Source organism: Pelobates fuscus, chromosome 1 (genome assembly GCF_036172605.1).
Source record: "Pelobates fuscus isolate aPelFus1 chromosome 1, aPelFus1.pri, whole genome shotgun sequence".
NCBI classification, from domain to species: domain Eukaryota; kingdom Metazoa; phylum Chordata; class Amphibia; order Anura; family Pelobatidae; genus Pelobates; species Pelobates fuscus.
In genome coordinates this window covers 387,965,144-388,253,501 of record NC_086317.1, presented here as the reverse complement: position 1 = coordinate 388,253,501, position 288,358 = coordinate 387,965,144, and the positions used below count along the sequence as shown (strand labels likewise).

The 288,358-nt window shown below is 43.0% G+C and overlaps 1 protein-coding gene across 1 annotated transcript; it reads right to left on the bottom strand.

Moving 5' to 3' along the window:
* Window positions 1-76,686: 76,686 nt before the first annotated feature.
* LOC134596022 (enhancer of rudimentary homolog) lies at window positions 76,687-77,417 on the bottom strand. The gene has a single exon (XM_063444745.1). The coding sequence runs from the start codon at window positions 77,353-77,355 to the stop codon at window positions 77,041-77,043; it is 315 nt and encodes a 104-aa protein (XP_063300815.1). The 5' UTR covers window positions 77,356-77,417; the 3' UTR covers window positions 76,687-77,040.
* Between the last annotated feature and the right edge of the window lie 210,941 nt (window positions 77,418-288,358).

The window sequence follows — 288,358 nt, the reverse complement described above, 5'->3', positions numbered from 1 at the left end:
GTGGAATCCAAAAGAGGTAATACGTTTGCCAAGAGAGGCAGTATAAAGAGAAAATAGAAGGGGACCAAGGACAGAGCCTTGGGGGACTCCAACCGAGACAGGGCGAGGGGAGGAGGTATCATTAGAAAAGGAGACACTGAATGAGCGTTGGGAGAGATAAGAGGAAAACCACGAGAGGACAGAGTCACAGAGACCAAGCGATTGAAGAGTTTGAAGAAGGAGAGTATGATCAACGGTGTCAAAGGCCGCTGAAAGGTCAAGAAGAATTAGTATGGGGTAGTGGCCTTTGGATTTAGCTGCGATTAGGTCGTTAGTAACTTTGATAAGGGCGGTCTCTGTAGAGTGAAGAACATTCTTTATTTTGGTTGTGCACGGAATGAACAAACAGCCGACGTGTGCCACAACAGCGACATCCGGTAGAATAGATGAACAATGGTATTACACGTTATGGCATCTGATATTCAGGCACATTTTTTATAATATTTAAATGATCTCTAATACAACAGTTTAGGTTCACGTTTGGTTTGGAATATGGTAACATAATGCACGTCATGGAGACCTGGTTAGAGAAGAAACATATGAGGAAAGCATGGCTTGTGCATGAGAATGTACACAGATTGTTAAGTAATAAGAGAATAAGATGAACAGGATAACAGTACTCATTACTAGTGTAGAGTGAGTTGCACGCTGTAGTCTAAGAGTGTGTAACATAATGATTATTAGGCTATGCACGTCTGAAGTTCACCAAGTTAAGATGGCAATGACAGCTGTGAGGTAATAGGGACATGTAAATTGACAAACTGCACAGGTATTTTACAGTGAGCATGCATAAGTGGATCTTGCCTGTGGTTGTTTGAATGAGAGAGGCAGGAATACACATTAATTACGCATTGGTTGAGGAGGTAGAATGAAATAAAATGCATAAAAACAAAAAAGCATGTAAATATACTGGGTGGGAATCTTGTATATTTTGACATTGGAGTAGCAGTAAGCCGTTATCACCAACAGGCAATCAGCAGGAAAGTTGGATAGCACTTAACAAATGCCTATAGGTAGAGAGACCCAGTGTTCCCCGCAGGTAGTCTCTTCAATGGGGCTCCCCTTTTGGGTCCGGACCCTGTGGCAGTCCATGTGGCATGTTTCCAGATTGGGATCTCTGTTTTCGGCGGGGACCAGCCTCAGCGGGTTGCCTTTCTTGCTCACTCGGTTTCCAGATCGGCTGGCCCCTGGGTCAGGGCTTTCTCGTTGGTTCTGAGGTGTGTGGGAGTGCTGTATAGGAGTGCTGATGCGAGGGGGTAACTTGCGTGGTATGTGGCTTCGTGCCGCAGTGCAGTTCCCTTCTCGGGGGATCCGTTGGCGGGCGCGTCGGCGAGCCTGTCACTTTGCTGTGTGCCTTTCGAGGTGAGTAGCTGTCGCTTCTCCCTTCTTCCCATGCGTGGTTAGTATAGTGAGCCGTATGATGTGTTTCCCATGCCTGTGCTTCCAGTCTCTCTCGAGGTTGCAGGGTTTGGTGCTTGGTGGCCATCTTGGGCCCGACATGCGGTCTGCAGTACGGGCGGGAGACTTCAGGGTGCAGGCTTGTTGGTTTGGGTCTCGAGGGTGTAGACCGGGATCACCCCCCCGGTCCAGAGGGGGGGGGAACGGGGCCGGTATCCCCACGGGTCCGACTCTAAGCCCCGAACAGTAAGCGGCAGGGCAGCGGCCGTCCGCCCCGCTCGCCTCCGGAGTAGGCCTTAAGAGAGTTGGGCAGGATTCCTCCTCCAGGGGACTGTAGCCTGTTGGGCCAGCCTCACCCTGGATCTCAGGGCTCTCTGCCCGTCTAGGGCCACTGCCGCCGGCCGGTTTTGAGCCAAATTTCGTAGATAATTAGCTGTTTCTTATGTTATGTTGCAGGAGCTGGTCTCGCATGCGACCAGCCAGCTCGGCGGTCCGGCCCCGCCCCCCCCGTCTCTGTAGAGTGGAGAGGGCGGAAGCCAGATTGAAGGGGGTCAAGGAGAGAGTTGGAATTGAGGAAATGAGACACACGGGTAAAGACAAGTCTTTCCAGAAGCTTTGAGGAAAAAGGGATCAGGGATATGGGACGGTAGTTAGAGAGGGTGGATGGGTCGAGGGGTGGTTTTTTTAGTATAGGTACTACAGTGGCATGTTTAAGGTCAGCAGGGACGATGCCAGAAGAGAGCGAGCAGTTGAAGATGTGTGTTAGAGAAGGCACGAGACAAGTGGAGAGAGATCTGATAAGGTAAGATGGGACAGGATCGAGCGGGCAAGTGGTGGGGCGAGAGGAGCAAAGAAGAGCAGCCACCTCTTGGTCAGTAGCTGGGGAGAATGTCTGAAGGGTAGGAAAAGGCATTATCTATGTGTGATTGAGAAACAGAAAGGCAAGGAGGGGAGAATTATTTCCTTAGCTGTTCAATCTTGTCAGTGAAGTAACATGCAAAGTTATCAGCAGTAAGGTTAGTTTTGGGGGTGGCCACAGCAGGGCGAAGAAGAGAATTAAAGGTGTCAAAGAGACGCCTGGGGTTGCGGGAAGATGAACTAATGAGAGAGGAAAAATAGGACTGTTTGGCAAGGGCAAGGGCTGCACTGTATGAACACAATATGAATCTATAATGGAGAAAGTCTGATTGGGTACGAGACTTCCTCCAGGAGCGTTCAGCACAATGGGAGCATCTTTGCTGGTATCGCGTTGATTTAGTATGCCATTGTTGGGGGCGGGTCCTCCTTGAGGTGCTTGTTTGGAGTGGCGCTGCAGTGTTCAAGGCAGATGTAAGAGTAGAGTTATATATGGAGATGGCCAGCGAAGGACAGGAGAGGGAAGGGATGGACAGCAGTTGTGAATCAATGTCAGCTGACAACTGTTGGAGATCAAGAGAATTAAGGTCCCTCCTGAGTTGAGGGGGGTTAGGCTGAGGTTGTTGGGTGAGGGGGTGTCAGGAACCAGGAACCAGACAGAGACAGAAGTAGATGCAAACACACCTTTATTAATAAATAACTAATAAATAACAAAAGCAAAGTCCAGGAATCAAGCAGGGGTCAGTCACCAGAGCGGGTAGTCAGACAAGCCAGGATCAGGAGCACGGAGAGCAGCGGAGTCAGGAACAGGGCCGGAGTCAGGAACCAGGAGCAAACAGGAAACACAGGAACAAGGAGACTTCTGGGAAACAGGAAACCACGCAAGGGCAAGGAGGTTCTGGGCTTAGCTGCTTAAATAGGCAGAACTGATTAGCAGCAGGGTTGATTACTACTCACAGGTGAGTAACCGTGGCAACAAGCAGAAGCAGCTCATAGTAATAGCAGCTGAAAACTCAATCACTGAAACAGAAAGGGTTGCTGTTTAAAACAGCAAAGAAACCCTGACAGTACCTCCCCCTCAACGACTCCCCCCATCTCTGTTGGTGGGTCCGGGCTTCATGGGGAAGCGGGCGTGATAGGAATGAAGGAGGGATGGTGCATGGACATCAGAGGCTGGAACCCAGGAGCGTTCCTCTGGACCGTATCCTTTCCAGTGCACCAAGTATTGGATCTGTCCTCTGAAGACCCGTGAGTCAATGATGCTGCGTATTTCATATTCCTCATGATTGTCAATCAGAACAGGACGTGGACGTGGCACTGAGGTGGTGTAGCGATTACAAACCAACGGTTTCAAGAGGGAAACATGGAAAACATTTGAGATGCGCATGTTAGCAGGAAGGTCAAGTGCGTAAGCTACAGGGTTAACCCTTCGAAGTATACGAAATGGCCCAACGTATCGGGGTGCCAGTTTTTGTGAGGGAACACGGAGGCGTAGGTTGCGGGAAGACAGCCAGACCCTCTCTCCGACCTGATAGGTAGGTGCAGGAAGGCGTCTGCGGTCGGCCTGGAGTTTGTAGTTCTGCATTGCGCGTTGCAAAGAACTCTGAACCTGCACCCAAGTGGAACGGAGTTCCCTGAGATGTTCCTCCAATGCCGGTATCTCCTGTGGCAAGAACGTATCAGGCAACATGGACGGTTGAAACCCATAGTTTGCCAGGAACGGGGATAGCCGGGAGGAGGCATTAATCGCACTATTGTGGGCAAACTCCGCCCAGGGTAACAGATCAGACCAGTTGTTCTGGTGGTCAGAAATGTAGCAACGCAGAAACTGTTCCAGTGTTTGGTTAGCTCGTTCCGCTGCACCATTGGATTGCGGGTGGTAGGCCGAGGAGAAGGAAAGCTGAATTCCCATTTGCGTACAAAAAGCTCTCCAAAATCTGGACACGAACTGGCTACCCCTATCTGAGACTATCACTTTGGGTAACCCATGCAAACGAAAGATCTCCCGACCAAAAATTGTTGCAAGTTCCTGGGAAGTTGGTAGTTTTTTCAAGGGAATGCAATGCGACATCTTCGAGAATCGGTCAACAACCATGAGAACGACTGTATTGCCACAGGAGACCGGAAGATCTACGATAAAATCCATGGACAAGTGGGTCCAGGGTCGTTCACCATTAGGTATGGTTTGCAGGAGACCCACTGGAGGGCGTCGTGGGGTTTTGTTTTGAGCGCACACAGGACAGGCAGCTACAAAAGCGGTGACATCCGAACGGAGACTAGGCCACCAAAATTGCCGGGATACGGACCAGATTAACTGGTTTTTGCCTGGATGTCCAGCTGCTTTGGGGTCGTGGTATGTACTCAATAGTTTCGTACGGAGGTTAATAGGTACAAAACAACGGCCATTAGGTTTCTCTGGAGGAGCATTACTTTGTGCAGCCAGAATCTCCTCGCCTAGGGGTGAGGTGAGGTTAGTACGGATGGTTGCCAGTATATGGTCCGGAGGAATCACAGGAGTAGGGGTTATCTCCTCTCTAGATGGAGGGGAGAACTGTCGAGACAAGGCATCAGCCCGAATGTTTTTTGTACCGGGCAAGTAAGAAACCACATAATTGAATCTTGATAGGAAGAGAGCCCATCTAGCTTGCCGGGGGGAAAGTCGCTTAGCTTCAGAAAGATATGTTAGATTCTTGTGGTCTGTGAGTATGAGGATTGGCACTGAAGTCCCCTCAAGAAGGTGCCTCCATTCTTTGAGAGCTAAAATTATGGCTAGAAGTTCTCTATCACCAATCTGGTAGTTGCATTCCGCCGGGTTCAATTTCCTCGAGAAATACCCGCACGGATGCCTGGAGCTCTCTGGGTTAGGACGTTGAGACAGGAGGGCGCCCACTCCTGTCTCAGACGCATCGACCTCAAGAATGAATGGTAAGGCAGGGTTAGGGTGTGCCAGTATAGGAGCAGCAGCAAAGGCGACTTTGAGAGACTCAAAGGCAGTAATGGCTTCCTGTGACCAATGCTGTGGATCAGCATCTCTCCTGGTCATGTCCGTGAGAGGTTTAACCAAGGACGAAAAGTTGCGTATGAACTTCTGATAATAATTGGCGAAGCCCAGAAAGCGTTGTATAGAGCGAAGACCCGTAGGTCGAGGCCATTTTAGTACAGCCGAAAGTTTCTCCGGATCCATAGAGAATCCAGTATCTGAGATAACATATCCCAAGAATGTAACCTGTTTGCAGTGAAACTTACATTTCTCCAATTTGCAGAACAGACTATTTTCTCTAAGTCTCTGTAGAACACGAGAAACGTCTGCGTGATGGTTCTCGAGAGATGTGGAATGGATCAGAATATCATCAAGATAAACCACCACACATTGCTGCAGCATATCTCGCAGGACGTCATTTATAAATTCTTGGAAAACCGCCAGAGCATTGCAAAGACCAAAGGGCATTACTAGGTATTCGTAATGGCCGCTCCTGGTGTTAAATGCGGTTTTCCATTCGTGGTCCTCTTTTATCCGGACGAGATTATATGCCCCTCTCAGATCAAGTTTGGTGAAGACCGTTGCTCCCTTGAGGCGGTCAAATAATTCCGTGATTAATGGAATGGGGTAGGCATTCTTAATAGTAATGCGATTGAGACCCCTATAGTCGATACAGGGTCTCAACTCGCCATCTTTTTTCTTTACAAAGAAAAAGCCGGCCCCGGCAGGAGAAGATGACTTCCGAATAAAACCCTTAGACAGTGCATCGGTAACATACTCCTCCATGGCTCGATTCTCTGCTACAGACAGTGGGTAAATCCGGCCCCGGGGAGGATTGGTACCCGGTTGGAGTTCGATACCACAGTCATACGGACGGTGTGGTGGCAGAACGCTGGCTTGACCCTTGTCAAATACATCTTGGAATTCTTGGTACTCAGCGGGTAAGGAAGAGGCAGAACATGCGCCCAAAACTTTGACCGGTTTCTGGAGACAGGACAATGTGCATTGCTGGGACCATGATAATATCTCAGCTTTGCGCCAATCAATTGTGGGGTTATGCTTCTGTAACCAAGGGTATCCCAAAACAACCTGGTAATATGGAGAGGAAATGACCTGGAATTGGGTCGTCTCATGATGTAGAGCCCCTAAGCCAGAGATATGGGCACGGTTTCTTGGGTCACGTGGGTTGGCTGTATTGGTCTGCCATCGATGGCTTCGAAGGCTAGTGGGGAGTTGCGAGACTGTAAGGGTATAGAGTGCTTTGCTGCAAATGCACAATCTATAAACAAGCCTGCGGCCCCAGAATCAAGTAACGCCCGGGTTTCAATGGATGAATCAGGCCAGGAGAGGATAACAGGCACCAAGGGTTTGCGCACACATATCTCTGGGTCTGCAGAAAGACCACCCAAGATCTGCCCCTGACAGTATCTTGGGTGCGGGCCCTTTGCCGGACGAATCGGGCAAAATTTTAACAAGTGACCATGGTGTCCGCAGTATAGGCACAGACCCTCCCTCCTCCTAAAGACTCTCTCCTCGACCGAGAGGCGTGAGAAGCCTAACTGCTTTGGCTCCACACAGACAGAGGACTCAGGACCAGGAGGCATGGGAGGTGAGGGAGGTTCGGGTGGGCAAGAAGAGCTTGGTGCCAAATTTACAAGAGGCCTCCGCAGGCGCTCCTTGGATGAGGATCTCTCTCGGAGTCTGATGTCAATGAGGGTGACAAATGATATCAGTTCCTCAAGATCTTTAGGTAATTCTCTGGCTGCAATCTCATTTTTAAACACATCGGAGAGACCTTGTGCAAAGGCAGCCACGAGAGTCTCGTTGTTTCAGCCACCCTCTGCTGCCATGGTACGGAATTCACTGGCATACTCGACAATAGTTTTTGTGCCCTGAGAATTAGACATGAGTAGTTCGGCAGTAGGGGTGGAGCGAGCTGGAATATCAAAAACCCTATTGAATGATGCAACAAATTCAGGGTAATTGTAAATAATAGGCTTCTCTGCCTCCCAGAGAGGTTTTGCCCAAGCTAGGGCCTTTTCAGACAGCAAAGAAATCATGAAGTGAACTTTGTCACTGTCTGTAGGAAATGCCTGGGGCAGGGTTTCAAGGTATCCTTTAACCTGATTTATAAATTCTCTGCACTGTGCTGGGTCGCCCCCAAAATACTGAGGGAGCGGGACAGACCCAGTCATTTCTCTAGCCGCTACAGGTTTGGAGGCTACAACCGGTGCTAGAACAGGAAGAGAGGCAGAGGCGGCCGCAATCGCAGGCTGGCCGGGTACTGGATCCAGATGGGCATACTGGTCCAAAAGGTGGTTCTGCTGGTCCCACCGGGTAAATAGGTTAGGTATAGGTGTCTTGCCTGTACCATCTGTATTCATGGCCCTTGCGTAATGTCAGGAACCAGGAACCAGACAGAGACAGAAGTAGATGCAAACACACCTTTATTAATAAATAACTAATAAATAACAAAAGCAAAGTCCAGGAATCAAGCAGGGGTCAGTCACCAGAGCGGGTAGTCAGACAAGCCAGGATCAGGAGCACGGAGAGCAGCGGAGTCAGGAACAAGGCCGGAGTCAGGAACCAGGAGCAAACAGGAAACACAGGAACAAGGAGACTTCTGGGAAACAGGAAACCACGCAAGGGCAAGGAGGTTCTGGGCTTAGCTGCTTAAATAGGCAGAACTGATTAGCAGCAGGGTTGATTACTACTCACAGGTGAGTAACCGTGGCAACAAGCAGAAGCAGCTCATAGTAATTGCAGCTGAAAACTCAATCACTGAAACAGAAAGGGTTGCTGTTTAAAACAGCAAAGAAACCCTGACAGGGGGTACGCGAGAGCAAATGATAAGAGGTGGTGATCAGAGAGTGGATATGGAGTGTTGCAGATATTAGATACTGTACATGCATAAGTGAAGATTAGGTCAAGGGTATTGCCAGCTACATGGGTGGGAGAATTTGCCCACTGCGATAGCCCGAGGGAGGAAGTCATAGAAAGTAGTTTAGTGGCTGCAGAGGTCAAAGGTGGGTTTATAGGAATATTGAAGTCCCCTAGAATTAGGGATGGAATGTTAGAAGAGAGGAAATAGGGTAGCCAGGCAGCAAAGTGGTCAAGGAAGAGAAGAGGGGAACCAGGGGGACGGTAAATAACAGCAATGTTAGCAGAGAAGGGTTTGAAAAGGCGAATTGAGTGTATTTCAAATGACGGAAAAGAGAGGGAAGGGGGGGTGGGAAGAGGTTTAAAAGAGCAGTGAGGGGGGAGGAGAAACCCAACACCACCACCTTTACATTCAGAGTTTCTTGGGTTGTGGGTAAGTTGGAGACCACCGAAGGACAAAGGACCTCTTGCGAATAGCCACTGTTCGCGGGGTCCCTGTGTGAAACCAGGCAAGGGAAGTGTCTCCTTTCGTGATACGAATACTCCCCCTGGTTTGCGCTCGTCTATACGAACGGCGGCCACCCAGGGAAACACTCATTAATTACTTCCCTTGCGGTTTCACACTTATGCTGCGAGTTGTTAACGTTCTAATTGATTGGTGTGAATATTCCAAGGGACACTGGGGAGGTCCCTGTTTGGGAACCGAACTAGGTGGAAAGCAGTTAACGAATGCTCCCCCTGGATGGCGTTCGTGTACACAAACTGGCGGCCACTCAAGGGACGACACGCGTCAAGGCTTCCCTTGTAGTTTTGGCGGTTTTGACCGAAGGCCCGACACAGGAGGGGGCCCGGCCGCTTACCCTTTATGCCGCCGGTTGCGAGGCCCCTCCAGTCAGCCTGCCCTGACAAAGAGCCAGCCCCCGGTCTGAGGCTCCACCGGGTGCAGAGCTGTAGACTGAGGTGTCTCGCTATCTCCAGCATTCAGAGAGTTGCCGCGGGTTACCACTGCAACGCTCTGACAGGAGATCCCGAGACTTACCATGTGGTTTGCAGCTCTGAACTCGGCGGAGCTGCAGACCAGATAGGGAGCCCACCGGACCACCAGGGAATCAATTTATTAAACAACAAGGTATTTATAACACCCTCCTACCTTGTCACAGCCCCCACCCCCCCTACCCTGTCACAGCCCCCCCACCACCTCCTACCCTGTCACAGCCCCCCACCACCGCGTACCCTGTACCCAGCCCCTCTACCCTCTTACAGTCCCCCTACTTTCTCACAGCCCCCCTACCATGTCACAGCCCCCCCTTACCCTGGCACATCTCCGCTAACTTGTCACATCTCCCCCTACATTGTCAAATCTCCCCCTACCTTGTCAGATCTCCCCCTAACTTGTCACAGCCCCCCTAAGCTCTCACAGCCCCGCTTACCCTATTACAGCTCCCCTACTTTCTCACAGCTACCCCTACCATTTCACAGCCCCCCCTTACCCTGTCACAGACCCCATTACCCTGTCACAGCCACCTTTACCCATCACAGTCCCCACCACACGCTTTCACCCCACACCCGCCCTGTCACAGCCCCCCCACACACCCACCCTGTCACAGCCCTCCCACAGACAATCTGTCACAGCCCCTCTCCACACATCTTGTCACCCCCACCCATACTCTATCATCACCACACACACTGACACCCTTTCACACACCCTGTCACCCTACACCTACCCTGTCACAGCCCTATCACACACACCCTGTCACAGCACCCCCCACCCACACACGCTGTCACAGCCCCCCTCCACAGACCTTGTTACCCCCACCCATACCCTATCATTACCACACACACTGTCACCCCCCACACACACTGTCACCCCCACTGACACCATTGCCAAACATTTTCAGCCCCCACACACTGTCACCCCTTTCACCCAGCCAAACTCACATTAACCCCTGTTAATCATGTCACTCTCACCCACTCCAACCATACCAAACTCACCTGCCCTTGCTTTGCCCACTTACCCTATCACACAAAATCCCCCCAATCCTGTCAAACTCACCTTCTTTTGCACTGTCACACTCATCCTCTATCAGTCTGTCCCACTCACCTCCTTTACCCTGCCACACTCACCCTACCACATAAACCCTTCCAATCCTATCCTCCAACTGTGCCACACTCACCCCAATCCCAAACTCTGTCATACACAGGTAGACAATGGGTCATACACAGGTAGACACACCGGCACTTATGTATACATGAATGCAAGGCAATGTAACCATAGCCTGCAATCATGTATAAACGATTAGCATAATTGCTAATTAAATGTGTTCATTGCAAATTAATTTAGTTTGCAAATTAAGCCATAACTACAGCAGAGAGCTCACAGTGCGGGGAACCGTGACACTACAAGCCTCTGAACAATGAATACAGAGACTATCCCTCTGTATCCAGCGTTGCAAGCCTGTTCTACAATACAACTACAGCACCTTGTTCACACAATGCAACCCCTATTTCTTTTTCACTTAGGGTGTTAGTGGGGGCCTCATGTTTGAGTTTTGCCTGAGGCCTCACAAGGTCTAACACCGCCACTGGATAACGGATGATAGCATTGTCACCAATTTTATGGATAGGTACTACTCTTGCTGTCTTCCAAAGTTTGGGTATGTATCCAGACACTAGGGGTTCAATGATTAGGGTAGAGAAAGGTTTAGCAACATTGCTGAGATTTGATCTGGATTTTCATTTTTAGATGACTAAAATGTTTATTAATGACACTAACAGGCACAGGCCTAAAACTGAATTTCTCTATACTTGTTTTTTGCATATTTAGCTGGGTCTGATCTGCCTTTGAAGTCCAAGTACATGTGCCATTCCTTATCTTTGCAATCATATATATATATATATATATATATATATATATATATATATATATATATATATATATAGAGAGAGAGAGAGAGAGAGAGAGAGAGAGAGAGAGAGAGAGAGAGAGAGAGAGAGTCAGGCAAACAGACAGACATACAAAAAAAGATGATGAAATGCACATTATGACCAATTAAATATGCAAGAAATGTTAATCTTGAGTAGATTTAATCATTAATCCATTCCCAAGTTGTACTGGGTACACTCCCTGTGCAATAAATGCCAGGAGAAAAAATATAAATATGTCCAGAGTTATTATTTATTAATGTAAATAATTAATGCTGATCTCTTTAGCTGTGTTTGACAGAATTTGTTTGCAGTTTGCTGAGAAGTTATTTTGATAAAGAGACTACAAGACTTGGATATGGGAATTATTATTATTATTTTTTTGTTTTTTAATCACTGAAGAACTATGCAGATATCCACGAGTTTCTATTGGTTTATTTTCATTTATGCATTTTTATTTTTATTTTCACCTCTGTCTCTCATTACCTTAATTTATTCATTCACATTACTAATATATACTGAATCCATCTTATTTTAATCACTTACTGATACGTTTTTTTTTTTTTTGTTATTCTTTATTTTGTAAGATTTTGTTGTGGGGGCAAGGGGTACAGAAGAGAAATGGGGAATCAATGTTTGTCATACAATTTTCAACACATAAACATGAGATTTCAGTCCTCGTTTATTTTTGCATTTCAATACATTCCTACGGTCTTTTCAGTATGGTTTTTCTTTGTTCTATGGGTTGGGGTAGGGTACAGAAAAAGGAAGGAGGGGGGATAGGGTGCCCAGTTATTGTACATTTTCGCAGTTGTGCTTTCCAATTCTCCCTTCGTTCCTTTCTTGTATCGTATTCGTTATGTATCTTTTGGGTGTGGTCTTTGGTAGTCAGGGGGGTCGATTTTGGGGTTGTGCCACTTCTGCACAGGGTATTAGGGTGGGTATTTGTACGTGCTGCCTTGGTTTGTCGTCTTATGGCGTATAAGTCTGTGTTGTATGTTTTCTTTCTGTGGATATATTGTTGTCTGTGGAGTGGTAGTCTTGGTTGGTGTGTAGTTATTGTCTTGTGTGTTTGCTCATGTTCCAGTTATTGTGTGGTGAAGTTCGTGCGTTCAGTTCCTTTGTTATTGTGGTCGGATTTTTGTGTGATGTGGGATGTGGGGTGAGGACGTTGTCCCCATATTTGGTGTTGATTGGCAGTTAATTGTTCTTTGGGTGACCCACATGGTCCTCTATCTTGATTTTGTTTTTCCCCTGACTTTGTTGTGATGCGTGTGAATTGGGGCAGCTTGTTTTTGGTATCCTCAAGGTTTGCGGTTTTCCCTTGTTCGGGTCAAACGTTTTGTGGGTGATGCTAATATTTTGTGGTGGTGGTTCGTGCTTTATTTCGGTGGATGTGTTGCTGGGAGGGGTGTTCGTGTAAGGTGTGGTTTGAGATCGAGGGGTAGGATGTGTTTGAGTGTGTGGGGTAAGTGGGGAGGTTGGGGGGGGCTCGGGATAGGAGAGGGGGATTGGGGAGGCTAGGTCAGTGTGGTGTTCGTGATTGTTGTTTCTGTGGTGCGTCTTTGTGTGGTGTTGTTTTGGTGATGTTTTAGGTTAGTAGCGGGAATTCATAGAACCATGGATCCCAGATTTGGTGTTTGGTCGTGTCATGGACCATTGCGGACATTTCATCCATTTTAATGGTGTCTGTTATTTTCTGTTTTACTGTGTCTATTGTCGGTGTGTCTGGGCTTCCCCATTTTTCAGCTATTGCTCTCCTGGTGGCTAGCGCAATTTTTGCGATTAGTTTGTTTTGGGCTCTTGGTGTGCTGGCCATAGGTTTGGATAAAAGCCATATCCATGGGTCTTGTGGTACGTTTGTGTGAAGGATCTGTGAGACCATGGTTGCTATTTGTTGCCATAATTGTGCTCTCTGGGTGCATTCCCACCATGTGTCTATGTACGTGCCCTTATGCCCGCAGCCTTTCCAGCATAAGTCATTGACTGACCTGCCCACCTGCTTAAGTTTGAGGGGGGTGTGGTACCATCTCATAAGTGTCTTGTAGGCCTGTTCTTTGTTATTTACACATATAGATATGGTGTCAGGATTACTGTTTGATCCAGCACATAGAACTGTATAGCACGGATGAAAAATAAGTAACGTATTACCGGTCCTTAGAATGGCCGGATTTAACGTACATAGAATAGTCAAAAATACTAGCCGAGGTCAGGGAACACAGAAAGGGATGCAGCGATGAGGAAAGCCAGGAGTCAGGATACCAGAATATATAGAAGTCAAATAAACAAAACCAAAGTCAAAAAACAGGTAGAAAACTAAGAACAGGAACGCGCTCTCGGACAACCACAAGGGAAACCACGACAGGGCACTGAGCAGGATGAGAACTGGGCCTAAATACCCCTCCTTTAGTTCTGATAGGCTGTAACCGGCCTTTGACCCCAAAGTCAGTTAGCAGGTTTAATTTGCATAATTGCTGCTCAGCATTAACCCTTCTGTGGATTAGGTTGCTGCTCGGCACAACTTTTCCTGTGTGGACAGTAAATGTCATTAACCACATTTCCATAAGCGGATGAATACGTGACAGATGGTGGCTGTAGCTTCCTATATGTCGGCCCAGTCGGATGGGCCTTCTGCCGGCCCTATGTCCCTCTCCCAAGCCGACACATACGTGAGTGCTCCATCCTTGATGTTTTGTATTATATGGGTGTATAGTGCTGATATTTGGCCCTTTTGTGTTGGTGTTTGCAGGCATTGTTTTTCGAATGGTGTGAGTGACCTAGTGCCGGCCTGTTTGATTGTCGGCGTTTCTAGGAAACTTCTGATTTGTATATGGCGGAACATATCGAAGGTGCGAAATGGTGTGGTTTGTGGGAGGTCTGTGAAAGGTGTCGGTTGTTGGTTGCTGTAGAAGTGGTGTAGCCGTGTGAGGTCGTTTTCTTCAAAGCGGACAAAATCTTTTGGTGACATGCCTGGTGGGAATTGCGTGTTGCGGTGCAGTGGTGTCATTGGTGAGGGTTGTGTTGTTAGTCCGCTTTTGTGGGTTATTTTGTCCCATATATTGATTGTGTTGAGGATTGCGGGGGAGGTTTGGGGCTGTGGAGGTCTTGCTGATTTGGGTAACCATATGTACAAGGAGAGGAAGTCTCTGCCGAAAATATCGTGTTCGAGGTCTACCCATCTTTTGACTCCATATGGGGCGTGCCAGTTTTGGGCTTGTGTTAGTTGTGCTGCCTGGTAGTAGTGGGTGAGATGTGGTAAGCGTAGGCCCCCTGCTCTGTTGGGTACGTATAAGGTTTGTCTTTTTATTCTGGCGCGTCTGTTGGCCCAGATAAATTTATCAATTTTGGTTTGTAGTGATTTGAAGTCTGTGCTATGGATTGGAATTGGGAGGGTTTGGAACAAATATAAGAGTCTGGGTAGAACGTTCATCTTAACTGATGCCAATCTGCCCAGCCAGGATATCCGCATGTTTTGCCAAGCGTCAATGTCGTGCGTGATTTTCTGGATCGTGGGTGTATAGTTTAATGCATAGCTGCGGGAGAGGTCTGCCGGTATGGATACCCCTAAGTATTTTATGTAAGCAGGCGTTAAGTCGAAGGGGTATATATCGTGTATGGCCGTTTTAGTGCGGGGGTCTATGTGGATGGCGAGGGCTTCCGTTTTGTCGATATTGAGAAGTTTTGTTTTTTTTAATATAAATTTGCTGTAAATCTCTCTGGATAAAGGCATAAATAAACTGCCCTTTTTCTTATATAAAAAAAGGGAGACACGGGTCTCATAAGCGTTTCACCCATATTTTCATTTGTCTTTGCATTCCATTTATTTGTTTCACATATTTTATTGGGTGAAATTGCAGACTTTACTTGTACGTGATAGAGGAACCTCTCCAAGAGACTCATAAACACTCAGTAAGTACATAAACATAATAATAAAATGGAATGATAAATCCCAGCATGGATATTACACATATTGATGATCCATTCCCCAGGAACTAGTCAACTAAAGGGTGGTCTGTATTAGGTAAAGTGATAAAATCAATGGGAAACCATTAACATGAGGTAATAAATGAGTTGGGGGTGGAATGTTAGAAGGGGGAAGGGAGGAAAAACCCTGATTGTGTCCAGTTTAATGGTGTGGCACTTTGTGTAATTTTTAATTTAAAATCCTTTTTGTACAATGACATTATGTCCCTGTGCTACAATGAGATTTAAACCCAGCAATTCACATTATCAAATCACATGCAATTTGATAATGTGCAATACAAAATTACAAAACCTGATCTACCTTTTAAAACAAACAGGCAGACTAGCGTGTGTGTATTTGTGATGTAATGCGTCAAAACCACTAAAGGTGCTGTAGCGGTTATAGTGTCAGTAGGCCCTTGGTGCTGTTATACCGTCCACAGTAGGATGTTAAAAGACCTTCCTCATGCAAGACCCAATGAGGCACAGTGCATGCTGCACTTGGAGTGCATCTAGGAGTGTTTCATAGATAAATTGATATGATAAAGCTGTACTAGTTATGTTGCAGCAATAGTGCTGATTTGTAGGGATGTGCATGGGCAAAAAAAATTGTTCGGCACTTCCGAAATTCGGGACTTCAGCAAATCAGGGCTTCGATACTTTGGTTCGGTTCGGCACTTCCGAAATTCAGCACTTCCGAAATGAGGGACTTCGGCAATTCGGGACTTCGGCAATTCGGGACTTCAGCAATTCCCTAACCCTTAGCCTACCCCTAACCCTACCCCTAACCCTACCCTTAACCCTAACCCTAACCACCACATCTAGGGGTGGTTAGAGGTAGGGTTAGGGTTATGGGTAGGGTTAGGAGTTTTGTGTAGGGTTAAGGGTAAGGTTAGGGGTGGGGTTAGGGTTAGATTCCTGTCATCATTCCTGTAATTTTCCCTCCCTCTCCTGTTTTGCCACTTTTCAGAAATCCGAAGCACTTAGGAAATTCGGTTCGGTTCTGCACTTCCGAAATTCAACACTTTGGCACTTCGGAAAATTCGGAAATTTGGAAGCATCCGAATGTCAGAATTGCCAAAATTGGTCTGAATTTACATTCATAATGAAACGAATTGCATGCATATGTCTACATTTGTGATTTGTGCAAGAAACCTTTTTCTACACTAACACCTTAAAAACAGTAAGAGACAGAGATAATTTGGAGTGAAAATGGCTGCTTCAAGCATGTTACTCTTTATATAATATTTGTAAATGAGTCATCATTTTAAAATGATAATCATAAACATAATTACTTAACTCACAACCACACCTGTCTTTTAATGTACAGATTTATATTACAAAATGTTTTATTTTGTAGCATGCATTTTCCAAGAAACAAAGAGTACTTATCATTCCATAAATGGAGCTTTCCCAGGCATTAGTTAATGAGCATATAAAAGAAAAGATAAGAGAGATAAGAATAGATAAAACATAAAAGACATCTAGTGATCTACATTTAAAACAAAGATTTGGTCACAGTTTTATAAATTTTTAGGACTACCACTTGTGTGAGTCAAAGTCCTGCGTATTGCGTATTAAAATATTGCAAAGGGTGATGCAAAGAGTCAGGACCGGTGCTAGGATTTTTAGTTACACAGGCGAAGATGCATTTTGGTGCCCCCCACCCTCGTTTAAAATAAGGTTCATACAAACACAGAAATAATCATACAGAGACATACAGACACAGACAGAGACATACATGCAGGCATATAGACATACATACAGAGGCATACCGTCATACAGACACATACATACATACATACATAGACATACAGAAACATACATACAGAGACATCCAGGCATACAGACACATACATACATTCAGGCATACAAAGACATACACGCATACAGAGACATACCGTCATACAGACACATACATATATACAGGTATACAGAGACATACAGGCATACAGACACATACGTACAAAGACATACAGGCATACAGACACATACATTTGTACATACAGAGACATACAGGCATACGGACACATACATGCATACAGAAACATACATACAAAGACATACAGGCATACAGAGACATACATACATACATACATACATACATACATAGACATACACAATTACATACTTACATCAGTTCAATGTTGTCCCCTGGATGCATGCTGTCTGGCTCCTTGGAGTCATGTCCAGCAGCCCAGCCCCATCACAGGGTGCCAGCCGCGCACAGGGAGCAGGGATATTATGTCATTCATATCCTCGCCCCCTCCACACAGCCTGCGGCAGACACCAGGGTAGGTGCAGTGGCGTACACATGACCCATGGGGCCCCAGTGCGCAAATTGATCCGTACCCCCCCCCCCCCCCGCGCTTACTCTGCGCGGGCCGGGGCCACAACTCATGGCGGCGGGCACCTGGTCGCAGGGGTTGCAGGGCTGTGACCCCTGCGACCGCGGTATGTACGCCAGTGCATGCAGATGCACACACAATTAAAGGACCACTACAGACACCCAGATCACATCAGCTCAATGAAGTGGTCTGGGTGTCAGGTCCCTCTAGTTTTAACCCTGCAGCTGAAAACATAGCAGTTTCAGAGAAACTGCTATGTTTCACCGAGGGTTAATCCAGCCTCTAGTGGATGTCTCACTGACAGCCGCTAGAGGAGCTTCCGCTATTCTAAAACACTGAACGTCCATAGGAAAGCATTGAGTAATGCTTTCCTATGGGCGGTTTGAATGCGTGCGCGGCAAGAGCATTCGGAGCTGAGAGGCGGAGGGATCCCCAGCGCCAAGGGAGTCCGGCGCTAGAGAAAGGTAAGTGCTGAAGACACACACTCTCACGAACAGATGCATACACACCAGCTAACAGACACACACATTTACTGACAGACACACTCAGCGACAGACATACATACACACTCACTTACAAAACATACACTCTCACTGACAAACACACACTCACTAACAGACATCAAACAGACTCACTAATACACACACAAACACACTCAGTAAGAGACACACAGTAACACACTTACTGACACTCACTAGCAGACACACTCACTGACACTCACTAGCAGACACACTCACTGACACACTAGCAGACACACACTGACACGCACTAGCAGACACACACTGACACTCAGTAGCAGACACACACTGACACTCACAGACACACACACTCACAGACACTAGCAGACACACTCACTGACACTAGCAGACACACTCACTGACACTAGCAGACACACTCACTGACACTCACTAGCAGACACACTCACTGACACTCACTAGCAGACACACACTGACACTCACTAGCAGACACACTCACTGACACTCACTAGCAGACACACTCACTGACACTCACTAGCAGACACACACACTGACACTCACTAGCAGACACACACACTGACACTCACTAGCAGACACACACACACACACACACACTAACACTCACACTAACACATTTTTTTTTTATTTAATCCCCCAGCCTCCTTACCTTTTTGGAGTGCTGAAGGGATTCCCTGGGGTCCAGTGGTGCTGCTGGGCTCCTGGGCTCCTTGGCTGGCTCCCTGGCTGGCTGGCTCCCTGGCTGGCTCCCGGGCTGGCTGGCTCCCGGGCTGGCTGGCTGGCTCCCGGGCTGGCGGGCGGGCGGGCACGAGGGAGCACTCTCCCATGTGTGCTTCCTCTTCAGCTCCCTCGCGCACTGTGTAGGGATGCCGGCGCTGGAAGATGACGTCATCTTCCGGCTCCGGTATCAGTATGCGGCGCGCGAGGGAGCTGAAGAGGAAGCACACATGGGAGAGTGCTCCCTCGCGTGCCCGCAGAACCGGGCGCTCGGCCACGCTACAATAGGTTGTCGGTTGGAGGGGAGCGCAGTGCGCTTCCCTCCTTCCGGTCAGCCTGATTTTGCGCCCCCAGGGCCGGTGCGCCCTAAGGCGGCCGCCTGGGCCGCCTTATGGTAGCGCCGGCCCTGCAAAGAGTATCAGTGTGTGGGTGTCAGTTTGTGTAGCTGTGTGTCATTCATTGTGTGGGTAAGTGTATGTGCATATGTGTGTCAGTTTGTAGGCAGGGCTGCCACCAGAAATTTTGGGGCCCCTGACACAGCCAACGCTCTAGGCCCCCTGGGGCCCGCCCCCAAGTCCGCCCACACGACCCTCCCCCAAATCCACCCACAGTGCCCATCTTAAGTCCACCCACAAGGATGAAGTGTGTGTGTGTACTGAATTTGTTTGTGTGTGTATAGTGGTTACAAAGTGCGTGAGTAAAGTGGATACACTGTTTATAGTGGATTCAGATTGTATGTTTGTGTAGTGGACAGAGTGTGTGTGTATAGTGGATGTATTGTGTGTATAGTGAATGCAGAGTGTGGTTTTGTGTACTGGATGTAGTATGTGAATAGTGAATGCAGAGTGTGTGTTTGTGTAGTGGATGTAGTGTGTGTATAGTGGATGTAGTGTGTGTATTTGTGTAGTGGAAGTAGTGTGTGTTTGTGTAGTGGATGCTGTGTGTGTGTGTAGTGGATTATGTGTGTAGTAAATGCAGTGTGTGTTTGTGTAGTAGATGATGTGTGTGTGTGTAGTGGATGATGTGTGTCGTGGATGCAGTTTGTGTGTTTATGTAGTGGATGATGTGTGTGGTTGTGTAGTGGTTGATGTGTGTGGTTGTGTAGTGGATGATGTGTATGGTTGTGTAGTGGATGCAGTGTGTGTATGGTTGTGTAGTGGATGATGTGTATGGTTGTGTAGTGGATGCAGTGTGTGTATGGTTGTGTAGTGGATGATGTGTATGGTAGTGTAGTGGATGATGTGTATGGTAGTGTCGTGGATGCAGTGTGTGTATGGTTGTGTAATGGATGCAGTGTGTGTATGGTTGTGTAATGGATGCAGTTTGTGTGTTTATGTAGTGGATGATGTGTGTGGTTGTGTAGTGGATGCAGTTTGTGTGTTTATGTAGTGGATGATGTGTGTGGTTGTGTAGTGGATGCAGTTTGTGTGTTTATGTAGTGGATGATGTGTATAGGTGTGTAGTGGATGATGTGTGTGGTTGTGTAGTGGATGATGTGTATGGTTGTGTAGTGGATGATGTATAATAAAAAAAAAAAAAAAAGATGTATTCCCCCCTCCCTGCCTCTTACCTGTAGCCAGGGAGGGGGGACACTGGATTCCCTGGTGGTCCGGTGGCTCCACTTGTTGGGGCAGCAAGGAGGAGCCCAGCAGACTCCCTCCTGCAGCCACTGCTCTATGCAAGCCCAGCATGCATTGCGTGCCGCAGAGCGTTGTCATGACAACCCGCGGCAACGCTTTACAGCCGTGGCTCGCAGGAGTGCTGGAGGGGAAGGTAAGTATATCCTGGGCCCTGCTTGGAAGCCAGCAGGGCCCGGAGAGGCATATATACCTATCGGTACTCGCTATGTATATATGCAGATTGAAGGGCTGGGGGCCCGGGCATGCAGAGGATTACCTGTGCAATCCGGATCCCCCAGGACCGCCGGGCCCGTGACAACCGTCATGATTGTCACCCCCTGATGGCGGCCCTGTTTGTAGGTATCTATATTTGTATGTCTCTCTATGGGTTGTCATTTGACAGGTTTGATTTCATATTTATGGTTTTAACTATTTTCATGTTACCTTTGTCACTTCATTTATATTGTGTTCTAACTTTATATATTCTTCCATGTCAAATAAGTTTGATACCCCTGTAATCATTGACTTATTCAGAAGTATATTTCTGTCTCACCAGCAGGTGGTGCCAGTATTCTCTGTCTAAAGGTGCTTTATACATTAAATGGACAATCCACTGACCAAATAAAAAAAATAAAAAAACACTTGTTAGTAAATATACCCAAATTAAACCATGTATACTGTAATTATGCATTTTTCATTGGAGTTTATCTAAAAACAGCTTGTAAAAGCTGTGGATCCCTTGTCTGAAGCCTTTGCAAGCCATCCTCTTCCTGCCCCCACTCTGACTTTCTTGTCTAATCACAAACTTCCCAATGCATCTCAGTGAGACTTATTTTATTAACTATATTTTATTAAGAATATCAATACATCAAATATTTAAAAAAATTTTTTTTTTTTGTAAATTCTTTATTATGACGATCAGGTGAGTACAGAATCACATACATACACCACACATACACCACAACAGTGTAAATACGCATAGTCAGGTCGGATAATAACACTGAAAATAAGCATTGTTGTCTTCTGATCATCTGACATGCAGCAAGCATCAGGGAAGCTGTCGATCAATCAATAGAATAAAGGTAATTTGAGCAATTTAAACAATTATAGGTGGGTGCATACTTGAAAGCTAAAGCAGTTTCAGTAACATTAATAACTGATCAAGTGAATACGAACAAGGGGATACCTTGGAGCCCTATTCCATGGTCCTTCTAAGGAACCAGGCGTATAGACCTGATAGCTAAAAACTAGGTAATAGCTTCAATATCAAACATATTTGACACCTGGAGCAGAAAAGCCTGCACATCCCCGGTTAGGTGCGCCTGACCTACAGGCTGTAGAGCCTATGATATGTGGGTATTTGCTTAACTAAGTGTATTGTGAGGCAGTTGAGATTGTAAGTTCCAAGTACCCACACTTCACGGCTGAGAAAGCAAACCCCCAATTCCGAGCCAAATATTTTAAATTGAAACCTACATACATTACAATCATCATTCATACGTCATCCGACATTCGTTCTGACGCAGGGGAGGGGCAAAGGGGATGAAACTTAAATAAGTCATTTACATTAAAAACGTATTTGGTGTTATTTGGCTTTCCGCTTTGATGGTCTTATTATGATTTCCTAACTCTTATTAGCATAGGAAGATGTTTGCCATTTATCCCATATTACTATTTTTTTTTTATTCTTTATTTAAGCTGTGCATAGATACGAGTACAGTCACGTTTGCAATGCCACAATAGCAATAACAAAAACATGGCAAGACAATTATGTGACATTCGATATGTCTGCACAATTTTATAATATTAAGTAAGCATGCTAATCGTATATATCTAAATTGCAGCAATTGTTAACTATAAATTAAGCAGTCATAGACAGACATGATATGAAGAGTGATACAGCAGAGTATAAATATATGTGCAGTAACAGGCTTATCAAACAGATAAAACAAGTGAAATGGAACATTTGTACCGCTGGGTATTTAGCCGATAATAATAATGTAAACAAACATTAAGTCCAACTCTGTGACCAGGATGGTTGCTGGAATAGAGGCAACCGCAAGCCTTCACCCGATACCACTAGTGTGCTCGAACAGATAGTCCATTCCCTGGCATTGTGCCCATATGCAGGCCTGCGGCTGGAACCGGTCCTCATACCGAAAGGACATGGGTTGTGGCTTTTCACCCACCCTGGCTGTTTGGGGGGGGGGGGGGGCAGTGTTGCGGGGATAGAGGCTCTCCTTCTCCTGTTGCTAGAGATCCGTGCCCTAAGGCGCTCCAGCTGTCGGGGAGCCCCCCATTTGCGCGGGTGGCAAGATGGATGCTCTTTCAGGAAGGCCTCTGGCCGGGAGCGTGGCAGGTAATTTGCTGTTGCCTCCTTGCTCACCAGTTTGCCTGTTGAGTGCCGCGCCGGAAAGCAACGGTGAGATGGTAAGGTGAGTGTTCGGTGGTGTTGTGCAGCATTGCGCTTCGGTGCCTGGAGAGTCCGCCAGCAGGACATTTGGCAAGATGGACTCGCCTCCATGTGGGGCCACAAACCAGCGCCGGATCGGTGAACTGCCGCTTCAGCCGCAATCTCCTTTGTGACAGGTAAATCAGGGCGGCTGGGTCTGTGTTCCAAGCGCCTCCAGAATTCCTGGCACACGTGATCGAACCGAGCCTCAAAGCTCTCTCTCAGGTCTGGATCTCTGAGCTCTCTCGTGACTGCAGGGGTTGTTGCTTGGCGGCCATCTTGGGCCGACATGTGGTCTTCGTTCAGGCTGTGGAGTCTTTTTGCTGTATATATGTGGCTTTCCCCAGCAGGGACCAGGATAACCCCCACCGGTCCAGAGGGGGGGATGCTGGATAACAGGAGAGACGCTGCTCTGAGCGGTCCCCATGTCGGGAGGTCGGCCTCCTCTACTGGTCATGAGGCTGCCTTCCATGCTAGGCCTCATATGTGGAGTGTGGTATACACGAAATGGGTATCCACGAGCCCCCACTCGATTCAGCAATGAGCTATTGGTGTACAGGACTGCAATAATCACGATTGTGGCCAATAATAGCCAATGTTTATCTCAGTTTTGTTAGAGCTCTCTGCCCCATGGATCAGTTTTGCACCAGGGGCCCCATGGATTGTGTGTACGCCACTGCCCCTATCCCATATTTTTATATATAAATTCAATTGGTTGTTCATGAAATAATAACCTTTCTCCATTGAGCATTGGTAATGTATTTAGTTTGTTATTTTCATGCCAGTTTTGATGCCCTTGCTTTTTCCAATTTCTCGCTATGCATATTTTTACTGCCAGCATAATATGAACCATTAAGTAAGATAGGGGTTTCTCCCATTGACGAAAGTATAAGTGGAAGAGAAGGAGCTGTGGAGTCAGAGGGAACTCTTTCCCTGGGATTTCCAATAGGAGTCTTTTGAGGTTACATTTTAGAGTATATAACCCAGAACATGCCCACCAAATGTGGAAATGAGATCCTTTAGCGTTATTGCATCTCCAACATTGGTCAGAATGATGACTATATATTTGATTTCATTTTGTTGGAACCATGTAGCACAAATATAAAACTTTATAATAAAGCTAGATCTGATGTACACAGTGTGTACTGTGTTTGACCCACTTTATACTCTGTTTCCAGGTTTGGATCTCAAATGATTTTTAAAGGTCTAGTTCCCAATTCATTACTGGAGGCTTTTATATAAAGATCTCATAAATACCAAGATATTTGAGTGAATGGGAAATTCTCTTCTGAGGATTGTGATTCTCTAAGAAATCAGTGGTTTCATTATGTCCTAAGATTTGTTTTGTGGATAAATATTTTTTTACTCTCAAGTATGTAAACACTTCACAAGAGAATAAATAGACTGCAGTAGTTGCAAAATTATTAGATTACCGTTAGAATAAAAATGAGAAACCTGGTTAATCCCACATCACCAACTACTCAAATCCGTATCTCTTGCATTCATTTTCAGTAATTCTAATGGAGACGATAATATAATTCCATTTATTTGATTACATTTTTTCCTTGTATTTTTAACCGTAGTCAGAGTCACCTTAATAATTGGATTTCCTGACCAATTATTCATGGCAGCATTTACTCATGGGTAGCTCCTCCCCTCACAGCAGAAAGGACAGGAAATAGAACTCTGAACTGGTATATATAGATCCTCCCCCTACCCATCAGGCAGTCTTTTTCCTGTCCTTCACAAGTTTGGAAGGAGTCTGCTTATGCAGGCCAAGGTTTTCTTTTATGCTCACCAGGCTATATTTTTGTAGCCATGCCAGGGTTCAGCCCTGAAGACCCAACAATACGCACTAAGATGAAAAGTTGCTACCCTGGGTACCCCCTTTAATGACCGGGGGTCGGACCCAAACTCTCCCTGAAGGGGATGAAAATGGTCCACTGCATGCCAGGGTTCAGCCTCTTATCCCTGAAGACCCAGCAACAGGCCAGCTTGGGTACCCCCTAAAGGGATGTATGTGATCTTCTGTATACATTAAGCCCAGCAAACAGCATACCGGTAAGAGTTGCCAGCCTGGGTACATGCTTCAGCATCCAGGGGTCTGTCCTATCTCTCTTGGAAGTGATGACAGTTGTCCACTGCATATATGAGGCCCAGTTGAGTCTAAGCCTTTATCCCTGAAGACCCAGCAAACAGTACATGTGTAGGAGTTACCAGCCTGGGTACCTCCTTCAGCAATCAGGAGTCTAACCTATAACTCTCCCTGAAGGGTTGACAGCGGTACACTGCATACATGAGGCCCAACAGAGTTTTGACTGCCGGGGTATACCTATTATTTGTGTTCCACCTTGTATGGTGATGATGGATGGCATATGGGGTACAGATGGAAGCCTATAGTTTAAACAGTTTAGGCTGTCAGTTGTTCAAATCTCCATTTTTGCCGCTGAAACACAGGCCTGCAATGGTTCAGGTGAGTGCATTAGTAGTTTAGATTAAAACTAGTATAGGCACCTGGGTCTCTGTTCTTTCAGTCCCTCCCAGCTGCTTATTTTAGGCTTACTTCCAACAAATAGGTCACATTTAGGAGATTTGTGTGGTGAGCATTTAGGTAAGTTTATATAAGGATGTTTGGTGCAGGTATATGTACCCAAAAGAGTGCTGATGATACAAGTATGCATTGGGCAAAGTAGTGCTGATAATGCAAAAAGAGTGCTGATAATACAAGGAGGCATTGTGCAAAGGAGTGCTGATAATGCAATGAGACGCTATGAAAAAGAGTGCTAATAATGGATATCCTGGCTGTACAAAGTCTACTGGAATTCCACAGCCTGGTGACAGAGGAATATCCAAGGTAAGAGAACCTTCCTGGGTGTCTGTTTGAAGTACACATATGTATATGACAGGTTTTGAAAAACCTAGCTCAAAGTCCACACACACACTTGTTTCTATCAAGGTATGTGGCATTGATTGCTGTTATCAGTGGCGTACATACCAGGGTCGCAGGGGTCGCGGCTGCGACCGGGCCCGGCCGCCAAGGGGGCCCGGCCGCCCCTGCGACCCGGTATGTACGCTCTGGGCCAGCCTCTTCTCCTGGGGGGCTCAGGAGCCGGCCACCTCCGGGCCCCCCGAGGCTGGCCCTGCTTACACCCGGTCAGGCTGGCTGGTGCGCGAGGGAGCACTGTCCCCTGGGTGCTCCCTCTTCAGCTCCCTCGCGCACCGCACTGATACCGGAGCCGGAAGATGATGTCATCTTCCGGCGCCGGTATCAGTACGCGGCGCGCGAGGGAGCTGAAGAGGAAGCACTCAGGGGACAGTGCTCCCTCGCGCACCAGCCAGCCTGCCTGCCCGCCGGGTGACTGGCCCCCCAGGAGCCCAGCAGCACCACTGGACCCCAGGGAATCCCCTCAGCACTCCAAAAGGTAGGGAGGCTGGGGGGATTAAATAAAAAAAAAAACATGTGTAAGTGTCTGTGAGTGAGTGTGTGTGTGTGAGTGTTAGTGAGTGTGAGTGTGTTAGTGTGTGTGTGTGTTAGTGTGTGTGTGTGTTAGTGTGTGTGTGAGTGTTAGTGTGTGTGTGAGTGTTAGTGTGTGTGTGAGTGTTAGTGTGTGTGTGAGTGTTAGTGTGTGTGTGAGTTAGTGTGTGTGTGAGTTAGTGTGTGTGTGAGTTAGTGTGTGTGTGAGTTAGTGTGTGTGTGAGTTAGTGTGTGTGAGTGTTAGTGTGTGTGAGTTAGTGTTAGTGAGTGTGTGTGTGAGTGTTAGTGTGTGTGAGTTAGTGTGTGTGAGTGTTAGTGTGTGTGAGTGTTAGTGAGTGTGTGTGTGAGTGTTAGTGAGTGTGTGTGTGTGTGTTAGTGAGTGTGTGTGTGAGTGTTAGTGTGTGTGTGAGTGTGTGTGTGAGTGTTAGTGTGTGTGTGAGTGTTAGTGTGTGTGTGAGTGTTAGTGTGTGTGTGAGTGTGTTAGTGTGTGTGTGTGTGTGTTACTGTGAGTGTTTGTGTTAGTGTGTGTGTCTGCTAGTGAGTGTCAGTGAGTGTGTTACTGTGTGTGTCTGTTACTGAGTGTGTTTGTGTGTGTGTTAGTGAGTCTGTTTGATGTCTGTTAGTGAGTGCGTGTTTGTCAGTGAGAGTGTATGTTTTGTAAGTGAGTGTGTATGTATGTCTGCCGCTGAGTGTGTCTTTGTCAGTAAATGTGTGTGTCTGTTAGCTAGTGTGTATGCATTTGTTCGTGAGAGTGTGTGTGTGTGTGTGTCTTCAGCACTTACCTTTCTCCAGCGCCGGACTCCCATGGCGCTGGGGATCCCTCCGCCTCTCAGCTCCGAATGCGCATGCACGGCAAGAGCCGCGCACGCATTCAAACCGCCCATAGGAAAGCATTACTCAATGCTTTCCTATGGACGTTCAGTGTCTTAAAATGGCGGAAGCGCCTCTAGCGGCTGTCAGTGAGACAGCCACTAGAGGCTGGATTAACCCTCAGTGAAAAATAACAGTTTCTCTGAAACTGCTATGCTTTCAGCTGCAGGGTTAAAACTAGAGGGACCTGACACCCAGACCACTTCATTGAGCTGATGTGATCTGGGTGTCTGTAGTGGTCCTTTAAGTGTGTGTGCATCTGCATGCAGTGGCGTACATACCGCGGTCGCAGCCCTGCAACCCCTGCGACCAGGTGCCTGCCGCCATGTGTTGCTGCCCCGGCCCGCGCAGAGTAAGCGCGAGGGGGGGCCCGCGGATCAATTTTCGCACCGGGGCCCCATGGGTCATGTGTACGCCACTGGCTGTTATTTGTGCATTATCACAAATAAGCAGGCTTTTGCAGACAGTGGAAGAATATACTGCATAGGAGACCACCGGGCCTCAGTATCTGTACATGAACTGGTGGTGATACAGCATCGGTATGTTTCTACTATATGCTCTAATGTATGAACAGTGTGTGACCGGTATATGCTCTAGGTATGAGTTGCTATGAGGGCATGGCCTCAGTATTTGTATCCACTATATGCTCTAGGTATGGGTTACTGTGAGGACACTGCCTCAGTATATTTATCCACTATATGCTCTATGTATGAGTTACTGTGAGGACACTGCCTCAGTATATTTATCCACTATAGGCTCTATGTATGAGTAACTGTGAGGACATCGCCTCAGTATAAGTATGCTCTATATGCTCTCTATAGGAGTTACTATGAGAACACAGCCTCAGTGTATGTATCTACTATATGCTCTATGTATGAGTTACTATGAGAACACGGCCTCAGTGTATGTATCCACTATATGCTCTATGTATGAGTTACTTTTAGAACACAGCCTCAGTATATGTATCCACTATATGCTCTATGTATGAGTTACTGTGTGTACACAGCCTGTCACGTTTAAACATTTGTTATGAAGGAACACAACTGCAGATTTCTTATAGTTTGAATATTTATTATAAAAAGTAGAAGATATTGTGACGTTAAGTCCAATTTACAGGTACTGTAGCTTTAATTAGTAAACGATAACTGAAGTCCACAATTACAGGCACTGTAGCTTTAAGTAGTAAACGATAACTGAAGTCCACAATTACAGGCACTGTAGCTTTAAGTAGTAAACGATAACTGAAGTCCACAATTACAGGCACTGTAGCTTGAAGTAGTAAACGATAACTGAAGTCCACAATTACAGGCACTGTAGCTTTAAGTAGTAAACGATAACTGAAGTCCACAATTACAGGCACTGTAGCTTTAAGTAGTAAACGATAACTGAAGTCCACAATTACAGGCACTGTAGCTTTAAGTAGTAAACGGTAGTAATTAGCAGACACTGAATCAGAAAGAGTCTCTTAGTAGTATTAACGAATTAGGTGATAAGAAGTTACAATAGCTGTTCCATAGCATTTAACTGAAGCAAGACAGATGCAGCTAACTTGTATAGTGAATGAGTTAAAGATAGCTGTAACTGGGTTGTTTTATAGAAGGACTTTGGAGACAGGAAATAACGGCTTTGAGATGTAACGCTTATCACAGAGGTTTTACTTAGCTTCCGGCACATAGAACACTGGTTCCCGAGATCTCCTCAGAGGCGGTTATCATAAGTGAAGAGAGTTCAGCTTTAGTCGTGGATGAGGAGAGGTGAAGGGAACTTGAAGTGTCTTCCAGTCCGGTCCGGTAACAGAAGGCTTTCACAACGAAGTTGTAGCCGGTTTGTGAGTACGGAACGTAGTTCAATAATCCAGCGTCGATCAGCTGGTGCGGTCGGATTAAATAAGGAGACCGTGTCATAAAGGGGTGTGGCTAGGCTCTGTGGAACCAGGAAGTAAGAGGATACCATAGTTAAGGCATGACACAGCCTCAGTATAGGCACGGCACTAGTGTATGTATCCACTATATGCTCTATGTGTTAGTTGCTGTTCGAGCACAGCCTCGGTATATGTACCCACTATAGGCTCTGTGTGAGTTACAATAAAGATGCTCTATGTGTGAGTTGCTGTGGGGACACAGCCTCAGTATTTCTACCCACTATATTGTCTGTGTATGAGTTGATCTGAAGACTCTGCCTCAGTGTGTGTTCTTTATATGCTCTGAGTCGCTGTGAAAACACAGCCTCAGTATATGTCCTCTACATGCTCTATATGAGAGATTGCTTCAGTGTATCTGTTCCCTATATGATTGATGTATTAGTGGAAACACAATATATGTGAATGATATAAGGCACATCCGCTATATGAATCCAAGCTAATACTGGTTCTATGTCGGTTGTGAGTCGCAACCTCAGTGTATGTGAGTGGTGTAATGTGCATGAAGTTCGGTTAGAACACAGCCTCAATTTAGCTCATTCATATAATCTTAATATGTGTACAGGCAAAGGGTCACTGTATATAGCAGAGGTAGGCTATGTATGATTTCTGTTTAAACAGACTCAGTATATGTAACTGATATATCTGTGCATAAGGTGCTGTTAGAAACTCTCACAATGTATGTGATTCATATAATCTGTATGCAGGTTGGTATTATTATATAACCCCAATTTATATACGGCATTGGTAGATTTAGTATATACGAATGATCTAAGGTCTGTTTTGCGCTGAAATGTAGCACTGCCTAATTCTAGCAAATACTAATGCACTAGTATACTGGGTAAGTAATTATTGCATACTGTGGATTTTCTATTTCAATTTTTTAAATGAAGGAAATAAGGGAACATACTGCTGTTGGCTTTGTATTAGATTACTTCTCCCACAGGTGTTTCAGGATAAGCAATTAACACATTTTTACCACTTCAGGTAGATTGCAGGTGTTACTGAACCTGTCTGAGTGCCTCTCCCAGGAGAGAAGGAGACCTGATTTTCCAAAATGAAGCATGGTACTGTTTAACAGAATCAATGTTAATAATTTTTTTTTTTTTATGGGTGCACATCTATGTAATTATTCATGAGACAATAGATTTTCTATTACCAGGCATCCTCTCCTCTCTGTCCAAGATAGGGAATGTTTTTTTTTTCAATTGTTGACAGTGTTTTACCTTTAGATATATGCTGATTACTAATTCACAGCTTAGTAGATCATACTAGTTGCATGAGTACAAATTGGGCTATTAATTGATCTCACAAGTAGGTAATGCTGAAGCCATTACCTGATTTAACCCCTTAAGGATGTAGGACGGTTCAGGACCGTCATCGGCATTTTTTCATTGCCGACCGACTACGGTCCTGAACCGTCCTAAATTTAAAATGTACTTACCCGATCGCCGTCGTTCCCCCGGCGGCGATCGGCGGTGCTCCCGTTGTGGGGAGACTGCCTGCAGCCCAGACAGTCTCCCCATGGCGAATTAGGACCCCTGTGGCCATGTGCTCGCCCAACAGGGCGACCACATGGTCACAATAGGTGTCCATGTGTCTACCTGCAGGGGGACTGTCTGTGCTGACAGGCAGTCTCCCTGCAACTGTAAAATCATAAAAAAAAATTAAAGTTATAGTTAATAAAAAAAAAGATTATTATATATGTGTGTGTATATATATATATATAGACATATATTATACCTATATATGTCTATATATCATATATATATATAATGTCATGCTAAGTGTATTTTTATATTAATATGTACATATATTAATATAAAAATACACTTATAATTAAATTACACACGTATATATATAATATATATAATAACTTATTTTAAACATGTAAAAATAATAAAAATGTAAAAAAAATATATATACGAAATTTTATTCTAACTGTATTTTGATATTAATATATATATTTATATCAAAATACACTTAGAATGAAATTGTATATATATCTATGTATATATAAATAAATAAAAAGAATACGAACTATTCATATGTCCATATACAAAATTATACCATATACATAAATAATTATATAAATATACACGTAGACTTCAAATATATAAATATGCATATATATTTAAATTCTACGTGCGTATTTATGTAATAATTTTACATAATTAAGTTATTTTATTGATTGCAATTTAAGGGACCTGCCTGCCAACCCAGGCCGAAAGTCCAGAGAATTTAATTTGCTGTATTTTACCCTGTAACGTTCTACGACACCCTAAAACCTGTACATGGGGGGTACTGTTTTACTCGGGAGACTTCGCTGAACACAAATATTAGTGATTCAAAACAGTAAAACATATCACAGCGATGATATTGTCAGTGAAAGTGCATTTTTCACACACAAACAGCACTTTTACTGATGATATAATTGTTGTGATACATTTTCCAGTTTTGAAACACTAATATTTGTGTTCAGCAAAGTCTCCTGAGTATAACAGTACCCCCCATGTACAGGTTTTATAGCGTTTTTGAAAGTTACAGGGTCAAATATTTTTACATTGAAAATGGCCAGGTTGGTTATGTTGCCTTTGAGAGCGTATGGTAGCCCAGGAATGAGAATTACCCCCATGATGGCATACCATTTGCAAAAGAAGACAACCCAAGGTATTGCAAATGGGGTATGTCCAGTCTTTTTTAGTAACCACTTAGTCACAAACACTGGCCAAAATTAGCGTTCAATTTAGTTTTTTACTTTTTTCACACACAAACAAATATGAACGCTAACTTTGGCCAGTGTTTGCGACTAAGTGGCTACTAAAAAAGTCTGGACATAGCCCATATTGAATACCCTGGGTTGTCTACTTTAAAAAAAAATATGTACATGTGGGGTGTTATTCAGCGATTTATGACAGATAATAGTGTTACAATGTCACTATTGATACATTTTAAAAATGTATGTTTTGAAACCGCAATATCCTACTTGTACTTATAGCCCTATAACATGCAAAAAAATAGCAAAAAGCAGGTAAACACTGGGTATTTTTAACCCCTTAAGACCGCAGCCAAATGTACAAGTTGTGAACCAAAAAAAATGTAAACAAACCACAGATTTTGACTATATGTCTGTTCAACAATAATTTACCTCTTTCATATTAAATGCACCCACACTTATTATATATCATTTTGTTCAGGGGAAACGGGGCTTTCATTTAACATCAAATATTTAGGTATGGAACATAATGTAATATGAATAAAATATAAAAAAATGAGAGAAAATATGATTTTTTTTTAATTTTCTTAGTTCTATGTGACATTCTAACTGTGAATGTCATAATACTGTTTGCTTTTACTGCAATAAAATACACATATTTGTATTCAGCGATGTCTCACGTGTAAAACAGTACCCCCTATGTACAGGTTTTATGGTGTTTTGGGAAGTTACAGGGTCAAATATAGCATGTTACACTTTTCAGTTTTTTTACATTGAAATTTGCCAGTTTGGTTATGTTGCCTTTGAGACTGTATGGTAGCCCAGGAATGAAAATTACCCCCATGATGGCATACCATTTGCAAAAGTAGACAACCCAAGGTATTGCAAATGGGGTATGTCCAGTCTTTTTTAGTAGCCACTTGGTCACAAACACTAGCCAAAGTTAACGTTAATATTTGTTTGTGTGTGAAAAATGCAAAAAACTAATTTGAAAGCCAATTTTGCCCAGTGTTTGTGACTAAGTGGCTACTAAAAAAGACTGAACATACCCCATTTGCAATACCTTGGGTTGTCTACTTTTGCAAATGGTATGCCATTATGGAGGTAATTCTTATTTCTGGGCTACTATACGGTCTCAAAGCCAACGTAACCAATCTGGCGAATTTCATTGTGAAAAAACTGAAACGCAAGCCTTATATTTGACTCTGTAACTTTTGAAAACACCATAAAACCTGTACATGAGGGGTACTGTTATACTCAGGAGACTTTGCTGAACACAAATATTTGTGTTTCAAAACAGTAAAAAGTATGACAGCAAAAATATCGTCAGTGTAAGTGCCGTTTGTGTGCGAAAAAGGCAATAAATTTCACTTTCCCTGACGATACCATTGTTGTAATAAATTTTACGGTTTTGAAACACAAATATTTGTATTCAGCGATGTCTCCCGAGTAAAACAGTACCCCCCATGTACAGGTTTTATAGTGTCTTGGAAAGTTATAGGGTTAAATATAGTGCTAGCAAATTAAATTCCCTATACTTTCGGCCTGGGTTGTTAGGCAGGTCCCGCTAATTGTAATTAATTAGGATACCTAATTATGTAAAATTATTACATAAATATATATGTAAAATTATTATATATACACGTGTGTGTATATATATATATGTATATATATGTATATAATTTTTTTACTATTATTTTTATTTATATATAGGTATACATATAGTGATGTATACGTATATACTTGGGTATATACATATATATATTATTTCGTTCTACGTGTATTTTGATATCTATATATATATATATATCTATATATATATATATATATAGATATATATATATATATATATATATATATTATCAAAATACAGTTAGAATGAAATTACACACATATATATTTTTAATTATTTATTTTTTTATTTTAATTTTTTTACGTATTTACATATTTTTTTATTATATATATATATATATATATATAATTATAATTATGTATATATTTAATCAATATCCTTCTACGTGTATTTTGATATTAATATATATATATATATATATATATATATATATAATTATATATATAAATATTAAAATACACTTAGTGTATGTGTAAATGTGTGCGTATATATATATATATATTATATATAGATCATATATATAATATATATATAAATGATGTAAGTGTATTTTATTTTTAACTTTAATTTTTATTTTTTTTTACATTAAGGGGTTAATAGGGGAGGAGAGGGGCAGAGACAGTGTCAGCCAGTGATTTTACATCACTGGCTGACACACAGGATCAGTGATCACAGTGACAGGCTGTCACTGTGATCACCTCCTGCAGATCGCGGTAATTGGCCACAGGGGGAGTGCCTGGGTGGCCAGGCATGCCCCCCACCGCGATCTGCAGGGGGATCCTGCCTGCAGTTACTATGGGTCAGCCAATAGGCTGACACATAGTAACTCTGATCGCAGTGACAGGCTGTCACTGCGATCAGATCGCAGGGAGAGGCTGTCTCTGCATTCAGATCGCAGAGACAGCCTCTCCCTGCGATCATACTCTGCAGATCGCGGTCACTGACCGCAGGGGGACTGCCTGGGGGGCCAGGCATGTCCCCCGACCGCGATCTGCTGCAGAGAATTCCGCCGGCTCCATGTGTCAGCCGATTTTAAAATCGGCTGACACATGGTAAATACCGATCGCAGTGACAGCCTGTCACTGCGATCGGAAGCTGCAGACCGCGGTCCCCAGGCACAGGGGGGCTGCCTGGGGGGCCAGACATGCCCCCCGACCGCGATCTGCAGCGGCCATGTTCCGCCGGCCACGTGGGGGGTAAGACCGCCCAGGACGTACCATGCCGTCCTGCGGCGTTTAGAGCCGCCCAAATAAGGACGGCATGGTACGTCCTGCGGTCTTAAGGGGTTAAACTCAGGACAAAATTTTGAATCTATTTAGCAGTTTTTTTCATTCGCTTTTGTAGATGAGTAAAAGATTTTTCACATAAAGGTAAAAAAACATGTATTTTTTTTAAATTTCTCATCATATTTTTTCATTTTTTAAAAATTAAATTACATGAGATTATATAAATAATGGTATGTAAAGAAAGCCTCTTTTGTCCTGAAAAAAACAATATATAATTTGTATGGGAACAGTAAACGAGAGAGCGGAAAATTACAGCTAAACACAAACACCACAAAAGTGTAAAAAGATGCCTGGTCGCAAATGTACAACATCGCAAAAACAGTCCGGTCCTTAAGGGGTTAAAAGCTGTTAATATTGTTTTTTTTCTTTCACCTGGTCATAACCTTTTAGTCTTTAACCCCTTAAGACCGCAGCCAAATGTACAAGTTGTGAACAGAACAAAACGTAAACAAAACCTGGCATTTGCGCTATATGTCTGTCCAACCGTAATTCACCTATTTCATATTAAATGCACCCCCCTTATTATATATCATTTTATTCAGGGGAAACAGGGCTTTCATTTAACATCAAATATTTAGGTATGGAACATAATTTAATATAAAAAGAAATATAAAAAAATGGGAGAAAATAAAAATGTTTAGATTTTTTTTTAGTTCTACGTGACATTTTAACTGTGGATGTCAAAATACTGTTTGCTTTTACTGCAATACAATACACATATTTGTATTCAGCGATGTCTCACGTGTAAAACAGTACCCCCTATTTTCAGGTTTTATGGTGTTTTGGGAAGTTACAGGGTCAAATATAGCGTGTTACATTTGAAATTGAAATTTGCCAGATTGGTTACATTGCCTTTGAGACTGTATAGTAGCCCAGGAATGAAATTTACACCCATAATGGCATACCATTTGCAATAGTAGACAACCCCAGGTATTGCAAATGGGGTATGTCCAGTCTTTTTTTTTTTTTTATAAATTCTTTATTTTGATTTTTCAAAAGAAGAGTTTTCATATTTTTTTTTTCCGTATATTTTTTTTTTTGTTTCCTCTTCTTGCAACGTTATGGGGTACAGAAAGGAAAGAAATAGGGGGGTGCGACAAGTTACAAGTATATTGGTTACATTTGTAAACATTTGCATTACACTATGTACATTCAATGTTTCAGTGGTCTCGCTTATAACTCTCGTCGCCCGGGGGCTGGAAGGGTCGGGTGGGTAAAGTGGGTAAGGGTGTCCCGGGTCTTTGGCATAGCCACTTTTTACCCTGTGTTTAGGTAATAGGCCGTAGGTTTTGGTGTTCCCTTGTTGGGCGCATTTCTGGCCATCGCCTAGTGTGGTCGTTGTGAGATGTCGATGTCGTACCTCGTTCGGTGCGCTGTGCTATCTCTGTCCTCTAGGGGTGGGGTGGTGCCTCCGGGGTTGGGGTGTAGAACTTGGAGAGTAACTTTTATGCCTTATTGTCTGTATTTTGTATTTGGTTGAGCTCTTGGAGTTCACCTGGGTTGATTCAGGTGGTTGTCTGTAGTTGCAGTGTTTGCGAGTTTATGTAGTTATTATCTGTTGGTTGTGGAGTGTTGGTATATGGTATGGGTGGGTGTGGGACAGGGATGGAATTTGGTAGGGAGGGGGGGCAAAGCCCGTCCCCCACCATCCCCCGCGCGCGTTTTTTTTTTTTTTTTTTTTTTTACATTGCCAACCAGGGGTCCCAGATCTTATGAAAAGATCTAGTGTTTTCGTGAATTAGTGCGGACAGTTCGTCCATCTCCATGGCCTCCTTTATCTTTCTCTGGGCCTCTGAGGCCGCTGGGATTTCTGGGCTACCCCAGTGGGTAGCAATGGTTCTGCGTGTTGCTAAGGCCACTTTCGCTACCAGTTTATTTTGTGCTCGGGTCAGGTTTTCTAGGGGCCTGGACAGCAGCCAAGTCCATGGGTCTAGGGGGATGTCGGTTTGTAGTGCTCTCGAGGTGGCAGCGGCCATCTCTTTCCATATTTGAGTTAAGTGTGGGCATTGCCACCGCACATGGATGTATGTACCCTGTTCGCCACACCCTTTCCAGCATCTGTCCGAGTCTGTGCGCTTCATTTGTTTGAGTCTCAGTGGGGTGAGATACCACCGAAGCAGGGTCTTGTATGCCTGCTCTCTGTGGTTAACACAGATAATCACTGTCGCTGTTGCCTCCCAAATGTCTGCCCAGTCCGAGGGGTCGCCTGGGGGGCCTAGATCCCTTTCCCAGGCCTTTATGTAGGAGAAGGCGTCAGGTGGGGCTTTAAGTGTCATAAGGGTGTATAGATCGGAGATTTGGCCCTTGTGTATTGGGTTATTTAGGCAGCCCCTTTCAAATGCAGTGGGTTTCAGCACCGCCGCTGCGGCTATGTTAGGGGTTGACAAGAAGCTTCGGAGCTGGAGGTATCGGAAGTGATCGAACGTGTTATACGGTGTGTCGTTTGGCAGCTCTGGGAAGGGAATGAGGCGGTCATTCTTGTAAAATTGGTATATTCTCGTGAGATCATTGTCCTCATATCTGGTGAAATGTTGGGGTGTCATTCCCGGTGCGAATTGAGGGTTTCTCAGAACAGGCATAAGGGGTGAGGGTGTGTGTATGAGGTTGTATTTGTCGGTCACCCAGTTCCAAATGTGGATGGCTGTCGTGAGGGCTGGAGTTGTGTTTGGCTGGCGTGGTCTGTGTGTTTTCGGTATCCAAAGGTAGAGTGTTGGCAGGTCCCTTCCGAATAGGTCGTGTTTCAAGTCCACCCAGCGCTTGACCCCAGGGGGGGCATGCATGGTTTGGATTTGCGCGAGTTGGGCTGCTTGGTGGTAGTCCCAGAAGTTTGGCAGGCCTAGTCCCCCTTGTTTGTGTGGGATATACAGGGTGATCTGTTTTATTCTTGCTCTCTTCCCTGCCCATATAAATTTGTCTATGTGCATTTGTAGATTTTTGAAGTCTGTTCGGGAGAGTGGGATGGGGAGGGTCTGGAAGAGATATAGAAAGCGCGGCAGTAGGTTAATTTTAATCGCTGCCAGCCTCCCAAGCCATGAAATGGATAATTTTTGCCAGGTCTGTAGGTCTTTTAGGGCCTGGTCGATTAACGGGGGATAGTTTAAACTGTATGTGTGATGTAGGTCTGCCGGTATATTTATTCCTAGATAATGAATACTTTGCGTCTGAAAGCGGAATGGGTAGTTTTGTTGCAGTAGTGTTCGTGTGTGGGAAGGGGTCTGGATTGCAAGGGCTTCGGTTTTCTCTATGTTGAGTTTGTACCCTGAGATTTTTGCGTATGCGTCCAATAAGTCTAACAGTGGGGGTAGGGACGTCTCTGGGTCGGTCAGGGTTAGAAGCAGGTCGTCCGCATACGCCGCCACTTTGTATTCCTCCCTTCTAATTTTTATGCCTTGTATGACCGGTGTATTGCGGATCTGTTGTAAGAGGGGTTCGAGGGAGAGGGCAAAGAGGAGAGGGGACAGGGGGCATCCCTGCCGAGTGCCGTTTTGTATGTGGAACGGGGTTTGGCGAGCATTTGGTATGAGTAGTCGTGCTGTCGGGTTGGTGTAGAGTCCAGTCTTTTTAGTAGCCATTTGGTCACAAACACTGGCCAAAGTTAGCGTTAGTATTTGTGTGTGTGTGAAAAATGCAAAAAACGCCAATTTTGGCCAGTGTTTGTGACTAAGTGGCTACTAAAAAAGACTGGACATACCCCATTTGCAATACCTTGGGTTGTCTACTATTGCAAATAGTATGCCATCATAGGGGTAATTTTCATTCTTGGGCTACCATAGGGTCATAAAGGCAACGTAAGCAATCTGGCGAATTTTAATGTGAAAAAAATGAAAGTCTTATATTTGATGCTGTAATTTTTGAAAACACCATAAAACCTGTACATGAGGGGTACTGTTGTACTCGGGAGACTTCGCTGAACACAAATATTTGTGTTTCAAAACAGTAAAAAGTATTGCAGCAATAATATCGTCCGTGTAAGTGCTGTTTGTGCGTGAAAAATGCAAAAAACGTCACTTTTACTGGCGATATCATCGTTGTAATACATTTTACTGTTTTGAAACACTAATATTTGTGTTCAGAGAAGTCTCCCGAGTAAAACAGTACCCCCCATGTACAGGTTTTATGGTGTCTTGGAAAGTTATAGGGTTAAATATAGTGCTAGCAAATTAAATTCCCTATACTTTCGGCATCGGTTGTCAGGCAGGTCCCGCTAATTGTAATTAATTAGGATACCTAATTATGTAAAATTATTACATAAATATATGTGTAGAATTAATATATACACCACAAAAGAACAAGTAACAGAAGGCGCTCAATACACGTCTACAATTTGTAAATGCTAATACTTAAAAACTTTAAAAGCAGCTCCCTTGTAAAGTGCAATAGCTCATAAAACACTCAAAAAACGACAATATAGAAAAAAAGGGTGCGCTGTGCCTTTAAGACAAAAAACGTGCAATATTTCTTTAAAATCAAATTTAAAATATTTGTGCTTATAGTAATTCACAATATTTATATTGTGAGTGTGGTATTATCTAATACACACGTGAAAATACTCAAAAGTGCAAATGCGCTGATATCACTGATATCACAGTGCTTTAGTGCAACACAAAATTCAGATAAATGAAGTGGATACAATACCCAGCTGTATATACCCTCGATTGGGTTACTTCAAATTACTTGTGCATATGTATGAAAAATAAAAAGAAAAGTACATAGCGTGATACAGTAAAATAAATTAGCATATGGAGACAATCTCTCTATGGGTACACTCACAAGTGAAGAGCAGATAAGCCTGCTCCAACTGTATCCGCTTTGTATACAAAAGATACACAGGACGGCAGCAGCTTGAAAACGGAATTGACTTTAATATCTGCAAACTTCCACAGTATAAAACGGTGTCACTTAGCTCCCTTAATCCTTCTCTGGACAAATGTTCTGTTCGGTTTGGTTGCCGGCAAACACAATACCTGCATGCTATGTGTGCGGTGGTGCCCGATTCCGTTCCTCTAACTCTTCCTTTGGAGATAGAGGATTGCTTCCTAAGTCTTATTGCCAACCACCATGATTTTAATAGGTCCCTCTGCAAAGCATGGACGACAGAATACCCCCTCTTGGTTGGAAGTATCAAACCCCCAGATGGAATCACGATTTACAAGGGTAACTACACTTGTTACACTAATTATGATAAGATTGTTAAATTCATGGGTAACTTTTCCAAAGGTTATTGTGCCACCTACAGAACTGTTCCCATACACCTGTTACAACACCATACCAGGTCACTAGGGGATATTTACTGGTTATGTGGGGATCTGCAGTTAAGATCCAAGCTTGAGACTGAATGGTTGGGTGAGTGTGCCCTAGCTAAAGTTATCATGCCCATTCACATAATTTCTGATAATCATCCCGACACGTACAATCTCACACATACACCAGCCAGAGTTAAGCGCGAAGCCTCAGTAAAGGGCAGTTTTGACCCCCACATTTACATAGATGCCGTACGGGTACCTAGGGGGGTACCTAATGAATTTAAAGCTAGAGATGAAGTTGCTGCGGGGTTTGAATCACTTTTTACCATAGTAACTGCCAACAAAATCTTAATTGGATTAATTACATCTATTACAACCAACAGCGGTTTAACTACACCAGGGATGCCCTTCAGGGCCTGGCCGAGCAGTTACAGGCCACATCCCAGATGACCTTCCAGATTGGCCTTAGACATGATTCTAGCTGAAAAGGGGGGGGTGTATGTAAAATACTACCCGACACCATGACTTGTTGCACTTACATTCCAGAGAACACAGGTCCCAATGGTAAAGTCACTTTGGCCATAGAAAAGTTAAATAAACTATCAGAAGAATTAAAAAGGAATTCTGGGGTAACAGATCCCTGGGAAAGGTGGTTTGGTTGGATGACTGGTTGGCAGAAAGCTTTAGTCCATATTGGTATAGCTCTACTAATTTTTATTTTTGTTCTCGCTCTTCTCGTTTGTTGTGTTCTCCCATGCCTTAGAAAATTCTTACAGAAGACTGTAGACCAAGCAACACCAACTTTTACTCATCTGGAGATTGATGATCAAGATCTCACATTACCCTGTATTCCGCTACAAACTCTTCCTTATGCTGATGGCAGAGTGCAGAAATTTTAGGAAGGGAACCAGCACAGGGACAGCGTCCATTTGTATGGGTTAGTCTGCCGTTGGGAGATGTAGTGGACTAGCCACTGCGGGATACCCATGGAGTGAAGTGTTCGAGAACCGTACTGATGGATGAGCTGCAGCCTGTTAGGGTCAGAAAGGGATAGACATGCACTTTGCACTAACACCAAGCTAGCGGCCATGGGGTTTATGTGTCTTTGGGCTAGCAAGTCTTCTGGTATTAACAAATAAAGTTTATCTTTTAGTAACTAACATTTTAAGGGGGGTCTGTTGTAGAATTATTAGGCCTCATATAAAAATTGCCATTAGGCCTCATGAAATTGCCTTAAAGAATGCTTTGTGCTTTGTTAGAAGAAAGAATGCGTCAGCGGAACCATAGATTCCTGTAGAGTGAAACATTGTAGCAGCTAACCTACATGTTAGTCTTAATAAAATGTGAAGTTACTAAAAGTCTTGAAACCTAACCTTGAAACTAACAGTGCCAAATTACTCAAAATGGCTGCCAAAGCACCCCTCCCATCGAGTGAGCACCTCATGGTAACAAGATGGCGCCTGCATCTTGTGCCCACTCCCGTGTCAAGGATGTCACCACCTCTTGATGGGAGGGTATTTAACTAACCACTTAACACCTAAACCAATTAATTATGTTTACCTGTTGTTATGTTGAATTCTTTAGTGATGTAATTATGCCTTTATAAGGGTCTGCGCACCCACTTTTTAACAGAAGTCATTAAATTTTCCGAAGTTCTTTCATTAACCTGAACCCTGTGTCTCAGTGTGAATTTACTTCTGCGTGCACGTAACTTTATTACTTTTAATTTGGACAGGAACAGATAGTCATTCAAACTTATTGGTTTGCATAAAAGAATCTAGTACAGTGGCATTGGGGGGCTGAAGGCCCAGACCCTTTACAGTTTTTGCAGAGGGCAGGAGGACTTTATTTTTTAATATATCTTTAATATTATACCAGGCAGCTGCTTCTGAAAGCAATTTATATAAAAAGAAAAAACAGAGATATTCTGCTCCATTGTGGCTGATCAGTATATTAAAACAATATTATTTTATTATGGCAGATTTCTGTAGTTTCCCTTTAGAAAAGCAGGTACATTTATTTAGCAAATCTTCCTTCTACCAGAGTGAATCCAGTTGAAACTTACAGAGTTATTCACCAAATTGAGAATTTAAAGTAAATTTTAAATGTAAATCCAAAATAGCCGAATTCTGAGAATTCTTCCAGATTAGCTACTTTGTCTTAAAATTTTCAATTCACTTTGAATTCTTACTTTAACCCTCTTGGTGTTTTATAAAGATTTATTTGATAAATTGTAAAATTCATTACATCCCCTCATTATTCAAACTCTCAAAAATACTTCATTAGTATTAGTAATAAACAATAAATGAACACACTTTTATTTTTTATTTAATTTGTTAAAACTAGCTCAATCAGTCCGGCGAAAGAATGTTCTTACATAGCAAATAATAAAGTATTCTACCATGGGGAATTCTTGTTAATAAATAGAATTAGCCACATGATCACATTCTCATACATATTTATTTATTTATTTATTATTGCCATTTATATAGCGCCAACAGATTCCGTAGCGCTTTACAATATTATGAGAGGGGATTTAACTATAAATAGGACAATTACAAATAAACTTACAGGAACAATAGGTTGAAGAGGACCCTGCTCGAACGAGCTTACATTCTATAGGAGGTGGGGTGTAAAACACATTAGGACAGGAATTTGCAATCAAATAAGGTGGGCTGCCCTTTAGGAGAGGGCAAGAGACAGGTGTGTGAGGTAGGGGTTAGTCTTGGAGGCCATAAGCTTTCCTAAAGAGATGGGTTTTAAGGCACTTCTTAAAAGATTCTTTAAGGCACTTCTTAAAAGACTAGGGGAGAGTCTGATGGCGGTAGGCAGGCTATTCCATAGGAAGGGAGCCGCCCGCGAGAAGTCCTGCAAGCGCGAGTTGGCCGTACGAGTGCGGACAACGGACAGGAGGTGGTCACGGGCAGAGCGGAGAGACCGAGAAGGGACATACCTATGGATCTGTGAGGAGATATAAGAGGGGCTAGAGTTGTTCAGTGTTTTATATGTGTGAGTTAGTACCTTGAATTGACTCCTATAGCATACAGGAAGCCAATGTAAGGACTGGCAGAGGGGTGAGGTGTGAGAGAAACGACTAGAGAGGAAAATCAATCTAGCAGCAGCGTTCATTACGGACTGTAGGGGTGCAGTACGGCTATTGGGAAGACCAATCAGGAGAGGGTTACAATAATCCATGCGGGAAATTACTAGAGCATGGACAAGCTCCTTGGTAGTATCTGGTGCAAGAAAGGGGCGGATGCGGGCTATGTTTTTAAGATGGAATCTACAGGATTTGGCAACATGCTGGATGTGAGGCTCAAAGGTGAGACCAGAGTCAAGTATGACGCCAAGACAGCGCGCTTGCAAGGATGGACTGATGTTGGTACCACAAACTTGGAGGGAGAGCGAAAGAGGAGGATCAGTATTAGGAGGAGGAAAGACAAGGAGCTCAGTTTTTGAGAGATTGAGTTTCAGAAAGCGGGAGGACATCTAGTCAGAGATGGAAGAAAGGCAAGCAGTGACACGTTGCAGGACGGCAGGGGAGAGGTCCGGGGAGGAGAGATATAGCTGGGTGTCATCAGCGTACAGGTGGTAGTGGAATCCAAAAGAGGTAATAAGTTTGCCAAGAGAGGCAGTATAAAGAGAAAATAGAAGGGGACCAAGGACGGAGCCTTGGGGAACTCCAACCGAGACAGGGCAAGGGGAGGAGGTATCATTAGAAAAGGAGACACTGAATGAGCGTTGGGAGAGATAAGAGGAAAACCATGAGAGGACAGAGTCACAGAGACCAAGCGATTGAAGAGTTTGAAGAAGGAGAGCATGATCAACGGTGTCAAAGGCCGCTGAGAGGTCAAGAAGAATTAGTATGGAGTAGTGGCCTTTGGATTTAGCTGCGATTAGGTCGTTAGTAACTTTGATAAGGGCAGTCTCTGTAGAGTGGAGAGGGTGGAAGCCAGATTGAAGGGGGTCAAGGAGAGAGTTGGAATTGAGGAAATGAGACACACGGGTAAAGACAAGTCTTTCCAGAAGCTTTGAGGAAAAAGGGAGCAGGGATATGGGACGGTAGTTAGAGAGGGTGGATGGGTCGAGGGATGTTTTTTTTTAGTATAGGTACTAGAGTGGCATGTTTAAGTTCAGCAGGGACGATGCCAGAAGAGAGCGAGCAGTTGAAGATGTGCGTTAGAGAACGCACAAGACAAGTGGAGAGAGATCTGATAAGGTGAGATGGGACAGGATCGAGCGGGCAAGTGGTGGGGCGAGAGGAGCAAAGAAGAGCAGCCACCTCTTGGTCAGTAGCTGGGGAGAATGTCTGAAGGGTAGGAAAGGCATGATCTATGTGTGATTGAAAAACAGAAAGGCAAGGAGGGGAGAATTCTTTCCTTAGCTGTTCGATCTTGTCAGTGAAGTAACATCTAAAGTTATCAGCAGTAAGGTTAGTTTTGGGGGTGGCCACAGCAGGGCGAAGAAGAGAATTAAAGGTGTCAAAGAGACGCCTGGGGTTGCGGGAACATGAACTAATGAGAGGAAAAATAGGACTGTTTGGCAAGGGCAAGGGCTGCACTATATGAACACAATATGAATCTATAATGGAGAAAGTCTGATTGGGTACGAGACTTCCTATAGGAACGTTCAGCACAACGGGAGCATCTTTGCAGGTAGCGCGTTGATTTAGTATGCCATGGTTGGGGGCGGGTCCTCCTTGAGGTGCTTGTTTGGAGTGGCGCTGCAGTGTTCAAGGCAGATGTAAGAGTAGAGTTATATATGGAGATGGCCAGTGAAGGACAGGAGAGGGAAGGGATGGACAGCAGTTGTGAATCAATGTCAGCTGACAACTGTTGGAGATCAAGAGAATTAAGGTCCCTCCTGAGTTGAGGGGGGTTAGGCTGAGGTTGTTGGGTGAGGGGGTACGCGAGAGCAAATGATAAGAGGTGGTGATCAGAGAGTGGATATGGAGTGTTGCAGATATTAGATACTGCTGAGAATATTGAAGTCCCCGAGAATTAGGGATGGAATGTTAGAAGAGAGGAAATAGGGTAGCCAGGCAGCAAAGTGATCAAGGAAGAGAAGAGGGGAACCAGGGGGACGGTAAATAACAGCAATGTTAGCAGAGAAGGGTTTGAAAAGGCGAATTGAGTGTATTTCAAATGACGGGAAGGAGAGGGAAGGGGGGATGGGAAGAGGTTTAAAAGAGCAGTGAGGGGAGAAGAGAAACCCAACACCACCACCTTTACATTCAGAGTTTCTTGGGTTGTGGGTAAGTTGGAGACCACCGAAGGACAAAGATGCAGGGGTGTCAGTGTCATAGGGGGAGAGCCAGGTTTCTGTTAAGGCTAGTAAATCTATTGAACGAGAGATGAAGTCATGGACAGCAGTGGATTTAGTTATATTGCAAACAGAGCGTGCGTTCCAGAGGGCAGTTTTGAAGGAGGATTTAGAGGAACATGAGATGGGTATGAGATTAGTGTGGATCCTTGGGTTAGTATGTGCTGAGTTTTTTGAGAGGGGACCGGGGTTTGGAGAGACATCACCAGCTGCTAGGAGCAGAAGGATAGAAAGGAAGTGAAGGTGGGAGTAGGATTTGAAAGTTTTGTAGGAGGGTATGTATGTAGAGGATTTGGGAGGAGTTTGTGGATATAGGCTGGAAAGGTATGTGTAGAGTGCATGGGATGAATAGAGAGGGGAGGGGAGTAAGGTGGAAGTAATGATGATGGTGTTGCCAGGGACAGGTGAGTGAAAGGATAGGGATATTTTAGTGATGAGAGAAGTTAGTGTTAAAGTGAAAAATAGAAGGGAGAACATTAGAGAAAATGTGTATTATATAGATATGTACATCATATATACAAACACACACACATATCAATGAGTGTTTAATCCAATGTAAGGATGCAGCGTGTTAAATGAATTCAGGTGAGGAGAGGTTTAGTGACTTGATTGGTGTGTTAAGGAAACCAGCTGATGTGCACTATCTATAAGTAAGTTGTTGACCATGGGGTGGGATGGTGTGGGGAGGGTAGAGTGGGCAATCTTCCAGAGATGATACCTCTGCTCTGAAGATTCAACAGGACTTGGTTGCTTGGGAGTGCTGGGTGTTAATGCTGTTTTAAGGGGCCCAGTCTGAAATATAAGGTCTGAGAATTGAAATACATTTTCAGGATATGTCAATAGTAATACAAGACAATATTTGTATTAAGTAGAAAACACAGACAGGGTTTTTAACTGAAATGAGAAATCAAAGTGAATATCAAGTTTTAGTCCAAAGTAGCCGAAGTAGAAGCATTGCTGACTTAGAGAATTGTTTCCATGTCAGTTAGTTTGGCAGTACACTTGAAATTCACTTGGAATTTTCACTATAATAAATAACCCTTAAGGGTGCTTCACATTTATATGAGAGAAGAGATGTTAGAAAGTTGAAACTTCTAACCTCCAAACCCAACATTCACTTTCCAAAGAAGTCAGGGACGCCAATATAAAAGATCTACACTATGATTACAGTGTTATCTAATTCCAATTAATAAATAACGGTAACTCCATGAAACAAACACTCCAAGCATCATTCAGATTTGTTTCATTTGAATCCTTTCCTTCTCTAACTTCTTCATTTGAAGATAAAAAATATTTAGTATTAAATATATCAAGTTAATAAAGAGGATGAACTGCATGTAGAAAGAAAAGGTAAAACTCAGCATGGCTGTTAATGCCGCTGTGTAAATTAAAGGGTAAATGTTTATACTTTCCATATTATTAGACTGTTACCTGTGCATTCCAGATTGATTCTTCACCTGCCATTCCTTTTGGATCCATCATTTTGTCCTGATATCCAAGATCATTTCTCTACACATGGAATCGAAATACATTATCAGGATATTCCAATAATAATACAAGACAATTTGTTTTATTAAGAAGAAATCACAGACAGGGTTTTTCACTGAAATGAGAATTCAAAGTGAATATCAAGTTTAATTCCAAAGTAGCCGAAGTAGAAGCATAGCTGACTTAGAGAATAGTTTCCATGTCAGTTAGTTTGGCCGTACACTTGAAATTCACTTTGAATTCTCACTTTAGTAAGTAACTCTGCGTGTGTTTCACATTTCTCTATAAGAGAAAAGAGACTTTAAAATGTTGAAACTTCTATCCTCAAGTTGCTGTGAATCTGTGTAAATGTCCATTAGACATGGCCAGGAACGTTTATATAATGGTACTGAATATTTTGGAAACCTTATCATATCAATGACTGTGCCATTCATAATAAAATCACCGTATTCCGAACCATTTAATCTAATTAACTACATTATTTAAACCAGGGCTCAATTAATCTCTGGTTTTCAGCTCTGATAGTGACGTTGCCTACAATATCCTTTTGATTCTGCCCTCCTAGACTGAACACAACGATCTGTGCATGGTTCCCCCCCCCACCCTCTAACAAAACACAGTGATTTCCAGGAAGGAAAGAAGAGAAGACTGGAGCCAGAATGGCCAATTCATAAATGCATGACAGATATACAAAACAAGAATGTGTGTATGTGTGTGTGTTTGTGTGTGTATACATTTAAACAATTTTTGTTATATTTAACAGGTCAAGTCTTTATTTTTATTTTTTTTGGAATGAGGGAGGGTTGGGGGTTGTTAGAGAATTCTGTGCCTACAGGTGCTCTGCCAGTTAATTCTGTCAAGAGCAATAATTCATTTTCAGGAATAATTTATTAACAAAGACTTGAAGGGCATGAGTATACAATGTTATTTATATTACATTATACATTATACAATTATATGGCCTGCACAGATTATTTGTTCTATCTGTATCTCTGTTGAGATTTGTTTCATTTGAATACTTTCCTTCTCTAAATTCTTCATTTCGAAAATAAAACATTTAGTACTAAATATATCTATTTAATAAACATGATGAAGAAACCTTACTACAAAAACTGCATGTAGTAAGGAAACTTAAAACTCAGCATGCCTGTTAATGCCGCTTCATAAATCAAAGGGTAAATGTTTATACTTTCCATATTATTAGACTATTACCTGTGCATTCCAAATTGATTCTTCATTTGCTATTCCATTTGAATCCATCATTTTGTCTTGATTTCTAAGATTTTTTTCTGTACACATGGAATTGAAATAAATTTTCAGTATATTCCAATTGTAATACAAGACAATATGTTTTATTAAGAATAAAACACAGACAGGGTTTTCAACTGAAATGAGAAATCAAAGTGAATATCAAGTTTAATTCCAAAGTAGCCGAGGTAGAAGCATAGCTGACGTAGAGAATAGTTTCCATGTCAGTTAGTTTGGCCGTACACTTGAAATTCACTTTGAATTCTCACTTTAGTAAGTAACTCTGCGTGTGTTTCACATTTCTCTATAAGAGAAAAGAGACTTCAAAATGTTGAAACATTTACCCTCACGTTGCTTTGAATCTGTCTAAATGTCCGTTAGACATGGCCAGGAACATTTTTATAACAGTACTGAATATTTTGGAAACCTTATTATATCAAGGACTCTGCCATCTATCATGACAAAGCACTCTATTACGCACCTGTAACGGACCGTTTCAGCAGACAAGGGGTAAAAATCCACTTACGCGATATGCCCCTTTCTGAGACAGGCACAGCTACTGCAGAACACCAAACTCCCGAACTGGATACAAAATAGCACTCCAACTCCCGAACTGGAACCTCACGAACAGCTGCAAGCAGATGAACAGGAAAAGCATACAATCAGCTTACACTCCTGGCAATCAGTCTCCAACAGCATACAGTGAATCCCCCCAAGAACGAGACAAGGCTCCGTGTTGAGGGTCAAGCAGCGGTCTGAGGTGCTGGCACCCAGCCTGGTTTTTATTACAGTCTTTTCAAATACAGGACTGCCCACAGGGAGGTATAAAACAAACAATCACATATCAGTTACATCCCACATATTCCCTCCCCTTATCCTGAGAGGAAACTCAATTACACATACAGTTAAACATACTTTCTACCCAACTTTCATAACTCTAAAACCATACATCACATTCACATAAAAATTACATATTCACAATCAATCCATTCAGGGGAACACCATGTTTAAAAATGACTTGAATCGGACCAGGGGTTAAAAAGCTAGTAAAATATCTTTTGGGCCCTGGCTGGCACATGGCTATCTGGCTCAAAACCGGTTCCACAGAGCCCTCTGTCCTGGAGACAATGGGAAAATAATCCAATTATATCCAGGGATAGAGGCAGACTCCATTGAGCACATGGTTGCAAAAATACATAAAATACACAAGGTTACAATTACTACATAAAATAAAGACATGCAACATATCCCCAGATAGTTTAGGTCTGAGTGCATATTATTCAATGGCGCTCAGACCACACACATACAGTTCAATTGCCATGGAGATAAAGTCTTTCCCATAGTCTTTCATTATATGAATGGGCTCAATGGCATAGCTATCTGGGGTATCACCGCTCACACAGGGCAAGTACCGAATGACCCCACTGTATTTAAAGGGCCAGAAGGAGTGACATGCACTCTGTTAGGGTCAAATACTGTTTTTAAAGGGCCCAATCTCCCAGGGCCATAGTCCAAAGGCAGCAGGCGGGCAACCAGGCTTCTCCAATGCAATGTGGCGAGATTGCTCTCGTCACATCTCTCTCCTTTTCCAAACAGACTAACAGGGTATCTGACCTCCTGCCGGTCAGTGCCCTTGTTAGTCCAGCAGCCCACCCACATAACAGAAACAGCAGTACAGCCCACCCACAATAACTGGTTACTACACCTGAGTAAGGGAGAATCTTGTCCATGTCCAGGTGCCTCACCACGGCTGTGTGGGGGACTGGTAGGCTGCCTTGGTGGGTTGCTGAGTGGACAGATACCAGCGGTACTCTGCCCTGATGCCAGTACTACCGCGGGAGTAGTCTGGTTGAAGCCTGGTTGCTGGAGACTGACTGTCTCCCCTTTAGTTACACCGCTCTGCTGCTGGAGACCGACTGTCTCCCCTTTTGTTGCACAACTCTGCTGCCGGAGGGGGAGACCGACTGTCTCCCCTTTGGATACTCTAAGCTGTCGCTGGGGAGAGGGGGTAACAGGCTCCTCTGCCGATAGAACACTCTGCCGCTGGGGAAAGAAGACGGAGCTCTCTATTCCCTGCCCTTTAATGATCTGCCGTGTGGAGAGGTGGTAGTAAACTCCTCTCCCATACAAACTTTCATCCTCTGTGGAGGGAGACCGACTATCTCCGCTCCCAATACAGTGTCCTGCTGCTGGGGAAAGGAGACTGGGCTCTCTATTTCCTGCTGGACACTCTGCCGCTGGGGAATGGAGACTGGGTTCCCAATTCCCAATAAATAACACTGCTGCTGGGGAATGGAGACTGGGCTCCCAATTCCCAAAAAATCACGCTGCTGCTGGGGGGCAGGAACAACTACCTCTGCCCCCTGTAACTCAGCCTGCCGCTGGGGAGGGAGGACGCTGCTCTCCTCTCCCTGCACTTTACACTGCCACTGGGGAATGGAGACTGTGCTCCCAATTCCCTGCAGGACCGGTGGAGAGACCTCGGTCCCATCTCCACCGGCCACCTGGGGTTCTTCCCAGTAAAACTGTACCATCTCGTCCCCTCTGAATGGGTCTGGCTCTGGGTCTGTCATGCTGCTCTCCTGCTGAGCCTTCTCACTGTATTGGAAAAGCTGCTGGTAGCACTGTTCTAGCTCCATCTCCCGGGTCACCAGGTGGACCAGGTCTTGCTCAATTTCGTGAGTGTCGTCCCAGTCATACCTGCTCTCCCTTCACTCCAAGAGATCACTGAACCGGGCTTGTGTAGGGCTCCCAAATTCAAGCTCTGAAAAAGACTCCCATAACAAGCCAGGACCATCAAACTCCTCTCCCTCTGGCTTGTCATACTCTGCTGTCCAGGGCAGGTACTGTGCCCCATACCACCAGAGCGCCTGGTAGGCATCCTCCAGCCACATCTCCTGCCATACCCGGAGCTCCAATTCCTTTACCCATTCCTCCAGGGGCTGCTCTCCCAGGAAGGGCATCCGCAGGGCTACTCGCTTCTGCAACCGCTGGTCTTCCTTGGGGAGTCTCTCGCCCTGCTGGTACTCCACAATACCCAGTGCCTGGTACCAGATGCCTTTACGGACTGCATCTCGGTCATCCATGGCACCCTCATCATAATCCACTGCTGGTTCCATCCTGGTGCTGTCAGGGTCGCTGTACTCAGACATGCGTTGCCCCCAATTTGTAAATCCAAACAAATGGTGTCTCCTGTAGCTGTCCTTCTGGCTGTAGGAACGATCCCGCCGCTTGCCACCAATTGTTACGGACCGTTTCAGCAGACAAGGGGTAAAAATCGACTTAGGCGATATGCCCCTTTCTGAGACAGGCACAGCTACTGCAGAACACCAAACTCCCGAACTGGATACAAAATAGCACTCCAACTCCTGAACTGGAACCTCACGAATAACTGCCAGCAGACGAACAGGAAAAGCATACAATCAGCTTACACTCCTGGCAATCAGTCTCCAACAGCATACAGTGAATCCCCCCAAGAACGAGACAAGGCTCCGTGTTGAGGGTCAAGCAGTGGTCTGAGGTGCTGGCACACCCAGCCTGGTTTTTATTACAGTCTTTTCAAATACAGGACCGCCCACAGGGAGGTATAAAACAAACAATCACATATCAGTTACATCCCACAAATTCCCTCCCCTTATCCTGAGAGGAAACTCAATTACACATACAGTTAAACATACTTTCTACCCAACTTTCATAACTCTAAAACCATACATCACATTGACATAAAAATTACATATTCACAATCAATCCATTCAGGGGAACAACAAATTAAAAAAATGGCATGGATCAGACCAGGGGTTCAAAAGCTAGTAAAATATCTTTTGAGCCTTGGCTGGCACATGGCTATCTAGCTCAAAACCGGTTCCACAGAGCCCTCTGTCCTGGAGACAATGGGAAAATAATCAAATTATATCCAGGGATAGAGGCAGACTCCATTGAGCACATGGTTTCAAAAATACATAAAGTACAATAAAATACACAAGGTTACAATTACTACATAAAATAAAGACATGCAACATATCCCCAGATAGCTTAGGTCTGAGCGCATATTATTAAATAGTGCTCAGACCACACACATACAGTTCAATTGCCATGGAGCTAAAGTCTTTCCCATAGTCTTTCATTATATGAATGGGCTCCATGGCATAGCTATCTGGGGTATCACCGCTCACACAGGGCAAGTACCGAATGACCCCACTGTATTTAAAGGGCCAGAATGAGTGACATGCACTCTGTTAGGACCAAATACTGTTTTTAAAGGGTCCAATCTCCCAGGGCCATAGTCCAAAGGCAGCAGGCGGGCAACCAGGCTTCTCCAATGCAATGTGGCGAGATTGCTCTCGTCACAGCACCGTTTAATCTAATTTACTACATTATTTAAACCAGGGCTCAATTAATCTCTGGTTTTCAGCTCCGATAGTGACGTTGTCTAGGTTATCTTTTTGATTCTGCCCTCCTAGACTGAACACAGCAATCTGTGCATGGTCCCACTCCCCCTAACAAAACACAGTAAATTTAAGGGAAGGAGAGAAGAGAGGACTGGAGCCAGAATGGCCAATTCATAAATGCATGACAGATATAAAAAAAACAGAATGTGTGTGTGTGTGTATACATTTAAAATTTTTTGTTATATTTAACAAGTCAAGTCTTTATTTATTTTTTAGTTTGGAATGAGGGAGGGTTGGGGTTGATTGAGAATTCTGTGCCTACAGGTGCTGTTCCAGTTAATTCTGTCAAGAGCAGTCATTTTGAGGAATAATTTATTAATAAAGACTTGAAGGGCATGAGTACACAATGTTATTTATATAAAAATGATATGGCCTACACAGATTCTCTGTAGAGATTTGTTTCATTTGAATACTTTCCTTCTTTAAATTCTTCATTCGAGAATAAAACATTAGTACTAAATATATCAATTTAATAAACATGATGAACAAACCTTACTACAGAAACTGCATGTAGTAAGGAAACTTAAAACTCGGCATGGGTGTTAATGCTGCTTCATAAATCAAAGGGTAAATGTTTATACTGTCCATCTTATTAGACTTACCTGTGCATTCCAAATTGATTCTTCATTTGTCATTCCTTTTGAATCCATCATTTTGTCTTGATTTCTAAGATTTTTTCTCTACACATGGAATTGAAATACATTTTCAGTATATTCCAATAGTAATACAAGACAATATGTTTTATTAAGAATAAAACACAGACAGGGTTTTTCACTGGAATGAGAATTCAAAGTGAATATCAAGTTTAATTCCAAAGTAGCCGAAGTAGAAGCATAGCTGACTTAGAGAATAGTTTCCATGTCAGTTAGTTTGGCCGTACAATTGAAGATTATGCTAGCGTCAGTGTACCTTTAATCTTAATTTTAACCCCTTAAGGACCGGACTGTTTTTGCGATGTTGTACATTTGCGACCAGGCATCTTTTTGACACTTTTGTGGTGTTTGTGTTTAGCTGTAATTTTCCGCTCTCTTTTACTGTTCCCATATAAATTATATATTGTTTTTTTCAGGACAAAAGAGGCTTTCTTTACATACCATTATTTATATAATCTCATGTAATTTAATTTTTAAAAAATGAAAAAATATGATGAGAAATTTTAAAAAAATACATGTTTTTTTACCTTTATGTGAAAAATCTTTTACTCATCTACAAAAGCGAATGAAAAAAACTGCTAAATAGATTCAAAATTTTGTCCTGAGTTTAAAAATACCCAGTGTTTACCTGCTTTTTGCTATTTTTTTGCATGTTATAGGGCTATAAGTACAAGTAGGATATTGCGGTTTCAAAACATACATTTTTAAAATGTATCAATAGTGACATTGTAACACTATTATCTGTCATAAATCGCTGAATAACACCCCACATGTACATATTTTTTTTTAAAGTAGACAACCCAGGGTATTCAATATGGGCTATGTCCAGACTTTTTTAGTAGCCACTTAGTCGCAAACACTGGCCAAAGTTAGCGTTCATATTTGTTTGTGTGTGAAAAAAGTAAAAAACTAAATTGAACGCTAATTTTGGCCAGTGTTTGTGACTAAGTGGTTACTAAAAAAGACTGGACATACCCCATTTGCAATACCTTGGGTTGTCTTCTTTTGCAAATGGTATGCCATCATGGGGGTAATTCTCATTCCTGGGCTACCATACGCTCTCAAAGGCAACGTAACCAACCTGGCCATTTTCAATGTAAAAATATTTGACCCATATATTTGACCCTGTAACTTTCAAAAACGCTATAAAACCTGTACATGGGGGGTACTGTTATACTCAGGAGACTTTGCTGAACACAAATATTAGTGTTTCAAAACTGGAAAATGTATCACAACAATTATATCATCAGTAAAAGTGCTGTTTGTGTGTGAAAAATGCAAAAAAAGTCACTTTCACTGACAATATCATCGCTGTGATATGTTTTACTGTTTTGAATCACTAATATTTGTGTTCAGCAAAGTCTCCCGAGTAAAACAGTACCCCCCATGTACAGGTTTAAGGGTGTCGTAGAACGTTACAGGGTAAAATACAGTGATAGCAAATTAAATTCTCTGGACTTTCGGCCTGGGTTGGCAGGCAGGTCCCTTAAATTGCAATCAATAAAATAACTTAATTATGTAAAAATATTACATAAATACGCACGTAGAATTTAAATATATATGCATATTTATATATTTGAAGTCTACGTGTATATTTATATAATTATTTATGTAATTTTGTATATGGACATATGAATAGTTCGGATTCTTTTTATTTATTTATATATACATAGATATATATACAATTTCATTCTAATTGTATTTTGATATAAATATATATATTAATATCAAAATACAGTTAGAATAAAATTTCATATAGATATATTTTTTTACATTTTTATTATTATTTTTACATGTTTAATTTAATTTAAATTACTTATTATTTGTATTTTATAATAATATATATATACAATATATATAGTTATTATATATATTATATATATACGTGTGTAATTTAATTATAAGTGTATTTTATATTAATATATGTACATATTAATATAAAAATACACTTAGCATGACATTATATATATATATATGATATATAGACATTATATATATATATACACACATATATAATAATAATTTTTTTTATTCACTTTAACTTTACATTTTTTTTTATGATTTTACACTAGCAGGGAGACAGTCCCCCTGCAGGCAGACACATGGACATCTATTGTGACCATGTGGTCGCCCTGTTGGGCGATCACATGGCCACAGGGCTCCTAATCCTCCATGGGGAGACTGTCTGGGCTGCAGGCAGTCTCCCCACAACGGGAGCACCGCCGATCGCCGCCGGGGGAACGACGGCGGTCGGGTAAGTACATCCCAAAGTTAGGACGGTTCAGGACCGTCGTCGGTCGGCAATGGAAAAATGCAGATGACGGTCCTGAACCGTCCAGCGTCCTTAAGGGGTTAATAATGACAGGAGGCGAGTATTTTGCAATAGGACGTAAGTTATTCCCAGCAAATAGGCTCCTCCTCCTCTTTCAGTAGCGGCATCGTAACAGGAAAGGGTTCAATAACGAAACATAGAGAAAAAAAAGTTCATCAAATGGCATCTGGCGGGCACAACGTTGAACAACCAGTTCAGTATGATTGTGTGTATACTTAATAGTGTGTGTGTGTGTAATAAATAGTGTCAGTGACATTATGTGTATACTTAACAGTGTATGACATTGTGTGTATACTTAACAGTGTGTGTTAGCGAGAGTGTATGACATTGTGTGTATACTTAATAATAGTGAGTGTTAGTGAGAGTGTGTCAGTGACATTGTGTATATATTTAATAAGTGTGTGTTAGTGTATACTTCAGCAGAGTGTGTGTTAGAGTGTGTAAGTGACATTGTGTGCTTTCTGAAGACTGTGTGAGTGACCATGCGACCAATTATATCCATAATACATTTTATAGATTATAATGAAAAAAACGTTTCTTACAGTGAACCTGTCAGACAGGTTCACTGTAACATTAATTAACGCAAACCCATTACTATAAATTAAATCCCACAATATTATAAATAAAATCCCACCAAATGAATGAAAATATTATTATCACAGCTATAAAGTATATATTTCATGTAAAATGTATGTATTACAGACAACCCAACATGCAAAAATGCATTTCAGGGAGGTGGCTTCACAAGTTACTACGCCACCCTGTGCACATACTCCGCCTCCCCCTGACACGCTTGCGCTAACCCCCCCTCCCCCCCCACCAACACAGATACACGTACTGGCACATACACTCTGACACACATTGAAACGCACACTAGCACATACATTCAGATACACACACATTGATGCATACACTCAGATACACACACTAAAACACAGATACACACACTGAAACACACACACATATTGACATGCACAGAAGTCATACTTTATAGATTTGATTGTGAGTGTGATTTCCGGGATATTGTGTATGATCTGCGGGTGTCAGGGAGCCGCATTCAACATGTGAGAGTGACTTGATGTCTGGTATTAGGTAGTATGTGTGTATGGATGTATGTATTAGGCAGTGTGCGTGTATGGGTGTATGTATTAGGCAATATATGTATTGTGCAATATGTGTGTGCAGATGGATGTATTAGGCAGTATGTGTGTATGGATGTAAGTATTAATCAGTGAGCATGTGTTAGGCAGTGTGCGTTTATGGGTCTATGTATTAGGCAATATGTGTATATAAATGTATGGATGGATGTATTAGGCAGTGTGCGTGTATGGGTGTGTATGTATTAGGCAATATGTGTGCAGGATCAGAACAAGCAGAGAAGAGGCAGCGCAGAGCAAGTAGAGAGGAGCAGAGCAAGCAGAGAGGAGCACAGAGAAGCAGAGCAAGTAGAGAAAAGCAGAGCAAGTCGAGAGGAGCGGAGCAGAGCAAGCAGAGAGGAGCAGAGCAAGTCGAGAGGAGCGGAGCAGAGCAAGCAGAGAGGAACAGAGAGAAGCAAAGCAAGTAGAGAAAAGCAGAGCAAGTCGAGAGTAGCGGAGCAGAGCAAGCAGAGAGGAGCAGAGCTAGTAAAGGGGAGCAGAGCAAGCCAAGAGGAGCAGAGCAAGCAAACCATGCAAATAGAAACACAGCATGCAGAGAGGAGGCACAGCAGAGCGCAGCACCACAGAGCAAGCAGAGAGAAGCAGAGCAAGTCGAGAGTAGTGGAGCAGAGCAAGCAGAGAGGAGCCGAAGCAGAGCATGCAAATAGAAGCACAGCATGCAGAGAGGAGGCAGAGCAGAGCAGAGCAAGCAGAGAGGAGCAGAGAAAGCATAGAGGACCAGAGAAAGCATAGAGGAGCAAGAGCAAATGAGGCAGAACAGAGCAAGCAGAGAGGAGCAGGTATTGTGGCCCGTGGCCTCTGCCACATCTAGGTTCTGAATTAATTGCAGTGATTACAGCGAGTGGTGTGAGTGCAATCAGTGGTAAGTAGCCTTTGTGTCAAACAGTGAGTGGTATGACAGTGGCACTTACTCCTGAGACTGCAGACAGTGTCACCTTACTTATCAGAGATTGCAGACAGTTTGCAGTGCGGCCCCACGTAAGGTGTGAAATCTTACCTACCTGAGAGTGCAATTTGCAGAGGGACGGAGTGAACGGAGCGGACACTCCAGACAGTGGCACTACTACTGTAAGTAACGTGAACTTTAATTGCAGCTTTTGAGTAAATTATTTGTATGTACCCAGGATTCCATATTGTGAGCGTGAGAATGAAACAAGTCATTTTAGTTTGTGTTGGTACAGTATTCACCAACTATAGGTCAGGGCACAAACTTTAGTGCCATCCATTTTTATTTGTTCATGGAAGTAGAGCTAAATCTGCTCTTCTTACAGGAAAAATTCATTTGAGTTAGCATTTCAAAATACAACTTTGTGTCACTTTGAAATGCTTAAACTGTAGTGTAGTGAATACACTGTTAAGTGACCATTTTCTATGTATGTGAAATATTTATATAGAAGTGTTAATTTAAATTTCCTTCAAATTGCATGTTGTAAATTATTTTAAAAATAAATATTTAAAAAAACAACAACTACGGTAGTTTTGTAACAATTCTGGCATCATGAGATATTGTTACAATTGCATATCTAAAGCAGACTTTAGCATATTTAACAAGGTGCTGGAAATCTGAATTTTGTTAACTTTTAAATGCTCTCCACGTGTGTGCGTGTGTGTGTGTATACACACACACACACACACATATATATATATGAAAACAACATGCTTAAATGGGGTGCTGCTGGGGGCCAATAAGTACAGTAAAAATAGAAATCCAGCGCACTCACTTATCAACTAAACAGCTACTTTGATGCTGACAGATTTGACTAGTTTTATTAAAAACACCTAATCTAGGCAAAAAATAATGGGGGTTTAGTTACACTATGTGATCATACATTGCATAAGCCTGCCACAAACGTCAATGTACCCCATCTTTGGCAGGTCCTACTCTCACTGACAACTGTCTACTAAATGAGCTACTCACTTGGGGAAATCCTTCCATCTCGAGTTCTCTGCAGTACAAGGCTTAAATAGGGTCCTGAGATCAGACACCTGTGAGGGGGGCGGTGCAAAACCAAGGAGCTGGCTAGACTCCTAAATATATTTGGGAAAACAAGGGTCTGGCTGCACTCACCTAAACAGGCTTAAATGGGTTGCTGCTGGGGGCCAATAAGTACAGTAAAAATAGAAATCCAGCGCACTCACTTATCAACTAAACAGCTACTTTGATTACTATATATATATATATATATATATATATATATATATTGTAGCGGCACCCCGGTGTAGTAGGGGTTTACGCCGCTGAGAAGGTGTCCTTTCCCCCTCAAGTTGAAGTCAGCTAAAGCATAACAGGTTCCCAATAATTACGAATCCAAGTAATAGCCATCCCCTCCAAGCACGAGACGAGACTCTGTGTTGAGGGTCAAAGTAGGAATAATGTTTATTCTGTAACTCGGGCTTTTATGCCGTACAACAACTCCTCCCCGTATCCGGAGGAGATAATACATTTACAGTGGGAGTCACTCCCACTGTACCGGGCAGAATATTTTACAATTATTACAGGTTTAATAACACACACAATATGTAACGAAAATACAATGTGCTACGTGTATTAGGGAACGGAGATCTAAGGGAACAATATACGTGAAAATCCCCTAGATCGGTTGGGCCGTTCGCTAGATACACGTTTGCACCATTTACGCATGAACAATATAATATAAACAAAAAGTCTCTCTTGGATCCGGTGTCTTGATTTCGGTACTCTGGATCTGTCGACCAGCATGGACGTACGTTATCGGTAAGGGTGAAATTCGTCGTGTGGAAAGTTCGGTCATTAGTCCATGCGGTCAAAATGGCCGCGACCCATTGTTCTCTCCACGTGGCGGTGTGTACCGTACGGATCCATAAGTACCCGAAATCCCCAATAATCCACATACAACGGCAATTCTCCGAGATGGTATCTGCCACTCCAAAAGGGGTCTGTCACACGGCTCCCTCCTAGTGGTACACTCCGGCAGACCTGGCTTGATCCTTTCGGATTAACTTAGGGATGACCGGAATTCACTTGTCCGGAGAATTGTCAAGTTGTCGGGACAACCCATCGGCGTTGCCATTTAGCTTACCGGGTCGATAGCTGATGGTGAAATTGTACGTTTGCAGGGCCAAGCTCCATCTTAGCAATCGGCCATTGTCTCCTGCGACCCGGTTAAGCCATACCAATGGATTGTGGTCGGTTACCAAGGAAAATTCTTGTCCATACAAATAAGGGGTTAGTTTTTTCAATGCCCATACCAGGGCCAGGCACTCTTTCTCTACGGCCGCATAACTCACTTCCCTCGGTAACAACTTTCGGCTGAGGTATGCGACCGGATGCTCCTTTCCGTCTTCCCCGATTTGGCTCAGCACAGCCCCCAGTCCATACATGGAAGCGTCTGTATGTACAAGGAAACGTTTGTTAGGTACTGGGGCAGCCAAGACAGGAGCATTAACAAGTGCATGTTTGAGCGATTGGAATGCGGCTTCACAAGCGGGAGACCACAGGACCTGTCTGGGTAAATTCTTCTTGGTCAAGTCAGTCAAGGGCTTGGCTACCGTACTATAATCAGGGACAAAGCGCCTATAATACCCGGCGGTCCCTAAGAAGGCCAATACTTGGGTCTTGGTATTAGGTGTGGGCCAGTTCGCTACTGCTTCAACCTTGGCAGGTTCCGGCCTCTGGTTTCCACACCCTACTCGGTGACCCAGGTATTGGACCTCGGCCATTCCTAAATGGCACTTCTCGGGTTTTAGTGTCAGGCCCGCGGCCCGAATCTTATCTAATACTACCCCTACGTGGACTAAATGTTCTTCCCAAGACTCACTGTAGATCGCAATGTCATCCAGGTATGCACACGCAAACTCCTGGAATCCATCGAGGAGCCGATCCACCATTCGCTGGAACGTAGCCGGGGCATTTTTCATCCCGAATGGCATGACCTTAAATTGGTATAGGCCAAACGGGGTGACAAATGCCGACTTGGGGACGGCATCCTCGGCCAGGGGAATCTGCCAATAACCCTTGCAGAGGTCTATGGTAGAGAGATAGTTACCCCTGGCTATGCGATCTAATAGTTTGTCTACCCGGGGCATAGGGTAAGCGTCAGTGGTAGTTTTCTCATTCAGTCGTCGGTAGTCGACGCAGAACCGAGTGGTTCCGTCTTTCTTGGGGACTAGGACTACGGGAGAGGCCCAGGGACTGTCTGATGGTTCAATGACCCCTAGCTGGGTCATTTCCCATATTTCCTTTAGCATCCCGTCCCGGACGGCTTCCGGAATACGGTAAGGGGGTTGTCGGAGGGGGGCCTGCCCTGGGGTTTCTACCTTGTGTATGGCCAGGGTGGTGTATCCTGGCTCCTGGGAGAAGGTACTCTGTTTCTCCCATAGGAGCTGTCTAGCTTGCTCCAGCTCCGTAGGGTTCAGTCGCTCTCCCAGCTTCACTAGGCTAACTGGGTCGGGGTGAGTCTCCCCTTCTAGCAGGTCAGGTAGGGGTAAGTTTTCGGGGTCATCAGTAGCTGGGGCACAAACAGCGTGAATATCTTCTTGCCGTTCTTGGTACTCCTTCAGCATGTTCACATGAAAGGATCGTTGGATCCGTTCATCTGCACAGCTGGCAATAAGGTAGGTGGTATCACAGAGTTGGGCTAAAACCTTGTAAGGACCCTGCCACGCAGCTTGCAGTTTGTTGTCCTTCACCGGTTTTAGCACCAATACCTTCTGCCCTATTTGGAATAGTCGTTGCCGGGCACCCCTATCGTACCATCGTTTCTGTCGCCCCTGGGCCGCCTGGAGATTCTCCCTTACCAATAAGGAGAGTTGCTCCATACGGTCCCGGAGTTCCAGGACATATGGCACAATAGGTGTCCCTGCCTGTTCGGTCTCCCCTTCCCAGTGGTCCCGAATGAGATCGAGGGGTCCTCGCACCCTCCTCCCATACAATAACTCAAAGGGAGAGAAACCCGTAGATTCTTGGGGGACTTCCCTATAGGCAAATAACAGGTGGGGTAGGAATCTTTCCCAGTCTCTGCAACCGTCCGTAAAGGTCCTCAACATTTGTTTGAGAGTCCCATTAAAGCGCTCACAGAGACCGTTAGTTTGGGGGTGGTATGGGGAACTGAGCAGGGGTTTAATGTGGCACACTTTCCATAACTGCTGTGTGAGTATGGCCGTGAACTGGGTTCCCTGGTCGGATAGGATTTCTTTAGGGAACCCCACCCGAGTGAATATCTTAACCAAGGCATCGGCTACTGTCTCCGCTTCAATATTGGACAGGGGTACTGCCTCTGGGTACCGGGTCCCATAGTCCACCACAGTAAGAATGTACTTCTTACCGGATGGGCTGGGTCGTGCTAGGGGGCCTACAATGTCGACGGCGACCCTATAGAAAGGTTCCCCAATGATCGGCATCGACATTAATTTGGCCTTTGGGCGATCCCCCCTCTTACCCACCCGTTGGCAAGTGTCACAGGTTCTGCAATATTGTCGTACGTCCCGGTTAAACCCTGGCCAGAAGAAGTTCTGGGTAATCCTATGGCCCGTGCGACGTACTCCTAAATGGCCAGCTAAGGGTATATCATGAGCTATCCTCATGATCTCTTGTCGGTACTTCTTCGGTAGCACTAGTTGCTTCTGTGGGACGGGGTTTTTACCTGTTGCGGGCTCCTGGGGGATCCTATACAGTCTATCCCCCACCCACTCGTAGCTTTCCCCATCCGTTCCTAGTTCCTTTTTGTCAGCTTTATCCCTATATGTAGCGGAGAGCTGATTTCTCGCAGCTATTCTCCACTTTAGATCCAAGGGAGGCTCAGGAACAAGTCATTAGTAAATCCACAGCAGAGTTTCCAGCAGGTAAAAAGGTTCAGCGAAATCCCCACAGCACTCCCAATAACTGGACGACACACAGTTTCAGGAGTAGAACTGACAATCGTTTATTCCAAGGTTTCTTATAAAGCCTGCTCCCATGCAAGGGAGGGAACTACAGTAATTATGACAGTAACCAATACCATTCTTGTTACCTCCCACACATCTCCTCCCCTCAGAGTGAGTCATAATCCCCTTAAGTTGTACCGTACTTTACCCCAAACTTGGATGTACCCCTAAACCATCACATATCCTTAATATCAGGGTACCGCTAGGTAGCCCTGATCTGGGTGAATATAATATCCAAAATTCACCCAGATCGGACCAGGGGTTCGGTAGTTACAGGCAGGGGAAGTTTGACCGACCGCACACGAGTTGGTATCCGAAAAGGGTTCCACGAGAATGGGCCCTGCGGTCGGTCTCCGTTCGGCAGTTAAAACAGGCATTTATAATTGCCATCCACAGTTACATTCACCTAGATAGTGATTCCCTCATTCGGTACTTTATTACTACCGAATGGGTATTCGTTATGTTTCTCCGTTCGGCAGTTACGGAGCTCTGGAGGTCTCAGCGGTGTTTGGTTGTTTGAGTGTCCGATTTGAGTTCCAGGCACTCGACGACCAAACACCGCTGGGATTTTCATGCGTAAGATGGCCGCCGCCACGTGTACGCATGCCGAATGGCGGCCACCCAGATACAATGCTAATGAGCCGGTTAACTTGCGGTTGGAAGGAATGTGAACTTTAATAGCCGGCACACTTCTCTCTGGGGTGGTCCCTCCGTTCGGTAGTTTCCATAAGTATATAGTACGGATGGAAACTACCGAATACCATACAATTCACATAATACACACACGAATAGCAATTTCAACATAGGGAAAACATATACAAACACAGTCACACAGGCATTTTGCAGGACAGGCTCACTGCATTCCGCTACACTGCTCCCCCTTGCCCACAAGCCGGCATACACAGTCTGATCCCACACGGATCGGCTTGGGGATGACCGGGGTGCTCACGGATCATTTCTCCAGATCAGTTTGTCGCGACAACCCGTCGGCGTTTCCATTTTGCTTACCCGGGCGGTATTGAATGTTAAAGTCAAAAGGCTGCAGCGCCAAACTCCAGCGCAGCAGCCTGGCATTGTCCCCAGCCACCCGGTTCAGCCAGACTAACGGGTTGTGATCCGTGAGCAGCGAAAAAGCCTGTCCGTACAAGTAGGGTTGCAATTTCTTCAAGGCCCACACCACAGCCAGGCATTCCTTCTCGATGGCGGCGTAGCTTACTTCCCGGGGTAAAAGTTTGCGACTGATGTAAGCCACGGGATGTTCTCCGCCATCGGCCCCGACTTGGCTCAATACTGCCCCCAATCCAAACATAGAAGCGTCTGTGTGAACAAGAAAACGTTTAGTTGGATTGGGAGCGGCCAAGACAGGGGCATTAACAAGTGCATCTTTCAAGTGTTGGAATGCCTGCTCACACTCCGGGGTCCAGGTTACTTGGCGGGGAAGGTTTTTACGTGTCAGGTCCGTGAGGGGTTTGGCCAGGGCACTATAATTGGGGACAAATTTCCGGTAATACCCTGCTGTCCCTAGGAAGGCTAACACCTGGGTTTTAGTTGTCGGGGTAGGCCACTGTGATACTGCCTCTACTTTGGCGGGTTCCGGCTTCTGCTTACCACAGCCCACTCTGTGGCCCAGGTACTGTACCTCGGCCATCCCAATACTACATTTAGCTGGTTTTAGGGTCAAACCAGCCTCCCGGATCCTGTCTAGAACCGCTCCTATATGGGCCAAGTGTTCCTGCCAGGTATCGCTAAATATGGCAATATCATCGAGATATGCGCAGGTATAGTCTTGGAACCCATCTAGGAGGCGGTCCACCATCCGCTGGAAGGTAGCCGGCGCGTTTTTCATCCCAAACGGCATGACCTTAAATTGGTACAGGCCGAATGGGGTGACAAAGGCGGACTTAGGGATGGCTTCCGGGGCTAAGGGAATCTGCCAATACCCTTTGCACAGATCAATTGTGGTAAGGTATTGTCCCCTGGCCATCCGGTCTAGTAATTCATCGATCCTAGGCATCGGGTATGCGTCGGATACGGTCTTCTCATTCAGTCTCCTGTAGTCCACGCAAAAGCGGGTCGTGCCGTCCCGCTTTGGTACGAGGACCACTGGAGATGCCCAGGGACTATCTGAGGGCTCAATCACTCCTAACTGTATCATCTCCTCAATCTCTTTGCGCATATTCTCCCGGACCGCTTCAGGGATGCGGTATGGGGTCTGGCGCATGGGAAGTTGACCGGGGGTGTCTACTCGGTGGGTGGCCAGAGGGGTGTATCCAGGTACATTAGAAAAGGTCTCCTGTTTTTCCTGCAGGAGTTGTTGTACCTCGATACGCTCCTGTGGGCTCAACCGATCCCCCAATACAACTGCTCCTAAATCCCCAGCCAGCTGTCCATCTTCTAACAGATCGGGGAGGGGTAGGCTGTCGCTCTCTTCAGAGGTGGGGGCGCAGATAGCTGTCACCTCCTCTGAACGCTCCTGGTAAGGTTTCAGCATGTTCACATGGATCATGCGTCGCCCCCCCTTCCCTGCGCAGTGGCCAATTATATACGTGGTGTCACATCGTTGTTCTACCACTTTATAAGGGCCTTGCCAGGCGGCCTGTAGCTTATCGTGTCGGACAGGTTTTAAAATTAAAACTTTCTGTCCGACCTGAAAGCTGCGGTCCCTGGCGCCCCTATCGTACCAGGTGCGCTGACGCGTCTGAGCTGCCTGTAGGTTTTCCTTTACCGTCTTGGTGAGTGCTTCCAGGCGATCTCGGAGGGCCAACACATATGGTACAATAGGGGTACCGTCCACGCTACGGTCTCCCTCCCAGTGCTCTCTAATCAAGTCTAGGGGTCCCCTTACCCTCCTCCCAAACAGCAGTTCAAAGGGGGAAAATCCTGTAGATTCCTGCGGCACCTCCCTGTAAGCAAACAGTAAGTGCGGCAGGAATTTTTCCCAGTCTCGGTGAGTCTCGGCGAAGGTTCGGAGCATCTGTTTTAAGGTGCCATTGAACCGTTCGCAGAGCCCATTAGTCTGGGGGTGGTACGGAGCACTAATTATAGGTTTAATTTTGCAGAACTTCCAGAGTTGTTGGGTAACCTCTGCCGTGAACTGAGTGCCCTGATCCGAGATGATCTCCCTGGGTAACCCCATCCGGGAGAAAATCTGCATCAGCGCCTCAGCCACCGTCTCTGCATGTATATTGGTTAAAGCTACCGCCTCGGGGTAGCGAGTGGCATAGTCCACTATGGTCAGGATGTACCGTTTGCCCGAGGGGCTAGGTTTCCGGAAGGGGCCTACAATATCTACGGCAACCCTATGAAAGGGTTCTTCAATTATGGGTAGGGGGTGCAGCCTCGCCTTACGCTTATCCCCCCTCTTTCCCACCCTCTGGCACGTGTCGCAGGTATTACAGTACCTGCGTACCTCCTGGCTAATCCCTGGCCAGAAGAAACTTTGGGTCAATCGATATCTGGTACGGCTGACCCCCAAATGTCCGGATAGCGGAATATCGTGCGCTATCCGGAGTAATTCGGTTCGGTACCTCTGAGGTACCACCAGCTGCCTTGTAGCAATGGGGTCTGACCCATCTATCTGTTTACTTGTTTCCCGGTACAATAGCTGTCTGTCCCATACAAATCTTTCCCCCTCTGCCCCCGGTTGGATAGAGGTGACCTTGTCTCGGTATACCTGTAAGGTAGGGTCAGTGATTACCTCGGCTACAAACTCGTCAGGAGGGGCCCAAGGGATACAGTCTAGGGAAGGGGAGGAATTTCTTACCTGGACCTCCGGCAGTGCGTTGTTTTGTTGGGTGCGGGCCTGTTGCCTGGTGACTACTGGGTGTGCTTCTTCAGTAGTTTGTGGTTCAAATGCGGAGGTGAGTTTGCCCAGATCATTCCCCAGGACCACCTCAGCAGGTAATTGCGGCATTAGTCCCACTTCCACATTCCCGAACCCCGCACCCCAATGCAAATGTACCCTGGCTGTGTCTAGCCGATACACGGCTCCCCCTGCAACCCTGACAGCCACAGTCTTATTCAGCTTGGCCTTGTCCGAAACCAAATGGCTTTGCACCAGGGTGATAGTGGCTCCCGAGTCTCGGAGCCCCTGCATAGGCTTCCCTTCCAGATATACGGTCTGCCTATGGTGCTGGCGGTTATCCGCATGTGCCTGTAAGGGGTTGGCCTCATGCAGCACTTCCCACTGTTCCACAGTCGTGACTGGAACGGCAGAGCTGTAGGGAAGTGGTACCTCGTCCTGGTAATGATGTGCTGCTGCTCTTGGTGGTGGTGGTGGAGGCCCTGGTCGGATCCAGGTGTTGCGTTCCCTGGACTGCGGACAATCTCGCTGGTAATGTCCCCACCTCTGGCATCGGTGGCATTGCACAGAAGCAGGTGTGCGGTATCTCTGCTGCGCTGCTGCTGGTGCTGGTGGAGGAAGGGGTCTTGGTGGGGGTTGAGGGTTAGGAGAAAATTAATTTACCCCTAGTGGCCGCATGGCCGGTTTGGTACCCACTGCCTTGGTTTGTCTGCGAGCATCCATAAAGTCATCTGCCTTTTTGGCAGCCTCGGTGAGGGTGGTGGGGTTACGATCCCTCACCCATTCCTGTAGTTCTGAGGATATACCCTCATAAAACTGCTCCAACAGCAGCATTTGTAACAAGTCCTCCATGGACCTCGCTTTACTCGACTGCATCCACCCAAGAGCTGCCCTTTCTAGTCGGCAAGCCCACTCTGCATGTGAATCTTTGTCCACCTTTTTCAATTCCCTGAAACGTCTCCGGTATGCCTCTGCTGTTATTGCATACCGGGCCAGGATAATCTCTTTCACCCGGTTATAGTTCCTAATTTCCACATCTGGTACAGTGCGGTAGGCTTCCGCTGCCCTTCCTGACAGCCGTCCTGCTAATATGGGTACCCACTCTTCCCTTGGTATGTTATGCAGTGTACACAGTCTCTCAAAGTCCTGGAGGAAGGCATCTATATCCTCCTCTGCTTCCACATATGTTTTAAAAGCTTGATAGGGAATTTTGGGCTTACCCTCTTGTGCCACAGCTCCTGCTGTACTTCTTTCTGGTGTTTGTGGTCTCCTATTTCTCTTCACAAACTCCTGCACCTCTGTCATGGTTTTAGAGATGATCTCTGTGGGTGGGTTTTCCCCATAAAAGGCCAGTCTGTATTGTAACTGCCTTTGGAACTCCTCCTGTTCTGTTTCAGGTCTTTGTTCCGTGGCCTGGACCTCCTCTGCTCTGTATTCTGCCATTACTTCGGTGATAAGCGTTGCTTTGGATTTGCTGCTGGCAGAAACACCTTTCGCTTCCAGAAGGTCTTTCAATGTGGTTCTTTTTAGCGTAGAAAGGTCAATCTCCATTAATCCTTGTTCCTCTGTGAGTCTGGATCCCAGCGCTGCCAACCAATGTAGCGGAGAGCTGATTTCTCGCAGCTATTCTCCACTTTAGATCCAAGGGAGGCTCAGGAACAAGTCATTAGTAAATCCACAGCAGAGTTTCCAGCAGGTAAAAAGGTTCAGCGAAATCCCCACAGCACTCCCAATAACTGGACGACACACAGTTTCAGGAGTAGAACTGACAATCGTTTATTCCAAGGTTTCTTATAAAGCCTGCTCCCATGCAAGGGAGGGAACTACAGTAATTATGACAGTAACCAATACCATTCTTGTTACCTCCCACACATCTCCTCCCCTCAGAGTGAGTCATAATCCCCTTAAGTTGTACCGTACTTTACCCCAAACTTGGATGTACCCCTAAACCATCACATATCCTTAATATCAGGGTACCGCTAGGTAGCCCTGATCTGGGTGAATATAATATCCAAAATTCACCCAGATCGGACCAGGGGTTCGGTAGTTACAGGCAGGGGAAGTTTGACCGACCGCACACGAGTTGGTATCCGAAAAGGGTTCCACGAGAATGGGCCCTGCGGTCGGTCTCCGTTCGGCAGTTAAAACAGGCATTTATAATTGCCATCCACAGTTACATTCACCTAGATAGTGATTCCCTCATTCGGTACTTTATTACTACCGAATGGGGATTCGTTATGTTTCTCCGTTCGGCAGTTACGGAGCTCTGGAGGTCTCAGCGGTGTTTGGTTGTTTGAGTGTCCGATTTGAGTTCCAGGCACTCGACGACCAAACACCGCTGGGATTTTCATGCGTAAGATGGCCGCCGCCACGTGTACGCATGCCGAATGGCGGCCACCCAGATACAATGCTAATGAGCCGGTTAACTTGCGGTTGGAAGGAATGTGAACTTTAATAGCCGGCACACTTCTCTCTGGGGTGGTCCCTCCGTTCGGTAGTTTCCATAAGTATATAGTACGGATGGAAACTACCGAATACCATACAATTCACATAATACACACACGAATAGCAATTTCAACATAGGGAAAACATATACAAACACAGTCACACAGGCATTTTGCAGGACAGGCTCACTGCATTCCGCTACACTATACTTCCGTAGAGTGGCGTCTCCCCGCGTCTCCCTCCCGAAAGTCTCAGGGGTATCCCAGTCTAAGGGGGTCTGTCCTAAGGTCACAGTCGGAGGGTTAGATCTTACCTGGGTCTCCACGACCGGCGGGCCGATTCCAATGGCACGAGCCTGAGCTCGGGTGGTGACAGGACAGGCTCCAGCAGGGCCTTGAGGAGCAAAAGCGGACAACAGCGGGGCTAAATCATTTCCCAAGAGTACTTCCGCTGGTAGCCCTTTCATCAGGCCCACATTCACTTGGCCAGCTCCCACCCCCCAATCCAAATGCACTCGGGCCGTGGGGAGGCGATGCACCGCACCCCCGGCCACTCTAACGGCCACCGTTTGTCCAGTATGCTCCTTTTCGGGGACCAGGTCGTGTTGAATCAAGGTTAAGGTGGCCCCAGTGTCTCGTAATCCACTGACAACTTGTCCATTTACTCGGACGGTTTGTCGGTGATGTTGACGGTTGTCTACAGCAGCCGCATATAGGGGGTTGGCCTCGTTTAAAATTTCCCATTGCTCTTCCCCCAGGGGCTGGGCTTCAATGCAATGGGCCCCTGGGGTAAAGGGCCGGGTGTTCCCTTCAGCGGGCTTCCTCCAAGAAGTTTGTCGAGCTGGATCAAGTGGGCATTTGTCTCTCAGGTGGCCCACCTGTTGGCACCTATGGCACCGCCGGCGGTCCGGGACACTGGACTGGGCGAAGCGGGAGGAAGTGTTGTAGCTAGGTTGAGTAACGGGGGTGGTTGGAGTAGGGCCGACGGGGCGGCTTTCTACTCGGGCAGCTGTCTTTTGGACCGAGAGATCGGGTTTGCGGGCGTCTGCGTACTCGTCGGCCAACCGTGCGGCTTCGGGTAGGGTAAGGGGTCTCCTATCCCGAATCCACTCTCTGAGCTCCTTGTCCACCTTTTCAAAAAAATGTTCCAACAAAAACAACTGTAAGACCTCCTCCGCGGTGGTAGCTTGGCACCCATCCATCCAGTGGCCAGCCGTGCGTTGTAATCGGCAGGCCCATTCGGTGTAGGAGTCACTGGTTTGCTTTCGGGATTCTCGGAAGCGTCTCCGATATGCTTCGGGGGTTACCGCATATCGGGACAATAGAGCTTCCTTTACCAATCGATAGTTTCCCACCTCATGGTCCGGGATCGCCCGGAAAGCATCACTGGCTCGTCCGGATAATTTGCCAGACAAAATTTTGACCCACTCCTCGGAGGGTACTTTATGCAAGGCACATTGACGTTCAAAGTCCGCTAGGTATTGGTCAATCTCCCCCTCTGTTTCCACAAAATTTTTAAAAGCGGCAAAGTGTACTTTCCTCTTTTCCTCGGGAGTTTGGAAAGTCCCAGCAATTGGACTGGCGCTGGTGGAAGTCTGGCGCCGGTTGGCATCAACCGCCGCAATTACTTGGGTTACAATCCTAGGTGAGGGGTTTGGTCCGTAGTGAGCCAGTCTTACCCTCACCTCGTGGTCGAATCGTTCGTCTTCCGGGGTTCGGACCAATGCGATCTCCGGTTCTGGGTTTGGTTCGACACCCAGTTCGCCATTATGCTCAGCTAAGTCCAATGCGACCAACTCTGCCAAAATGTCTCGTTTCTTTTTGTTGCTAGCCGAACGACCACGGCTCTCCAACAAGTCTTTTAGGGTAGATCGTTTCAACCTTCCGTAGTAGGCCTCCATCCTGTTTGCTCTCGGTAGCTGTCCCTCTGGGGTGAAAGAACGATCCCGCCGCTGCCACCAATTGTAGCGGCACCCCGGTGTAGTAGGGGTTTACGCTGCTGAGAAGGTGTCCTTTCCCCCTCAAGTTGAAGTCAGCTAAAGCATAACAGGTTCCCAATAATTACGAATCCAAGTAATAGCCATCCCCTCCAAGCACGAGACGAGACTCTGTGTTGAGGGTCAAAGTAGGAATAATGTTTATTCTGTAACTCGGGCTTTTATGCCGTACAACAACTCCTCCCCGTATCCGGAGGAGATAATACATTTACAGTGGGAGTCACTCCCACTGTACCGGGTAGAATATTTTACAATTATTACAGGTTTAATAACACACACAATATGTAACGAAAATACAATGTGCTACGTGTATTAGGGAACGGAGATCTAAGGGAACAATATACGTGAAAATCCCCTAGATCGGTTGGGCCGTTCGCTAGATACACGTTTGCACCATTTACGCATGAACAATATAATATAAACAAAAAGTCTCTCTTGGATCCGGTGTCTTGATTTCGGTACTCTGGATCTGTCGACCAGCATGGACGTACGTTATCGGTAAGGGTGAAATTCGTCGTGTGGAAAGTTCGGTCATTAGTCCATGCGGTCAAAATGGCCGCGACCCATTGTTCTCTCCACGTGGCGGTGTGTACCGTACGGATCCATAAGTACCCGAAATCCCCAATAATCCACATACAACGGCAATTCTCCGAGATGGAATCTGCCACTCCAAAAGGGGTCTGTCACATATATATACACACATGTTTTGATATTGCCCCCCTACTTCTATCCCTGGCCCCCCATGTGCCCCTCCTAAATATGAATGCTGGAGACGCCACTGCTTGCTTCCAATAGTTCCTTTAACGTGGTTCGTTTCAGTGCAGCATAATTTGTCTCCATTCATCCGTTCATTCGTATAGCCGAAACATTCATTTTTACATTTGTATGAACCAAACACATGAACGCTGCTTTGTTGCGAGGCTTGTTGGGGCGGGGCCGGGCCGCTGAGCTGAGCGGTCGCAGGAAGGACCAGCTCCAGCAAACCCCGATCTAAAAAGCCTGCAAACTGAGACTTTTCATAAATTAAAGGACCATCAGCTGCGACCCTTGGTGTGCCAGGGTCGCCAGAGCCGAGGAGAGGCTTGCTCCTGGAGTTTTAGCCCCTCGGGGGTGAGATCTATATCAGACGGGACCTTGCCCGGCGGTGAGTGGACGGCCGCCGCTCCACTATCCTGCCCAATGGAGCCCGACAGACAAGCTGAACCTCTGCGGACCCAGTCCTGATTGCCCCCCTCTCTGGACCGGGGGGGTGATCCCGGTCCTCGCCCCATAACAGCACACGGAGGCACTGTCATGCCACTACATAAGGCCCAAATCAAGATGGCTGCCAGACCTGGGCCCGCTTCTTTGAAGGCCTGCACACAGCCTACACTCACAAAAAGCTGGAAACCTGTGCGAGTAATTTTGGACAAAGCTGCAAACGAGCAGACAACCTCCTGTCCATCAATACCAACCTGCCAAAGAACAAAGCATGGAGCAGCCCCTACTGTGTGTCCCTCGGGTGATACCGCTGAAGTGCAGACGCAGACGGACATCGCAATCTGAGCACCAGCCTCCATGGCACAACCTCCAAGCAAGCTGCCTGTTACCCGAACCGCAAACTGCCCAGGAGGATCCTAGTCGGCAATTACACGAACCAGAAAGCCCACACGCCACAGATCAAACGACCAGTCAGGACTGGCCTCACAGAGGCACTGCACTCAGGTTACGGCTAGGGCTCGGTGGAGCGACCTGCTCAAGCATGCTGGACTCAGGTTTCTAGGTGGCCATGCCTCACTCTCCAAGGGCAGTGGCTGAGAGAGCTAAAGGCAATCTCTACAGTGACATATGCCCTAATATTTCTTGTGTCATAGCCTGTAAACCAACTCATATGCCTTGTTAGCTGTAGTCCTAGCAATTAACCCCTGAGGAACTAATAGCCTGAAACCTCACTCGTTCTCTACAAGCCTCTGAGTTTAAATATGGCTGTACCCCCACCGGTGCATAGGACGAGCTTTATGTCACTAGTAGTTATCATTTATATGCACTGAGTAATAATCATATGTAAGTCTCATCTTCACCACCAGCCATTATTAATAGTTGCTATGCCTAGCTATCTACCACTATAATTATAAAATTGTGCAGTTGTCAGACAGGCATAAAGTACCCCTGTTAACAATCTCAACACCTTAAAATTATGCATGTGTCTGCAAATGTCAAGCTACTATAAAAGTATAAAATTGTGCTTATATACTCATGTACCTCAATTGTTTAGCACACTGTCGAACCTGTGGATTGCCGTTGGGGTACCGCAGGTCTGTATATACTATCCTTATGCACAGAAAAAAAAAAAAGGAATCTAGTTGGATCTTTGAGCTCCAAACATTATGTCCTAAAGCAGGGGTAGGCAACCTACGGCACTAGTGCCATGCACGGCACTCGAGGTGCCTTTGCACGGCACTCAAGGCTACAAGAGCCAAACAGGCTCTGGCTTGTCAGGAGTCCCAATGAAACTTCAGATATCTATAATACAAAAAGGTGGTGATGGACAATCCTCAATTTATGCATTGGAGCACATAGAGGAAGTGATCTCAGATCACTTCCTCCCAGCACCTATGAATAGGAATCCACACTGCAGTAAAGCAGCCCACAGCTTCCTGTTGCAGCTTCTGTCCTTGAGCTGTACCTGGCCAGCCTGGTCCTCACTGGAACCCAGGGAAGCGTCAGAGCTGCAGAATAACCCTCCCCTTGTACAAATAATACAAACACACACACAGTCCGCACAAACACAACACCACCAACAATCCACATACATGCACACAACCCCACATGCAGCCTCTCACATGCAATACCCCAAACAGCCCCACACATACACACACTACCAAATACACAATGTGACATATCCATCCACACACAATTCCACAAGCAGCACCCATACACAGCTCAAATTCATAGGTATTATACATGATACCAAAAACTATTAATGAACATATACAATATAATAGCTCATATACTCACAAATACAATGATACAAAGCAACTGCAGTATAAATAACACAAGCAGTATATGGCAACATGCACACCTCAATTTAAAGAAATAGGACCGACACGCTATGGGACATCACAATCATATTTCGGCACAGTGCTGGTAAAAGGTTGCCTACCCCTGTCCTAAAGGATTAAATATTGACTTTGAGATAGGTCCCATTTTATAATATAAAACAACTTTTTATTTCTAGACCTAATTATCTTTTACACTTTTATCTGTATGTCCTATAAGTATTATTTGCTTAATGTACACCTTTTATGTAATATGTCCTAAATGGCTAAATTCTATTGAGTGATATGTTTCATCTTTTATATATACTTTTATTTTTACATTTTATTATATTTCTAGTTTTAATTGTCAGCACTTTATATGTATAGTTTACATCCCACTTTCCTTGTGATAATATATCGTATTCTGACTGAATTAATATCTAACAATTTGATTCTTTTGTTGCCCGTATGCTTTCACTCTTCAAATATGGCCTCTGTATGGACTTTAAATTATACTGGGATGTATTCCGCCTCCCCCTCCCCCTCCCCCTGACGAACATGAATACGTCACTACACGGCCGCCGGATATGGCGCCGCAATGACAAAACCGGAAGTGACGACTGCCGATTAGGACGGAAACCGGAAATGATGAACCGGAGCTAGCCGCATATTGTGGCCATGTTGAGAAGATCAAGGCGGACGCATAGAGAATACAGGGTGATAATGGACATCTTGGGGGAGGCAGGAATACACGGCCAAGGCCGGAAGTATTTCTTATATGGGAAAAGGGGAGGGGTTGTTTTATACACACCTGTAATTATTTTTTAATTGTTTTCCATATAAAAATAAGAGCTATTTTAGTTGTAACCTATATACTGCACCTGAGGAAGACCCTCTACATTGGGTCGAAACGCTTTGTGCTTTTTATTGTTTTCTATTGTGTATCAATAAATTATATTCATTATATCTAGATCTGGCTACCTGGTTCCTGATCTTCCTGACCGAGGACTGCAAACACCTCCTGGGGGGACCTAACTCATATATATGCACATCTGATTGATGCATTCTGCCTGCATAGTTTAGCGCAAACTCATAAATGCTCTAAAAATTGTGAGTTTTTCCAAGCTTCTCACTTTTACACTTTATATTTAAACATATTACCCTATGTTGGTGTTCTATATTTACAGAACCTAGGGACGCTCTACAAAGCCTGTGGAGCTATACTCAACTTGCGCAATCACCTTTTATTTCCGTTGTGTTCAATATGTAATCCTGGACATCTGCTATTAGTCTGGTTACAATAGGAAAGCTATATATTGAAACCCTTCGTCACTGATCCACAAACTGTTGGATTAGAGACTAGGGTAAAGAGGTCAGGATGGTGGTACCAGTTCCACTTCAATGTGGGCTTGAACCCCAATATTAACACAAAAATTACAAAAAGATATATTAATTGGGTAGCTCCCCTTTAAAAGGAAAAAGCGGGTGCTCCCAATCAACCTGGTAGTAGAAAAAGAACGCCAATTGATACAAGCATATACCTATAGATATGTCCAAAGTTAAAAAAGGTAACCACAGGGAAAGCCTATATGTATATAATGGACACTGAATAAACATGTATCCTAACATAAACAGTGATACACTGCAACTTTATTAAACATACTGTAGAGAGGATACAATGTATCAGTGTCTAAAAAGTGCTTGTAACCCTGAAATCCTATGTGGATATATCTCAATATCCAAATCACAGTTAAGGCATATTGAATGCTAAAATGTAGATATATTATATTGAGTGATCCACAGAGGAGAAAAAAGTAAATGTAATACCTTGAGATCTTATGGTAGTTAAACAGGTAGGGCAAATGGAGACAGCATAAGGTAAAATGAGAAAAGGACACAGAATGTCCGTTATTCAGTAGCTTTAAAGTTGCTTATTGGATGCATAGTAGGAGGAGTGATAGAATATGTACTGTGGTAGAGGTAATACAATAGAGAAAGAATCTCCTAATAATCGCCACTATTCTAGACTCCTATAATCTCCCCTTAACGCTGTCCCCTTAAACTGCAGCCACTACACTGGTATAACTCCTAAAGAAATAAACATTTAAACTAACGAAAAAAGCAAAATGAAAAGGTGTCAATAGGAGATTCCCTCGTTCATCGTGAAGTGCTCAGTGAGTGAGGGAAATCAGAGAAGAAAAACCCGACGCGCGTTTCAGAGTACAAGACTCCTTCGTCAGGGGCTGAAAATTGCCGCCCGAACTCCCCCCGGTATTTGAATGTGAACTAACCAATCAGAGATGTTGGAATGAATTCCGTCATTAATGACGTGTCGCTTTGCGACCACGTGGGATTGCTGTGGGCGGAGTATGGAGCCACAGCATCAGAATGATTGGCAGCTGGTTTCCTCCCTCTTTGCCCGGACTGGAAACGATCTGAAACAAGTTTAATATATGTTGCGAATGAGCTCCACAGTTATCAGGAGAACTTTATAGTCTCTCTCACTGTTAATACTACATGAGTGTGTACAGGTGTACTAGATTATTTTATGCAAACCAATAAGTTTGAATGACTATCTGTTCCTGTCCAAATTAAAAATAAAGTAAATTCACACTGAGACACAGGGTTCAGGTTAATGAAAGAACTTCAGGAAATTTAATGGCAAGGCTTAAAAAGGCCTAAAGAATTCAAGATAACAACAAGTAAACATTATTAATTGGTTTAGGTGTTAAGTGGTTAGTTAAATGCCCTCCCATCAAGAGGTGGTGACATCCTTGACACGGGAGTGGACACAAGATGCAGGCACCATCTTGTTAGCACGAGGTGCTCACTCGATGGGAGGGGTGCTTTGGCAGCCATTTTGAGTAGTTGGCTTTGTTAGTTTCAAGGTTAGTTTTCAAGGCTTTTAGTAAATATACATTTTATGCTTTAGCTGACACATGCTTTATTGAGACAAACCATGTTGTTCACTGGCTACAATGTTTCATCCAACAGGAATCTAATGTTCCGCTGATGCACATTTCCTTCTAACAAAGCATTCTTTTTTTTTTTTTTTTTTTTTTAAACTATTCGTTTTTTTTATTTGTTCCACTAAAATAACGTTTGAACATATTTTATCTGCCAAATGCGTGGGTCTCTGAAATGTTCTGTGCAGACAGGCTATCCTGAACTGGTAGATCTGTACTCTGTAGTGACAAGGCATCGGGTCATGAGTTTACCGAGGATTCAGCAAGCAATGCTTACTGCGGATGGTCTTCGAAACCACTCTGAATACGTAAATATATATATAAAAAAAGTTAACATATAGCATTTCCCCACATAGGGCAAAACTCTGTCTCCTTTAGCTGAAATAAAACACAAACCACTATATTACAAAACAAAACTCCCACTACTGTGCGCTGTACACGTGAGCTAGGACGCCCACTATTTGCCAGCTTGCTGGGCCTGCCGACGCAGTAGCACATAAATCTTCTCCTTGATCCAGTCTTTGTTGTAGGGCTGATAAGTCTGAGTGTCTGCACGATACACAAGACAGCTGAGATCTGCCAAGTCGTCAATGAAATCAAACAGCTGACTGATGTCATATGTGATGGATGGGCTGTTGGGATTCATTCTCTTCAAATGCTCTTCATACATTTTACACACACCTTCCATACATTCGTTAACTGACTCATAGTCTGCATAGGTTCTTCCTTCTGGCCTCTTGGTGGGCTGAACGAGCAGGATTGTGTGAGACATTTCCAGATTTCGGGCACACAGCGACTCTCTACCGTATCTGAGACAGGAAGTGCTAGTTATCGCTTTCCCAACAAAGCATTCTTTTAAGACAATTTTATGAGGCCTAATAATTCTACAACAGTCCCCCCTTAAAATGTTAGTTACTAAAAGATAAACTTTATTTGTTAATATCAGAAGACTTGTTAGCCCAAGACACAGAAACCCCATGGCCGCTAGCTTGGTGTTATTGCAAAGTGCGTGTCTAGCCCTATCTGACCCTAACAGGCTGCAGCTCATCCGTCAGTACGGCCCTCGAACACTTCACTCCATGGGTATCCCGCAGTGGCTAGTCCACTACATCTCCCACGGCAGACTAACCCATACAAACAGACGCTGTCCCTGCACTGGTTCCCTTCCTAAAACTTCTGCACTTTATCATCATAAGGGAGGGTTTGTAGCGGAATACAGGGTGACGTGAGATCGTGATCATACAGATGAGTAAAAGTAGGTGTTGCTTGGTCTGCAGTCTTCTGTAAGAATTTTCTAAGGCATGGGAGGACACAACAAACGAGAAGAGCGAGAACAAAAAGGAAAATTAGTAGAGCCATACCAATATGAACCAAAGCTTTCTGCCAACCCGTCATCCAACCAAACCATCTTTCCCAGGGATCTGTTACCCCAGAATTCCTTTTCAACTCTTCTGAGAGTTTATTTAATTTCTCTATGGCCAAAGTGACTTTACCATTGGGACCTGTGTTTTCTGGGATGTAAGTGCAACAAGTCATGGAGTCGGGTAATATTTTACATACACCCCCCTTTTCAGCTAGAATCCTGTCTAAGGCCAATCTGTTCTGGAAGGTCATCTGGGATGTGGCCTGTAACTGTTCGGCCAAGCCCTGGAGGGCATCCCTGGTGTAGTTAACAAAACACTGTTGGTTGTAATAGATGTAATTCATCCAATTAAGATTTTTGTTGGCAGTGACTATGGTGAAAAGTGATTCAAACCCCACAGCAACTTCATCTCTGGCTTTAAATTCATTAGGTACCCCCCTAGGTACCCCAACGGCATCTATGTAAATGTGGGGGTCAAAACTGCCTTTTACTGGGGCTTCGCGCTTGACTTTGGCTGGTGTATGTGGAGAATCGTGTGTGTCGAGATGATTATCAGAAATAATATGGATGGGCATGATAACTTTAGCTAGGGCGCACTCCCCACCATTCAGTTTCCAGCCTGGATCTTAACTGCAAATCCCCACATAACCAGTAAATATCTTCTAATGACCTGGTATGGTGTTGTAACAGGTGTATAGGAACAGTTCTGTATGTGACACAATAACCATTGGAAAAGTTACCCATGAATTTACCAATCCCATCATAGTTAGTATAACAAGTGTAATTACCCTTGTAAATCGTGATTCCATCTGGGGGTTTGACATTTCCAACTAAGAGGGGGTACTCTGCCGTCCATGCTTTGCAGAGGGACCTGTTAAAATCATAGTGATTGGTAAAAAGACTTAGGAAGCAATCCTCTATCTCCAAAGGAAGAGTTAGAGGAACGGTGCCAAGATGGGGTCGGGCACCACCGCACACATAGCATGCAGTTCTATTATGCTTATTAGCATTATATCTCATCCACTCTAACCATAAATTGATATCCTTGAAACCAGTTTCAGCGGCCATGGTATCTTCAAAGGTGGGGTTAGCAATGGCCATCATGTCCTTAAAGGACTGGATATGTGGTTTCAGTGAATTCGGGACCATATGAACAGCCCCTCGCCACTCTGGGGAGTAGCACATATCTCTAAGATAGAAATGACCTAACTTGTTATAGGAACCTTTTTTCCAATACATTCCCATCACATATTGGTCAGCATCCTCTGGGCCGGGATGTTCAATATTTAACATTAATTTCATAGGCGTACCTCCTCCGGGCTTTCTTAAGGTCATTCTTTGAAGGAGGGATCTACCATGGTCATCTACTTTAGATAAGGCTCTTTTGGGTTTGTAACCCCAGGCAGGCCCAGCATTCCATCCTGCAGCCCCCCAATGGTTACAGTTGTGCCCCCATTGCTTGTCAACTACACAAACATAGGGGTCTTTTGCATGTGGTATATCTTTATAAATGGTTTGGAACTGTGACTTGGGAAATGGGCAATCTACAATGTCACAGTAATCAAAGGTGAATGTGGCTACGCGGGTACATGATTAATTATACCAGAAGGTGTACCCACTAGCATCTTTAGTAATGGCCACTTGCTGGGCCTTAAGGAGACTAATCAAGGGGATGATGTACCAGAGGTACATGGTTGTGCGGAGTCTGTCTCCTCTGGGGTAGGAACCTTCTTACAATGGGAGGCGTGGATCCAGTTGCCTTTCCCAGCCAATTTGACGGAGGTGGAGGTGATCAGTAGAACTTGAAATGGTCCGTCAAATCTTGGTTCCAAGGTGTGTTTCTTGACTAGGACCCAAACACCAGGGAGCAGACTGTGGTTGCCTGTGTCAGAATCTGGATCTGGAATTGAAGAGAAAACTTGGGTATGGATTTTGTTTAAAGCACCTGCAAGTTCAGTTACATAATCTACCAAAACATCAGTTTGAAGTTGTAATTGTTGGGGAAAATAGCAACCTAGCCTGGGTGCAGTCCCGAATAGAATCTCATATGGGGACAATGAGGGCTTTCCTCTGGGTGTATGTCTGACACTGAATAAAGCTATTGACAAGCTTTCTGGCCAGGGCATCTTGGTTTCTTGTGACATTTTTAACATTCTAGCTTTTAGGGTACCATTATACGTTCCACTTTGCCACTACTTTGTGGGTGATAAGGCGTGTGGAAAGCAAGGGTCACTCCTAAAGCAGCCCAAATTTCTTTGGTTACTGATGCTGTGAAGGCAGGGCCTTGGTCGCTTTCAATAACTTCTGGGAGTCCAAATCTACACACAATTTCCGTAAGTAGACGCCTTGCTGTTGTCTTGGCGGTAATGTTAATTACTGGATAGGCTTCTGGCCAGCCTGAGAACATGTCCACTATTACTAGTGCATATTCGTAGTGACCACTCTTTGGCATCTGGATGTGGTCGATCTGAATTCTCTGGAATGGATACAGGGGCTTAGCCAGGTGTTTTGGAGGAACTTTGGCTGTTTTCCCTGGATTGCACTTAGCACAAATGACACAGGCCTTGCAGTAGTTATTGGTTAGTGTAGTAATTCCAGGTGCTTCGTAGTACTTTTGTACAAGAGCATTCATCAGATCTTTTGATAAATGTGCAGGTCCATGTGCCCATTGAACAACTGCTGGGTACAAATTCTTAGGGAGGCAGAACCTGAGGTTGTTGTAGTACACTCCATCTTTTAGAACTGCCCCTTCTGTTTCCATTTTTGTATTTCCTCAGGGGCAACTGCAGCCTGTTGTCCCCGTAGGATTTTTAGATCGGTTGGAAGAGTCTGCAAGGTAAATATGGGAGTTTCTTCGTTTCCGGACACTCTTTTGTCCACTTCCTGCGGTTCTCTTGCAGCTTGCTTTGCAGCCTGATCAGCCAGATGGTTGCCCTTTGCTTCATCCTAATCCAACTTCCCATGTGCCTTTATCTTCAAAATGGCCACTTCTTCTGGGAGTAGGAGGGCATCCATCAGCTCCTTGATTGCAGAACTGTGCTTGACTGGTGTACTGGCAGTGGTAAGAAATCCTCTTGTTTTCCAAATTAATCTGAAGTCATGAGCCACGCCCAGTGCATATCTTGAGTCTGTGTAGATATTGGCGCGCTTCCCTTCAGAGATCTTACATGCTGAAGTTAGGGCTTGTAATTCAGCTTCTTGTGCAGACATTGTTGATGGTAAAGATGATGACTTGATAATTTCATCTGTTGTGGTGACGGCATATCCTGTGTGATATTTTCCTTCTTCATCAGCATACCTTGAGCCGTCCACAAACAGGGTGAGGTCAGGATCTATTAGTGGATCCTCATGTACGGTTGGTAAATGTGTTGTTTCCATTTTTATCTGTTCAAAGCAGTCATGGGGTGCTTCTGGATCATAGTCGTGCTTTATGACCAGATCTTCAAATTCTTCTTCCAGAAAGTAACATGGCCATGCTTTTACATGTTCAGTTGTTGGGTATTTGACAACGCCTCTTTCTTGGAGTTGTGATTCATCCATGTTGGCCCATAGTTTTGCCATGGGCCTAAGATCACCCCATGACTTATTCTTTGATTTGGTGACAGGGACATGTGGAATGGCTGTGTCCCAATGGTGATACAGGTGTTCAAGTCCAAGTGGTAATTGGACCAAAATCATACTGTTGCTTTCAGTATCGCAGTAAAAATCTTGTAGAATGAGCTTTACCTCAACTAATTGATAGAGTTCATCTTCATAGTGAGGGTCAGGGTTAATGGTTGGTTTGTACCACATGGTGCAGAAAGCATATTCTGGCCCATCACAGAATGGTAAATTGGGGTGCATTTTTTTAGTAGTGTGGCCAAAAATTAGGACATAGGATTCATCCATGATAAATCCGTAGTAGCTACCCCCCTCAGGGAGTGGCAAAAGAGTGGATGGATTCAGAACCTGACATCTTTGAAGGGTAACATTGTCAGGTAACAGGAGATGCAGTGGTGTATCCTGGTTTTGTGCTGCCCTAGGCAGGACAAAACTCAGGCGCCCCCCCTCCCCCCGCGCCACCCCCACCCCGCATTCTAAATACACACACACTCGCTAACAGAAACACACACACACTAACAGACACACTCACACTCGCTAACAGACAAACACACTCACTAACAGACACACACTCACTCACTAGCAGACGCAAACTAGCAGACACACACACTCACTGACATACACACACACTCACAGGCAAACACACACTAACAGACACACACAAACAGACACACACACACTAACAGACACACACACACTAACAGACACACACACTGACACACACTAACAGACACAAACACTAACAGACTAACAGACACACACACACTAACAGACACAGACACACACTCACCCACCCACATTAACACATTTTTTTTTAAATTTATTTGTAACACATTTTTTTTAAATTTATTTTTAACACATTTTTTTTTTATTTAACACCCCCCCCCAGCCTCCTTACCTTTGGGAATGCTGGGGAGGGGGGTGTCTCTTCCTCCCTGGTGGTCCAGTGGCTGCTGGGCGATCGGGCGGCCGGCGAGGGAGCACTTCCCCTGAGCTGTCTGCTCAGCTCCCTCGCGCGCCTCAGAGTGAGGCTGGGAGCCGGAATATGATGTCATATTCCGGCTCCGCCTCCCAGCCTCACTCTGCGGCTGGCGAGGGAGCTGAGCAGACAGCTCAGGGGAAGTGCTCCCTCGCCGGCCGGCCGCCCGCCCGGCAGTGCCGACCGATCGCCCAGCAGCCCGACATTTGCCTTGGGCATTTGGGGGCGGCTTTTTTTGCCGCCCCCTGGAAAATGCCGCCCAAGGCAAATGCCTTGTTTGCCTCGCGGCTAATACGCCCCTGAGGAGATGACATCGGAGACGAAGGTGTCTGGCAGGGGTGACATGTTTGAGTTGGACCTGGTTAATTATGGCAGAAATATCATGAGGTGCCAAAACAGTCAGAGAGTGGCCAAGAACCAGGTCCCCAGTGCTGTTGATGAGTTCTTGTGCTGCAAAAACAGCACGAAGGCAAGAGGGGGTTCCTCTAGCCACGATGTCCAGTTGGCAAGAGAAAAACCCAATAGGCCTTTGACGTCCACCAGGACCATGTGCTTGAGTGAGTACTCCTGTAGCGTGGCCTTTTCTTTCAGACACAAATAATTTGAAAGGTTTGGTGTAGTCTGGTAGGCCAAGGGCGGGGGCAGAGGCAATAGCACGTTGGAGAACATAAAAGTTGTCATGTGCTTCTTGGGACAGACAGAACGGGTCTGATTTGAGAGCATCATATAAGGGTTGCATGAGTAGGGAGGCCTCAGGGATCCATGCTCTGCAGTATGAAATAAGGCTTAGAAAGGCATGAAGAGATTTTGTAGTCCTTGGAGGCGGAATGGCCAAGACCGCTCTGACACGTTCACGAGTGAGGTGTCAAGTGCCATGGGACAGGCAATGGCCTAGAAAAATTACAGTAGGTTGACAAAATTGAAGTTTGACAAGAGATGCTGATACCGGAGAAACTGACGGAAGCCAAGCACAGAGAGATGGACACAGGTTTCTTCAGGAAGGAAGAGATTCTTTATTCGATTCACCGACCGGGACTCAGAGGGACTAATGTCACCAAAATACAACAAGATCTGAGCCCCGAACAATAGTGTAGGCTCCTTATATAGGCATGTAACTCCTCCCATAATAAGCTCCACCCACACATACTCTTACCCAATCAATCGAACAAGAACTAACTTCCTGTTTGACCACATGGCTTGCCCAGCACAATGGAGGAGGGGAATACTACATCCTGTATTCTCGCACATGCTCCGTACACTACTGATTGTATCTTTGCCACGTGCAACCAACCGACCGATACACCAGTATATGCACGTACACATGCCACGTGGTAATCTCGGCCTACTAAATTTATTTTTACCGAGATTCCACCACATTCCCCCCTTTGATGCTTCTGATATTTCACAATTCCAGATGCATCACTTAACTTTCCAGATTCCAGATGCATCACTTATCTATATATAGCCATTATCTGTGCAGCAGGCTTTCTCTCTGCTATATTTTCTATAATGCTCTGCACAGACCTAACTACCAAAGGAATAAGACATGGCAGGAGAAGACACAGCATTAAGATTAGCATGACTCCACCTACCAATGCCTTAAGTCCTCCAAACTGCTCATACCAGTTACCAAACCAACTACTTGGATTATACCCTTTCCATACCTGAGTAGGCACATGCGCTAGTTTAACCATATGGCTAGTAAGCTCAGCTATTGCTTGCCCTTCATCATCTATTTGAAGACAGCAATTGCTTAGGTTAAACTTCCCACATACACCTCCCTCTACTGCCAATAGGTAATCCAAAGCTTATCTATTTTGGTAAACGGCTGTCCTCATCCTAGTATTATTCTTCGCTAGGAGATTGAGCGCTTGCGATGTCTCGTTGGTAATTTTCTCAACCACTGCCTGTAACCTTATAATACGATTGAGCATATATATTGGGGTTCTATATCCAAAAGTACCATCCTCTGCCCATGTAGCTGGCCCATAATAATCTATAATACGCTGGGGAGGCCACTCATTATCTTCCCAGGTACCTATCTCTAGGGGTCCCCTTTTCTTCCTATGATTCACATCATATACCTTAACTCCCAAAGTCTCTCCTGTTTCAATAGGCAACAAGAAGAAGAATGGTTTGAGCATACCTAACACACATGCCCCTTCCCAGTCCTGTGGTAACTCTGAATAGGCTTTCTTACCACAGATCCAGTACAAATTTGCTGGGGCTTTCCAACTAGATGTAATAGATCAAACCACACATCCTTTAAATTGGTATAACTTGCAAACGGGTTAGGTGGTTCTGAGACATTTGAAGCCGACCACCAAGTTGTATTCTTTGTATTATCATCATAAGCTTTTTGCCCTAGACAAGTCAATTCTCCTACAGATGTATTAAACATTATTCCTTTCCTTGCTATGCAAACATAACCTATAATGGAGGTCTTTAATCGCCACTCAGATTTACCTCTAACACTCGCTTGATAATCAGCTTGAGAAGATATTATTTGTTCAATTGTCTCAGAACCAGAATACATTACCTCCTTTGCTTCCCAAGGCCATTTGTCTCCCATATTAGTACCTCCACACACATAGCAGTTGGTCACATTAAGACTACCAGCAATACTCTCAGCTAGATCAATAAACAGGTTCTTAGCATTATGGGGGATCTTATTTTCTACACTCATCTCTTCATAAAAAGAATGGAAAACCTGATGAGTCTGGTATGCTACGGTATCGGTCTCTATCCCTATACATAATATTGTCCCAGGATCCAAACCCGTCCCATATATCTGGAACCCACATAAGTTTCCGAACCTATCTATAAATTGTTCAGGATTATTAAAAGTATATGGACTGGGTTGCATTCCATAGACTTACAATATGGTTTGGTAGGCTACTTAGTTACAATCATATCCTTATCTACTGTCTGTCCCCAAGTTGCCCACCCTACACAAGACCAATATGGACAATAATTATAATCCTTATTTGGGCATTTTGGATTCATGAATTTGTTCTTACTACTGGGGCAAATATACTTATCATTAGACCCATATGTTCTTTCCCATTTAAGATCCCCGCATACATTCCACGGTTTTCTACCACTTGATATCGCCTTACATGCATCAAATAGCAGAACACCCGAAGAATGTATGGTTTCTAATACTGTCTTATTTATTAGGGTTCCCTGTGAGTCTCCATTCCGGAGGGTCAACCAAATTGTACGGGGTTGATACTCTGGATTGAAGCACTTAGGTTCTCCTACTCCTAAATGGCATACACTATAATCTATACCTAAGTATCTACACCTAGATACATATCCTTTACACTCATATTGTGAATGCCAAATAAGGGTCTGGGAAATATGATTACCTGTTTTAGTAGTCTTAATGCAAACCTCACAGCCAGGTGTGTCGGTACCTCTACCTTCCTGAATAATTAAAAACACAAATACAGGGAGTGCAGAATTATTAGGCAAGTTGTATTTTTGAGGATTAATTTTATTATTGAACAACAACCATGTTCTCAATGAACCCAAAAAACTCATTTATATCAAAGCTGAATATTTTTGGAAGTAGTTTTTAGTTTGTTTTTAGTTATAGCTATTTTAGGGGGATATCTGTGTGTGCAGGTGACTATTACTGTGCATAATTATTAGGCAACTTAACAAAAAACAAATATATACCCATTTCAATTATTTATTTTTACCAGTGAAACCAATATAACATCTCAACATTCACAAATATACATTTCTGACATTCAAAAACATAACAAAAACAAATCAGTGATCAATATAGCCACCTTTCTTTGCAAGGACACTCAAAAGCCTGCCATCCATGGATTCTGTCAGTGTTTTGATCTGTTCACCATCAACATTGCGTGCAGCAGCAACCACAGCCTCCAAGACACTGTTCAGAGAGGTGTACTGTTTTCCCTCCTTGTAAATCTCACGTTTGATGATGGACCACAGGTTCTCAATGGGGTTCAGATCAGGTGAACAAGGAGGCCATGTCATTAGATTTTCTTCTTTTATACCCTTTCTTGCCAGCCACGCTGTGGAGTACTTGGACGCGTGTTATGGAGCATTGTCCTGCATGAAAATCATGTTTTTCTTGAAGGATGCAGACTTCTTCCTGTACCACTGCTTGAAGAAGGTGTCTTCCAGAAACTGGCAGTAGGACTGGGAGTTGAGCTTGACTCCATCCTCAACCCGAAAAGGCCCCACGAGCTCATCTTTGATGATACCAGCCCAAACCAGTACTCCACCTCCACCTTGCTGGCATCTGAGTCGGACTGGAGCTCTCTGCCCTTTACCAATCCATCCATCTGGCCCATCAAGACTCACTCTCATTTCATCAGTCCATAAAACCTTAGAAAAATCAGTCTTGAGATATTTCTTGGCCCAGTCTTGACGTTTCAGCTTGTGTGTCTTGTTCAGTGGTGGTCGTCTTTCAGCCTTTCTTACCTTGGCCATGTCTCTGAGTATTGCACACCTTGTGCTTTTGGGCACTCCAGTGATGTTGCAGCTCTGAAATATGGCCAAACTGGTGGCAAGTGGCATCTTGGCAGCTGCACGCTTGACTTTTCTCAGTTCATGGGCAGTTATTTTGCGCCTTGGTTTCTCCACACGCTTCTTGCGACCCTGTTGATTATTTTGAATGAAACGCTTGATTGTTCGATGATCACGCTTCAGAAGCTTTGCAATTTTAAGAGTGCTGCATCCCTCTGCAAGATATCTCACTATTTTTGACTTTTCTGAGCCTGTCAAGTCCTTATTTTGACCCATTTTGCCAAAGGAAAGGAAGTTGCCTAATAATTATGCACACCTGATATAGGGTGTTGATGTCATTAGACCACACCCCTTCTCATTACAGAGATGCACATCACCTAATATGCTTAATTGGTAGTAGGCTTTTGAGCCTATACAGCTTGGAGTAAGACAACATGCATAAAGAGGATGATGTGGTCAAAATACTCATTTGCCTAATAATTCTGCACTCCCTGTATATACATTATCAAGTGCATTTCTCTTGACGTCTTCATCCTCATTCTTCGTCCGTGCGATGGCACCCCAGCTTCCAGGATGTAAGGGCTGCAAGGAATGGAGTTCTTCAAGTCCTCTCTTCCCTTCACAGAGGTCCCTTCAAGACACTCTGGCTATGTCACATGGGTAAGTGGTCAGGCTTTATTATGGCCGTCAAAACACTTACTTGCTGATCTCTTTAATTACACTTGAAACCCCAATATCTCCTCGTCACTCCGACCAGGGCCGGCCTTAGGGGTGTGCGAGCTGTGCGGCCGCACAGGGTGCCATGGTGCAGGGGGCGCCCTGCGGCCGCATAGCTCACACGGCAGCAGCCCGGCATGTCTGTTAGCCGCAATGCTAACAAGGCATTTGCCTTGGGCGGCATTTTCCAGGGGGCGGCAAAAAAAAGCCGCCCCCAAATGCCCAGGGCAAATGTCTTGTTAGCCTTGCGGCTAACAGACATGCCGGGCTGCTGGGCGGTCGGGCGGCGCTGGCGGGCGGCTGGCGAGGGAGAACTTCCTCTGAGCTGTTTGCTCAGCTCCCTCGCGCGCCGCAGAGTGAGGCTGGGAGCCGGAATATGACGTCATATTCCGGCTCCCAGCCTCACTCTGCAACGCGCGAGGGAGCTGAGCAAACAGCTCAGAGGAAGTGCTCCCTCGCGAGCCGCCCGCCCGCGCCGCCCGCCCAGCCCAGCTCCCACTGGACCACCAGGGAGGAAGAGACCCCCCCCCAGCATTCCCAAAGGTAAGGAGGCTGGGGGGGGGGTGTCTAAATAAATTTAAAAAAATGTGATAATGTGGGTGAGTGTGTGTGTCTGTGTATGTTAGTGTGTGTCTGTGTATGTTAGTGTGTGTCTGTGTCTGTTAGTGTGTGTCTGTGTCTGTTAGTGTGTGTGTGTGTATGTTAGTGTGTGTCTGTGTATGTTAGTGTGTGTATGTGTCTGTTAGTGTGTGTGTGTCTGTTAGTGTGTGTCTGTGTCTGTTAGTGTGTGTGTGTATGTTAGTGTGTGTCTGTGTCTGTTAGTGTGTGTGTGTGTATGTTAGTGTGTGTCTGTGTCTGTTAGTGTGTGTGTGTGTATATGTTAGTGTGTGTGTGTGTATGTTAGTGTGTGTGTGTCTGTGTATGTTAGTGTGTGTCTGTGTCTGTTAGTGTGTGTCTGTGTCTGTTAGTGTGTGTCTGTGTGTGTGTCTGTTAGTTTGTGTCTGTTAGTGTGTTTGTCTGTTAGTGAGTGTGTGTGTCTGACTGTGTGTGAGGCTGTCTGCCTGTGTGTGTGTGACTGTTTGCCTATGTGTGTGTGTGTGTGTGTGAGACTGTCTGCGCGTGTGTGTGACTGTCTGCGCGTGTGTGTGTGACTGGCTGCATGTGTGTGTGTGTGACTGTCTGCGCGCGTGTGTGTGTCTGTCTGTCTGTGTGTGACTGTGTGTGTGTGGCTGTGTGTGTGTGTGGCTGTCTGCCTGTGTGTGTGTGTGGCTGTCTGCCTGTGTGTGTGTGTGTGTTTGTGTGTGACTGCCTATGTGTGACTGTCTGGGCAGACTAGATGGGCCGAATGGTTCTTATCTGCCGTCACATTCTATGTCTGTGTGTGTGTTTGTGTGTGGCTGTCTGTGTATGACTGCCTGAGTGTGTTTGTGTGTGTGTGTGTGTATGGCTGTCTGCCTGTGTGTGTGTGTGTGTGACAGGGTGTGTGGGAAGAAGTAAGAAGTGGGGGAGGGGGGGGCGCTGTGAAGATTTTTTGCACAGGGTGCCCAAATGCCTAAGGCCGGCCCTGACTCCGACTGAGTTGTGCGCTTTAACCAGATCTTGCAGGGATTCTCTGGATCTGGCGTAGCTTGCCAAGAATCTACTGCTGCTGGTTTAACCCTGGAGTGATGAATCCACGGAGTCACTTCAGCCACCTTTATAGCTGTAGGGGTAGACAAAAGAACAACATAAGGACCCCTCCACTTAGGCCCCAACGGTACACTGTTCCACTCTTTTATCCATACTTGATCTCCTGGATGATAACTATGAACAGGTGGATAAATATTCACAGGTAATCTATCTTGTACCCATTTCTGTACCTCCTCCATAGTTTTACCCAACTCTACAACCTGCTGCCGGGTAATTCCTTCTCCCAACTGACTCAAATCCTCCCTTAAGTTACCAAGTATGGGAGGTGGACGCCCATACATGATTTCAAAAGGTGAGAGGCCCATCCTTCTGGTAGGTGTACTACGAATACGCAACAGAGCTATGGGCAAAAGAACATTCCACTTAAGCTGAGTCTCTTGACACATCTTTGCCAATTGGTCCTTAATAGTTCTATTCATCCTTTCTACTTTCCCAGAGCTCTGAGGTCTATATGCCGTATGAAGCTTCCACTTAATACCAAGCATATGAGTCAGTTGTTGTAGGCACTGGTGAACAAAGGATGGACCATTATCCGATCCTATAGAGCATGGTAGTCCATATCGGGGTATTATTTCTCGCAACAGGAATCGCACAACTTCTCCTGCTTTCTCTGTACGAGTGGGACATGCTTCGACCCACCCTGAGTAGGTACACACAACTACTAGTAGGTAGCGATGTCCGCCGGATTTAGGCATTACAGTATAGTCTATTTGAAGATCGGACATAGGGAGTCCCCCCATATACTGGACTCCCGGTGGTTTCACTGGTCCTTGCCTTGCGTTATTCTTGGCACATATCACACATCTTCGTACAATGGCTTGAGTCAAGTTGGACAATCTTGGTATGTAGAAATGTTTCCTGAGAGATTCTTCCATACTATGTCTTCCAGAATGTGTCCCGTTATGATAATTCTGGACAATTTCTACAGCTAGTGATGCTGAATTGACTATTCTTCCATCTTCTAATTGATACAAATTGTTCTCCTGGTACTTCCCAGCTTCAGTCTTTAACCACTCTTCTTCTTGAGCTGTATAAACTGGAGATCATTGAGACAGTGGGGTCGGTATAAGAGCAGCTATATGTTCTACATACTCCTGTTTCCCTGATTCAGCGGCACGCTTAGCTGCATTATCTGCCATCCGATTTCCTTTGGTTACATCACCATCACCTTTCAGATGCGCCCAACAATGTATGATACCAACTTCTTTCGGTTCCCATACGGCTTCCAGTAGTTGTAATATCTCAGCTGCGTACTTGATTTCTTTACCCTCTGAATTCAGTAGTCCTCTTTCTTTATGCAAAGCTCCGTGGGCATGAGTGGTTAAAAACGCATACTTAGAGTCCGTGTAGATGTTCACTCTTAAACCTTCAGCCAATTGTAACGTTCGTGTGAGTGCAATTAATTCTACCTTCTGTGCCGATGTTCCTTTTGACAATGGCCGAGCTTCTATAACCTTGTCTATGGTTGTTACTGCATATCCTGCATAGCGAATCCCTTCTTTCACATAACTACTGCCGTCCGTATAGTACTGGACATTAGGGTTCTGGATGGGAAAATCACGAAGGTCCGGTCTACTTGAGAACACTTCATCCATCACCTCCAGGCAATCATGTTGACTCTCAGTAGGTTGTGGCAAAAGGGTAGCTGGATTCAAGGTATTAACAGTCTCTAGATGCACTCTTGGGTTTTCACACAACATAGCTTGATACTTAGTCATGCGGCTGTTACTAAACCAATGATTGCCTTAATAGTCTAGCAACGTTTGTACTGCATGCGGGACTCGCACATAGAGTTCCTGACCCAGAGTGAGTTTATCAGCTTCAGCTACCAGCAGGGCGGCGGCAGCTATGGCTCTTAGACAAGGTGGAAGACCACTGGCCACTGCATCCAGTTGTTTGGACATATATGCAACAGGTCGTTGCCATGATCCCAAGTACTGTGTCAATACTCCCACAGCCATTCTTCTTTGCTTGTGTACATATAAGTAGAATGGGCGTGTATGATCAGCTAGACCTAATGCTGGGGCACTCATCAAAGCCTTCTTCACATCTTCAAATGCCTTTTGCTGTTCAGGGGTCCACATGAAGGGATCATGTTCTGTACCTTTTATAGCTGCATAAAGAGGTTTCGCCAATATCGCGTAACTGGGAATCCATATCCTACAGAAGCCTGCTGCCCCCAAGAATTCCCGCACTTGTCTTCTATTCTTGGGTATTGGTATTTGGCATACAGCTTCTTTTCTCTCTGTCCCCATTATCCTTTGACCTTCAGAGATATGGAATCCCAGATACTTGACAGTTGGCTGACACAACTGAGCTTTCTTCCTGGACACCTTGTATCCTGCCTTCCAGAGAATGTGTAGTAAATCATGTGTTGCTTGCCGACATATTTCTCTTGTAACTGCCGCTATCAACAAATCATCTACGTATTGTAATAGTACACACTCTCCTGGGATGGTCTTGAAATCCAGTAAGTCTTGACTTAAAGCTGATCCAAATAGGGTAGGTGAATTTTTAAACCCTTGGGGCAGTCTTGTCCAAGTCATCTGGTGTTTCGAGCCCGTTACAGCATTTTCCCATTGGAATGCAAAGATACACTGGCTTTCCGCAGCAATTCGAAGGCAAAAGAAGGCATCTTTGAGTTCCAAGACAGTAAAATAGGTAGCCCCGCCCGGAATTAAAGCAAGCAGGTTATATGGATTGGGCACAACTGGGTGTATACTTACGACCGCATCATTGACTGCATTCAAGTCCTGCACAAGGCGATACTCATCTGTACCGGGCTTTTGAACAGGCAACAATGGGGTATTCCAGGGGGAAGTACAGAATTTTAAGATACCATACCTTATGAACTTATCCAGATAGGATTGTATATTTTTCTTGGCCTTTTGTGGGATGTGATATTGTCTTAAGCTTACTGGATAGACCCCAAGTTTTAGTTAAATTCGAATCGGTGGAATATTGCAAGCAAGTCCTGGTGGGTTGTTCTCTGCCCACACTCCTGGTATATTGAACAAGGATTCATCACTCTTAGGGTTTTGACTAGTCAACGCTGTATAAAGTCGCCACTCTTCTTCCTTTGGTACAGATATTGTCATTATACCTGAAGGTTCATTGAATTTTAAAGATGTTGTTCCATTAGGTAGAAACGTTATCTGTGCTTGTAATTTTGACAACAAATCACGTCCTAGCAGTTGGACTGGACATTCAGGCATATAAAGGAACTGATGTTTCACTACGTGGCCTCCCAATGTACAGAGTCGACTTTTAAGAACCGGTTTAGCAGCACTTCTTCCAGTTGCTCCTATTACGGTGATAGTTCTTCCTGAAGGAGGAGCAACTAGGTCAGTCACCACCGAATGTTCAGCACCAGTATCAATCATGAAAGCACTCCTTTTTCCCCCTATTGCTACATCGACCATAGGCTCCGCTCGGCCAAGGGGGATGGAGCCCGGTCAGTATCAATAGTCCTCCATGACTGTGTCAGCCAACCCCACAAAGTCCCTATCCTCTCTATCGCGGGGTCTCTGCGCTGCTGGATAGTACCTGTCTCCACTAACACTTCCTCTGTTATTACCACTATTCCCTCCAGGACCTCCTCTACCTCTCGCTCTGCCTCTATAATTACTATACCCTGCCCTAGGTCTGTCTCTCTCATACTGTTCCCTTCGCGGACACTCACTTCTCCAATGCACTTCTTCCCTACAATACGCGCATTGGTTCCTACTCAAAGGTTCTCTATTCCATTTACTCTCACCTTTATCCGTTCCCCTATACACTTCCTTTTCCCTTCTATCTACGCCTGCGATAGCTACAGCTAGCATATCTGCTTTCCTACGCATTTTTCGCTCTTCCTCCTTCTTTGTCTCTGTTTCCCTATTCATGTATACCTTATTTGCTACTTCCATTATTTGGGTTATAGACTTCCCTACAAACCCCTCTAACTTCTGTAGCTTGCGCTTTATATCTCCGTAGGCTTGGCTGACAAAGGCAGAGTTAATCATTCGGGAATTCTCAGGAGCCTCTGGATTAAAGGGGGTATACAGACGGTATGCCTCCAATAATCGGTCATAAAAGACACTGGGCGATTCATCACATTTCTGTAATACCTCAGCCGTCTTAGACATATTAATCGCCTTCTTCCCTCCGGCTTTCATGCCAGCAATAATAGCGTCCCTGTAAGCTTTTAAATGGACCATGTCTGCGCCATTAACATTCCAATTTGGATCAGTGTTTGGATAATGGGCTGCGGCCCATGCTGCTGGTTGACCTGATTTTGTGTACGGGCCACTTCTTCCAGCGCTTTAATTGCCACTTGATTTATCCTTGTCCTTTCCTCGTTATTAAACAATGTCATCAATAGTTGCTGGCAATCAGCCCAAGTGGGATTATGTGTCTGGACTATGGGGGTAAACAAATCCGTCATGGCTTGAGGCTTTTCGGTGTAAGAGGAGTTATGGGTCTTCCAATTAAATAGATCAGTGGTTGTAAAAGGGACATAGACGAAGACTGGATCAGCATACTGTATCTGGCCATCACCATTAATGTGTGTCGGGCCAGGAGTCAGTCGAAGAGGCATTTGATAATGTCGGGGTTGTAGGGTACCAGTCATTCGTCGGGTTTGTATGGGGCTTCGCTTAGATATGTCAGTTAGGGGTTCCGGTCGAGGGATAGTAAGACAAGGGGATGGGGACGCTTTACTAAGGGGGAGGTCGGTGAGTAAAATATTCCGGGCCGGGCTAGGAGGAGCCTGACCGGAAACTAGATATGGCGCCAAATCTGGGTAGGTGGAGTTAACGGAGGTAGGTTTCGGAAGGGGAGGGTTACACGCTATACACGCTATACCAGATTAGGATCCAAACTGCCACGTGGTGGCCATGCAGCCACCAAAGTAGGCCATTCCCTACTACATAAAGTAGTCAGGCGTGTTGGAGACATCTTTACCCCAAAATCATATACAGTATATCCCTTTTTAAAGTTTTTCAACATACATCCTAAGGGATCCAAAACCGTTGAGTCTGACGCACCCATACCACCAACGAAGCGTCGTCTCCAACAGAAACTAAACAAACACTCTTCCAACGGTCACACCCGTTCCCTCGGCAACAGCACCACGTGGTACAGTTACTAAGAGAAACGCACACAACAAAACACTCAGGGAATTCCCGTACACACACAGCTGTTACACCAGTCACTAAATAACTAATACTGTGCCCTTTGGCGAAACTATACAGTCACCCACGCTATTATTCCCTATATCTGAATTACCCGTCTATAACATACCCCAGTAACATCGTCTTTACAAATAGTAGTTATAGTACGGTTAGCATTGGTTAGAGTACAATTTAAAGTCACAGTTAAATTAGTAGTGGTTATGGTGTTAAACATACAACATAGACGACAGTTATTAGTACTTATTTACAGTATCAGTAATTATACATGGTTATGGTACCGTGCGCTATAATACAGTTACACACTATTCACACTCTCGCTAGACGGCAGAGCTCACGCTATCTAGCAAGATATACACGCTACTACAACAATCTTTAACACATTTACAATTCCCAACTAATCTATTGGCCAGTACCTTGATGGACTACCTTAAACTATCTACATACGTTTTGGTTAGCCACACTGCCCAAGCACCACATATAGCGAACTAGAGGGCGGAAGTTACAACAGCACCCTTTTAGTCTATTTACTCTATCAAAAATCTAGTGGGTTCCAAATTTACACGCCTTTCCACTTAGCCAAGATAGGTTGAGATCTAGCGGACCGAATTTACACAGACGCCGCTTAGTCTCCCGGTCCCTCCGAACGTAATATACACCCTAGAACGCTAGTCTAGACAAGACACCGGTGTCTGGCTTGGGCTATTTACACCAGAACCCCGCCTGACTCCAAACCAAAATTAAACGGGCTGACTACAGGGCGTTTAATTGAGCGGTGCGCATTCGCTCCTTCCCTCCACTGGAGGGGGCAGATTCCAAATAACCCCTTATGGGCCCTTACCGCACAATCAGTATCCAATACCCCTAGTGGGTCCACCGTCTAAAACAGCGGTCGTCTTACCTCCTTGTTCCTGAACCTGAGTTCACACTCATCGACGGGGACACCCCAGCACTTACTATGTAGAGGCCGATGATCTCCTGGACAACAGACCAGTGGCGCCGAGACGAAGGGAGGTCCACGCAGAAGTTCAGGGGTGCAGCCGTAGAGAGCGTGGGCAAAGATAGACCGTCTCACGCCTCTGCTTCTCAGCTACCGTTGAACGATGAGCTTCCCGGCCAATGCACCAAATGATACCGGAGAAACTGACGGAAGCCAAGCACAGAGAGATGGACACAGGTTTCTTCAGGAAGGAAGAGATTCTTTATTCGATTCACCGACCGGGACTCAGAGGGACTAATGTCACCAAAATACAACAAGATCTGAGCCCCGAACAATAGTGTAGTCTCCTTATATAGGCATGTAAATCCTCCCATAATAAGCTCCACCCACACATACTCTTGCCCAATCAATCAAACAAGAACTAACTTCCTGTTTGACCACATGGCTTGCCCAGCACAATGGAGGAGGGGAATACTACATCCTGAATTCTCGCACATGCTCCGTACACTACTGATTGTATCTTTGCCACGTGCAACCAACCGACCGATACACCAGTATATGCACGTACACATGCCACGTGGTAAATTTATTTTTACCGAGATTCCACCACAATGCCTTACATCCCTGATCTGCAAGATAACAAAGGAGAGTCAGAGAACATTTTTCTGTCGTGGGAGCGTCATCTCCACAAAGGAGCAGGTCATCCACATATTGGAGCAGGACAACCTCAGGGTGGTCAGATTGCCATGGGTCAAGGATGGAAGACATTGCCTTTGCAAACTGACTTGGTGAATTTTGTGCCCCCTGGGGCATAACAGTCCATGTGTACTGTTGTTTTTCATGTGTGAAGGCAAACAAGTACTGGCAGGTGGGGTCCAGAGGGACACTGAAAAATGCATTGGCCAAATCAATCACTGTGAAGTATTTGGCAGAGGTTGGAACACCAGAGAGGAGTGTGTTCGGGTTAGGCACTATTGGGGTGTCCAGAACTGTGGCCTCATTCACTGATCGAAGATCCTTTTTCTTCACAGGGAACAATGGGGTGTTACATGGTGATTCACACTTGACAAGAGCTCCTTTCTCAATCAGTGCTTGGACTTGTTTTGTGATGGCTGCAGCTTGTGCTGGTTTCAATGGATATTGAGACTTTCTTGGTAATTTTGCTCCTGGAATTAGCTTTACCATCACAGGTGGGACTTTAAGGTGGCCTATGTCCTCTGGGCCTGAAGACCATAGCGTCTTGGGGACACTTGTCATTAGAGATTCTGGAAAATTGTCCCTCAGGGCCTTTGCATCCCCATGGGGTTTTTCTAAATGAAGCATTAAAGGCAGGGAGCACAAGGCTGAGGTATCTGAATCAGACACCTGTCCGTCTGTTGTGAAGGTGATAGATGCCTGCAGGCTGGAAAGGACATCAGCACCCAGCAGGTTAATAGGGCATGTGGAGGACACCACGAATCGGGCAAGCAGACTGGGGCAGTTGCCAACCCGTAAAGGAGTAGTTAAAGGATTTTGTCTCGGGAGGCCATCTACTCCTACACAGGAGACATCAATATTAGAAAGCAATGAAGAATCAGGCAGGTCTTGTTCTCGCAGAACACTTCGTGCTGCACCTGTGTCAACAAGGAATGTGGTAGGGTGACCTTCAATAGGTAAAGTAACAGTGGCTAGTGGCCCCCCTTGTTCCCCTAAAGACACTGCCATAACAGGGGTTAATGACACAGGCTTGCCAATTTCCTAATCTTCTTGAGCTGAATCAGGTGGAGGTCTTGGAGCCTGTGTTTTAGTCTTCTCCTTGTCAGCACATGGTTTTTGGTATTTACTGGGCGCAGGGCATTCATTCCTGAAATGGCCCTTCTCCCCACAATTAAAACAGAATCCATCTGCGGGCTTGGTGCCTTTTGGGACAGGGCGTGACACCATAATGGGGGCTGAATTGGGCTTTCTAATACTCTGTGCTGATTCTAGTCCTCTGGCAACTAAGAGCAACTTATCCAGGGGAACCACTCTATATTCAGGGCATGCAGCAATAATACCCTTGCGTATAGAGTCTTTGATGCCTAGGACAAAGGCACCAGAAAGCATCTGGGAGTGAATTTTATTGCTGAGATCAAATCCCAGGTCTGAGAACACTTGGAAAAGTCTAGCATGGAACCTATCTACAGATTCACCTTTTTCCTGAACAACATCATTGAGGCCAGCTGCTTGGTCCGCGAGCTTATCCTTAGCCCAGGCCTTCAGCTGGTCACAGAACTCAATCCCTGATGTATAGTCAGTATCACTGACAAGCCAGTTGGTGCAGAGGTGGCGGGCAATGCTAGGCCAATAAGCATCTCCAGCCTTTATGGCACAGATGCTTAATAAATCACGCCATGCGGCGGAATAGGTTTTCTGAATTTGAACTACCCCTCTATAGAAGGGCATGGGTTGCTTTTCAGGGTCAGGGAGTGATTTCATTAGGGCACTGGCCTGTGTTGGATTGAAGGAGACATACATTATAGGGGCCTTCTCACCCTGAACCCTGTGACCAAAAGGGTCATTGATAGAGCAACGGGGCGGGCAGGGCGATGCCTCTCTGGCGTCCGGTGGGATTTGGTAACCATGAGAGCTAACTGAGTCAAAATCATCTTCTTGTGTCACTCGGACCCCTGCAGGATTTGAAGCTACCTGGGGTGTCAGAACCGGGGGTAGAATGGGCACTCCGCCTGCCGGAGCTAAGGGGGAATTATTAGCTTGCGGTACCAAATCATTTGGAAGGACCGGCATTAGAGGCATCGGAACACTGGGGGCCGCCATATTGGAGGCGTGGAAGGAAGTTGCGTTCGGGTTAAGGGAGGAAGTGGCGGCCATGTTGGATGTGGGCACAACTTGAGCAGGTTGAGGTAGGGTAGGCGTGATCGGGGCCGGGGGTGTGGTAATGGAAGGTACGTGGGAAATGACGGAATAGGGCGGGACTGCGGGATAGGGGTAGGAGAGTGGCCAGGCCATTTGGGCAGGTGCCAAGGCGAAGTACGGGTAGGGCGGTGGAGATGGATAGGGATTAGGAAGGGAGGAAGGATATACAGGATACGGATATGGTGACGGGGAAAGGGGGGACTGGGTAGCGGGTGGAGTAGGAGGAGGAGAAGGTGGAGTAGGAGGGGCAGGAGATGAGGGAGGAGGAGGAGAGGGAGCGGTAGGAGGGGAGACAGATGAAGGGAATGGATTAATGGGAGGGGCAGGAGAAGGTGAGCAGGTAGGGGAGCAAGCAAGTGATGTAGCAATGGGGGACGGGCGAAAGGGAGGAAGATCAGACGGGATAAATGGATTGGAGAGAGATTGGGGGGGTGAAGGAGAGGATGAGGGTGATGAGAGCTGTAGGACTGATGGGGGGGAGAATAAGGATCCATCAGCATTCAGGACCAGGCAAACAGGGGCGGTGATAGGGTGGGGACCAGGGGTGGGGACCATGGTCAGCTGCATTTCGGTCATTGCTGACGTGATGTTGGGAGTGGTCACCTCATGGGTGCCATAATAGGGCGCTGGCTGGGAGAACTTCCCAGCAACACAATTCTTATAATACACAAACAATCTTAAAACTTTGTGATCAATTTCCTCCTCGACCCATCCCTCTTGCTGAATAGCTCTTGCTACTCGGTACCAGGCTTCTGCTGTACAGACCAAATCATGGTCCAACAGCTTCCCTTTCTTTTCTGTCAGTAACTTACGCCAGCTCTCCGGCTGCAATCTGCTGCACGGAGGGACGGCAATTCCACATACTTTAGCAATCTTATCAACTTTCTTAACCATCTCTTCTCCTTATCTATCTTCTACCAAATCACATGCTAACCAACCCTTACTGGGTTTATCTAACTTCTGTCCCATCCTCCCTATATAAGGCGTCCCAGATATAGAGAAAGAAAAAGGAAAAGAAGGTCTACAGTGCTCGACTGCTATGTAAGAGTGGGTTCCTACGTACGTCTTCCCAAAACGTAGACTAGTCACTAATTCCGCATACCCGAGGTAGCCGCGGATTGGAGCGTGGCGAGAAGTGTGTGACCAATCACTTCTCTCAACAAAGAGAAATAGGAGGGGAAAGTGTAAATAACACAGAGAGTAAGATAAGAGTAAGCACAGGAATCTGTGTGACAGACAATTAAGACAACATTTCAAATAAAATACAGTGCATGCATTACAGTTCAAATAAAATCAACAGTAATCCCTTTCCTTTACTCGTGTGGACGAAGCCACCTCCCTCAACCTCGTAGTGTCCCCGCTCGGGGAATGACTGCAGTTTTGCCGCACTACCTGGCGGCGACGGAAAACAGCAAACACCGGCCCGAGTCCCGTACGCCTCCCTAGTTACAGTGGTTCGTAACCACCTCTTCCCTCACTCCCGTAGTGCCCCTGCGGACCCACCCTGCAAGTCTCACTACCACGTGGTGATGGAGACAGCAATGCCTGCCCGAATCCACACGCCACAAAAAAAACGGAACGCTACCAGCATCAGCCCTCGAGGCTGAAGTGTCCCACCCTCTGCAAGCAGAGTAATGTGCACAATGAGGCTAGCTAAGCTGTCAAAGTGACACCATGGGAACCCCCAGGAAGCAGTGAGTCTACACAGACTTCCCCCAGGTCCCCCCTCCTCTTTTTCCTTACTGCCAAAGCCACTTGGCACCTAAAAGAGGTAAACAGGCAATTGAGGATATTTAGAGAGTAGCGAGTCCACGCAACTTCCACCAGATTCCCCCCCTCTTTTTCCTTACTGTCAAAGCCACTTGACACCTAAAAGAGGTAAACAGGCACTCACTCTCCCCGGGGACTAAGCTAAATACAAACCAATGCAAACACACCCAGGCAACAGATAGTCAACATGCAGGTAAATTAGGTATCAATTAAAAATACAAGGTCTCTGGGCAAGTTATTACCTGACTTTGATGTCCTCTCGGCAGCAGTCACAGACACTGGGACAGGTCAATCACAGGGGCAGGAACATACCGGCTAGGTGCTGCAGCAATCTCTACCATGTACTCAGAGGTGATCAGGCTCTTTTTCTTCCCCCAGGATTCATCCACCCAGCGTCTTCTTGGACGGCTGTCCGGGCAGGGCATAACCCAGAGCCCCATGTTGGGCGCCAAATTGCACTAGATTCTTTTATGCAAACCAATAAGTTTGAATGACTATCTGTTCCTGTCCAAATCAAAAATAATAAAGGTGCGTGCACGCAGAAGTAAATTCACACTGAGACACAGGGTTCAGGTTAATGAAAGAACTTCAGGAAATTTAATGGCAAGGCTTAAAAAGTGGGTGCGCAGACCCTTATAAAGGCATTATTACATCACTAAAGAATTTAAGATAACAACAAGTAAACATTATTAATTGGTTTAGGTGTTAAGTGGTTAGTTAAATGCCCTCCCATCAAGAGGTGGTGACATCCTTGACACGGGAGTGGACACAAGATGCAGGCGCCATCTTGTTAGCACGAGGTGCTCACTCGATGGGAGGGGTGCTTTGGCAGTCATTTTGAGTAGTTGGCTTTGTTAGTTTCAAGGTTAGTTTTCAAGGCTTTTAGTAAATATACATTTTATGCTTTAGCTGACACATGCTTTATTGAGACAAACCATGTTGTTCACTGGCTACAATGTTTCATCCAACAGGAATCTAATGTTCCATTGACGCACATTTCCATCTAACAAAGCATTCTTTTAAGACAATTTTATGAGGCCTAATAACAACACAGGAGTCTGCTCATAATTTATAACTTGCTTGCCGATCGCTATAAATATATACAGAGTGATGTCTTGAATTAAAAGTATAAACAATCCAATCCTTGTATTGTCTCAATCACTCAATAGGAGTGTCTTCTGTTGTCTCTTATCACTTAATAAAAGTATATTCCAATTGAGCCAATGCGGATATAAATATAGTAATACTTTTTCTTATCTTTCATGTCAAAGTGAAAAGGGCAGCTAGAGAGAAAAAAGAGGGCACAAGAAGGAAAGGGGGAGGGGGGGGGAGGGGAGAGTTAAGGGAGTTAAAATGTCACCAAAGTGTAGTGCTATTAATGATTCAAAAGTTTGATAAACTATACGTTAAAGAGGAAATGTTTGCTGATGTCTGGACTAGCCAAAGTATAGCGATACATTTGTTATTAAATGTTCTAAAGATTATTATTTTAGAGACTTTCTAAATAAAAGGAGCATATGAGAAGCCTTCATTAAGTCCCCTAGGGGACAGTGTTTTAAGGCGGTATATCCAATAGCATTCACGTCTTCTCAGACGTTGGTCCCAATTGCCTTTTCTTTGATCTGGTTTGATTAATTCAATGCCCAAAAATTTGAGGACATTTGGGTCCCCCTTATGGGCTATCTTAACATGTCTAGAAACAGGGGTTTCAATGTTCCTAGCTGTTTTAACTGAATTGATATGTTCGAGAATTCTTTTCTTAAGGGGTCTAAAAGTTTTGCCTACATACATAAGATGACATTGACATGTAATAAGGTAAATCACCCCTTTGGAATTGCAATTAAAGAATGATGAAGGTTCGAAGTTTTCTGTATGAGTTCTGTTGCTGAAGTTTTTTGAGCTTGTGCTTATGTGACTACAAACTTTACACCTTCCGCATCTATATGTGCCCTTGATTTTATTTGACAACCAATGTGTTGGTGCTTTATTGGGTTGAAAATGGCTATGCACTAGCATGTCTTTTAGGTTACTACCTCTTCTAGCTATTAAAGAAGCATATGGTGGAAGAACATCTTTCAACTGTGCATCTTGTTTTAGAAGAGGCCAGAAGCGATTCATAATTGTCTTGACCTGATCCCAGCCTGCATCGAAGGTAGCAATGCATCTGAGTTGTTTCTGCTCTGTTTCCTTTGGGGTTGAGGAGGAGGCTGTGTTTTCTCTGAGAAGACTTTCCTGTTCTGTATGGAGAGCCCTATGATATGCCTTCTTTAGACACTTATTGGGGTATCCCTTGGACCTAAACATTTGATGCAATTCTTTTGCTTTTATCTTGAAATCTTCTATGTCAGAACAGTTACGTCTTAGGCGTAGGTATTGACCAATTGGGATCCCCTTTTTCTGTTGAATCGGATGATGACTTTTCCAATTCAACAAGCTGTTTGTAGCTGTGCTCTTTCTGAACAGAAAAGAATTCTCGAACATATCAATTCAGTTAAAACAGCTAGGAACATCGAAACCCCTGTTTCTAGACATGTTAAGATAGTGTCATGGCCGTTACCAGTAATTCCTGTCTCTTCCGGGTTGACGGACTGTTGCCACTCCCCCTCTCTGACGCGGTCTCGCTGCGCTACATAATGCGACCGCGCCAGACAACAGAAGCTGGATTAATTAAAAGCGTACCGCGGACTTAAACCGGCTGCAACTCCTCTCTACAATTTTCCTGTGTACCGAACCGGACTCGTACTCGACTGACCTCCTTCTCCTTCCCTCGATCACGGCTAACACTTTGACTCCTCTCGACCTCTCTCCAACAGAACCTTCCCGGAGGGGACTCTGGGACCAACTTAAAGCCTCTGGAAGGTAAGTTACCTCACTTGTTTATACGAACTTTTCCTCTGTCTTCTGAGCACTCAAGCTTTAGCCTGCTCGCACGTTCTCCTATCGTTATAGGAGTAATTCCTATTCATTAACCCCTCAGTCTCCAGCTGATATGTTTTCTACCAATTAAACTAAATCAATTCTCTGCAAGTTAATATCAACTACCTTCCTTCATTGAATTATTGCTGCAATTCAATTATATAAGACAATCTAGGAATCACTCACCAATTCTGAAGTATTTAAAGATACAGCACCTATGTTCCTCCAATCAAAATATTAAAGACACAGTATAAGTGAATTCTCTGGTGAACTGTCATCTCTTTATTTCCTCAATATATTACATTCACATCTATTCAGTCTGAAATCTGCAGTTGAGCTCCAACTTACTCTATGTGAACGTGACAGATAGCCCATAAGGGGGACCCAAATGTCCTCAAATTTTTGGGCATTGAATTAATCAAACCAGATCAAAGAAAAGGCAATTGGGACCAACGTCAGAGAAGACGTGAATGCTATTGGATATACCGCCTTGAAACACTGTCCCCTAGGGGACTTAATGAAGGCTTCTCATATGCTCCTTTTATTTAGAAAGTCTCTAAAATAATAATCTTTAGAACATTTAATAACAAATGTATCGCTATACTTTGGCTAGTCCAGCCATCAGCAAACATTTTCTCTTTAACGTATAGTTTATCAAACTTTTGAATCATTACAGCACTACACTTTGGTGAAATTTTAACTCCCCTAACTCTCCCCCCCCCCCTTTCCTTCTTGTGCCCTCTTTTTTCTCTCTAGCTGCCCTTTTCACTTTGACATGAAAGATAAGAAAAAGTATTACTATATTTATATCCCCATTGGCTCAATTGGAATATACTTTTATTAAGTGATAAGAGACAACAGAAGACACTCCTATTGAGTGATTGAGACAATACAAGGATTGGATTGTTTATACTTTTAATTCAAGACATCACTCTGTATATATTTATAGCGATCGGCAAGCAAGTTATAAATTATGAGCAGACTCCTGTACACACTCATGTAGTATTAACAGTGAGAGAGACTATAAAGTTCTCCTGATAACTGTGGAGCTCATTCGCAACATATATTAAACTTGTTTCAGATCGTTTCCAGTCCGGGCAAAGAGGGAGGAAACCAGCTGCCAATCATTCTGATGCTGTGGCTCCATACTCCGCCCACAGCAATCCCACGTGGTCGCAAAGCGACACGTCATTAATGACGGAATTCATTCCAACATCTCTGATTGGTTAGTTCACATTCAAATACCGGGGGGAGTTCGGGCGGCAATTTTCAGCCCCTGACGAAGGAGTCTTGTACTCTGAAACGCGCGTTGGGTTTTTCTTCTCTGATTTCCCTCACTCACTGAGCACTTCACGATGCACGAGGGAATCTCCTATTGACACCTTTTCATTTTGCTTTTTTCGTTAGTTTAAATGTTTATTTCTTTAGGAGTTATACCAGTGTAGTGGCTGCAGTTTAAGGGGACAGCGTTAAGGGGAGATTATAGGAGTCTAGAATAGTGGCGATTATTAGGAGATTCTTTTTCTATTGTATTACCTCTACCACAGTACATATTCTATCACTCCTACTACTCCCATGCATCCAATAAGCAACTTTAAAGCTACTGAATAACGGACATTCTGTGTCCTTTTCTCATTCTACCTTATGCTGTCTCCATTTGCCCTACCTGTTTAACTACCATAAGATCTCAAGGTATTACATTGACTTTTTTCTCCTCTGTGGATCACTCAATATAATATATCTCTACATTTTAGCATTCAATATGCCTTAACTGTGATTTGGATTTTGAGATATATCCACATAGGATTTCAGGGTTACAAGCACTTTTTAGACACTGATACATTGTATCCTCTCTACAGTATGTTTAATACAGTTGCAGTGTATCACTGTTTATGTTAGGATACATGTTTATTCAGTGTCCATTATATACATAAAGGCTTTCCCTGTGGTTACCTTTTTTAACTTTGGACATATCTATAGGTATATGCTTGTATCAATTGGCGTTCTTTTTCTACTACCAGGTTGATTGGGAGCCCCCCCTTTTTCCTTTTAAAGGGGAGCTACCCAATTAATATATCTTTTTGTAATTTTTGTATTAGTCTGGTTACCATTTCCTCTGATGGTGTTTCCCGGTAAAATGCCAGCCTTGTCCTTAATTATTTTTGAAACTTGGTTTGTGTAGCACTGTTGGCTCGGTCTCCCTCCATCAATTCGGCAATAAGAATAGCTTTTGCCATGTTTCTGGCTATCTTACCCCTTGCTTCCAATAGTTCCTTTAACGTGGTTCGTTTCAGTGCAGCATAATTTGTCTCCATTCATCCGTTCATTCGTATAGCCAAAACATTCATTTTTACATTTTTATGAACCAAACACACGAACGCTGCTTTGTTACGAGGCTTGTATCCCATCGCTTGCCACCAACTGTAGCAGAGCTGCAGCATTCACATCAATATGTCCGCTGGTAGACTTGTACAATATCCAAGAGAAGCGTAGCTCGGCAATCCTATCCAAATTCCCCAATAACCAGACGATACACAGCTTTGTGAGTCAACTCGTTTTTATTGAGCCACAGCTGACTTTTATACAATTCCCCATGCAAGGGGTTTCTTTAATTACATTCCAGGGGTTTTCCCCTGGTGGACCTTGTTGGGGACAGGGAACAAAGTAATATTTCCCAGACTCCTTCTCTGTACTTGGAAGATAATTGAGTAAGGACAATTCTTTAATTAAATTATCTCCCAAGTACAGAACAATAAACAATATTTAAAACCATCATAACCCATGTAATATTAATCAAAGCTTGATGAAAGATACTTCACCAAATAGCAGGGATCTGAGCGCCCACTCTGTCGAAATACCGCTCAGATCCGTTCAGTAGAATAGGAAGGCCTTTCGAGTGAAGATTAGACCCCAAAATAGTTCCAGGTGGTTGTATGCTTGGACCGGTCTTCTTTCGGGAGTTTTTACCATTAAAATAACGAATGCAACTGTTCGTGTAATAGGTGGTCATGTGCCTTGTGTTCATTTGTTTCGTTCATTCGAATGCCGCTCTGTATAGGTGAAGGGGAATGATCATACAAGAGGATGGAAGTTCAGCGGAGTTCACGCAGTCGAGTGTCCGATTATAGTTCCATGCGCTCGATGACCAAACACCGCTGTCTGTTCATGAACAAAGATGGCCGCCTCCACGTGTTCAGTCATAGGAACGACGGCCACCCATCCGAACATTTACAATCTAGCGGTTTCTCAGTGTGAATATAGTCAGTTGCAGGCACACGACTCCCCTGGGTGGTCTCACTGTTGGTAGTTTGTTCAACTGGCGAACAATATGTCTTTAGTGTGTTCGGGAACCCCAAATTGTTGAACCAACTCAGTCTTGCATACAAATAAGTGGCTAGTTTTGCCACGAAGCTCATTGGCTATTGTTAGACAGTTCTATTCCAACCATGTCAGTAATCTCCGTAAGCATAAATAGACCTAGCATATCCCTATAGCATATTTTTTAAATCTGTTTCACTATGTCATCAGTTTACAAAGTATGATATTTTTACCATTTCTGTTTTCTTACAGCTAACATACTACGAGCAACCTATTAAAAAATGTGCAGGTCTAAACAATGCCATGCTGATACCCTTGTTGAAATAGTAATACTTCAACGCGCTGTTGTGGCATTGAATGCAGGATTGTTAATCTTTTGCACAAACAAAATTAAGAATTTATTTATTTATTTTTTAAAAGAGGTGTATGAAACCCGACAAAGCTCCTCATCAACGACACCATTCATCGACCCCTCCCCCCCCGGAGGGTAAGACAAATGACTCCTTCTTGGAAATCACACCCAAGGGCGACACCGTCAGGTGCGGGAACAGTGGAGCCAGAAAGGGGCCCGCCATGCGCCCCAATGACACCCACCTCCTTATCCAACTTGTCCCGCACTATGTCCGAATGATCCCACACCGACCGCAAATTCTGACACCCCTCTGTCGCTTCCCTGTCCCGATGGGGGATCCATAAACCATCCCAAAAACCTTGCAGGAGAACCTCCACCGCTTTCTGGTTTCTGTAGTGGCTTAGCCAAGGGCCCATCGCAGCAACATCCACCGGCATCCTCGCACTTAGATCCCAATGCGCCACCCTTGTCCCCGACTTCCCTCGCCTAAAACACAAGGACGTGGAGTGACTGCCTCCGCACACCGAGCACTTGTGCTTGAATTTACAGCTCATCCCCCACTTGCAGAGGCTGTCATTATATTATAAAATACATCATAATAATTTTCAATATAATATACAAAAAAACTACAATATTGAAGTAAGTTGGAACACCAGGTAAATTGGAACCATAGATTGCACTCACAAAGGTAGATGATAAATAGGCAAAACATATAGTTTAGGTGGAGTTTTTCTATTTTCTTTTGTTCCAGGTATACATATAGGAAGATAAAAGAAAAAGGAACATGTAGTATTGTAAATACATTTAACAACGCTTTATTTATTGCACTCACAAGATAAAAGCAAAAGGTAAACCTATCAATATCCAATTTGTCCACATGGATAGCTGATTCTCCCAGAACAGGATCAAATATAAGGCTAAAACAGTATATAAAATAATAAAACAAACTGTTACTAGGTCCTTCTTTTGCCCTACGTGTTTCGTCCATCCTTGGACTTCTTCAGGGATTCCCAGTGTCTGTATACCTGAAGTAGATAACCTCCATCTTTAAAAGGCCTCTTTGGCACCATTCCGCATGGCTATAGACCAATCCGAAGCGTCCGTTGTTTAGACACACATATTTAGAATTTCCTTGATTACTTCCAGGTTTGGAGCATCTCAAGCCTCGTTCTTGTATGGACGCACCTTCAGATTTCGGAGAGTTTGCATGTGCAACTCTCATGCATTCCAATAAGCGTTTCACCACAATTTTCATCGCAAAAAGTCCACATAAAAAAGTACTTGATATAAGGGGGATGTGACAGACCCCTTTTGGGAGTAACAGATACCATCTCGAAGAATTGCCTGTTTTTACCTGGATTATTGTGGACTCCTCTGGATCTGTACGGTATACGCAGCCACGTGGGGAGAACAATGGGTCGCGGCCATTTTGACCGCACAAACTAATGACCGAACACTCACGAACTTTCCACACGATGAATTTCCACCTTACCGGTAACTTACGCCCATGCTGTTCGACAGATCCAGAGTACCGAACTAGAGACACCAGATCCACGAGAGAGTTTTCGTTTATATTATGTGGTTCCAGAGTAAATGGTGCAAACGTGTAGCTAGCGAACGGCCCAACCGATCTAGGGGATTTTCACGTATATTGTTCCCCTAGATCTCCGTTCTCTAATACACGTAGCACATTGTATTTCCGTTGCATATTGTGTGTGTTATTAAACTTATAATAATTGTGAAATATTCTGCCCGGTACAGTGGGAGGGATTCCCACTGTAAATGTATTATCCCCTCCGGATACGGGGAGGAGTTGTTGTACGGCATAAAAGCCCGAGCTGAAGAATAAAGATTATTCCTACTTTTGACCCTCAACACAGAGTCTCGTCTCGTGCTTGGAGGGGATATTTATTATGCTGATTCGTATTCTCTGGGAACGTGTTTTGTTATAGCTGACTTCATCTTGGGGGAAAGGACACCTTCTTAGCGGCGTAACCCCTACTACTCCGGGGTGCCGCTACAATTGGTGGCAGTATCGTTCTTTCACCCCAGAAGGACAGCTACCGAGAGCAATCAGGATGGAAGCCTACTTCGGAAGGCTGAAACGATCTACGCTGAAAGACTTGTTGGAGAGCCGTTCGGCTAGCAACAAAAAGAAAAGAGACATTTTGGCAGAATTGGTCGCATTGGATTTAGCCGAACAAAATGACAAACTGGGTGTCGAACTAAACCCAGAACCGGAGATCGCATTGGTCCGAACCCCGGAAGACGAACGATTCGACCATGAGGTGAGGGTAAGACTGGCTCACTACGGACCAAATCCCTCACCTAGGATCGTTACACAAGTAATCGCCGCGGTCGATGCCAACCGGCGCCAGACTCCAGCCAGCGCCAGTCCAATTGCTGGGACTTTCCAAACTCCAGAGGAAAGGAGGAAAGTACACTTTACCGCCTTTAAAAGTTTTGTGGAAACTGAGGGGGAGATTGACCAGTACTTAGCTGATTTTGAGCGTCAATGTGCCCTACATAAAGTACCTCCCGAGGAGTGGGTTAAAATTTTGTCTGGCAAATTTTCCGGCCGAGCCAGTGATGCTTTCCGGGCGATTCCTGACCATGAAGTGGGAAATTATCGCTTGGTCAAAGAAGCCCTATTGTCCCGGTATGCTGTAACTCCCGAAGCATATCGGAGACGCTTCCGGGAATCTCGAAAGCAAACCGGTGACTCCTACACCGAGTGGGCCTGCCGATTACAACCCACGGCTGCCCACTGGATGGATGGGTGCCAAGCTACCACCGCAGAGGAGGTATTACAACTGTTTTTGTTGGAGCATTTTTTTGAAATGGTGGACAAAGAGATCCGAGAGTGGATTCGGGATAGGAGACCGCTTACCCTACCCGAAGCCGCCCGTTTGGCCGACGAGTATGCGGACGCCCGCAAACCCGATCCCTCGGTCCAAAAGACAGCTCCCCAAGTAGAAAGCCGCCCCGTCAGCACTACTCCAACCACCCCCGCTAACCAACCTACCTACAACAGTTCCTCCCGCTTCACCCAGTCAAGTACCACGGACCGCCGGCGGTGCCATAGGTGCCAGCAGGTGGGCCACTTGAGAGACAAATGCCCACTAGATCCAGCTCGACAAGCTTCTTGGAGGAAGCCCGCTGAGGGGAACACCCGGCCCTTTACCTCAGGGGCCCATTGCATTGAAGCCCGGCCCATGGGGGAAGAGCAATGGGAAATTTTGCACGAAGCCAACCCCCTATATGCAGCTCCCGTAGACAACCGCCAACATCATCGGCAAACAGTCCGAGTAAATGGACAAGTTGTCAGTGGATTAAGAGACACTGGGGCCACACTAACATTGATCCAACACAACCTGGTCCCAGAAAAAGAACATACTGGACAAACTGTGGCCGTTAGAGTGGCCGGGGGTGCTGTACATCGTCTCCCCACGGCCCGAGTGCATTTGGATTGGGGGGTGGGGGCCGGCCAAGTAAATGTGGGCCTGATGAAGGGGTTACCAGCTGAAGTCCTCTTAGGAAATGATTTGGCCCCTCTGTTATCCGCTTTTGCCCCTCAAGGCCCTGCTGGAGCTTGTCCTGTCACCACCCGTGCTCAGGCCCGTGCCATTGGAATCGGTCAGCCGGTCGCGGAGACCCAGGTAAGAACTAACCCTCTGACTGTGACGTTAGGGCAGACCTCCTTAGACTGGGATACCCCTGAGACTTTTGGGAGGGAGACCCGGGAAGACGTCACCCTACGAAAGTATAGGGATAAGGCTGATAAAAGGGAACCGGGGACAGATGGGGAAAGCTACGAGTGGGTGGGGGATAGACTGTACAGGATCCCTCAGGAACCCGCAGCAGGTAGAAACCCCGTCCCTCAGAAGCAACTAGTGCTACCCAAAAAGTATAGGCAAGAAATCATGAGGATTGCCCATGATGTACCCCTAGCTGGCCATTTAGGAGTACGTCGCACGGCCCATAGGATTACCCAGAACTTCTTCTGGCCAGGGTTTAACCGGGACGTGCGGCAGTACTGCAGAACCTGTGACACCTGCCAACGGGTGGGTAAGAGGGGGGATCACCCTAAGGCTAAATTAATGTCGATGCCGATCATTGGGGAACCCTTCTATAGGGTCGGCGTCGACATTGTAGGCCCCCTAGCTCGACCTAGTCCGTCCGGTAAGAAATACATTCTTACTGTGGTGGACTATGGGACCAGGTACCCAGAGGCAGTAGCCCTGTCGAATATTGAAGCTGAGACGGTAGCCGATGCGTTAGTTAAAATATTCACCAGGGTGGGGTTCCCTAAGGAAATCCTATCCGATCAGGGAACCCAGTTTACTGCCTTACTCACGCAACAGTTATGGAAAGTATGCCACATTAAACCCCTGCTCAGCTCCCCGTACCACCCCCAGACTAACGGTCTCTGTGAGCGCTTTAATGGGACCCTCAAACAAATGTTGAGGACCTTTACGGACGGTTGCAGAGACTGGGAGAGATTCTTACCCCACCTGTTATTTGCTTATCGGGAGGTGCCCCAAGAATCTACGGGTTTTTCCCCCTTTGAGTTGTTGTATGGGAGAAGGGTGCGAGGCCCCCTTGATCTCATTCGGGACCACTGGGAGGGGGAAACCGAACAGGAGGGGACACCTATTGTGCCATATGTCCTGGAACTCCGGGACCGCATGGAGCAACTCTCTCTATTGGTAAGGGAGAACCTCCAGGCGGCCCAGGGGCGACAGAAGCGATGGTACGATAGGGGTGCCCGGCAACGACTTTTCCAAGTAGGGCAGAAGGTATTGGTGCTAAAACCGGTAAAGGACAACAAACTGCAGGCTGCGTGGCAGGGTCCTTACAAGGTTCTAGCCCAACTCTGCGACACCACCTACCTTATTGCCAGCTGTGCGGATGAAAGGATCCAACGATCCTTTCATGTGAACATGCTAAAGGAATACCAGGAAAGACAGGAAGATATTCACGCTGTTTGTGCCCCAGCCACGGATGACCCCGAAAGTTTACCCTTACCCGATCTGCTAGAGAGAGAAACCCACACCGACCCTATTAGTTTAGTGAAGTTGGGAGACCGATTGAACCCCACTGAGCTAGAACAAGCTAGGCAGCTCCTATGGGAAAAACAGAATACCTTCTCCCAGGAACCAGGATACACCACCCTGGCCATGCATAAGGTAGAAACCCCAGGGCAGGCCCCCCTCCGACAGCCCCCTTACCGTATTCCTGAAGCCGTCCGGGAAGGGATGCTGAAGGAAATACGAGAAATGACCCAGCTGGGGGTCATTGAGCCATCAGACAGTCCCTGGGCCTCTCCTGTAGTCCTGGTACCCAAGAAAGACGGAACCACCAGGTTCTGCGTGGACTACAGGCGACTTAATGAAAAGACGACCACTGACGCTTACCCGATGCCCCGGGTAGACGAACTATTAGATCGCATACAATAAAATGATAAGGTGCGCTGTGTCTTTAAGACCCAAGTGATACAAAGTGCAACTAGTGCAATATTTTATAATAAAGTGCAAAGTGTTTCAAGTGCACTCAAATGTGTAATAAAATGTTATACATACATATGTCCTCTCGAATTATACATAAAGGAAAAAGAGAGACATAAAGAACACAATAGTGTAAAATCGTTTTTTTAAAAATATATATAAATAATAAATGCCAGAAGGGTGCACTCACAAACATAGAGCAGAATGAGCCTGCTTAGCTTTAAACGCTTCTTCAGATATAGGACTGCATAAACGAAGACACTTTAAATTATTTATTTGCCCAGCACAGCATAGAATAGTCACCTTCCTTCACATCCAAATTTCAAATAAATACAAAGTTCGGTAAAGTGCAGCTTCAGGGTGTCGACTGTTCCCTTTGTTGTGTTCGCCGCTGTAGTTACCGTCTGTATCCGAAAAGACTTCCGGGAGGAGGGACTTCCTTGTATGCGTGACGTAAGGTGCGTAACTTTGCGTGATGACGCGTTTCGCCGTATTCACGGCTTCATCAGATCTGCCCATACATGTCCTATTCGTTCTTTTATACCCATCTCAATGGGTAAAATCAGATGGTTGGCAATCAAAGTCCATTACCTTAACGTTAGTATCAATTGAATACATATATACAGAAAAACAAAAATCATACTTTATTATGAAAAACTTCTTAATTAAAAATATCTTTATATTACTATACTTACATAGAAAAACTTTATAGGTATCATAAAACCTTATGAATATATTAGAAATGTATTAAAAACAGGAAAGGTTTATATATTGTTACAAATCACATAATTTCCTAAAGAAATATATTTAAATAGACATACTTGAAGAGACATTTTGAAGAGGCATTTTAAAGAGACATACTTTAAAACATGCAATTTATATAAAAAAAAAAACGGCATATTGCCTAAACTACGTATTTACAATTAATGTATATTATAAAAAAGAGAAAAATATATCTAAAAATAAAAGAAATTTATCTAAAAATGAGGAGAAAAAGAGGACAATATGTTATAAAAAACAATAAATATATACCGTATACCAAAATTAGCTTAAAAAGTTAAACAAATCGAATTCTATGTTGAGTCCCCTAGGTTCTAAAGTTTTTAACCTATGGACCCATTGCATTTCTTTTTTGCCTATATCAATAATATGATTTCCCCCTCTCCATGTTTTTTTCACTATCTCTATTCCCAGAAATGCTAGACCTCTAGGGTCTTTATTATGATACTTCTTAAAATGTGCCGAAACGCTGTGGTTATCATAGCCCTTAATAATATTATTTATGTGCTCATATATTCTTTTGTGTAGTGGGCGAATTGTCCGCCCCACATACTGTAATCCGCATGGGCATATTAATAAATAAATTACGTTTTTGCTAAAACACGTAATAAAATCTTTGATGTAAAACTCAGTCTCTTTCGTATTATTTTTAAATTTACTAACCCCCTTCAGAGTGGCATTTTTACTGCACCTGCATCCTGCACATTTATTACAAGAATAAACCCCTTTTTTGTTATCTAAAAACGTCTTGGGTATTTCCTTTCTAGGGTGATTAAAAGTGAGAATTCGTTTAAAATTTGGAGCTCCTCTAAACGTGATAAAGGGTTTCTCCGGGATAATTTTACTGAGTTCATTATCTTTCTTTAAAATATGCCAATGTTTGTTTACTATTGATTTCATTTTATTGCACTCTTGATTAAAATCAAAAACCAAGGGTAATATTATTTCTATTTCTTTATTTAGATTTCCTATTTCTTTCTGATTACTCAATAATTGATTAGATTCTAAATTTACTGTTTCATTGTATGCTTTTTCCAGAATTTGTTGAGGATACTTCTTTTGCTTAAATCTATCTATAATTATCTTGGCTTGTTCCTCAAATTTATCCTTATCGGTACAATTCCTCCTAATTCTCTGCAGTTGGCCCTTGGGGATATTGTTTTTTTTTTGTCAATCTTTGTTTTTATTGAGGCATATGATGGTGCAGTACAGAAAATAAAGTGATGGGTTAATGCATGTAAAACATATAGTTTGCATAAGTGTACACAATAGTTGCATGTATTCCCAAGAGTAGCAGCCTCTTTTTTTTTTTTGAAAGTTTAACAGTAGAGTTATCCGTACAGGTTACACAGATTATATAAGCACGCTGGAAAACAAATTATATAAACACGCTGGGAAATAATAAGTTGCGTCACATTTACATGGTTTCATGCTAGGTTAATTAGGCATTGAACTTCGGGTAACAGGGGGAGGAACATTTATGCTTATAATGCAGTTTGCAATCCTATGTTACGTCGATAGGTAGGGAATAAGATTAACACAATCTATTCACAATTTACAGACTGAGGGTGCAGACCCCGAAGAGAATTATATAACTCCTGATACATTAGTTTGCATAGTAAGTAAATGTCGGTTATGACATGTAATTGTAAAGAGGTTCAGAAAATTATATATCCATCTACATTCGAGGCAGTGAGTAATTAAACATAGAACAAGTTAAACCTAGTCCTGAGTCGAATCAAAGCAGGTAATAACTGCTGGCAGTTTATCTCTATATCAGTCTAGTATACAAGGCATAGATCTAGCTACCATTAGGACCTATAAAGCATAGAGAGTGCTAAACAAGGAGAACATATCTTGCATACGCTTTTTGCATGCGTATAGGGGTCCAATTAGGCTGGCATCAGTGGGCAAGGTGTGGAAGTCCCGTTAGTGACAGTCAGTACTTGCGGTTTGACCCCTTATGGTACGGCTGTACTCAGCGAGTTTGTGTTCAACCTATGCCCGCAGATGGGAATCGAAAGTCCTGTGAACTGGGTGACCATGGGCTGTTTGCCCGCTGTTGAGTCCAGGCCTCTTTGGGGTCAGCCGATGCCTTGTCGCTGCCGGATGGATGCCCTCCATGTTGGCATTTGCTGAGCCCCGGAGCCATGTGGGGGGGTGTCGGCTGGTGGGTGTACTGCCTCCCGGTCTGTGCGTCGGGCAGGGTTTACTTGTCTTGTGCTGGATGTCTGGGGTATCTGCCAGGCGCTCTGCTGATGCAGGGTTGAGAGAGTCACTGAGCGGGAGGATGGTTGGGAGCGCCGGCGGGCCTTCTTCTGAAGCTCGAGGTCGTGAGTGCTGCTATCCGAGGGTCCCAGCGCTGATTCCCGCCATGGAGAGTGTCGGCTTTTCCTCCGTCGTGGGTCCGCTCGGGAAATGCAGAGTGGAGTTCCCCGCAATTGACGTCGGGTTGCCGGGCGGATCCACGCCATTACCTCTTTCAGGGCTAACTTGTAGATCCGTTGTCGGGCTTTGTGCTTCGCCCTGAGGTAGGTGCTTATCCGCTCCACAAACTCCCACATGTGTTTGGGTGGCTGAGTGGGTAGTCGCTTGTACATGGGCCTCGGCTGGGCCGCCATCTTGGTTAGGCCCTGGTCGTCCCGTTTGGGATATAGTTTTGTTGCTTGATCAGTCGTTGGCATGGGGGTAATCGTCCCCAGCGAGGACCGGGATGTCCCCCGCCGGTCCAGAGGGGGGGGTAGCAGGGCTGCAGCGTTCTCTTGTGTTTGAGTTCTTCCCGGGCCAGGAGATCGGCCGCCTCCCCCGGGTTCCAGGCGTTGCTCAGGTTCAGGCCGCATGGCTGGTACAGGTTTGTCGGCAGTGTATCGGGGCCGAACTGGTATCAGTTTGTTCGGTATGCTGCCCAGCATCCGTTCCCGGTCCCCTTGTGCCGCTAGCTTGGGTGTAGCCATCGATTTTAGCTCGTACCCGTTCATCGATGCAGGAGCTCCTAAAATGTGCAGCCAGCCATCTTGGCTGTCAGGCCCCGCCCCCGCCCTTGGGGATATTGTTAAGCCAAGGAGTATAATGGCCACTGTTGTATAAAAGCACGTAAATAATATTATTAAGGGCTATGATAATCACAGCGTTTCGGCACATTTTAAGAAGTATCATAATAAAGACCCTAGAGGTCTAGCATTTCTGGGAATAGAGATAGTGAAAAAACCATGGAGAGGGGGAAATCATATTATTGATATAGGCAAAAAAGAAATGCAATGGGTACATAGGTTAAAAACTTTAGAACCTAGGGGACTCAACATAGAATTCGATTTGTTTAACTTTTTAAGCTAATTTTGGTATACGGTATATATTTATTGTTTTTTATAACATATTGTCCTCTTTTTCTCCTCATTTTTAGATAAATTTATTTTATTTTTAGATATATTTTTCTCTTTTTTATAATATACATTAATTGTAAATACGTAGTTTAGGCAATATGCCGTTTTTTTTTTTTTTATATAAATTGCATGTTTTAAAGTATGTCTCTTTAAAATGCCTCTTCAAAATGTCTCTTCAAGTATGTCTATTTAAATATATTTCTTTAGGAAATTATGTGATTTGTAACAATATATAAACCTTTCCTGTTTTTAATACATTTCTAATATATTCATAAGGTTTTATGATACCTATAAAGTTTTTCTATGTAAGTATAGTAATATAAAGATATTTTTAATTAAGAAGTTTTTAATAATAAAGTATGATTTTGTTTTTTCTGTATATATGTATTCAATTGATACTAACGTTAAGGTAATGGACTTTGATTGCCGACCATCTGATTTTACCCATTGAGATGGGTATAAAAGAACGAATAGGACATGTATGGGCAGATCTGATGAAGCCGTGAATACGTCGAAACGCGTCATCACGCAAAGTTACGCACCTTACGTCACGCATACAAGGAAGTCCCTCCTCCCGGAAGTCTTTTCGGATACAGACGGTAACTACAGCGGCGAACACAACAAAGGGAACAGTCGACACCCTGAAGCTGCACTTTACCGAACTTTGTATTTATTTGAAATTTGGATGTGAAGGAAGGTGACTATTCTATGCTGTGCTGGGCAAATAAATAATTTGAAGTATCTTCGTTTATGCAGTCCTATATCTGAAGAAGCGTTTAAAGCTAGAGCAGGCTCATTCTGCTCTATGTTTGTGAGTGCACCCTTCTGGCATTTATTATTTATATATATTTTTTAAAAAACGATTTTACACTATTGTGTTCTTTATGTCTCTCTTTTTCCTTTATGTATAATTCGAGAGGACATATGTATGTATAACATTTTATTACACATTTGAGTGCACTTGAAACACTTTGCACTTTATTATAAAATATTGCACTAGTTGCACTTTGTATCACTTGGGTCTTAAAGACACAGCGCACCTTATCATTTTATTGTATTCACAAGAGTGTTTTGAGAAGTTTTTACACTTATTTCTTGGTGCAGCTTCATTTAAAGGTAGATAACATCTATTGGAGACTAGTATTTTACGAGCGCCTACTTTTTACTTGTTTTTTGTGTATATTAGATCGCATAGCCAGGGGAAACTATCTCTCTACCATAGACCTCTGCAAAGGTTATTGGCAGATTCCCCTGGCCGAGGATGCCGTCCCCAAGTCGGCATTTGTCACCCCGTTTGGCTTATACCAATTCAAGGTCATGCCATTCGGGATGAAAAATGCCCCGGCTACGTTCCAGCGGATGGTGGATAGGCTCCTCGATGGATTCCAGGAATTTGCGTGTGCATACCTGGATGACATTGCGATCTACAGTGAGTCTTGGGAAGAACATCTAGTGCACGTAGGGGTAGTCCTAGATAAGATTCGGGCCGCGGGCCTGACACTAAAACCGGAGAAGTGCCATTTAGGAATGGCCGAGGTACAATACTTGGGTCACCGAGTAGGGTGTGGGAACCAGAGGCCGGAGCCTGCCAAGGTTGAAGCAGTGGCTAACTGGCCCACACCCAATACTAAGACCCAGGTATTGGCCTTCCTAGGGACGGCAGGGTATTATAGACGTTTTGTCCCTGATTATAGTACGATAGCCAAGCCCCTGACTGACCTGACCAAGAAGAATTTACCTAGGCAGGTCCTGTGGTCTCCCGCTTGCGAAGCCGCATTTCAATCCCTCAAACATGCACTTGTTAATGCCCCTGTCTTGGCTGCCCCAGTACCTAACAAACGTTTCCTTGTCCATACAGACGCTTCAATGTATGGACTGGGGGCTGTGCTGAGCCAAGTCGGGGAAGATGGAAGAGAGCATCCGGTCGCATACCTCAGCAGCAAGTTGTTACCACGGGAAGTGAGTTATGCGGCCGTAGAGAAGGAGTGCCTGGCCCTGGTATGGGCATTGAAAAAACTAACCCCTTATCTCTATGGACAAGAATTCTCTCTGGTAACCGATCACAATCCATTGGTATGGCTTAACCGGGTCGAGGAGACAATGGCCGGTTGTTAAGATGGAGCTTGGACCTGCAAACGTACAATTTCACCATCAGTTACCGACCCGGTAAACTAAATGGCAACGCCGATGGGCTGTCTCGGCAGCTTGACAATTCTCCGGACAAGTGAATTCCGGTCATCCCTAAGTTAATCCGAAAGGATCAAGCCAGGTCTGCCGGAGTGTACCACCAGTGGCGGATCCAGAGCCTGATCTCGGGAGGGGCACTTGTAGATTATTTAAAAAAAATAATCCTAGCACAATAACCACTACAGCTCAGTGTAGTAGTTATGGTGCCAGTAGTGCCAGGATCCCACCCCGGAGTAAGTAGTTATACCGTTTAAGAACAGTTTGACAACTTACCTGGGGTCTGCTGGGATATAGGGCATAGGAGAAGTGGTGTGTGTTAGGGGTGAAGTTTGTGTGAAAGGTGCAGTGTGTGTGTGAGCGGTGAAGTGAGTGTGAGTGCGTAAGGGTGGCAGTGTGTGTGTTAGGGGGCAGTGTGTGTATGGGGGCACTGTATGTCTGTGTGGGGCAGTGTGTGTATGGGGGGCACTGTGTGTATGGGGGGGGGTCGTGTGTGTGTGTTTGGGGCAATGTGTGTATGGGGGGCAGCAGGGTGTGTAGGGCACTGTGTGTGTATAGGTGTGCAGTGTGTGCGGGGCAGTATGTGTGTGGGGCAGTGTGTATGGGGACAGTGTTTGTGGGACAGTGTTGTATGGGGACAGTGTTTGTGGGACAGTGTTGTATGGGGACAGTGTTTGTGGGGCAGTGTGTGTATGGAGGCAGTGTTTGTGGGGCAGTGTGTGTATGGGGGCAGTGTGTGTATGGGGTAAGTGTGTGTAGTGTTTGTATGTGGGGCAGTGTTTGTGGGTCAGTGTGTGTAAGGGGGAAGTGTGTGTATGGGGCAGTGTTTGTGGGGCAGTGTGTGTGTGGGGCAGTGTGTGGATGGGGACAGTGTGTGTATGGGGACAGTGTTTGTGGGACAGTGTTGTATGGGGACAGTGTTTGTGGGACAGTGTTGTATGGGGACAGTGTTTGTGGGGCAGTGTGTGTATGGAGGCAGTGTTTGTGGGGCAGTGTGTGTATGGGGGCAGTGTGTGTATGGGGTAAGTGTGTGTAGTGTTTGTATGTGGGGCAGTGTTTGTGGGTCAGTGTGTGTAAGGGGGAAGTGTGTGTATGGGGCAGTGTTTGTGGGGCAGTGTGTGTGTGGGGCAGTGTGTGTATGGGGACAGTGTGTGTATGGGGGCAGTGTTTGTGTGTATGGGGGCAGTGTTTGTGTGTATGGGGGCAGTGTTTGTGTGTATGGGGGCAGTGTTTGTGTGTATGGGGGCAGTGTGTGTGTGTGTGGGGTCAGTGTGTGTAGTGTGTGTATGGGGTCAGTGTGTGTATGGGGTCAGTGTGTGTAGTGTGTGTATGGGGTCAGTGTGTGTAGTGTGTGTATGGGGTCAGTGTGTGCATGGGGTCAGTGTGTGTAGTGTGTGTATGGGGTCAGTGTGTGTATGGGGTCAGTGTGTGTAGTGTGTGTATGGGGTCAGTGTGTGCATGGGGTCAGTGTGTGTATGGGGTCAGTGTGTGTAGTGTGTGTATGGGGTCAGTGTGTGCATGGGGTCAGTGTGTGTATGGGGTCAGTGTGTGTAGTGTGTGTATGGGGTCAGTGTGTGCATGGGGTCAGTGTGTGCATGGGGTCAGTGTGTGTAGTGTGTGTATGGGGTCAGTGTGTGTAGTGTGTGTATGGGGTCAGTGTGTGTAGTGTGTGTATGGGGGCAGTGTGTGTATGGGGGCAGTGTGTGTATGGGGGCAGTGTATGTGGGGCAGTGTGTATGGTGGTCCAGTGGTTCCAGTGAACTCTAGTCCGCGCTCCAGGGCTAGAGTTCACTCTCGCGAGATTTGGAGCGTTGCCGTGGTAACCGCGGCAACGCTCCAAATCTCGCGAGAGGAGGACCCGGAGGAGCTGCTGGTAACAGCTCCCGGGTCCTCTCTCCCTCCCCTTCCGGTCGGCTGTCAGTAATGTGCCTGCGGACCGGGGAGGGAGATCACTGATCACTGATCTCCCTCCCGGTCCGCAGGCACATTGCAGGGCTGGCGCTTGGACAATGCCAGCCCTGCACTAGCCGGCAGGGGAGAATCTCGGGGGGGGCAATTGCCCCGTTGCCCCCCCCCTGGATCCGCCAATGTGTACCACTAGGAGGGAGCCGTGTGACAGACCCCTTTTGGGAGTAACAGATACCATCTCGAAGAATTGCCTGTTTTTACCTGGATTATTGTGGACTTCTCTGGATCTGTACGGTATACGCAGCCACGCGGGGAGAACAATGGGTCGCGGCCATTTTTGGGTCGCGGCCATTTTGACCGCACGAACTAATGACCGAACACTCACAAACTTTCCACACGATGAATTTCCACCTTACCGGTAACTTACGCCCATGCTGATCGACAGATCCAGAGTACCGAACTAGAGACACCAGATCCACGAGAGAGTTTTCGTTTATATTATGTGGTTCCAGAGTAAATGGTGCAAACGTGTAGCTAGCGAACGGCCCAACCGATCTAGGGGATTTTCACGTATATTGTTCCCCTAGATCTCCGTTCTCTAATACACGTAGCACATTGTATTTCCGTTGCATATTGTGTGTGTTATTAAACTTATAATAATTGTGAAATATTCTGCCCGGTACAGTGGGAGGGATTCCCACTGTAAATGTATTATCCCCTCCGGATACGGGGAGGAGTTGTTGTACGGCATAAAAGCCCGAGCTGCAGAATAAAGATTATTCCTACTTTTGACCCTCAACACAGAGTCTCGTCTCGTGCTTGGAGGGGATTTTTATTATGCTGATTTGTATTCTCTGGGAACGTGTTTTGTTATAGCTGACTTCATCTTGGGGGAAAGGACACCTTCTTAGCGGCGTAACCCCTACTACTCCGGGGTGCCGCTACAGGGGAAATATAAAAAGATATATAGAGGGGAAATAAGAGCAAGATTCAGTACTAATAATAGTAAGCATACTCAGCCATGTATATAATACCTATATAAGAATGTATAAATCGGAATAAAAAAGTCAAAGGTAATGTATAAGCAAACCGCATATACTATAGAAAATAAATGTGTCCCCATTGTGTATAATATCAATTAACCCCTTAAGGACTGAGCCAAATGTACACGTTGTGAACAAAACAAAACGTAAACAAAACCTGGCATTTGCGCTATATGTCTGTCCAACCGTAATTCACCTCTTTCATATTAAATGCACCTCCCCCCTTATTATATATCATTTTATTCAGGGGAAACATGGCTTTCATTTAATATCAAATATTTAGCTATGAAACATAATTTAATATGAAATAAATGGGAGAAAATAAGAATTTATTATTTTTTTAGTTCTACATGACATTTTAACTGTCAATGTCATAATACTGTTTGCTTTTACTGCAATAAAATACACATATTTGCATTCAGCAAAGTCTCACGTGCAAAACAGTACCCCCTATGTACAGGTTTTATGGTGTTTTGGGAAGTTACAGGGTCAAATAGAGCACGTTACATTTGAAATTGAAATTCGACAGATTGGTTACGTTGCCTTTGAGACTGTATAGTAGCCCAGGAATTAAATTTACACCCATAATGGCATACCATTTGCAATAGTAGACAACCCAAGGTATTGCAAATGGGGTATGTCCAGTCTTTTATAGTAGCCATTTGGTCACAAACACTGGCCAAAGTTAGCGTTAGTATTTGTTTGTGTGTGAAAAATGCAAAAAACGCCAATTTTGGCCAGTGTTTGTGACTAAGTGGCTACTAAAAAAGACTGGACATACCCCATTTGCAATACCTTGGGTTGTCTTCTATTGCAAATGGTATGCCATCATAGGGGTAATTTTCATTCTTAGGCTATCATAGGGTCTCAAAGGCAACGTAACCAATCTGGCGAATTTTAATGTGAAAAAAATGAAACACAAGCCTTATATTTGACGCTGTAACTTTTGGAAACACCTTCAAACCTGTACATGAGGGGTACTGTTGTACTCGGGAGACTTCGCTGAACACAAATATTTGTGTTTCAAAACAGTAAAAAGTATCACAGCAATAATATTCTAGGTGTAAGTGCTGTTTGTGCGTGAAAAATGCAAAAAACTTCACTTTTACTGGCAATATCATCGTTGTAATACATTTTACTGTTTTGAAACACTAATATTTGTGTTCAGCGAAGTCTCCCGAGTAAAACAGTACCCCCCATGTACAGGTTTTAGGGTGTCTTGGAAAGTTATAGGGTTAAATATAGTGCTAGCAAATTAAATTCCCTATACTTTCGGCATGGGTTGTCAGCCAGGTCCCGCTAATTGTAATTAATTAAGATACCTAATTATGTAAAAATATTACATAAATATATATGTAGAATTAATATATGTATATATATACGTATGTGTATATATATGTATATATATATATATATATATAATTTTTTTATTATTTTTATTTATATATAGGTATATATATAGTGATATATACGTATATATTTATGTATATAGATATATATTATTTCGTTCTACGTGTATTTTGATATATATATATATATTAATATCACAATACAGTTAGAACGAAATAACATACATCTATATATTTTTAAATTATTTTTTTAAATTATTTTTTTAATTTTATTTTTTAACATATTTACATTTTTTTTTATATTATATATAAATATATATATATATAAATAGTTATATATATATTTAATCAGTATCAGTCTACGTGTAATTTGATATTAATACTATCCCTGGGTAAGTACCGGGATAGTAAAAAAAAAACAGAGGGCGTACTATTACGCCCTGTGGCGTTTAGAGACGCTTAGAATAGGGCGTCATAGTACGCCCTCCGGTTTTAAGGGGTTAATATTTGTAAATATCAATAAATAGCATTTGTAAAAACATAATTTATATATATATATATATATATATATATATATATATATATATATATATTTTTTTTTTATGGAGTGCAAAAAAGCTATGTCTCACTGATGATGCCTAACAAGGCTGAAACGATTTTCTGGGGTTGCTGTGTCTCTCATACAGAGGGAACTTGCTGGCATTTCGGATCTGGACTGTCCGTATGGGTGGGACCAGTCTGATATGTTTCAGAGATGTTCTCTCTGTAATGGCACAAGATGAGCTAAAACCAGCTTGAGATCTGAGCGGGGACCCACCGAAGGGCGGGCTATTTCAGCTGCTGCCCATTCTCAGCATTCTCTTGTGCCCCGTTTTTTGCTCTCTACAAGTTTAAAGGGTAATCCAGACGTGGACCCCTTGCTCATGGTGCCTAGAGAGATATCAGCTATGCCTCACTGATGATGCCTAACAAGGCTGAAACGATCATCTGGGGTTGCTGTGTTTCTGGTGCAGAGGGAACTTGCTGGCATTTCGGATCTGGACTGTCCGTATGGGTGGGACCAGTCCGATATGTTTCAGAGATATTCTCTCTTTAATGGCAAAAGATGAGCTAAAACCAGCTTGAGATCTAAACGGGGACCCACCGAAGGGCAGGCTATTTCAGCTGCTGCCCGTTCTCAGTATTCTCTTGCGCCCCGTCTTTTGCTCTCTATATATAATTAGTTTTAACATTTATTTATTAATTAGTAAAAACAAATATAAAATAAAAAATATTGGAATTTAATTAAAGGGACCATCCAAACAACCAATAAAAAAGCAACATAGACACATTTTCAGACAAAGAGAGGGTGGGAGGTCGCAAAAACCAAATCATATTAAAATCTATGTTTAAACCCTCTGACTGCATAGTTTTTAAAGTATAAATCCAAAAACCCTCAGTCTCATAATTAAATCACCTCCCTGTTCATCGAGTGAAACTATACCAACACATGAAAGGTTTTTAAAATAAAAATTAGAACATTGGTTGCAGTGTACAGGCACTGAATGGGTATTACGTTTCTTCTTTATGCTGTTATGATGTTCTAAAAATCTCCTCTTCAGTGGTCTACCTGTAATCCCTACGTATTGCACACCACAACCACAAGTCAATAAATAGACTACATGAGTGGAGGTGCAAGAAATATGTTGTTTAATACTAAAAGACTTACCAGTTTGATTACAACAAACGAGATAGAGGTGGTAAACCGCGCCCAAACAGTGCAAAAAGTAATTGAAATATATACATACAAATTATCCTATCATTAGGAATGTATGGAACCTTCAATACAAAAAGTACAGAACAATAATAGTGCAGTATGTCAGACAAAGTAAAAGTTTAAAAAAACTTATAAAAGGCTCACTCACACTTTGCAGAGCTGCTCAGAGCTCTGCCGTATAGCGCCTAGACGGTACAATCCCCGTCTCAGGATATCAAGTGATGGTGTAGTACGGTATCCAATCCTCCACAGTAATATATGGAAAAAATAGAAAATAGGATCCAATAGTATAGTATGTCTATCAAACAATATGTGAATAAAGGAAAAGTATCCTACTTACAGATTTCAGAGCAAATATCTTGCTCTAGTATGTACAGCATATGGTGGTATAATCCCCACCAGAGGATATATGTCAGGATTCAGGTATATCAGGAACAGCAAATCAAAAATAAAGTAGTAAAAAAACTTTAACTTTATTATGAATAAAAAGTATATATAATAAAACAAGTGGATATAAAATCTCCTACTTAACGCGTTTCGCCCAGTCTAGGGCTTCTTCAGAAGTATTAAGTCCAAGTTTAGATAAGATCCGCTTTATATAGGTGTCCCTGATTGATGTGATTTGATCCTGATGTGGTTTTGCTTCCTACTTCCGGGTCGCGTACGTCACCCGGAAGTGACGTCATCGCATCTTCGCGTGGCTTGCTGGAACATGTAGTATCCCTCCGTTTGTGTTGTCTGTAGCTCACGGAAATGGCGTCAGAGTATCTCCTAGTGCCCTGTGGGGCATATAGTTCATATTGTCCTCCATCCCATAGACACAATTTCGTCACCCGGAAGTGACGTATCGCAGTCTGTGGTTACATGGGAATTGTAGTTCGGCAAATTGCCGATATAGAGTACAATACATATAAGGAAAAAAAAAATAAGTAGTTCTATAGTTAGCATAATGGTATGGGGAACGAATGAGGCATATATTAAAAAGACATCCAGCATATTATACATATATTTAAAATTATAAACAAAGAATGTGAATTTATGCAAAGAATTTAATATTACAATATGTGCATGCATAGAGATATATAAAAAGTAAACTCTATTTGAGAATTACTATATATAAAGTGGACCATGCATTAGAATTCTTAAAGTGATACACAAGGGAGGTGGTGTGTTACTAGTAAAAAGGAATATAAATATGCAGAGATTATTGATACAAAGGATAAAAAAAATACTATAAAAAATACCATAAAGAATTATAAAAAATTAAAAAGGTCAAACTCTGCATTTAAACCTTTAGGGTGTAGTGTGTCTAAAAAATAGACCCACTCCATTTCTTTCTTGCCCAATTTGTTAATTATATCACCACCTCTCCAGTGTTGGGACAATTTTGAAATGCCCATAAATTTTAGGTGTCGTGGATCATTGCCATGTAACTCAAAGTGTGAGGATACCAAGTGGGTTTTTAGCCCTTTTTCTATGTTTCTACAATGTTCCCCAATCCTAATCTTCAATGGTCTTATGGTTCTCCCTATATATTGTAGTCCGCATGGGCATTCTAATAAGTATATGACATTTTTACTCATGCATGTAATTGTGTCTTTAATATTGTAACTTTTATCTGTGTTATTTGATTTAAAATTATAAATATGTCGGTCAGTTTTTTTAGTTTTTCTGCAAGCAGCACAACAATTGCATCTAAAAAATCAATTTTTGTGTTTCATAAAATTGTTTATAACTTCAGACTTTTTCTGTTTTGTATAATTTTGTGTGAGATGCATTTTCAGGTTTGGGGCTCCTCTAAATACAATTGTTGGCCGATCTGGAATGATTTTTCCTAATATAGGATCTTCCTTCAAAAGATGCCAATTATTCCTAATTAGTCTTTTTATTTGTTTGTTTTTATTATTATAGTCCAAGACAATAGGCAATACAAAATCTGTCCCATTATTTTTTATGTTTATTGGACCCTTATTTTGGGTTAGGAGATCCTTTCTGTCCAGACTTGTAATATTTTCCATAGTTTTCTCAATTTTTTCTTGGTCATAACCTTTTTCAATAAACTCATTTGTCATCATGTTTGCCTGAGTTTTAAAAGTATTATCATCGGAGCAGTTTCTCTTTAATCTAAGGAATTGGCTTTTAGGAATACTGTCAAGCCAACTCCTATAGTGGCAACTATCTATTCCAATAAAATTGTTAACATGAACTGGTTTAAAATGAGTTTTCATATTTATTCTCGTATCTTGGATAAAAATATCCAAATCCAGAAAAGTAACATGAGTCTTACTAAAATCTGCTTTTAAAACTATACCATCATTGTTTGTATTTAAAAAGTCTAAAAATAATTGGGCTGTAGAAATCGGACCTTTCCATATAAATAGGAGATCGTCAATATATCGAAAATAGGCGACCAGGCTCTCCACCCAGCCATGCCCACTCCACACCATTCTCTCTTCCCACTCGGTCATGAAGAGATTGGCATAGCTGGGCGCGAACCTGGTCCCCATTGCTGTGCCATTTTTTTGTAGGTAGAACGAATCCTTAAACCAAAAATAATTATTGTTTAGAATTAAAAGGATACCTTCAATTATAAAATTGATCTGTTCTTCTTTCATCTAAATTAGAAACAATAGAGTGGGAGGAGGACTATACACTCATAACTTGTGATGTACAGTCTCTATACACTATAATTGAACATAAAAGAGGCTGTAAAGCTGTAAAATCTATTTTAGAGAGACACAACAAGATGAAAGAAGAACAGATCAATTTTATAATTGAAGGTATCCTTTTAATTCTAAACAATAATTATTTTTGGTTTAAGGATTCGTTCTACCTGGGGGGCTACCCACCGATACCACTTTTGTGGCACAACTCGAGGAATCCATCGAGGTACACCTCAAGGCCTACCAGCATGGTCGGCGCGGGGGAGACGGCCGCTCCCCTAATGCCTCCAACAGCTACAAGCGAGCAAGTGGGCCCTTACCCCCCCCTATGGACCGGCGGGGGTCATCCCGGTCCCAGGCGACCCACCCCAGAAGCCGAGGCAGCAGCCCCAACAGACTCAAGCTGCAAACAATATGGCGGAAACTACAAGCGGGACACTGGGCCCCACACAAGAGACCGATATTCTGGCGCGGCTAAACATCACTTTTGCTGCTTTCTGGGCAAAGCTAGAGGACAGACTAAGCACTTCTACTGCTCGGGTCTCGGACCCACCTTCGGCACCATCACGCCGCTCCCGTCCGGACTATCCGCCCGGCAATGCAACACGCGCCAAACAAAGATGGCGTCGAAGAAGATGCGCTCTCCGGCGGGCGAGGGCACACACATGGCGGAGCCTGAAAGCAACTACCACCCGGCACATGACAAGGCAAGCTGCTCCGAAGCACGCAACTACAGAGCGTCCCACGGCGAATGCCGAGAAGAGCCTGCGCTCCCACACAGGAGGGACCCGCAATGCACCGGCAAGAGAGTCTGGAGAAACAGCAGCCTACGCACACCCCAGCAAGCGGCCAAGGTTGCACCTGCAATACTCAGCCCCCAGGATAGCAGGGACACAAACTACCACTCTGCAACAGCACAGCCTCACACTCTTCCCAAAGGGGTACATCTGCACGACATATACCTACTGCTGAGAGACCAACGATCTCCCCACAGACTGGGCATTGGGTGAGGGGGCTGGAAGACAGAGGCTGTCCGTTGGCACTTTGCAGGGCTGACACTAACACAGTGGACTTTACTGACCCGGTTCGATTTGGTGGACTCCTGTCTCAAATATGCATTTACGTTGTTTTCAAACAGCAGGTACCTGGCCTGAATAACTCATGTCTAGTTCTATTGTATTTCTCATTTTTGTTTTATTTGGTTTCGATCTTAGCTAAGCTTGTGATCCTCTACTTTTTACAAAAGTCAGTTTGATAACCTGAAACAGTATTTGGTCTGCCTTCTCTTATAACTGACCTATTGACCTAATCCTTGATGAAACTACATAATTATATATAAAAAGTGCAATGTTCTAATATGCCAAACACGTCTTAACATGTTGATTTAAAAGCTGGCAATAGCTGTTGTGGCATTGCTTGTCTCTTTGTATTTCTTTCGTGCACAATAAAATAAAGAATTAAAAAAAAAAATGGATTTTTTAGATGCAATTGTTGTGCTGCTTGCAGAAAAACTAAAAAAACTGACCGACATATTTATAATTTTAAATCAAATAACACAGATAAAAGGTACAATATTAAAGACACAATTACATGCATGAGTAAAAATGTCATATACTTATTAGAATGCCCATGCGGACTACAATATATAGGGAGAACCATAAGACCATTGAAGATTAGGATTGGGGAACATTGTAGAAACATAGAAAAAGGGCTAAAAACCCACTTGGTATCCTCACACTTTGAGTTACATGGCAATGATCCACGACACCTAAAATTTATGGGCATTTCAAAATTGTCCCAACACTGGAGAGGTGGTGATATAATTAACAAATTGGGCAAGAAAGAAATGGAGTGGGTCTATTTTTTAGACACACTACACCCTAAAGGTTTAAATGCAGAGTTTGACCTTTTTAATTTTTTATAATTCTTTATAGTATTTTTTATAGTATTTTTTATCCTTTGTATCAATAATCTCTGCATATTTATATTCCTTTTTACTAGTAACACACCACCTCCCTTGTGTATCACTTTAAGAATTCTAATGCATGGTCCACTTTATATATAGTAATTCTCAAATAGAGTTTACTTTTTATATATCTCTATGCATGCACATATTGTAATATTAAATTCTTTGCATAAATTCACATTCTTTGTTTATAATTTTAAATATATGTATAATATGCTGGCTGTCTTTTTAATATATGCCTCATTCGTTCCCCATACCATTATGCTAACTATAGAACTACTTATTTTTTTTTTCCTTATATGTATTGTACTCTATATCGGCAATTTGCCGAACTACAATTCCCATGTAACCACAGACTGCGATACGTCACTTCCGGGTGACGAAATTGTGTCTATGGGATGGAGGACAATATGAACTATATGCCCCACAGGGCACTAGGAGATACTCTGACGCCATTTCCGTGAGCTACAGACAACACAAACGGAGGGATACTACATGTTCCAGCAAGCCACGTGAAGATGCGATTACGTCACTTCCGGGCGACGTACGCGACCCGGAAGTAGGAAGCAAAACCACATCAGGATCAAATCACATCAATCAGGGACACCTATATAAAGCGGATCTTATCTAAACTTGGACTTAATACTTCTGAAGAAGCCCTAGACTGGGCGAAACGCGTTAAGTAGGAGATTTTATATCCACTTGTTTTATTATATATACTTTTTATTCATAATAAAGTTAAAGTTTTTTTACTACTTTATTTTTGATTTGCTGTTCCTGATATACCTGAATCCTGACATATATCCTCTGGTGGGGATTATACCACCATATGCTGTACATACTAGAGCAAGATATTTGCTCTGAAATCTGTAAGTAGGATACTTTTCCTTTATTCACATATTGTTTGATAGACATACTATACTATTGGATCCTATTTTCTATTTTTTCCATATATTACTGTGGAGGATTGGATACCGTACTACACCATCACTTGATATCCTGAGACGGGGATTGTACCGTCTAGGCGCTATACGGCAGAGCTCTGAGCAGCTCTGCAAAGTGTGAGTGAGCCTTTTATAAGTTTTTTTAAACTTTTACTTTGTCTGACATACTGCACTATTATTGTTCTGTACTTTTTGTATTGAAGGTTCCATACATTCCTAATGATAGGATAATTTGTATGTATATATTTCAATTACTTTTTGCACTGTTTGGGCGCGGTTTACCACCTCTATCTCGTTTGTTGTATTATTGTGAGTAGGTATTGGGAATCCCTGCTCGGTTCACTGCTGCCCACCTTTAGTTTATTTAGTGAGCGCCTATTCCCTCTTTTTCTTGTTGTTTACCAGTTTGATTGCTTTTAAAAGTGAGCATCTTATTGTACTTGTAATTACAACTCTTATTCTTGCCACAAGTGAAAAAAACATTATTAGTAGATTCTTTTTTTGAATAATTTCTAAAGGTGCTTGGAGCTAAAATGTTTTTTAAATTGTTACGTTTCCTAAAGATGACCTGGGGTCTAGATGGTAAATCCTCTTTTAGAAGGTCATCTTCAAGTAAAATGGGCCAGTGGTTTTCGATGTTTTTTTTTTTAATTTTAAAACCGTGGGGGCGTTAAATTTTGCGTTAAAAGAAAACCCATAGCTAATTTGTTAGTTGGGGAGGTTACAAGGTTTATCTATTAAAAACGTATTTCTTTCAATTGAATGAATTCTTGTTATTTCTTGATCTAAAAATTCATTGGAATAACCTTTTTTTTTTAAATTGTGCTTCTTCTAAAAACCATTTTTGTTCACTACAATTTCATTTTAATCTAGTAAACTGACTACAAGGTACACTTTTGAGCCACTTTGGGTGGTGACTGCTTTTTGTGTCGATAAAGCTATTGGCATCTGTTCCCTTAAAAAAAAAAATTGGTCTTAATTGGGGAGTTTTTAACGTAAATCGTAAGGTCCAAAAAATTAATTTCTTTAGAGTTCAACTGTGGGGTAAAAACCAATGACCTATTGTTGTCATTAATTAAAGTTAATGTTAAAAATGATGTAGATCTTTTTCTATCCCTTTCCAAATCATCAAAACATCATCTATGTACCTCCTCCAGAGCACCAAGTTTTTGCCATATTGGTTGTTGGAAAAACATTCCTTGTCTCCCAGTGGTCAAAGAAAATATTAGCAAAACTTGGCACAACTCAACGAAATCTGACAGTGCGTCCATACAAGAACGCGACTTGAGATGCTCCGAACCCAGAAGTAAATAAATATGTGTGTCTAAACAATGGACGCTTCAGATTGGTCTATAGCAGTGATGGCGAACCTTTTTGAGCCCAAGTGCCCAAACCGCAATACATGCCAACTTTTTTTCCTTAAAGTGCCAACACGACAATTGCGTGTGTGTGGGGGGGTGCGTGTGTGTGGGGGTGCTGTGTGTGTGTGGGGTTGTTGTGTGTATGAGGGGTGCTGTGTAAGTGTGTGGGGGTGCTGTGTGTGTGGGGGGGGTGCTGTGTGTGTGTGAGAGGGGTGCTGTATGTGTGTGTGTATGAGGGGTAATGTGTGTGTGAGAGGGGTGCTGTGTAGGGGGTAGGGGTGCTGTGTGGAGGGTAGGGGTGCTGGGCGGGGTTAAGGGTAACATGTGTACTTAATTATTAATGTTAGGGACACAGAGATAGACCCTGCGACTGCGGTATGTACCTCACTGCATAAGATGCATAGGTACCTAGGACCAACTTTGGGACCCTGTTCGTAGAATCTTCGCTGAAAACTGGCCGTTACTTATCCATGATAAAGATGTATTCAATAACCTCCCTGAATTTCCGAGCATCACCTCACGTTGTGCATCTAACTTGCGCGACTTACTGGTCCATGCCACCTTGAGCCACCAAAATCCCCTCAAACATGGTTAACAGAAACTAAAGGGATATATCGCTGTGGACATTGTAAAGCATGCAAATATATCAAACCATTAAAGACAATAGAATGCACCAACACTTAAAAGACATACAAAATAAGGGATTTAGCAAACTGCAGCACTACCAACACCTTCACTCTGCCACTTGTGTATAGAAAATTGTTCTGGTATGCTAATGGTCCATGCTGTATTGATGTATTAGGCATATTGGGAAATCTGCCAAATATTTATATATATATATGTCGCTCTTGTCATATTAATTAAGATCCACAATTTCAGCATTGTATGCTAATTACAGTGTACCTAGCACCTAAACTTCAAGTGTCTTTTACAAGTTCACATAATATCATCTCTCCACAGTGAAGATTTATCTATGTCTGGGCTACAAATAGCTCATTGATATTTCAAGAATAGTGCCATGACAGAGTTTTTGCGCTATCTACATTAAACATTTGTTGTTCTGGTGACTATAGTGTCCCTTTAAAGCTTCTGGAGTAGATGTCCCTTCGTTGGTCCTCACATGTTACCCCTATTTCTCACTATAAAATCTTAAAGCATATAATTTAGCAGGGCTGACCGTATAAATATCTTTATATAGTTGATAAAATTATTTCAAAAATATAAATAATTGAGAATACAATAAAAAATAAGGATTGTCCAGGAAGCAATAAGGTTTTGTCTTTTAAAAATGTTTATTGAATATAAATAAATATAGACATATAAAAATGTAATAATCCATTACAATAATATACAGCAGAGTTTATTGGATAAAAGTATATGCGTGCAATATCAGTAAAATAAAATAACATACACTCTTGTTTAACTTCTCATTCTTGTAAAATGCAGCAGGATCTCTGCATCCAAATTCTATCTCTGTGTCCCTAACATTAATAATTAAGTACACATGTTAATACCCTAGATTTTCATTTAGGTCATGTTAGGAAAATGATAAATGTTATGTAAAAATCAGTTCCTATTTGAAAAATTTAAGGAAAACAGAAATACAAACCTAATCTACCTCAACTTGGCAAAGAGACAAGGCTATGACAATTAAATTACATAGACTTGACCTTTTTTAAAAAAAATACTTTATTTTTGCAGTGCATGGGTTAACATAAATTAGTTAAAGGGCCACTATAGGCACCCAGACCACTTCAGCTCAATTAAGTGGTCTAGGTGTTTTAACCCTGCAGCTGAAAACATAGCAGTTTCAGAGAAACTGCTATGTTTACACTGAGGGTTAATCCAGCCTCTAGTGGCTGTCTCCCTGATAGCCACTAGAAGCCGCTTCCGCGATTCTCACTGTGAAAATCACAGTGAGAAGACGCTGACGTTCATAGGAAAGCATTGAGTAATGTTTTCCTATGGGCGGTTTGAATGCGCGTGCGGCTCTTGCCGCGCATGCGTATTCGGCACTGACGTCGGAAGAGGGAGGAAAGTTCCCCAGCACAGAGGGAGCCCGGCGCTGGAGAAAGTTAAGTGGCTGAAGGGGTTTTAACCTTTGATTTCCTGGCACCATTCGCCTAGGGCGCTGGCCTGCTGGGGGGCCCATCGGGATGTTTCCTGGTGAGCTCCCCCTGTCTGGGGCCTTAGTGCTGGGCGAGCTCTTGAGCTTAACTGTCAGTGAGTGTGTTTGTGTGTGTGTCTTTGTGCCTGTGTGTGTGTCTATAAGTGAGTGAGTGCCAGGCTGATCGTCAGGGCACCCGAAGGTGGGGGCGCCAAGAGGAGCCCTATAACAGGGGGGCCAGAAGGTGGCCATGTGGCCACCTCAGGGCATCCCCGATGCAGAGCTAGGTAAATAAGAGCAGGCACCCACTTACCTTGATGGCAGGTGCCTGCTCTGCCACTAAATACCTGTGAGAGGGGAGAGGAGGAGAGTGGATGGAGCTGGCAAGCGGCGAGGGTGGCTGTTCTAGTAGCCTCTCACTCCTCCCTCGCGCTCCCTCTGTGATGCCGGGAGCCGGAATATCACGTCATTCCGGCCCTAGCATACTAAACAGCGGGCAGGAGGAGTGAGGAGCTGCTTCAGGGAGGTGAGTTTGTGTGTGTGTGTGTCTGTGTGTTTGTCTATAAGTGAGTGAGTGAATGTATGTCACTGAGTTACTGATAAACAGTCCTGCTGCTGGGGATCTGGGCAGGCTGTCCCGCACCCCTGTAGACCGGGTGCAGAGACCCCGGTCCCCGCTCCTCTCCCTGACACTCTCTCCGATGCTGGAGAGGGGGACCGACTGTCTCCCCTTCCTGTAATACACTCTGCCGTTGGGGAGAGAGACCGACTGTCTCTTCTCCCAATAACTCGTGCTGCTGTTGGGAAGTGAGACCGACCGTCTCCCCTTCCAATAACATACTCAGCCGCTGGGGAGGAAGGACGTCACCTTTGGCTCCCTGGAACACACTGCTGCTGGGAAGTGAGACCGACCGTCTCCCCTTCCAATTACATACTCAGCCGCTGGGGAGAGAGATGACTGTCTCTTCTCCCAGTAACCCATACTGCTGCTGGGAAGTGAGACCGACTGTCTCCCCTTCCAATAATACGCTCTGCCGCTGTGGAGTGAAACCGGTGGTCTCTCCTCCCTGTAATGTACTCTGCCGCTGGGGATCTGGGCGGACTGCCCAGCATCCCTGTAGGGCCGGTAGAGAGATCTCGGTCCCATCTCAACCTGCCATCTGTGGGTCTCTCCAGGGACGTCTTCCGCTAAGGCCTTCCACAACAGGCCAGGGCTAGTGTAGTTCTTCCCCTCCGGCTGGATGCCCTCTGCCCTCCACGTCTCTGGCTGAACGGTGCACCACCACAGTGCCCGGTATGAGGCGTCCAGGCTCAGTTCCCTTTCCACGAGGTACTCAAGTTGTCTTACCAGCTCCCCTCCGGGTTGGTCTCCCAGAAGCGGCATCCGCCAGGCCACTTGTTCCTCCAACTGGTATGCGACACCAGGAAGGCGCTGCTGCCGTTGATACCGTACTTCCTTCAGGGCATCGTACCATAATTATTTACGGGCAATATCTCTCCATTCCAATTCACTCTCTCCCTCAGGTGTGTGTGCTGCCCAGGGGTCCACGAACCCCATTTTTCCAAATCTTTCTGTAGATGGGACGCTGTATGAACACTAGCGTCGCCCTCAATTTGTAAATCCACGAACGGTGTCTCTGAGCTGCTTTACCTCGCACTAGGACGCCATCCCACCGCTGACACCAATGTAACGGATCCACGGGCACCCCGACTGGGTACCTCCATTGAAGGATGCTCCCAGCGCTCTCTGAGGACTCCAAGCACTGCAGCAGACACCACAACCACCGAACCGGAGAAGCATACAAATGCTCTCAAGCATATGAATGCTGTAAACAGCTGAACAGGAAAAGCATACAATCAGCTTACACTCCTGACAATCAGCATACAATCCAATTCCCCCAATAACGAGACAACACTTCATTTTGTGGTCAAGCAGAACTGACTGTACTGGCACATACAGCCTCTTTTATTCACAACCCACAAACATAGTACTGCCCACAGGGTTTTGAAATACAACCAATCAATCCGTACAATACACACAGACACTCCCACACAAAATCCTCCCCTCTGCCTGTGATATGATTACTGAACACAATGGGTAATATAATTATCAGAGGCAGAGAAATACAGTTTTTACAAAATATTAATAACTTCCAAAATATACATGCCATTCACGTAACACATACATTTTCAGAATCAGCATGCTTGAAATATACACATACTCAAAAATCAGGGCAATCGGTTCAGGGGTTAAAAAGTTAAGGGAAAGTCCTATTTGGCCAAATGAAGCATGGCTTTTCTGCCCAAAACCAGTTTCATAGAGTCTTCAATCCTGGAGATAATTGGGAAGTAATCCAATTATCTCCAAGGACAGAGGCAAAATTCCATTAGCCACATGGTAGCAAAATACAATAAAATACATAAAAATATATAACTGTGCAGCTATTGCATAAAACAGGTACATTCAACATATCCCCAGATAGCTTAGATCTGAGCGCACATTATGACTGAATGGCGCTCAGATCACATACATACAGTTTAATTGCCATGGAGCTAAAGTCTTTCACATAGTCTTTCGTTATACGAATGGGCTCCATGGCGTAGCTATCTGGGGTAACTGCTCACATAGAGAAAATACAGAATGACCCAGCTTTCGTGTCTTTGCAGGGGAAAATCAAGCATTTTAACATGGGGCCATAGTCACAGGGCAGGAGGCTGGCAATCAGTCTTCTCCAATGCCCAGTGGCGAAGGTTGGTTCCGCCACATTTCTCCCCTATCCCAAAAAGACTATCAAGGTATATGGCCTCCTGTCGGTCAGTGCCTTGGTTAGTCCAGCAACCCACCCACAAAACATAGTCAGTAGTGCAGCCCACCCACAATGAAAAGTTACTGCACCTGGGGAAACGTGCAGCGAGTCTTTGTCCAGGGGCTCCATAATGGCTGTGTGGGGTAAGGGTACTCTGGATCTGTAGGTTGCTGAGTGGGCAGAGACCAGCAGTACTCTGCCCTGGTGCCAGCACTTCAGCTGGAGTAGTCTGGTTGGAGCCCAGCTGTGAAGAGGAGGTGGTAGGCTCCTCTCCCTGGACCCGGTGCTGCTGCTGGAGGGGGAGACTGACTGTCTCTCCTTTTGATAAACAGTCCTGCTGCTGGGGATCTGGGCAGGCTGTCCCGCACCCCTGTAGACCGGGTGCAGAGACCCCGGTCCCATCTGGGAGAATAAGGTCTCCCCTTTGGGGAATAAGCTGCCGCTGGGGAGAGGTGGAAACCGGCTCCTCTCCCTGACACTCTCTCCGATGCTGGAGAGGGGGACCAACTGTCTCCCCTTCCTGTAATACACTCTGCCGTTGGGGAGAGAGACCGACTGTCTCTTCTCCCAATAACTCGTGCTGCTATTGGGAAGTGAGACCGACCGTCTCCCCTTCCAATAACAAACTCAGCTGACTGTCTCTTCTCCCAATAACTCTCTTGGCCGCTGGGGAGAAAGACCGACTGTCTCTTCTCCCAGTAACCCATACTGCTGCTGGGAAGTGAGACCGACTGTCTCCCCTTCCAATAATGCGCTCTGCCGCTGGGGAGTAAATCTGGTGGTCTCTCCTCCCTTTAATGTACTCTGCCGCTGGGGATCTGGGCCGACTGCCCAGCATCCCTGTAGGGCCGGTAGAGAGATCTCGGTCCCATCTCCACCTGCCATCTGTGGGTCTCTCCAGGACCAGTCTATGAGGTCCCCTACTTCTGCAGCTAGTAGTGAAGCAGGGGGTACCTCGGACGCGTTTTCCCAGCTGTAGGCTGGCAGATCTGGGTCTGCCACCCAGTTTTCCCGTTCTGCGTCCATGCTCTGTGGCTGACACGAGTTTAGTAGTTCCACATAGTCCATCTCCAGCTCTCGTTCCATGGCAGCGAAACGGCGGAGGTCTTCTCCCAGTCCAATAGATCTCGGGCCCTGTAACATTTCACCTCGGTAATGCAAGATAGCCCAGTACCGTGACTCTGCTGGACTGCCGAAGTCGACGTCTTCCGCTAAGGCCTTCCACAACAGGCCAAGGCTAGTGTAGTTCTCCCCCTCCGGCTGGATGCCCTCTGCCCTCCACGTCTCTGGCTGGACGGTGCACCACCACAGTGCCCGGTATGAGGCGTCCAGGCTCAGTTCCCTTTCCACGAGGTACTCAAGTTGTCTTACCCGCTCCCCTCCGGGTTGGTCTCCTAGAAGCGGCATCCGCCAGGCCATTTGTTCCTCCAACTGGTATGCGACACCAGGAAGGCGCTGCTGCCATTGATACTGGACTTCCTTCAGGGCATCGTACCATACTTCTTTACGGGCAATATCTCTCCATTCCAATTCACTCTCTCCTTCAGGTGTGTGTGCTGCCCAGGGGTCCACGAACCCCATTTCCCCAAATCTTTCTGTAGATAGGGACGCTGTATGAACACTAGCGTCGCCCTCAATTTGTAAATCCACGAACGCTGTCTCTGAGCTGCTTTACCTCGCACTAGGACGCCATCCCGCTGCTGACACCAATGTAATGGATCGACGGGCACCCAGACTGGGTACCTCCGTTGAAGGATGCTCCTAGCGCTCCCTGAGGACTCCCAGCACTGCAGCAGACACCACAACCACCGAACTGGAGAAGCATACAAATGCTCTCAAGCATATAAATGCTGTAAACAGCTTAACAGGAAAAGCATACAATCAGCATGCAATCCAATTCCCCCAATAACGAGACAACACTTCGTTTTGAGGTCAAGCAGAACTGACTGTACTGGCACATACAGCCTCTTTTATTCACAATCCACAAACATAGTACTGCCCACAGGGTTTTGAAATACAACCAATCAATCCGTACAATACACACAGACACTCCCACACAAAATCCTCCCCTCTGCCTGTGATATGATTACTGAACACAATGGGTAATATAATTATCACAGGCAGAGAAATACAGTTTTTACAAAATATTAATAACTTCCAAAATAAACATGCCATTCACGTAACACATACATTTTCAGAATCAGCATGCTTGAAATATACACATACTCAAAAATCAGGGCAATCGGTTCAGGGGTTAAAAAGTTAAGGGAAAGTCCTATTTGACAAATGAAGCATGGCTTTTCTGCCCAAAACCAGTTCCACAGAGTCTTCTATCCTGGTGATAATTGGGAAGTAATCCAATTATCTCCAAGGACAGAGGCAAAACTCCATTAGCCACATGGTAGCAAAATACAATAAAATACTTAAAAATATATCACTGTGCAACTATTGCATAAAACAGGTACATTCAACATATCCCCAGATAGCTTAGATCTGAGCGCACATTATGACTGAATGGCGCTCAGATCACATACATACAGTTTAATTGCCATGGAGCCAAAGTCTTTCACATAGTCTTTCGTTATACGAATGGGCTCCATGGCGTAGCTATCTGGGGTAACTGCTCACATAGAGAAAGTACAGAATGACCCAGCTTTCGTGTCTTTGCAGGGGAAAATCAAGCATTTTAACATGGGGCCATAGTCACAGGGCAGGAGGCTGGCAATCAGTCTTCTCCAATGCCCAGTGGCGAGGCTGGTTCCGCCACGGTGTGTGTATCTGTCTATCTGTCAGTGAGTGTCTATCTGTCAGTGAGTGAGTGTATGTATGTAAGTGAGTGTATGTTTGTCAGTGAGCGTGTCTGTCAGTGAGCGTGTGTCTGTCTGTCAGTAAGTGTGTGTGTCTGTTAGTGAGTGAGTGTGTGTCTGTTAGTGAGTGAGTGTGAGTCTGTCAGTGAGTGAGTGTGTGTCTGTCAGTGAGTGTGTGTGTGTCTGTGTATCTGTTAGTGAGTGAGTGTATGTCTGTCAGTGAGTGTATGTATGTCAGTGAGTGTGTGTATCTGTCAGTGAGAGAGTGTATGTATGTCAGTGAGCGTATGTATGTCAGTGAGCGTGTGTCTGTCAGTGAGCGTTTGTCTGTCTGTCAGTAAGTGTGTGTGTCTGTTAGTGAGTGAGTGTGTGTCTGTTAGTGAGTGAGTGTGAGTCTGTCAGTGAGTGAGTGTGTGTCTGTCAGTGAGTGTGTGTGTGTCTGTGTATCTGTCAGTGAGTGAGTGTATGTCTGTCAGTGAATGTGTGTTTGTGTATGTGTCTGTTAGTGAGTGAGTGTGTGTCTGTCAGTTAGTGTGTGTCTTTCAATGAGTGTGTGTGTCTGTGTCTGTCAGTGAGTGTGTGTGTGTGTGTGTATGTCAGTGTGAGTGTGTGTCTGTCAGTGCATGTCTGTCAGTGAGTGAGGGACATGAGGGGGCGGCAAAATGGATCTTTGCCTAGGGCGGCAGAAATCCTTGCACTGGCCCTACCTGGCACTATAGTAGTCCTTTAACAGACATCACAGCAAAAACAGAGTTTAAAAGAGAATAAAAGAATACTAGCTTAGTATGTCTACATCAACGCACTTTTTTTGTTATTGATTTAGTTAAAACTGACAAAACTTTATCCCTGTGGATGGTTTGCGGTGTATAACTATATATAAGGTATAACCTAATTTTGTTTGAACTGAAACATGATGTATACAAGGCCCTGTTTTGGTGTCACATTAACTTAAGACAAAATGGTGTCTTAAAGTCTAAACATCTTATGCATATATCTGGGACCCCTCTTTGTCCCTGCCACCTCCTATTGGGCTGCTCTGCCTTTAAATGACCCTGCTGAATTGTTTTCCCAGTCTGGCCCGGCTTGCATGGTTTCCGTTGTAAAGTGGATGGAGCTATCTTATTCCTCGGTGGTGTCGGATGTGCCAAAGCAGCAGCAGAAGACGTTGTACAAAAAGCTTCCAAGTCCATTCTTGGATTTCTCGCTTGAGACAGTCTAACAAGGTAAACACAAAATATGAGTAGTATTTACATTTTTATTTCCCATCATCATCTCTGTGTTCTAGGAGTTAAACTGAAACTATAGTCACCAGAACAAATACAGCTTAATGTAATTGGTAAGGTGTCTACTACCTGTCCCTACAGGCTTTTTCATGTAAACACTGCCTTCCTGGATCAGCGGTGCACGATGTACAGCATTCATGCTCAGCATCTCCACGCTTTGCATAGAGGCGCTGAACTTTCCCCATAAAGATGCATTGATTCAATGCATTTCTATGAGAAAATGCAAAGTGGCCAGCATGGGTGTTTTGCCGCACATGTGAAATAGCCTCCCAATGCGTTCCTATAGGAAAGCATTGGATTGGCTGAGATAGTCAATACTGATGATCTTAGCCAAGGAGGCATATTTATTTAGGTATCACATGTACACCATGGCTGTATATGGTTTATATATAGATTATAAAGCTTTCTTTCACTATATTATACTTGTATATTTTTTAATTAAGACATATTTATAGGTTATTTGCAAACTTGTCTCTTTCTCTTTGCACCTTTCTTAGTTAGGCATAGTGTGTTGGTAGATAGTGAAAGCATCCAACACCGATGTAAAAGTTTAAGTCTACCATACAAACCAGGAACTACATAGTGCTAGCAACGTCTATTCATTTCCACAGGATAGAAAATTCAGGTAGCTACAATGCATCTGATGGTAAATATAATATATTTGATCATGGAAGTTGCATGTAAGCACCTAGCATTGTAAATGGCTTTATTATTCCCCTTACTGGCTTAATGGTAAAACATGATGGTGATGAGCCTAGACAGGAACTCATACTCACAATTACCACATATAACAAATATAAATTGGATCAAATTTGCTTTTATTTTTGTTATCTGAGGCAATATGCAGTTAATTACACGGATACTGTATATTTATGTATTTATTTATTTAGTTATTTTTAAAATATATTTATTTTTTATTCCATAAAGGAACACTATAGTATCAGGAATACAAATATTCCTGACACTGTAGTGTTAAAAACACATTTTAGGTTTTCTCACAGGAAAGCATTGGGAGGCTATTGAGCAATACACAAAACATGGAGTATTTGTTTTCTTAATAAATAATAATAATGATAATAATATTTTCCCTATTCCTGTCTGACTGATATAGATATGTATATTAAGGAATTATTTAATAGTCATCTTAAATATGTCCAGTTCCTGTGCTATATAAGAAATACATTTCATTGTTTTAAAGAGCAATTGCAGTTGGCTTATAACAATATAGAGAGAAACAGACGACAAGCATTGCACCTTGAAGAAAGTGAGATTCTCTATGGTACTGTATGTTAGTTAACTTAAAGGGACACTATAATCACCTGAACAACTTTAGCTTAATGAAACAGTTTTGGTGTATAGAACATGCCCCTGCAGCCTCACTGCTCAATCCTCTGCCATTTAGGAGTTAAATCCCTTTGTTTACGAACCCTAGTCACACCTCCCTGCATATGACTTGCACAACCTTCCATAAACACTTCCTGTAATGAGAGCCCTATTTAGGCTTTCTTTATTGCAAGTTCTGTTTAATTAAGATTTTCTTATCCCTTGCTATGTTAATAGCTTGCTAGACCCTGCAAGAGCCTCCTGTATGTGATTAAAGTTCAATTTAGAGATTGAGATACAATTATTTAAGGTAAACTACATCTGTTCGAAAGTGAAACCAGTTTTTTTTTTCATGCAGGCTCTGTCAATCATAGCCAGGGGAGGTGTGGCTAGGGCTGCATAAACAGAAACAAAGTGATTTAACTCCTAAATGACAGTGAATTGAGCAGTGAAATTGCAGGGGGAATGATCTATACACTAAAACTGCTTTATTTAGCTAAAGTAATTTAGGTGACTATAGTGTTCCTTTAATGCTTTAGAAATCTGAAAAGGTCTTGGAAAAAGTAAATGAACTGCCATGAGCTACCAAATCACCATTTTAAATATGTGAATTAATTAGTTTAGCTTCTCCTACAAGTCACATAATGGACTGAATTTGAAAGGATCATGTAACACCACAGGTTTGATCTCCCATGACCTGTTACTTGTTAACAACATGGAGCAAAATCAATTTAAATTTTCCAATGTGACCAATTTATTCGACAGGTAGCATTATAAAGATTGAAAGCCTTATGGATTAAAGAGTTACTCCAAGCATCATAACAACTACAGCCTTTTTTGCAATGGTTTTCCCTCTAACATGGGTCTCTGCACGATGCCAAGGGTCCTCAAATGGCTGGTCCCATCAGTCATTCTTTGGCTGAGACCATCAGCTGGTCACTCTTGGATAATGAATGACATTAATTGCATATAAATAGTGTCCTGGACTAAATAAAGGGAATAAACTCTGTACATGCAGCATTTCATAAAAAAAAAGCTGCTTATACAGATTCTGTGGGGGCACACTGAAGTAAATGAACATATATATATATATATAGAATAAATATTTTTTATTCTGTTACCTTTCCTGGAGTGGGACTTTTTATTTCTGACTTCATTGGAGCAGATGATATTCCCTTGATTGTTTCTACACTCCTGGGAAAAGTCGCCTGTGAATGAAAAGGAAATTATTCAATTCAAATAATTCAAATATCATGAGAAAATAGAGCGAGAGACAGATTTCTCATTAAGCAGCTTAGGCACTTGCCTGATGGGGCACCCCCTCTGTTAAAAGCCCCATCCCTATCTCCTGCCAGGTGTTTGCCTGATTGGAGCACAGGCTGAAGGACTCTGGAATCACTATATTCTGTCTGAGGATTCAGATAGAACACAATGATCTGCATAGCCTCACCCCACCAGTCTGAACAAAGCTATCTCCAAGAGGGAAAGGGGAAAGGACTATGACCACAATGGACAACTCATAAATACATGACAGGTACATAAAACTACAATGACACACTGGTAGGAAGTATTTCTGCCTACTCTGTACACACACAATAATAGACATACTACTGCTCAAACATAAACAAACACACAAACTTCTACACAGAAATAATTTTGTTCGCCCCCCTCAAGTGTAAGAGAGGCTTAAATGTAGATCTCCATCTGTCATACAGTCCCAGGAGGTTACAGCAATCTTCGGCTTACCCGAAGATGGAGTTGGACAGAGAAGGCACTTTCGCAGTAAAGTCAGAGACAGAATCCTTGTGAACGATGTCTCTTACGTTCATCTGACAGAGGGTGACAGACCACCCCTATTTGCATAGGTTTCTCCAAGGCTTGTGCAGGGGAAGTATAAGTGGTTTGTTCAGGGACTCGAGCCAAAGTAGGCCCTTCTATTCTTTCAGACCTCCGCTCACGGAAGCGTCTGTATAAATGGGTAACAAGCAGGATCATTTCTTCCAGAGAGGGCGGTATGCCTAGTCTGGCCAACACACCTTTCAATGAGTCAGAGAGTTCCAGACGGTATTTGTTCATGAGACCAACCTCGATGCAACCCATATCTGGAGCCATCTCCCTGATTTCTGTACTGTAATCCTCTACAGGTCTTCTCCCTTGCCATAAAGCCTGCATAGTACTACCTTCAGTAGATGCACTTAAGGGATCATCATATAGGACTTGCATAGCAGAAATAAAGGATTTACATGAAGCCACTTGAGGACTGTTGGTATGAAGTAGTTGGTGAGTTCACATTTGAGGTTGATTGGATAGTAATGTGATTGCAGTGCGTATCCTAACATGGTAAACATCAGTTCACAGGCAGTGATGAAAGTTCTTAGATCAGACCTTTTACCTGTAAATTTGTCTGGCATTGAGATAGCAGGTAGTGTTATGCTAGGTGGCATGGAAGGAGGAGTTGAGGCAGGCGGAGAAGCAGGTAACGATGTGGATTCAGCCCACTGTTGATCACGTAGAAGAAGGGTAGCTTGACTGCATTGCAGTTCCTCAACTAATTGAGTCAATGCTGCCACCTGTTGAGTAAGTGCTGTAGTTCCTGTGCCTTCTGTAGGGCTTGGTTGCTATGTGACATCCTACCGGATTGTTTGCTTGGAGAGAAGCTCCTTGCAGACATAACCATCTTAGGTGCCTGAGAGTGATATGAGGGCATGAGCAACTTTATTTAAAGAGAAAGTGATAAAGTCAGAGGAACAGACAGGCAGTCTGTTGATAAGGGCTGGCAGCAAAGGTATGATATCAAGAGTCAAGTTGAAGGTCAGAAGCCAGCAAATCCACAAATAGGGAACAGGATGCTAGAGGCCAAAGGTCAGAGGCAAGAAGCATGGTCAGGGTCAGAGTCAAAAGTTACAAGATCGCCGAGAATAGTGAATAGTAAGATCGGAGAAATACTCGGCCTATAATTATACCAATTATCATCTCTAATTATATCAACATACAGAGGGGAGTGTTTTCTGTTTGGGGGAGTTAAAGTCTTTGTATGCACTCCCATTGGAATATTTGGCTCAAATATCCACACGCTCTTATCTCTCTGCCTTAAAAAATATATTTTATTATTTTTTCACACGCACTTGATATGCACAATTGATTTCTGTGTGGGTATAGGTAATAGGGTGTGTGATTTAGACATGTAAGGATTGCAATATGGCTAGATTATAGTAAGGAGGATTAGATATGGTGTGAGACTTCGGAGGGTTAATTGGAGTATATTAATCTTGCAGCAGGATAGATCTGTCACAGCTATCTAGTGGTTACTTAGTTTGTATTCATTTCAGAAGGAACTTGTATCGAAATGTAGCAGTTCTCTGCCAGGGCCGTCGCGTCCATAAGGCGGCACAAGCGGCCGCTGCAGCCACAGCGGTCTCGGGGGCGCTAGATTAGAGTGACCGGCAGGAGGTGGGCAAACAGTGCTCCCTATTGCCAGTCACTCTGTGTAACGTGGCCGAGTGGAGCAGTGCACAATGCGGTGCAGGAACTTCTGTTTCCTGTACCCGATCAGACTAAAAGGAAGTTCTCACTGAGAGAGCACTTCCTGTCAGTCCGGCCAGGTACAGGAAACTGAAGGTCCTATACCGCCATCTGCTCTGCTCAGCCACTCTACCAGAAAGGTAGGAGACACACCGGGGACCAAGGGAGGAACACTATGGGACAGGGGTGGTGGTAAGGAATACTATGGGAAAGGGGTGGTGGTAAAGAACACAATGGGACAGGGTGGTGGTAAGGAACACTATGGGACGGGGGGTGGTAAGGAACACTATGGGGGAGGGGGGGAAAAGATCAGTATGGGGAGGGGGAAAGAACACTATGGGACATGGGAGGGAGGAAAGAACACTATGCAACGGGGGAGAACACTATAGGGGATGGGAGAGGAGGGGAAGAACACTATGGGACGGGGGAAGAACAATATAGGGAGGGAGGGAGAATACTATGGGACAGGGGAGGGGGGGAAGAACACTTTGGGACAGGGGAGGGGTGGAAGAACATTATGGGACAGGGGAAGGGGGGAAAGAACACTAAAAACAGAGGGAGGGGAGAGAAACACTAGAAGGGGGAGAGAGAGGAACATTAGGAGGGGCACTAAGGTACAGGGGAGGGAAGGGAACACTAGGATGGGGGGGACCACTAAAAGAGAAGGAAGAGGAACACTAGGGGGGGTGGGAGGAACATTCAGGGGAATGGGGGGACACCAAGAGACAGGTAAGGGGGGGACACTAATGGATGTGGAGGGGGGGAGAGAGGAACACTAAGGGACATGGAAGGGAGAGTGACATACAGGGGGGACAGAGGGACATGAGGGGGGAGAAAGACACACAGATGGGCCTAGGGGTGAGAAAGTTTACAGAGGGGCTGGGAATAAGAGCGACACACAAAAGGGCCTGGGGGTGAAATACAAAGGCTCTGGGGGTGAGACACAGAGGGGATAGAGAAGAGGAAAAAGAGACAGAGGGGCTGGGGGAGATAGACGGACTGGTGGTGAAAGAGAAACACACAAAAGAGCTGGTAAGAGTAAAAGACACAAAGGGGCTGGAAGAGAAGGAGACACACAAAGGGGTTGGAAGAGAAGGAGACACACAAAGGGACTGGAAGAGAAGGAGACACACAAAGAAGCTGGGGGGAGTAAGAAACACAAAGGGGGGTTGTAAGAGATACACAAGGGAGGTGTAAGACACACAATTTGGAGAAATGGGAGATATGATACACTAAAGGGGGTAAGACATTTTAAAAAGGGAATAAGAAACAAAAGACGAGTTAGGAGGTACACAGGTGAAGATGCTTTGGGGGTGGGGGAGAGGGGGCACCAAAATCATCTTCGCCTGTGTACCAACAAATCCTTGCACCGGCCCTATTCTCTGTACGCTTATGTTATCTAGTCATCCACTTGGCAGCAAGCCAGGGGAGAGGATAGAACAATAGCTGTGATACAGCTTAAACACATCCTTCTCTAAGCAAGCTAGCAACTCTGGCACCTCCGTGATTTTCTGGGTGTCGAGGGTTTACTTCAACTCGGACGAGTTGTAGCAGCGTGCCTCAGTTTTATTGGCATATATGGACTCTTATTGGAGTGTAGTAGCCTTTCTTATGTTCTTCTTATTCTGTTAATATTGGGCTGACTATACAAGGGGGGACGATAGAGCTTCAGCTGCAATATATCAATCTTAAAGCAGGTTAGACATTCTAGATCCTCGAGGACAGGTTGGTTACGGGGATCCACTTTAATTTGGACGTATTTCCCCCCAGATGTTGCTGAACTACAACTCCCATGATTCTTTGAATTACATAGATAGCCAGAGAATCATGGGAGTTGTAGTTCAGCAACATCTGGGGGACCAGAGTTTAAGGACCCATGTACAGGGAGTGCAGAATTATTAGGCAAATTAGTATTTTGACCACATCATCCTCTTTATGCATGTTGTCTTACTCCAAGCTGTATAGGCTCGAAAGCCTACTACCAATTAAGCATATTAGGTGATGTGCATCTCTGTAATGAGAAGGGGTGTGGTCTAATGACATCAACACCCTATATCAGGTGTGCATAATTATTAGGCAACTTCCTTTCCTTTGGCAAAATGGGTCAAAAGAAGGACTTGACAGGCTCAGAAAAGTCAAAAATAGTGAGATATCTTGCAGAGGGATGCAGCACTCTTAAAATTGCAAAGCTTCTGAAGCGTGATCATCGAACAATCAAGCGTTTCATTCAAAATAGTCAACAGGGTCAAAAGAAGCGTGTGGAGAAACCAAGGCGCAAAATAACTGCCCATGAACTGAGAAAAGTCAAGCGTGCAGCTGCCAAGATGCCACTTGCCACCAGTTTGGCCATTCAATTCACTTTGAATTCTCACTTTAGTAAGTAACTCTGAGTGTGTTTCACATTTCTCTATAAGAGAAAAGAGACTTCAAAATGTTAAAACTTCTATCCCCAAGTTGCTGTGAATCTGTGTAAAAGTCCATTAGACATGGCCAGGAAAGTTTTTATTATGGTACTGAACATTTTGGAAACCTTATTATATCAAGGACTCTGCCATCTATTATAAAAGCAACCTTTTACGCAACTGTAGCGGAGTGCAGTATTAGAATCCACGATCTCCGCTGGTATCACAGGTAAATCCACAGTCAGCGCTGAAAAGTAAGGCAATATCCCAATCCTCCCAATAACCGGACGAAACACAGTTTGGGAGTCAACTAACTCGCTTTATTCACAGACTTCCATATTTATGCAGTTCCCCATGCAAGGGGTTTCCTCACAGATGTTACAGGGGATTTCTCCCATCAGGCATTGTAATTATCCCAACAGGCATTGCTGCACGAGAGGGATACTCCCACTAAAATGGACGATTAAGTAGATTATCCCCTCGTGCAGCAAAACTGACAATTCATATAAAAATCTATTTTTCACATATTACGCATCGCTTTTATACGAACAACCGTTCGGTAGATAGCTGGGGTCTGCGGGCACATTTAGGGAGAATACCGCTCAGATCCCAGATAAACTAACCGTACGCCGCACGAAATACACTTACCCATCGAGTTCGGTTTGAAACTACCGAACACCGATGGGGAACGTAATGTGCTGAGAGCGGACCTCCCGAACCCTCTGGAAGTCCAACAGTGTTCGTATCATCGAGTAGCCGTTTTCGGTTCCAGGCCCTCGACGACCGAACACCGCTGGAGAGACAAAGGATCCAAGATGGCCGACCGCCGCATGGTTGGTAGCCGAACGGGGGCCACCTAGGAGAGCCTTTAAGTACCGATTGCAACATAGTTGCAATCGGTTAACGAGCGCCACACGACTATGAATGTGTGGTCCATCTGGGGGGCCCGTGTTCGTTCGACGAACAGCCCGGATAGCCGTGGTTCGCCGAACGAAGTACTTGCATGCTGGTAGCTTACGGCTGCCAGCATGCGAATTACCATATACATTGTACATACAGCCGAATTACCTAAGACACAATACAGCCTGCGGACAACCTTTTCTATATATCGTCCAGAAGTGGCTAGGTTTGCCACAATGCGATCGGCTTGGGGATGTCTGGGGGAGTACTCACAGATCATTTTTCAAGTTCAGTTTGTCTAGATAACCCGTCGGCGTTACCGTTTTGCTTCCCTGGCCGGTAATGAATAGTAAAGTCAAAGGGCTGCAGCGCCAAACTCCAGCGCAGCAGCCTGGCATTGTCCCCAGCCACACGGTTCAGCCACACCAACGGGTTGTGATCTGTGAGTAAGGAAAAAGGTTGTCCATACAAATATGGCTGCAGCTTTTTGAGGGCCCACACCACAGCCAGGCATTCTTTTCCGATGGCGGCGTAGCTTACTTCACGGGGTAACAACTTTCGGATCAAGTAAGCTACGGGGTGTTCTCCGCCATCTGCTCCCACTTGGCTCAGCACTGCCCCCAATCCAAACATTGAAGCGTCTGTGTGAACAAGAAATCTTTTAGTTGGATCGGGTGCAGCGAGTACAGGAGCATTAGTTAGAGCAGTCTTTAGCTGTTGAAATGCCTGATCACACTCTGGGGCCCAGGTAACCTGTCGGGGAAGGTTTTTACGTGTCAAGTCAGTCAGGGGTTTGGCTAGGGCACTATAATTTGGCACGAACTTTCGGTAGTACCCTGCTGTACCTAGAAATGCCAGTACTTGGGTCTTGGTCCTAGGGGTGGGCCACTTGGCAACAGCTTCAATTTTGGCCGGTTCGGGTTTTTGGTGCCCGCTCCCCACCCGGTGACCTAAATACTGCACCTCTGCCATCCCGATATGGCACTTACTGGGTTTCAGGGTCAGCCCTGCCTCTCCTATACGGTCAATAACTGCTCCGATATGTCGGAGGTGTTCTGACCAGCTCTGGCTATATATGGCAATATCGTCCAGATAGGCGCATGCATACTCCTGGAATCCGTCCAGTAGCCGATCCACCATCCTTTGAAAGGTCGCCGGAGCGTTTTTCATCCCGAAAGGCATGACCCAAAATTGGTACAGGCCGAACGGGGTGACAAACGCCGACTTGGGGATGGCGTCATCGGCTAGCGGAATTTGCCAGTATCCTTTACATAAGTCTATGGTCGTAAGATACTGCCCCCTAGCCATTTTATCTAGCAACTCGTCTATCCGGGGCATCGGATAGGCATCAGACACCGTTTTGTCATTTAGCCTCCGGTAGTCCACGCAGAAGCGTGTGGTGCCGTCTTTCTTGGGCACCAAAACTACCGGCGATGCCCAGGGGCTGTCTGACGGTTCGATAACCCCTAGTTGCAACATCTCGTCAATTTCTGCCTTCATATGTGCCTTGACTGCTTCCGGAACACGATATGGAGTCTGCCGCATAGGTAGCTGTCCTGGGGTTTCCACTCGGTGAGTGGCCAGCGGAGTGTACCCGGGTAGGTTGGAGAAGATAGCCCCTTTAGCTATGATCAACTCTTGTACCTGGGCATGCTCTGAAGGGCTTAGCCGCTCCCCCAGTTGAACCCCCTTGGAGGGCTCTATCTGGTCCTCTGATTCTAACAGGTCAGGTAGAGGCAGATTCTCCTGATCCTCAGAGGCTGAGGCGCATATTGCCGCCACGTCCTCTATCCTCTCATGGTAGGGTTTGAGCATGTTCACATGGAGCATGCATCGCTTCCCCACCCCTGAGCAGGGGCCAATCACATAGGTAGTGTCGCATCGCTGCTCTACTACCTGGTATGGGCCTTGCCAGATGGCCTGCAGCTTGTCTGTGCGGACGGGTTTTAAAATCAAAACCTTCTGTCCCACCTGAAAGCTGCGGTCTCTGGCTCCCCTATCGTACCAGCGGCGCTGGCGTCGTTGGGCCGCCTGGAGGTTGGTGCGTACCGCCTGGGTCAATGCCTCCAGTCGGTCCCTGAACTCCAGCACGTACGATACAATAGGGTTACCATCGGGGCTACTCTCCCCCTCCCAATGTTCTCTAATGAGGTTCAATGGCCCCCGCACCCTCGTCCCAAATAGTAATTTGAAGGGGGAAAAACCTGTCGACTCTTGGGGTACCTCCCTATATGCGAAAAGCAGATGGGGTAGGTACCGCTCCCAGTCCTTCTGAGTCTCGCCAAATGTACGGAGCATCTGTTTTAGTGTCCCATTAAATCTCTCACATAACCCATTGGACTGGGGATGGTAGGCTGAGTTAACTATGGGTTTAATACCACATACCCTCCAAAGTTGTTGGGTAACCTCGGCGGTGAACTGGGTGCCCCTATCTGATATTATCTCTTGGGGAAACCCTACCCGGGAAAATATTTTTATTAATGCTTCCGCTACCGTTTCTGCCTGGATGTTGGAGAGGGCAATGGCCTCGGGGTACCGAGTGGCGTAGTCCACTACGGTTAAAATGCATATTTTCCCGGAGGGACTGGGCTTGGGTAGAGGTCCTACGATATCCACAGCTACTCTGCTAAAAGGTTCCTCAATAATGGGTAATGGGCATAGCTTAGCCTTATGGCGGTCACCTCGTTTGCCTACTCGTTGGCACACGTCACAGGAGGTGCAATATTGCCTTACATCCTTAGAGATCCCAGGCCAGAAAAAGGCGTGGGTCAGTCGGTAGCGGGTGCGTGTCATTCCCAGGTGACCGGACAGGGGAATGTCATGAGCAATCCTAAGCAGCTCCTGCCTATACTTCTGGGGTACTACTAGCTGCTTAGTGGTGCTAGTGACTGCTCCGCCTACCCCCCGCTCTGCGATACGGTAAAGTAACCCTTTCTCCCAGATGTACCGCTCCCCCTCTAAACCAGCCTGATCAGTGTTTACTTTATCCCGGTACACCTGCAGCGTGGGGTCAGCTTTTACCTCTGCCTCAAATTGGGTGGGGGTGTCCCAGGTCATACGGGTCAGGGGGTTGTCATGGTCTCTTACCTGAGCCTCGGTGTGAGCTGGTAGGGCCGTGGTGCGTGCCTGCTGCCGGGTGGTTACTGGATGAGCCTCCTGCGGTGGGGCCTGAGGTACAAAAGCAGAGGTCATCTGACCTAGGTCATTTCCCAGTACCACATCTGCTGGTAGGTTTTGCATCAAGCCTACCTCTACCATACCCTCCCCCGCACCCCAATCCAAATGAATCTTAGCAGTGGGCAATCGATATACTGCTCCCCCTGCCACTCGTACTGCCACAGATCCACCAGTGTGTGCTGTATCGGGAACCAAATGGGGAGTAATCAGGGTTAGGGGAGCTCCCGAATCCCGAAGTCCCTGGACTTCCTTTCCCTCAACGGTCACTAGCTGGCGGTGATGTTGCCGGTTTTCTGTGGCTCGGACTGTCATTACTTTATGTAATATACCCAGGGGTTCCTCTGCATGAACACTCCACAACTCCTGCGTGGTCGGTTCCCCTTGATAATGATGGGCAGCGGCCCTGGGTACTGGGTTTGGGCGCCCCTGATTCCAGGCGGGCTTGCCCCGGTTTTGGGTACATTCCCGGGCCATATGCCCCCATTGTTTGCAGGAGTGGCATTGGATGTTGGCCCGCCCGTTATACCTAGAAGGTGGAGGCAAATTCCCTTGGGAAGGACGAAACGGGGAGGCTGTGTGCGCTGGAGGTGGTATAGCGCTAGGTAGTCTGGTGGGTCGGGGGTAGCTTTTGGCTATAGGTCCATGGTGTCGCCGTGCATCAAAGTGTTGGTCGGCCAATCTAGCTGCTTCAGTTAGGGTGAGGGGTTTCCTGTCCCGCACCCATTCTTGTGTCTCTGGGGATAATCCATTAAAAAATTGCTCCAACAACATCAGCTGACGCAACCCTTCCATGGTGGTGGCTTGGCTGGCCTGTATCCACCCTTGGGAGGCCTCGTCTAGCTTGTGCGCCCATTCAGCGTGCAAATCTCTTTCTGGTTTGCGCAAGTTTCTGAACTTGCGCCGGTATGCCTCTGGCGTAATGGCATACCTCTCTAATATTGCTCGCTTCACCTTCTCATAGTCCTTGCTGTCCTCACTGGGCACAGCGCGGTATGCTTCGGCTGCCCGACCTGCTAGCTTGCCTGCCAGCAGTGGCACCCATACTGTCCGCTCTAACTCATGCAAATCACAGAGTCTCTCAAAGTCCTGCAAGTACCCATCAATCTCATCCTTTTCCTCGCAAAATGCTTTGAAGGCCTGATAAGGAATTTTGGGTTTTACCGGGTTGTAGAGGGACCCGGTTGCGGACTCTGCTCGAGCCAGTGTATGCTGCGGGCTGTGTGCCATTACGTATTCCTGCACATTCGCCATCACCAGGTTCATCATGGCATCCGATACAGGCTGAGACAAGAATGCTAGCCTGGTCCTCATTTCTCTCTCATAGAGCGTTTCCTCCATAACTGCTGGGGGTGTAGCGCTGCGGGCTCGGTCTCCCTCCATCAGCTCGGCAATTAGTGTAGCCTTGGGTTTGCTGCTGGCTATCTTGCCCCTGGCTTCCAGCAGTTCTTTTAACGTTTGTCTCTTCAGCTTAGAATAATCTGTCTCCATTCACTTTCGGTAGTCAGTTCTTTCGCTGTATTCTGCTTGCCATTTCCTCTTCTTATTCGGCAGTTCTGATTGCACGAATTGCGCTTTTCGGCTGTAAGGTTGGATCCCGTCGCTTGCTACCAATTGTAGCGGAGTGCAGTATTAGAATCCACGATCTCCGCTGGTATCACAGGTAAATCCACAGTCAGTCAGCGCTGAAAAGTAAGGCAATATCCCAATCCTCCCAATATCCGGACGAAACACAGTTTGGGAGTCAACTAACTTGCTTTATTCACAGACTTCCATATTTATGCAGCTCCCCATGCAAGGGGTTTCCTCACAGATGTTACAGGGGATTTCTCCCATCAGGCATTGTAATTATCCCAACAGGCATTGCTGCACGAGAGGGATACTCCCACTAAAATGGACGATTAAGTAGATTATACCCTCGTGCAGCAAAACTGACAATTCATATAAAAATCTATTTTTCACATATTACGCATCGCTTTTATACGAACAACCGTTCGGTAGATAGCTGGGGTCTGCGGGCACATTTAGGGAGAATACCGCTCAGATCCCAGCTAAACTAACCGAACGCCGCACGACATACACTTACCCATCGAGTTCGGTTTGAAACTACCGAACACCGATGGGGAACGTAATGTGCTGAGAACGGACCTCCCGAACGCTCTGGAAGTCCAACAGTGTTCGTATCATCGAGTAGCCGTTTTCGGTTCCAGGCCCTCGACGACCGAACACCGCTGGAGAGACAAAGGATCCAAGATGGCCGACCGCCGCATGGTTGGTAGCCGAACGGGGGCCACCTAGGAGAGCCTTTAAGTACCGATTGCAACATAGTTGCAATCGGTTAACGAGCGCCACACGACTATGAATGTGTGGTCCATCTGGGGGGCCCGTGTTCGTTCGACGAACAGCCCGGATAGCCGTGGTTCGCCGAACGAAGTACTTGCATGCTGGTAGCTTACGGCTGCCAGCATGCGAATTACCATATACATTGTACATACAGCCGAATTACCTAAGACACAATACAGCCTGCGGACAACCTTTTCTATATATCGTCCAGAAGTGGCTAGGTTTGCCACAGCAACGTTTACTCTAATTAACTACATTATTTAAACCAGGGCTCAATTAATCTCTGGTTTTCAGCTCTGATAGTGACGTTGTCTACGTTATCTTTTTGATTCTGCCCTCCTAGACTTAACACAACGAAGGGAGGGTAGGGGTTGCTTGGAAACTCTGTGCATACAGGTGCTCTTCCAGTTAATTCTGTCAAAAACAGTAATTAATTTTCAGGAATAATTTATTAATAAAGACTTGAAGGGCATGAGTATACAATGTTATTTATATTACAATTATATGGCCTACACAGATTATTTGTTCTATCCATATATCGGTTGAGATTTGTTACATTTGAATCCTTTCTTTCTTTAAATTCTTTATTCGAAAATAAAACATTTAGTATAAAATATATCAATTTAATAAAGATTATCAAGAAATCTTACTAAAAGAACTGCCTGTAGAAAGAAAACGTAAATCTCGGCATGGCTGTTAATGCCGCTTTGTAAATCAAAGGGTAAATGTTTATACTTCCCATATTATTAAACTATTACCTGTACTGCCTCATTTAATTCTTCGTGTAGCTTTTGTTTCGGATTCTTCATTTTGTCTTGAATTCTGAAATTGGCTACCTACACATGGAATTGAAATACATTTTCAGGATATGTCAATAGTAATACAAGACAATATTTGTAATAAGTAGAAAACATTTTGATTAACTGAAAAGAGAAATCAAAGTGAATATTTAGTTTAATTCCAAAGTAGCCAAAGTAAAAGCATAGCTGACTTAGAGAATAGTTTCCATGTCACTTAGTTTGATCTTACACTTGAAATTCCCTTTTAATTTTGACTATAATAAATAACCCTTAAGGGTGCTTCACCTTTATATGAGAGAAGAGATGTTAGAAAGTTGAAACTTCTAACCTCCAAACCCAACATTCACTTTCCAAAGAAGTCAGGGACGCTAATATAAAAGGATGTAGGCCTCAATTACCTTTTAACATCTACACTATGATTACAGTGTTATCTAATTCCAATTCATAAATAACGGTAACTCCATGAAACAAACACTCCAAGCATCATTCAGATTTGTTTCATTTGAATCCTTTCCTTCTCTAACTTCTTCATTTGAAGATAAAAACATTTAGTATTAAATATATCAAGTTAATAAAGATGATGAAGTCTTACTACAAGAACTGCATTTAGAAAAAAAATGTAAAACTCGGCATGGCTGTTAATGCCACTTCATAAATCAAAGGGTAAATGTTTATACTGTCCATATTATTAGACTGTTACCTGTGTATTCCAAAATGATTCTTCACTTGGCGTTCGTTTTGGATAAACCATTTTGTCCTGATATCCAATATATTTTCTCTACACATGGAATTGAAATACATTTTCAGGATATTCCAATAGTAATACAAGACAATATTTGTATTAAGAATAAAACACAGACAGGGTTTTTCACTGGAATGAAAATTCAAAGTGAATATCAAGTTTAATTCCAAAGTAGCCGAAGTAGAAGCATAGCTGACTTAGAGAATAGTTTCCATGTCAGTTAGTTTGGCCGTACACTTGAAATTCACTTTGAATTCTCACTTTAGTAAGTAACTCTGCGTGTGTTTCACATTTCACTATAAGAGAAAAGAGACTTCAAAATGTTGAAACTTCTATCCCCAAGTTGCTGTGAATCTGTGTAAATGTCTGTTAGACATGGCCAGGAACGTTTATATAATGGTACTGAATATTTTGGAAACCTTATTATATCAAGGACTGTGACATCCATTATAAAATAACCGTATTCCGAACCCTTTAATCTAATTAACTATATTATTTAAACCAGGGCTCAATTAATCTCTGTTTTTCAGCTCTGATAGTGATGTTGTCTACGTTATCTTTTTGATTCTGCCCTCCTAGACTGAACACAACGATCTGTGTATGGTCTTGCCTCCCCACTAACAAAACACAGTGATTTCCAGGAAGGAAAGAAGAGAAGACTGGAGCCAGAATGGCCAATTCATAAATGCATGACAGATATAAAAAAACAGAATGTGTGTGTGTGTGTGTGTGTGTGTATTTGTGTGTATACATTTAAACAATTTTTGTGATATTTAACAAGTCAAGTCTTTTTTTTTTTTTTTGGAACATGGGAGGGTAGGGGTTGCTTGGAAATTCTGTGCCTACAGGTGCTCTTCCAGTTAATTCTGTCTAGAGCAGTAATTCATTTTCAGGAATAATTTATTAATAAAGACTTGCAGGGCATGAGAATACAATGTTATTTATATTACAATTATATGGCCTTTACAGATTATTTGTTCTAACTGTATTTCTGTTGAGATTTGTTTCATTTGAATACTTTCCTTCTCTAAATTCTTCATTCGAAAAGAAAACATTTAGTACTAAATATATCAATTTAATAAACATGATGAACAAACCTTACTACAAAAACTGCATGTAGTAAGGAAACTTAAAACTTGGCATGGCTGTTAATGCCGCTTCATAAATCAAAGGGTAAATGTTTATACTGTCCATATTATTAGACTGTTACCTGTGCATTCCCAATTGATTCTTCATTTGCCCTTCTGTTTGAATCCATCATTTTGTCTTGATTTCTAAGATTTTTTCTCTACACGTGGAATTGAAATAATTTCAGTAAATTCCATTAGTAATACAAGACAATACGGTTTATTAAGAATAAAACACAGACAGGGGTTTTCAATGAAATTAGAATTCAAAGTGAATATCAAGTTTAATTCCAAAGTAGCCGAGGTAGAACCATAGCTGACGTAGAGAATAGTTTCCATGTCAGTTAGTTTGGCCGTACACTTGAAATTCACTTTGAATTCTCACTTTAGTAAGTAACTCTGTGTGTGTTTCACATTTTTCTATAAGAGAAAACAGACTTTAAAATGTTGAAACTTCTATCCCCAAGTTGCTGTGAATCTGTGTAAATGTCCGTTAGACATGGCCAGGAACATTTTTATTACGGTACTGAATATTTTGGAAACTTTATTATATGGACTCTGCCATCTATCATGACAAAGCACTCTATTACGCACCGTTTAATCTAATTTACTACATTATTTAAACCAGGGCTCAATTAATCTCTGGCTTTAAGCTCTGATAGTGACGTTGCCTACGTTATCCTTTTGTTTCTGCCCTCCTAGACTGAACACAGCAATCTGTGCATGGTCCCACTCCCCATTAACAAAACACAATAATTTCCAGGAAGGAGAGAAGAGAGGACTGGAGCCAGAATGGCCAATTCATAAATGCATGACAGATATACAAAACCAGAATGTGTGTGTGTGTGTGTGTATACATTTAAACAATTTTTGTTATATTTAACAGGTCAAGTCTTTATTTATTTATTTTTGTTTGGAATGAGGGAGGGTTGGGGGTTGTTAGAGAATTCTGTGCCTACAGGTGCTCTTCCAGTTAATTCTGTCAAGAGCAATAAATCATTTTCAGGAATAATTTATTAATAAAGACTTGAAGGGCATGAGTACACAATCGTATTTATATTACATTATACAATTATACATTATACAATTATATGGCCTGCACAGATTATTTGTTCTATCTGTATCTCTGTTGAGATTTGTTTCATTTGAATACTTTCCTTCTCTAAATTCTTCATTCATGAATAAAACATTTAGTACTAAATATATCAATTTAATAAAAATGATGAACAAACCTTACTACAAAAACTGCGTGTAGTAAGGAAACTTAAAACTCGACATGGCTGTTAATGCCGCTTCATAAATCAAAGGGTAAATGTTTATACTGTCCATATTATTAGACTGTTACCTGTGCATTCCAAATTGATTCTTCATTTGCCCTTCTGTTTGAATCCATCATTTTGTCTTGATTTCTAAGATTTTTTCTCTACACATGGAATTGAAATAAATTTTCAGTATATTCCAATAGTAATACAAGACAATACGTTTTATTACGAATAAAACACAGACAGGGTTTTTCACTGGAATGAGAATTCAAAGTGAATATCAAGTTTAATTCCAAAGTAGCCGAAGTAGAAGCATAGCTGACTTAGAGAATAGTTTCCATGTCAGTTAGTTTGGCCGTACACTTGAAATTCACTTTGAATTCTCACTTTAGTAAGTAACTCTGTGTGTGTTTCACATTTTTCTATAAGAGAAAAGAGACTTCAAAATGTTGAAACATTTACCCTCACGTTGCTGTGAATCTGTCTAAATGTCCGTTAGACATGGCCAGGAACAATTTTATAACGGTACTGAATATTTTGGAAACTTTATTATATGGACTCTGCCATCTATCATGACAAAGCACACTATTACGCACCGTTTATTCTAATTTACTACATTATTTAAACCAGGGCTCAATTAATCTCTGGTTTTCAGCTCTGATAGTGACGTTGCCTACGTTATCCTTTTGATTCTGCCCTCCTAGACTGAACACAGCAATCTGTGCATGGTCCCACTCCCCACTAACAAAACACAATAATTTCCAGGAAGGAGAGAAGATAGGACTGGAGCCAGAATGGGCAATTCATAAATGCATGACATATATACAAAACCAGAATGTGTGTGTGTGCGTGTGTGTATACATTTAAACAATTTTGTTATATTTGTCAAGTCTTTATTTTTTTTTAGTTTGGAATGAGGGAGGGTTGGGGATTGCTAGAGAATTCTGTTCATACAGGTGCTCTTCCAGTTAATTCTGTCAAGAGCAATAATTCATTTTCAGGAATAATTTATTAACAAAGACTTGAAGGGCATGAGTACACAATGTTATTTTTTTGAACAATTATATGGCCTACACAGATTATTTGTTCTATCTGTATCTCTGTTGAGATTTGTTTCATTTGAATACTTTCCTTCTCTTAATTCTTCATTCAGAAATAAAACATTTAGTACTAAATATATCAATTTAATAAACATGATGAACAAACCTTACTACAAAAACTGCATGTAGTAAGGAAACGTAAAACTCGGCATGGCTGTTAATGCCGCTTCATAAATCAAAGGGTAAATGTTTATACTGTCCATATTATTAGACTGTTACCTGTGCATTCCAAATTGATTCTTCATTTGCCCTTCTGTTTGAATCCATCATTTTGTCTTGATTTCTAAGATTTTTTCTCTACACATGGAATTGAAATAAATGTTCAGTATATTCCAATAGTAATACAAGACAATATGTTTTATTACGAATAAAACACAGACAGGGTTTTTCACTGGAATGAGAATTCAAAGTGAATATCAAGTTTAATTCCAAAGTAGCCGAGGTAGAAGCATTGCTGACTTAGAGAATAGTTTCCATGTCAGTTAGTTTGGCCGTACACTTGAAATTCACATTGAATTCTCACTTTAGTAAGTAACTCTGTGTGTGTTTCACATTTCTCTATAAGAGAAAAGAGACTTCAAAATGTTGAAACATTTACCCTCACGTTGCTGTGAATCTGTCTAAATGTCCGTTAGACATGACCAGCAACGTTTTTATAACAGTACTGAATATTTTGGAAACCTTATTATATCAAGGACTCTGCCATCTATCATGACAAAGCACTCTATTACGCACCGTTTAATCTAATTAACTACATTATTTAAACCAGGGCTCAATTAATCTCTGGTTTTCAGCTCTGATAGTGACATTGTCTACGTTATCCTTTTGATTCTGCCCTCCTAGACTGGACACAACGATCTGTGCATGGTCCCGCCCCCACTAAAAAGCACAGTAAATTTCAGGAAGGAGAGAAGAGAGGACTTGAGCCAGAATGGCCAATTCATAAATGCATGACAGATATACAAAACCAGAATGTGTGTGTGTGTGTGTGTGTGTGTGTACATATAAACAATTTGTGCTATATTTAACAAGTCAAGTTTTTTTTTTTTTTTTTGGAATGAGGAAGGGTTGGGGGTTGCTTGAGAATTCTGTGCCTACAGGTGGTAATTCTGTCAAGAGCAATTATTCCTTTTCAGGAATAATTTATTAATAAAGACTTGAAGGGCATGAGTATACAATGTTATTTATGTTACAATTATATGGCCTACATAGATTATTTGTTCTATCTGTATCTCTGCTGAGATTTGTTTCATTTGAATACTTTCCTTCTCTAAATTCTTCATTTCGAAAATAAAACATTTAGTACTAAATATATCAATTTAATAAACATGATGAAGAAACCTTACTACAAAAACTGCATGTAGTAAGGAAACTTAAAACTCAGCATGCCTGTTAATGCCGCTTCATAAATCAAAGGGTAAATGTTTATACTTTCCATATTATTAGACTATTACCTTTACTGCCTCAATTAATTCTTCGTGCAGCCTTTGTTTCGGATTCATCATTTTGTTTTGAATTCCAAAATCGGCTGCCTACACATGGAATTGAAATACATTTTCAGGATATGTCAATAGTAATACAAGACAATATTTGTATTAAGTAGAAAACACAGACAGGGTTTTTAACTGAAATGAGAAATCAAAGTGAATATCAAGTTTAAGTCCAAAGTAGCCGAAGTAGAAGCATAGCTGACTTAGAGAATAGTTTCCATGTCAGTTAGTTTGGCCGTACACTTGAAATTCACTTTGAATTCTCACTTTAGTAAGTAACTTTGTGTGTGTTTCACATTTTTCTATAAGAGAAAAGAGACTTCAAAATGTTGAAACATTTACCCTCACGTTGCTGTGAATCTGTCTAAATGTCCGTTAGACATGGCCAGGAACATTTTTATTACGGTACTGAATATTTTGGAAACTTTATTATATGGACTCTGCCATCTATCATGACAAAGCACTCTATTACGCACCGTTTAATCTAATTTACTACATTATTTAAACCAGGGCTCAATTAATCTCTGTCTTTAAGCTCTGATAGTGACGTTGCCTACGTTATCCTTTTGATTCTGCCCTCCTAGACTGAACACAGCAATCTGTGCATGGTCCCACTCCCCACTAACAAAACACAATAATTTCCAGGAAGGAGAGAAGAGAGGACTGGAACCAGAATGGCCAATTCATAAATGCATGACAGATATACAAAACCAGAATGTGTGTGTGTGTATACATTTAAACAATTTTGTTATATTCGTCAAGTCTTTATTTTTTTTTAGTTTGGAATGAGGGAGGGTTGGGGATTGCTAGAGAATTCTGTTCATACAGGTGCTCTTCCAGTTAATTCTGTCAAGAGCAATAATTCATTTTCAGGAATAATTTATTAACAAAGACTTGAAGGGCATGAGTACACAATGTTATTTTTTTGAACAATTATATGGCCTACACAGATTATTTGTTCTATCTGTATCTCTGTTGAGATTTGTTTCATTTGAATACTTTCCTTCTCTTAATTCTTCATTCAGAAATAAAACATTTAGTACTAAATATATCAATTTAATAAACATGATGAACACACCTTACTACAAAAACTGCATGTAGTAAAGAAACGTAAAACTCGCCATGGCTGTTAATGCCTCTTCATAAATCAAAGGGTAAATGTTTATACTGTCCATATTATTAGACTGTTACCTGTGCATTCCAAATTGATTCTTCATTTGCCCTTCTGTTTGAATCCATCATTTTGTCTTGATTTCTAAGATTTTTTCTCTACACATGGAATTGAAATACATTTTCAGTATTTTCCAATAGTAATACAAGACAATACGTTTTATTACGAATAAAACACAGACAGGGTTTTTCACTGGAATGAGAATTCAAAGTGAATATCAAGTTTAATTCAAAAGTAGCCGAGGTAGAAGCATAGCTGACTTAGAGAATAGTTTCCATGTCAGTTAGTTTGGCCGTACACTTGAAATTCACTTTGAATTCTCAGTTTAGTAAGTAACTCTGTGTGTGTTTCACATTTTTCTATAAGAGAAAAGAGACTTCAAAATGTTGAAACATTTACTCTCACGTTGCTGTGAATCTGTCTAAATGTCCGTTAGACATGGCCAGGAACATTTTTATAACGGTACTGAATATTTTGGAAACTTTATTATATGGACTCTGCCATCTATCATGACAAAGCACCCTATTACGCACCGTTTAATCTAATTTACTACATTATTTAAACCAGGGCTCAATTAATCTCTGGCTTTAAGCTCTGATAGTGACGTTGCCTACGTTATCCTTTTGATTCTGCCCTCCTAGACTGAACACAGCAATCTGTGCATGGTCCCACTCCCCACTAACAAAACACAATAATTTCCAGGAAGGAGAGAAGAGAGGACTGGAGCCAGAATGGCCAATTCATAAATGCATGACATATATACAAAACCAGAATGTGTGTATGTGTGTGTGTGTATACATTTAAACAATTTTGTTATATTTGTCAAGTCTTTATTTTTTTTAGTTTGGAATGAGGGAGGGTTGGGGATTGCTAGAGAATTCTGTTCATACAGGTGCTCTTCCAGTTAATTCTGTCAAGAGCAATAATTCATTTTCAGGAATAATTTATTAACAAAGACTTGAAGGGCATGAGTACACAATGTTATTTTTTTGAACAATTATATGGCCTACACAGATTATTTGTTCTATCTGTATCTCTGTCGAGATTTGTTTCATTTGAATACTTTCCTTCTCTTAATTCTTCATTCAGAAATAAAACATTTAGTACTAAATATATCAATTTAATAAACATGATAAACAAACCTTACTACAAAAACTGCATGTAGTAAGGAAACGTAAAACTTGGCATGGCTGTTAATGCCGCTTCATAAATCAAAGGGTAAATGTTTATACTGTCCATATTATTAGACTGTTACCTGTGCATTCCAAATTGATTCTTCATTTGCCCTTCTGTTTGAATCCATCATTTTGTCTTGATTTCTAAGATTTTTTCTCTACACATGGAATTGAAATAAATTTTCAGTATATTCCAATAGTAATACAAGACAATACGTTTTATTACGAATAAAACACAGACAGGGGTTTTCACTGGAATGAGAATTCAAAGTGAATATCAAGTTTAATTCCAAAGTAGCCGAGGTAGAAGCATTGCTGACTTAGAGAATAGTTTCCATGTCAGTTAGTTTGGCCGTACACTTGAAATTCACATTGAATTCTCACTTTAGTAAGTAACTCTGTGTGTGTTTCACATTTCTCTATAAGAGAAAAGAGACTTCAAAATGTTGAAACATTTACCCTCACGTTGCTGTGAATCTGTCTAAATGTCCGTTAGACATGACCAGGAACGTTTTTATAACAGTACTGAATAGTTTGGAAACCTTATTATATCAAGGACTCTGCCATCTATCATGACAAAGCACTCTATTACGCACCGTTTAATCTAATTAACTACATTATTTAAACCAGGGCTAAATTAATCTCTGGTTTTCAGCTCTGATAGTGACATTGTCTACGTTATCCTTTTGATTCTGCCCTCCTAGACTGGACACAACGATCTGTGCATGGTCCCGCCCCCACTAAAAAGCACAGTAAATTTCAGGAAGGAGAGAAGAGAGGACTTGAGCCAGAATGGCCAATTCATAAATGCATGACAGATATACAAAACCAGAATGTGTGTGTGTGTGTGTGTGTGTGTGTACATATAAATTATTTGTGCTATATTTAACAAGTCAAGTTTTTATTTATTTTTTTGGAATGAGGAAGGGTTGGGGGTTGCTTGAGAATTCTGTGCCTACAGTTGGTAATTCTGTCAAGAGCAATAATTCCTTTTCAGGAATAATTTATTAATAAAGACTTGAAGGGCATGAGTATACAATGTTATTTATGTTACAATTGTATGGCCTACATAGATTATTTGTTCTATCTGTATCTCTGTTGAGATTTGTTTCATTTGAATACTTTCCTTCTCTAAATTCTTCATTTCGAAAATAAAACATTTAGTACTAAATATATCAATTTAATAAACATGATGAACAAACCTTACTACAAAAACTGCATGTAGTAAGGAAACTTAAAACTCAGCATGCCTGTTAATGCCGCTTCATAAATTAAAGGGTAAATGTTTATACTTTCCATATTATTAGACTATTACCTTTACTGCCTCAATTAATTCTTCGTGCAGTCTTTGTTTCGGATTCATCATTTTGTTTTGAATTCCGAAATCGGCTGCCTACACATGGAATTGAAATACATTTTCAGGATATGTCAATAGTAATACAAGACAATACGTTTTATTACGAATAAAACACAGACAGGGTTTTTAACTGAAATGAGAAATCAAAGTGAATATCAAGTTTAAGTCCAAAGTAGCCGAAGTAGAAGCATAGCTGACTTAGAGAATAGTTTCCATGTCAGTTAGTTTGGCCGTACACTTGAAATTTACTTGGAATTCTCACTTTAGTAAGTAACTCTGTGTGTGTTTCAGATTTTTCAATAAGAGAAAAGAGACTTCAAAATGTTGAAACATTTACCCTCACGTTGCTGTGAATCTGTCTAAATGTCCGTTAGACATGGCCAGGAACATTTTTATTACGGTACTGAATATTTTGGAAACTTTATTATATGGACTCTGCCATCTATCATGACAAAGCACCCTATTACGCACCGTTTAATCTAATTTACTACATTATTTAAACCAGGGCTCAATTAATCTCTGGCTTTAAGCTCTGATAGTGACGTTGCCTACGTTATCCTTTTGTTTCTGCCCTCCTAGACTGAACACAGCAATCTGTGCATGGTCCCACTCCCCATTAACAAAACACAATAATTTCCAGGAAGGAGAGAAGAGAGGACTGGAGCCAGAATGGCCAATTCATAAATGCATGACAGATATACAAAACCAGAATGTGTGTGTGTGTGTGTATACATTTAAACAATTTTGTTATATTTGTCAAGTCTTTATTTTTTTTAGTTTGGAATGAGGGAGGGTTGGGGATTGCTAGAGAATTCTGTTCATACAGGTGCTCTTCCAGTTAATTCTGTCAAGAGCAATAATTCATTTTCAGGAATAATTTATTAACAAAGACTTGAAGGGCATGAGTACACAATGTTATTTTTTTGAACAATTATATGGCCTACACAGATTATTTGTTCTATCTGTATCTCTGTTGAGATTTGTTTCATTTGAATACTTTCCTTCTCTTAATTCTTCATTCAGAAATAAAACATTTAGTACTAAATATATCAATTTAATAAACATGATGAACAAACCTTACTACAAAAACTGCATGTAGTAAAGAAACGTAAAACTCGGCATGGCTGTTAATGCCGCTTCATAAATCAAAGGGTAAATGTTTATACTGTCCATATTATTAGACTGTTACCTGTGCATTCCAAATTGATTCTTCATTTGCCCTTCTGTTTGAATCCATCATTTTGTCTTGATTTCTAAGATGTTTTCTCTACACATGGAATTGAAATACATTTTCAGTATTTTCCAATAGTAATACAAGACAATACGTTTTATTACGAATAAAACACAGACAGGGGTTTTCACTGGAATGAGAATTCAAAGTGAATATCAAGCTTAATTCAAAAGTAGCCGAAGTAGAAGCATAGCTGACTTAGAGAATAGTTTCCATGTCAGTTAGTTTGGCCGTACACTTGAAATTCACTTTGAATTCTCACTTTAGTAAGTAACTCTGCGTGTGTTTCACATTTTTCTATAAGAGAAAAGAGACTTCAAAATGTTGAAACATTTACTCTCACGTTGCTGTGAATCTGTCTAAATGTCCGTTAGACATGGCCAGGAACATTTTTATTACGGTACTGAATATTTTGGAAACTTTATTATATGGACTCTGCCATCTATCATGACAAAGCACCCTATTACGCACCGTTTAATCTAATTTACTACATTATTTAAACCAGGGCTCAATTAATCTCTGGCTTTAAGCTCTGATAGTGACGTTGCCTACGTTATCCTTTTGATTCTGCCCTCCTAGACTGAACACAGCAATCTGTGCATGGTCCCACTCCCCACTAACAAAACACAATAATTTCCAGGAAGGAGAGAAGAGAGGACTGGAGCCAGAATGGCCAATTCATAAATGCATGACATATATACAAAACCAGAATGTGTGTATGTGTGTGTGTGTATACATTTAAACAATTTTGTTATATTTGTCAAGTCTTTATTTTTTTTTAGTTTGGAATGAGGGAGGGTTGGGGATTGCTAGAGAATTCTGTGCCTACAGGTGCTCTTCCAGTTAATTCTGTCAAGAGCAATAAATCATTTTCAGGAATAATTTATTAACAAAGACTTGAAGGGCATGAGTACACAATGTTATTTTTTTAAACAATTATATGGCCTACACAGATTATTTGTTCTATCTGTATCTCTGTCGAGATTTGTTTCATTTGAATACTTTCCTTCTCTTAATTCTTCATTCAGAAATAAAACATTTAGTACTAAATATATCAATTTAATAAACATGATAAACAAACCTTACTACAAAAACTGCATGTAGTAAGGAAACGTAAAACTCGGCATGGCTGTTAATGCCGCTTCATAAATCAAAGGGTAAATGTTTATACTGTCCATATTATTAGACTATTACCTGTGCATTCCAAATTGATTCTTCATTTGCCCTTCTGTTTGAATCCATCATTTTGTCTTGATTTCTAAGATTTTTTCTCTACACATGGAATTGAAATAAATTTTCAGTATATTCCAATAGTAATACAAGACAATACGTTTTATTACGAATAAAACACAGACAGGGGTTTTCACTGGAATGAGAATTCAAAGTGAATATCAAGTTTAATTCCAAAGTAGCCGAGGTAGAAGCATTGCTGACTTAGAGAATAGTTTCCATGTCAGTTAGTTTGGCCGTACACTTGAAATTCACATTGAATTCTCACTTTAGTAAGTAACTCTGTGTGTGTTTCACATTTCTCTATAAGAGAAAAGAGACTTCAAAATGTTGAAACATTTACCCTCACGTTGCTGTGAATCTGTCTAAATGTCCGTTAGACATGACCAGGAACGTTTTTATAACAGTACTGAATATTTTGGAAACCTTATTATATCAAGGACTCTGCCATCTATCATGACAAAGCACTCTATTACGCACCGTTTAATCTAATTAACTACATTATTTAAACCAGGGCTCAATTAATCTCTGGTTTTCAGCTCTGATAGTGACATTGTCTACGTTATCCTTTTGATTCTGCCCTCCTAGACTGGACACAACGATCTGTGCATGGTCCCGCCCCCACTAAAAAGCACAGTAAATTTCAGGAAGGAGAGAAGAGAGGACTTGAGCCAGAATGGCCAATTCATAAATGCATGACAGATATACAAAACCAGAATGTGTGTGTGTGTGTGTGTACATATAAACTATTTGTGCTATATTTAACAAGTCAAGTTTTTATTTATTTTTTTGGAATGAGGAAGGGTTGGGGGTTGCTTGAGAATTCTGTGCCTACAGTTGGTAATTCTGTCAAGAGCAATAATTCCTTTTCAGGAATAATTTATTAATAAAGACTTGAAGGGCATGAGTATACAATGTTATTTATGTTACAATTGTATGGCCTACATAGATTATTTGTTCTATCTGTATCTCTGTTGAGATTTGTTTCATTTGAATACTTTCCTTCTCTAAATTCTTCATTTAGAAAATAAAACATTTAGTACTAAATATATCAATTTAATAAACATGATGAACACACCTTACTACAAAAACTGCATGTAGTAAGGAAACGTAAAACTCAGCATGCCTGTTAATGCCGCTTCATAAATTAAAGGGTAAATGTTTATACTTTCCATATTATTAGACTATTACCTTTACTGCCTCAATTAATTCTTCGTGCAGTCTTTGTTTCGGATTCATCATTTTGTTTTGAATTCCGAAATCGGCTGCCTACACATGGAATTGAAATACATTTTCAGGATATGTCAATAGTAATACAAGACAATACGTTTTATTACGAATAAAACACAGACAGGGTTTTTAACTGAAATGAGAAATCAAAGTGAATATCAAGTTTAAGTCCAAAGTAGCCGAAGTAGAAGCATAGCTGACTTAGAGAATAGTTTCCATGTCAGTTAGTTTGGCCGTACACTTGAAATTTACTTGGAATTCTCACTTTAGTAAGTAACTCTGTGTGTGTTTCACATTTTTCTATAAGAGAAAAGAGACTTCAAAATGTTGAAACATTTACCCTCACGTTGCTGTGAATCTGTCTAAATGTCCGTTAGACATGGCCAGGAACATTTTTATTACGGTACTGAATATTTTGGAAACTTTATTATATGGACTCTGCCATCTATCATGACAAAGCACCCTATTACGCACCGTTTAATCTAATTTACTACATTATTTAAACCAGGGCTCAATTAATCTCTGGCTTTAAGCTCTGATAGTGACGTTGCCTACGTTATCCTTTTGTTTCTGCCCTCCTAGACAGAACACAGCAATCTGTGCATGGTCCCACTCCCCATTAACAAAACACAATAATTTCCAGGAAGGAGAGAAGAGAGGACTGGAGCCAGAATGGCCAATTCATAAATGCATGACAGATATACAAAACCAGAATGTGTGTGTGTGTGTATACATTTAAACAATTTTGTTATATTTGTCAAGTCTTTATTTTTTTTAGTTTGGAATGAGGGAGGGTTGGGGATTGCTAGAGAATTCTGTTCATACAGGTGCTCTTCCAGTTAATTCTGTCAAGAGCAATAATTCATTTTCAGGAATAATTTATTAACAAAGACTTGAAGGGCATGAGTACACAATGTTATTTTTTTGAACAATTATATGGCCTACACAGATTATTTGTTCTATCTGTATCTTTGTTGAGATTTGTTTCATTTGAATACTTTCCTTCTCTTAATTCTTCATTCAGAAATAAAACATTTAGTACTAAATATATCAATTTAATAAACATGATGAACAAACCTTACTACAAAAACTGCATGTAGTAAGGAAACGTAAAACTCGGCATTGCTGTTAATGCCGCTTCATAAATCAAAGGGTAAATGTTTATACTGTCCATATTATTAGACTGTTACCTGTGCATTCCAAATTGATTCTTCATTTGCCCTTCTGTTTGAATCCATCATTTTGTCTTGATTTCTAAGATTTTTTCTCTACACATGGAATTGAAATACATTTTCAGTATTTTCCAATAGTAATACAAGACAATACGTTTTATTATGAATAAAACACAGACAGGGTTTTTCACTGGAATGAGAATTCAAAGTGAATATCAAGTTTAATTCCAAAGTAGCCGAAGTAGAAGCATAGCTGACTTAGAGAATAGTTTCCATGTCAGTTAGTTTGGCCGTACACTTGAAATTCACTTTGAATTCTCACTTTAGTAAGTAACTTTGTGTGTGTTTCACATTTTTCTATAAGAGAAAAGAGACTTCAAAATGTTGAAACATTTACTCTCACGTTGCTGTGAATCTGTCTAAATGTCCGTTAGACATGGCCAGGAACATTTTTATTACAGTACTGAATATTTTGGAAACTTTATTATATGGACTCTGCCATCTATCATGACAAAGCACCCTATTACGCACCGTTTAATCTAATTTACTACATTATTTAAACCAGGGCTCAATTAATCTCTGGCTTTAAGCTCTGATAGTGACGTTGCCTACGTTATCCTTTTGATTCTGCCCTCCTAGACTGAACACAGCAATCTGTGCATGGTCCCACTCCCCACTAACAAAACACAATAATTTCCAGGAAGGAGAGAAGAGAGGACTGGAGCCAGAATGGCCAATTCATAAATGCATGACATATATACAAAACCAGAATGTGTGTATGTGTGTGTGTGTATACATTTAAACAATTTTGTTATATTTGTGAAGTCTTTATTTTTTTTTTAGTTTGGAATGAGGGAGGGTTGGGGATTGCTAGAGAATTCTGTGCCTACAGGTGCTCTTCCAGTTAATTCTGTCAAGAGCAATAATTCATTTTCAGGAATAATTTATTAACAAAGACTTGAAGGGCATGAGTACACAATGTTATTTTTTTGAACAATTATATGGCCTACACAGATTATTTGTTCTATCTGTATCTCTGTCGAGATTTGTTTCATTTGAATACTTTCCTTCTCTTAATTCTTCATTCAGAAATAAAACATTTAGTACTAAATATATCAATTTAATAAACATGATGAACAAACCTTACTACAAAAACTGCATGTAGTAAGGAAACGTAAAACTCGGCATGGCTGTTAATGCCGCTTCATAAATCAAAGGGTAAATGTTTATACTGTCCATATTATTAGACTGTTACCTGTGCATTCCAAATTGATTCTTCATTTGCCCTTCTGTTTGAATCCATCATTTTGTCTTGATTTCTAAGATTTTTTCTCTACACATGGAATTGAAATACATTTTCAGTATTTTCCAATAGTAATACAAGACAATACGTTTTATTACGGATAAAACACAGACAGGGGTTTTCACTGGAATGAGAATTCAAAGTGAATATCAAGTTTAATTCCAAAGTAGCCGAGGTAGAAGCATTGCCGACTTAGAGAATAGTTTCCATGTCAGTTAGTTTGGCCGTACACTTGAAATTCTCATTGAATTCTCACTTTAGTAAGTAACTCTGTGTGTGTTTCACATTTCTCTATAAGAGAAAAGAGACTTCAAAATGTTGAAACATTTACCCTCACGTTGCTGTGAATCTGTCTAAATGTCCGTTAGACATGACCAGGAACGTTTTTATAACAGTACTGAATATTTTGGAAACCTTATTATATCAAGGACTCTGCCATCTATCATGACAAAGCACTCTATTACGCACCGTTTAATCTAATTAACTACATTATTTAAACCAGGGCTCAATTAATCTCTGGTTTTCAGCTCTGATAGTGACATTGTCTACGTTATCCTTTTGATTCTGCCCTTCTAGACTGGACACAACGATCTGTGCATGGTCCCGCCCCCACTAAAAAGCACAGTAAATTTCAGGAAGGAGAGAAGAGAGGACTTGAGCCAGAATGGCCAATTCATAAATGCATGACAGATATACAAAACCAGAATGTGTGTGTGTGTGTGTGTGTGTGTGTACATATAAACTATTTGTGCTATATTTAACAAGTCAAGTTTTTATTTTTATTTTTGGAATGAGGAAGGGTTGGGGGTTGCTTGAGAATTCTGTGCCTACAGTTGGTAATTCTGTCAAGAGCAATAATTCCTTTTCAGGAATAATTTATTAATAAAGACTTGAAGGGCATGAGTATACAATGTTATTTATGTTACAATTGTATGGCCTACATAGATTATTTGTTCTATCTGTATCTCTGTTGAGATTTGTTTCATTTGAATACTTTCCTTCTCTAAATTCTTCATTTCGAAAATAAAACATTTAGTACTAAATATATCAATTTAATAAACATGATGAACAAACCTTACTACAAAAACTGCATGTAGTAAGGAAACTTAAAACTCAGCATGCCTGTTAATGCCGCTTCATAAATTAAAGGGTAAATGTTTATACTTTCCATATTATTAGACTATTACCTTTACTGCCTCAATTAATTCTTCGTGCAGTCTTTGTTTCGGATTCATCATTTTGTTTTGAATTCCGAAATCGGCTGCCTACACATGGAATTGAAATACATTTTCAGGATATGTCAATAGTAATACAAGACAATACGTTTTATTACGAATAAAACACAGACAGGGTTTTTAACTGAAATGAGAAATCAAAGTGAATATCAAGTTTAAGTCCAAAGTAGCCGAAGTAGAAGCATAGCTGACTTAGAGAATAGTTTCCATGTCAGTTAGTTTGGCCGTACACTTGAAATTTACTTGGAATTCTCACTTTAGTAAGTAACTCTGTGTGTGTTTCACATTTTTCTATAAGAGAAAAGAGACTTCAAAATGTTGAAACATTTACCCTCACGTTGCTGTGAATCTGTCTAAATGTCCGTTAGACATGGCCAGGAACATTTTTATTACGGTACTGAATATTTTGGAAACTTTATTATATGGACTCTGCCATCTATCATGACAAAGCACCCTATTACGCACCGTTTAATCTAATTTACTACATTATTTAAACCAGGGCTCAATTAATCTCTGGCTTTAAGCTCTGATAGTGACGTTGCCTACGTTATCCTTTTGTTTCTGCCCTCCTAGACTGAACACAGCAATCTGTGCATGGTCCCACTCCCCATTAACAAAACACAATAATTTCCAGGAAGGAGAGAAGAGAGGACTGGAGCCAGAATGGCCAATTCATAAATGCATGACAGATATACAAAACCAGAATGTGTGTGTGTGTGTGTATACATTTAAACAATTTTGTTATATTTGTCAAGTCTTTATTTTTTTTAGTTTGGAATGAGGGAGGGTTGGGGATTGCTAGAGAATTCTGTTCATACAGGTGCTCTTCCAGTTAATTCTGTCAAGAGCAATAATTCATTTTCAGGAATAATTTATTAACAAAGACTTGAAGGGCATGAGTACACAATGTTATTTTTTTGAACAATTATATGGCCTACACAGATTATTTGTTCTATCTGTATCTCTGTTGAGATTTGTTTCATTTGAATACTTTCCTTCTCTTAATTCTTCATTCAGAAATAAAACATTTAGTACTAAATATATCAATTTAATAAACATGATGAACAAACCTTACTACAAAAACTGCATGTAGTAAAGAAACGTAAAACTCGCCATGGCTGTTAATGCCTCTTCATAAATCAAAGGGTAAATGTTTATACTGTCCATATTATTAGACTGTTACCTGTGCATTCCAAATTGATTCTTCATTTGCCCTTCTGTTTGAATCCATCATTTTGTCTTGATTTCTAAGATTTTTTCTCTACACATGGAATTGAAATACATTTTCAGTATTTTCCAATAGTAATACAAGACAATACGTTTTATTATGAATAAAACACAGACAGGGTTTTTCACTGGAATGAGAATTCAAAGTGAATATCAAGTTTAATTCCAAAGTAGCCGAAGTAGAAGCATAGCTGACTTAGAGAATAGTTTCCACGTCAGTTAGTTTGGCCGTACACTTGAAATTCACTTTGAATTCTCACTTTAGTAAGTAACTTTGTGTGTGTTTCACATTTTTCTATAAGAGAAAAGAGACTTCAAAATGTTGAAACATTTACTCTCACGTTGCTGTGAATCTGTCTAAATGTCCGTTAGACATGGCCAGGAACATTTTTATTACGGTACTGAATATTTTGGAAACTTTATTATATGGACTCTGCCATCTATCATGACAAAGCACCCTATTACGCACCGTTTAATCTAATTTACTACATTATTTAAACCAGGGCTCAATTAATCTCTGGCTTTAAGCTCTGATAGTGACGTTGCCTACGTTATCCTTTTGATTCTGCCCTCCTAGACTGAACACAGCAATCTGTGCATGGTCCCACTCCCCACTAACAAAACACAATAATTTCCAGGAAGGAGAGAAGAGAGGACTGGAGCCAGAATGGCCAATTCATAAATGCATGACATATATACAAAACCAGAATGTGTGTATGTGTGTGTGTGTATACATTTAAACAATTTTGTTATATTTGTCAAGTCTTTATTTTTTTTTAGTTTGGAATGAGGGAGGGTTGGGGATTGCTAGAGAATTCTGTGCCTACAGGTGCTCTTCCAGTTAATTCTGTCAAGAGCAATAAATCATTTTCAGGAATAATTTATTAACAAAGACTTGAAGGGCATGAGTACACAATGTTATTTTTTTGAACAATTATATGGCCTACACAGATTATTTGTTCTATCTGTATCTTTGTCGAGATTTGTTTCATTTGAATACTTTCCTTCTCTTAATTCTTCATTCAGAAATAAAACATTTAGTACTAAATATATCAATTTAATAAACATGATAAACAAACCTTACTACAAAAACTGCATGTAGTAAGGAAACGTAAAACTCGGCATGGCTGTTAATGCCGCTTCATAAATCAAAGGGTAAATGTTTATACTGTCCATATTATTAGACTGTTACCTGTGCATTCCAAATTGATTCTTCATTTGCCCTTCTGTTTGAATCCATCATTTTGTCTTGATTTCTAAGATTTTTTCTCTACACATGGAATTGAAATAAATTTTCAGTATATTCCAATAGTAATACAAGACAATACGTTTTATTACGAATAAAACACAGACAGGGGTTTTCACTGGAATGAGAATTCAAAGTGAATATCAAGTTTAATTCCAAAGTAGCCGAGGTAGAAGCATTGCTGACTTAGAGAATAGTTTCCATGTCAGTTAGTTTGGCCGTACACTTGAAATTCACATTGAATTCTCACTTTAGTAAGTAACTCTGTGTGTGTTTCACATTTCTCTATAAGAGAAAAGAGACTTCAAAATGTTGAAACATTTACCCTCACGTTGCTGTGAATCTGTCTAAATGTCCGTTAGACATGACCAGGAACGTTTTTATAACAGTACTGAATATTTTGGAAACCTTATTATATCAAGGACTCTGCCATCTATCATGACAAAGCACTCTATTACGCACCGTTTAATCTAATTAACTACATTATTTAAACCAGGGCTCAATTAATCTCTGGTTTTCAGCTCTGATAGTGACATTGTCTACGTTATCCTTTTGATTCTGCCCTTCTAGACTGGACACAACGATCTGTGCATGGTCCCGCCCTCACTAAAAAGCACAGTAAATTTCAGGAAGGAGAGAAGAGAGGACTTGAGCCAGAATGGCCAATTCATAAATGCATGACAGATATACAAAACCAGAATGTGTGTGTGTGTGTGTGTGTGTGTGTGTGTACATATAAACTATTTGTGCTATATTTAACAAGTCAAGTTTTTATTTTTATTTTTGGAATGAGGAAGGGTTGGGGGTTGCTTGAGAATTCTGTGCCTACAGTTGGTAATTCTGTCAAGAGCAATAATTCCTTTTCAGGAATAATTTATTAATAAAGACTTGAAGGGCATGAGTATACAATGTTATTTATGTTACAATTGTATGGCCTACATAGATTATTTGTTCTATCTGTATCTCTGTTGAGATTTGTTTCATTTGAATACTTTCCTTCTCTAAATTCTTCATTTCGAAAATAAAACATTTAGTACTAAATATATCAATTTAATAAACATGATGAACAAACCTTACTACAAAAACTGCATGTAGTAAGGAAACTTAAAACTCAGCATGCCTGTTAATGCCGCTTCATAAATTAAAGGGTAAATGTTTATACTTTCCATATTATTAGACTATTACCTTTACTGCCTCAATTAATTCTTCGTGCAGTCTTTGTTTCGGATTCATCATTTTGTTTTGAATTCCGAAATCGGCTGCCTACACATGGAATTGAAATACATTTTCAGGATATGTCAATAGTAATACAAGACAATACGTTTTATTATGAATAAAACACAGACAGGGTTTTTAACTGAAATGAGAAATCAAAGTGAATATCAAGTTTAAGTCCAAAGTAGCCGAAGTAGAAGCATAGCTGACTTAGAGAATAGTTTCCATGTCAGTTAGTTTGGCCGTACACTTGAAATTTACTTGGAATTCTCACTTTAGTAAGTAACTCTGTGTGTGTTTCACATTTTTCTATAAGAGAAAAGAGACTTCAAAATGTTGAAACATTTACCCTCACGTTGCTGTGAATCTGTCTAAATGTCCGTTAGACATGGCCAGGAACATTTTTATTACGGTACTGAATATTTTGGAAACTTTATTATATGGACTCTGCCATCTATCATGACAAAGCACCCTATTACGCACCGTTTAATCTAATTTACTACATTATTTAAACCAGGGCTCAATTAATCTCTGGCTTTAAGCTCTGATAGTGACGTTGCCTACGTTATCCTTTTGTTTCTGCCCTCCTAGACTGAACACAGCAATCTGTGCATGGTCCCACTCCCCATTAACAAAACACAATAATTTCCAGGAAGGAGAGAAGAGAGGACTGGAGCCAGAATGGCCAATTCATAAATGCATGACATATATACAAAACCAGAATGTGTGTGTGTGTGTATACATTTAAACAATTTTGTTATATTTGTCAAGTCTTTATTTTTTTTAGTTTGGAATGAGGGAGGGTTGGGGATTGCTAGAGAATTCTGTTCATACAGGTGCTCTTCCAGTTAATTCTGTCAAGAGCAATAATTCATTTTCAGGAATAATTTATTAACAAAGACTTGAAGGGCATGAGTACACAATGTTATTTTTTTGAACAATTATATGGCCTACACAGATTATTTGTTCTATCTGTATCTCTGTTGAGATTTGTTTCATTTGAATACTTTCCTTCTCTTAATTCTTCATTCAGAAATAAAACATTTAGTACTAAATATATCAATTTAATAAACATGATGAACAAACCTTACTACAAAAACTGCATGTAGTAAAGAAACGTAAAACTCGACATGGCTGTTAATGCCTCTTCATAAATCAAAGGGTAAATGTTTATACTGTCCATATTATTAGACTGTTACCTGTGCATTCCAAATTGATTCTTCATTTGCCCTTCTGTTTGAATCCATCATTTTGTCTTGATTTCTAAGATTTTTTCTCTACACATGGAATTGAAATACATTTTCAGTATTTTCCAATAGTAATACAAGACAATACGTTTTATTACGAATAAAACACAGACAGGGGTTTTCACTGGAATGAGAATTCAAAGTGAATATCAAGTTTAATTCAAAAGTAGCCGAGGTAGAAGCATTGCTGACTTAGAGAATAGTTTCCATGTCAGTTAGTTTGGCCGTACACTTGAAATTCACTTTGAATTCTCACTTTAGTAAGTAACTTTGTGTGTGTTTCACATTTTTCTATAAGAGAAAAGAGACTTCAAAATGTTGAAACATTTACCCTCACGTTGCTGTGAATCTGTCTAAATGTCCGTTAGACATGGCCAGGAACATTTTTATTACGGTACTGAATATTTTGGAAACTTTATTATATGGACTCTGCCATCTATCATGACAAAGCACCCTATTACGCACCGTTTAATCTAATTTACTACATTATTTAAACCAGGGCTCAATTAATCTCTGGCTTTAAGCTCTGATAGTGACGTTGCCTACGTTATCCTTTTGATTCTGCCCTCCTAGACTGAACACAGCAATCTGTGCATGGTCCCACTCCCCACTAACAAAACACAATAATTTCCAGGAAGGAGAGAAGAGAGGACTGGAGCCAGAATGGCCAATTCATAAATGCATGACATATATACAAAACCAGAATGTGTGTATGTGTGTGTGTATACATTTAAACAATTTTGTTATATTTGTCAAGTCTTTATTTTTTTTTAGTTTGGAATGAGGGAGGGTTGGGGATTGCTAGAGAATTCTGTGCCTACAGGTGCTCTTCCAGTTAATTCTGTCAAGAGCAATAATTCATTTTCAGGAATAATTTATTAACAAAGACTTGAAGGGCATGAGTACACAATGTTATTTTTTTGAACAATTATATGGCCTACACAGATTATTTGTTCTATCTGTATCTCTGTCGAGATTTGTTTCATTTGAATACTTTCCTTCTCTTAATTCTTCATTCAGAAATAAAACATTTAGTACTAAATATATCAATTTAATAAACATGATGAACAAACCTTACTACAAAAACTGCATGTACTAAGGAAACGTAAAACTCGGCATGGCTGTTAATGCCGCTTCATAAATCAAAGGGTAAATGTTTATACTGTCCATATTATTAGACTGTTACCTGTGCATTCCAAATTGATTCTTCATTTGCCCTTCTGTTTGAATCCATCATTTTGTCTTGATTTCTAAGATTTTTTCTCTACACATGGAATTGAAATACATTTTCAGTATATTCCAATAGTAATACAAGACAATACGTTTTATTACGAATAAAACACAGACAGGGGTTTTCACTGGAATGAGAATTCAAAGTGAATATCAAGTTTAATTCCAAGGTAGCCGAAGTAGAAGCATAGCTGACTTAGAGAATAGTTTCCATGTCAGTTAGTTTGGCCGTACACTTGAAATTTACTTGGAATTCTCACTTTAGTAAGTAACTCTGTGTGTGTTTCACATTTCTCTATAAGAGAAAAGAGACTTCAAAATGTTGAAACATTTACCCTCACGTTGCTGTGAATCTGTCTAAATGTCCGTTAGACATGGCCAGGAACGTTTTTATAACAGTACTGAATATTTTGGAAACCTTATTATATCAAGGACTCTGCCATCTATCATGACAAAGCACTCTATTACGCACCGTTTAATCTAATTAACTACATTATTTAAGCCAGGGCTCAATTAATCTCTGGTTTTCAGCTCTGATAGTGACATTGTCTACGTTATCCTTTTGATTCTGCCCTCCTAGACTGGACACAACGATCTGTGCATGGTCCCGCCCCCACTAAAAAGCACAGTAAATTTCAGGAATGAGAGAAGAGAGGACTTGAGCCAGAATGGCCAATTCATAAATGCATGACAGATATACAAAACCAGAATGTGTGTGTGTGTGTGTGTACATATAAACAATTTGTGCTATATTTAACAAGTCCAGTTTTTTTTTTTTTTTGGAATGAGGAAGGGTTGGGGGTTGCTTGAGAATTCTGTGCCTACAGGTGGTAATTCTGTCAAGAGCAATAATTCCTTTTCAGGAATAATTTATTAATAAAGACTTGAAGGGCATGAGTATACAATGTTATTTATATTACATTATACATTATACAATTATATGGCCTGCACAGATTATTTGTTCTATCTGTATCTCTGTTGAGATTTGTTTCATTTGAATACTTTCCTTCTCTAAATTCTTCATTTCAAAAATAAAACATTTAGTACTAAATATATCAATTTAATAAACATGATGAAGAAACCTTACTACAAAAACTGCATGTAGTAAGGAAACTTAAAACTCAGCATGGCTGTTAATGCCGCTTCATAAATCAAAGGGTAAATGTTTATACTTTCCATATTATTAGACTATTACCTTTACTGCCTCAATTAATTCTTCGTGCAGCCTTTGTTTCGGATTCATCATTTTGTTTTGAATTCCAAAATCGGCTACCTACACAACGAATTGAAATACATTTTCAGGATATGTCAATAGTAATACAAGACAATATTTGTATTAAGTAGAAACCACAGACAGGGTTTTTAACTGAAATGAGAAATCAAAGTGAATATCAAGTTTATGTCCAAAGTAGCCGAAGTAGAAGCATAGCTGACGTAGAGAATTGTTTCCATGTCAGTTAGTTTGATCTTACACTTGAAATTCACTTGGATTTCTCACTATAATAAATAACCCTTAAGGGTGCTTCACATTTATATATATATGAGAGAAGAGATTTTAGAAAGTTGAAACTTCTAACCTCCAAACCCAACATTCACTTTCCAAAGAAGTCAGGGACGCTAATATAAAAGATCTACACTATGATTACAGCGTTTTCTAATTCCAATTAATAAATAACGGTAACTCCATGAAACAAACACTCCAAGCATCATTCAGATTTGTTTCATTTGAATCCTTTCCTTCTCTAACTTCTTCATTTGAAGATAAAAACATTTAGTATTAAATATATCAAGTTAATAAAGAGGATGAACTGCCTGTAGAAAGAAAAGGTAAAACTCGGCATTGCTGTTAATGCCGCTGTGTAAATCAAAGGGTAAATGTTTATACTGTCCATATTATTAGACTGTTACCTGTGCATTCCTAATTGATTCTTCACTTGGCGTTCCTCTTGGATCCATAATTTTGTCCTGATATTCAAGATATTTTCTCTACAAATGAAATCGAAATACATTATCAGGATATTCCAATAGTAATACAAGACAATATTTGTATTAAGAAGAAAACCCAGACAGGGTTTTTCACTGAAATGAGAAATCAAAGTGAATATCAAGTTTAATTCCAAAGTAGCCGAAGTAGAAGCATAGCTGACGTAGAGAATAGTTTCCATGTCAGTTAGTTTGGCCGTACACTTGAAATTCACTTGGAATTCTCACTTTAGTAAGTAACTCTGCGTGTGTTTCACATTTCTCTATAAGAGAAAAGAGACTTCAAAATGTTGAAACTTATACCCTCACGTTGCTGTGAATCTGTCTAAATGTCCGTTAGACATGACCAGGAACATTTTTACAACAGTACTGAATATTTTGGAAACCGTATTAAATCAAGGACTCTGCCATCCATCATAAAAACACCCTATTACGCAACGTTTAATCTAATTAACTACATTATTTAAACCTGGGCTCAATTAATCTCTGATTTTCAGCTCTGATAGTGACGTTGTCCCATCACCCTGTGCCACCGTGCCGTGGCAGCAAAAACTCATTCCCCTCTACAGAGAAAACAGTAGCCGAACTGTCTAGGTGGCTACCTATCTAAATGTTTGTAAAATCATAAAGCAGGGTGGCTACACTTGTACTTTTTCCTTTTTCTTTAGTTAAAAAATATTTATGTTAAAATAATCATGGTAAAAATATTAAACCATTTGGAAAGCTTATCAAAAATATTAAATATGATCAAAAACACCGTACTGGTCATTGCCAACTTTTATAGTCTTGACTACTATATAGTCATATATATATATATGGAAGATACATGTGATATCTTCCATATATACATATATATATATATATATATATATATATATATGTATATATATATATATATATACTACTTCTGCTCATTACTTTTTAAGAATAATTTATTTTCCTGACACCCAATCCACTTTAATAATTACATTACATTTTTAAATATCAATCATCAAGTTTGAGTTCATAAATAAAATAAGTTTACTTACTTTCAGGAATTTCAATACAAAACAGGAAAATGAAAATATTCAAGTTATTCGAATTAAATTCTGCACCAGTGAGTAGAGAACCTTTTTCAAAGCCTCCAAATACACTAGTAAAGGCATTTGGTTTGAGCTGTGAATATGTATGCAAGGTTGGCGACATCACAAATGCAGCATGACATCACTAGATAATTAGATATCCCTACACTATAGCCTCAATTTAATATGCTTTACAAATGATTCAATAAATACTGTTAGAAAAACTCTCCAAATGTTGTATCTAGGAAAATTAAACTCGCTCAAACTCTCATCACTCCTGGGCGCCAGCAATGACCATAGTACACATCAATCCCAATACAAAGAAAGAAGTTACTTGCACTCTTCCCAAATCCCTATGCATATTTAAACAAATAGAGGTTATTTAGTTTCTCCTATGGCTATGAGAGACTTTAGCCCACCTGCCACGTAAAAAAAAATACCCCTTTCTGTCTCATTAGATATTTCTTTGCCAGAAGCTCAATGAAAAGGCAAGGTGAAAGGTTAGTGTAGGACCCACCTGAGAGGTTCACCTTGACTTCTTTCTTTGTATTGGGATTGATGTGTACTATGGTCATTGCTGGCGCCCAGGAGTGATGAGAGTTTGAGCAAGTTTAATTATTCATGTTTTATTATTGCTTTTCAGCATTTGGCTACGTTTTAGATAGGCAGATATTTGACAAACTGTGATCATAATTGGAATTAGTTATGATAACACATTTTTTGATATCATATTTGATTGCCATTTGTATGGTCTTATATACGGCACAGAGTTCGGCTGACTGCTTTTGGGACCAATATTGTATCCTATAGATACATTAGTGTAATCACCTATCCAGGCGATTCCGATACCTGCAACTAATTTCCGTTCATTAGCAACGGTGTGGTGATATGAACAACCATCAATGTATACCCAGGGTAGTGGTCGACAGTATTCTTTGTCATAAACTTTATAAGGGGATAGCAATTGCTGTTCTAGGAAATTATTTCCCGTGCCATTAAAATCTAGAGATGGAGCAGTACAGTCAAGTAAGTCTGCTAAACCTTGGGCAACTGGGCTCACTCAAAACTTGCGACATCTGTGGCATTGTGCTGTGTGATAAAACTGCACATTTTAGAGTGTCCTTTTATTGTGGCCAGCCTCAGGCACACCTTCGCAATATCATGCTGTCTAGTCAGCATCTTGATATGCCACACCTGTGAGGTGGATGGATTATCTCAGCAAACGAGAAGTGCTCACTAACACAGATTTAGACAGATTTGTGAACAATATTTGAGAGAAATGGGCCTTTTGTGTACCTAGAAAAAGTCTTAGATGTTTAAGTTGAGCACATGAAAAATGGGGGCAAAAAAAAGTGTTGCATTTAAAATTTTGTTCAGTGTATTTATAACGTACTTCTAGCGGCAATCCCTGTAAGGATGGAGTACATGCAGTAATCTGACTGTTAGAGAGATTACCGTCATTGATTCTTTCACTCTGCAAATATTGTACAGGTTGTTGAGCAGTTTTAACAATAATTTTCTCACCTTGGATGTAGCTACAAAAATTTTGTATTGCCCAAACAGTCGACAATAATGCTTTCTCACACGTGTTGATTTTAACTTCAACAGTTACCAAAGTTTTTCTAGCATATGCAATAACTTTGTTTAGACTGTCCTGCTTCTGATGCAGAACAGCACTTATGCTCAAATTAGTACATACTGTCTCCAGAAAGAAGGGTTTACCCCCATCTGGGTATGTTAAACAGGGTGCCTGAGTGAGCTTCCTCCTCAGTTCACTTACTGCTTGGTACTGAGGCTCCCCCAAGTTGTTTCCTTTTTAAGCAGGTGTGAAAGTGATTTTGTTATTTCTGCATAGTTATCTATGAATTTACGGGAATAGTTAGTCATGCCAAGGAATGAGCTTAATTCCTTGGTATTAGTTGGTGTTTAAGCTTTCAGTACGGCTTCAACATTCTTCTAATGCAGATTTAATCCTTTAGAAGTTACATCATGTCCAAGGAAATTGACTCTGGTATGACACCATTGTGCCTTCTGTTAAGACAATTTAATCCCTGCCTGCCTTAACTGAGTGAGAACATGTCTAATTTCTATGATATGCTTAGCAAGACATCGTCTACATATGATAAAGTTCCTCTCTCGAATGCATCAGGCATTGCTTTATGCATGAACCCTGCAAATTCATGACCAGAGTTTATGTAACCGAAAGACATACATGTCCAGGTACACTGCTGTTTTCCAAATGTGAAGGCCAGTTTGTATTGGTGTTGTACTGGTACAACAAAGGGGCTGGGGAAAGAAAGAGATACACCAGGGGGGTTAAAAGAGACACAAGATGGTGTAAGACATACTAAAGTAGGGATAAACTACACTAAAGAGGGTAAGAAAATCAAAAGGTGGGGTTACAAGACACAGGTAAAGACGCATTTATTTTTGTTAACGGGGGGAAGGGCGGCAAAATGTATCTTTGCCTGTGTAGCCAAAAATCCTTGCACCAGCCCTGAGTATGTCTGTGTGTGTGTGTCAGTATGTCTGTGTGTGTGTGTGTATGTGTGTGTGTCAGTATGCCTGTAACGGTGTGTCTGCAGAGAGTGTGTGCGTATGCCTGTCAGTGAGTGTGTGTTTGTCAGTGTGTGTCAAATCAGCAAGTGTGTGTGTACCTGTCAGTGAGTGTGTCTGTTTAGGTGACTGCCCCCCCCTTTAAATCACATGGGAAATGTGTTTTTACTCTCCTCTTGGTGCAATGGGCCACTTGACTGGATTTGCCCCCCAGGCCTAAGGCTGCCAGCCCTCCCCTGGACTCTGGTTATCTTTACACTGTAGGTTATAAAGATTTTTTTTAGCAAAAGTAATTGTTTAAAATTTTCCAAACTCCATAATTATCTTAAATTTAATTTTTGACCAAGACATTAATTGCATGCTTTAGAGACCTTATAGGTAAATACTACACATTGAATCAAATGTCCATGTAATGTACAATTTCTTATGGAAGTCATCATACATGTCCAATTAATTCATTGCTCTTTCATAATTTTCTAGATGCTCAGATATTTCCTTTACTTTGTTGGTCCCCTTTATGTATTTAACTGTTTCTACCTTCTGGGACTACTCCTGGCGACAGTGATTGGTTAAATAAATCCATTAATGGTTTTGCTAGTACACCACTAAGCTCTTTTAATAACTTAGGGTGTATTCTATCAGGCCCCATTGACTTATTTGTCTTTACTTTTGACAGTTGAAATAGAACCTCTTCCTCTGTACGTGATGATGTGACAGTGCACGTGCCGTAAGGAGGGCTGGGACGAAGGGAGTTGTGTGGTTGATCATGGCGTTTGATGTGCAGAGATCAGGATTACAAAACTGATTATCAGACCGGCAAATAGACTAAACTCACAGAGTTAAGAGGAAATGAAGTCAGCAGCGAAGTAATAGCGGGTGGAGGAGTTTGAACCTTGCGGTAACAGAAGGAAAGAGGAGTGTGCCTCACGGCGAAGCCAATACGCTGTGAAATAAATACTTCTAATAACAAGGCGACGCGAGGATGCAAAGACGCGAGGTCAGAAAATTAAACAAACAGGAGGAGGTGACTGATCCGCGGAATTGTAAGTTTGCGATTTCCTCTGGGAGAAACTCTGCCAGAGTTTAAAGTCTCTGGTACCCTTATCATTAAGGTGTACAGTTCGAAATAACAAATATAGGAAGCAAAGGCAAAGAAAAAGAAAAGAAAACAGACTATATAGATACCTGGAAAAATCGTCACAAGGCTTACGGGTTAAAGGTTAAAGTTGAAGTAACATTGATATAAAAAGGAAAACGAAAAGGGGGAAAAAAGGGGAAAAAACAGAAAGGAGAAGATGTAAGGAAAATGGAAAGAAAGGCAAGAAAGAGAGAAGAGAAGAAAAAAGCGGGAAGAAGAGAAAAACCAGAACCAATTAACAAATGGCTACTAAAAAAAAAAAAAAAAACAAGAATTTAAAACAACTGCAAAAAAAGACAAAAAAGAACAAAAACAAGAAAAAGCAAATGTATCTACTAGAGAATATCTTTCGAAGATGTTGCAGAAATAGAAATGAGAAAAGAAAAGGAAGTAATGGTCGATCTACTAAACAAGATATATTACTGGAGAACAAAAAATAAATCTCTACTAATACAGCAGAAATTAAACAAGAAATTAAAAGTGAAAGCAATCAATTATCAAACAAAATTCAGCATATGGAAGAACAACATAGAGATCTGGAATTTCAATTAAAATCCATAAAAGAAGAAAATTTAAAGTTGACAAAAAAGCTATCCTATATGGACTCCAAAATAAATGACTTAGAAGATTGCTCCAGAAGGAGAAATTTAAGATTTCGTAAACGTGAAAAAAATCTAAACAAGAAGATTTAAGATGGATTATGAAAGAATATGTTACAGCATTGGGCATACCTTTTAATGATAAAGACGAATTAATAGAAAGATGCCACAGAATTCACAAACCACAAAGTATTGCAACGGAACAGCCCAAAGGCGTTATTGCAAGTTTTTATTCTTATGAAGTATACGCAAGGCTAACAGAGATAAAATCATTAAAGAAGGACGATATTCAACGATAATTGTTCTTCCAGATGTTCTATTTAGTACTAGAAAAAGAACCTTTGCACCAATTATTTCGATTCTAAAAAAACACTATTTGAAATTTAAATGTGGTTTCCCATTTTAGAAGATAATCATCCACGATGGTCCCTTGAATTCCTTTGAATCAACCGAACAAGCAGAAGAATGGTTAAATACCAATAATTATACTTAGACTCTGCAACCTCAACAAATGAAGAAAGGAAGAAGATGAGTGAAGGAGAGAGAGGAGAGAAAATAATGTTAAGAGTAAATATAAGTTTTTCTTTTATAGGGGAAAATGGTTAGTTATACTGGAATAAATATGTTTTTTTTTCTATACTATTATACATATTCCGACTACTAAATGATATAAAGCTTTATATAAAGCTTTATATCTATACTGCCTAATAGTGACAGCTAGATTCTGTTTACCTCTGTTTACCTGTTTACCTTAGGTAAACACAGATGCCCTCGAAGGCACATATCAGTTAAATACCAGCAGCAGTATCAATTTTTACTCTGGTAGGTAAATGGGAATTTAGGATATTGATAATGAGACAGCTATCTCTACCTCTATAGACTCAGTATAAGAGTCTTAGGATATACTGTTCAGACCTCAGACTGATTTTACCTACCGATCCCCTACCACTGGTTCACCTACCTTTCTTAACACATTAGTGCAATTCTCTTGTCTATTTATACCTCTCAGTACTTTTTTAGGACTCTATTGTACATATCTCGAGTAGCCATTCATAAAGCTTGAGCACTGTTTAGCTGAGGGCTTCCCCCGGCACTCATCACAACTGGGATAATACGGTATAACTTATTTTTATAGTGACACCCTTTCCTTACATTGTTGCAACTCAGCTCTAGTGCTACTACTATTTGTATTTGTATTTCTTCTGGCTTATAATATTGTTCACTGTATATATGTATATATTGTGTGATTTTTTTTAACTTAGCAATATGTAGACGGATTTTTTTATTTGTTCTAGTGCCGTTATATTGCCACCTTCTGGCCATATGATAACCTATTTTACAGACTGCTTTAATAAAAGTTACGCTTTATCTATATACTTATAGGCTAAGATACTCTGTTCCTTTCCCCTTCTTCTTAAGTTAATTACTCTTGGGTTCATGCCCTACCCTCTTAGCCTACAAAACTCATTCTGATTCTCCCACTCCCTCTCTCTTTCTTTTTGATTGAAATATTGAGATTGAGATTATATATCAAGACGTCGACATTGAAACTAGGTTATCTGATTGTTATATGTAAGACCGAAAATATTGTATATACTTATATATTTACCTGCCAAATAGAAATCCTATGGCCCTATTCTTAAAAATAATGGAAAGAGTTCAAAAAATAAGTAGAGGTACATTCATTATAGCCGGGGATTTTAAAACGTCCCAAAAACTTCCAACAATGGAGAAATATGTTATCAAACGATCAATGAAGTTAAATATTATTTGTAGAAGGTTCATATTATTTGATGCTTGGCGAACCATACATCCAGAAGGTAGAGATTATATGTGTGACGAACTGAGCCTCGTCATGTGTGCTTGGAGGGGCTTGCTGGCCAACCTCTTACCAAAAGACTATGGGCCCTTTAAAAACTATGTGAACAGACTTGGTTTGTGGGATTTTATATTTGGTTCGGAAACCGAACAGCCGCACAAGACCATGCTGGAGCTTGTTAAGCCTAATTGCTACTTTGCAGCAATTTCCACTGCAGTGTTCTAAGTGTTTGTCTGGGTGGCCGCAATTCCTATGGGTGACCATGAGCTGGAAGCCATCTTGTTCGCATGAAAGCAGGCAACGGTGTTTGGGCATGAATCTCATGGAACTGAAAACGGACACAGAAACTCCCGAACAACACTGGACTTCCAGCATCGCCTGCGTTCGGTTCTACAACACTTAGAAAGGCGCTGTTCGGTGGAAACTTTCCCACAAACAAGGGGATCAAGCTCCAGGGTAAGACTATTGACTCTGTTCAGTAGTTTGTTCATTTTTAAACTACTGAACGCAAGCCCTGATTCTCTCGAAACTGTTTTGGGCATGGGACCATGTGGGCAGTCGGTCAAATTAAGACTTTCCAGAAAATTCCTGAACCCCTAGACTGATCTCGGTGATTTTTGAATATGTTGGTCACCCAGATCAGGGCTATCAGGGGATGTAACTTTTGTGGGGATTTTGTGTGTTTTGTAAAAATGTGTGGTTTTTGTGCCTGGAGATAATTGAGTTTAATACAGTGCTTGACTCAATTATCTCCCAGGCATAGGGGAGGGATTTACCTATTTTGTATGGGAGTGTCCTGGACCTGAGAGCCAATGTAATTGTGTATATGTTTTTACTGTAGTCTACTTTCAGGTCCAGGGGGGAGTGTCCCTTGCAGTTGTGGCTGCCATTAAACAAATTAGTTTTACCCTTCATGAAGTCTAGGCTAATGTTTAGGGGATTGGAGAGCCATATTCACTCTGGGGATTGATATAATCACTATACTCCCTTGGTTTACGATTGCTCTTGTAAGAGCAGCCTGCTTTGCTTTCTGGACTAGGAGAGGTCTACCCACTGGAAGCGGGATCCTGGTCTTGGGTCCAGGGTGGGTGGAGGACAGCGAGACCCCAACCAAGCTGTAGCGGTTTGTGGGGTTTACGGTCGTTATGGTGTTCAGTGTGGTGCTTATGGTACTCAAAGATTACTAGGAAGCGGCGGTTGACAGAGGTACCCAGTCGGGGTGCCAGGTGGTCCGTTACAATACGCATCTGTCCAAGGTGCATAGCTCATATTCAAGAATTGATATGTGTTTGGTTAAGGCAAAAGATATTTGCAATATTCATAATATCCAAATTAAAGATAATACATGGTTGGATCATAGTTATATTATAGTGGAAATAGGCAAACCGCCAGTAGTGGGTAGATTTACATGGAGGTTAGATGATGCAATAATCAAAATAAAAAAAAATAAAAAAGAGGAATTAACAATTATCAAAATTGATCATTGAAGATGAAAACACTACACCTGATTTAGCTGATTCCACAATTGACAGTTGATGAAGCCCTGTGTTGGCGAAACGCGTTTTGGTAGTTTTTAATATTCTTTAACCCCTTAAGGACCGAGGACGGTTCAGGACCGTCATCGGCATTTTTGCATTGCCGACCGGTGACGGTCCTGAACCGTCCTAACGGTCTTAGTTACTTACCCGATTGCCGTCATTCCCCCGGCGGCGATCGGCGGTGCTCCCGGTGTGGGGAGACTGCCTACAGCCCAGACAGTCTCCCCATGGCAGATTAGGACCCCTGTGGCCATGTGATCGCTCAACAGGGCGACCACATGGTCACAATAGGTGTCCATGTGTCTGCCTGCAGGGGGACTGTCTGTGCTGACAGGCAGTCTCCCTGCTTAGTGTAAAATCATAAAAAAAAATAAAGGTTAAAGTTAATAAATAAAAATAATAATTATATACGTCTATATATCATATACCGTATATACTCGAGTATAAGCCGACCCGAATATAAGCCGAGGCCCCTAATTTTACCCCAAAAAACTGGGAAAACTTATTGACTCGAGTATAAGACTAGGGTGGGAAATGCAGCGGCTACTGGTAAATCTCTAAATAAAATTAGATCCTAAAAAAAATATATTAATTGAATATTTATTTACAGTGTGTGTATAATGAATGCAGTGTGTGTATAATGAATGCAGTGTGTGTGTATGAGTGCAGTGTGAGTGTATGAATGCAGTGTGTGCGTATGAATGCAGCGTGTGCGTATGAGTGCAGCGTGTGCATATGAGTGCAGCGTGTGCGTATGAGTGCAGCGTGTGCGTATGAGTGCAGCGTGTGCGTATGAGTGCAGTGTGTGTAGTAGTGCAGTGTGTGTGTGTATGAATGCAGTGTGTGTGTATGAATGCAGTGTGTGTATGAGTGCAGTGTGTATGAATGCAGTGTGTGTATGAGTGCAGTGTGTGTATGAGTGCAGTGTGTGTATGAGTGCAGTGTGTATGAATGCAGTGTGTATGAATGCAGTGTGTGTATAAGTGCAGTGTGTATAAGTGCAGTGTGTATGAGTGCAGTGTGTGTATGAGTGCAGTGTGTATGAGTGCAGTGTGTATGAGTGCAGTGTATGAGTGCAGTGTGTATGAGTGCAGTGTGTATGAGTGCAGTGTGTATGAATGCAGTGTGTGTGTGTGTGTGTGTGTGTGTGTGTGTTGAAGAGCCTTGGTGGGGGGTGGGCAATTTTATTTTATTTTTTTTTAAAATATTTAATTTATTTAATTTAATTAACTTTTTTATTTTATTATTATTATTTTTTTTTTTCGTCCCCCCTCCCTGCTTGATTCATGGCAGGGAGGGGGGCTCCTTCCCTGGTGGTCCAGCATTGGCAGTTCAGTGGGGGGAGAAGGGGGCTGGCAGAGCTGTACTTACCTTTCCTGCAGCTCCTGTCAGCTCTCTTCTCCTCCTCTGCGCCGTCCGTGCAGCTCTTCTGTCAGCTCCCAGTGTAAATCTCGCGAGAGCCGCGGCTCTCGCGAGATTTACACTGGGAGCTGACCGAGGTGCTGAACGGACGGCGCAGAGGAGAAGGGAGCTGACAGGAGCTGCAGGAAAGGTAAGTACAGCTCTGCCAGCCCCAGTCTGTATTATGGCAATGCAAATTGCCATAATACAGACTATTGACTCGAGTATAAGCCGAGTTGGGGTTTTTCAGCACAAAAAATGTGCTGAAAAACTCGGCTTATACTCGAGTATATACGGTATATATAATGTCATACTAAGTGTATTTTTATATTAATATGTACATATATTAATATAAAAATACACTTATAATTAAATGACACACGTATATATATAATATATATAATAACTATATATATTGTATATATATATATTATTATAAAATACAAAAAATAAGTAATTTAAATTAAATTAAAAAATGTAAAAATAATCATAAAAATTAAAAAAATTATATATCTATATGAAATTTTATTCTAACTGTATTTTGATATTAATATATATATATATATTTATATCAAAATACACTTAGAATGAAATTGTATATATATCTATGTATATATAAACAAATAAAAAGAATACGAACTATACATATGTCCATATACAAAATTACATAAGTAATTATATAAAAATTCACGTAGACTTCAAATATATAAATATGCATATATATTTAAATTCTACGTGTGTATTTATGTAATATTTTTACATAATTAAGTAATTTTATTAATTGCAATTTAAGGGACCTGCCTGCCAACCCAGGTCGAAAGTTCAGAGAATTTAATTTGTTAGCACTGTATTTTACCCTGTAACGTTCTACGACACCCTAAAACCTGTACATGGGGGGTACTGTTTTACTCGGGAGACTTCGCTGAACACAAATATTAGTGATTCAAAACAGTAAATCATATCACAGCCATGATATTGTCAGTGAAAGTGACTTTTTTAAAAAAATTTTCACACACAAACAGCACTTTTACTGATGATATAATTTTATTACATGACAGGAGGCTTCCTATTTTGCATAACTTTCTTTACTTATGCCTCCAGCAGCACAAGTCAATCAATCAAAAACTTTTAACCAATCCTAGGCCAACATAGCCTGTATATAAGTCTTTGGTGGGCGTGTCTATTCCTCTTTCTTTGCTGCTTCCGGAAGGCACAGGTCAGAGTACTACTTCTGAAATGTTTTATTGACTTTTATTGACTTTTATACTGTTAGAAATTCATTGGTTTCTTCTATTTAATACTGTCAGTAATATAGTTCATTTATTTTCTGTACTGTTCCCTCTTGCCCTACTTCTCCTCACCACTGTCTCCCTTTCTCCCTGTCATCTTTCCGCGGCGTTTTTTCGCGACCGCGTTCGTTTTTTTGTGTTAGGGAGGTAATACAGAGACTATTCAGGAGAAGGGTGTGGGGTTGGAGGGACTATTCCGTTCAGGGCGACCTTTGTAACGGACGGCGGACCGCGATCATATCGCGGACCGCATTAGCGTTTTGGCGCGAACGGCGGCCATCTTGGATCTCGCGCTCGCGAGACCCACGACGGCCATTAGCGTTTCCTACGGTCGTTATTCAAACGACCCATCCTTAGTTTCTAATACTCGTTTTTTTTTTTTTTTTTTCCATACTGTGTATATATACCTTTGTCACATACAATCATATTAAGGGCACAGTGCCTGCAGGCTCATCCCCTGCTGCACATATTTAAAGGCACAGTTCATGCAGGCTCATCCCCTGCTGAACTTCTTAAAGGCACAGTTCACGCAGGCTCACCCCCTGCTGTACATCTTAAAGGCACAGTACTGCCAGGCTCATCCCCTGCTGTACATCTTAAAGGCACAATACAGTTAGGCTCATCCCCTACTGTACTTATCAAAGTCACAATACAAGCAGGCTCATCCCTTGCTTTCCATCCAGAGTCACTAGTGCAAGCAGGCTCATCCCCTGCTACACACAAAGAGTCACTATACTAGCAGACTCATCCTCTGCTATAATACAAGTGCCAGTGCCAGCAGGCTCATACCCTGTTTCAAATCAAATGATACAGTGCCAGCAGGTTTTTTCCCTGCTAAATACATAAGTGTTATATGTATGCAAGTGACTCACTGCTAGCAGGCTCATCCCCTGCTATAAATCAAGTGTCTTAGTACAAACAGTCTCACCCCTGTTTTAAAAACTAAGTGACTCAATACTAGCAGGCTCATCCCCTGCTATACCATTATATATGTGACTCTATATATGACACCACATTAATAGTGAAAGCTGTATCTTACGGCTTTTCACATATTTCGGAACCTAACACTCTTCTGTCTTCCACAGACAGACCCAACATACAACACAAGATGAGTGACTCACCACAGTTACCACCATCAGATTGGCAAACTATTATTAACTCAGCGGTAGCCGCCTCCGTGGAGAAAGCTATTGGCAGACTGCTCATGCAGTGACCCCAGAATTCGATTCTACTGTATCCCTGTTCATGTCCCGCGCGGGCCGAGACCCGCGGAAAGGGATAGAAAAAGGCCTTAGGGAATCCCAAGACAAGCTCCTTGACATCCTGGGTCCTCTAGCGAAAATGCTATACCTGGCTGACCTAGCCCTTTCCCAAGGCACTACACTGGATGCCCACACTATACGCGAATGGGCACAACGGGCTATTTGTATGCTGGGCAACACCAATGCAGCAATGTGCGCAGAACGCCGCAGAACTGCATTATTGAAAATGGACCCGAAACTGATGGAGCTGGGCAAGAAAGAGATGGGACCGCTAGCGAACGGTCAGCTATTTGGTGACTCATTCATAACTGAGCTCAAGAAACATGTGAGCATCTTCACCACTCTGAATAAGGCTCAGACCTCCATCAAGCAAGTATTTCGTAACACCGCACCACGCAGGGGAGTTTTTGCCAGGGCTGGTCGCCAAAGGGGCCGAGCCACCAGCCGATTCTGGCCTACAGGCCCCAGACACCAATCATCTCAAGCATTCTTTCCAACCTCGAGATCCAACTTCCAGCGAGGATCCTTCCGTTCAAGAGGCACCCGCACCCGTGGACGCGGACGCTTCAATGCAGGTGAGCATTCCCGACATACCTTTTCTATATTCGCACATGACTGCAGGCAGACTGTCTCTTTTTTCACAGGAATGGGAAAAGATATCCTCGGACAGCTGGATCCTCAATACAGTAGCCGGTTACGAGATCGAATTCTCAGACACCCCGGTACAGGACCGACGCCCACCACCAATAAGAGCGTCGGCCTTACACACCGAAATCATAGATACGGAGATCCAAACCCTGTTCGACAAGGGGGCGGTGGAACCCGCCCCAGACGATACGGGTTTCTTCAGCAACATCTTCGTAGTCCAAAAGAAAACCGGAGACTACAGACCAGTCATCAACCTACGGCAACTGAACGTTTTTGTCACCTACAGACATTTCAAAATGGAAGGAATCCACCTTCTAAGAGACCTATTGTCGCAACACGACTGGTTCACCCGACTAGACCTAAAGGACGCCTACCTATCGGTATCAATAGCTCGCGTCAGCCGTCCTTTCCTTCGCTTCACATGGAAACATCTCTCCTACCAATTCACCTGTCTCCCATTCGGCCTCAGCTCAGCACCATGGTGCTTTACGAAGCTAATGAAGCCGGTAATGGCTTACCTAAGAGAGAAGGGCATCCGCTGCCTAATATACCTGGACGATATTTTGATATTCTGCGAATCAGCACCCAGGCTTCAATCTCAAACGAGATCCATAGTGCTCTTGCTAGAGTCTTTGGGTTTCATCATCAACAGAGAAAAATCTTCACTCCAACCAGCCAAGGTGGTTCAATTCCTGGGATTCGAAATAGATTCGAGAACGTGTACTCTCCGGTTACCCACTTCAAAGATTGCAACAATACGGAAAGAGATACGCAGGGTGCTTCGAAGAGACTCAATTCCGCTTCGCCTCCTGGCCAGAATCATAGGCCTTTTGTCATCTTCCATACAAGCGATCTTCCCAGGACCGCTACACTACCGGGCCATGCAACGGGCAAAGGCCCATCACCTGAGGCAAGGACAGACCTACGACCACTGGATCCCAGTGTCAACAGAAATTCGGACAGAACTCCGATGGTGGCTCCTCCACATGGAGGCCTGGAACGGCAGAGCCATATTCGGTCCGAACCCGGACTTCGTCCTGGAGTCGGACGCCAGCCTATGGGGCTGGGGAGCCCACTGTGCACAGGCGTCCACCGGAGGACCATGGTCGGAGGAAGAGAAACTCCTACACATCAACTGCCTGGAGTTGATAGCGGGCTCCTTCGCAATTCGGAGCCTGGCCAAGAACATGTCCAACTGCTGCATTCTTTTGCGCATGGACAATTTTTCGGCAGTCCGGTACATAAACCACCTGGGCGGAGCCAGATCACGGGCCTTGACAGAAGCGACGAGGGACATCTATCGTTTCTGCCTACCCCGCAACATCACGATCAAGGCAGAATACCTACCGGGAGTCAACAACCTCACGGCGGACTGGTTCTCCCGACATTGGAGAGACAGCAGCGATTGGCGCCTGGACACCACTACCTTCCACAGGATAAGACAAGTAAGAGGTCCGCTACACATAGACCTCTTCGCATCACGGACGAACACTCAGCTACCGAGGTATTACAGCTGGCTTCCGGACCCTCAAAGCGAAGCAGTCGACGCATTCCTCCAACAATGGCCACAAACGGGAGCTTACGCGTTCCCACCGTTTTCAATGTTGGCGAGAGTCCTCCACCACCTACGCAGGGCAAGGACTTCTCTAATCTTGATCACACCATTGTGGAAGAGCCAAGCATGGTTCCCGGACCTTCTAGCTCTGTCTCAAGACCATCCGCTACTCCTACCAGTGTTCCCATTCCTCCTAGTGAACCCGGACGGGGAACCTCATCCGTTGATTACACAAGACCGATTGGAACTGGTGGTCTGGAATCTTTCCGGGGATCCTGGAATGTCTCAGGCCTATCGCAAACGACTAGAAACCTATTATGGGACTCCTGGGCACCTGGCACTAGACGCAGCTACCTATCCGCATGGAACACATGGAATCGCTGGTGCATGGAAAGGGACCTCGATCCCTTTACAGCACCTATTCCCTACATTCTAAATTTCCTGTCAAACCTTTTCTCAGAAGGACGAGCATACCGCTCGATTAATATCACCAGATCCGCCATTTCGGCGGCCCACACCCCAATAGATGGTACACCAGTGGGTCAAAACACCCTAATATGCCGTCTGCTTAGGGGCATCAGACTAGCCAGACCTCCGGCCCCGAAATATAACACTCTCTGGGATGTAGATGTAGTTATCCAATTCCTGAGGAACTGGCCGGACAACGAGGCCCTGTCTCTGAGACAACTATCAGCCAAATTGACTCTCCTTCTATGTTTAGTTTCTTTTCGCAGAGTCGCGGACGTTAGGGCTTTTGACGTAAACGGTTTCACTGTAACACCAGAAGGGGTTACCTTCACGGTGTCTCGCAGGACTAAGACGGACTCCACATCCGTATCTTACCCTTTTTTTCCGACGGTTCCGCGGCTATGCGTCGTGAACACCCTACTGCGGTACGTAGAGGTTACCGAAACGCTCCGTTTTCACCGATCGGGTCAACTACTGGTATCTTACACTAAACCGTACAAACCCGTAACTACCACTACGTTGGCTAGATGGGTCCGATGGCTCTTATCCCTGGCAGGTGTAGAACCGAATTTCGGGGCCCACTCGGTACGCGGGGCGGCGGCTTCGCGTGCATATTCGGCGGGAGCATCTCTTACGGACATCTTGCGCTCGGCAGACTGGACTAGAGAAAACACCTTCAGAGTTTTCTACTTTCGACAGACATCTCACGCATCTTTTTCGTTGTTACCACAGCGTTAAAAATGCAAAATAGGAAGCCTCCTGTCATGTAATAAAATTTGTAGATTATGTTAACGTAGTGTACGTATAATCTTAATTTTAATAATGACAGGAGGCGAGTATTTTCCCCCCCGTAGACATTGGTTTTATTCCCACCCAATACTCGCCATTCAGCATTTAACAGACAGTTATGACGACCTTCAGACCGATATCTTCATACTGTATGAAATCTCACATACACAGTTTCAGCATAGATATAACTGTAGCTAACAACTCAATAGACTTGTTAATGTAATTATCAGACTTTAGATATATTAATTAACTAAATTGGATATATAGGTATTGCATGCGGACAATAGTCCATTTCCACACCTTTCACCTATTTCTGTTTTTTCCAGCATAAGATGATTCGCATACCGGGCGACAACTCCTCTCAAGCTTCACTCCAAGCTACATTCGTTTAAAGTTACAGAGTTCCAGTTTAAAGGACACTCCACAACCTGACGTTACAGGATTTCACACATCAAAGAAAGAGGAATAGACACGCCCACCAAAGACTTATATACAGGCTATGTTGGCCTAGGATTGGTTAAAAGTTTTTGATTGATTGACTTGTGCTGCTGGAGGCATAAGTAAAGAAAGTTATGCAAAATACTCGCCTCCTGTCATTATTAAAATTAAGATTATACGTACACTACGTTAACATAATCTACAAATTGTTGTGATACATTTTCCAGTTTTGAAACACTAATATTTGTGTTCAGCAAAGTCTCCTGAGTATAACAGCACCCCCCATGTACAGGTTTTATAGCGTTTTTTTAATATCAAATATATGGGTCAAATATTTTTACATTGAAAATGGCCAGGTTGGTTACGTTGCCTTTGAGAGCGTATGGTAGCTGAGGAATGAGAATTACCCCCATGATGGCATACCATTTGCAAAAGTAGACAACCCAATGTATTGCAAATGGTGTATGTCCAGTCTTTTTTAGAAACCACTTAGTCACAAACACTGGCCAAAATTAGCGTTCAATTTAGTTTTTTACTTTTTTCACACACAAACAAATATGAACGCTAACTTTGGCCAGTGTTTGCGACTAAGTGGCTACTAAAAAAGTCTGGACATACCCCATATTGAATACCTTGGGTTGTCTACTTTAAAAAAAATATGTACATGTGGAGTGTTATTCAGAGATTTATGACAGATAATAGTGTTACAATGTCACTATTGATACATTTAAAAATGTATGTTTTGAAACCGCAATATCCTACTTGTACTTATAGCCCTATAACATGCAAAATAATTGCAAAAAGCATGTAAACACTGGGTATTTTTAAACTCAGGACAACATTTTGAATCTAATTAGCAGTTTTTTCCATTCGCTTTTGTAGATGAGTAAAAGATTTTTCACATAAAAGTAAAAAAACATGTATTTTTTTAAATTTTTCATCATATTTTTTCTTTTTTTTTTAAATTAAATTACATAAGATTATATAAATAATGGTATGTAAAGAAAGCCCCTTTTGTCCTGAAAAAAACAATATATAATTTGTATGGGAACAGTAAATGAGAGAGCGGAAAATTACAGCTAATCACAAACACCACAAAAGTGTAAAAAGATGCCTGGTCGCAAATGTACAACATCGCAAAAACTGTCCGGTCCTTAAGGGGTTAATGTATATTATTAAAGGAATATTGGCCCCTTAATTTCTCATATGCATTTACCTTTTGTGATATTATTTTTTATATTATTTTTATTTTTCATTTTTTACTTTATTTTATTATTTTAAACTGGTCATCAAGAATATCAGAGTATTCACTCACAAAAGAATCCTAGGTGGGGATTATACCACCCATGCTATCATAGTGAGCAGTACATCCTGCTCACCTAAATTTGAGTACAATACCTTTTATATCTAACCCTTATATTAATTTCATACAGAGAGCACTATTTCTGTTTTACCTCTCTCGCTATGCCGAGAAACCTTCACTTCTAGCAACTTATCATCAATTACCACCTATATCCTACCAGTTGGGGATCAATGCCACTGAATGCCAGTTACTCCTTAGTCTTAGTACCTTAGCCTTAGCCATACCTAAGTACCTCAAACAAGTTGGACTTTCATTTATATGTCTTAAACTTGGACTATTTTATATCTAAATTTGACTTCTGTATGTAAGTATATTATTGGTATTGATATAGTATTCTTTTAAGCAAACCAATAAGTTTGAATGACTATCTGTTCCTGACCAAATTAGAAATAATTAAATTTCGTATACGCAGAAGTAAATTCACACTGACACGAGGTTCAGGTTAAATGAAAGAACTTCAGAAAATTTAATGGCATCTGTTAAAAAGTGGGTGTGCAGACCCTTATAAAGGCATTATTACATCATTGAAGAAAATCAAGATATCAACAAGTAAACATTATTAATTGGTTTAGGTGTTAAGTGGTTAGTTAAAAGCCCTCCCTGCTGGGTGTTATATCTAGCCTCACAACTGTCGTCATGATCTTCTCCTCCAGATTTCAGCGCCATCTTGCTAGCACGAGGAGTTCACTCGATGGGAGGGGGGCTTTGGCAGCTATTCATTTTGAGTAGTTGGCACGTTAGTCTCTCAAGGTTAGTTCTCAAGGCCTTTTTAGTAACTTACACATTTTACTATCTGCTACAATATTTCACTCAACAGGATCCTAGCATTTCCTGCTGACACACTATTTCTATGAACAAAGCATTCTTGTAAAGCTTAAACTTATGAGGCCTAAGAGAGAAATATAAGGATATAGATTTAAAGGGGTCTAAGATTTAAAGGGGCCTAATAATTCTACAACAGTCCCCCCTTAAAATGTTAATTACTAAAAAGATAAACTTTATTTGTTAATATCAGAAGACTTGTTAGCCCAAAGACACATAAACCCCATGACCGCTAACTTGGTGTTAATGCAAAGTGCAAGTCTATCCCTTGTCTGACCCTAACAGGCTGCAGCTCATCCGTCAGTACAGCTCTCGAACACTTCACTCCATGGGTATCCTGCGGTGGCTTGTCCACCACTTCTCCACACGGTAGGCTAACCCATATAGACGGAAGCTGTCCCTGAGCTGTCCCTTCCTAGAATTTCTGCATTTCATCGTCATAGGGGAGAGTTTGTAGCGGAATACAGGGCGATGTGAGATCTTGATCACCAATTTCCAGATGAGTAAAGGTTGGTGTCGTTTGGTCTACAGTCTTCTGTAAGAACTTTCTGAGGCACGGGAGGACACAACAAACGAGAAGAGCAAGAATAAAAAGAAAAATTAGTAGAGCCATACCAATATGAACTAAAGCTTTCTGCCAACCAGTCATCCAACCAAACCATTTTTCCCAGGGATCCGTCACCCCAGAGTTCCTTTTCAACTCTTCTGAGAGTTTATTCAATTTTTCTATGGCCAGGGTGACCTTACCATTAGGGCCTGTGTTTTCTGGAATGTAAGTGCAACAAGTCATGGTGTCGGGTAGTATTTTACATACACCCCCCTTTTCGGCTAGAATCATGTCTAAGGCCAGTCTGTTCTGGAAGGTCATCTGGGATGTGGCTTGTAGTTGTTCGGCTAAACCCTGGAGGGCATCCCTGGTATAATTAACAAAGCGCTGTTGGTTATAATAGATATAATTTATCCAGTTAAGGTTTTTATTGGCAGTGACTATAGTGAACAGTGATTCAAAACCCACTGCAACTTCATCTCTAGCTTTAAATTCATTAGGTACCCCCCTAGGCACCCCAATGGCATCTATGTAAACATGTGGGTCAAAACTGCCTTTTACTGGGGTTTCTCGTTTGGCTCTGGCTGGTGCATGTTGTGGGCCAGGTATGTCAGTATGGTTGTCGGAAATAATGTGTATGGGCATGATGACTTTAGCTAGGGCACACTCACCCCACCATTCAATCTCCAGCCTAGATCTTATCAGTAGATCCCCACATATCCAGTAAATATCCCCCAGTGACCTGGTATGATGCTGTAGCAGATGTTTGGGGACAGTTCTGTTGGTGGCACAATAACCTTTTGAAAAGTTACCCACAAATTTACCAGTTTCGTCATAGTTGGTATAGCAAGTATAATTACCTTTGTAAATTGTAACTCCGTCTGGGGGTTTGACATTTCCGTTAGATTACCGTTAGAATAAAAATTAGAAACCTGGTTAATCCCACATCACCAACTACTCAAATCCGTATCTCTTGCATTCATTTTCAGTAATTCTAATGGAGACGATAATATAATTCCATTTATTTGATTACATTTTTTCCTTGTATTTTTAACCGTAGTCAAAGTCACCTTAATAATTGGATTTCCTGACCCATTATTCATGGCAGCATTTACTCATGGGTAGCTCCTCCCCTCACAGCAGAAAGGACAGGAAATAGAACTCTGAACTGGTATATATAGATCCTCCCCCTACCCATCAGGCAGTCTTTTTCCTGTCCTTCACAAGTTTGGAAGGAGTCTGCTTATGCAGGCCAAGGTTTTCTTTTATGCTCACCAGGCTATATTTTTGTAGCCATGCCAGGGTTCAGCCTCTAAGCCCTGAAGACCCAACAATACGCACTAAGATGAAAAGTTGCTACCCTGGGTACCCCCTTTAGTGACCGGGGGTCGGACCCAAACTCTCCCTGAAGGGGATGAAAATGGTCCACTGCATGCCAGGGTTCAGCCTCTTATCCCTGAAGACCCAGCAACAGGCCAGCTTGGGTACCCCCTAAAGGGATGTATGTGATCTTCTGTATACATTAAGCCCAGCAAACAGCATACCGGTAAGAGTTGCCAGCCTGGGTACATGCTTCAGCATCCAGGGGTCTGTCCTATCTCTCTTGGAAGTGATGACAGTTGTCCACTGCATATATGAGGCCCAGTTGAGTCTAAGCCTTTATCCCTGAATACCCAGCAAACAGTACATGTGTAGGAGTTACCAGCCTGGGTACCTCCTTCAGCAATCAGGAGTCTAACCTATAACTCTCCCTGAAGGGTTGACAGCGGTACACTGCATACATGAGGCCCAACAGAGTTTTGACTGCCGGGGTATACCTATTATTTGTGTTCCACCTTGTATGGTGATGATGGATGGCATATGGGGTACAGATGGAAGCCTATAGTTTAAACAGTTTAGGCTGTCAGTTGTTCAAATCCCCATTTTTGCCGCTGAAACACAGGCCTGCAATGGTTCAGGTGAGTGCATTAGTAGTTTAGATTAAAACTAGTATAGGCACCTGGGTCTCTGTTCTTTCAGTCCCTCCCAGCTGCTTATTTTAGGCTTACTTCCAACAAATAGGTCACATTTAGGAGATTTGTGTGGTGAGCCTTTAGGTAAGTTTATATAAGGATGTTTGGTGCAGGTATATGTACCCAAAAGAGTGCTGATGATACAAGTATGCATTGGGCAAAGTAGTGCTGATAATGCAAAAAGAGTGCTGATAATACAAGGAGGCATTGTGCAAAGGAGTGCTGATAATGCAATGAGACGCTATGAAAAAGAGTGCTAATAATGGATATCCTGGCTGTACAAAGTCTGCTGGAATTCCACAGCCTGGTGACAGAGGAATATCCAAGGTAAGAGAACCTTCCTGGGTGTCTGTTTGAAGTACACATATGTATATGACAGGTTTTGAAAAACCTAGCTCAAAGTCCACACACACTTGTTTCTATCAAGGTATGTGGCATTGATTGCTGTTATCTGTGCATTATCACAAATAAGCAGGCTTTTGCAGACAGTGGAAGAATATACTGCATAGGAGACCACCGGGCCTCAGTATCTGTACATGAACTGGTGGTGATACAGCATCGGTATGTTTCTACTATATGCTCTAATGTATGAACAGTGTGTGACCGGTATATGCTCTAGGTATGAGTTGCTAGGAGGACATGGCCTCAGTATTTGTATCCACTATATGCTCTAGGTATGGGTTACTGTGGGGACATAGCCTCAGTGTATGTATCCGCTATATGCTCTGTGTATGAGTTACTGTGAGGACACTGCCTCAGTATATTTATCCACTATAGGCTCTATGTATGAGTTACTGTGAGGACATCGCCTCAGTATAAGCAGGGCTCGAGTCCTGCAGGAACGCGTGGGAACGGCGTTCCTGCACTTTTTCCACAGCAGGAACGCCGTTCCCATTACTAGTCCTGCAGGACCCAGGGCTGGCACAAACGGCTGCCAGAGCAGGGGGGAGCACAAATCCGAATCCCCTGCCTCTGACTGGGGACTCGGATTTTTAAAAAGAAATAGGGCTACTGGTCGGCAACTCGAAAACGGATTTAAACTCACCTCTCCCCCTGCAGTCAGTGGAGTCGTCCGGCCTCTCCTGATGATGTCAGACGGAGGGGGCGTGACTTTCTCTGCTCTTCTCACAGGACCGCTGGGGAGCAGAGGAAGTCACGCCCCCTCCTCCTGACATCATCAGGAGAGGCCGGCTTACTCCACTGACTGCAGGCTGCAGGTTCCAGATCCTGTCCCACCCCTCCTGGCCCAAGGTAAGCCTCAGGGAGTGGGGAAGGCACTTTAGGTTTGTTTTTTTTATCCTTTTCCTCAGTTCCTGTCCCCCTATTTAAGTTCCTGTCCCCTCTATTTAAGGCCCTGTCCCCCCTCCCCAGTCCCTGTCCCCCTCCTCAAGCCCTATCCCCTTACTCAGTCCCTGTCCCCCTCCTCAGTCCCTGTCCCCCTTCCTCAGGCCTGTCCCTGTCCCCCTATTTAAGGCCCTGTCCCCCCTCCTCAGTTCCTTCCCCCCTCCTCAGTCCCTGTCCCCCTATTTAAGGCCCTGTCCCCCCTCCTCAGTCCCTCTCCCCATATTTAAGGCCCTGTCCCCCCTCCTCAGTTTCTGCCCCCCCTCCTCATTCCCTGTCCCCCTCCTCAGTCCCTGTGCCCCTATTTAAGGCCCTGTCCCCCCTCCTCAGTCCCTGACCCCTATTTAAGGCCCTGACCCCTATTTAAGGCCCTGTCCCCCATTGAAGGCCCTGTCCCCCCTCCTCAGTCCCTGTCCCCCTATTTAAGGCCCTGTCCCCCTCCTCAGTCCCTGTCTCCCTCCTCAGTCCCTGTCCCCCTCCTCAGGCCTGTCCCTTTCCTGAGTCCCTGTCCCCCTATTTAAGGCCCTGTCCCCCTCCTCAGTCCCTGTCCCCCTCCTCAGTCCCTGTCCCCCTCCTCAGGCCTGTCCCTTTCCTGAGTCCCTGTCCCCCTATTTAAGGCCCTGTCCCCCTTCCTCAGGCCTGTCCCTGTCCCCCTCCTCAGTCCCTGTCCCCCTCCTCAGTTCCTGCCCCCCTCCTCAGTCCCTGTCCCCCTATTTAAGGCCCTGTCCCCCTATTTAAGGCCCTGTCCCCCTCCTCAGTCCCTGTCCCCCCTCCTCAGTTCCTGCCCCCCTCCTCAGTCTCTGTCCCCCTATTTAAGGCCCTATCCACCTTCCTCAGGCCTGTCCCTGTCCCCCTCATCAGTCCCTGTCCCCCTATTTAAGGCCCTGTCCCCCCTCCTCAGTTCCTGCCCCCCTCCTCAGTCCCTGTCCCCCTATTTAAGGCCCTGTCCCCCTATTTAAGGCCTTGTCCCCCCTCCTCAGTCCCTGTCCCCCCTCCTCAGTCCCTGTACCCCCTCCTCAGTCCCTGTCCCCCTATTTAAGACCCTGTCCCCCTATTTAAGGCCCTGTCCCCCCTCCTTAGTCCCTTCCCCAGTCCCTGCCCCCCCTCCTCAAGCCCTATCCCCTTACTCAGTCCCTGTCCCCCTCCTCAGTCCCTGCCCCCATCCTCAGCCCTGTCCCTTTCCTGAGTCCCTGTCCCCCTATTTAAGGCCCTGTTCCCTTCCTCAGTTCCTGCCCCCCGCCTCAGGCCCTGTCTCCCTCCTCAAGCCCTGTCCCCTTACTCAGTCCCTGTCCCCTTACTCAGTCCCTGTCCCCCTCCTCAGTCCCTGTCTCCCTCCTCAGTCCCTGTCTCCCTCCTCAGTCCCTGTCTCCCTCCCTAGTCCCTGCCCCCCTCTTCAGTCCTTGCCCCCCTCTTCAGTCCTTGCCCCCCTCTTCAGTCCTTGCCCCCCTCTTCAGTCCCTGTCCCCCGTCCTCAGCCCATGCCCCCCTCCTCAGCCCATGCCCCCCTCCTCAGCCCCTGCCCCCTTCGTCAGCCCCTGTCCCCCTCCTCAGCCCCTCAGTTCCTATCCTCCTATCCCTTTCCTCAGCCCCTGTCCCTTTCCTCAGTTCCTGTCCCTTTCCTCAGTTCCTGTCCCTTTCCTCAGTCCCGTGCCCTTACTCAGCCCCTGCATACAAGCGTATCATTTTTTTTTTTGGGGGGGGGGGGGGGGCGGGGAGTGGATTTTGGGTGAGTTCCTGCACTTTTTTACCCAGGACTTGACCCCTGAGTATAAGTATGCTCTATATGCTCTCTATAGGAGTTACTATGAGAACACAGCCTCAGTGTATGTATCCACTATATGCTCTATGTATGAGTTACTTTTAGAACACAGCCTCAGTATATGTATCCACTATATGCTCTATGTATGAGTTACTGTGTGTACACAGCCTCAGTATAGGCACGGCACTAGTGTATGTATCCACTATATGCTCTGTGTTAGTTGCTGTTCGAGCACAGCCTCGGTATATGTACCCACTATAGGCTCTGTGTGAGTTACAATAAAGATGCTCTATGTGTGAGTTGCTGTGGGGACACAGCCTCAGTATTTGTACCCACTATATTGTCTGTGTATGAGTTGATCTGAAGACTCTGCCTCAGTGTGTGTTCTTTATATGCTCTGAGTCGCTGTGAAAACACAGCCTCAGTATATGTCCTCTACATGCTCTATATGAGAGATTGCTTCAGTGTATCTGTTCCCTATATGATTGATGTATTAGTGGAAACACAATATATGTGAATGATATAAGGCACATCCGCTATATGAATCCAAGCTAATACTGGTTCTATGTCGGTTGTGAGTCGCAACCTCAGTGTATGTGCGTGGTGTAATGTGCATGAAGTTCGGTTAGAACACGGCCTCAATTTAGCTCATTCATATAATCTTAATATGTGTACAGGCAAAGGGTCACTGTATATAGCAGAGGTAGGCTATGTATGATTTCTGTTTAAACAGACTCAGTATATGTAACTGATATATCTGTGCATAAGGTGCTGTTAGAAACTCTCACAATGTATGTGATTCATATAATCTGTATGCAGGTTGGTATTATTATATAACCCCAATTTATATACGGCATTGGTAGATTTAGTATATACGAATGATCTAAGGTCTGTTTTGCGCTGAAACGTAGCACTGCCTAATTCTAGCAAATACTAATGCACTAGTATACTGGGTAAGTAATTATTGCATACTGTGGATTTTCTATTTCAATTTTTTAAATGAAGTAAATAAGGGAACATACTGCTGTTGGCTTTTTATTAGATTACTTCTCCCACAGGTGTTTCAGGATAAGCAATTAACACATTTTTACCACTTCAGGTAGATTGCAGGTGTTACTGAACCTGTCTGAGTGCCTCTCCCAGGAGAGAAGGAGACCTGATTTTCCAAAATGAAGCATGGTACTGTTTAACAGAATCAATGTTAATATTTTTTTTTTTTTTTATGGGTGCACATCTATGTAATTATTCATGAGACAATAGATTTTCTATTACCAGGCATCCTCTCCTCTCTGTCCAAGATAGGGAATGTTTTTTTTTTTTCAATTGTTGACAGTGTTTTACCTTTAGATATATGCTGATTACTAATTCACAGCTTAGTAGATCATACTAGTTGCACGAGTACAAATTGGGCTATTAATTGATCTCACAAGTAGGTAATGCTGAAGCCATTACCTGATTTAACCCCTTAAGGATGTAGGACGGTTCAGGACCGTCATCGGCATTTTTTCATTGCCGACCGACTACGGTCCTGAACCGTCCTAAATTTAAAATGTACTTACCCGATCGCCGTCGTTCCCCCGGCGGCGATCGGCGGTGCTCCCGTTGTGGGGAGACTGCCTGCAGCCCAGACAGTCTCCCCATGGCGAATTAGGACCCCTGTGGCCATGTGATCGCCCAATAGGGCGACCACATGGTCACAATAGGTGTCCATGTGTCTACCTGCAGGGGGACTGTCTGTGCTGACAGGCAGTCTCCCTGCAACTGTAAAATCATAAAAAAAAATTAAAGTTATAGTTAATAAAAAAAAATGATTATTATATATGTGTATATATATATATATATATACACAAATTCGAGATCTGGCACTCTACCTTAAGTGATTATCCTCAAAAAATGCCTTGGTGCTGCAGAGCGTAGGTATACAGAGAACAATAATTCAGAGCACTCCAAAGGACTTGTTTGAAAAAAGGCTTTATCTGTGTGAGAAGATCGACGTTTCGACCCGCAGGTCTTTATCAAGATGACAACAAATTTAAAATAGTGTCTTTATATAACCAAAGTAATTAACAGGAAATTACTTACCCCAGTGTGACCGTGATGCCCCACCACCATGTGTAACCGCTTGTGTAGTGATTGACATAGCATGCGTCGCAAAGTGATGACGTCAATCGTGTGTATCCAATGAGGATTGAGAATGTGCGTCATGTATCTATGGCAACAGCCGTTGCGTGCGCATGCGTGACAGAATAAAATGCGAAAATGTTTAAAACCAAGGAAGACGATCTAGCAACTATAAATGAATGAAAAGTGTGTATAGAATTGTATACCAGCCTGGATATGTTCCCCAGATAGATGTCTAATGTGTTAGCGTGCGCAATGCGCCATAAATAAAGGTTTATAGAGGAGCGTCTAGTAGTCATGGAGACGTCCTCACCATGCGCATGCGTAAAGAGATGTTTAGCTCTCAGAGGGACCTAGAGGCATATAATGTGTGTAAGAGATGTATAAGCAGTGTATTATGCTGCGTGAAACATGGATGCATATGGAACGGGTGATGAATCTAGTGGATTGACAAATATGGCATGGTTAAGATATGTGAATATAACGAGGAGAGAGATAAAGAAAGAAAGGAGGAGGAGTGTGGGATCCTGACAGTGTGCAGAAGTGGACAGTGTTAAATGTGAGAAACGGACAACCTAAACTATATGTGATAGTGACACTTCATATAATGACGCCAAATCGTGTGTGGACACAGTGGGGGGAAAGGGTAAGCGAAGAGAAAGCCTAGGTAGAGGATGATGGTGTGTGAACAAAGTGGTGGGTGGGTGTGAATATGTACAAAGTGTGGAGGTCCCGAGAAATCAGATGGGGAACGGGTGTATAAATGCAACATATAACATACAGGTGCAGGCAATGGTAAATATATACATATGTACAAGAATTATATATAAAGGGCCAGCGAAACCAGATATGGGAATAATGTATAAAGATAGCGTATATCATATGGATATATTGTTCTCTCTATATATATATATATATAGACATATATTATACCTATATATGTCTATATATCATATATATAATGTCATGCTAAGTGTATTTTTATATTAATATGTACATATATTAATATAAAAATACACTTATAATTAAATTACACAAGTATATATATAATATATAATAACTATATATATTGTATATATATATTATTATATATTATTATAAATTAAACATGTAAAAATAATAATAAAAATGTAAAAAAATATATCTATACGAAATTTTATTCTAACTGTATTTTGATATTAATATATATATTTATATCAAAATACACTTAGAATGAAATTGTATATATATCTATGTATATATAAATAAATAAAAAGAATCCGAACTATTCATATGTCCATATACAAAATTACATAAATAATTATATAAATATACACGTAGACTTCAAATATATAAATATGCATATATATTTAAATTCTACGTGCGTATTTATGTAATAATTTTACATAATTAAGTTATTTTATTGATTGCAATTTAAGGGACCTGCCTGCCAACCCAGGCCGAAAGTCCAGAGAATTTAATTTGCTATCACTGTATTTTACCCTGTAACGTTCTACGACACCCTAAAACCTGTACATGGGGGGTACTGTTTTACTCGGGAGACTTCGCTGAACACAAATATTAGTGATTCAAAACAGTAAAACATATCACAGCGATGATATTGTCAGTGAAAGTGCATTTTTCACACACAAACAGCACTTTTACTGATGATATTGTTGTGATACATTTTCCAGTTTTGAAACACTAATATTTGTGTTCAGCAAAGTCTCCTGAGTATAACAGTACCCCCCATGTACAGGTTTTATAGCGTTTTTGAAAGTTACAGGGTCAATTATATGGGTCAAATATTTTTACATTGAAAATGGCCAGGTTGGTTATGTTGCCTTTGAGAGCGTATGGTAGCCCAGGAATGATAATTACCCCCATGATGGCATACCATTTGCAAAAAGATGCCTGGTCGCAAATGTACAACATCGCAAAAACAGTCCGGTCCTTAAGGGGTTAAAAGCTGTTAATATTGTTTTTTTTCTTTCACCTGGTCATAACCTTTTAGTCTTTAACCCCTTAAGACCGCAGCCAAATGTACAAGTTGTGAACAGAACAAAACGTAAACAAAACCTGGCATTTGCGCTATATGTCTGTCCAACCGTAATTCACCTATTTCATATTAAATGCACCCCCCTTATTATATATCATTTTATTCAGGGGAAACAGGGTTTTCATTTAACATCAAATATTTAGGTATGGAACATAATTTAATATAAAAAGAAATATAAAAAAATGGGAGAAAATACAATTTTTTACATTTTTTTTTAGTTCTACGTGACATTTTAACTGTGGATGTCAAAATACTGTTTGCTTTTACTGCAATACAATACACATATTTGTATTCAGCGATGTCTCACGTGTAAAACAGTACCCCCTATTTTCAGGTTTTATGGTGTTTTCGGAAGTTACAGGGTCAAATATAACGTGTTACATTTGAAATTGAAATTTGCCAGATTGGTTACATTGCCTTTGAGACTGTATAGTAGCCCAGGAATGAAATTTACACCCATAATGGCATACCATTTGCAATAGTAGACAACCCCAGGTATTGCAAATGGGGTATGTCCAGTCTTTTTTTTTTATTTTTATAAATTCTTTATTTTGATTTTTCAAAAGAAGAGTTTTCATATTTTTTTTTCCGTATATTTTTTTTTTGTTTCCTCTTCTTGCAACGTTATGGGGTACAGAAAGGAAAGAAATAGGGGGGTGCGACAAGTTACAAGTATATTGGTTACATTTGTAAACATTTGCATTACACTATGTACATTCAATGTTTCAGTGGTCTCGCTTATAACCAGGGGTCAAGTCCTGGGGAAAAAAGTGTGGGAACTCACGAAAGATCCACCCCTCCAAAAATATTTTTTTTTAATTATACGCTCGTATGCATATATATATTTCCCAGAAAATACAGTGCAACATTTATTGTAAAGTGCCAGTTTACAAAGTCATCTCCAAAATTCACATGCATCGTATTATTTAACCAAATATAAAAAATGGAAACCACAAAGACAGAAGGAAACGTATGATAAACACCTGACACAAACACACATATTATATATATATATATATATATATATATAGTCTAGATAACATACTAGATATGAAGGACTTTTCTTGTCACAGGGTCGGCTTTCGGGGTGTGCGAGCTGTGCGGCCACACAGGGCATATTGGCAGCAGGGGTGCCAGGCATCCAACGTAGCTCACATACACAGGGGCCGACAGTGCAGAGTTTTAAAAGCTGGCTTCAAGTAAGGGGTTGTGTGTGACTGCCTGTGGCAGCGGAGGCAGAAATAAATCGGCAGCAGGACCGGAGCTAAATGCAGTATCTACCTGTTTCCTGGTTACGGCAGCACACTGAGGGGAAAGCAGGAAGAAGTCCCTGTTTCCCCAACTATTACACACAAGAGACTTCAGTGCCAATGCTCTCCCCTCCAGGCCAGCCCATACTGTTTGTAAGTGGGAGAGAGAGTGAGAAAGAGTGTGCTGGCTTTGTGTGTGTGTGTGTGTGTGTCTGCCTATGACACTGTGTGTGTTTGTTTGTGTGTTTGTGTTTCTGACCCATTAATCTTTATTTTAGAAAGGTTAGGTTGTTTGCCTGTTAACAGATATTATGGAGTTTCTACTATATTCTTGTCACATCACAATCCACTCCAAGCAATACCTTCCATTTTCCCCGCAACATCCAACAAGCTCTGAGAGGCTTGACATCACAATCCACTCCAATACCTTCCATTTTTTTTTTACTAAGCACTTTCCACCCACCCTTCCCACTTTCCCATGGCATCTTCGGCATCTTCCCAGATTACCTACTCACATCACATATTAGCAGTATGCAAAGGTTCTAAGCTAACAAGCGTCAGTATCAGACATAGCAGAACATTTGTGTGGCATGCAGAATAAGTGCACAATTTTATGTCAATAATAAAATGTAGATTTGTTTAAAGATTGTCAGATCAAAAAGACTAATGAGATAACCATTGGGTGCTTACAATTACAGAGAGACAACACACATAGTTATTAAATAAGCAGAGACATGGAAGCCTAGCAGATAGCCTAGACACAACCAATGCCTGTCAGAGAGATTTCTCCACAAAGGAGAGGGATGAGTCTCAGTAAGTCTCTTCACCAGCCACTGACACCACATGGATTCTTTTGACTTGAATCATAGCTCCAGCCATATTCAGTGACCATACTTTCACACACACACACACACACACACACACACACACACACACACACACACACACACACACACACACACACACACACACACACACACACACACACACACACACACACACACACACACACACACACACAATGTGCTAGCTTCTAACTGCAGATCATTCAAATCTGGTGTACACTTTTTTTTAGGATATATCATACCCCCCTATGAACATCAACCTGAGCTTACAACTCACTACAAATAAGAGAAACAAAATATAAAGCCATTTTGGAAAGCATATATAAAAATACAGTTATTGCTATATGTGACAGACACACACAAACATTTGAATAGCTCACATGTTAAGGGGGCATGGTGAATATGTAAACATTTATGCATATTGTGGATGTGTGCACCCAAGCAGTGCATAGTGAGATAAACAGCAGTCATGTTTAGCATTATTTACTCGGATATGTCACACATACTTACTTTTAAGATTAAATATATTGTCTGATTGCAGTCTGCAGCCTTGCTCTGCATTTACACCAACTGCATGCAGACATGGGGTGCAAACAAGCCATTCAATGCACTTACTGTCTGCAATGCACTTACCCCCAGCACTGCAGAGGTTAATAGACCAATAAATAAATTGTTCAAAAGAAATGCTGTATAACACATCTCACAACCAAGGGATACAGGACACAACAGCAGGACTGTATCAGTATTTTTCCCCAACATAAAGTTACTAAGACAAAAAATGATTTTCTATATTATATACACAATTCTGCAAAGATTGATTAAAGATTTAACCCTTAAAAAGGTGAGCTGACCCCAGTCAGAGATAAGATGCAGTAAATCTCGGTAAGATCCTTCTGATGCCAGTTATAAAGACCAGTGAGGCCTACTTGGTAATGGGATGTTATAACTAATAAAACAAAATCTATTAGACCAGGACAGTCCATAGTTATCAGTGACTTACCCCTCAGATGCTGCAGTTGTCCGGCCCTGTCCCTTGGGGGATGGAAGGGGTGCTGTACAATATGCTTAATGCAGGCGGGGGAGGGGGCTGTGTGCTCTCTTGTGCTCCCTGGTGACAGGAGGTGGGTCCAGTGCTGGGGTCATTAATTGCATGCTGGAGACTAGGTGTCATTCAATGCAGGCTTCTCCCCCCTGCCTAATTTGAGACGCAAGCTCTTCCAATTTCCCTCTCCTGCTGGGAGCCTGCCCCCTGCTGCTCAGTCAGCTCCCCTCTGCTACAAAGGGCAGGTCCTGCAGGACTTCTAAAGGGAACGGCGTTCCTGCTGTGAAAAAAGTGCGGGAACACCGTTCCCACGCGTTCCTGCAGGACTCGAGCCCTGCTTATAACTCTTGTCGCCCGGGGTCTGGAAGGGTCGGGTGGGTAAAGTGGGTAAGGGTGTCCCGGGTCTTTGGCATAGCCACTTTTTACCCTGTGTTTAGGTAATAGGCCGTAGGTTTTGGTGTTCCCTTGTTGGGCGCATTTCTGGCCATCGCCTAGTGTGGTCGTTGTGAGATGTCGATGTCGTACCTCGTTCGGTGCGCTGTGCTATCTCTGTCCTCTAGGGGTGGGGTGGTGCCTCCGGGGTTGGGGTGTAGAACTTGGAGAGTAACTTTTATGCCTTATTGTCTGTATTTTGTATTTGGTTGAGCTCTTGGAGTTCACCTGGGTTGATTCAGGTGGTTGTCTGTAGTTGCAGTGTTTGCGAGTTTATGTAGTTATTATCTGTTGGTTGTGGAGTGTTGGTATATGGTATGGGTGGGTGTGGGACAGGGATGGAATTTGGTAGGGAGGGGGGGGGCAAAGCCCGTCCCCCACCATCCCCCGCGCGCGTTTTTTTTTGTTTTTTTTTTTTACATTGCCAACCAGGGGTCCCAGATCTTATGAAAAGATCTAGTGTTTTCGTTAATTAGTGCGGACAGTTCGTCCATCTCCATGGCCTCCTTTATCTTTCTCTGGGCCTCTGAGGCCGCTGGGATTTCTGGGCTACCCCAGTGGGTAGCAATGGTTCTGCGTGTTGCTAAGGCCACTTTCGCTACCAGTTTATTTTGTGCTCGGGTCAGGTTTTCTAGGGGCCTGGACAGCAGCCAAGTCCATGGGTCTAGGGGGATGTCTGTTTGTAGTGCTCTCGAGGTGGCAGCGGCCATCTCTTTCCATATTTGAGTTAAGTGTGGGCATTGCCACCACACATGGATGTATGTACCCTGTTCGCCACACCCTTTCCAGCATCTGTCCGAGTCTGTGCGCTTCATTTGTTTGAGTCTCAGTGGGGTGAGATACCACCGAAGCAGGGTCTTGTATGCCTGCTCTCTGTGGTTAACACAGATAATCACTGTCGCTGTTGCCTCCCAAATGTCTGCCCAGTCCGAGGGGTCCCCTGGGGGGCCTAGATCCCTTTCCCAGGCCTTTATGTAGGAGAAGGCGTCAGGTGGGGCTTTAAGTGTCATAAGGGTGTATAGATCGGAGATTTGGCCCTTGTGTATTGGGTTATTTAGGCAGCCCCTTTCAAATGCAGTGGGTTTCAGCACCGCCGCTGCGGCTATGTTAGGGGTTGACAAGAAGCTTCGGAGCTGGAGGTATCGGAAGTGATCGAACGTGTTATACGGTGTGTCGTTTGGCAGCTCTGGGAAGGGAATGAGGCGGTCATTCTTGTAAAATTGGTATATTCTCGTGAGATCATTGTCCTCATATCTGGTGAAATGTTGGGGTGTCAATCACGGTGCGAATTGAGGGTTTCTCAGAACAGGCATAAGGGGTGAGGGTGTGTGTATGAGGTTGTATTTGTCGGTCACCCAGTTCCAAATGTGGATGGCTGTCGTGAGGGCTGGAGTTGTGTTTGGCTGGCGTGGTCTGTGTGTTTTCGGTATCCAAAGGTAGAGTGTTGGCAGGTCCCTTCCGAATAGGTCGTGTTCCAAGTCCACCCAGCGCTTGACCCCAGGGGGGGCATGCATGGTTTGGATTTGCGCGAGTTGGGCTGCTTGGTGGTAGTCCCAGAAGTTTGGCAGGCCTAGTCCCCCTTGTTTGTGTGGGATATACAGGGTGATCTGTTTTATTCTTGCTCTCTTCCCTGCCCATATAAATTTGTCTATGTGCATTTGTAGATTTTTGAAGTCTGTTCGGGAGAGTGGGATGGGGAGGATCTGGAAGAGATATAGAAAGCGCGGCAGTAGGTTCATTTTAATCGCTGCCATCCTCCCAAGCCATGAAATGGATAATTTTTGCCAGGTCTGTAGGTCTTTTAGGGCCTGGTCGATTAACGGGGGATAGTTTAAACTGTATGTGTGATGTAGGTCTGCCGGTATATTTATTCCTAGATAATGAATACTTTGCGTCTGAAAGCGGAATGGGTAGTTTTGTTGCAGTAGTGTTCGTGTGTGAGAAGGGGTCTGGATTGCAAGGGCTTCGGTTTTCTCTATGTTGAGTTTGTACCCTGTGATTTTTGCGTATGCGTCCAATAAGTCTAACAGTGGGGGTAGGGACGTCTCTGGGTCGGTCAGGGTTAGAAGCAGGTCGTCCGCATACGCCGCCACTTTGTATTCCTCCCTTCTAATTTGTATGCCTTGTATGACCGGTGTATTGCGGATCTGTTGTAAGAGGTGTTCGAGGGAGAGGGCAAAGAGGAGAGGGGACAGGGGGCATCCCTGCCGGGTGCCGTTTTGTATGTGGAACGGGGTTTGGCGAGCATTTGGTATGAGTAGTCGTGCTGTCGGGTTGGTGTAGAGTCCAGTCTTTTTTAGTAGCCATTTGGTCACAAACACTGGCCAAAGTTAGCGTTAGTATTTGTGTGTGTGTGAAAAATGCAAAAAACGCCAATTTTGGCCAGTGTTTGTGACTAAGTGGCTACTAAAAAAGACTGGACATACCCCATTTGCAATACCTTGGGTTGTCTACTATTGCAAATAGTATGCCATCATAGGGGTAATTTTCATTCTTGGGCTACCATAGGGTCATAAAGGCAACGTAAGCAATCTGGCGAATTTTAATGTGAAAAAAATGAAAGTCTTATATTTGATGCTGTAATTTTTGAAAACACCATAAAACCTGTACATGAGGGGTACTGTTGTACTCGGGAGACTTCGCTGAACACAAATATTTGTGTTTCAAAACAGTAAAAAGTATTGCAGCAATAATATCGTCCGTGTAAGTGCTGTTTGTGCGTGAAAAATGCAAAAACCGTCACTTTTACTGGCGATATCATCGTTGTAATACATTTTACTGTTTTGAAACACTAATATTTGTGTTCAGCGAAGTCTCCCGAGTAAAACAGTACCCCCCATGTACAGGTTTTATGGTGTCTTGGAAAGTTATAGGGTTAAATATAGTGCTAGCAAATTAAATTCCCTATACTTTCGGCATGGGTTGTCAGGCAGGTCCCGCTAATTGTAATTAATTAGGATACCTAATTATGTAAAATTATTACATAAATATATGTGTAGAATTAATATATACACCACAAAAGAACAAGTAACAGAAGGCACTCAATACACGTCTACAATTTGTAAATGCTAATACTTAAAAACTTTAAAAGCAGCTCCCTTGTAAAGTGCAATAGCTCATAAAACACTCAAAAAACGACAATATAGAAAAAAAGGGTGCGCTGTGCCTTTAAGACAAAAAACGTGCAATATTTCTTTAAAATCAAATTTAAAATATTTGTGCTTATAGTAATTCACAATATTTATATTGTGAGTGTGGTATTATCTAATACACACGTGAAAATACACAAAAGTGCAAATGTGCTGATATCACTGATATCACAGTGCTTTAGTGCAACACAAAATTCAGATAAATGAAGTGGATACAATACCCAGCTGTATATACCCTCGATTGGGTTACTTCAAATTACTTGTGCATATGTATGAAAAATAAAAAGAAAAGTACATAGCGTGATACAGTAAAATAAATTAGCATATGGAGACAATCTCTCTATGGGTACACTCACAAGTGAAGAGCAGATAAGCCTGCTCCAACTGTATCCGCTTTGTATACAAAAGATACACAGGACGGCAGCAGCTTGAAAACGGAATTGACTTTAATATCTGCAAACTTCCACAGTATAAAACGGTGTCACTTAGCTCCCTTAATCCTTCTCTGGACAAATGTTCTGTTCGGTTTGGTTGCCGGCAAACACAATACCTGCATGCTATGTGTGCGGTGGTGCCCGATTCCGTTCCTCTAACTCTTCCTTTGGAGATAGAGGATTGCTTCCTAAGTCTTTTTGCCAACCACCATGATTTTAATAGGTCCCTCTGCAAAGCATGGACGACAGAATACCCCCTCTTGGTTGGAAGTATCAAACCCCCAGATGGAATCACGATTTACAAGGGTAACTACACTTGTTACACTAATTATGATAAGATTGTTAAATTCATGGGTAACTTTTCCAAAGGTTATTGTGCCACCTACAGAACTGTTCCCATACACCTGTTACAACACCATACCAGGTCACTAGGGGATATTTACTGGTTATGTGGGGATCTGCAGTTAAGATCCAAGCTTGAGACTGAATGGTTGGGTGAGTGTGCCCTAGCTAAAGTTATCATGCCCATTCACATAATTTCTGATAATCATCCCGACACGTACAATCTCACACATACACCAGCCAGAGTTAAGCGTGAAGCCTCAGTAAAGGGCAGTTTTGACCCCCACATTTACATAGATGCCGTAGGGGTACCTAGGGGGGTACCTAATGAATTTAAAGCTAGAGATGAAGTTGCTGCGGGGTTTGAATCACTTTTTACCATAGTAACTGCCAACAAAATCTTAATTGGATTAATTACATCTATTACAACCAACAGCGGTTTGTTAACTACACCAGGGATGCCCTTCAGGGCCTGGCCGAGCAGTTACAGGCCACATCCCAGATGACCTTCCAGAACAGATTGGCCTTAGACATGATTCTAGCTGAAAAGGGGGGGTGTATGTAAAATACTACCCGACACCATGACTTGTTGCACTTACATTCCAGAGAACACAGGTCCCAATGGTAAAGTCACTTTGGCCATAGAAAAGTTAAATAAACTATCAGAAGAATTAAAAAGGAATTCTGGGGTAACAGATCCCTGGGAAAGGTGGTTTGGTTGGATGACTGGTTGGCAGAAAGCTTTAGTCCATATTGGTATGGCTCTACTAATTTTTATTTTTGTTCTCGCTCTTCTCGTTTGTTGTGTTCTCCCATGCCTTAGAAAATTCTTACAGAAGACTGTAGACCAAGCAACACCAACTTTTACTCATCTGGAGATTGATGATCAAGATCTCACATTACCCTGTATTCCGCTACAAACTCTTCCTTATGCTGATGGCAGAGTGCAGAAATTTTAGGAAGGGAACCAGCACAGGGACAGCGTCGATTTGTATGGGTTAGTCTGCCGTTGGGAGATGTAGTGGACTAGCCACTGCGGGATACCCATGGAGTGAAGTGTTCGAGAACCGTACTGATGGATGAGCTGCAGCCATGGGGTTTATGTGTCTTTGGGCTAGCAAGTCTTCTGGTATTAACAAATAAAGTTTATCTTTTAGTAACTAACATTTTAAGGGGGGTCTGTTGTAGAATTATTAGGCCTCATATAAAAATTGCCATTAGGCCTCATGAAATTGCCTTAAAGAATGCTTTGTGCTTTGTTAGAAGAAAGAATGCGTCAGCGGAACCATAGATTCCTGTAGAGTGAAACATTGTAGCAGCTAACCTACATGTTAGTCTTAATAAAATGTGAAGTTACTAAAAGTCTTGAAACCTAACCTTGAAACTAACAGTGCCAAATTACTCAAAATGGCTGCCAAAGCACCCCTCCCATCGAGTGAGCACCTCATGGTAACAAGATGGCGCCTGCATCTTGTGCCCACTCCCGTGTCAAGGATGTCACCACCTCTTGATGGGAGGGTATTTAACTAACCACTTAACGCCTAAACCAATTAATTATGTTTACCTGTTGTTATGTTGAATTCTTTAGTGATGTAATTATGCCTTTATAAGGGTCTGCGCACCCACTTTTTAACAGAAGTCATTAAATTTTCCGAAGTTCTTTCATTAACCTGAACCCTGTGTCTCAGTGTGAATTTACTTCTGCGTGCACGCAACTTTATTACTTTTAATTTGGACAGGAACAGATAGTCATTCAAACTTATTGGTTTGCATAAAAGAATCTAGTACAGTGGCATTGGGGGGCTGAAGGCCCAGACCCTTTACAGTTTTTGCAGAGGGCAGGAGGACTTTATTTTTTAATATATCTTTAATATTATACCAGGCAGCTGCTTCTGAAAGCAATTTATATAAAAAGAAAAAAACTGAGATATTCTGCTCCATTGTGGCTGATCAGTATATTAAAACAATATTATTTTATTATGGCAGATTTCTGTAGTTTCCCTTTAGAAAAGCAGGTACATTTATTTAGCAAATCTTCCTTCTACCAGAGTGAATCCAGTTGAAACTTACAGAGTTATTCACCAAATTGAGAATTTAAAGTAAATTTTAAATGTAAATCCAAAATAGCCGAATTCTGAGAATTCTTCCAGATTAGCTACTTTGTCTTAAAATTTTCAATTCACTTTGAATTCTTACTTTAACCCTGTTGGTGTTTTATAAAGATTTATTTGATAAATTGTAAAATTCATTACATCCCCTCATTATTCAAACTCTCAAAAATACTTCATTAGTATTAGTAATAAACAATAAATGAACACACTTTTATTTTTTATTTAATTTGTTAAAACTAGCTCAATCAGTCCGGCGAAAGAATGTTCTTACATAGCAAATAATAAAGTATTCTACCATGGGGAATTCTTGTTAATAAATAGAATTAGCCACATGATCACATTCTCATACATATTTATTTATTTATTTATTATTGCCATTTATATAGCGCCAACAGATTCCGTAGCGCTTTACAATATTATGAGAGGGGATTTAACTATAAATAGGACAATTACAAATAAACTTACAGGAATAATAGGTTGAAGAGGACCCTGCTCGAACGAGCTTACATTCTATAGGAGGTGGGGTGTAAAACACATTAGGACAGGAATTTGCAATCAAATAAGGTGGGCTGCCCTTTAGGAGAGGGCAAGAGACAAATATGTGAGGTAGGGGTTAGTCTTGGAGGCCATAAGCTTTCCTAAAGAGATGGGTTTTAAGGCACTTCTTAAAAGATTCTTTAAGGCACTTCTTAAAAGACTAGGGGAGAGTCTGATGGCGGTAGGCAGGCTATTCCATAGGAAGGGAGGCGCCCGCGAGAAGTCCTGCAAGCGCGAGTTGGCCGTACGAGTGCGGACAACGGACAGGAGGTGGTCACGGGCAGAGCGGAGAGACCGAGAAGGGACATACCTATGGATCTGTGAGGAGATATAAGAGGGGCTAGAGTTGTTCAGTGCTTTATATGTTTGAGTTAGTACCTTGAATTGACTCCTATAGCATACAGGAAGCCAATGTAAGGACTGGCAGAGGGGTGAGGTGTGAGAGAAACGACTAGAGAGGAAAATCAATCTAGCAGCAGCGTTCATTACGGACTGTAGGGGTGCAGTACGGCTATTGGGAAGACCAATCAGGAGAGGGTTACAATAATCCATGCGGGAAATTACTAGAGCATGGACAAGCTCCTTGGTAGTATCTGGTGCAAGAAAGGGGCGGATGCGGGCTATGTTTTTAAGATGGAATCTACAGGATTTGGCAACATGCTGGATGTGAGGCTCAAAGGTGAGACCAGAGTCAAGTATGACGCCAAGACAGCGCGCTTGCAAGGATGGACTGATGTTGGTACCACAAACTTGGAGGGAGAGCGAAAGAGGAGGATCAGTATTAGGAGGAGGAAAGACAAGGAGCTCAGTTTTTGAGAGATTGAGTTTCAGAAAGCGGGAGGACATCCAGTCAGAGATGGAAGAAAGGCAAGCAGTGACACGTTGCAGGACGGCAGGGGAGAGGTCCGGGGAGGAGAGATATAGCTGGGTGTCATCAGCGTACAGGTGGTAGTGGAATCCAAAAGAGGTAATAAGTTTGCCAAGAGAGGCAGTATAAAGAGAAAATAGAAGGGGACCAAGGACGGAGCCTTGGGGAACTCCAACCGAGACAGGGCAAGGGGAGGAGGTATCATTAGAAAAGGAGACACTGAATGAGCGTTGGGAGAGATAAGAGGAAAACCATGAGAGGACAGAGTCACAGAGACCAAGCGATTGAAGAGTTTGAAGAAGGAGAGCATGATCAACGGTGTCAAAGGCCGCTGAGAGGTCAAGAAGAATTAGTATGGAGTAGTGGCCTTTGGATTTAGCTGCGATTAGGTCGTTAGTAACTTTGATAAGGGCAGTCTCTGTAGAGTGGAGAGGGCGGAAGCCATATTGAAGGGGGTCAAGGAGAGAGTTGGAATTGAGGAAATGAGACACACGGGTAAAGACAAGTCTTTCCAGAAGCTTTGAGGAAAAAGGGAGCAGGGATATGGGACGGTAGTTAGAGAGGGTGGATGGGTCGAGGGATGTTTTTTTTTAATATAGGTACTACAGTGGCATGTTTAAGTTCAGCAGGGACGATGCCAGAAGAGAGCGAGCAGTTGAAGATGTGCGTTAGAGAACGCACAAGACAAGTGGAGGGAGATCTGATAAGGTGAGATGGGACAGGATCGAGCGGGCAAGTGGTGGGGCGAGAGGAGCAAAGAAGAGCAGCCACCTCTTGGTCAGTAGCTGGGGAGAATGTCTGAAGGGTAGGAAAGGCATGATCTATGTGTGATTGAAAAACAGAAAGGCATGGAGGGGAGAATTCTTTCCTTAGCTGTTCGATCTTGTCAGTGAAGTAACATCTAAAGTTATCAGCAGTAAGGTTAGTTTTGGGGGTGGCCACAGCAGGGCGAAGAAGAGAATTAAAGGTGTCAAAGAGACGCCTGGGGTTGCGGGAACATGAACTAATGAGAGGAAAAATAGGACTGTTTGGCAAGGGCAAGGGCTGCACTATATGAACACAATATGAATCTATAATGGAGAAAGTCTGATTGGGTACGAGACTTCCTCCAGGAACGTTCAGCACAACGGGAGCATCTTTGCAGGTAGCGCGTTGATTTAGTATGCCATGGTTGGGGGCGGGTCCTCCTTGAGGTGCTTGTTTGGAGTGGCGCTGCAGTGTTCAAAGCAGATGTAAGAGTAGAGTTATATATGGAGATGGCCAGTGAAGGACAGGAGAGGGAAGGGATGGACAGCAGTTGTGAATCAATGTCAGCTGACAACTGTTGGAGATCAAGAGAATTAAGGTCCCTCCTGAGTTGAGGGGGGTTAGGCTGAGGTTGTTGGGTGAGGGGGTACGCGAGAGCAAATGATAAGAGGTGGTGATCAGAGAGTGGATATGGAGTGTTGCAGATATTAGATACTGCGGAGAATATTGAAGTCCCCGAGAATTAGGGATGGAATGTTAGAAGAGAGGAAATAGGGTAGCCAGGCAGCAAAGTGATCAAGGAAGAGAAGAGGGGAACCAGGTGGACGGTAAATAACAGCAATGTTAGCAGAGAAGGGTTTGAAAAGGCGAATTGAGTGTATTTCAAATGACGGGAAGGAGAGGGAAGGGGGGATGGGAAGAGGTTTAAAAGAGCAGTGAGGGGAGAGGAGAAACCCAACACCACCACCTTTACATTCAGAGTTTCTTGGGTTGTGGGTAAGTTGGAGACCACCGAAGGACAAAGATGCAGGGGTGGCAGTGTCATAGGGGGAGAGCCAGGTTTCTGTTAAGGCTAGTAAATCTATTGAACGAGAGATGAAGAAGTCATGGACAGCAGTGGATTTAGTTATATTGCAAACAGAGCGTGCGTTCCAGAGGGCAGTTTTGAAGGAGGATTTAGAGGAACATGAGATGGGTATGAGATTAGTGTGGATGCTTGGGTTAGTATGTGCTGAGTTTGTTGAGAGGGGACCGGGGTTTGGAGAGACATCACCAGCTGCTAGGAGCAGAAGGATAGAAAGGAAGTGAAGGTGGGAGTAGGATTTGAAAGTTTTGTAGGAGGGTATGTATGTAGAGGATTTGGGAGGAGTTGGTGGATATAGGCTGGAAAGGTATGTGTAGAGTGCATGGGATGAATAGAGAGGGGAGGGGAGTAAGGTGGAAGTAATGATGATGGTGTTGCCAGGGACAGGTGAGTGAAAGGATAGGGATATTTTAGTGATGAGAGAAGTTAGTGTTAAAGTGAAAAATAGAAGGGAGAACATTAGAGAAAATGTGTATTATATAGATATGTACATCATATATACAAACACACACACATATCAATGAGTGTTTAATCCAATGTAAGGATGCAGTGTGTTAAATGAATTCAGGTGAGGAGAGGTTTAGTGACTTGATTGGTGTGTTAAGGAAACCAGCTGATGTGCACTATCTATAAGTAAGTTGTTGACCATGGGGTGGGATGGTGTGGGGAGGGTAGAGTGGGCAATCTTCCAGAGATGATACCTCTGCTCTGAAGATTCAACAGGACTTGGTTGCTTGGGAGTGCTGGGTGTTAATGCTGTTTTAAGGGGCCCAGTCTGAAATATAAGGTCTGAGAATTGAAATACATTTTCAGGATATGTCAATAGTAATACAAGACAATATTTGTATTAAGTAGAAAACACAGACAGGGTTTTTAACTGAAATGAGAAATCAAAGTGAATATCAAGTTTAAGTCCAAAGTAGCCAAAGTAGAAGCATAGCTGACTTAGAGAATTGTTTCCATGTCAGTTAGTTTGGCAGTACACTTGAAATTCACTTGGAATTCTCACTATAATAAATAACCCTTAAGGGTGCTTCACATTTATATGAGAGAAGAGATGTTAGAAAGTTGAAACTTCTAACCTCCAAACCCAACATTCACTTTCCAAAGAAGTCAGGGACGCTAATTTAAAAGATCTACACTATGATTACCGTGTTATCTAATTCCAATTAATAAATAACGGTAACTCCATGAAACAAACACTCCAAGCATCATTCAGATTTGTTTCATTTGAATCCTTTCCTTCTCTAACTTCTTAATTTGAAGATAAAAATATTTAGTATTAAATATATCAAGTTAATAAAGAGGATGAACTGCATGTAGAAAGAAAAGGTAAAACTCAGCATGGCTGTTAATGCCGCTGTGTAAATTAAAGGGTAAATGTTTATACTTTCCATATTGTTATACTGTTACCTGTGCATTCCAGATTGATTCTTCACTTGCCATTCCTTTTGGATCCATCATTTTGTCCTGATATCCAAGATCATTTCTCTGCACACATGGAATCGAAATACATTATCAGGATATTCCAATAATAATACAAGACAATTTGTTTTATTAAGAAGAAATCACAGACAGGGTTTTTCACTGAAATGAGAATTCAAAGTGAATATCAAGTTTAATTCCAAAGTAGCCGAAGTAGAAGCATAGCTGACGTAGAGAATAGTTTCCATGTCAGTTAGTTTGGCCGTACACTTGAAATTCACTTTGAATTCTCACTTTAGTAAGTAACTCTATAAGAGAAAAGAGACTTCAAAATGTTGAAACATTTACCCTCACGTTGCTTTGAATCTGTCTAAATGTCCGTTAGACATGGCCAGGAACATTTTTATAACAGTACTGAATATTTTGGAAACCTTATTATATCAAGGACTCTGCCATCTATCATGACAAAGCACTCTATTACGCACCTGTAACGGACCGTTTCAGCAGACAAGGGGTAAAAATCCACTTACGCGATATGCCCCTTTCTGAGACAGGCACAGCTACTGCAGAACACCAAACTCCCGAACTGGATACAAAATAGCACTCCAACTCCCGAACTGGAACCTCACGAATAGCTGCAAGCAGATGAACAGGAAAAGCATACAATCAGCTTACACTCCTGGCAATCAATCTCCAACAGCATACAGTGAATCCCCCCAAGAACGAGACAAGGCTCCGTGTTGAGGGTCAAGCAGCGGTCTGAGGTGCTGGCACCCAGCCTGGTTTTTATTACAGTCTTTTCAAATACAGGACTGCCCACAGGGAGGTATAAAACAAACAATCACATATCAGTTACATCCCACATATTCCCTCCCCTTATCCTGAGAGGAAACTCAATTACACATACAGTTAAACATACTTTCTACCCAACTTTCATAACTCTAAAACCATACATCACATTCACATAAAAATTACATATTCACAATCAATCCATTCAGGGGAACACCATATTTAAAAATGACTTGAATCGGACCAGGGGTTCAAAAGCTAGTAAAATATCTTTTGGGCCCTGGCTGGCACATGGCTATCTGGCTCAAAACCGGTTCCACAGAGCCCTCTGTCCTGGAGACAATGGGAAAATAATCCAATTATATCCAGGGATAGAGGCAGACTCCATTGAGCACATGGTTGCAAAAATGCATAAAATACAATAAAATACACAAGGTTACAATTACTACATAAAATAAAGACATGCAACATATCCCCAGATAGTTTAGGTCTGAGCGCATATTATTCAATGGCGCTCAGACCACACACATACAGTTCAATTGCCATGGAGATAAAGTCTTTCCCATAGTCTTTCATTATATGAATGGGCTCAATGGCATAGCTATCTGGGGTATCACCGCTCACACAGGGCAAGTACCGAATGACCCCACTGTATTTAAAGGGCCAGAAGGAGTGACATGCACTCTGTTAGGGTCAAATACTGTTTTTAAAGGGCCCAATCTCCCAGGGCCATAGTCCAAAGGCAGCAGGCGGGCAACCAGGCTTCTCCAATGCAATGTGGCGAGATTGCTCTCGTCACATCTCTCTCCTTTTCCAAACAGACTAACAGGGTATCTGACCTCCTGCTGGTCAGTGCCCTTGTTAGTCCAGCAGCCCACCCACAAAACAGAAACAGCAGTACAGCCCACCCACAATAACTGGTTACTACACCTGAGTAAGGGAGAATCTTGTCCATGTCCAGGTGCCTCACCACGGCTGTGTGGGGGACTGGTAGGCTGCCTTGGTGGGTTGCTGAGTGGACAGATACCAGCGGTACTCTGCCCTGATGCCAGTACTACCGCGGGAGTAGTCTGGTTGAAGCCTGGTTGCTGGAGACTGACTGTCTCCCCTTTAGTTACACCGCTCTGCTGCTGGAGACCGACTGTCTCCCCTTTTGTTGCACAACTCTGCTGCCGGAGGGGGAGACCGACTGTCTCCCCTTTGGATACTCTAAGCTGTCGCTGGGGAGAGGGGGTAACAGGCTCCTCTGCCGATAGAACACTCTGCCGCTGGGGAAAGAAGACGGAGCTCTCTACTCCCTGCCCTTTAATGATCCGCCGCTGTGGAGAGGTGGTAGTAAACTCCTCTCCCATACAAACTTTCATCCTCTGTGGAGGGAGACCGACTATCTCCGCTCCCAATACAGTGTCCTGCTGCTGGGGAAAGGAGACTGGGCTCTCTATTTCCTGCTGGACACTCTGCCGCTGGGGAATGGAGACTGGGTTCCCAATTCCCAATAAATAACACTGCTGCTGGGGAATGGAGACTGGGCTCCCAATTCCCAAAAAATCACGCTGCTGCTGGGGGGCAGGAACAACTACCTCTGCCCCCTGTAACTCAGCCTGCCGCTGGGGAGGGAGGACGCTGCTCTCCTCTCCCTGCACTTTACACTGCCACTGGGGAATGGAGACTGTGCTCCCAATTCCCTGCAGGACCGGTGGAGAGACCTCGGTCCCATCTCCACCGGCCACCTGGGGTCCTTCCCAGTAAAACTGTACCATCTCGTCCCCTCTGAATGGGTCTGGCTCTGGGTCTGTCATGCTGCTCTCCTGCTGAGCCTTCTCACTGTATTGGAAAAGCTGCTGGTAGCACTGTTCTAGCTCCATCTCCCGGGTCACCAGGTGGACCAGGTCTTGCTCAATTTCGTGAGTGTCGTCCCAGTCATACCTGCTCTCCCTTCACTCCAAGAGATCACTGAACCGGGCTTGTGTAGGGCTCACAAATTCGAGCTCTGAAAAAGACTCCCATAACAAGCCAGGACCATCAAACTCCTCTCCCTCTGGCTTGTCATGCTCTGCTGTCCAGGGCAGGTACTGTGCCCCATACCACCAGAGCGCCTGGTAGGCATCCTCCAGCCACATCTCCTGCCATACCCAGAGCTCCAATTCCTTTACCCATTCCTCCAGGGGCTGCTCTCCCAGGAAGGGCATCCGCAGGGCTACTCGCTTCTGCAACCGCTGATCTTCCTTGGGGAGTCTCTCGCCCTGCTGGTACTCCACAATACCCAGTGCCTGGTACCAGATGCCTTTACGGACTGCATCTCGGTCATCCATGGCACCCTCATCATACTCCACTGCTGGTTCCATCCTGGTGCTGTCAGGGTCGCTGTACTCAGACATGCGTTGCCCCCAATTTGTAAATCCAAACAAATGGTGTCTCCTGTAGCTGTCCTTCTGGCTGTAGGAACGATCCCGCCGCTTGCCACCAATTGTTACGGACCGTTTCAGCAGACAAGGGGTAAAAATCGACTTAGGCGATATGCCCCTTTCTGAGACAGACACAGCTACTGCAGAACACCAAACTCCCGAACTGGATACAAAATAGCACTCCAACTCCTGAACTGGAACCTCACGAATAACTGCCAGCAGACGAACAGGAAAAGCATTCAATCAGCTTACACTCCTGGCAATCAGTCTCCAACAGCTTACAGTGAATCCCCCCAAGAACGAGACAAGGCTCCGTGTTGAGGGTCAAGCAGTGGTCTGAGGTGCTGGCACACCCAGCCTGGTTTTTATTACAGTCTTTTCAAATACAGGACCGCCCACAGGGAGGTATAAAACAAACAATCACATATCAGTTACATCCCACATATTCCCTCCCCTTATCCTGAGAGGAAACTCAATTACACATACAGTTAAACATACTTTCTACCCAACTTTCATAACTCTAAAACCATACATCACATTGACATAAAAATTACATATTCACAATCAATCCATTCAGGGGAACAACAAATTAAAAAAATGGCATGAGTCAGACCAGGGGTTCAAAAGCTAGTAAAATATCTTTTGAGCCTTGGCTGGCACATGGCTATCTAGCTCAAAACCGGTTCCACAGAGCCCTCTGTCCTGGAGAAAATGGGAAAATAATCAAATTATATCCAGGGATAGAGGCAGACTCCATTGAGCACATGGTTTCAAAATACATAAAGTACAATAAAATACACAAGGTTACAATTACTACATAAAATAAAGACATGCAACATATCCCCAGATAGCTTAGGTCTGAGCGCATATTATTCAATAGTGCTCAGACCACACACATACAGTTCAATTGCCATGGAGCTAAAGTCTCCCATAGTCTTTCATTGTATGAATAGGCTCCATGGCATAGCTATCTGGGGTATCACCGCTCACACAGGGCAAGTACCGAATGACCCCACTGTATTTAATGGCCAGAATGAGTGACATGCACTCTGTTAGGGCCGAATACTGTTTTTAAAGGGTCCAATCTCCCAGGGCCATAGTCCAAAGGCAGCAGGCGGGCAACCAGGCTTCTCCAATGCAATGTGGCGAGATTGCTCTCGTCACAGCACCGTTTAATCTAATTTACTACATTATTTAAACCAGGGCTCAATTAATCTCTGGTTTTCAGCTCCGATAGTGACGTTGTCTAGGTTATCTTTTTGATTCTGCCCTCCTAGACTGAACACAGCAATCTGTGCATGGTCCCACTCCCCCTAACAAAACACAGTAAATTTAAGGGAAGGAGAGAAGAGAGGACTGGAGCCAGAATGGCATATTCATAAATGCATGACATATATAAAAAAACAGAATGTGTGTGTGTGTGTATACATTTAAATTTTTTTGTTATATTTAACAAGACAAGTCTTTATTTATTTTTTAGTTTGGAATGAGGGAGGGTTGGGGTTGATTGAGAATTCTGTGCCTACAGGTGCTGTTCCAGTTAATTCTGTCAAGAGCAGTCATTCCTTTTTGAGGAAAAAATTATTAATAAAGACTTGAAGGGCATGAGTACACAATGTTATTTATATAAAAATGATATGGCCTACACAGATTCTCTGTAGAGATTTGTTTCATTTGAATACTTTCCTTCTTTAAATTCTTCATTCGAGAATAAAACATTAGTACTAAATATATCAATTTAATAAACATGATGAACAAACCTTACTACAGAAACTGCATGTAGTAAGGAAACTTAAAACTCGGCATGGGTGTTAATGCTGCTTCATAAATCAAAGGGTAAATGTTTATACTGTCCATCTTATTAGACTGTTACCTGTGCATTCCAAATTGATTCTTCATTTGTCATTCCTTTTGAATCCATCATTTTGTCTTGATTTCTAAGATTTTTTCTCTACACATGGAATTGAAATACATTTTCAGTATATTCCAATAGTAATACAAGACAATATGTTTTATTAAGAATAAAACAGACAGGGTTTTTCACTGGAATGAGAATTCAAAGTGAATATCAAGTTTAATTCCAAAGTAGCCGAAGTAGAAGCATAGCTGACTTAGAGAATAGTTTCCATGTCAGTTAGTTTGGCCATACAATTGAAGATTATGCTAGCGTCAGTGTACATATAATCTTAATTTTAACCCCTTAAGGACCGGACTGTTTTTGCGATGTTGTACATTTGCGACCAGGCATGTTTTTGACACTTTTGTGGTGTTTGTGTTTAGCTGTCATTTTCCGCTCTCTTTTATTGTTCCCATATAAATTATATATTGTTTTTTTCAGGACAAAAGAGGCTTTCTTTACATACCATTATTTATATAATCTCATGTAATTTAATTTTTAAAAAATGAAAAAATATGATGAGAAATTTAAAAAAAATACATGTTTTTTGACTTTTATGTGAAAAATCTTTTACTCATCTACAAAAGCGAATGAAAAAAACTGCTAAATAGATTCAAAATTTTGTCCTGAGTTTAAAAATACCCAGTGTTTACATGCTTTTTGCTATTTTCTTGCATGTTATAGGGCTATAAGTACAAGTAGGATATTGCGGTTTCAAAACATACATTTTTAAAATGTATCAATAGTGACATTGTAACACTATTATCTGTCATAAATCGCTGAATAACACCCCACATGTACATATTTTTTTTTAAAGTAGACAACCCAGGGTATTCAATATGGGCTATGTCCAGACTTTTTTAGTAGCCACTTAGTCGCAAACACTGGCCAAAGTTAGCGTTCATATTTGTTTGTGTGTGAAAAAAGTAAAAAACTAAATTGAACGCTAATTTTGGCCAGTGTTTGTGACTAAGTGGTTACTAAAAAAGACTGGACATACCCCATTTGCAATACCTTGGGTTGTCTTCTTTTGCAAATGGTATGCCATCATGGGGGTAATTCTCATTCCTGGGCTACGTAACCAACCTGGCCATTTTCAATGTAAAAATATTTGACCCATATATTTGACCCTGTAACTTTCAAAAACGCTATAAAACCTGTACATGGGGGGTACTGTTATACTCAGGAGACTTTGCTGAACACAAATATTAGTGTTTCAAAACTGGAAAATGTATCACAACAATTATATCATCAGTAAAAGTGCTGTTTGTGTGTGAAAAATGCAAAAAAAGTCACTTTCACTGACAATATCGTCGCTGTGATATGTTTTACTGTTTTGAATCACTAATATTTGTGTTCAGCAAAGTCTCCCGAGTAAAACAGTACCCCCCATGTACAGGTTTTAGGGTGTCGTAGAACGTTACAGGGTAAAATACAGTGATAGCAAATTAAATTCTCTGGACTTTCGGCCTGGGTTGGCAGGCAGGTCCCTTAAATTGCAATCAATAAAATAACTTAATTATGTAAAAATATTACATAAATACGCACGTAGAATTTAAATATATATGCATATTTATATATTTGAAGTCTACGTGTATATTTATATAATTATTTATGTAATTTTGTATATGGACATATGAATAGTTCGGATTCTTTTTATTTATTTATATATACATAGATATATATACAATTTCATTCTAATTGTATTTTGATATAAATATATATTATTATCAAAATACAGTTAGAATAAAATTTCGTATAGATATATATTTTTACATTTTTATTATTATTTTTACATGTTTAATTTAATTTAAATCCTTATTATTTGTATTTTATAATAATATATATATACAATATATATAGTTATTATATATATTATATATATACGTGTGTAATTTAATTATAAGTGTATTTTATATTAATATATGTACATATTAATATAAAAATACACTTAGCATGACATTATATATATATATGATATATAGACATATATTATATAGTTATAATATATGTCTATATATCATATATATATATATATATATATATATATATATACACATATATAATAATAATTTTTTTTATTCACTTTAACTTTACATTTTTTTTATGATTTTACACTAGCAGGGAGACTGCCTGTCAGCACAGACAGTCCCCCTGCAGGCAGACACATGGACACCTATTGTGACCATGTGGTCGCCCTGTTGGGCGATCACATGGCCACAGGGGTCCTAATCCTCCATGGGGAGACTGTCTGGGCTGCAGGCAGTCTCCCCACAACGGGAGCATCGCCAATCGCCGCCAGGGGAACGACGGCGGTCGGGTAAGTACATCCCAAAGTTAGGACGGTTCAGGACCGTCGTCGGTCGGCAATGGAAAAATGCCGATGACGGTCCTGAACCGTCCAGCGTCCTTAAGGGGTTAATAATGACAGGAGGCGAGTATTTTGCAATAGGACGTAAGGTATTCCCAGCAAATAGGCTCCTCCTCCTCTTTCAGTAGCGGCATCGTAACAGGAAAGGGTTCAATAACGAAACATAGAGAAAAAAAAGTTCATCAAATGGCATCTGGCGGGCACAACGTTGAACAACCAGTTCAGTATGATTGTGTGTATACTTAATAGTGTGTGTGTGTGTAATAAATAGTGTCAGTGACATTATGTGTATACTTAACAGTGTATGACATTGTGTGTATACTTAACAGTGTGTGTTAGCGAGAGTGTATGACATTTGTGTATACTTAATAATAGTGAGTGTTAGTGAGAGTGTGTCAGTGACATTGTGTATATATTTAATAAGTGTGTGTTAGTGTATACTTCAGCAGAGTGTGTGTTAGAGTGTGTAAGTGACATTGTGTGCTTTCTGAAGACTGTGTGAGTGACCATGCGACCAATTATATCCATAATACATTTTATAGATTATAATGAAAAAAACGTTTCTTACAGTGAACCTGTCAGACAGGTTCAGTGTAACATTAATTAACGCAAACCCATTACTATAAATTAAATCCCACAATATTATAAATAAAATCCCACCAAATGAATGAAAATATTATTATCACAGCTATAAAGTATATATTTCATGTAAAATGTATGTATTACAGACAACCCAACATGCAAAAATGCATTTCAGGGAGGTGGCTTCACAAGTTACTACGCCACCCTGTGCACATACTCCGCCTCCCCCTGACACGCTTGCGCTAACCCCCCCCCCCCCCCCCACCAACACAGATACACGTACTGGCACATACACTCTGACACACATTGAAACGCACACTAGCACATACATTCAGATACACACACATTGATGCATACACTCAGATACACACACTAAAACACAGATACACACACTGAAACACACACACATATTGACATGCACAGAAGTCATACTTTATAGATTTGATTGTGAGTGTGATTTCCGGGATATTGTGTATGATCTGCGGGTGTCAGGGAGCCGCATTCAACATGTGAGAGTGACTTGGGATGTCTGGTATTAGGTAGTATGTGTGTATGGATGTATGTATTAGGCAGTGTGCGTGTATGGGTGTATGTATTAGGCAATATATGTATTGTGCAATATGTGTGTGCAGATGGATGTATTAGGCAGTATGTGTGTATGGATGTAAGTATTAATCAGTGAGCATGTGTTAGGCAGTGTGCGTTTATGGGTCTATGTATTAGGCAATATGTGTATATAAATGTATGGATGGATGTATTAGGCAGTGTGCGTGTATGGGTGTGTATGCATTAGGCAATATGTGTGCAGGATCAGAACAAGCAGAGAAGAGGCAGCGCAGAGCAAGTAGAGAGGAGCAGAGCAAGCATAGAGGACAAGAGCAGAGCAAGCAGAGAGGAGCACAGAGAAGCAGAGCAAGTAGAGAAAAGCAGAGCAAGTCGAGAGGAGCGGAGCAGAGCAAGCAGAGAGGAGCAGAGCAAGTCGAGAGGAGCCGAGCAGAGCAAGCAGAGAGGACAAGAGCAGAGAGGAACAGAGAGAAGCAAAGCAAGTAGAGAAAATCAGAGCAAGTCGAGAGTAGCGGAGCAGAGCAAGCAGAGAGGAGCAGAGCGAGTAAAGGGGAGCAGAGCAAGCCAAGAGGAGCAGAGCAAGCAAACCATGCAAATAGAAACACAGCATGCAGAGAGGAGGCACAGCAGAGCAAGCAGAGAGGAGGCAGAGTAGAGAGCAGCACCACAGAGCAAGCAGAGAGAAGCAGAGCAAGTCGAGAGTAGTGGAGCAGAGCAAGCAGAGAGGAGCCGAAGCAGAGCATGCAAATAGAAGCACAGCATGCAGAGAGCAAGCAGAGAGGAGCAGAGCAAGCAGAGAGGAGCAGAGAAAGCATAGAGGAGCAGAGAAAGCATAGAGGAGCAAGAGCAAATGAGGCAGAACAGAGCAAGCAGAGAGGAGCAGTTATTGTGGCCCGTGGCCTCTGCCACATCTAGGTTCTGAATTAATTGCAGTGATTACAGCGAGTGGTGTGAGTGCAATCAGGGGTAAGAAGCCTTTGTGTCAAACAGTGAGTGGTATGACAGTGGCACTTACTCCTGAGACTGCAGACAGTGTCACCTTACTTATCAGAGATTGCAGACAGTTTGCAGTGCGGCCCCACGTAAGGTGTGAAATCTTACCTACCTGAGAGTGCAATTTGCAGAGGGACTGAGTGAACGGAGCGGACACTCCAGACAGTGGCACTACTACTGTAAGTAACGTGAACTTTAATTGCAGCTTTTGAGTAAATTATTTGTATGTACCCAGGATTCCATATTGTGAGCGTGAGAATGAAACAAGTCATTTTAGTTTGTGTTGGTACAGTATTCACCAACTATAGGTCAGGGCACAAACTTTAGTGCCATCCATTTTTATTTGTTCATGGAAGTAGAGCTAAATCTGCTCTTCTTACAGGAAAAATTCATTTGAGTTAGCATTTCAAAATACAACTTTGTGTCACTTTGAAATGCTTAAACTGTAGTGTAGTGAATACACTGTTAAGTGACCATTTTCTATGTATGTGAAATATTTATATAGAAGTGTTAATTTAAATTTCCTTCAAATTGCATGTTGTAAATTATTTTAAAAATAAATATTTAAAAAAACAACAACTACGGTAGTTTTGTAACAATTCTGGCATCATGAGATATTGTTACAATTGCATATCTAAAGCAGACTTTAGCATATTTAACAAGGCGCTGGAAATCTGAATTTTGTTAACTTTTAAATGTTCTCCACAAGTGTGTGTATGTGTGTATACACACATATATATATATATATATATATATATATATATATATATATGAAAACAAGGGTCTGGCTGCACTCACCTAAACATGCTTAAATGGGGTGCTGCTGGGGGCCAATAAGTACAGTAAAAATAGAAATCCAGCGCACTCACTTATCAACTAAACAGCTACTTTGATGCTGACAGATTTGACTAGTTTTATTAAAAACACCTAATCTAAGCAAAAAATAATGGGGGTTTAGTTACACTATATGATCATACATTGCATAAGCCTGCCACAAACATCAATGTACCCCATCTTTGGCAGGTCCTACTCTCACTGCCAACTGTCTACTAAATGAGCTACTCACTTGGGGAAATCCTTCCATCTCGAGTTCTCTGCAGTACAAGGCTTAAATAGGGTCCTGAGATGAGACACCTGTGACAGGGGGCGGTGCAAAACCAAGGAGCTGGCTAGACTCCTAAATATATATGGGAAAACAAGGGTCTGGCTGCGCTCACCTAAACAGGCTTAAATGGGTTGCTGCTGGGGGCCAATAAGTACAGTAAAAATAGAAATCCAGCGCACTCACTTATCAACTAAACAGCTACTTTGATTACTATATATATATATATATACACATGTTTTGTAATTGCCCCCCTACTTCTATCCCTGGCCCCCCATGTGCCCCTCCTAAATATGAATGCTGGAGACGCCACTGCTTGCTTCCAATAGTTCCTTTAACGTGGTTCGTTTCAGTGCAGCATAATTTGTCTCCATTCATCCGTTCATTCGTATAGCCGAAACATAAATTTTTACATTTGTATGAACCAAACACACGAACGCTGCTTTGTTGCGAGGCTTGTTGGGGCGGGGCCGGGCCGCCGAGCTGAGCGGTCGCAGGAAGGACCAGCTCCAGCAAACCCCGATCTAAAAAGCCTGCAAACTGAGACTTTTCATAAATTAAAGGACCATCAACTGCGACCCTTGGTGTGCCAGGGTCGCCAGAGCCGAGGAGAGGCTTGCTCCTGGAGTTTTAGCCCCTCGGGGGTGAGATCTATATCAGACGGGACCTTGCCCGGCGGTGAGTGGACGGCCGCCGCTCCACTATCCTGCCCAATGGAGCCCGACAGACAAGCTGAACCTCTGCGGACCCAGTCCTGATTGCCCCCCTCTCTGGACCGGGGGGGTGATCCCGGTCCTCGCCCCATAACAGCACATGGAGGCACTGTCATGCCCAAATCAAGATGGCTGCCAGACCTGGGCCCGCTTCTTTGAAGGCCTGCACACGGCCTACACTCACAAAAAGCTGGAAACCTGTGCGAGTAATTTTGGAAGCTGCAAACGAGCAGACAACCTCCTGTCCATCAATACCAACCTGCCAAAGAACAAAGCATGGAACGGCCCCTACTGTGTGTCCCTCGGGTGATACCGCTGAAGTGCAGACGCAGACGGACATCGCAATCTGAGCACCAGCCTCAACGGCACAACCTCCAAGCAAGCTGCCTGTTACCCGAACCGCAAACTGCCCAGGAGGATCCTAGTCGGCAATTACACGAACCAGAAAGCCCACACGCCACAGATCAAACGACCAGTCAGGACTGGCCTCACAGAGGCTCTGCACTCAGGTTACGGCTAGGGCTCGGTGGAGCGACCTGCTCAAGCATGCTGGACTCAGGTTTCTAGGTGGCCATGCCTCACTCTCCAAGGGCAGTGGCTGAGAGAGCTAAAGGCAATCTCTACAATCTCTAAGCTAATATTTCTTGTGTCATAGCCTGTAAACCAACTCATATGCCTTGTTAGCTGTAGTCCTAGCAATTAACCCCTGAGGAACTAATAGGCTGAAACCTCACTCGTTCTCTACAAGCCTCTGAGTTTAAATATGGCTGTACCCCCACCGGTGCATAGGACGAGCTTTATGTCACTAGTAGTTATCATTTATATGCACTAAGTAATAATCATATGTAAGTCTCATCTTCACCACCAGCCATTATTAATAGTTGCTATGCCTAGCTATCTACCACTATAATTATAAAATTGTGCAGTTGTCAGACAGGCATAAAGTACCCCTGTTAACAATCTCAACACCTTAAAATTATGCATGTGTCTGCAAATGTCAAGCTACTATAAAAGTATAAAATTGTGCTTATATACTCATGTACCTCAATTGTTTAGCACACTGTCGAACCTGTGGATTGCCGTTGGGGTACCGCAGGTCTGTATATACTATCCTTATGCACAGAAAAAAAAAAGGAATCTAGTTGGATCTTTGAGCTCCAAACATTATGTCCTAAACCTAAAGGATTAAATATTGACTTTGAGATAGGTCCCATTTTATAATATAAAACAACTTTTTATTTCTAGACCTAATTATCTTTTACACTTTTATCTGTATGTCCTATAAGTATTATTTGCTTAATGTACACCTTTTATGTAATATGTCCTAAATGGCTAAATTCTATTGAGTGATATGTTTCATCTTTTATATATACTTTTATTTTTCCATTTTATTATATTTCTAGTTTTAATTGTCAGCACTTTATATGTATAGTTTACATCTCACTTTCCTTGTGATAATATATCGTATTCTGACTGAATTAATATCTAACAATTTGATTCTTTTGTTGCCCGTATGCTTTCACTCTTCAAATATGGCCTCTGTATGGACTTTAAATTATACTGGGATGTATTCCGCCTCCCCCTCCCCCTCCCCCTGACGAACATGAATACGTCACTACACGGCCGCCGGATATGGCGCCGCAATGACAAAACCGGAAGTGACGACTGCCGATTAGGACGGAAACCGAAATGATGAACCGGAGCTAGCCGCATATTGTGGCCATGTTGAGAAGATCAAGGCGGACGCATAGAGAATACAGGGTGATAATGGACATCTTGGGGGAGGCAGGAATACACGGCCAAGGCCGGAAGTATTTCTTATATGGGAAAAGGGGAGGGGTTGTTTTATACACACCTGTAATTATTTTTTAATTGTTTTCCATATAAAAATAAGAGCTATTTTAGTTGTAACCTATATACTGCACCTGAGGAAGACCCTCTACATTGGGTCGAAACGCTTTGTGCTTTTTATTGTTTTCTATTGTGTATCAATAAATTATATTCATTATATCTAGATCTGGCTACCTGGTTCCTGATCTTCCTGACCGAGGACTGCAAACACCTCCTGGGGGGACCTAACTCATATATATGCACATCTGATTGATGCATTCTACCTGCATAGTTTAGAGCAAACTCATAAATGCTCTAAAAATTGTGAGTTTTTCCAAGCTTCTCACTTTTACACTTTATGTTTAAACATATTACCCTATGTTGGTGTTCTATATTAACAGAACCTAGGGACGTTCTACAAAGCCTGTGGAGCTATACTCAACTTGCGCAATCACCTTTTATTTCCGTTGTGTTCAATATGTAATCCTGGACATCTGCTATTAGTCTGGTTACAATAGGAAAGCTATATATTGAAACCCTTCGTCACTCATCCACAAACTGTTGGATTAGAGACTAGGGTAAAGAGGTCAGGATGGTGGTACCAGTTCCACTTCAATGTGGGCTTGAACCCCAATATTAACACAAAAATTACAAAAAGATATATTAATTGGGTAGCTCCCCTTTAAAAGGAAAAAGGGGGTGCTCCCAATCAACCTGGTAGTAGAAAAAGAACGCCAATTGATACAAGCATATACCTATAGATATGTCCAAAGTTAAAAAAGGTAACCACAGGGAAAGCCTATATGTATATAATGGACACTGAATAAACATGTATCCTAACATAAACAGTGATACACTGCAACTTTATTAAACATACTGTAGAGAGGATACAATGTATCAGTGTCTAAAAAGTGCTTGTAACCCTGAAATCCTATGTGGATATATCTCAATATCCAAATCACAGTTAAGGCATATTGAATGCTAAAATGTAGAGATATATTATATTGAGTGATCCACAGAGGAGAAAAAAGTAAATGTAATACCTTGAGATCTTATGGTAGTTAAACAGGTAGGGCAAATGGAGACAGCATAAGGTAGAATGAGAAAAGGACACAGAATGTCTGTTATTCAGTAGCTTTAAAGTTGCTTATTGGATGCATAGTAGGAGGAGTGAAAGAATATGTACTGTGGTAGAGGTAATACAATAGAGAAAGAATCTCCTAATAATCGCCACTATTCTAGACTCCTATAATCTCCCCTTAACGCTGTCCCCTTAAACTGCAGCCACTACACTGGTATAACTCCTAAAGAAATAAACATTTAAACTAACGAAAAAAGCGAAATGAAAAGGTGTCAATAGGAGATTCCCTCGTTCATCGTGAAGTGCTCAGTGAGTGAGGGAAATCAGAGAAGAAAAACCCGACGCGCGTTTCAGAGTACAAGACTCCTTCGTCAGGGGCTGAAAATTGCCGCCCGAACTCCCCCCGGTATTTGAATGTGAACTAACCAATCAGAGATGTTGGAATGAATTCCGTCATTAATGACGTGTCGCTTTGCGACCACGTGGGATTGCTGTGGGCGGAGTATGGAGCCACAGCATCAGAATGATTGGCAGCTGGTTTCCTCCCTCTTTGCCCGGACTGGAAACGATCTGAAACAAGTTTAATATATGTTGCGAATGAGCTCCACAGTTATCAGGAGAACTTTATAGTCTCTCTCACTGTTAATACTACATGAGTGTGTACAGGTGTACTAGATTCTTTTATGCAAACCAATAAGTTTGAATGACTATCTGTTCCTGTCCAAATTAAAAATAATAAAGGTGCGTGCACGCAGAAGTAAATTCACACTGAGACACAGGGTTCAGGTTAATGAAAGAACTTCAGGAAATTTAATGGCAAGGCTTAAAAAGGCCTAAAGAATTCAAGATAACAACAAGTAAACATTATTAATTGGTTTAGGTGTTAAGTGGTTAGTTAAATGCCCTCCCATCAAGAGGTGGTGACATCCTTGACACGGGAGTGGACACAAGATGCAGGCACCATCTTGTTAGCACGAGGTGCTCACTCGATGGGAGGGGTGCTTTGGCAACCATTTTGAGTAGTTGGCTTTGTTAGTTTCAAGGTTAGTTTTCAAGGCTGTGGGGATATTTATGGGATAATAATAGTAAACAGATGAGAAATTGCCCACTATTTCAATTCTCAGATCCCTAATCGTTATCGTGTTAAATGAAATTTATATCACATAATTAATATTACTAATTGTTATAAAAATAGATCATTTTTATTTCTTAACAATTTAAATAATAATGATGAGTAACATGCATGATAATAATCAATGGAATTTCAGTATAAAATGGTATGCAATACAAAGTGGCAATTTACTTCCTGGTTAATACAGCATTGAATCTACAAGCTGTCAAGACAATTTACGACTTTCTTTACAGAGAGGGAGAGTTTCACTGGGAGACAGAGAATTCTTCAGCGTGTAGCGTAAAGCAATAAAGCCATAAAGACTTTCAACTGGCAGTTTAGAAATAACCCTTGCAATGCTGGCTAGACCTCCTAAGTAGTTAAGATCTACTCCTATGTAATTTTAATAAAATAACATTTAACCAGTCATCAACCATTTCCTTGATTTTATCCAATGAGAGAAATCTACTATGTTATATTAGCTGATATTTTATTAATTTGTCTAAACAGATATTTTATCTCATTTTAGAGCCAATCAATACAGCTGGATAAATGGTCATGATATGCTAACGTGATATTAATCACATAAATACATTAATGGCTATATTAATCCCAGCTGCAGATGGGATGCTATAACCATATATATATTCTTTAATAATTAAGATTTCTAAATATGAAATCTAATCATGATTTATCCAGTCATATATCATGCTATTAATTTAATTAATTTAAATTAATTAATTAATTATATGCCTGTATATTTACCAGTTAAGTAGATATTTTCTCATCAGATGTTCTCAGGTAGCTAAGTGTCATGGATCTCTTTCTCTGCATGGAGTGTAAGAGTTTCTTGGTTACTCTGATCGCCCGATTCTGCCTGGATCTCTCTGAATCTCCCGAGAGTGTTGTAATGTCTCTCTCTTCAATCTTTGAATTTCCCACTCTCCCTTTGTCTTAACTTTTTAAAGGGGAAATTCCTCTAAGTGATAGCCAATCACAAATGTGGGGTGTGGTTCCCTTCTAGGTAACCATTCTAGTATTTGAACTCTAGATGGCAGTATTGTTCCACTACACATACCTATCCAGGAAAGAGTTAACTTTTCCTGGTGGCTATTTTTGACGTCATTTGCGTTATCTATATGTGGCTATAACTTATTTTTTTTCTGTCAGATCACAGGGTCTTTCTCAGTTTTGTCCAGACTATGCGTCTGCAAATTCTGCTATAATTCCTAAAATTGATAGTTTATGAACTAAGTTTCACCTTAAACTATAATGGGACGTTGTACAATATCGAAAGTAAAATTTAATTATGTAATCCTCTGTCACCCAGGTCTGGGTTTTTAGAATTTATTATATTCCATTAGTACCTAGACAGCCTCTTATCTATTTGGTTTGTTTATATACACATTCCGTTCAACTCGGGCAAAGTGGCTAGTTTTAGAGAAAGGATAGAAATTTTGTGTCTCTTTTGTTAGCTTGAAGATACAAAATGGAGTCTGGTCTGTTTAGCAATGACTTCAGAATATACACTTTGTATTTCTATCATAGCACAAAATGTCTGCCGATATAAATACCCTGACATAACCCCCCTTTAGTGCATAACATAGCCAAATAATTAGCTTATGAGTAGGCACTATGGAAGTTACAAGACATATTGTGCAATCACATCATTTCTAACATAGGCCTTTGCCTGGAATGAACATATTCGTATATTTTTGTACCTGTAAGTGTTTTGAACTTTATGCTTAGTACAATCAACCATAATAACATTATTATCATGACACACCCAATAACAATCTTAACATGGATGAACCAGTCAACACGATCAATAAGGTCAGTATCTAACTCAGAGTATTTAAATGTGTCCACAGAAATGTTATCTTTCTTGATTGACATTTGGATAGTGTGGTTGGGCTTATGGTCCAGCAAGAACTTTAGATTAGGATCTAGAGGGATATCTAGATTCTCGAAGGGATCCACCATCTCAATAGCACTTTCGAGGACGTCAGTGTACACTGGGTATAGCGTAACGTCACTGATGGTGATACGAGAGTCGTGGGGAACCTTGATCAGTGATACAGGTGCTGGTAAGGCAATTACTTTATTAGTCACCTGGTCACTGCGAAAAACACTCATGTTTTTAAGACACGTGCTTACCAACCATTTATCTTTTACTAAGAGAGCATGTACTAACGCATTACTGTCGGTTTTTGACATAGTCACTTGACATGTTTCAGAGCCATGTTTAAGGTACTCGATTCCACACAAAGCATTGGTAGAATCGTACACAAAAGGTTTTCCATCACATTGGAAATTATTGTCTTTGAATTTTTCACAGTCATTCAAAATGGGTATTGAATACCAATCTGGTATCCACGGTTGAAAAGCCAAAACATCTGGGGTTTGGACTTTTACATGGATATTTTCCTTCCATGTACCAACGTTGTAAATTGTTTTCATTTGAAAAATGTTTTTGGGAGTTACATATGGTATGGCCAATAAAAAGCAAATCTCCATACGTTCCGGATCAATTAAGAGAGGTAAAGCGCTCCCCATCTCAAAGGCCAGATTTAATTGCATGGGCTCAATTGTTTCTCCATCCACATTGGCAAGCATCGCATGAAGAATATCCTTGAATACAAAATACAGAGGTATGCGTCCCCCTGCCAATTCGATCATTCCAGTTTGCACTTCGTCGAGAAAAGCAAGTGTGTGGAACAATATTGGGTCATGCAGAAATAGAAGTTCACGCTTAAATAAGTCATGACTTTGGTGCAACTCAGTGGATTTGGCAATTAACTCTGAATGGTTCAAACATAAAGTGCGCTGTGCCTTTAAATAACTGTGCATTCACAAATCTGTGCAAAACACAACACTCATAAAAGTGCTAAAGTGTCAAATGTGCTAAATACCCAATATTGTGACATATATCATATGCACTATCAATTATACAATTTATTAAAGTGCTAAGAAGAAAAATTATTCTGTTTTAAACAATGATTAATAAGTGCTAGTTTGTGAATCAGTATAGCTAATTAGGTATACAAACCCAAATTTGATAAGAATAACTTGATTCTCCACATGTAAAACAAAAAGAGACAAAATGCAATAGTATAATATTGTTTTGATACTAATAAATATTTAAAAAATGTAATGAACACTCACAAACATGGAGCAGGTAAAGAGACTGCTCAGGCTACCCTCGCTTTCTCACTGTTACACAGTGTCTCCAGGAAATGAACTGCTAACCTACAAAAGTCTGCGGAATATTTTATCAATAAAATTTATTTTATATTTGACGGCCGCCCGATCGTTTTTTCCCCATTGGAATCTGTAAGCAGTTCATTTCCTGGAGACACTGTGTAACAGTGAGAAAGCGAGGATAGCCTGAGCAGTCTCTTTACCTGCTCCATGTTTGTGAGTGTTCATTACATTTTTTAAATATTTATTAGTATCAAAACAATATTATACTATTGCATTTTGTCTCTTTTTGTTTTACATGTGGAGAATCAAGTTATTCTTATCAAATTTGGGTTTGTATACCTAATTAGCTATACTGATTCACAAACTAGCACTTATTAATCATTGTTTAAAACAGAATAATTTTTCTTATTTGCACTTTAATAAATTGTATAATTGATAGTGCATATGATATATGTCACAATATTGGGTATTTAGCACATTTGACACTTTAGCACTTTTATGAGTGTTGTGTTTTGCACAGATTTGTGAATGCACAGTTATTTAAAGGCACAGCGCACTTTATGTTTGAACCATTTGTATCTTAGTGTTTTATGAGCTTTTACACTTATAAGGTGCTGCTATTATTTAGTATATACAATTTTTAGTCACTTGAAATACATTGCGCCATTTTTAGCTTGTTATTTGGTTAAATTAACTCTGAATGCAAATTTGTTGTAACAACTGTGTCTTCCACAATAGTTAACACGTCTTGGAGAAGTGTTCTTTGCTGGTTTATCACCTGATGAATATCGGTAATGTGTTGCTTTAGCGCATAGATATCCATATCCAGCTTTTGGACAGTAATAGAGTTGGCTGCAGACATTCCAGTTGCGACAACTGCACCGACAGTGGCACAAACTAATGCAACAATTATAGCGGTGAGGAACCTTTTGGCTCGGTTGCTCATTGAAATAGAACTGGATACAAATGGTTTCCGGGCTTGCTCCAATATGTTTCGCACACGGTCCTGTGCTCTTTGGAGGTGCATCTGGTACCAAGTCTGTAACTCAGGAAGCTGCATCGATGAAATGTTGTACGCCTTCTCGATGGAAATCTTGGGGTCCAAGCTGACGAACACACGCCGGGTGAGGATCCTCTTCTCTGTCAAGATGAACCCTGGTGTCTCTTGAATCAGGATGCCGGAGGATGGTCCCATCTCTGCGATCGGGTCGGTCCGTAGCTCTTGGCACAGGAGCAGTACGATCCAGAAACACGCCACATCCTTCTTGGACATCTTTCGACAGTCACGGATCAGGAACTCGTTTCAGACTTATCTACTAATGATTCAAGGTTTGTTAAGTATACAAACTTATACTAGTGTGACATCACTTGGCCTAGGACAACACATTATTACGATTCATCAACATATGTATTCTCTCTAATTCTATTTTTATAACTTCATCCCTCACTACATTTATTACTGACTCCTCAGCAATATGCCTATAGCAGTTAAACAAGTTAGTAACCTGCTTAGAAAATGTAGTGATTGGATGGCAAGGAAATGGTTAATGACATGAACGTACATGAGATCATGGCACATCACAACATTTTACATCATACTATACCACGTGAATCAAGCATTCATCCAGGTTAGTCGTTCACCCTTCTGCATCTGAATCCACACCTATAATCCTTAATTGAGATTTAGGATGACAAGCACGCAACTGGTTAATGTGAACCCACTTTTCAATAAAATCACCATCCTTAAGAATTTTTATTTTGTACGCTACTGGGGAAATTTTGTCAATGATGACATATGGCCCTTGCCAAGAAGGTAAAATTTTATTTTCCTTGACTTGATTTCGCGCAAAATTATACAGATAGACTTGATCTGTTATCTCATATTCCTTTTTCGTGGTTTTTAAATCGTAATAGGTTTTAACCCCTGTCGCTGCTTTTTCTAGATTATTTTGGGCAAAAGCAAACGCATGCTGTAAATAACATACAATGGAAACAGGTTATACCCTTAACCTTTAACTGCAGTCTCTATTACTACAGTAATGTGGATGAACCTATCTTTCCTGGATAGTCAAACACTAATAAGTCACAAATAGCAAAAAAGAATCAATTATAGATCTTATGTATTAAATGCAGCAGATTAAATAATAGAGTCCAATTTTGATCTGTGCAAATTTCCTTTATCCCAGGTATTTCTCTTCAGTAGTAACACTCCACAGTAGAGTTGAATATATGAAAAAAGTATGCAGAGAAAAAAAATATAATTAATAAAACTCTGTATTATTGTAATGCTTAAGAAGTAGTCAAAATTAATTTAAAAATAAAACTTGCTTTATTTAGCTCTTTGCTGAAATCGATATAAAAAAGCTCAAGTAAAAAGTTTTCATAAAATAATGACAGAAAAAAAACGTCATTGGCATATATCTATCGGCTGATTTGCAAAGTGCATGTTAGGTGCAGACCTTGTATTGCTCACGGCGTCCCGGATCAGCAGCTTGATGTTGCCTTGCTGGATACAATATAGGTGAGTGTGTCCTAGATGCTGACTTGCTGTGATCAGCCCTCAGTCCTTCCAGACGCGTTTCTCCGTCACAGCGGCTTTAAATGCTTGCGCAAATCTTCAATATACTGATGCGTAGTGGCAGCATTGATCAAATTATGATCCGAAGTACGATACAGTAAATGCTGTGGTAAAACCATCTTTCTTCCTGTCATCAATTCAAAAGGTGACAATTTGGTAGCAGTGCTAGGTGTAGCTCTAATCGCCATTAAAACTAGGAGCAATTTAATGTCCCAGTCTTTACCAGACTCCTTAACATACTTCTTTAGAATATTAACGATAGACTGGTTATATCGCTCTACCCCCCCGCTAGACGCAGCGCGGTATGCAATATGTAGCTTTCGTTTAACACCTAGAATATTCCACATCTTAGCCATTACTTCACTGGTAAAATGACTACCTCTGTCTGACTCAATTCTTTGAGGCAGACCGAACCTGGAAAAGACATGGTTAATCAACAAAGTGGCGCACACGGTATTCGTGTTCTCTTTACAAGGCAAACATTCTATCCACTTTGTGTACATACATGTAACGGTTAACATGTATTTGTTACCTCTTGAAGATCTTGTTACAGGACCTATAAAGTCAATTTGGATATCAGACCAGGGTAATGACACCCCCCTCTTCTGAAGTGGTGCACGATGGGTTGGACCATGGGGTTGATATTGCGGACAAATCAAGCATCCCTGACAGTATGTCTTAACATCTCTTAACATGTGTGGCCAATATGCATAATCACGCAATATCTCATATGTGATCTTATCACCACGATGCCCAGATGTAGGTGCATCATGTGCGTGTTGGAGCATTAACCCTCGGTATACAGTTGGGACTACCCATTGTTGAATACCATGTTTAGAAGTTCTGACCAGCAACTCATCCATGATACTAAATTGGACTTTATATCTCATCAAGATTCGTAAATCTTCATTATTTTTACAATTCTCATCTGTGATGGGATTGGCAGTAGGGTCTTCTATATGTTTATAGAATATGCCTATGACGGGATCATTCTTCTGACTTGTAATCAGGTCCTCACTAGGAGCTTCTTGACTCCATTGCACAACATTTAAGTCGGCATTATCTCTAGCCTGTCGTCTAGTTATGGCTTCAACATGAATTGAACCCATAAGATCATCAATGTTTAGGGTTTCACCATTGATGGCTGCTTGTTTTGCCAGTGAATCGGCTAAGTCATTACCATCCTTGTCAATACCTTCTATCTTAGAATGGCCTTTGGTTTTCTTCCAATATATGGTTAAACCATGTTCCTTAACCAACTCATCAATTTTACAAAACAATTTTCCATGTTTAACAGGTTTGTTATTGCTTTTCAGCATTTGGTTACGTTTCCAGCTAGGCAGATATTCAACGAAACTGTTGCGAACATAGTTGGAATCAGTTATGATAACAAATACTGTGATACTATATTCTATTGCCATTTGAATGGTCTTATATACTGCACAGAGTTCGGCTATCTGACTGCTTTTGGGACCAATACTGTATCCTATAGGTACATTGGGATAATCACCTATCCAGGCGATTCTGATACCTGCAACTAATTTCCGTTCAGCACCAGCGACGTGGTGATATGAACAACCATCAATGTATACCCACGGTAATGGTCGACAGTATTCCTCGTCATAAACTTTATAAGGGGATAACAATTGCTCTTCTAGGAAGTCATCTCCGGTGTCATTATCATCCAGAGATGGAGCAGTACAGTCATGTAGTTCTGCTAAACCTTGGGCAACTGGGCTTCTCTTATTATGTTTATAACGGACTTCTAACGGCCATCCCTGTAAGGATAGAGTCCATGCAGTAATCCGACTGTTAGAGAGATTACCGTCTCTAATTCTTTCACTCTGCAGATACTGTAGAGGTTGGTGAGCCGTTTCTACAATTATTTTCACCTCCTTGGATATAGCTACGAAAATTTTGTAGTGCCCAGACAGACGACAATAACGCCTTCTCACACGTGTTGAATTTAACTTCAACAGGTGACAAAGTCTTGCTAGCATATGCAATAACTTTGTTTAAACTGTCCTGCTTCTGATACAGAACAGCACTTATGCTTAAATCGGTATATCCTGTCTCCAGATAGAAGGGTTTAACCCCCTCTGGGTATGCTAAACAGGGTGCCTGAGTGAGCTTCCTCCTCAGTTCACTTACCACTAGGTCCTGAGGCTCCCCCCAGTTCCAGGTAGTTTCCTTTTTAAGCAGGTGTAAGAGTGGTTTCGTTATTTCTGCATAGTTATCTATAAACTTACGGGAGTAGTTAGTCATACCAAGGAATGATCTTAATTCCCTGATGTTTGAAGGTGTTTTAGCCTTTAGTACGGCTTTGTCAGGATCGGGACAGGGATCCAACACGCAAAGTACAAACAGGAGGTAGGTACGTATACCGGACCTTAGAATGGCCGGACTAACGTAAGGAGTAAGCAAAGAATGGTCTAGAGACAAGCCGAGGTCGAGGGAACGAGAGAGCAGATAAGCGAGAGACAAGCCGAGTCAAAGGGTAATAGAGGTAAGCAGGGTAGAACAAACAAGCCGGGTCAAAACCAAAGAGACAAATAGATAACAAGAGCACTGAGTGACTAGACAAGCTAGAACCACGACAGGGCAATGAACAAATGCAGAAAGCCCTACTTTATACCCTGGTTCTAGATAGGTAATCACGCCCCCGACGAGTCCTGATTCGTGCTCGGGACTTGATTGACAGGTCGGAACGGATTGTCGTCATGACGTCGGCTACTGAGCGCCGCGTCATAAAAGGAAGCGGGTCCCTCGCGGCCGGCGTGTAAACGACCGAGAGAACTGCGAGGAACGAATGAGTCAGCCCCTCTGAGAGGATGAACGTCTAAGTGTCTCACCTCCTCTGAGGTAGAGACAACAGGTACCCTGACAGTACCCCCCCTCTCAGAAACGCCCACCAGGCGGAAGGAACCGGGGCGAGATGGAAAACGAGAGTGAAAAGCCCTGCGGAGGCGAGGAGCATGCACATCCTCCTGAGGTACCCAAGTCCTCTCCTCAGGGCCATATCCCTTCCAGTCAACAAGATATTGTAACCTCCCCCGAGAGATTCGAGAATCGAGGATGGAGTTGATCTCATACTCCTCCTGACCCTCAACCTGAACAGCGCGAGGAGAGGATACAGTGGAGGAAAACTTGTTACATACTAGAGGCTTCAACAAAGAAACATGAAAGGAGTTAGGAATGCATAAGGCAGATGGAAGGACCAGACGATACGCAACTGGGTTAATTCGAGTCAGAACCCTGTAAGGACCAATGTAACGAGGGGCGAATTTCATAGAAGGAACCTTCAAGCGAATGTTTCTGGTACTCAGCCATACCCTATCACCTGGAACAAAAACCGGAGCCGCCCTTCTACGCTTATCAGCGTGTTTCTTGAACAACGCGGAATTATGCAGGAGAATTAGTCGAGTTTGATCCCACAACTTCCTCAAATTGGCAACATGAATGTGGCAAATCTAGCCACTTCTGGACTACATTCAGTACAGGTTGTCCGTAGGCTGAAGATATACTGTGTAACGTTAAATGTATATGTATTGTCCTATGGCCGTTCGCATGCTGGCAGCCGTATGCTGCCAGCATACAAAGCATTCATACGACGAAACACGGCTATCCGGGCCGTTCGCCGTACGAATGTGGACTCCCCAGGTAGACCACACACTCACAGGTCGTGTGGTACCAATTAACCGGTTGCAACATTGTTGCAATCGGTAATTAAGGGCTCTCCTAGGTGGCCGTCGTTCGACTACCGACCATGCGGCGGTCGGCCATCTTGGATCCTTTGTCTCTGCAGCGGTGTTCGGTCGTCGAGAGCCTGGAACTGAAAACGGCTACTCAATGATCCGAACACCGCTGGACTTCTAGAGCGTTCGGGAGTTCCGCGTTCGGTACATTATATGTCCCGTACTTATTCGGTACTTTTAAACCCACTTTAATGTTTAACTGTATTATGTGCGGCGTTCGGTCAATTCAGCTGGGATCGGAGCGGTATTCTCACAAAGTGTGCGATCCGACCCCAGCTATCTACCGAACGTTCAGTTATTCCGAAGTACCGAATATTGTGTGAATTATGGATTTTAATGTCAATTGTCGGTTTTGCTGCACGAGGGGATAATCCACTTAATCGTCCATTTTAGTGGGAGTATCCTTCTCGTGCAGCAATGCCTGTTGGGAAAGTCACAATGCATGTTGGGAGAAATCCCCTGGAATTACTGTATGGAAACCCCTTGCATGGGGAACTGTATAAATATGCTGCCTGTGAATAAACCGAGTTAGTACTTTCTATTCTGACTGTGGATTTCCTGAATGTACCAACGGATATCGTATGCTGTTACACTGCATTCCGTTACAATTGGTGGCAGCGGTGGGATCCGAACCTTACAGCCGAAAAAGCAGCGTTCGTGGAAACTGGAACTACCGAACAAGGAAAGCAAGGGCAATTCGTATGGAGATTGATTATACCATACTAAAACGACAGACTTTAAAAGAGCTACTAGAAGCCAGGGGTAAGATAGCCAGCAACAAATCTAAGGCTGTGCTGATCGCTGAACTGATGGAGGGAGACAGAGCCCGCAGCGCTACACCCCCACCAGCCATGGAAGAGACCCCATTCCAAAAAGAGCTACGAACCAGGTTGGCGTTCCTACCGCAACCAGTACCGCTGGAAATATTGACCGTAATGGTATCGGATGTACAGGATTATCTGATGGCAACCAGCACACCAGCGACACCGCCTAGGGCAGAGTCTGTTACTGCATCCGCCTACGGACAGGTAAAGCCCAAAGTCCCACATCACGCATTTAAAGCGTTTTGTGAAGAAAAGGACGAAAGTGATGGGTATTTGCAGGACTTTGAGCGGCTGTGCGATTTGCACGATTTGGAACCCGCAACATGGGTGCCGCTGCTGGCAGGCAAATTATCGGGTAGGGCGGCTGAAGCCTACCGTGCTGTACCCCGAGAGGACAGCAAGGATTACCCTAAAGTAAAGAGGGCGATCTTGGAGAGGTATGCTATTACCCCAGAGGCATACCGGCGGAAATTCCGGGGCTTGCGCAAGCCTGAGAAAGATTCTCATGCAGAATGGGCGCACAAGCTGGACCAAGCATCACTAGGCTGGATACAGGCCAGCAACGCTACTAACATGGAGGAGTTGAGGCAGTTAATGCTGCTGGAACAGTTTTTTAATGGTGTGTCCCCAGAAGCACAAGAATGGGTGAGAGACCGTAAACCACTCACCCTACCCGAAGCCGCTAAATTGGCGGATCAGCATTTTGATGCCAGGAGGCATCACGGTGCCCAAAATAAGACTCTCCCTCGGATTACAGGGCCCCCCAGTAATTTTATCCCTACCGGCCCCACCACACCCCTGCACAGGCCGGCACTGAATACTCCACCACCCCCCTCCCGATACAACGGCCGGGCTAACATTCAGTGTCACACCTGCAAGCAGTGGGGACACATTTCTCGAGAGTGCACCCAAAACCGGAGCCGACAAGCTTGGAATCAGGTGCGACAAAATTTGGCACCCAGGGCTGCTGCACACCATTACCAGGTAGCGCCCGCCACCCAAGAATTGCTGAGCGCTCAAATTGAGGAGCCTCTAGGGGTGCTGCACGAAGTAATGTCAGTCCGAGCCACCGACAACCGACAACATCATCGGCAGTTAGTAACCCTGGAGGGGAAGGAGGTACAAGGGCTCCGGGATTCGGGAGCCACTTTAACTTTGGTTGCTCCACATTTGGTACCGGGCGCAACCCACACTGGCGGCTCCGTGGCAGTACGGGTGGCCGGGGGAGCAGTATACCGGCTACCTACTGCCAAAGTTCATTTGGATTGGGGTGTGGGAGAGGGGACTGTAGAAGTGGGGCTGATGCAGAATTTACCTGCCGATGTTGTACTGGGGAATGACTTGGGCCAAATGACTTCCGCTTTTATCCCCCAGGCTCCGTACCAGGAGGCCCTCCCCGTAACCACCCGGCAACAGGCTCGCACCACGGCTACACCGATACACTCTGAGGCTCAGGTAAGAGACCATGTTCCCCAACTGACCACCATGTCCTGGGATACCCCGACTACCTTCGCGACCGAAGTCCAGACCGATCCCACTCTCCAAGTATATAGGGACCGGGCACAGACAGACCAAGCAGGGTTAGAGGGGGAGCGGTTCATCTGGGAGAAAGAGTTGCTATACCGTGTCACGGCAAAAGATGTGGGGGGGTCTGTCACCTTAACTAATAAACAGCTAGTGGTACCCCAGAAGTATAGACAAGAGCTGCTGAAAATTGCTCATGACATCCCCTTGTCAGGACACCTAGGGATGACCCGTACCCGATACCGTTTGACACATGTCTTCTTCTGGCCCGGGATCTCTCAGGATGTGCGCCAGTATTGCACCTCCTGCGACGTCTGCCAGCGTGTAGGTAAACGAGGGGATCGCCACAAGGCCAGGCTATGTCCCCTACCCATCATAGCAGAACCCTTCAGCCGAGTAGCGGTGGATATCGTAGGGCCCCTGCCAAAACCCAGTCCCTCTGGCAAAATATATATCCTAACTATAGTGGACTACGCCACCAGGTACCCCGAAGCTGTGGCCCTCTCTAATATCCACGCTGAGACCGTAGCGGAAGCATTAATGAAGGTATTTTCCCGAGTAGGGTTTCCCCAAGAGATAATCTCAGACCGAGGGACCCAATTTACGGCCGAAGTTACCCAACATATGTGGAAGGTGTGTGGCATTAAGCCAATAGTTAATTCCGCCTACCACCCCCAGTCCAATGGGCTATGTGAGAGGTTCAACGGGAAGCTGAAGCAGATGCTTCGGACGTTCGGGGAAACCCACAAAGACTGGGAGAGGTTTCTGCCTCACCTACTCTTTGCCTATAGAGAGGTTCCCCAGGAGTCGACAGGATTCTCCCCGTTTGAACTACTATTTGGGAGGAGGGTGCGGGGACCCTTGAACTTGATTAGGGAACACTGGGAGGGGGAGAGTACCACTAACGAAACCCCTATCATATCATACGTCCTGGAGTTCAGGGACCGTCTGGAGGCGCTAACTCAGGCCGTACACACCAACCTCCAGGCGGCCCAGCAACGCCAGCGACGCTGGTACGATAGAGGAGCCAGGGACCGCAGCTTTCAGGTGGGACAGAAGGTTTTGATCTTAAAGCCCGTCCGCACAGATAAGCTGCAGGCCATCTGGCAAGGCCCATATCAGGTAGTGGAGCAGCGATGCGACACTACCTATGTGATCGGCCCCTGCTCAGGGGTAGGGAAGAGGCGCATGCTCCACGTGAACATGCTCAAGCCCTACCATGAGAGGATTGAGGATGTGACGGCAATCTGTGCCTCCTCCTTAGAGGACCAGGAAAACTTGCCCTTACCCGACCTACTAGAACCCGAGGAACAGATAGAGCCCCCCCGGGAGTTCAGCTGGGGGAGCGGCTAAGCCCCCAGGAGCGTGCCCAGGTAGAGGAGCTGATTGTAGCCAAGGGGACTACCTTCTCCAATTTACCTGGATACACTCCGCTAGCCACCCACCGAGTGGAGACCCCGGGACAGCTACCTATGCGCCAGGCTCCATTTGGGTTCCGGAATCCGTCCGTACCCATATGAAAGCCGAACTAGACGAAATGTTGCAGCTAGGGGTTATCGAACCCTCCGATAGCCCCTGGGCATCGCCGGTAGTCCTGGTACCTAAAAAGGATGGCACCACCCGATTCTGTGTTGACTACCGGAGGCTAAATGACAAAACGGTGTCTGATGCCTACCCGATGCCCCGAATAGACGAGCTGTTAGATAAGATGGCACGGGGCCAGTATCTCACTACCATTGATTTGTGTAAGGGGTACTGGCAGATCCCACTAGCCGATGATGCCATTCCCAAGTCGGCGTTTGTCACTCCGTTTGGCCTGTACCAGTTCAAGGTCATGCCTTTCGGGATGAAAAACGCTCCGGCTACCTTTCAGCGGATGGTAGATCGGCTACTGGACGGTTTTCAAGAGTATGCCTGTGCCTATCTGGATGATATAGCCATCTTTAGCCAGACCTGGGAAGACCACCTACACCACATAGGGGCGATCCTAGATCGCATTGGGGAAGCTGGGTTAACGCTAAAACCTAGCAAGTGCCACATAGGTATGGCCGAGGTGCAGTATCTAGGCCACCGTGTAGGGTGTGGGCAGCAGAGGCCCGAACCAGCCAAGATTGAGGCCGTAGCCAAGTGGCCTACCCCCAGGACTAAGACCCAGGTGCTGGCGTTCTTAGGGACGGCCGGCTATTACAGAAAGTTTGTTCCCGACTATAGCACCCTGGCCAAACCCCTAACCGACCTGACGAAAAAGAACCTTCCCCGACTGGTTGTCTGGGCCCCAGAGTGTGAGCAGGCATTCCAACGACTCAAGACAGCTCTCACTAATGCTCCTGTGTTAACTGCTCCTGATCCAACTAAAAGATTTCTTGTTCACACAGACGCTTCAATGTTTGGATTGGGGGCAGTACTGAGCCAAGTGGGAGCCGATGGCGGAGAACACCCCGTAGCCTATTTAAGCCGCAAGTTGCTGCCTCGTGAAGTGAGCTACGCCGCCATCGAGAAAGAATGCCTGGCCGTGGTGTGGGCCCTTAAAAAGTTACAGCCATATTTGTACGGACAACCTTTTTCCTTACTCACAGATCACAACCCGTTAGTGTGGCTAAACCGTGTGTCTGGAGACAATGCCAGGCTGCTGCGCTGGAGCTTGGCGCTGCAGCCCTTTGACTTTACTATCCATTACCGGCCAGGAAAACAAAACGGTAACGCTGACGGGTTATCCAGACAGACTGAACTCGAGAAGTGATCTGTGAGTACTCTCCCGGACATCCCCAAGCCGATCCGTTGGGATCAGACTGTGTATGCCGGCTTGGTTCTGGGGGAGCATTGTGGCAAATCTAGCCACTTCTGGACTACATTCAGTACAGGTTGTCCGTAGGCTGAAGATATACTGTGTAACGTTAAATGTATATGTATTGTCCTATGGCCGTTCGCATGCTGGCAGCCGTATGCTGCCAGCATACAAAGCATTCATACGACGAAACACGGCTATCCGGGCCGTTCGCCATACGAATGTGGACTCCCCAGGTAGACCACACACTCACAGGTCGTGTGGTACCAATTAACTGGTTGCAACATTGTTGCAATCGGTAATTAAGGGCTCTCCTAGGTGGCCGTCGTTCGACTACCGACCATGCGGCGGTCGGCCATCTTGGATCCTTTGTCTCTGCAGCGGTGTTCGGTCGTCGAGAGCCTGGAACTGAAAACAGCTACTCAATGATCCGAACACCGCTGGACTTCTAGAGCGTTCGGGAGTTCCGCGTTCGGTACATTATATGTCCCGTACTTATTCGGTACTTTTAAACCCACTTTAATGTTTAACTGTATTATGTGCGGCGTTCGGTCAATTCAGCTGGGATCGGAGCGGTATTCTCACAAAGTGTGCGATCCGACCCCAGCTATCTACCGAACGTTCAGTTATTCCGAAGTACCGAATATTGTGTGAATTATGGATTTTAATGTCAATTGTCGGTTTTGCTGCACGAGGGGATAATCCACTTAATCGTCCATTTTAGTGGGAGTATCCTTCTCGTGCAGCAATGCCTGTTGGGAAAGTCACAATGCATGTTGGGAGAAATCCCCTGGAATTACTGTATGGAAACCCCTTGCATGGGGAACTGTATAAATATGCTGCCTGTGAATAAACCGAGTTAGTTGACTCCCAAACTGTGTTTCGTCCGGTTATTGGGAGGATTGGGAATATTGCCGTGCTTTCTATTCTGACTGTGGATTTCCTGAATATACCAACGGATATCGTATGCTGTTACACTGCATTCCGTTACAATGAACATCAACCGACGGTACCCCTTGGGAAGGAGAAACCGAGGGAAGAATGGAAGGATGAAAGCCATAATTCATGAAAAAGGGGCTAGAACGAGTAGAATCACAAACAAGATTGTTGTGTCCAAACTCCGCCCAAGGAATCAGACCGACCCAATCGTCCTGGTGTTCGGAAACAAAACAACGCAAATATTGTTCAATCTTTTGGTTGGTGCGTTCAGCAGCTCCGTTAGACTGGGGATGATAGGCAGAAGAGAAATTCAATTTGATGCCCAGTTGAGAACAGAAGGATTTCCAAAAACGGGAAACAAATTGGGAACCTCTATCAGAAACAATTTCGGAGGGTATCCCATGTAAACGAAAAATCTCTCTCGCGAATATCTCAGCCAATTCGGGAGAAGATGGAAGTTTAGGTAAGGGCACGAAATGAGCCATCTTAGTAAACCTGTCAACCACCGTGAGAATAACAGTCTGTTTTTTAGAAACAGGCAAATCGACAATGAAGTCCATAGCCAGACAGGACCACGATCTCTCGGGAATTTCCAAGGGATGCAAAAACCCACATGGAAGCGTATGAGGTTGTTTAGTTTTCATACAGACCTCACATGCTCCGACGAAATCCCTAATATCCTTACGTAGTGAAGACCACCAGAAATCTTTAGAAATCAAGGCACACGTCTTGCGAATGCCAGGATGCCCAGCCACCTTACTGTTGTGAAAGCACTGTAACAGTTCCAGTTGGAGTTCAGGAGGAACAAAATACCGTGCCCCAGGACCCTGTCTAGGAGCCAGATGCTGTAACTTCATGATCTCGGCAAGCAACGGAGAATTAATCCTGAGACTCGTGTTGGCGATAATATTGCACTTGGGAACTATAGAAGACAAAACCGCCTCAGATATAGTAGAAGGTTCATGTTGGCGAGACAAAGCATCGGCTTTAGAGTTCTTAGAACCAGGTCTATAAGTGAGCACGTAATTGAAATGAGTGAGGAACAAGGACCAACGAGCTTGCCTGGCGGACAAGCGCTTGGCCTCCCCAATATAGGACAAGTTCTTGTGATCCGTCAAAATAGTAACAGGATGCAAGGTCCCTTCCAATAAATGTCTCCACTCCTTTAAAGCCATGATAACCGCTAGTAGTTCCCTGTCACCAATGTCATATCTACTTTCAGGCCCAGATAATTTCTTGGAAAAAAAACACATGGATGTAACGGTTTATCCACACCTAACCTTTGAGACAAGATAGCGCCTATACCTGTCTCTGAGGCGTCTACCTCGAGTAGAAAAGGCAAAGTCGTATCAGGGTGAACTAAAATCGGTGCAGAAGCAAAAAGTTCCTTGAGTGTCTTGAAAGCAACGAGAGCTTCAGTAGACCAAGTCTTAGTGTCAGCCCCCTGTCTGGTCATATTGGTAATAGGAGCAATAATAGAAGAGTATCCTTTAATGAAACGCCTATAATAATTGGAGAATCCAATAAACCTCTGAATGGCCTTGAGACCCCTGGGTAATGGCCAATCTAAAATAGACTGGAGTTTATCCGGATCCATTTTAAACCCGTCCCCAGAAATCACGTAACCAAGAAAGTTTATCTGAGATTGGTCAAAACTACATTTCTCCAATTTGCAGTACAACCCATGTTGTAGAAGTTTGCGCAATACCCTTCTGACTTGTCTGTGGTGGGTCTCAATTTCTCTAGAGTGTATTAGTATATCATCCAAATATACAATAACGCAATCATGTTGAAATTCCCTAAGAACTTCATTGATCAGGTCCTGAAATACTGCCGGTGCATTACAGAGCCCAAAAGGCATTACCGTGTACTCATAGTGCCCATAACGGGTATTGAACGCTGTTTTCCACTCGTCTCCCTGCTGAATTCTCACCAAGTTATACGCCCCTCTGAGATCTAACTTGGTGAAAATCTTGGAGCCTTTTAGACGATCAAAGAGCTCAGTAATCAAAGGAATCGGGTAGGCATTTATAATAGTTATTTTATTCAAGCCTCGATAATCAATGCAAGGCCTTAACGTACCATCCTTCTTATTCACAAAAAAAAAAAAACGGCCCCGGCAGGAGAGGAGGATCTCCTAATGAATCCTTTGTCTAGGTACTCACGAATATACTCCTCTAAGACTAAGTTCTCCTTAGTGGATAAAGGGTATACCGTACCCCTCGGAGGCATGGTCCCAGGCAGGAGTCTGATCTTGCAGTCAAAGGGCCTGTGTGAAGGTAAAGTGTCAGCATTCTTTTTGTCAAAGACTGCCTTTAAATCCAGGTACAGAGGCGGTATTTGTACGTCTGTAGACTGGGTAGAATTAGCCGGTGCGTTAACTACGCAAACCGGTGAGACTTTCTGTAAGCACCTGCTCTGGCAACCCTGGCCCCATGAGACTATCTCCCCTAGTTCCCAATCAATAATAGGGTTATGTTTCTTTAACCACGGATACCCCAGGACTATAGGAACAGAAGGAGATGAAATAAGCATAAGAGATATACCTTCCTCGTGTAGGATACCAACAGTTAAGTTAACAGGTATGGTCTCACGAAAAATAACAGGTTCAGATAATGGTCTACCATCTATGGCCTCAACGGCCAAGGGTGTATCCCTTAGCTGGGATGGAATAGAGTGTTTAGTAACAAAAACTTGGTCAATAAAGCTCTCAGCAGCTCCGGAATCTACCAACGCCATAGTTTTTAGTACTCCCTTCTCCCAAGCTAAAGAAACAGGTAGCAGAAGCCTGTGATCTTTATAATTGTGTATAGAGGACAAAATAGAAACACCCAAGGCCTGTCCTCTAGAGAAACTTAGGTGCGAGCGTTTCCCGGGCGATTAGGACAATTTAGGCGTAGGTGCCCTCTTACTCCACAATACATACACAACCCCTCCCTTCTCCTGTACTGTCTCTCTTCTTCTGAGAGGCGAGTATTGCCTATCTGCATAGGTTCTGGAAAAGCTGAGGTTGTGGATTCAGGACTTTGAAATGAAGGAGCTAGTTTAAAGGAAGGTCTACGGGTTCTATCTCGAGTGTTCTGCCTCTCTCTTAAACGTTCATCAATACGAGAAATAAAAGAAATTAAATCCTCCAAATTTTCAGGAAGCTCTCTTGTAGCAACCTCGTCTAGAATTTCATCTGATAATCCGTTTAAAAATACGTCTATATAAGCCTGTTCATTCCACTTAACTTCTGCCGCCAAGGACCTGAACTCTAGTGCATAATCCACAAGGGTTCGGTTATCTTGTCTAAGGCGCAACAGTAATCTAGCTGCATTGACCTTTCTACCTGGAGGGTCAAAAGTTCTTCTAAAAGCAGCGACAAAGGCATTATAATTATAGACTAACGGGTTATCATTCTCCCACAATGGATTGGCCCATCTCAGAGCTTTATCAATGAGTAGTGTGATAATGAATCCAACCTTCGCCCTATCTGTAGGGTAGGAGCGGGGTTGTAATTCGAAATGAATACCTATCTGGTTTAAAAAAACACAACACTTATCCGGAGAGTCACCATAACGTACAGGGGGAGTAATACGGGAAGAAGCACCTACTGTGGCTACCTCTAGACCTGAACTTACAGGGGAGATGGATGTAGTACGCATCTCTTCTGGTTGATTACTAGAACGAGATAATAAAGCCTGCAGCGCTAGAGCCATCTGATCCATTTTATGATCCATGGCCTCAAATCTAGAGTCTGAAGAACCAACCTGAGTGTTTGTACCTGCAGGATCCATTGGCCCTGTCGTAATGTCAGGATCGGGACAGGGATCCAACACGCAAAGTACAAACAGGAGGTAGGTACGTATACCGGACCTTAGAATGGCCGGACTAACGTAAGGAGTAAGCAAAGAATGGTCTAGAGACAAGCCGAGGTCGAGGGAACGAGAGAGCAGATAAGCGAGAGACAAGCCGAGTCAAAGGGTAATAGAGGTAAGCAGGGTAGAACAAACAAGCCGGGTCAAAACCAAAGAGACAAATAGATAACAAGAGCACTGAGTGACTAGACAAGCTAGAACCACGTCAGGGCAATGAACAAATGCAGAAAGCCCTACTTTATACCCTGGTTCTAGATAGGTAATCACGCCCCCGACGAGTCCTGATTTGTGCTCGGGACTTGATTGACAGGTCGGAACGGATTGTCGTCATGACGTCGGCTACTGAGCGCCGCGTCATAAAAGGAAGCGGGTCCCTCGCGGCCGGCGTGTAAACGACCGAGAGAACTGCGAGGAACGAGTGAGTCAGCCCCTCTGAGAGGATGAACGTCTAAGTGTCTCACCTCCTCTGAGGTAGAGACAACAGGTACCCTGACAGTACCCCCCCTCTCAGAAACGCCCACCGGGCGGAAGGAACCGGGGCGAGATGGAAAACGAGAGTGAAAAGCCCTGCGGAGGCGAGGAGCATGCACATCCTCCTGAGGTACCCAAGTCCTCTCCTCAGGGCCATATCCCTTCCAGTCAACAAGATATTGTAACCTCCCCCGAGAGATTCGAGAATCGAGGATGGAGTTGATCTCATACTCCTCCTGACCCTCAACCTGAACAGCGCGAGGAGAGGATACAGTGGAGGAAAACTTGTTACATACTAGAGGCTTCAACAAGGAAACATGAAAGGAGTTAGGAATGCGTAAGGCAGATGGAAGGACCAGACGATACGCAACTGGGTTAATTCGAGTCAGAACCCTGTAAGGACCAATGTAACGAGGGGCGAATTTCATAGAAGGAACCTTCAAGCGAATGTTTCTGGTACTCAGCCATACCCTATCACCTGGAACAAAAACCGGAGCCGCCCTTCTACGCTTATCAGCGTGTTTCTTGAACAACGCGGAATTATGCAGGAGAATTAGTCGAGTTTGATCCCACAACTTCCTCAAATTGGCAACATGAACATCAACCGACGGTACCCCTTGGGAAGGAGAAACCGAGGGAAGAATGGAAGGATGAAAGCCATAATTCATGAAAAAGGGGCTAGAACGAGTAGAATCACAAACAAGATTGTTGTGTGCAAACTCCGCCCAAGGAATCAGACCGACCCAATCGTCCTGGTGTTCGGAAACAAAACAACGCAAATATTGTTCAATCTTTTGGTTGGTGCGTTCAGCAGCTCCGTTAGACTGGGGATGATAGGCAGAAGAGAAATTCAATTTGATGCCCAGTTGAGAACAGAAGGATTTCCAAAAACGGGAAACAAATTGGGAACCTCTATCAGAAACAATTTCGGAGGGTATCCCATGTAAACGAAAAATCTCTCTCGCGAATATCTCAGCCAATTCGGGGGAAGATGGAAGTTTAGGTAAGGGCACGAAATGAGCCATCTTAGTAAACCTGTCAACCACCGTGAGAATAACAGTCTGTTTTTTAGAAACAGGCAAATCGACAATGAAGTCCATAGCCAGACAGGACCACGATCTCTCGGGAATTTCCAAGGGATGCAAAAACCCACATGGAAGCGTATGAGGTTGTTTAGTCTTCATACAGACCTCACATGCTCCGACGAAATCCCTAATATCCTTACGTAGTGAAGACCACCAGAAATCTTTAGAAATCAAGGCACACGTCTTGCGAATGCCAGGATGCCCAGCCACCTTACTGTTGTGAAAGCACTGTAACAGTTCCAGTTGGAGTTCAGGAGGAACGAAATACCGTGGCCCAGGACCCTGTCTAGGAGCCAGATGCTGTAACTTCATGATCTCGGCAAGCAACGGAGAATGAATCCTGAGACTCGTGTTGGCGATAATATTGCACTTGGGAACTATAGAAGACAAAACCGTCTCAGATATAGTAGAAGGTTCATGTTGGCGAGACAAAGCATCGGCTTTAGAGTTCTTAGAACCAGGTCTATAAGTGAGCACGTAATTGAAATGAGTGAGGAACAAGGACCAACGAGCTTGCCTGGCGGACAAGCGCTTGGCCTCCCCAATATAGGACAAGTTCTTGTGATCCGTCAAAATAGTAACAGGATGCAAGGTCCCTTCCAATAAATGTCTCCACTCTTTTAAAGCCATGATAACCGCTAGTAGTTCCCTGTCACCAATGTCATATCTGCTTTCAGGCCCAGATAATTTCTTGGAAAAAAAACCACATGGATGTAACGGTTTATCCACACCTAACCTTTGAGACAAGATAGCGCCTATACCTGTCTCTGAGGCGTCTACCTCGAGTAGAAAAGGCAAAGTCGTATCAGGGTGAACTAAAATCGGTGCAGAAGCAAAAAGTTCCTTGAGTGTCTTGAAAGCAACGAGAGCTTCAGTAGACCAAGTCTTAGTGTCAGCCCCCTGTCTGGTCATATTGGTAATAGGAGCAATAATAGAAGAGTATCCTTTAATGAAACGCCTATAATAATTGGAGAATCCAATAAACCTCTGAATGGCCTTGAGACCCCTGGGTAATGGCCAATCTAAAATAGACTGGAGTTTATCCGGATCCATTTTAAACCCGTCCCCAGAAATCACGTAACCAAGAAAGTTTATCTGAGATTGGTCAAAACTACATTTCTCCAATTTGCAGTACAACCCATGTTGTAGAAGTTTGCGCAATACACTTCTGACTTGTCTGTGGTGGGTCTCAATTTCTCTAGAGTGTATTAGTATATCATCCAAATATACAATAACGCAATCATGTTGAAATTCCCTAAGAACTTCATTGATCAGGTCCTGAAATACTGCCGGTGCATTACAGAGCCCAAAAGGCATTACCGTGTACTCATAGTGCCCATAACGGGTATTGAACGCTGTTTTCCACTCGTCTCCCTGCTGAATTCTCACCAAGTTATACGCCCCTCTGAGATCTAACTTGGTGAAAATCTTGGAGCCTTTTAGACGATCAAAGAGCTCAGTAATCAAAGGAATCGGGTAGGCATTTCTAATAGTTATTTTATTCAAGCCTCGATAATCAATGCAAGGCCTTAACGTACCATCCTTCTTATTCACAAAAAAAAAAAACGGCCCCGGCAGGAGAGGAGGATCTCCTAATGAATCCTTTGTCTAGGTTCTCACGAATATACTCCTCTAAGACTAAGTTCTCCTTAGTGGATAAAGGGTATACCGTACCCCTCGGAGGCATGGTCCCAGGCAGGAGTCTGATCTTGCAGTCAAAGGGCCTGTGTGAAGGTAAAGTGTCAGCATTCTTTTTGTCAAAGACTGCCTTTAAATCCAGGTACAGAGGCGGTATTTGTACGTCTGTAGACTGGGTAGAATTAGCCGGTGCGTTAACTACGCAAACTGGTGAGACTTTCTGTAAGCAGCATGCACATCCTCTGAGGTACCCAAGTCCTCTCCTCAGGGCCATATCCCTTCCAGTCAACAAGATATTGTAACCTCCCCCGAGAGATTCGAGAATCGAGGATGGAGTTGATCTCATACTCCTCCTGACCCTCAACCTGAACAGCGCGAGGAGAGGATACAGTGGAGGAAAACTTGTTACATACTAGAGGCTTCAACAAGGAAACATGAAAGGAGTTAGGAATGCGTAAGGCAGATGGAAGGACCAGACGATACGCAACTGGGTTAATTCGAGTCAGAACCCTGTAAGGACCAATGTAACGAGGGGCGAATTTCATAGAAGGAACCTTCAAGCGAATGTTTCTGGTACTCAGCCATACCCTATCACCTGGAACAAAAACCGGAGCCGCCCTTCTACGCTTATCAGCGTGTTTCTTGAACAACGCGGAATTATGCAGGAGAATTAGTCGAGTTTGATCCCACAACTTCCTCAAATTGGCAACATGAACATCAACCGACGGTACCCCTTGGGAAGGAGAAACCGAGGGAAGAATGGAAGGATGAAAGCCATAATTCATGAAAAAGGGGCTAGAACGAGTAGAATCACAAACAAGATTGTTGTGTGCAAACTCCGCCCAAGGAATCAGATCGATTGGACCAATCGTCCTGGTGTTCGGAAACAAAACAACGCAAATATTGTTCAATCTTTTGGTTGGTGCGTTCAGCAGCTCCGTTAGACTGGGGATGATAGGCAGAAGAGAAATTCAATTTGATGCCCAGTTGAGAACAGAAGGATTTCCAAAAACGGGAAACAAATTGGGAACCTCTATCAGAAACAATTTCGGAGGGTATCCCATGTAAACGAAAAATCTCTCTCGCGAATATCTCAGCCAATTCGGGGGAAGATGGAAGTTTAGGTAAGGGCACGAAATGAGCCATCTTAGTAAACCTGTCAACCACCGTGAGAATAACAGTCTGTTTTTTAGAAACAGGCAAATCGACAATGAAGTCCATAGCCAGACAGGACCACGATCTCTCGGGAATTTCCAAGGGATGCAAAAACCCACATGGAAGCGTATGAGGTTGTTTAGTCTTCATACAGACCTCACATGCTCCGACGAAATCCCTAATATCCTTACGTAGTGAAGACCACCAGAAATCTTTAGAAATCAAGGCACACGTCTTGCGAATGCCAGGATGCCCAGCCACCTTACTGTTGTGAAAGCACTGTAACAGTTCCAGTTGGAGTTCAGGAGGAACGAAATACCGTGGCCCAGGACCCTGTCTAGGAGCCAGATGCTGTAACTTCATGATCTCGGCAAGCAACGGAGAATGAATCCTGAGACTCGTGTTGGCGATAATATTGCACTTGGGAACTATAGAAGACAAAACCGTCTCAGATATAGTAGAAGGTTCATGTTGGCGAGACAAAGCATCGGCTTTAGAGTTCTTAGAACCAGGTCTATAAGTGAGCACGTAATTGAAATGAGTGAGGAACAAGGACCAACGAGCTTGCCTGGCGGACAAGCGCTTGGCCTCCCCAATATAGGACAAGTTCTTGTGATCCGTCAAAATAGTAACAGGATGCAAGGTCCCTTCCAATAAATGTCTCCACTCTTTTAAAGCCATGATAACCGCTAGTAGTTCCCTGTCACCAATGTCATATCTGCTTTCAGGCCCAGATAATTTCGTGGAAAAAAAACCACATGGATGTAACGGTTTATCCACACCTAACCTTTGAGACAAGATAGCGCCTATACCTGTCTCTGAGGCGTCTACCTCGAGTAGAAAAGGCAAAGTCGTATCAGGGTGAACTAAAATCGGTGCAGAAGCAAAAAGTTCCTTGAGTGTCTTGAAAGCAACGAGAGCTTCAGTAGACCAAGTCTTAGTGTCAGCCCCCTGTCTGGTCATATTGGTAATAGGAGCAATAATAGAAGAGTATCCTTTAATGAAACGCCTATAATAATTGGAGAATCCAATAAACCTCTGAATGGCCTTGAGACCCCTGGGTAATGGCCAATCTAAAATAGACTGGAGTTTATCCGGATCCATTTTAAACCCGTCCCCAGAAATCACGTAACCAAGAAAGTTTATCTGAGATTGGTCAAAACTACATTTCTCCAATTTGCAGTACAACCCATGTTGTAGAAGTTTGCGCAATACCCTTCTGACTTGTCTGTGGTGGGTCTCAATTTCTCTAGAGTGTATTAGTATATCATCCAAATATACAATAACGCAATCATGTTGAAATTCCCTAAGAACTTCATTGATCAGGTCCTGAAATACTGCCGGTGCATTACAGAGCCCAAAAGGCATTACCGTGTACTCATAGTGCCCATAACGGGTATTGAACGCTGTTTTCCACTCGTCTCCCTGCTGAATTCTCACCAAGTTATACGCCCCTCTGAGATCTAACTTGGTGAAAATCTTGGAGCCTTTTAGACGATCAAAGAGCTCAGTAATCAAAGGAATCGGGTAGGCATTTCTAATAGTTATTTTATTCAAGCCTCGATAATCAATGCAAGGCCTTAACGTACCATCCTTCTTATTCACAAAAAAAAAAAAAACGGCCCCGGCAGGAGAGGAGGATCTCCTAATGAATCCTTTGTCTAGGTTCTCACGAATATACTCCTCTAAGACTAAGTTCTCCTTAGTGGATAAAGGGTATACCGTACCCCTCGGAGGCATGGTCCCAGGCAGGAGTCTGATCTTGCAGTCAAAGGGCCTGTGTGAAGGTAAAGTGTCAGCATTCTTTTTGTCAAAGACTGCCTTTAAATCCAGGTACAGAGGCGGTATTTGTACGTCTGTAGACTGGGTAGAATTAGCCGGTGCGTTAACTACGCAAACCGGTGAGACTTTCTGTAAGCACCTGCTCTGGCAACCCTGGCCCCATGAGACTATCTCCCCTAGTTCCCAATCAATAATAGGGTTATGTTTCTTTAACCACGGATACCCCAGGACTATAGGAACAGAAGGAGATGAAATAAGCATAAGAGATATACCTTCCTCGTGTAGGATACCAACAGTTAAGTTAACAGGTATGGTCTCACGAAAAATAACAGGTTCAGATAATGGTCTACCATCTATGGCCTCAACGGCCAAGGGTGTATCCCTTAGCTGGGATGGAATAGAGTGTTTAGTAACAAAAACTTGGTCAATAAAGCTCTCAGCAGCTCCGGAATCTACCAACGCCATAGTTTTTAGTACTCCCTTCTCCCAAGCTAAAGAAACAGGTAGCAGAAGCCTGTGATCTTTATAATTGTGTATAGAGGACAAAATAGAAACACCCAAGGCCTGTCCTCTAGAGAAACTTAGGTGCGAGCGTTTCCCGGGCGATTAGGACAATTTAGGCGTAGGTGCCCTCTTACTCCACAATACATACACAACCCCTCCCTTCTCCTGTACTGTCTCTCTTCTTCTGAGAGGCGAGTATTGCCTATCTGCATAGGTTCTGGAAAAGCTGAGGTTGTGGATTCAGGACTTTGAAATGAAGGAGCTAGTTTAAAGGAAGGTCTACGGGTTCTATCTCGAGTGTTCTGCCTCTCTCTTAAACGTTCATCAATACGAGAAATAAAAGAAATTAAATCCTCCAAATTTTCAGGAAGCTCTCTTGTAGCAACCTCGTCTAGAATTTCATCTGATAATCCGTTTAAAAATACGTCTATATAAGCCTGTTCATTCCACTTAACTTCTGCCGCCAAGGACCTGAACTCTAGTGCATAATCCACAAGGGTTCGGTTATCTTGTCTAAGGCGCAACAGTAATCTAGCTGCATTGACCTTTCTACCTGGAGGGTCAAAAGTTCTTCTAAAAGCAGCGACAAAGGCATTATAATTATAGACTAACGGGTTATCATTCTCCCACAATGGATTGGCCCATCTCAGAGCTTTATCAATGAGTAGTGTGATAATGAATCCAACCTTCGCCCTATCTGTAGGGTAGGAGCGGGGTTGTAATTCGAAATGAATACCTATCTGGTTTAAAAAAACACGACACTTATCCGGAGAGTCACCATAACGTACAGGGGGAGTAATACGGGAAGAAGCACCTACTGTGGCTACCTCTAGACCTGAACTTACAGGGGAGATGGATGTAGTACGCATCTCTTCTGGTTGATTACTAGAACGAGATAATAAAGCCTGCAGCGCTAGAGCCATCTGATCCATTTTATGATCCATGGCCTCAAATCTAGAGTCTGAAGAACCAACCTGAGTGTTTGTACCTGCAGGATCCATTGGCCCTGTCGTAATGTCAGGATCGGGACAGGGATCCAACACGCAAAGTACAAACAGGAGGTAGGTACGTATACCGGACCTTAGAATGGCCGGACTAACGTAAGGAGTAAGCAAAGAATGGTCTAGAGACAAGCCGAGGTCGAGGGAACGAGAGAGCAGATAAGCGAGAGACAAGCCGAGTCAAAGGGTAATAGAGGTAAGCAGGGTAGAACAAACAAGCCGGGTCAAAACCAAAGAGACAAATAGATAACAAGAGCACTGAGTGACTAGACAAGCTAGAACCACGTCAGGGCAATGAACAAATGCAGAAAGCCCTACTTTATACCCTGGTTCTAGATAGGTAATCACGCCCCCGACGAGTCCTGATTTGTGCTCGGGACTTGATTGACAGGTCGGAACGGATTGTCGTCATGACGTCGGCTACTGAGCGCCGCGTCATAAAAGGAAGCGGGTCCCTCGCGGCCGGCGTGTAAACGACCGAGAGAACTGCGAGGAACGAGTGAGTCAGCCCCTCTGAGAGGATGAACGTCTAAGTGTCTCACCTCCTCTGAGGTAGAGACAACAGGTACCCTGACAGTACCCCCCCTCTCAGAAACGCCCACCGGGCGGAAGGAACCGGGGCGAGATGGAAAACGAGAGTGAAAAGCCCTGCGGAGGCGAGGAGCATGCACATCCTCCTGAGGTACCCAAGTCCTCTCCTCAGGGCCATATCCCTTCCAGTCAACAAGATATTGTAACCTCCCCCGAGAGATTCGAGAATCGAGGATGGAGTTGATCTCATACTCCTCCTGACCCTCAACCTGAACAGCGCGAGGAGAGGATACAGTGGAGGAAAACTTGTTACATACTAGAGGCTTCAACAAGGAAACATGAAAGGAGTTAGGAATGCGTAAGGCAGATGGAAGGACCAGACGATACGCAACTGGGTTAATTCGAGTCAGAACCCTGTAAGGACCAATGTAACGAGGGGCGAATTTCATAGAAGGAACCTTCAAGCGAATGTTTCTGGTACTCAGCCATACCCTATCACCTGGAACAAAAACCGGAGCCGCCCTTCTACGCTTATCAGCGTGTTTCTTGAACAACGCGGAATTATGCAGGAGAATTAGTCGAGTTTGATCCCACAACTTCCTCAAATTGGCAACATGAACATCAACCGACGGTACCCCTTGGGAAGGAGAAACCGAGGGAAGAATGGAAGGATGAAAGCCATAATTCATGAAAAAGGGGCTAGAACGAGTAGAATCACAAACTAGATTGTTGTGTGCAAACTCCGCCCAAGGAATCAGACCGACCCAATCGTCCTGGTGTTCGGAAACAAAACAACGCAAATATTGTTCAATCTTTTGGTTGGTGCGTTCAGCAGCTCCGTTAGACTGGGGATGATAGGCAGAAGAGAAATTCAATTTGATGCCCAGTTGAGAACAGAAGGATTTCCAAAAACGGGAAACAAATTGGGAACCTCTATCAGAAACAATTTCGGAGGGTATCCCATGTAAACGAAAAATCTCTCTCGCGAATATCTCAGCCAATTCGGGGGAAGATGGAAGTTTAGGTAAGGGCACGAAATGAGCCATCTTAGTAAACCTGTCAACCACCGTGAGAATAACAGTCTGTTTTTTAGAAACAGGCAAATCGACAATGAAGTCCATAGCCAGACAGGACCACGATCTCTCGGGAATTTCCAAGGGATGCAAAAACCCACATGGAAGCGTATGAGGTTGTTTAGTCTTCATACAGACCTCACATGCTCCGACGAAATCCCTAATATCCTTACGTAGTAAAGACCACCAGAAATCTTTAGAAATCAAGGCACACGTCTTGCGAATGCCAGGATGCCCAGCCACCTTACTGTTGTGAAAGCACTGTAACAGTTCCAGTTGGAGTTCAGGAGGAACGAAATACCGTGGCCCAGGACCCTGTCTAGGAGCCAGATGCTGTAACTTCATGATCTCGGCAAGCAACGGAGAATGAATCCTGAGACTCGTGTTGGCGATAATATTGCACTTGGGAACTATAGAAGACAAAACCGTCTCAGATATAGTAGAAGGTTCATGTTGGCGAGACAAAGCATCGGCTTTAGAGTTCTTAGAACCAGGTCTATAAGTGAGCACGTAATTGAAATGAGTGAGGAACAAGGACCAACGAGCTTGCCTGGCGGACAAGCGCTTGGCCTCCCCAATATAGGACAAGTTCTTGTGATCCGTCAAAATAGTAACAGGATGCAAGGTCCCTTCCAATAAATGTCTCCACTCTTTTAAAGCCATGATAACCGCTAGTAGTTCCCTGTCACCAATGTCATATCTGCTTTCAGGCCCAGATAATTTCTTGGAAAAAAAACCACATGGATGTAACGGTTTATCCACACCTAACCTTTGAGACAAGATAGCGCCTATACCTGTCTCTGAGGCGTCTACCTCGAGTAGAAAAGGCAAAGTCGTATCAGGGTGAACTAAAATCGGTGCAGAAGCAAAAAGTTCCTTGAGTGTCTTGAAAGCAACGAGAGCTTCAGTAGACCAAGTCTTAGTGTCAGCCCCCTGTCTGGTCATATTGGTAATAGGAGCAATAATAGAAGAGTATCCTTTAATGAAACGCCTATAATAATTGGAGAATCCAATAAACCTCTGAATGGCCTTGAGACCCCTGGGTAATGGCCAATCTAAAATAGACTGGAGTTTATCCGGATCCATTTTAAACCCGTCCCCAGAAATCACGTAACCAAGAAAGTTTATCTGAGATTGGTCAAAACTACATTTCTCCAATTTGCAGTACAACCCATGTTGTAGAAGTTTGCGCAATACACTTCTGACTTGTCTGTGGTGGGTCTCAATTTCTCTAGAGTGTATTAGTATATCATCCAAATATACAATAACGCAATCATGTTGAAATTCCCTAAGAACTTCATTGATCAGGTCCTGAAATACTGCCGGTGCATTACAGAGCCCAAAAGGCATTACCGTGTACTCATAGTGCCCATAACGGGTATTGAACGCTGTTTTCCACTCGTCTCCCTGCTGAATTCTCACCAAGTTATACGCCCCTCTGAGATCTAACTTGGTGAAAATCTTGGAGCCTTTTAGACGATCAAAGAGCTCAGTAATCAAAGGAATCGGGTAGGCATTTCTAATAGTTATTTTATTCAAGCCTCGATAATCAATGCAAGGCCTTAACGTACCATCCTTCTTATTCACAAAAAAAAAAAACGGCCCCGGCAGGAGAGGAGGATCTCCTAATGAATCCTTTGTCTAGGTTCTCACGAATATACTCCTCTAAGACTAAGTTCTCCTTAGTGGATAAAGGGTATACCGTACCCCTCGGAGGCATGGTCCCAGGCAGGAGTCTGATCTTGCAGTCAAAGGGCCTGTGTGAAGGTAAAGTGTCAGCATTCTTTTTGTCAAAGACTGCCTTTAAATCCAGGTACAGAGGCGGTATTTGTACGTCTGTAGACTGGGTAGAATTAGCCGGTGCGTTAACTACGCAAACTGGTGAGACTTTCTGTAAGCACCTGCTCTGGCAACCCTGGCCCCATGAGACTATCTCCCCTAGTTCCCAATCAATAATAGGGTTATGTTTCTTTAACCACGGATACCCCAGGACTATAGGAACAGAAGGAGACGAAATAAGCATAAATGATATACCTTCCTCGTGTAGGATACCAACAGTTAAGTTAACAGGTATGGTCTCACGAAAAATAACAGGTTCAGATAATGGTCTACCATCTATGGCCTCAACGGCCAAGGGTGTATCCCTTAGCTGGGATGGAATAGAGTGTTTAGTAACAAAAACTTGGTCAATAAAGCTCTCAGCAGCTCCGGAATCTACCAACGCCATAGTTTTTAGTACTCCCTTCTCCCAAGCTAAAGAAACAGGTAGCAGAAGCCTGTGATCTTTATAATTGTGTATAGAGGACAAAATAGAAACACCCAAGGCCTGTCCTCTAGAGAAACTTAGGTGCGAGCGTTTCCCGGGCGATTAGGACAATTTAGGCGTAGGTGCCCTCTTACTCCACAATACATACACAACCCCTCCCTTCTCCTGTACTGTCTCTCTTCTTCTGAGAGGCGAGTATTGCCTATCTGCATAGGTTCTGGAAAAGCTGAGGTTGTGGATTCAGGACTTTGAAATGAAGGAGCTAGTTTAAAGGAAGGTCTACGGGTTCTATCTCGAGTGTTCTGCCTCTCTCTTAAACGTTCATCAATACGAGAAATAAAAGAAATTAAATCCTCCAAATTTTCAGGAAGCTCTCTTGTAGCAACCTCGTCTAGAATTTCATCTGATAATCCGTTTAAAAATACGTCTATATAAGCCTGTTCATTCCACTTAACTTCTGCCGCCAAGGACCTGAACTCTAGTGCATAATCCACAAGGGTTCGGTTATCTTGTCTAAGGCGCAACAGTAATCTAGCTGCATTGACCTTTCTACCTGGAGGGTCAAAAGTTCTTCTAAAAGCAGCGACAAAGGCATTATAATTATAGACTAACGGGTTATCATTCTCCCACAATGGATTGGCCCATCTCAGAGCTTTTTCAATGAGTAGTGTGATAATGAATCCAACCTTCGCCCTATCTGTAGGGTAGGAGCGGGGTTGTAATTCGAAATGAATACCTATCTGGTTTAAAAAACCACGACACTTATCCGGAGAGCCACCATAACGTACAGGGGGAGTAATACGGAAAGAAGCACCTACTGTGGCTACCTCTAGACCTGAACTTACAGGGGAGATGGATGTAGTACGCATCTCTTCTGGTTGATTACTAGAACGAGATAATAAAGCCTGCAGCGCTAGAGCCATCTGATCCATTCTATGATCCATGGCCTCAAATCTAGAGTCTGAAGAACCAACCTGAGTGTTTGTACCTGCAGGATCCATTGGCCCTGTCGTAATGTCAGGATCGGGACAGGGATCCAACACGCAAAGTACAAACAGGAGGTAGGTACGTATACCGGACCTTAGAATGGCCGGACTAACGTAAGGAGTAAGCAAAGAATGGTCTAGAGACAAGCCGAGGTCGAGGGAACGAGAGAGCAGATAAGCGAGAGACAAGCCGAGTCAAAGGGTAATAGAGGTAAGCAGGGTAGAACAAACAAGCCGGGTCAAAACCAAAGAGACAAATAGATAACAAGAGCACTGAGTGACTAGACAAGCTAGAACCACGACAGGGCAATGAACAAATGCAGAAAGCCCTACTTTATACCCTGGTTCTAGATAGGTAATCACGCCCCCGACGAGTCCTGATTCGTGCTCGGGACTTGATTGACAGGTCGGAACGGATTGTCGTCATGACGTCGGCTACTGAGCGCCGCGTCATAAAAGGAAGCGGGTCCCTCGCGGCCGGCGTGTAAACGACCGAGAGAACTGCGAGGAACGAGTGAGTCAGCCCCTCTGAGAGGATGAACGTCTAAGTGTCTCACCTCCTCTGAGGTAGAGACAACAGGTACCCTGACAGGCTTCAACCTTCTTCCTCTGGGGATTTAATCCTTCAGAGGTTACCTCATGTCCGAGGAAATTGACATGGGTGCGACACCATTGCGCCTTTTGTAAAGACAGTTTAATCCCTGCCTCTCTTAACTGAGTGAAAACATGTCTAATATCTATGATATGTTTATCAAAGGAAGTGCTTTTCAGCAAGACATCGTCGACATATGATAACGTTCCTCTCTCTAGTGCGTCAGGCATAGCTTTATGCATGAACACAGCGAATTCATGACCAGAGTTTATGTAACCGAAAGGCATACGGGTCCAGGTATACTGCTGCTTTCCAAATGTGAAGGCCAATTTGTATTGGTCTTCATTATGGACTGGTACAGTCCAATATCCCTGCGCACAGTCAATGGCAGTGAATATTTTGGATCCCTGCATTTGTACCAAACATTGGTCTATGTATGGCACTGGCCAACCAGACATATAGACGCGTTTATTTAGCTGTCGTAAGTCAGCACATAAACGCCATTGTCCATTAGGTTTCAGAATCCCCAAGATCGGATTATTATACGAACTGTGCACTGGACGTATTATGCCCCTTTCCTTTAAATTCTGAATGATGTCTTGTAGACCATCGTATGACGCTAATGGGAGTCTATATTGTTTGATAAATACAGGTGGTAAATTTGGATCAGTTTGTATTCTGGCTACGTGGAGGTTAGTTAACCCACAGTCGTAGGAATCTTTGGCAAAAATTTATTGGAATTCCATAAGGATTTCCTTTAGCTGTTGCCGCTCAGCATCGTTGGAGCAACCGTCAGCTAAAGATATTTGCTCTTCTAGCCTTTCCTGAAATCCTGGAAAGATTTCAGGCTGGCCTATCTCATAAGCTTCTTCAAGCCTAGAAGTTAGGTCAGTTCGGTGTTGACTTACCTTTTCTCTTTGGTCGTGATACTCTTGTGATTCCTGCTCATTGAGCGGATGATCGAAGGTGATTGATGCTTCTTCGATTTTACATGAGCCGTCTTCGACGTTGAAGGGATATACAGATAGGATAGTGAATAATCCTTCTGGGGAGGAATGGAATATTTGATCGACAATTTCGTCCTCAGTTAAGTATTCTTCAGGGATGAGGCCTATAATTTGGTTTTGGAAACCAAATGTATAGTACTCAGCATCCAATGCTAGACCTAATAATGTTCCTTTTGGTAAAGTAACACTATTGGGTGTAACATTGTTGACCATTATATAGGTGGGATTCTTACCAATACTTACCATTGGTGTATGTGTTACCACCATCCCTAATTTTTGTATCCTGGTGGATAAACAGATTAGGGCATCAGAGTTTTCTAATCTCTGACCCTCCTTGACCTGTAGGGGTAAAAGAAAATTACTTGTCCCTTGTGGAATGGTTATGTCATCAGGTATTTGGATACTTACCGCATAAGGTAGTATTTGTCCTGATTTCAGGGCGTTTTCCTCGTGTAGGTATCCACAAGGATTGCCTTTTAACCTTGTCCACAAGTTGGAATTAATCAGATCAAGGTGTATGGCAAAGCGATGTATGACATCATTGCCAATGTAAACCTGATAGCGAGGTTCGTCTATCACTAGGAATAAATGTTTAACTGTCTTATTTCCAATGGAAATAGATAGTAAACATTTTGCTATCACATTGTGACTCTCTGATTCGCCATCCAGGTTCTGGATCCACCTGTCATGTGGGGAAGCGTACCTGATCATTTTAGGATTAGCGACCTGCTTTAACAGACTTCTGCTAATATAGCTGTTCTCACTCTTTAAGTCCAGCTTTGCATTCCTATTTCTTCCTAAGTCATTTATCTGAATAGGAAAGAATAAGTTGTTATTAACCCTTTCAATTCTGGCAAGGAATTGAGCATGACCTGCCAGATCTACAGATTCAACATAATCCCTGTGGAGAGAAATGGTTAAAACATCACCTTCCAGAGAGACATTCTGGATCCTCTCTGGAGCAATTCTTACGGAATGCTCATCTACAGGTGCGATTGCATCATTCACCTGCAGGATAGTCACGTCAGGTGACTGACTATTCCTAAAATGTACCTCAATCGAGTCAGGTCTTTCTTCTATCACATGGCAGTTACGATCAGATTGTACATGTGATTTCTCATAGGTTATAGGAACCTTAGCTTGTGACCATACAATTCCATTCACACAGTCAATAATTGTATTAAGTCTTCTGAGTATGTCTATACCCAGAATCAGTCGGTTATAGGGGAGATCTACCACTATCACCGGGTGTCTAAAGGTTTTGTTACCTATTTTAAACTTTAACCAAGTATTGCCAATAACATGAAGTGCATTTCCTCCAACACTCAACAGAGCATTGGGGAAATCTCTTAGCTTCGGCTTATCCGTTGCTAAGTCCATTACCTGCTGGAAGTAGGTATTGGATAAGATCGTGGCTTGTGAACCAGTATCTATTAACCCTTTGAAAGGTTGGGGTAGCGAATCCTGTATTTCTACAGACATGTAGTACCTTCCTTCATGTTCTTCTAATTCACATAAGAATTTAGAATGTGTCAACATATTACTTGTTTTCCATACATTACCGGTCACAGCAGTAGTTTCTACCTGTACTGAGGAATGCTCAGTCTTACCCACAGGCCCATCCTTTTTAGGATTATCTTGAACTGTCAAGCGGGAACTAGTGGTCGGCATCTCATCAGTTAACCCTTTCAGGGCTGGATCCTGGAAACTAGTAGTTGCTGGGGCTATTTTAGCCTTTGGCTGAAATGAAAAAACAGAGGAACACGTTGCGCCTCCTTCACCCAGAAGTGAAGTGACGGGATTGGCAATAGGTTTCCTAACACAACTATCATTTATTTGACTGTTAGTACCTGGAAAGGAAACAGGGTTAGGCATTACATCTACTGACAACCTATCCTGTTTAGTCACTGTAGCTATATTTGCTGCGGCACTTGTTGTTGCTGTTGCAATTGAACAGGTGTCTCTGCAATTTGAGCTGTCCCTAAAAAAGGATTGATAGCAAAGGCTTTGTTAATCTTTGTTATTTGCTCCATTAATTTGCCCATCTGGTCTGTCAATTGACCAACCTGACGACGCAAATTATTTCCCCCATTGCCGTTTTGTCTTTGCCAATTCGAATTTGGCTGGGATGGCTGAGACTGTTGGGAGTTATTGGAAGCAGATTGGTTGTTTCTGTTTCCATATCTCCTATTTCCCTGAGGATTCCTTCTCCATTGGGAATTGCCTTGGTTTTTATTAACCCAGAGGCGTTTATTCCCATTGGCATTGGATTTTTCAGAGTTATTGTCAGAGGAGTTTGCAGAATTGCTTCTGGCGTTTTCCTGTTTCTGAGGCTTTGGTGTTTTCAAAACCTCAGAATAGGTCCTCTTTTTCTGTTGGGTTTCTAAACCTAACTGAATTTTAGTCTCTGACACCATTTTATCACCAGGTTTCTTAACCTTTGGCTGATTTTCGTCATGTGCATGGTGTATGGTATACAATTTCATGCACTGACTGACTAGCCATTCTAATGGTAGCTTACAATCATAATCTCTTGCGAGATTCATTTGTATGTTTACAGGCATGGCATGAAAATACAGATCTTTGAAATCTGTGCTTTCATACCTGGGTTTTCTTTGGGCCACGGAGTATGCATTTTTAAGAATTACTAAAAATTCTCTGGGGCTTTGATCTGGACGGCACTTTAAGTTATAAAGCGCCTTCTTTGCAGAAGCAACGGTTTTATACTTACCATATTCCATGATTATTTCATATTTCATCTTGGACCAGGACATTAACTGCATAGCTTGAAGACTTTCAAGATGAACACGGCACATTGAATCAAAGGTCCATGTAATGAACCATTTCTTTTGAATGTCATCATACATGCCCAATGAATTCATTGCTCTATCATAATTTTCCAGATGTTCAGATATGTTTCCTGAACCTCTAGAAAATTGTGGGACAGTCTCTCTAAGGAACTTAACAACCTTTGGCGATTCATAAACAGGCGTCGTTGATTTGCAACTTCTGTTTCTTTTTAAACGTCTATGCGATCTGTCTGCTGAAGAGGAATTAGACCCGTACAACAGTGCAGATGGCGTATCAGTCACATGGCCTTCAGAGTGGACAGTGCAATCACTTTCACTCCCATCACTCTGAGCTTCTTGTTCACTGTCACAATTCTGATCAGCATCAGAATCCTGCCAGTGTACAGAACCATGTCTGTTTTCATTCCTATCACCTTGAACTGGACCCTCCCTCTCGAGTTTGGCCAAGACAGCTTTTTCAAACTGTTCTGCCCAAGATTGCCAAGGTTGTTTGGCAATGCAAGGAGATGGAGAATTCTGTTTCACAGGTGATATTCCTGAATTACTCACCTCATTCCTTACAGACTGTTTTATGAAAACCTGGTCTGGTGTGGGAAAATCATGACAAGGAGGGGATTTATAGATAGTCTTTTCTTTCATTTTTGTGCAACTTTTTGGCACAGAATGATGGCTATCAACCTCACTGCCTGATTCCTGGCTTTCCTTTTCATACTTATCCAATTGCATTTTAAGCTGATTTATTTCCTGTGCATATTTATCCATCAAAGCTGTCATTTCTTTTTCATGATCAGCCTGACAAGTTTTATGCTCAGCAAGTAAATCTTGGAGTTTCCCATCTTGAATGCCAAATTGTTCACTGTACGTGTCCAGTTTGGTATTCAATACCTTGTTTTCATCTAACGCCTTAAGAAGTGCTGTCATAAAGAAAGGCCAGGAGTGTATTATGTACCCCATCTTTTTCTCTATGTTCTTTTGTTCAGCAATTACTTTAAGATGTTTTAGTATGTGTTCATCAGTTGTCATCGTGCATTTAGCATCCCATTCAATACTTTTTAACCAAACATCATAGCTTAAATCAATTTTCATATGTTTAGGAATATTGATTAGAGCATTTTTTCTTAAGTCTTCAATTATTTCACAATTATCTGTTACAGATTTATCGCTGTCCATTTTTTATACAATGATTTAATCTCAATACAAAACTCTTTTCTATATTAAGATTAATATTGCATGAATTACACAAATATTATTGTATATGGAATATAATTTGTGGGGATATTTATGGGATAATAATAGTAAACAGATGAGAAATTGCCCACTATTTCAATTCTCAGATCCCTAATCGTTATCGTGTTAAATGAAATTTATATCACATAATTAATATTACTAATTGTTATAAAAATAGATAATTTTTATTTCTTAACAATTTAAATAATAATGATGAGTAACATGCATGATAATAATCAATGGAATTTCAGTATCACATGAATATGCAATATAATATGGTAGTAATCAATGAATATGCAGTATAAAATGGTATGCAATACAAAGTGGCAATTTACTTCCTGGTTAATACAGCATTGAATCTACAAGCTGTCAAGACAATTTACGACTTTCTTTACAGAGAGGGAGAGTTTCACTGGGAGACAGAGAATTCTTCAGCGTGCGTAAAGCAATAAAGCCATAAAGACTTTCAACTGGCAGTTTAGAAATAACCCTTGCAATGCTGGCTAGACCTCCTAAGTAGTTAAGATCTACTCCTATGTAATTTTAATAAAATAACATTTAACCAGTCATCAACCATTTCCTTGATTTTATCCAATGAGAGAAATCTACTATGTTATATTAGCTGATATTTTATTAATTTGTCTAAACAGATATTTTTTCTCATTTTAGAGCCAATCAATACAGCTGGATAAATGGTCATGATATGCTAACGTGATATTAATCACATAAATACATTAATGGCTATATTAATCCCAGCTGCAGATGGGATGCTATAACCATATATATGTTCTTTAATAATTAAGATTTCTAAATATGAAATCTAATCATGATTTATCCAGTCATATATCATGCTATTAATTTAATTAATTTAAATTAATTAATTATATGCCTGTATATTTACCAGTTAAGTAGATATTTTCTCATCAGATGTTCTCAGGTAGCTAAGTGTCATGGATCTCTTTCTCTGCATGGAGTGTAAGAGTTTCTTGGTTACTCTGATCGCCCGATTCTGCCTGGATCTCTCTGAATCTCCCGAGAGTGTTGTAATGTCTCTCTCTTCAATCTTTGAATTTCCCACTCTCCCTTTGTCTTAACTTTTTAAAGGGGAAATTCCTCTAAGTGATAGCCAATCACAAATGTGGGGTGTGGTTCCCTTCTAGGTAACCATTCTAGTATTTGAACTCTAGATGGCAGTATTGTTCCACTACACATACCTATCCAGGAAAGAGTTAACTTTTCCTGGTGGCTATTTTTGACGTCATTTGCGTTATCTATATGTGGCTATAACTTATTTTTTTTTCTGTCAGATCACAGGGTCTTTCTCAGTTTTGTCCAGACTATGCGTCTGCAAATTCTGCTATAATTCCTAAAATTGATAGTTTATGAACTAAGTTTCACCTTAAACTATAATGGGACGTTGTACAATATCGAAAGTAAAATTTCATTATTTAATCCTCTGTCACCCAGGTCTGGGTTTTTAGAATTTATTATATTCCATTAGTACCTAGACAGCCTCTTATCTATTTGGTTTGTTTATATACACATTCCGTTCAACTCGGGCAAAGTGGCTAGTTTTAGAGAAAGGATAGAAATTTTGTGTCTCTTTTGTTAGCTTGAAGATACAAAATGGAGTCTGGTCTGTTTAGCAATGACTTCAGAATATACACTTTGTATTTCTATCATAGCACAAAATGTCTGCCGATATAAATACCCTGACAAGGCTTTTAGTAAATATACATTTTATGCTTTAGCTGACACATGCTTTATTGAGACAAACCATGTTGTTCACTGGCTACAATGTTTCATCCAACAGGAATCTAATGTTCCGCTGATGCACATTTCCTTCTAACAAAGCATTCTTTTAAGACAATTTTATGAGGCCTAATAATTATACAACAGTCCCCCCCTTAAAATGTTAGTTACTAAAAGATAAACTTTATTTGTTAATATCAGAAGACTTGTTAGCCCAAGACACAGAAACCCCATGGCCGCTAGCTTGGTGTTATTGCAAAGTGCGTGTCTAGCCCTATCTGACCCTAACAGGCTGCAGCTCATCCGTCAGTACGGCCCTCGAACACTTCACTCCATGGGTATCCCGCAGTGGCTAGTCCACTACATCTCCCACGGCAGACTAACCCATACAAACAGACGCTGTCCCTGCACTGGTTCCCTTCCTAAAACTACTGCACTTTATCATCATAAGGGAGGGTTTGTAGAGGAATACAGGGTGACGTGAGATCTTGATCATCGATTGCCAGATGAGTAAAAGTAGGTGTTGCTTGGTCTGCAGTCTTCTGTAAGAATTTTCTAAGGCATGGGAGGACACAACAAACGAGAAGAGCGAGAACAAAAAGGAAAATTAGTAGAGCCATACCAATATGAACCAAAGCTTTCTGCCAACCCGTCATCCAACCAAACCATCTTTCCCAGGGATCTGTTACCCCAGAATTCCTTTTCAACTCTTCTGAGAGTTTATTTAATTTCTCTATGGCCAAAGTGACTTTACCATTGGGACCTGTGTTTTCTGGGATGTAAGTGCAACAAGTCATGGAGTCGGGTAGTATTTTACATACACCCCCCTTTTCAGCTAGAATCATGTCTAAGGCCAATCTGTTCTGGAAGGTCATCTGGGATGTGGCCTGTAACTGTTCGGCCAAGCCCTGGAGGGCATCCCTGGTGTAGTTAACAAAACACTGTTGGTTGTAATAGATGTAATTAATCCAATTAAGATTTTTGTTGGCAGTGACTATGGTGAAAAGTGATTCAAACCCCACAGCAACTTCATCTCTGGCTTTAAATTCATTAGGTACCCCCCTAGGTACCCCAACGGCATCTATGTAAATGTGGGGGCAAAATTGCCTTTTACTGGGGCTTCGCGTTTGACTTTGGCTGGTGTATGTGGAGAATCGTGTGTGTCGGGATGATTATCAGAAATAATATGGATGGGCATGATAACTTTAGCTAGGGCGTACTCACCCCACCATTCAGTTTCCAGCCTGGATCTTAACTGCAAAACCCCACATAACCAGTAAATATCCCCTAATGACCTGGTATGGTGTTGTAACAGGTGTACAGGAACAGTTCTGTATGTGACACAATAACCATTGGAAAAGTTACCCATGAATTTACCAATCCCATCATAGTTAGTATAACAAGTGTAATTACCCTTGTAAATCGTGATTCCATCTGAGGGTTTGACATTTCCAACTAAGAGGGGGTACTCTGCCGTCCATGCTTTGCAGAGGGACCTGTTAAAATCATAGTGATTGGTAAAAAAGACTTAGGAAGCAATCCTCTATCTCCAAAGGAAGAGTTAGAGGAACGGTGCCAAGATGGGGTCGGGCACCACCGCACACATAGCATGCAGTTCTATTATGCTTATTAGCATTATATCTCATTCACTCTTACCATAAATTGATATCCTTGAAACCAGTTTCAGCGGCCATGGTATCTTCGAAGGTGGGGTTAGCAATGGCCATCATGTCCTTAAAGGACTGGATATGTGGTTTCAGTGGATTCGGGACCATATGAACAGCCCCTCGCCACTCTGGGGAGTGGCACATATCTCTAAGATAGAAATGACCTAACTTGTTATAGGAACCTTTTTTCCAATACATTCCCATCACATATTGGTCAGCATCCTCTGGGCCGGGATGTTCAATATTTAACATTAATTTCATAGGCGTACCTCCTCCAGGCTTTCTTAAGGTCATTCTTTGAAGGAGGGATCTACCATGGTCATCTACTTTAGATAAGGCTCTTTTGGGTTTGTAACCCCAGGCAGGCCCAGCATTCCATCCTGCAGCCCCCCAATGGTTACAGCTGTGCCCCCATTGCTTGTCAACTACACAAACATAGGGGTCTTTTGCATGTGGTATATCTTTATAAATGGTTTGGAACTGTGACTTGGGAAATGGGCAATCTACAATGTCACAGTAATCAAAGGTGAATGTGGCTACGCGGGTACATGATTAATTATACCAGAAGGTGTACCCACTAGCATCTTTAGTAATGGCCACTTGCTGTGCCTTAAGGAGACAAATCAAGGGGATGATGTACCAGAGGTACATGGTTGTGCGGAGTCTGTCTCCTCTGGGGTAGGAATCTTCTTACAATGGGAGGCGTGGATCCAGTTGCCTTTTCCCAGCCAATCAGTAGAACTTGAAATGGTCCGTCAAATCTTGGTTCCAAGGTGTGTTTCTTGACTAGGACCCAATCACCAGGGAGCAGACTGTGGTTGCCTGTGTCAGAATCTGGATCTGGAATTGAAGAGAAAACTTGGGTATGGATTTTGTTTAAAGCACCTGCAAGTTCAGTTACATAATCTACCAAAACATCAGTTTGAAGTTGTAATTGTTGGGGAAAATAGCAACCTAGCCTGGGTGCAGTCCCGAATAGAATCTCATATGGGGACAATGAGGGCTTTCCTCTGGGTGTATGTATGACACTGAATAAAGCTATTGACAAGCTTTCTGGCCAGGGCATCTTGGTTTCTTGTGACATTTTTAACATTCTAGCTTTTAGGGTACCATTATACGTTCCACTTTGCCACTACTTTGTGGGTGATAAGGCGTGTGGAAAGCAAGGGTCACTCCTAAAGCAGCCCAAATTTCTTTGGTTACTGATGCTGTGAAGGCAGGGCCTTGGTCGCTTTCAATAACTTCTGGGAGTCCAAATCTACACACAATTTCCGTAAGTAGACGCCTTGCTGTTGTCTTGGCGGTAATGTTAATTACTGGATAGGCTTCTGGCCAGCCTGAGAACATGTCCACTATTACTAGTGCATATTCGTAGTGACCACTCTTTGGCATCTGGATGTGGTCGATCTGAATTCTCTGGAATGGATACAGGGGCTTAGCCAGGTGTTTTGGAGGAACTTTGGCTGTTTTCCCTGGATTGCACTTAGCACAAATGACACAGGCCTTGCAGTAGTTATTGGTTAGTGTAGTAATTCCAGGTGCTTCGTAGTACTTTTGTACAAGAGCATTCATCAGATCTTTTGATAAATGTGCAGGTCCATGTGCCCATTGAACAACTGCTGGGTACAAATTCTTAGGGAGGCAGAACCTGAGGTTGTTGTAGTACACTCCATCTTTTAGAACTGCCCCTTCTGTTTCCATTTTTGTATTTCCTCAGGGGCAACTGCAGCCTGTTGTCCCCGTAGGATTTTTAGATCGGTTGGAAGAGTCTGCAAGGTAAATATGGGAGTTTCTTCGTTTCCGGACACTCTCTTGTCCACTTCCTGCGGTTCTCTTGCAGCTTGCTTTGCAGCCTGATCAGCTAGATGGTTGCCCTTTGCTTCATCCTAATCCAACTTCCCATGTGCCTTTATCTTCAAAATGGCCACTTCTTCTGGGAGTAGGAGGGTATCCATCAGCTCCTTGATTGCAGAACTGTGCTTGACTGGTGTACTGGCAGTGGTAAGAAATCCTCTTGTTTTCCAAATTAATCCGAAGTCATGAGCCACGCCCAGTGCATATCTTGAGTCTGTGTAGATATTGGCGCGCTTCCCTTCAGAGATCTTACATGCTGAAGTTAGGGCTTGTAATTCAGCTTCTTGTGCAGACATTGTTGATGGTAAAGATGATGACTTGATAATTTCATCTGTTGTGGTGACGGCATATCCTGTGTGATATTTTCCTTCTTCATCAGCATACCTTGAGCCGTCCACAAACAGGGTGAGGTCAGGATCTATTAGTGGATCCTCATGTACGGTTGGTAAATGTGTTGTTTCCATTTTTATCTGTTCAAAGCAGTCATGGGGTGCTTCTGGATCATAGTTGTGCTTTATGACCAGATTTTCAAATTCTTCTTCCAGAAAGTAACATGGCCATGCTTTTACATGTTCAGTTGTTGGGTATTTGACAGCGCCTCTTTCTTGGAGTTGTGATTCATCCATGTTGGCCCATAGTTTTGCCATGGGCCTAAGATCACCCCATGACTTATTCTTTGATTTGGTGACAGGGACATGTGGAATGGCTGTGTCCCAATGGTGATACAGGTGTTCAAGTCCAAGTGGTAATTGGACCAAAATCATACTGTTGCTTTCAGTATCGCAGTAAAAATCTTGTAGAATGAGCTTTACCTCAACTAATTGAAAGAGTTCATCTTCATAGTGAGGGTCAGGGTTAATGGTTGGTTTGTACCACATGGTGCAGAAAGCATATTCTGGCCCATCACAGAATGGTAAATTGGGGTGCATTTTTTTAGTAGTGTGGCCAAAAATTAGGACATAGGATTCATCCATGATAAATCTGTAGTAGCTACCCCCCTCAGGGAGTGGCAAAAGAGTGGATGGATTCAGAACCTGACATCTTTGAAGGGTAACATTGTCAGGTAACAGGAGATGACATCGGAGACGAAGGTGTCTGGCAGGGGTGACATGTTTGAGTTGGACCTGGTTAATTATGGCAGAAATATCATGAGGTGCCAAAACAGTCAGAGAGTGGCCAAGAACCAGGTCCCCAGTGCTGTTGATGAGTTCTTGTGCGGCAAAAACAGCACGAAGGCAAGAGGGGGTTCCTCTAGCCACGATGTCCAGTTGGCAAGAGAAAAACCCAATAGGCCTTTGACGTCCACCAGGACCATGTGCTTGAGTGAGTACTCCTGTAGCGTGGCCTTTTCTTTCAGACACAAATAATTTGAAAGGTTTGGTGTAGTCTGGTAGGCCAAGGGCGGGGGCAGAGGCAATAGCACGTTGGAGAACATAAAAGTTGTCATGTGCTTCTTGGGACAGACAGAACGGGTCTGATTTGAGAGCATCATATAAGGGTTGCATGAGTAGGGAGGCCTCAGGGATCCATGCTCTGCAGTATGAAATAAGGCCTAGAAAGGCATGAAGAGATTTTGTAGTCCTTGGAGGCGGAATGGCCAAGACCGCTCTGACACGTTCACGAGTGAGGTGTCTAGTGCCATGGGACAGGCAATGGCCTAGAAAAATTACAGTAGGTTGACAAAATTGAAGTTGGACAAGAGATGCTGATACCGGAGAAACTGACGGAAGCCAAGCACAGAGAGATGGACACAGGTTTCTTCAGGAAGGAAGAGATTCTTTATTCGATTCACCGACCGGGACTCAGAGGGACTAATGTCACCAAAATACAACAAGATCTGAGCCCCGAACAATAGTGTAAGCTCCTTATATAGGCATGTAACTCCTCCCATAATAAGCTCCACCCACACATACTCTTACCCAATCAATCGAACAAGAACTAACTTCCTGTTTGACCACATGGCTTGCCCAGCACAATGGAGGAGGGGAATACTACATCCTGTATTCTCGCACATGCTCCGTACACTACTGATTGTATCTTTGCCACGTGCAACCAACCGACCGATACACCAGTATATGCACGTACACATGCCACGTGGTAATCTCGGCCTACTAAATTTATTTTTACCGAGATTCCACCACATTCCCCCCTTTGATGCTTCTGATATTTCACAATTCCAGATGCATCACTTAACTTTCCAGATTCCAGATGCATCACTTATTTATATATAGCCATTATCTGTGCAGCAGCCTTTCTCTCTGCTATATTTTCTATAATGCTCTGCACAGACCTAACTACCAAAGGAATAAGACATGGCAGGAGAAGACACAGCATTAAGATTAGCATGACTCCACCTACCAATGCCTTAAGTCCTCCAAACTGCTCATACCAGTTACCAAACCAACTACTTGGATTATACCCTTTCCATACCTGAGTAGGCACATGCGCTAGTTTAACCATATGGCTAGTAAGCTCAGCTATTGCTTGCCCTTCATCATCTATTTGAAGACAGCAATTGCTTAGGTTAAACTTCCAACATACACCTCCCTCTACTGCCAATAGGTAATCCAAAGCTTATCTATTTTGGTAAACGGCTGTCCTCATCCTAGTATTATGCTTCGCTATTAGATTGAGCGCTTGCGATGTCTCGTTGGTAATTATCTCAACCACTGCCTGTAACCTTATAATACGATTGAGCATATATATTGGGGTTCTATATCCAAAAGTACCATCCTCTGCCCATGTAGCTGGCCCATAATAATCTATAATACGCTGGGGAGGCCACTCATTATCTTCCCAGGTACCTATCTCTAGGGGTCCCCTTTTCTTCCTATGATTCACATCATATACCTTAACTCCCAAAGTCTCTCCTGTTTCAATAGGCAACAAGAAGAAGAATGGTTTGAGCATACCTAACACACATGCCCCTTCCCAGTCCTGTAGTAACTCCGAATAGGCTTTCTTACCACAGATCCAGTACAAATTTGCTGGGGCTTTCCAACTAGATGTAATAGATAGATCAAACCACACATCCTTTAAATTGGTATAACTTGCAAACGGGTTAGGTGGTTCTGAGACATTTGAAGCCGACCACCAAGTTGTATTCTTTGTATTATCATCATAAGCTTTTTGCCCTAGACAAGTCAATTCTCCTACAGATGTATTAAACATTATTCCTTTCCTTGCTATGCAAACATAACCTATAATGGAGGTCTTTAATCGCCACTCAGATTTACCTCTAACACTCGTTTGATAATCAGCTTGAGAAGATATTATTTGTTCAATTGTCTCAGAACCAGAATACATTACCTCCTTTGCTTCCCAAGGCCATTTGTCTCCCATATTAGTACCTCCACACACATAGCAGTTGGTCACATTAAGACTACCAGCAATACTCTCAGCTAGATCAATAAACAGGTTCTTAGCATTATGGGGGATCTTATTTTCTACACTCATCTCTTCATAAAAAGAATGGAAAACCTGATGAGTTTGGGATGCTACGGTATCGGTCTCTATCCCTATAAATAATATTGTCCCAGGATCCAAACCCGTCCCATATATCTGGAACCCACATAAGTTTCCGAACCTATCTATAAATTGTTCAGGATTATTAAAAGTATATGGACTGGGTTGCATTCCATAGACTTACAATATGGTTTGGTAGGCTACTTAGTTACAATCATATCCTTATCTACTGTCTGTCCCCAAGTTGCCCACCCTACACAAGACCAATATGGACAATAATTATAATCCTTATTTGGGCATTTTGGATTTATGTATTTGTTCTTACTACTGGGGCAAATATACTTATCATTAGACCCATATGTTCTTTCCCATTTAAGATCCCCGCATACATTCCACGGTTTTCTACCACTTGATATCGCCTTACATGCATCAAATAGCAGAACACCCGAAGAATGTACGGTTTCTAATACTGTCTTATTTATTAGGGTTCCCTGTGAGTCTCCATTCCGGAGGGTCAACCAAATTGTACGGGATAATACTCTGGATTGAAGCGCTTAGGTTCTCCTACTCCTAAATGGCATACACTATAATCTATACCTAAGTATCTACACCTAGATACATATCCTTTACACTCATATTGTGAATGCCAAATAAGGGTCTGGGAAATATGATTACCTGTTTTAGTAGTCTTAATGCAAACCTCACAGCCAGGTGTGTCGGTACCTCTACCTTCCTGAATAATTAAAAACACAAATACAGGGAGTGCAGAATTATTAGGCAAGTTGTATTTTTGAGGATTAATTTTAATATTGAACAACAACCATGTTCTCAATGAACCCAAAAAACTCATTAATATCAAAGCTGAATATTTTTGGAAGTAGTTTTTAGTTTGTTTTTAGTTATAGCTATTTTAGGGGGATATCTGTGTGTGCAGGTGACTATTACTGTGCATAATTATTAGGCAACTTAACAAAAAACAAATATATACCCATTTCAATTATTTATTTTTACCAGTGAAACCAATATAACATCTCAACATTCACAAATATACATTTCTGACATTCAAAAACATAACAAAAACAAATCAGTGACCAATATAGCCACCTTTCTTTGCAAGGACACTCAAAAGCCTGCCATCCATGGATTCTGTCAGTGTTTTGATCTGTTCACCATCAACATTGCGTGCAGCAGCAACCACAGCCTCCCAGACACTGTTCAGAGAGGTGTACTGTTTTCCCTCCTTGTAAATCTCACGTTTGATGATGGACCACAAGGTTCTCAATGGGGTTCAGATCAGGTGAACAAGGAGGCCATGTCATTAGATTTTCTTCTTTTATACCCTTTCTTGCCAGCCACGCTGTGGAGTACTTGGACGCGTGTGATGGAGCATTGTCCTGCATGAAAATCATGTTTTTCTTGAAGGATGCAGACTTCTTCCTGTACCACTGCTTGAAGAAGGTGTCTTCCAGAAACTGGCAGTAGGACTGGGAGTTGAGCTTGACTCCATCCTCAACCCGAAAAGGCCCCACGAGCTCATCTTTGATGATACCAGCCCAAACCAGTACTCCACCTCCACCTTTCTGGCGTCTGAGTCGGACTGGAGCTCTCTGCCCTTTACCAATCCATCCATCTGGCCCATCAAGACTCACTCTCATTTCATCAGTCCATAAAACCTTAGAAAAATCAGTCTTGAGATATTTCTTGGCCCAGTCTTGACGTTTCAGCTTGTGTGTCTTGTTCAGTGGTGGTCGTCTTTCAGCCTTTCTTACCTTGGCCATGTCTCTGAGTATTGCACACCTTGTGCTTTTGGGCACTCCAGTGATGTTGCAGCTCTGAAATATGGCCAAACTGGTGGCAAGTGGCATCTTGGCAGCTGCACGCTTGACTTTTCTCAGTTCATGGGCAGTTATTTTGTGCCTTGGTTTCTCCACACGCTTCTTGCGACCCTGTTGACTATTTTGAATGAAACGCTTGATTGTTCGATGATCACGCTTCAGAAGCTTTACAATTTTAAGAGTGCTGCATCCCTCTGCAAGATATCTCACTATTTTTGACTTTTCTGAGCCTGTCAAGTCCTTCTTTTGACCCATTTTGCCAAAGGAAAGGAAGTTGCCTAATAATTATGCACACCTGATATAGGGTGTTGATGTCATTAGACCACACCCCTTCTCATTACAGAGATGCACATCACCTAATATGCTTAATTGGTAGTAGGCTTTCGAGCCTATACAGCTTGGAGTAAGACAACATGCATAAAGAGGATGATGTGGTCAAAATACTCATTTGCCTAATAATTCTGCACTCCCTGTATATACATTATCAAGTGCATTTCTCTTGACGTCTTCATCCTCATTCTTCGTCCGTGCGATGGCACCTCAGCTTCCAGGATGTAAGGGCTGCAAGGAAGGGAGTTCTTCAAGTCCTCTCTTCCCTTCACAGAGGTCCCTTCAAGACACTCTGGCTATGTCACATGGGTAAGTGGTCAGGCTTTATTATTTGCTGATCTCTTTAATTACACTTGAAACCCCAATATCTCCTCGTCACTCCAACCAGGGCCGGCCTTAGGGGTGTGCGAGCTGTGCGGCCGCACAGGGCGCCATGGTGCAGGGGGCGCCCTGCGGCCGCATAGCTCACACGGCAGCAGCCCGGCATGTCTGTTAGCCGCAATGCTAACAAGGCATTTGCCTTGGGCGGCATTTTCCAGGGGGCAGCAAAAAAAAGCCGCCCCCAAATGCCCAGGGCAAATGTCTTGTTAGCCTTGCGGCTAACAGACATGCCGGGCTGCTGGGCGGTCGGGCGGCGCTGGCGGGCGGCTGGCGAGGGAGTACTTCCTCTGAGCTGTTTGCTCAGCTCCCTTGCTGTTTGCTCAGTTCCCTTGCGCGCCGCAGAGTGAGGCTGGGAGCCGGAATATGACGTCATATTCCGGCTCCCAGCCTCACTCTGCAACGCGCGAGGGAGCTGAGCAAACAGCTCAGAGGAAGTGCTCCCTCGCAAGCCGCCCGCCAGCGCCCCCGCCCGCCCAGCACAGCAGCCACTGGACCACCAGGGAGGAAGAGACCCCCCCAGCATTCCCAAAGGTAAGGAGGCTGGGGGGGGGTGTCTAAATAAATTTTAAAAAATGTGATAATGTGGGTGAGTGTGTGTGTCTGTGTATGTTAGTGTGTGTCTGTGTCTGTTAGTGTGTGTCTGTGTCTGTTAGTGTGTGTGTGTGTATGTTAGTGTGTGTCTGTGTATGTTAGTGTGTGTCTGTGTCTGTTAGTGTGTGTCTGTGTCTGTTAGTGTGTGTGTGTGTGTGTGTCTGTTAGTGTGTGTCTGTGTCTGTTAGTGTGTGTGTGTGTATGTTAGTGTGTGTCTGTGTCTGTTAGTGTGTGTCTGTGTCTGTTAGTGTGTGTGTGTGTATATGTTAGTGTGTGTGTGTGTGTATGTTAGTGTGTGTGTGTCTGTGTATGTTAGTGTGTGTCTGTGTCTGTTAGTGTGTGTCTGTGTCTGTTAGTTTGTGTCTATGTCTGTTAGTGTGTGTCTGTATGTGTGTCTGTTAGTTTGTGTCTGTTAGTGTGTTTGTCTGTTAGTGAGTGTGTGTGTCTGACTATGTGTGTGAGGCTGTCTGCCTGTGTGTGTGAGACTGTCTGCGCGTGTGTGTGTGTGACTGTCTGCGTGTGTGTGTGTGACTGC

Coding starts and splice junctions, on each gene's coding strand:
- LOC134596022 (XM_063444745.1), bottom strand. CDS start 77,355: ATGTCTCACACAATCCTGCTCGTTCAGCCCACCAAGAGGCCAGAAGGA.